General features: G+C 43.9%; 5 protein-coding genes across 29 annotated transcripts; 2 read left to right on the top strand and 3 right to left on the bottom strand.

The window, feature by feature from the left end:
- Nucleotides 1-3,351: 3,351 nt before the first annotated feature.
- Nucleotides 3,352-43,210, bottom strand: SEC23B (SEC23 homolog B, COPII coat complex component). 3 transcript variants are annotated; one of them, XM_019927539.3, is made up of 20 exons: nt 42,783-43,210; nt 40,266-40,489; nt 38,817-38,874; nt 36,036-36,122; nt 34,440-34,676; nt 34,231-34,316; nt 32,952-33,096; nt 32,380-32,538; nt 31,905-32,020; nt 29,753-29,876; nt 28,675-28,755; nt 23,974-24,063; nt 23,144-23,250; nt 21,808-21,961; nt 18,865-18,942; nt 16,046-16,207; nt 15,122-15,208; nt 11,796-11,951; nt 11,349-11,414; nt 3,352-3,800 (listed from the first exon to the last, which is right to left on the bottom strand). In XM_019927539.3, the coding sequence occupies exons 2-20, from the start codon at nt 40,484-40,486 to the stop codon at nt 3,711-3,713; spliced, it is 2,304 nt and encodes a 767-aa protein (XP_019783098.2). In that variant the 5' UTR covers nt 40,487-40,489; nt 42,783-43,210; the 3' UTR covers nt 3,352-3,710. The 3 variants fall into 3 exon arrangements, with proteins under 3 accessions (XP_019783098.2, XP_019783099.2, XP_019783100.2); XM_019927540.3 differs by having other exon boundaries at nt 42,801-43,210; XM_019927541.3 differs by lacking the exons at nt 40,266-40,489; nt 42,783-43,210 and adding an exon at nt 39,892-40,219.
- Nucleotides 43,211-46,645: 3,435 nt separating this feature from the next.
- Nucleotides 46,646-65,314, top strand: RBBP9 (RB binding protein 9, serine hydrolase). 13 transcript variants are annotated; one of them, XM_073792612.1, is made up of 7 exons: nt 46,769-46,893; nt 48,766-48,958; nt 52,793-53,146; nt 57,869-57,974; nt 60,932-61,017; nt 61,406-61,526; nt 64,191-65,314. In XM_073792612.1, the coding sequence occupies exons 1-7, from the start codon at nt 46,795-46,797 to the stop codon at nt 64,279-64,281; spliced, it is 1,050 nt and encodes a 349-aa protein (XP_073648713.1). In that variant the 5' UTR covers nt 46,769-46,794; the 3' UTR covers nt 64,282-65,314. The 13 variants fall into 13 exon arrangements, 11 of the variants coding, with proteins under 11 accessions (XP_073648716.1, XP_033695640.1, XP_073648713.1 ...); XM_073792613.1 differs by having other exon boundaries at nt 64,156-65,314; XM_073792614.1 differs by lacking the exon at nt 61,406-61,526 and having other exon boundaries at nt 46,770-46,893.
- On the bottom strand, nt 63,163-79,271 carry POLR3F (RNA polymerase III subunit F). 3 transcript variants are annotated; one of them, XR_012326188.1, is made up of 10 exons: nt 79,140-79,271; nt 77,966-78,083; nt 73,036-73,103; nt 72,457-72,524; nt 71,021-71,133; nt 68,901-69,044; nt 68,578-68,685; nt 67,510-67,701; nt 66,051-66,320; nt 63,163-63,442 (listed from the first exon to the last, which is right to left on the bottom strand). XR_012326188.1 is itself a non-coding variant. In XM_004320226.4 (9 exons), exons 1-9 carry the CDS (start codon nt 79,199-79,201, stop codon nt 66,243-66,245), a joined length of 951 nt encoding a protein of 316 aa, XP_004320274.3. In that variant the 5' UTR covers nt 79,202-79,271; the 3' UTR covers nt 65,531-66,242. The 3 variants fall into 3 exon arrangements, 2 of the variants coding, with proteins under 2 accessions (XP_073648717.1, XP_004320274.3); XM_004320226.4 differs by lacking the exon at nt 63,163-63,442 and having other exon boundaries at nt 65,531-66,320; XM_073792616.1 differs by lacking the exons at nt 66,051-66,320; nt 67,510-67,701.
- Nucleotides 79,272-79,545: 274 nt separating this feature from the next.
- Nucleotides 79,546-154,168, top strand: DZANK1 (double zinc ribbon and ankyrin repeat domains 1). 3 transcript variants are annotated; one of them, XM_033839534.2, is made up of 20 exons: nt 79,546-79,868; nt 81,713-81,891; nt 85,143-85,296; nt 92,013-92,127; nt 93,527-93,623; nt 94,613-94,731; nt 100,051-100,136; nt 104,686-104,803; nt 110,863-110,976; nt 119,473-119,565; nt 126,430-126,594; nt 127,919-128,126; nt 138,795-138,898; nt 139,983-140,057; nt 141,767-141,863; nt 142,575-142,675; nt 144,257-144,337; nt 144,863-144,990; nt 152,864-152,938; nt 153,349-154,168. In XM_033839534.2, the coding sequence occupies exons 2-20, from the start codon at nt 81,783-81,785 to the stop codon at nt 153,470-153,472; spliced, it is 2,163 nt and encodes a 720-aa protein (XP_033695425.1). In that variant the 5' UTR covers nt 79,546-79,868; nt 81,713-81,782; the 3' UTR covers nt 153,473-154,168. The 3 variants fall into 3 exon arrangements, with proteins under 3 accessions (XP_033695425.1, XP_033695418.1, XP_033695424.1); XM_033839527.2 differs by lacking the exon at nt 152,864-152,938; XM_033839533.2 differs by lacking the exons at nt 144,257-144,337; nt 144,863-144,990; nt 152,864-152,938.
- A 24,885-nt stretch (nt 154,169-179,053) lies between these two features.
- ZNF133 (zinc finger protein 133) lies at nt 179,054-207,482 on the bottom strand. Of its 7 annotated transcripts, none has more exons than XM_073792601.1 (5): nt 207,073-207,482; nt 195,890-196,103; nt 191,622-191,748; nt 191,044-191,139; nt 179,054-180,968 (listed from the first exon to the last, which is right to left on the bottom strand). In XM_073792601.1, exons 2-5 carry the CDS (start codon nt 195,920-195,922, stop codon nt 179,212-179,214), a joined length of 2,013 nt encoding a protein of 670 aa, XP_073648702.1. In that variant the 5' UTR covers nt 195,923-196,103; nt 207,073-207,482; the 3' UTR covers nt 179,054-179,211. The 7 variants fall into 7 exon arrangements, with proteins under 7 accessions (XP_073648702.1, XP_073648703.1, XP_073648704.1 ...); XM_073792602.1 differs by having other exon boundaries at nt 179,054-180,965; XM_073792603.1 differs by lacking the exon at nt 195,890-196,103 and adding an exon at nt 191,976-192,046.
- Between the last annotated feature and the right edge of the window lie 37,135 nt (nt 207,483-244,617).

Raw genomic sequence — 244,617 nt, 5'->3', positions numbered from 1 at the left:
TTCAGGGCCCTGGCCCAGCAACTACACTCTGTCCACCTCCATCTCACGCCCTTTTCATTCTGTTGTTCTTTACTCCATCATACAAACGAGCCCGCGCCTCAAAAACAAAAAGTCTCCACTCGATCCACCATCAGCTTTTCTCTTATCCGTACATTTCCTCGAAGCATAATCTACCCCCACTCAAGAAACCAAACAACTTGAGAGCAAAAGGGATGTGTTGGGCACAGAGTGGATACTCAGTAAACTTCCATAGCCAGTAACTACTTTGCAGCCATAATCAGACGATTTCCAGCGCATACGACTCCACCTGCTCCTTTCATAGCTTCGAAAACATAATTTTCTTCAGAATCTATTTATCCTTCAGGGCTCTTCCCATTTCTCCCACCCTCTAAAAATTGGTGTTTTGCCACACACAAAAATTAACGCTAAATGGATCATAGGCTTAAATATAAAAGCTAAAACTACAAACCGAGAAGAAAAGATCTAACACAACGATTGGAAATCAACTACATCCAATATAAAATAAAAATTTTTTAAAAAGGCGATCTTTGCCATCTTGGGATAGGCAAAGATTTCTTAGAATACAAAAAGCATAAACCACAAACAAATATTGGTAAATTGGACTTTTTCAAAATTAAATCTTTTGCTCTTCGAAAGGCAGTTAAGAAAATGAAACAAGCCACAAGATAAAATATTCAAAGTAGGTAGATCTGACAAAGGACTTGTATCAGAATTTATAAGGATATCTTACAATTCAATTATAAAAAGACAACCGAACTGAAAAACAGGCAACAATCACTTAACTAAAGAAGATATACAAATGGCCAATAAGTACAGGGGCATTGTCAGTCATCACAGCAATGCAAATTAAAACCACGAGACACCCTTACACACCTATTAGAATGACTAAAAATTATATTGAGAATACCAAGGGTTGTACGGACTTGGAGCAATCAGACCTCTTACTGGTGGGAACATAAAATATCACAACCTCTTTGCGATACTGGCAGTTTCTTAAAAATTGAAGTACCCCTACTGTATGAATCAGACATTCGGTTCCTATTCACCCAAAGGAAATGAAAACATTATGTCCACACAAACGTATGTATGTGGGTGTTCACAGAGCTTTATTCATAAGAGCCCCCAAATGGAAACAACCCAAATGTCTATCAACTAGTGGATGAATAAAGGAAATGTGAGTCTATCACTCCATAATAAAAGGAACTACTGTACTGATCCATGCAATTGCATGGATAAATCTCAGATGGGTAATGCTAAGTGAAAGAAACCAGGCACAAAAGAAACCAGACATAAAATTCTGGAAGCAAATTCATCTATAGTGGGAGAAAGCCGACAAGTAGTTGCCTCCGACCAGGGTGTGCAGAAACGGAAGGACTAAAAGGGGCCTGAAGAAACTTTGGGGGCTGTGGAAATGTTGTGTCTTGATGGTGATGTGATGGTGGTGCTTTCGTGGGTGTGCACATCTACTGAAACTCATTGAACCGTACACTTTAAATGGGTGCAGTTTATCGTATATAAATTATACCCCAATAAGGTCGTTAAAAACAAAACAGGAAAATCAGTATTCTGTTCCAAGCTTGCTTCTCTTCTCATACTGAGCAACTTTACTCATGTTATTTACTTTATACGTTTATGACTCTCAAATATACGCCACATTCTCCTAAAAGATAAATACATACTAATTACTGCCAACCTACAGGGCATTTTCAGTTCTACCCCACAAGCTCCTGAAACTCAGAGTGGCCAGGATTGAATTTATCCCTACCCCTACTGCGCCCCAGCCCCCAAAAGGAAAGAAACCTTTCCTGACTCACCCTCTCACCTAACACCTCATCTGTCACCTGTGTCTAAAAGCTGCCTCTGTTGAGGCCTCGGCTGGATTCCAGCCTCCTTCCATCCGGGCTGCCACTCTCCTAATTGATCATTTCAGGAGTTTCCTTGCTTTCAAGATGGAGTTTATAGTTACTAGGCACACTGGCTCAGTGTCTCCCTCTCGAGATGGCTGCTCTCCAAAGAACACTAACACCCACCTCCACGTTCTTTGGAAACAGCCACCAGCACCCACAGGTGGGACCTGCGTGGCTCAGGGTGCCCCTCGGCACCTTCACTCACTGTCACTGGAGAGACACCAGAGCCAGCTGGGTCTATCACATTCCTCCTGTCAACTGGAAACAGGCCCAAGGAGGAACAGTTTCAACCCTAAACTGGATACACAGGCTTATGTACTCTTCTATATGATCTACCTCAATTCAAAATTATATCCCAAATATAAGAAAAATATTCTATGGAAAAGGTACAGTAAATAAAAGCCTTAGGCATTTAAAATGTAATTGTTAAACATTTTAAGATAGGAAACCCACCCAGAATTTTAAGCAGAGGTTAAGATGGCAGTAAGTACAAATTCAAAAGATAGAGCATTGGAATCAATCCAGATGGTCCGACAGCCAATTAATAGGAGTTCCCAGTTTTACTTTTCTACATAGCACTCATTAGCTTCTTAAAAAATTATATAATTTACTTCTAATTTTTTAATGTTGGTCTTCCCTACCCAGAATATAAGCTCTGTGAGAATAGGAATTGTTTTATTGGTTACATTCCCAGGCCCTAGAAGACTACTCCAAACATAGCAAATACTGAATAATTATTTGCTGAATGATTGAAAAAATGCCTCCAAAGTTTTGAGATAGAATTATTTTGGGCCTAGATTTTATACTCAGTAAAGCTGTCAGGTATGAAGGCAGAACAGGTTCTGTGAATTATCTCTTGTATGCTCTTTTTAGGAACAGTCACTTAAGGCAGCAAAATGACTTATGAGATAAAAGGAAAACTGCAACTAACCTAGGAGTCCAAACAAAAGAAATTCCTGGATGACAGCTGTCCTAGCAATTGGCCCATGTTAAAAGGGGATATAACCTCTAAACAAGGATGAACTCCACTGAGTAAAATAAGCTGTAATTTTTTTAAAATTGAGGTAACATTGGTTTATAACATTATATGTTTCATGTGTACATTATAATTCAACTTCTGTATGCACTACAGTGTGCTCACCACCATCCAGCACCATCCAGTTGACCCCCTTCACCCATTTCACCCTCCCCCACCCCTTCCCCTCTGGTGACCAGCAATCTGTTCTCTGTATCTCAGGTGAGGTAGGAACAGTGCCACTCCAGACCACTCTGCCTCAATAAAGTTTCACATATTTCTTACTTTTCCTTGTCTGTTAATGTTAACAATATCCTTGACAGTAAATGAAGATTAAGTTCAGGAATTACCTCTTGGGGAATTTACTTAAAACACACAGAGACCTCAGAAATCAAATTTGTATTAGCATTATTTTAACCAGTGCTTCTTCATCCAGATTTATTTCCTTTCTGATCATTATGATTTTCATGTAAGCAAGCTGCCAAAATACATTAGTTCTGATTTTATACAGACTCTAAAAGTTAGAATACAAAAAGCATATAAACATCTACCGGTACCAAAACGTTTATGACCTTATAATTTTATGGTGTAAAGAAAAGGGCACAGATAAGGAATACAAGCAAATTAAAATCTGAAGAGTTACATAACACTTCTTTTGATTATTTATTAAAATGCAGCAGAAAAGTAAAAGGAACGTTAAGCCTTTACAAACAACTGTGAGCACAGTGTGACCGTGTTTTCCTCCATTTCCTTCTCATGTCCTCAGCTCAGCAGGCACTGGAGACAGCCAGTTTCTTCAAATGGTCCATGAACACCTGCAGGCTAACATCATCAGTCAGGATGGGCGCTCCTGTTTCCTGAAGTTTAATGAAAAAGGTTTACTGGCAGGTTTCTTAGAAGCTGGTTGGAATTCATGCGTTATTAAGGACCCTTCCCCTCACAAAATTAGCAAGTGCTGTCTGTCTGCCAAGAGCACTCCTGCCACCCAGCCCCGTCCTCTGCCTAGCTAATCTTTTCAACTAAAGCATAATTTCCTCACAAAACCCTTCCCTGATCCACTCATATCAGGTCATTCCTGCCACTACAGACAGTTTTGAGCATATGCCCTTCTACTTTACCCCACTGTGTAGTTCTGATGACTCATCCAGGGTCTGGCTCCCAGCAGGCATGAACTCCTGGGGGCCCACACGTCCCATCTCTCATCTTCCCCACCACCCTGCTGCAACCAGCTTGATGCTCTTAAATGATCTGCTTACAACAGAAGCTTGGTAACAGCGTATTCACAATGTGTGAATCAGTATCCACTAAACAGATGGATCTCTGCACTATCAAGAAATGCTTATGATTCAATTGACGTTAAGGGAAAAAGTATTGAATAGAAACCTTGATTTCTAACAAGATTCCAATTTGTTAAAAAAATATATACATATGCACACACACAGATATACATGATATATACCTTTTATATTAACTAGAAAGAAGCCAGAAGTACTTAACTCTAGCTAGTAGCATTCTATGTAATTTAAACTTTCTTTCTAAAATTTTTTTTTACATATACTAGTCTTCTAAAAATGAAACGGTACTACTGTTATAATCAAAAAAGTATAAGCATGATTAAAGTTTTATAAAAGGATTTCTCTGGGAAGAAAGAGTAGATGTACTTTTCCTCATTCCTTCAACTAAGTACAACTAAAACCCCTGGATGTTTTATATAAAACAAACATAAGAAGACTTTGAAAGGTGGTGAAAAGACAGCATATTAACTAGAGACCCTGGGATGCAGGGAACCACACAGTGGCCAGTTCCCAGGGCTTCCTTTTTGCCTCACGCATGCGCGCCAGACTTGGAGCTGAAAAAGCTGGCAACAGTTACTGAGCACGGACAAAAACTACAACAAAAAGAGCCCACTTTCTCTAGCAAAAGACCAGGGCAGCCTAGCAAGACAGAAAAGGCTGAGCAGATCGTGTAGACTTGCACCCCTCACATGGCAGTACTGAGGGACCCAACAATCCCACCACGGTGGTATCAGAAAAGGCCAAGTATGGAGCCAGGGATTTCATCCCTGCTGGCCAGTAAGAAGTCTCCCTGCACCCATGGTGTCCGCAGAGACCACACAGGGAGCCTGGACTTCCACCCCACACCTGGTAGTAATAAGATGTCCACGCCCCAACCTCTGGGGTGGTATCAGAGAAGGCTTAGTGCAGAGAAAGCACTTTCACCATCACCCACCAGTGACAAGGCCACCTCCACAGGAGAATCAATGGGAACCAGGTGGGGAGCTGGAACTCCCGTCCCCACACACAGTAACAAGAAGTCGCCCTCCACCTCACGTGTCAACAGAGGCCAATGGAAAACCTGAACCCCTGTCTCACCTGGCAGAAATGAAACAATGTACCACCCCCTTCCCTGCCAGAGCAGTGTGACAAAAAGACAGCCAAAACAGGTTGAAATCAATCCAGAGTCTCATAACAAACATGAAAATGTCCACGTCTCAATCAAAAATCACTTGTTATGGGGCTTCCCTGGTGACTCAGTGGTTAAGAATCCGCCTGCCAATGCAGGGGACATAGGTTCGATCCCTGGTCCAGGAAGAGCCCACATGCCGCGGAGCAGCTAAGCCCATGCACCACAACTACTGAGCCTGTGCTCTAGAGCCCATGAGCCACAACTACTGAGCCTGCGCTCTAGAGCCTGCGAGCCACAACTACTGAGCCCGCGTGCCACAACTACTGAAGCCCGTGCACCTAGAGCCCGTGCTCCGCAACAAGAGAAGCCTCCGCGAGAAGCCAACGCACCGCAACGAAGAGTAGCGCCCGCTCGCCGCAACTAGAGAAAGCCCGCGTACAGCAACGAAGACCCAACGCAGCCAAAAATAAATAAATAAAATACATTTATATTTTAAAAAAATCACTTGTTATACCAAGAGTCAAGATCTCAAAATGAATGAGAAAAAAGACAGTCAACAGGTGTTAACACTATGAGTTGACGACGGTGTTAGAATTACCTGACAAAGACTAAAGCAGCCATGACAAAAATGCTTCAAGAAGCAATTAGGAACACACTTGAAACAAATGAAAACATAAAGCATCAGAAAAGAAATATAAGACAAAGAAAATCCAAATGAACATTTTATAACTAAAAAATACAGTAACATATAAAAAGTTTGAATGCAACAGCAGAAAGGGAACAGAGAAAAGAGTCAATAAACTGGAAGATAAAAATAATAGAAAGTACCCAACTGAGCTGTGGAACTACAAATGAACTAACATTTGCGTCACTGAGGTCCCAAAGAGAAAGGCAGGCAAGGCAGGCTGAAAAAGTATTGTAGAAAGTAATGACTGAAAACTATCCAAGTTTGGCAAAAGGCATAAATATACAGAATCAAGAAGTTGGGCAAATTCCAAATAGGATAAATTCAGAGAAATTCACACAAAAACGTATGGTATTTCAACATTTGAAACTAACAAAGAAAACATTTTGAAAGGGTCCAGAGAAAGATTACATTTTATCAATATTTTTCAACTGCCGAAGAAAAAGGACTGTCAACAGAATCTTATATCCAGAGAAAATATTGTTCAGGATTGAAGAGGAAATCAAGAGATTCTCAAATGAAGGAAAACTAAGAGTCTATCACCAGAAGACTTACCTTGAAAAGAACTGCTAAAGGAAGATTTCTAAACAGAAAGGAAAAGATAAAAGAAGAAACTCTGGAGTATTAAGAAGCAATAAAGGACACAGTAAGCAAAACTACAGATAAAAATAAGAGGTTTTCCATCTTCTCTTAGATTTATAGATTATGGCTGAAGAAAAACTGTAACACTGTCTGGTGCACACAGAGGAAACATTTAACACAATTATATCATAAATGGGAGAGGGTAAAGGGACATGAAGTGAGACTGGGGTAGGTTTTCTATACTGCATTTGAACTGGTAAAAAAGATAACACCAGTAGACCATGATAAGCTAGATACACATAATGTAATGTAATGCTCTAATATCTAGAGCAACCAAGAATAACCACTAAAAAATGCTACAAAAAGAGATATACTAAAAAAACCACTGTGAACAAGTTAAAATGGAATTATAAGGAATGTTCAAGTAACCCACAGGAAGGAAGGAAAAAGAAAACAGAGAAATGAAAAGCACAGAAAACAAAAAAATAAAATGGCAGACTTAATAAGCCCTAACGTATCAGTAACTACATTAAATATAAATGGTCCAAATAAGCAAATTTATTATGAGTTTAGCAGAGTAGATTAAAAAAATATATAATGATAGAAGCAGGTTGAAAGTTAAAGGATGGAAAGAGGTATATCATGCAAACATTAATTTTTTTGCATAAACAAAAAGAATAAAAGAAAGATAAGTGTGGGCTTTATAAAGGCCAGATAAAGTAGATAGTAGTGCAAACAAAATTACCAGAGATAGTGGGGACATCATATAATGATAAAAGGGTCAATCCACCAAAAAGAAAGGGCAATCCTAAGTGTGTATGCAACAAACAACAGAGCTGAAAAATATGTGAACAAAAACCTGACAGAACGCAAAAGAGAAACAAACTCACCATTAAGAGTTGGAAACTTCAACATCCTCTCTCAAAAACGGATAGAACTATACAGATAATCAGCAGGGATATGTAAGAACTCAACACCACCATCGACTAACAGGACTTAATTGACATTTATAGGACAATTTATCCAACAATAGCAGAACGCCTATTCAAGTGACCATGGAACATATGCCAAGACAGACCATATCCTGGGCCATAAAACAAACTTCAACAAATTTTTAAAAATTGAAATAATACAAAGTATATCCTCTAACCACAATGTAATCAAAACAGAAATCAATTAACTGAAGACAACAAGAAAATCTGTGGAAACTAAGCAATATTTCTAAATAATCCAAGAGTCATAGAAGAACCCTCAAGAGAAATTTTAAAAGAATATATCAAATTGAATGAAAATGAAAATACAACATAATCAAAACCTGTGGGACACAGCAAAAGCAGTACTGCAGAGGGAATTAAGAGCACTAAATGCATACACTGAAGAGAAGTCTCACGTCAATAATCTAAACTCCTATCTCAAGAACCTAGAAAATGAAGGAAATAAACCTAAAGCAAGCAGAAGGAAGAAAATAAGGATTAGAGCAGATATAAATGACACTGAAAATAGACAACAGAACAACAAAAGGAAACAAGTATTCAGATTGGAAAGGAAGAAATGAACTGTCCCTACTTGCAGAAGACATGACTGTCTATTTTTTTGTAAAAAATCCCAAGGAATCTACCAAAAAACTCCCAAAAGTAATAAGTGACTCAGGAAGGTCACAGGATATTAGACAAGTATACAAAAATAACTTTATTTCTATATATAGATGGTTGCTGACTTATGACTTTTTGACTTTATGATGGTATAAAAGCAGTACTCATTCAGTAGAAACCATACACATTTTGAATTGTGGTCTTTTCCTAGGCTACCAACATGCAGTATGATCCTCCCCCGTGATACTGGGTGGCTCCCAGCCACACTGATCATATGGGTCAACAACCAAGACACTCACAACCATTCTGTTTTTCACTTTCAGTACAGCATTCAATAAGTTACATGAGATATTCAACACTTCATTATAAAATACGGTTAGGTGTATTAAATGCATTTTCAAGTTATGATGGATTTATTGGGATGCAATCGCCTCACAAGCTGAAGAAGATCTGTACTAGCAATGAACAACTGGACAGTGAAATTAAAAGTACAGTACCATTCACAATCACTCAAAAAAAAAAGAAAGTGAAAAAACACAACACCGATGAAAGAAATAAAAATAGATTTAATAAATGTTCAGGGAATTCCCTGGTGGTCCAGTGGTTAGGACTTGGCGCTCTCACTGCTGAGGGCCCAGGTTCAATCCCTTGTCGGGGAACTAAGATCCCACAAGCTGTGCGGCATGGCCAAAAAAAAAAAAAAAAAAAGTTTATAAGAAACCTGTACAAGGGCTTCCCTGGTAGCACAGTGGTTCAGAATCCGCCTGCCAATGCAGGGGACACGGGTTCAAGCCCTGGTCCGGGAAGAGCCCACATACTGCAGAGCAACTAAGCCCATGCGCCACAACTACTGAGCCTGTGCTCTAGAGCCTGTGAGCCACAACTACTGGGTCCGCGCGTCTAGAGCCCATGCTCCGCAACAAGAGAAGCCACCACAATGAGAAGCCCGCGCACCGCAACGAAAAGTAGCCCCCGCTCGCCACAACTAGAGAAAGCCCGCACACAGCAACAAAGACCCAACACAGCCAAAAAAAAAAAAAGAAACTGTAAACAACCCAGCTGTCCTTCAATGGGTGAATGATTAAATAAAATGCAGTATGTCTATACCACAGAATACTACTCGGCAAATAAAAAGGAACAAATTACCTATATATTTGACACTTAAATGAATCTCTAGATAAGTATGCTGAGGGAAAAAAGCCAATCCCAAAAGTTTACGTACCATGTGGTTTCATATATGTAACCGTTTTTTTTTTAAGTAAATTTATTTATTTATTTTTGGCTGTGTTGGGTCTTCGTTTCTGTGCGAGGGCTTTCTCCAGTTGCGGTGAGCAGGGGCCGCTCTTCATTGCGGTGCGCAGGCCTCTCACTGTCGTGGCCTCTCCCATTGCGGAGCACAGGCTCCAGACGCGCAGGCTCGGTAGTTGTGGCTCACGGGCTTAGTTGCTCCGCGGCATGTGGGAATCTCCCCAGACCAGGGCTCAAATCTGCGTCCCCTGCATTGGCAGGCAGATTCCCAACCACTGCGCCACCAGGGAAGCCCTATGTAACCGTTTTTTAAAAATTGAAGTATAGCTGATGTACAATGTTGTGTTAACTTCTGGTGTACAGCAAAGTGATTCAGCTATACATACATACATATATTCTTTTTCATATTCTTTTCCATTATGGATTATTACAAGATATTGAATACAGTTCCCTGTGTATATAACACATGTTAACTTTTTAATGACAAAATTATAGAAATAGAAAACAGGAGATCAGGAGAGAAGTGAGCATAACTATAAAAGGGCAACATGAGAGATCCTTGTGCTGGTGGAAATGCATATCTTAATGTCCTGGTTATGATACTGTATTACAGTTTTGCAAGATGTTACCACGGGGGGGCGGGGGGACTGGGCAAAGAGCAAAGGGGATCTCTCTGTATTGTTTCATACAACTGCATATAAATTTACAATTACCTCCCAAAAAATGTTATAAGAAAACAGAATGAAAGAAAAGACTCATTTGAAGGAGACATAAATGCTAGGAATAATTAAATAAAGAAGGAAATTGGCGGCTTCCCTGGTGGCGCAGTGGTTGAGAGTCCGCCTGCCGATGCAGGGGACACAGGTTCGTGCCCCGGTCCGGGAAGATCCCACATGCCGCGGAGCGGCTGGGCCCGTGAGCCATGGCCGCTGAGCCTGCGCGTCCGGAGCCTGTGCTCCACAATGGGAGAGGCCACAACAGTGAGAGGCACACGTACCGCAAAAAAAAAAAAAAAAAAAAGGAAGGAAATTGGAGCCTAAAAAGTGAAGAGGAGGCAGAAGGAACGGTGAGCGTTGAGTCCATGTGTTTGCCTTGCATTCCCGGGGGAGACAGAAGTGTGGGGACTCTGGGCAATGCCACTGTGTCTCCGAGGGAAGCACGTGGAGGCCACAGTTCAGTGTTCTGTCCTCTGGCCTGAACCTGTCAGACTCTGCTGTGTACTGCAGAAGGGGATCCACACAGGGCATGTCCCCACCCCCAGCCTACACAGAAGTCCCTAGTCCCCCCTTATCCAGGGTGGGCAGCTTCCAAGACCCCAGTGGCTGCCTCAAACCACAGGTAGAACAGAACCCTGCACATACTAAGGTTTTCCTGTACAGGTGCTAATTAATATTGGCATATACAGTGTGGAAACACTGGACAAAGATAACGCACTCCCCAGGTAGGAGGGAGCGGGAAGGTGTGAGATTTCACCAGGCTACTCAGAATGGTGTGTAATTCAAAACTAACGCATTATTTCTGGAATTTTCTGACCACAGCCGACCTCAGAAAACTGAAACCTTGTAAAGCAAAAATATGGATAATGAGGATTACTGTATTATTCAAAGTTTTCTTCCCAGCAAAATACCCAAGTTACTCTGTCTCTGGGCCAAAAGGGATTCAATTCAATAAATGTGTAGATTTATTTATTTATCTTTTCTTTTTCTTTTGGCCGCACCTTGCAGCTTGCAGGATCTTAGTTCCCCAACCAGGGATCGAACCCAGGCCCCGGCAGTGAAAGCGCCGAGTCCTAACCACTGGACCACCAAGGAATTCCCCAATTTGTAGAATTTAAAAACAAGTTTTTAAAAAAGCAGCCTGGCCTCCTCCTCAAATACCTGACAATTACTCACCTGTCCCCAAGCATACAGGTTATTGTGTGTCTGAGATGGATTCACTTTGGACAAAAGGAAGCGAGCCTTTAAAAAAAAAACGAGAGAGAGATTTAGATTTAAAGATTAAAAGTGGCATTAATATTAGTGTAATAGAAAAAAAGTTTTTACATTTTTTTTGTTAAATTAGAAACTTTTTACCACATAGGAACCCATTGCTTTAGTTTAAGCCCAAAGCTTCTCCATTTATTAGGGTTCCTGAAACATGAAGTGTATTTCATTCTGGCAATCCTCTACCTTACACTAACATATTCTGACCACTCATTTAAAAAGAAGTCATATTTGGAAGCTGACCTGTATGTCAGTTTATGTCACCATATAAGATACGAACCAGGCAGTTTGGATTTATAGCCATGAGAATGCATAATAAAGCCAACAGAGCATCAGGGCTGGGCTGGGCTCGCTCACCTGACTGCCTCCGTGCTCCGTGTTGATGTACCGCGGCATGGGGAAGCGCGTGTGCAGGATCTCCTGAGCATCGTCCAGGGGTGCCTGCAGAAGGTGCTTGAAGTTTTCGTACTCAGGCATGTCCTGGTAGCCCGCTTTCTGCCACTGGGCTATGGTCTACACCAAAACAAAGAAATCAAAACTACTGTGGAGGTGCTGTGATGACAACCTTCTCTGACGCCCCTGACATTCTAACGTCCCACCCAGAACTTGTTTCCAGTGACGAAGTCTTCTGTCGAGAGAGATGAGTGTCCGAGGGGGGCCATGTGGAGCTGTCCAGGAGCATGAGTAAGCCGAGCACTGCGTCCACGACACTGCCACCTACACAGTCCCGCCAGAAATGTCAGTGCCCACCACACCTCCCCTCCCCTTTCTAACTGTACTGACAAACACCCCGGATCGGGTGCCCCAAGGAGCCCTGGGCTCCCCTGCTTTCCACCTCCCCCGCTATCACTCGGTCTAGCCCTCACATCCTCACCACCCCTGGTAGGGAACGGGGTTTGCCGGCTTCCTATACAGACTCCACTGTCCTTTCTTTTTCCTGGTGGTACAATTCTCACGCCCTCCTCCGGTGCTCGGCAGTCCCACGGGCGGGTGGGACCGACTCCACCCCAACCCCTGCTCCCCTGGGCCCCAAGCCTCTTGGTGGTGGAGATAAACTATAAGAATCAAAGCATGTGTGTTAATTAGGCAACAAGCAGAAGGCAATACACCAAAGTGTGGAAAGGAAAGACTGTCTCTCCAACTAAACATGGTGTCTCAATCCTTCTTTCATTCCCGTCAGCAACTGTGTTAGGAAACACACCTTAATCACGCCGGAAATGAAGAAATACTCACTGACTGATTAATATATCTTTATAACTAAACGGAAGTGCTTTCACATGTTACTTGGGGGATACTAAAAAAGAAAGCAATGGAGAAAGAAAATGGAGTAAGAAGACGTAAGAAGTGAGGAATGTGTTCTGGAAACAGAACTGCTGTCAGGAGACCAGCCTGCTCTCACCTCTGCCGCGGCGCCAGCGCCGTTTCCCAGGTCTTAATTTCTGACTGGCTGGCGGCGTGGAGGGAATGCCCATCGGCTTGCTTGGGACCAAGAGTTCATAAGAACCCCTGCAATCAGAAGGCTTAGGACTTTTAAAGGGTGAGAGCGAGGTCATCTGCCTTCATCTTTAGAACCTATCCCTTGCACACAGAAGGTGCTCAATCAACGTGTAAAGGAACAGGATAGCGGCTGTAGTCAGAGATGTCTATAAGGGATGAGCTGAAGACACAGGAAGCTCCTGAAGGCATCAGTGGGAACAGCAGCTGGTCGGTCACCCAGCCTTAAGTCTAGGACCACTACTGACGACCTGGCACCTGTGGCCAAGTGGCTAGCAGAGTGGCTGTTAATACGCTGAAAACAGTTTAAAGTTATAAAATGCCTGTTAGTATTAGAAAAACCATTTCTTTCTAGGGCATTAAAGAATGCTGAAGCACAATTTACATCTTTTCAGGACATTTGAAATCACTTCTAATATACAGACATCAGGAAGTCAAGTCAGTTGTTAAAGCAATGTACTAAAGGTAAAAAATGTACAATAGACAAAAAAGAGAATATATCCATGAATATAACACTCAGTTAAAGGATTTTCTCCTGAGGAGCCATTCCTTTCCTTAGGGCATGAACCTCTTTGAGAAAGAAATGCATGCTGCCCTGAACACCATCCACAGCCATCCTAGGGATCCACAGACCTGGCGTAAGGTTCACTGGGCCACATTATCTCAGAGAAAAAACTCTAGTCGCAAACTGAGCAGTATTTACTAGTGACTCTAACATAACTCTGAAAGGACAGTGTGAATATAAAAAGCTTACTGACGAAAAGTAAACTGATCTTGCCTGACAACTCAGAAAGCAATAAATCATAGTGATTTAAAAGGACCACCTGAAAAACAGTATGGAGGTTTCTCAAAAAACTAAAAACAGAACTACCATATGACCCAGCAATTCTACTCTCCTGGGTATATATCCGTAAAAAACAAAAACACTAAATCGAAAAGACACATGCACCCCAATTTTCATAGCGGCATTATTTATAATTGCCAAGATATGGAAGCAACCTAAGTGTCCATCAACAGATGAATGGATAAAGAAAATATGGTAGATATATAAATGGAATACTACTCGGCCATAAAAAAGAATGAAAATTTGCCATCTGCAACAACATGGATGGACCTAGAGGGTATTCTGCTAAGTGAAATAAGTCAGACAAAGACAAATACTGTATGATATCACTTACATGTGGAATCTGAAAAATATAACTAGTGATGTAACAAAAAACAAGCAGACTCACAGGTATAGAGAACAAACGAGTGGTCTGTGGAGTGGGGGGCAGTGTATATACAGGCGGGGGAGTGGGAGGTACAAACTACTGGCTCAAGGATGTGTTGTACAACATGAGAAAAGTAACCTTTAAAAAGTGTATAGGACTTCCCTGGTGGCGCAGTGGTTGAGAGTCAGCCTGCTGATGCAGGGGACACGGGCTTGTGCCCCAGTCCAGGAAGATCCCACATGCCGCGGAGCGGCTGGGCCCGTGAGCCATGGCCGCTGAGCCTGCGCGTCCAGAGCCTGTGCTCCATAACGGGAGAGGCCACAACAGTGAGAGGCCCACGTACCGCAAAAAAAAAAACAGTGTATAAAAAAATTAGGGAATTCCCTGGTGGTTAGGACTCCACGCTTTCACTGCCGAGGGCACAGGTTCAATCCCTGATCGGGGAATTAAGATCTCGCAAGCCTTGCAGCATGGCCAAAAAAAAAAAAGCTGCATAAAAATTTAAAAAAATAAAAGGACAACCTGACATTTACATATAGCAAGTAATATTAAAATTACTAAATATACAAATACCAGGGCTTCCCTAGTGGCGCAGTGGTTGAGAGTCCGCCTGCCAATGCAGGGGACGCGGGTTCGTGCCCCGGTCCGGGAAGATCCCGCATGCCGTGGAGTGGCTGCGCCCGTGAGCCATGGCCGCTGAGCCTGCGTGCCCGGAGCCTGTGCTCCGCAACGGGAGAGGCCACAGCAGTGAGAGGCCCGCATACCACAAAAATAAATAAATAAATAAATAAATAAATAAATATACAAATACCACCTTTTTCCCGGGTCCTGAAAAGAAATTTTATTCACTAGCATAAAAGCCACTATACTCATTATAATAAACTGTGGGTTTTCTAAGCCCAAATTCTTTTTTCAAATGTCATAAAATTAGTAAATTAGTAAAAAATGATAGTAAGAAAGAAATTAACTTCATCTTACCTCACCAAGATAAATGACAATTTGGAAGAATGTGTCCATCAGCAAAATTCTGTCAGCTAGAATGCTGCTACTGTCCAGGAGCACAGGCTGAAGCAAAAGGGAGAGATGGCATGGGTCTTCCCTCGGTGTCCACACGGCCACCTGCCAACCCCACACCCAGCCGGGAGGGTCTCATCTTCCTGCCAAATTCCCACATTCTGCTCCCTGACTAGGCAGTTCTAGATTCCAACTTTGTAGAAAACACAGGCTCCAAATAATCTCTCATCAACTAGGAAGTGAGATGAGTGTTATTATCTTTCGCTCTAGGAACCAGAAATAATTCCAAATTTTCTCAGTTTTGTGCTAGAAATATATTCTATCAGAGACACATTTCTCTCAAATCTACTGCTGTAGATGACAGAGAACTCCAATGCCTACATGAAAAAGAACATCCTTTAATACAAATTTTAAAGTTTCCTACAAAATACATTTGACTATGACTTTTATTTCAATAAGAAAAGTAACTTAAACTTACATTCATTAAGCAAAATTTGAAAATTTCTACTCAAGAACAATAAATATTGAAATTTTGCTTTATTTCCTTATAGTTTTTAATTCTTACAGGCTTTAAAAAAGTCATAATTTAGAAAAGTTTCTACTTTTTTATTCAGCATAAGGATTTATTTTATTATGTTACACAAACTTTGTGAATATTTCTTAGATTACTTAATTTTCCTGCTATTGAACATTTAAATTGTTTTCTAATTATACACGTCCTATGACTTTTTCCTATGCACATTTTTTTAATACTCAGAAATAATGTTAAATTACTATAAAGACTCAAAGTTTTCTTTTTTACAGTTTGGCTCTAAGAGTAAACGTGCTAGAAAAAAGTCTGTATTAGGTGATTCCAACTGTGGGAGAAGCACTCACAGCGGCCCTTACCTCTGGCGGCCCGTGGAAGGAATAGGAGTAGAGGATGGGCTGGATCATGATGAGGGACTGGGTTAGGTCCTGTCGGGCAAAGTGGTGTCGATAATACGACGACTCATCAGGGCTGTTGTTGAAGACTTGAAGAAACGGAGACCTCCTCAGATGGAACATGAACTGCATTTACAGAGAAAAAGACAAATGCACACAGCTGTCACCTTCCTAGACACCCAGAGAGCAGACCTGCCCCCGCCCTGGAAACAGGAGAACCCAGCCCTTAGGAACAAGGCCTCTGGGTTCAATCAACCAGAGTGGAATGGCAGCCCCGGGGGCCAGGGAGGAGGGAGGGGAGAGCTGCTGTTTAATGGTACAGAGTTCAGTTTCATGAGATGAGAAAGTTCTCGAGATTCCCTGCTCAACAATCAGACATACGTAACACTACACCACACTGCACACTTAAACGGTTAAGGTGGTCAATTTTATGTTATCGGGTTTTCACTACAATTAGAAATAAACATAATTTTTAGAAAAAGAGGAGGCCCTCTGGGCATGTCAAAGCTTCTACATGAAAGAGGCAAGGCAAAGCACTGCTTTCTGGAGTCACCGGGCCAGGTCGCAGAGCAGAGTTTCTGCTCTGAAGAGGTCACAGTCCAGTGCGGAAAAGGCGCATTCAGGGCCCCAGCGCAGGAAAGTCCTGGCATGATGGGGTGGGGGTGGAGGTGCAGCAGGAGCGTCCCCAAAGCCCCTGGGGCCTAAAAGACGTGCGAGAAGAAGTCAGAGGCAGCGGAGGGACGCCAGGCACAGTGACAGCACAGGAGAGGGCAGAGTGCTGAGACAGAGGCAGAGCGCTGGGAGTGAGGAGCTCAAGGGAGAAAAGGCCAGGAGTCACCACTGCAGACAGAGATGCATTCCTTCCAGCCCCCAAGGAGCAGGGGGGGAGAGCAGCTGTTAGCTCACGCTAAAAAGCTGCCAGAAGATGAAAATGACCTGCCTTGAGAAGTACAAAGCTTCCTGAGAGGGACTTCCCTGGTGGCACAGTGGTTAAGAATCCGCCTGCCAATGCAGGGGACACAGGTTGATCCCTGGTCCAGAAGATCCCACATGCTGCAGAGCAACTAAGCCCGTGCTCCACAACTACTGAGCCCGCGCGCCTAGAGCCTGTGTTCCACAACAAGAGAAGCCACTGTAATGAGAAGCCCGCGCACCGCAACGAAGAGTAACCCCCGCTCGCCGCAACTAGAGAAAGCCCGTGTACAGCTCTGAAGACCCAACGCAGACAAAAATAAAACAAACAAAGCTTCCTGAGAAGCTTTTAAATATAATGAATTGTAGTTCCTAAATTATGACCCAGGCTGATACTCGGCACATCCTACGTACAGGGCACAGAGCGCTGGACAAGAATGATCGAGTCCCCCTGACAAGCCACGAGGAAAGCTCTCTTACCACCCCTAGTTCACAGGCAAGGAGACCGAGGGGCTGGCAACTTGCCCAACACCCCTCGCCACTGAGCGGTAGGGCCGGCCTCTGCTCCAGGCTGCCTGGCTCTGGACCTCTATGCTAGACGCTTCAACAGAAAGAATCTAAGAAATCATCTAAATTTGGTGGTTTTCAAACTGCCCTCCGAGCCTTAGCGGATCCTCGCGGCCCAGGGGTGCAGGTCACCACGTCTGTCTGCTCTCTGTGCTGGCTGTTGAGAGGCTCCTCTTGAAGAAAAGATTCCCCGGCTTTAGAAAGACTGCATGCCACTTCCCAGACCAACTCCATCCTTCTGAAGAGGTTCGGGACCTCATCCAAGACCGGCAGCAACACAGCCAGCAATGGAACCCGGTTCAGCCCTGACCCTGGCCGGGCCCGGCCTCTTTCCACAGCACTGTCCAGCCTCAACTGCTCGGGCACAGGACAGACAGGCACACGGCGGGGACTGCAGAGCCCTACTCTGGGCTGAGCGTCCAGTGAGGAGACCTCTGAAGCCCCCCTCCCTTAGCCCTGAGTCCAAGCTGTACAAGTTCATGACTGAGGCCTGCGTCCACTTGCCAAATCGAGTATTCAAAAAGGTAATACCTGATGGAGTACCAAAGTCCTAACAAGTTCACTTAAGATTGAGAGTTTGCTTCTTCCTACTTATTCCTCATTAAGGCATCCTTGAGGGAGGAGGGGAAAAAGGTTGAGTCTGCCTCCAGTTCTGGGGAAGCTGCATCTGTGAGGGCCCCGACCCGCACACCCCGGGCCCAGCTGTGGAGCTGGCTCCTGGCCGCCAAGCCAAACGGGTGCCTGGCCCGCGGCGGACCCGGGGTCAGCCAGCCTCACCCCTGAAGCGGAGCTGAGCCCCAGCTGCCACACTTACAGACGAGGGTAGAGGCTCAGAAAAGGCAGCACCCAGACCCCCGGCTGTGGTGCCTCACTCCACCACCCCCTCCCGGCTCTGAACGGTTCCACACACCTGGTCCCCGTCATGCACGGGTCTTCACAGTCACGACGCAGCACAGCCACTACAGACACGTCAACAACGTCTACCATGGTAACTGCGGTCTCATTTTGCTGCGTTCATGTTCACGGGTGACCGTCCACCCAGAACTTCTACAAATCAGAGGTCGTGTTGTGGCCTCAAAGCAACAATCCTGTTTTGCCTTCTCCCCAAAGTCTGTGCACCTGCTCTCTGCGTGTCACCTGCGTCTTCCATGGGGCTCAGGCACTGTCTGGCCTTGAACTGAACGACCTCATCACCTCCAAATGGAGTCTCAAAACACACAGAGTCCTGACTTGACCCTGAGAGCAGCGAGTTTTATTTCTATCACTTTCTTCTTTAGTTATTTTAAAAAACATGTATTACTTACCTGAGGATATAGAGAGAAGGAATCTGATAACCTAAAAGATGCGGGGTCTTCTTTGGTATATTGTCCAAACTTCTGACACTATTGAGAGGAAATAGAAAAAAAAACACACACACACAAAAAACCTAAGTGAGTGTCACCTGAGAACTCCCTGGAGTAGGAGGGCCATGCCCCACTCTCAGCTCCGCCCCTGCCTGCCCGAGTTCCAGCCCAGCCCCCCCCAACACCCAGGGGATGTTAAATGCAGATCTGGGGGCAGAGGTGCTGAAGGCCCCACGTTCTAAGCAGCTTCCAGGCGATGCCGGCTGAAGCTGCTCCAACAGCGAGGGGCTAGAGAAGCCTTCTCAGGCGCCTCTTCCATAAGAAAATCCTCCAGGACTCTGACATCCTAGCAGTTACAGACAGGCCTAATGTTCTATTATTCTACAACTCCATTTTCTTCCTCCTCTCACAGGCAAATCTCTGAACATTTTCTCTTCCTGCCTTTATTTCCTCTTCATGTCATACTTCATTTCACCAGGGAGGCAGATGCCCACCATCTAAAGAGAGCTCATCTCTGGCAGTGACCCTCTTCCGACCGCATCCTTGCACAGACCTCACCTTCCTCAACTCCCTGCCACCATGAGCCATGTGACTCCCCGAACCTCCTGACCCCTCCTTCAGCCGCTGCAGCAGTGCCTTCCTACATCCTGTCACCTCTCCGACTGATTTTCTTTGCCTCATCCGACAGCCCGTCTCCCTACCTCCTCCTGACGACAGTGGGTTCCTCTGAGGTCAGTTCCTGGCCCTCTGCTCCCATCCTCCTTGCCTTGGCTACACACGACATGACGGCCAGGCCACAGTCACCCAAATCCCTCCCCCACATGCAGTGCTGACCTCCGACCCGAGCTCCTGTCAGGACCTATCCTAACTACAGGGTGGCTTTCCTTGGACATGCAAGTTCACATTCAAAATAAATTAAACTAGTACATTAGAAAAGGGGATTCCCCTCCCTCCCCCCTCACAGCTGCTCTCCTTTCCTGTTTCCCACTGCTCCATCATTCTTGCAGTTGCCCACACTTAAAACTTGAGTTAGCGTTGATGTTTTTCTTTTTTTCTTTTTTTTTTTTTTTTTCCGGTACGCGGGTCTCTCTCACTGTTGTGGCCTCTCCCGTTGCAGAACACAGGCTCCGGACGCGCAGGCTCAGCGGCCATGGCTCACGGGCCCAGCCGCTCCGCGGCATGTGGGATCTCCCCGGACCGGGGCACGAACCCGTGTCCCCTGCATCGGCAGGCGGACTCTCAACCACTGCGCCACCAGGGAAGCCCAATGTTTTTCATTTTTGATTCCACGTATAGTTCGACCAAGTTTGGTCAATTCTTCTCTCGGCATACAGCCTGATTCCAAAGCTTCTCTCCCCTCCAACTGTACCACCGCCACCTTGGTCTCAGCTCCCTGGAGCCGGCGAAATCCTCCGCTGGCCTCCGTAACAGCAGCCCTTTCGCCCTCCGATTTACCTTATACAGGGACGGTGAATGCAGTGTGAACACAGTGTCATGCTGCTCTCACGCCCCCGCCTAAGAACCACACTTAACCCTTCCCCTCTAACACCCAGGCAGAGACTTCACTTTACAGTCAAGGCACTGCTCAAGCGACCTGCACCTTCACTGCTGCTCCCCCACCGTAGTCGCTGGTCACCCGTGACAGCGGCCTCTCCAGGGTCCCCAGCATGAACTGAATGCCCAGCTACACCCCACAGGCTTGTGGGTGCTGGGTCCTCCACTTGGCAAGCCTTGCCTTCTACTCTCTTTAAAAAGACTTGACTCAAGGCTCACTTCCCACCAGAAGCCTTCGCCAACCACTTGGACTCTCTGCTCAATTTCAAATTACGTTTGCAATGCTGACATTCCCTGAAAAAATGATTCTGTGGGACAGCAAGGGCACACATAGGGCTAAACAAAGTTAAATAAGTTTTGTTACTGTGCTCTTCAGGACCTTTGATCACTAACACGTGCTGTGAATTTACAAACTGTAAGATCATAAGGTATCTCAATTATTGATTTATTGCTTCGTGTCTCCAAACTTACCCTTTTCGCCGGCTGTGAGATAGATCTGGGGCCCTTAAATATTTTTCCCCTGCCAGGGCACTACGTTAGGCTTGGTCAGCGGATGGTTGCAGCGTCTTCACGCAGCACTGGCACCTGCAGCCCCCCAGCCCTATGCGCCCCTGCTGAGACGCCTCCTGGTGAACGGTTTTCTCGGTGCCACAGAGGGTGAATTTCTACTAAGTTCCTCCAGCAGGCATCACGGCAACGTCTCTGCTCTAAGAGACCCAACGAGCCATGGCCCTGCCCCACGTGGGGCTCCATCAGCCCTGGGAGGATGCGGGTCTTGCTGGGGTGTTCTACCTCAGCCTGGAAGTAGCACCTCTCGGATATACTATCCTGTATCCTTCAGACTTCTCTTTACCTCTTACTAGCCAATCCCTCATTATTCTAATCCCCTGTTGTGACACTAATTCTTTATATAACACTCCCCCCGTTTAAACTACCGCGTGGCTTCTCTCTCCTGATTAGACCCAGAATGACACATCAGGCATCTCCTCACACTCACTGGGCCATGGACCCCTACTTCCCCCCAAACCCTCCAAGATCTAGAGGGAAAACAGAGAACCACAGGATACACAGGGACTCATCTAAGTCAACCCACAACGCACTCAGATTTGTACCATTACCTAAAGGGCCTGTGTGTGGTGTTTCTTCCCAACTGTGACATGAGCCCTTGGGGGAGATGCATATTTAACACTTCTTTTACATCATTCTCAGAACGCCTGGTGTTTGGCATGAGGTAAGCCACTGATAAAATTCTTATTTACTGGCTGTATAAAATAATAGGTTTAAACAACAGTTTTCTCAAAAGTAGACCAGAGACCAAGATTGAACGTAGTGCCACTGTCCCCAGCTTACCAGTCGGATGAGCTGTCGGTCCAGCCACCGGAGCACATCCGGCCCCTCCTCCGACTCCGCTCGGAACACTCCCAGCCGCGCCATCAGGACCGCTGCAGCCTCCTGGTCAAATGCTGCTTCGATGTGTTTGAGCTGACTCTGTGCATCTGCCCAACTGACCATTCCAGAGTGAGTGCTGTGCTTGCATGCGGGAGAGGCCTGAGAGCCAGCTCTCCAATAAGACACAGACATGGATACATGACAAAGGGGTGTGTGTGTGTGTGTGTGTGTGTGTGTGTGCGTGCGTGCGCGCGCACATAATCTGTTCCTGTATTTTTACACACACACACACACACACACACACACACACACACACACACACACACACACACACAATGGAATATTACTCAGCCATGAAAAAGAATGCAATTCTGCCGTTTGCAACAACATGAATGGACATGGAGAATATTATGCTTAGTGAAATAAGTCAGACAGAGAAAGACAAGTACTAAATACTCTGTGTTATCACTTATATGTGGAATCTAAAAAATGAAACAAATGAATATAACAAAACAGAAACAGACTCACAAATATAGAGGACAAATTAGTGGTTACCAGTGGGGAGAGGGAAGGGGAGAGGGGCATAAGAGGTAAAAACTACTACGTATAAAATAAATAAGTTAAAAGAATATACTGTACAGCATAGAGAATATACCCAACATTTTGTAATAACTTTAAATGGAGTATAAACTATAAAAGTTTCAAACCACTGTATGATACACCTAAAACTAATATAATATTGTAAATCAACTATACTTCCAAAAAACTTTTTTTTCAAAATAAAATAAAATAAAATAAAATGAATGAGCTAGAGGCTTTTATGCACTGACATGGAAGGTGTCCTTGACACATTCTTGCGAAAATCTTATGAATATCTTCACATAAGCCATCATGTATATAATATACACACGTGGTCTATAACTGCATAGAAATGGGATTGTGAAGTTACATGTCACATGTCAGTACAGTGATAGCATTTTACCTCTGGGGAGAGTGGGAGAAACCCATTCTTTACATACTTATGTGCTGCCTGAATCTTTTATAAGGAGGGTATATTTATAGGTCACTTATTTCATAAATAATGAAAAATGACTTTTAATGAACTTATTCCTACTGAAAGGAGAGTCTTCTAAGCCGGCAGTGCCTCCTCCTCGTCCTGCTCTGATCAAATGAGCCAGTGAGGGCTGGTGAGAACCATTCACTCAGCGGAATCACAGAGATAAACTACTAGATGTTAGACTCTCTCTCCATAGCAAAAAGCCAGAGGTTCAGCGGAGAGGAAGCCGGGGCCACTCACTTGCGGGCGATGGTAGTCACGCGGATGCGCCGCTGGGTGCTGGAGTGCTGATAGTGCGTGACGAACTGGATGGCGCCGCGGCCCCCCTGCGGGATCGGGGCGTTGTGCTGCAGGATGAGAGGCCAGCACCCATTACTGTCACCACATGACCCCACACAAGCGGTCACAGAGCCTGTGCACTCGTCCTAAGACAACTGACATGGCGGTGACCGCAAGATTCTTGATGCGTTCTGAATGGTCCACTTAAATTCGGGGCATTTCACTGTTTGCAACTTTTACCTCAAAAAAGAGAACCATATGGAAATAAATACTGAACGTGAGTTGATATACACGTTGAAGGGTTTAGGGATGAAAGACACTGGTGACTGCAATTTGCTTCGAAATGCATCCAAACACAATGAATTGGGGAATGGCTAGATGTGTAACAAATCAAACAGAGCAAAATGTTAGTTAGAGAACCTGAGTGGTTGATACTTGGGTATTCACTGTACAAATCCTACTTATCATTCTATACATTTGAATTTTAAAAAATAAAATACTGGGGAAAAACTGACACACTCAAAAATTCACCAATATTATGATGGCTGGCAAAAGCCATTCCTCTTCTGATGACCTTATCAGTTCAACAACAAACTGACAAAAGCAGTTTGCTGTCTGACTCTGACCATACCCTGGAAGGAATAAAAAAGATGATGTCAGACTAAGATCAGGCTAAACACAAGCCCAAAGTAGCATCACTTTGTGGAGAAAGAAACCGGAGGCCACCAGTCTGTAACAAATCAGAAAACACAACATTGAGACGCAACTATTCATGAAAAAATGCAGCCCACCTGATTGACTACTTCAAAGTAGATGCCGAGCGTAGACGTGGGATCCAGGCCACAGATTTTCCACTGACTCGTGCCACCAACACCAAGCTCCTAGGGGAGAGAAGAGGGATTAAAAAGAAATGAAACAAAAAAGATGCTCCTGTGATTACCTGCTGATGAAAGGCACTGACTCTGAGAAGGGCAGGTCCCTTAGATTCCAAATGAAAATTTAAATTTCGGGACTTCCCTGGTGTTCCTGTGGGTAGGACTCTGCACTTTCACTGCAGGGGGCGCGGGTCCCATCCCTGGTCGGGGAACTAAGATCCCGCATGCCACGCAGTGCGGCCAAAAAAAGAAAAAAAAAATTTTTTTTTAAATTTCACTGAAAAAAGTACAATTCCAGACCAGAATAAAGTTTACCGTTTATTACAGTACTTTACAGTTAGGCTTTTTATACGGGCACTCTGGTCAGTTTTCATTACGTCGTTGAGCTTTATCTACACACACACACACACACACACACACACACACACACAAGACATAACACTGATGTCAACTGAGAGAATCAGGTCAGGGATGGGGATGAAGTAAATACTTGAAAAGAAAAAGAATTACCTGCTTAGCTTGAAAGATTTATGTACTTCTTCCACCATTATTAGAACAAGAAATAATTACAGAACTTTAGCTGTTAAATATTAATTTTTAACCCAATTCCTTTATGCAAAAGCTACATATAAATTCTTGGTAAGACAACTGAGATTTTAATCATGTGAAGGCTGCTTTGTGTTGACTAGTTGAATGACTCCCAGCAATAAATAAGTTCACTTGGGCTTCCCTGGTGGTGCAGTGGTTGAGAGTCCGCCTGTTGATGCAGGGGACACGGGTTCGTGCCCCGGTCCGGGAAGATCCCACATGCCGCGGAGCGGCTGGGCCCGTGAGCCATGGCCGCTGAGCCTGCGTGTCCGGAGCCTGTGCTCCGCCACAGGAGAGGCCACAACAGTGAGAGGCCCGCGTACCGCCAAAAAAAAAAAAGTTCACTAAAACATGAAGGGTATCACTGTTTTAAGCATGACATCTAGAAGAAAAGTCTGCAGGTGTCAAATACCTAGAACCATTAACCAAGAAGATCACTAGACTCTGAAACATACATTTGATCATTCTAGAGACAGCAAATACTATACATTTTAACACCTCATTATAATATGGGATACCATCCTTAGAAAGTAACACAATTATGCATCAGAGTCACGATACATACCTCTTCTGTTACTCTGAATCCACCCAAACTGTACAGTGTCAGCTGAGTACAGCTGACAACCAGTCTGGTCTCTCTACAAAGCCATGCCAGGAGCCCATGTCCCTGGCCACAGAACCAGCAATCTCAGGAAGGTGATGGTCAGAGGAGAAAGGGAAGAGTCACAGCTCTACAGTGCAGGCTGGGGAGGACACCCGACGTTTCACAAGTCTTTCCCAAGCAAGATCGTGAGACGAATGGATTCCTAGGTGTTCACCTTCCCTTTCAGGGCCTTTTCTAAAAGAGGCACATAACATCTGCTGGACAGTCGAAGGCTGCACCCACAGACAATGGCAAGGAAGTAAAAGGAGCCTGTCTGCCCCCCTTTCTTGCCTTGCTAATCCCTTCTCTCAAATCTCTCTCCACACCTTTTGACTCCATTTTTAATATGAAACCTGTTAAAATTTCAAATCAAGGGGATTCAGAGCATGTCACCCAAAATATGCCAGGCTGGCATAAAGATTATTTTAAGCTGTAGGTAATTATTAAAAAGAAGACATAAGGGGCTTCCCTGGTGGCGCAGTGGTTGGGAGTCCGTCTGCCGATGCAGGGGACACGGGTTCATGCCCTGGTCCGGGAAGATCCCACATGCCACGGAGCAGCTGGGCCCGTGAGCCATGGCCGCTGAGCCTGCGCGTCCGGAGCCTGTGCTCCGCAACGGGAGAGGCCACAACAGTGAGAGGCCTGCATACCGTAAAAAAAAAAAAAAAAAAAAAGAAAAAGGCAGACGTAAGAAAACTCTCTATCCTCCTCCTACCAGGAAGTCAGGAGCTTCTTAACCATCAAAGACAACGCTAGATGCTTATCAGTCCAGAGGCAGCACCAGAAGAATATATGTAACAACTCTTGGTAAAACAACCTTCCTTTCCCATCCGTCTCCCCCATCTGTCTACTCTTCCACAATTTGCCACCCCTAGAAGATCAAGGTCCCTTTCCTTTTTCTTGTCACTTATCTACACATTTATTGTAAAAGAACATTTATTGTTAAGATGCCAACTAATCCCAAGGTCTAACTCCCTCTGAGTGACTCATCACTGAGTATGTACGTGCTGTGTTATGTGTGTGATGCACACGTTAATAAACTTGCTTGTTTTTCTCCTGTTAGGCTGTGTTTCGTCAGTCTAATTTGCAGGGTCCCAGCCAATGAAACTAAGATGGGTAGAGGAAAAAGAAAAATTTCCCTCCCCTATAGCACCAACCCTCAAGCGTGGCCACAAACCCTCCAGAGTCCCACAAGCATTGTATTCTCTCACTAATACACAAATTCCTTATGTAAGCATCTACCCTGCCTTGATCAAAAGAACTGTAAATATGGAATTAGGAAATCACCAGTTTATTGTGATTCAAATACACTGATTCAGGATAATCAATGGATAACCTAAAACCAGAAGGTGAAAGGCTACGGGCAAACAAGATACTCATGTTGTGCTACAATCTTGTTCAACAGATCTCCTGCTAATGGCAAAAAGGAAACGGGCCCCTGTAATTGAAGGACAGTCATCACCTCACCACAACTCAGCATGAGGTACACAGATCACTCAGGAAGCATGGGGGACAGAAAGGTTTAACCCGAATCTAATCATTCATCTAACCTCCACTTCACAGCAAATACAGCGAGGACAGAAAACAAGTCAGACGAGGAAACAAACATACGGAGACACTCAATTACAGAAGACTCCTGGCACTTGGCACTGTCTCTTCAATAGACCAACATCATCAAACAAAACAAAACAAGCAAATAAGCCTAAATAAAATGACAGGAAGACCATCCTACATTTTAAAAGACTAAGGATATGTATTATCAAATACAATAGTGGTTAGAGAGGAAAAACAGCTGCAAACGACATCTGGAGAGAAATTAGGGAAAGAATATGACTATATGTTAGATGATATTAGGAAATCATTGTTTTCTAAGGTTTGAGAATAACGTAGAAGACCCTTGTCTTCAGAAGATGCACACCGCAACAGTGACAGACTCAGTGTCAAGACGTCTGCAACTTGCTTTCAAAGGCAAAATATTGATATGATAAAAGAATATGGCAAACAGATGAAATCAGGTAGATAATACAAATGTGGCCAAAACGAGGACAGAGGAATTATGACAAAATGTCAACAATTACCGACTCTATGTGGTGGGGATACAGACTCATTACGCTCTTCTCAAAACTTCCCTGTGTGTCTGAAAACTGTACTTTCCTCCCCTTTGCCTCCTCCACCCCCCATCCAAAAATTTCACAGCTGAAACCTACTGGATCCTGGAACAGCTGTACTAAGTTATAATACCTTCTTAGGCAGATATTAAGTCTGTGGAGAATATGCTGGAACAGGGCAGCCTCCCAAAGCCCTGCCGAGAAACAAGAGTACATGTCCCTGGGTACATGGGGGTAACGAGGGACTCGCCACAGGGGCCTGGGCAACAACCTGCCTCACCCGGAGGGTTACAGGAATATCCTCTCAAACCGCCTGCCTCTGGTAACTTCAATAAAAACTTACCCTAAGTAGTCACTAACGAGTGTTCATTGCTGATGAGGACAAAACTTCAATGGGAAAGGTGAAACCCAGTGTGGGCGTCCTGGGTACTGTTCTAAGTGCCTCACCTGGGCTGCTCGTGGAGTCCTCCCAACAGTGCTGTACAGTAGGTCCCATTACTGCCTTCATTTCCCAGACAGAGATGCTGGATCCAGGAGCCATGAAGCACCTCGTCAGGGCTACACCTGCATCCTGAGCCCACAACCGACTCTCCCACCCAGCCTCACGTTGAAGAGGACGGTGAGGGAAGGACGTGACTGTGACAACCCAGCCCAGACCCACCCTGGACAGGCCTCACTGGACCAAAAGTGTACACTTGGCAGCTCAAGTGTCATCAGAGGAAGTGGGCCACCAGCAAGGCCATCTCCCCACCTAGTGAGAGCTGAACTTCGTTCCATGTACTCAAATCTGTCACTCAAGGAACACTGCTGTCTACATGCGCCACAGTGTCACCCACTGCCCAACCAGCTCAAAACGGTCTCTGCGAAGCGAGACAGAGGGAGCCCTTACAAGGGCAATAAGCACACGGGTCTGTCCCTGCAGGACTGTGCTGCACAGAATGCAACGCCTGGTAGCTCTCTGGCACGGCCACCCAAGAAAGGGTAGTTGGGTGGGGAACATGGTCCCTACCTAGCTCCCCCGCTGTCATCTCTGACCCTAAGCAAGATACTTAACCTCTCTGAGCCTCAGCTTTCTCCTCTCTGACCGTTCAGACCAATGGATGGAAAGACAGAAATGACACTACCCCTCAGGGCTATGGGCGTCAGTGAGTTACCCCTCTCTCCTCACCACAGACACAAGCCAACAGGTGACACAATGCAAGGTCATCCAGCCCCGACACGTCTAAGGGGTCAATTCCCAGGCAAAGGAGGTGAGGGTGATGGAGGAGTTTTCCTTACGTTTTCTGACACACACGGTCCTTTCACGTTCAGAGACACACAAGGGCCTATGGCTCCGGCAACCTTCAGTTCCCGCGAGGTCTGAGGCAGAATTAGATAAGAGCAGACAGTTAACAATCACCAAGAACCACCCCCTCACAAAGGACACAACTAAAACGGCAGGGTTATTATTCCACCAAGGGAAAATCCTACAGGGATTCTAGCATGCAAAAGCTTGTATATGCTTCTCCAGGGCTGCTGTGAACTGACTAAAACTTTAATAAAACCCTCCTTTAGAAATAGAGTTATCTTTGTTCCAAAGATGCAGCAGCATGTTCTGCCTTCTCAACTCTGAAATTATCGTGCACATGGAAGACAGCAATTCTACCAATACGACATTCTCCTCCTGTGCCACAAACCTGTTGTAACTAGTTACAAATGTCAATCAGGGAATATGCTGTTTTGTGTTGCTTTAAAAATACTTAATTTATGAACTCCAATACAATGACGAGGCCAACATACTCAGACTTTTAAATCTGAATTCATTTCAGCAAAGTCCATCCTTCTCCATCTTTTTAAAAAAACCTCCAACATTTGACAATGTTGTTTAAAGTTTAACCTAGATGATTTAATGATTATTGCCAATTTGCAAAGTAATATTTGCCATCATATTTTCTAACGGCCCCTTTGAATGTTTTCTCAATGACTCAGAATCAAGCGTATAGAGCGATCAGTCCCTACGTGGAAAAACAAAAGCCAAACTCACAATGCTGCCCCATTTTAGAGCGCCCTGGCTAGTCTGCAGGCAGACGTTAAACACAAACCGGTGGCTGGGTGGGCACTTAGCCCACCACCTTTGTAAGGCCTGCTCTCCCTGCAGGGAGAGCAGACATCTCATGGTTTAAAACACTGATAAATATGCAGGTCATTCTTGAGAAGGAAAGGGACAGAATGAATATACTTTGTTGGGATTATTTTGCTAGGAACTTTTTAACTTATCTTTAGATGCCCGTGTCCTGAGGGTGAGGCTCCCCCAACTATGACTACTAAGTAAGTAAGAACACTATTCTTTCATTAAGGTTTTAGAAATCTATTCTACCTTTACTTCCAATGTAGCACCAAATGCCATTCGGAAATTGCCATTAAAATCTTTACTAAAAATTCTTTGGAATGTCTGCTTGAAGAGAGAAGTGTTGAAAGAATCTCCCATCACCATGTGGCCTCTAGGAAAGAAAAAAGGAAAAAGAAAGTGAACCTTTAGGATGACTCAAAGCCATTCAGATGCTTCCTGGGTATTTATGAACAATTATTTTAGAGAAGAAGAAAAAAGCAAGCATGTCCACAGAGGTGCTACTGATCACTTACTAATAATGGAAAACAGCCAGTTCAATTTGTACTCAAGAAAGACACTATTTTTAAAACATTAAACATAGAATTCTTTAGAACAGTGCTGTATCTTGATCACTGTGGTGGTGATACAAACCTATAGAGAGGATAACAATTTCAAAGAACTAGACGTGCACACAGATTTTTAAAAATGAGTGCATGTACAGACTGGTGAGAGCCAAGTACGGTCCGTGATGTATCAATAGTTAACTGTGCTATACCAAGTCAGTTTCCTGGTTCTGACATGGTGCTATATTTATGTAAGATGCTACCACTGGGAGATGCTAGATGAAAAGTATGGACAGACTTCACTGTACTATTTTTGCAATTTCTTGTGAATCTGTTAACTGTTTCAAAAATTAAAAATTTAAAAAAATAAATGATGATATAATCTGGATAAGGTGTGACTAGTCCCAAGGAAACAAAGACTGTGATCTTCCTTGAAGATAATGGACCCCATAACACAGCCGAGGGTCACCTCGCCTTTGCTGGAAGTCATCACAAATGGTTGGCTCACTTCAAGCCATCAACTGAAACCTCTAAGTCTTTTTTTTTTCAGTGTCACTGTTCACACATTTCCCCGATACTGTAGTTGTGCAACAGGTGATGTGCCCTAAATACTGTCACTCAGGGGTCAAAGGCCTCACTGAAAGTGTGAGGGAAGTGCTGGTCCCTCTCCAGAAGAGAGACACATACACGTGAACTCTGGTGTATAAGAAGCTCGGGGGTGTTCACAAACACATGGAAGTTTTCCTGTGATGTTTCACGACAAGAACTCCCGCAGGGCACTGGGGGGAGTCCAGCGTATTAAGTGAACTCAGCGGCACAGCCAGGCCAGCATCACTGGTCCTCTATCACCTCATGCGCCTGCTGGTCCCCAGGACAGCTGCAGATGACGAGGGTTCTACCCCGTCCCCTTTACTCAGTGAGGACCCGCAGCACCACCTGGGAGCTCCTTATAAATGCAGAACACCAGGCCCACCCACAGCTCTCTGCCACTGCTTTTCCAGCTGCGTGTGAACAAGACGCGAGGGGACTTGCACACAAATGCAGGTTCTCCAGACGTTGTCTGTGTTCAGGCATGCCTGGAGCACACACGGGCCGCACCAGTGCTTCTCAAACTCTGTTCCACGTCAGAAATGCTCGGGAACTTTAAATATGCTGATGCCCAGGCCAGGCACCATGCTAATTAAATCCGACTTTAGGAACAAGACCCAGACCAAAAGTAGTTTTGAATGTTCCCGGGTGATTCTGATGCTGCAGCACCTTCAGCCTAGTGGTGCCATAGGTGGTTCTCACCAGAATCCCCGGAGAGCTTGTTAAAACCCACCACCAGGCTGCATCCTCAGCCTCTGATTCAGGAGGTCTGGGGTGAGGCTCGAGCGTGCCCATGGGCCCCAAAGGCAGTTGGCTGGGCACCATCCCGCTTTGAAGACTTGGGCTCCCAGCCCGCCCTGCACCGCACCCTCCAGGCTGAGCGAGTACCGGCTGTCATGAGGTGCCGTTACTAAGCCAGGTGAGGGGGCTCCTAATTGCTCTAGCATTCAGCCTATTTCCCCCCTTCTCACAAGGAAGTGCTGAAGGCCACATACTCCATGCTTGCTTTCCTGCCTTGGTGTCTGCAACAACTCTAAGAAATTAAGTTACTCTGACATGACAAGTTCACAGTGAACCCTGACCTCCTTCTGATCACAGCTTCTTCCTCCAAGAGGCCCACAAACCCTCCCCAGGCACCGAAACTGCAGCCCAGAGCCACCTGAACGCTCATCTGAGCCAGCCTTGGCCATTCCCACGGTTCCATCACTCAAGTCTCATTCCACAGAATAAGTACTCTCACTTTTCCCAGGGGTTCACTGTCCACATACCCAGTAAGGTTTGTGCAGCACTTCATCTCCAGAAGTCCAGTCTGATCAAGGGCACAAGCGTAAATATCAACGCAGTGACCGTTTGCAGCAGCTCGGTTAGCAAGCATCTCATAGTGCTGCAAAGAGAAAAATTACCTTTATGGAACAGCAACATCACTCACTAGGCGTGCCTTACCACACCAAAGGGATGTGATCAAAGAGAGGAATGTGGAGACAGTTTCTCTCATAACATCCAAATAAAATAAACTGCAGTTTTCAGTCTCAAAACACTTTTAGCAGTTTTAGGGCCACCCACTCTAATCAAGGTCTCAGAACTGGGACAGATACTTAACATCAGCCGAGATCTGGAAGGTCATCTCAGCAAGAGGTACTCACTGACCACAAAGCATGGCCTCAGCAGAGCAGCTGTCACTCCAGGGCAACCCAAACCCCACCTGGGTGACCACACTTACAGCCTTGAGCCAGGAGCACCTACCTTGGTTGCCTTTTTCATGAAGCGGGCGTTATCTTTCTCAATATCGTGCCAGGAACGAATAGGAACCTTTAGTTCATCTCCAACCACCATGCCAGGTCCTTGGGTAGGGGGACCCCCAATAAACAGCATAATCCTGGCTCCCGTGTTTGGAAAAGTGCCCTAAAGCAGTAAGTGGCAGCATTTTAGGAACATACAGCCCACCCCAAGCATGTTTCTCACAGAAATGCTCCAAATGTGAGTTGTCCTCAGCTGTCGTGACTACTGATGATACTGCAGCAAAACGCAGATGACGCTGCCGAGAAGCAGCTTCTCTCTTCCAACCTGAGGGTCTGGCGCACTTTTATTTCCTGTGATCCTGGTGCCCTAATGGCCTTGTGTTTCTCATGAAAACTTTTTGTATTTTCAAAACACCAAGGGCTCCTTCAGTGTGGATAATAATAATCACTGAACCACGTTCTGATAACACTGCCAGCTGACTGCGGTCACAGCTGATTTTTCAGACAAGGCCAACAAACACACCTTCTGTGAGAAAGCTTGTGTGGTCCGATAGGTCCCAGTAAATTCTGAGTTACCTCCAACAAGCCAACAGCAATGGACAAAGCAACACCAGTGGATCGCAACGGTCTCTTCCCCTGAGGTACGGGCCATGGGTCCCTCTGCAGCTCCCCAAGAAGATCAGTGAGGTTCATGTCGATCTTGTGAATGGGCTGCAGAAATCTGCATGATATTGAATGGACACATCAAGCCTGATTTAATAAAGTACTCTGGTCTTCAGCCTGCATGACACATAGTTACTGCTCTTCAAAATAAGTATCAGAGTACAAAAAACGTGCAGTTTTTTTTTTTTCCTTCAAAGTTGTCTCTAACTACAGGGCTTCCCTGGTGGCGCAGTGGTTAAGAGTCCGCCTGCCGATGCAGGGGACACGGGTTCATGCCCCGGTCCGGGAGGATCCCACATGCCGCGGAGCAGCTGGGCCCGTGAGCCATGGCTGCTGAGCCTGCGCGTCTGGAACCTGTGCTCCGCAACGGGAGAGGCCACGACACTAAGAGGCCCATGTACAGCAAAAAAAAAAAAAAAAAAAAGTCTAACTACAAACACAAAAAACTCAAAGCAATTTTATTCAAGAATGTCATTTAAAGCCTAGTATATAGCAATCTGCATATGTAGCATGGAAAAAAAATCAATTTCAAATAGGAGCAAATCAGTTTAATTAAATTTTAAGCAGCAAAAAACCCTAAAGACATGCTAACATGAACTCAGTCCATGTAAGGTTCATGGACGTGGACAATCTTCATCGTTCTGAAGACTCCATTTGCGTTTCTCTTGAACCTTGGGAGTCATACAGGGAGGAACACCAGTTTCTTAGAGAAGAGGCTGTGCCAGGCATGTCAGCAAAGCATCTTATCATGTTTGCCAACTGCTAACCCAGCCTTGGGCAGCCCTAGGAGCACAGCGGGCCAATCTCAGGCTTGTTAGAGGACACCCAACAGAAGCCTTTTCAGTTTCCCCAGCTTTACTTAAGAATCAAAAAGGACAAGAGCCATGTATCTAATAAGAGGGGAATGACTGCGTACAGTGGTCTCAAAATCTCTGTGATGATACAAGTCTAACCAGGAAAAATATTTTGAGCAAATCTGCCCCACATGTATATGTGTGTGTATATATATATTTATATATTAACTTAGTTATAAATTTTAAATATACACTGACTTGTCATGTTTGTTATTAAACATTAAATATTGGTTAGCCTGAGTCTTTTTTTCCCCTTTAAAAATAAAAAACAAAAGCTCTCCTGCTGTCCCTCCCTCCCGCCCACAGCCGCCGCTGTGCATGTGCACATCCAAGCTCACCTGCTGGAAATGGAAGGGTGCTCCTGTGGCTGTGCTGGGCGCGCTGGGTGCACGGGCACGGCAGGCTTGGTCAGGCCCAGCATGTCCTACACAAACCAGAAAGACTCATTTCCCTTAACACTACAAGTGAATGACATTTTTTTCCCTTTTTCCTAAGGAATTTTTAAGAAACATCCCTGGTCCTGCTTGGGGACAAGCAAGGCACTAACCTGTATCTGCTTTGCAGTTAAATCCTTCGTCCCCCGGAAGACATAACTCTTGGAAATCCCCTCACAGCTGAGTTCATGGACCTGCACCATCCTCCCAAACGTGATCAAGCCCACCAGCGCATCTGGAGGAAGGAGACTCAGGGACATCTGCAGGGATTCCTTGAGTGCCTGGAGGTCGTCTTCTTCCAGGCATGTGTCCACCACGTAGAGAAAGATCAGAGGGGACTGAGCACCTCGCTTTATGCAAAGAAAAACAGCACAATGATCAGTATACAAATAGACATAACCAGCTCTTTTTAAAGCAAAACAAGGGAGTTCCCTGGCGAGCCACTGGTTCGGACTCCACGCTTTCACTATCGGGGCCCAGGTTCAATCCCTGGTTGGAGATCTAAGATCCTCCAAGCCACATGGCTCAGCCAAAAAAAAAGCAAAACAAGTTATGTAAGTAACAAGTCTTTATTTATACTGACTGTCAGGGATAAGAACATCGAAACAAACCTCTACTTACTTCATTAAACGACAAGTTTTATCAAAACAAACTAGACGTAAAGACTACTTTATATCCAACAATTTATTCCACATTTTTGAACGCCAGGCATTGTTCCAGGTCCTGCAATACATCAGCGAACCAAAAGGCCAGAGATCCCTGCCTGCCTCAGGAGCTAACTTTCCGGAACAGAGAAAGGGGGAGGGATTGTGAAGGCCGGGCATGGGGGGGTGGGGGGTGGGGGGCAGGGAGGCTCCACCATTAAATGGGAGGTCAGGGCAGCCTTATTAAGAAAGTAACATTTGAGCAAAAACCTGGAGAAGAAGGAGGGAGCAATACAGATACAGGGAAGAAAGCTCTAGCCCGAGGAAAAGCCAGAGCAAAGGCCCAGAGGCACGTCTGTTCCCAGCACGCTTGAGCAAAGTCAAGGAGGCCCATTTGGCTGAACGAGGACCCTAAAAGAAGCTGAGGTCAGAGGGGTAAGACGGCCAGCTCACACAAAACTCTGAAGACTATTACTCCAGGTGAAAAGGGAGCCATTTTCGCCACTGGAGGTTTCTGAACACAGACCTAATGTGATGTTTTTAAAGGGTTACCCTGGCTGCTGGGTGAAGAATAAAATATAAGTGGGCAAGGGTAAAGTCAGGGCGAAGAGCTAAGAGACTGCCCCAATAATTCAAGTGAGAGGCGGGGGCTGGCCCAGGACAGGAGCTGTGGGGAGAAAGAAGTGGCTGGATTCTGGATCAACTGTAAATATCAACTGCAAGGGATTTCCTAACAGATTAGATATGGGATGTGAGAAAAAGAGAGACATCAAGGATGAATCTAAGATTTCTAAGCTGAACAACTAGAAGATGGGGTACCATCAACTGAGACGGACAAGGCTGTGGAGGGCAGGTTTTGAACTGAATCAGTGCTACCTTTTTGGTAGCCTTCTATGGAGACGGGAAAACGATGCCATCACGTGCACACGTACCATGACCTAATGTTCAGGATCCTGTGGGCCTCACAGCTTTAAATCGTCCAGACAAGCAAGAGACACAGAAGACAAAGTATTTCAAAAGAAGCTCAATTTAACACTGCTCCTTAAATGCGCAGCAAACAATTACCTGTATCACGTACTCAACTGTAGAAAACTGGGGCATCAATTCAGCAGGCTGATTCACCTCAGATATGCCTGCATAAGCCGGAGGAAACTGAAGAGAAGAAAACAAAGCAATGCTTCATGAGGGCTGAAAGATACATTATGCCTTTTATTTTCCATTTATAAAAATAGTTAATGACCACATATTAATTCTGAAAGCACAAAATGTAGAACATGTTACTACAATACAAAAATCAGAATTTAAGAGACTTCCCTGGTGGTCCAGTGGGTAAGACTGTGTGCTCCCAATGCAGGGGGCCCAGGTTCAATCCCTGATCGGGGAACAAGATTCTGCACGCATGCCGCAACTAAAAGTTCTCATGCCGCAACTAAAGATCCTGCATTCTGCAACTAAGACCTGGGGCATCAATCAATCAATCAATCAATCATTTTTTAATCAGAATTTAAAATCCATAACCCTGTTCTATATCTATATCACACTGGAACTTTTCCTTAATGCAGTTTTAGGTTATCTTGTAACTTCTAAATCATTAAAACACACACTATTAAAAATAATTTCCAAATTGTTGCCCTGTAAATTAAGGGCTGAAATTTTAGCTGTCTCATCAATCATCTACATGGAAGACTAAAGCTTTTATTTGGGTTTACTACTCTAGTTGTTATCAATAAAGTAATACATGTTAATTGTAGAAAAACTGGCAAGTACAAGAAAAATATAAGATAAAAGATACAAACCCCCCATGCTCCTATCACCCGGAGGCAGCTACTGTCAACATCTCGGTGTATTTCCTTCCACACTTTTTCTACCTTAAGCACAGCTGAGGTCACCTTATACACACAATTTTGCAACCTGCTTTTTGGTGCTTAACATAATGTCATAGGTGTTTTGTTTTTTCTCTACAAACATTTTAAATTTGTAGCTTGCACATTGATCTTTTTCCCCCAAACTTTAAAAATCGTGGTAAATTTTACCATCTTAATCTTTTTTCAGTGTACAGTTCAGTGGTCTTAAATACACTCATAATGTTGTGCACCCATTTCCACCATCCATCTCCAGAACTTTTTTCATCTTGCAAAACTGAAACTCTGAACCTGTTAAACAGTAACTCCCCATCACCCCCACCCAGCCCCTGGCAACCACCTCTCTACCTTCTCTTTCTATGAATTTGACCGCTCCAAGTACCTCATACAAGGGGGATCATACAGTATTTGTCTTTTGTGACTGGCTTATTTCACTCAGTAATATCATTAAGGTTCGATCACGTAGCATAAGTCAGAACACCTTGCATTTTAAGGCTATTAATATTGCACTGAACATACAGACCACATTTGCTTATCCATTCACCCGTCAGCAGACACTCAGATCAGTTGCTATGTTTTAGCTATTGTGAATAATACTGCTATGAACATGAGTGTGTAAGTATCTCTTCAAGACCCTGCTTTCAGTTCCTTTGGGTATATATCCAGAAGTGGGAATGCTGGACTATTTGGTTAACATCACTAATGAATAATACTGCTAGGAACATGAGTGTTTAAGTATCTCTTCAAGACCCCACTTTCAGTTCTTTTGGGTATATATCCAGAAGTGGGAATGCTGGACCATTTGGTAAACATCACTAATAATTAGTGACGATGAGTATCTTTTTATGTGCTTAGTGGCCATCTGTCTATCGTCTTTGGAGAAATATCTATTCAAGTCCTTTGTCCATTTCTGAGTTGGGCTTTCCTGTTGCTGTTGAGTATTAGGAGTTCTCTATATATTCTGAATATTAATCCCTTATTAGACACATGATTTGCAAATATTTTCACCCATCCTATGGGTTGGACTTTTACTCTGTTGACATTGTCTTTAGATGCCTTATAATTTTAACAATAAATTACATTAAACAGACATCAATTCTGAATATAATAGGGTGTAGGAATGTTTTTAAGATCTGCAATTACTCTGAATCGCCCAGGGAGACAAATCTTGTACGGTATCTGCTTCTAATTCCCAAGACTACACTTAAAAGTCATCAACTGCACACTGGTCTCTTCACCACTGGACTCGGTGTGTGCTATCTGAGAATGAGGCTGTTAATTATGATCAAATATAAGAATAAACAAGTGGATGTTATTAATATCTTAAGATATGCTAGAGTACTATATATTATGTTGGGCATAATTATTTTCTAACAGCTTTATTGAGGTATAGTTTATATACCATAAAATTCACCCATGTTAAATGTACAATTGAATGAGTTTTAGTAAATGCACAGAATTGTGCAATAACCACCATAATCCACTTTTTGAACATTTCCTCCATAGGCACAGTTCATTTCAAAGAAAAGTCTCTCTCATCATTTGTGAGCTCCTAGTTTGGTAGTTAAAAATGTTTAAATCAAAACAAGATCAACTTGATCCTGAAAGTTAGGAAGATCGAAAATGAAAATCCAGTAACGTACACTATCCAATTAGAATAAACTGAAATCAAATGTAATATAAACACCTTATCTGTTTTCTAGGGTAACATACTCAGTACTTACAGAAAACCTATTTAAAAAAAAAAAAAGGAAATCTATGTCCCATCCACAGCAAAGACAAAGACTCATATAATGAAACTGAATGACCATTCAAAACAAAAATCACATATGTTCAACATTCAATATTAGGCTTAAGAAATATCACCTTGACAGGTGCCCTGTGCCAGAGCAGACACAAATTCAACCTCACTTAATTTTTTTCAGAGTAGGACAACTAAAGTGAAACACAGGAAATACTTGTAAAATAATTACAGTTCACATACCTGATTTCTTTGGAAACAGAAATTACAAGCCCAAAGCTTTGCTCGATAATCAACCTGACTGTGAGAAAAATAAATATTACAACCAGATACCGTTTTCATTTTTAAGGTAGAAAGCATTTAAGTGTAAAGTTCTTGTTCAGTAAATCGCACGGATGTGTGTTCAGGTGTGGGTGCCTCAATGGAGGAAGGTATGCAACACATTCTCTGCAGCTAGAGTTCTGGCTGCTGAGTGCACCGAAAGGCTCCTTCAAGCAGCAACAATGAACAACTACTAAATCCTTTTTGCTCTTTTCCGATTTCCTAGATAATATTTAGAAATTCATGAGTTATAAAAATTATAGGTTATTTCCTTTTGCCCTGTTATCTAAACATACTCTTTATGATTTTTCTAATGTCTTTATTGTTCAAATACATGAAACTATGAAATTTTAATACTAAAAGGACATTTAACACACAGGAAAAACAACTCAGACTTTAACCACACTTAGTTCACTTGAAGAAGTTGAGCAGAGTGCTTCTGGGTTGATACACTTCCTAGAACTGGTTCAAGATAATGCTTTATAGTTGCTTTCCCCCGCTTTCTACATTTAGAAAATTAACGATCAGCTATTATTTTAAAAGAGCAGCAGCATCTTATACATGGGTACACCAAGTAAGAGCAAGGAGAATGAAGTAAAAAATGTTCCCTCATATAAAAATTTTATCTTTTAAAGAGTATTTATGACACTCTTCACTTGCTTAAAAATTCTTTCAAAGAGTGCCTACATTTAAGAGAGCTATCAAAGGTCACCATTTCAGGCACAAAAAAGTTACACTTAGGGCTTCCCTGGTGGCGCAGTGGTTCAGAGTCCGCCTGCCGATGCAGGGGACATGGGTTCGTACCCCGGTCCGGGAGAATCCCACATGCCGCGGAGCGGCTGGGCCCGTGAGCCATGGCCGCTGAGCCTGCGCGTCCGGAGCCTGTGCTCCGCCACAGGAGAGGCCACAACAGTGAGAGGCCTGCATACCGCAAAAAATTAAAAAATTCCTCTTAACAATAAAATCATCAAGAGTTCAAATTTCTTCTGCCTATTACCTCTTCCTGCCATACAGCATCACCATACCAGGTAGGTACAACAAAACTCTCTAAAGCTTTTGGATATTTTTTGGAAAATGCTTTGAAAGGCACCAATAAAATCAATAGTTAAGGCAAAAGCAAACTGAAAATCAGAAAAACAAAAAATTACAAATCCTTTCCCTCTACCTCCACCTCGTTCCCATAAATTCTAATTCTATGTGGAATATCAGGCCAGGGAGACTTCCACAAGCATTCATCACCTAAGACTCTCACCATTTACTACTCATCTCAAATTTGACATCTTGCCCAACTGAGTCACTTTTAGGAGAATCACGGGAAAGTCATAATTTACTGTATTCATCATTTTTGCTAGTTGTTAAAAGAATTCATACCAAAGTGGATTGAGAATGGCTTTGCAAGTTGGCCTGCTGCAAAGCACTGGTTCATACTGTACAGGGGGCAGGTCTGGACGTTCTTTCAAAGGAGTAAGGATACAAGCCAGGGGAACAACCATTCTTGTAGCCTCGAGACGGCTGGAAGGCCACACATTCCAACTAAAACGCACGCCATCGCGTTCTTCATTCTGCTGAATGAATTCCAGGTATGTTGCCATTGTCTAAAAAAAAAAAAACACTAAAGATAAAGTTTAATCGTATGTGAAATTCTCAACTGAACTTCAAAAAAAGATGACCACCTAACGCCACGTTTCTTAAACACTTAGTCTGGAAGAACCTGTCACTGGAGGATAACAACATCTCACTTCTCTCTGACCCCCCAAGAGCCAATTAACTTCACAGCTACCTCTCCCATTCCTTTCTCAACCCTCCTTTCTAGCCCTTAAAAAAATAAAAGGGGCGGAAGGTTTACCATCATTTGGTCATCCCTAAGCTGCATGTAGGTGAATAATAGTAATTTAAATCTCCTCTTAGATCACAGATCATCTCAGCCAAGCCAATTTCAGCCCCGTGCTCAAGGGTTAAGTCTCAAACCCTGTTTCAGCATCCAACTACCTTCCTCCCAGACTCCCTTTCCTCCTTGCTCTATTCGAGTAAATACTGTATTATAATTTACATTCCAAGCGATCTTGGTTTTGTGCCCTTTCCCTCCTTCCGTTATTATGGAGAAAAGAACTGGATACTGAAGTGCGAATCCTATTCACAACAAGAACAACTACCAGTTCTTAGCCAAGGTACTTCTACTTGGGATCACCAAAATTACAAAGGCACACTTGCTATTATGCTAAGTGAGTTCCTCACCAGCTCCTGTCCCCTCACCACAGTCGCTTATGCTCATGCCTTGGAAGATTCCAGTTAATGAAACAGCCATTCAGACTAAGTACGTTTTTCAAACCCAAATAATGCCAACTTCATCCTGTTTACATACTAAATTCTAGGCTAACACACACTTCAGCTATTAGGGTTCAAGGGAACAAAACTCTCGAGAACAATGGGAAAAATGACAAATTAAAGAATCTTATGGGGCTTCCCTGGTGGCTCAGTGGTTAAGAATCTGCCTGCCAATGCAGGGGACACGGGTTCGAGCCCTGGTCCGGAAAGATCCCACATGCCGCAGAGCAACTAAGCCCGTGAGCCACAACTACTGAGCCCGCGTGCCACAACTGCTGAAGCTCACGTACCTAGAGCCCGTGCTCCGCAACAAGAGAAGCCAAAGCAACAAGAAGCTCACGCACAGCGACGAAGAGTAGCCCACACTCACCACAACTAGAGAAAGCCAGTGCGCAGCAACAAAGACCCAACGCAGCCAAGAAGAAATAATTTTTTTAAAAAAAGACTCTATTATATAAGTGGCCTCTAGTGCTCACTTATGCAATGCTGAATAATGACTGTCTCCAAGCTGTTTTGAGAAGTGCCATACTGTTAATTTGGACTAAGGGAACAACATAGGGCTATAAATGCAAATGAATTACTCTATTACACACAACGCGGAGCACAAAAATTCCAAATGTTTGTTCCAGCTTAAACTCTAAGGCATCTACTTGTTATCTCTGGCCAAAGCAGGAAACTGTAGTTCTGTGTACACAGAAAACACTTCTGCAGCTTCCTGGCTAGTAAAGGGTCATTCAGGTGGGAATGAAAGCAAGTTCTAACATCCCAATTCTCAGCAAGCACCTCGGCAGACTTCATTAAGTGGCTGTTTTCCTTCTCAAAACAGATCATTATTAAAAGGCACTATCTCCATCCCATGTCCCCAGGCATCCACATATTAAAACCTGCGCTCTCCATTTCCCACTGCCTCTTCCGCTCACTCCCTCAAGAGCATGGATTCTTAACTCTGGGCACATAGCCAACAGGGGACTTCACAGGGTCAATAAGTCCTCTGAAACTGTATGCAAAATTGTGTGCATGAGCCAAGGTGCACTTTTCTAGAGAGACAGGTCTACCATTAACACCATCTTTTCAAAAGGGAAGGCTTTCAGAATAGGTTAACAGCTGAATGAATGAATAAGTAAAATTGTAAAGATCCTGTAGACGTATCTGTCAAAAAAAAAAATCTGTACCATTCATTCCACCTTAAGGTATGATTTTTCAGGACACAACTAAGGTAAAGCAAGGTTTAATCTTTAAAGGGAGTCCGAAGACCTGGGTTCTAGCTCCGGCTCTGTCACGAAGCATAAGTCATTTAACCAGAATCTCGAGTTCCTCAACTGTAAACTGGACGTTGGGTCCTTCTCTCTCCCGCGACTCCGAGGGATCCTGCGCCAGAATCCGGCCAGCCGGCCGCCCCACCTGGCTGGGACCACGTCACTCTCAGCAGACCCCTGGGTCTTCGGGCCCTTCAGCTCCTCTGACCGCCGGGAAAAGGCCTTGCCCCAGGAGCAACCCACCTGCCCCTAAGCAGAGACTCCGGTCCCTGCCCTCGGCCTCTCATAACCTGTGCTCCCCACTCACCTGGCCGGAACCGCTCACCTGGCCGCAGCCGTACGCACCCACCGCTGCAAGAGCCCGGCTCCAGTTCCCACCGCCAAGTCCAACTCAGCCCTAAGCCGATTGGTTAGCGTCCTGTGCGTCACGCCACGGCGCCGTCCGCTGGCCAATCAAAGAGCGCCTCCCCGGTGGGCGAGCGGAAGCAAGACACTTAGAAAGGCTGCGCCGCCATCTTGGAACAGGGCAAGACAGACGTGGTTGGCTCTTAAAAATCACAATTACTCAGAATACAAGTTTCTCCACGTTCACCTCTAAACCTTTCTGCTTCACGAAATACCGGCGCCTAGGGAACTGTTTCCTAGCCACAGCCAGCGCGCCTCAGGAGCTCGCCCTACTCCAATAAGACGTCCGCTCGCTTCAGTGGGAAGTCCCTCTCATCGCCTTAGTTACCGGGAAGCGAGAACGATGACGTGTGGCCCCGGAAGAGGGCGAGGCTCCTCGCGGAGGAAACCGAAGCTGGCCGGAAGGAGGTGTCGGCGCGCAGAAAGGGGCGAGGCTAAGGGAGCGTGAGCCTTGAGCGTGGGGACGCATGCGCGCAGGAGTCCTGTCAGTTAAACAGGTGTAGTTATTCTTCCTCGCCTTGCAGGGTTTCCTTCCCTCGTTCGCCCCTCGGTCGCGCACAGGTGCCTTCCGGCTCTACTGCGGAGCCTGGCGTTAGCGCACAGGCTAATCCCTCTCGTTCCCTGTCATCCTTCCACGAGAAAGTGAATAATTGGGAACTGTGGTAGTCAAACGTTTTAAGAGACTAACAAAACACCAAACTGCATAGAGCACGGCTTTCTACAGCCACCATGGCCGTTTTACCACTTCTTATAAGTGGCAAAACCGAGCACGTTTATTAATCTGACCCAGCGATATGGCCCGTCTGTAGCATATAAAAATAAGCAAAATTATATAAACTTAAAAGTATGCTTAAAGCATATCAAGGCGGCCAAGAATTAACTAGCTCAATTTAATATTAGTACAAAGTTTTAAGTGACTAACAAATCATAGAAGTTAGTTTTAGGTCGATGTGCTACGAAATTAATTGCTGTTTATAGAAAAATTTGTCGAATAATGGTTCAGTTTTATTGAACAAGTTTACACTTTTCGTGTATCTAAAGCATTATGTAGGAGTAATAGTGGGTTTTTTAATACTTAAACTGGTATAAGTTCAGGAAGTTCAAATCAATTATTCTCTCAGTAAAGATACACACTCAATTAAGATACAATACACATTTGTATCATACTTCACAGTGAGAAAATGTTACCAAGTCCAAGCTGGTGCTGCTTGCCGCACAACAGGCCAATTGAGAGATGAGTTGGGGCAAGGACTAGCGACTTCATTCGGAAGGTCGCAGACCCAGGAGTCTGGTTCTGACCTTGGGTGGCCTCGGCCTGCAGCGGCTTGAAGCAGGATTTTTTCGGTTCCCAGCCAGAGATTGAGGTATGGCCGCAGCAATGAGAGCGCTGAATCCCAGCCACCAGACCACCAGGGACCAGTGGCCAGTGACAAGGCCACGGCCCGTCAGCTGTGTAGAAATGAACTTCTACATAGAGACGGAAAGTAGTGAAGCAAGTAGAGTGTTTATTAAGAGGGAAAAGGGTGCAGTACGTGTGGACAGCCACACGGGCGGGCTCAGAGAGACAGTCACGCCCTCGTGGCAGTCTGAATCACTTTTATGGGGCATTTCTTCATGGTTTCCTCTAACCAATCATGTTGTTTCGCCTGGTTCTGAGTCCGGATTTGGTATATCTCAGGGTTCTCTCCTGTGTGGGTGCACATCTCTTAGCCAAGATGGATAGTAATGAAGAGGCCTATGGGTAGTTGACGTCACATACTAGGAGGTGGCACCCCCTCCCTTTTTGACCTCCAAGGAACCTTTCTGCACATGTGCAGTCGGGGAGGTCTCCTTGACTTTGAGAATGAGGAATACGTGGTCTTTTATCTCTTACCTGGGCAGGGCCCAGCCTCCTTGATCATCCTGCTTTTATGGAGTTTCTGCTACTATGGAGTTTCTGTCCGCAGGGGAGAAACTGTTCAGCCTGGGGCCCATCTACCTCCTGCCTAAGTTCCAGCCAGACTCAGGAGGGGATGTGTTAATTTCTTTTTTCCTGCAGCCATTCACAGGGGGGCCTGGTCAGGATGTTTCCTGTGAGCTAAACAAAGGTATTTTAGCTTAACACTCAGGCGTGGGAGGCAGAATTCCTCCAGTTTGGCCATTATGTATACTTTAAGCTGTAGGCAACATCCCTTTAGTGATTAACTTGAAGCAAAAGCAATAGAATACAAAGGTTAAAGTAAAAGAAACAGATCCAATGTGGAGTCAGATTTATTCTTCTCTTTCACAGATAGACATAGCTGGGTTTTTTTTTTTAACCAAACATTAAGAAAATATCATTTGCCAAAAATTTGCTTGACTTATTTGAACCTGGATTCCTAGTACTAGAAATTACTGTAAGAAGGATTTTTTAAAATCTACCACATTAATGTATTAGAAGTTTAATTTCCTTATTTTAGGAATAGTTTATTTATGTGACTGTGTAGTTATCCTGATAGGCATTGGGAAGGAAGAAAATTTCCTCCTTCTAGGTTCTTCTGGCTGGCCTAAGAGTTAGATCGACATGAGGCAGATTAACAGGGGAAAATTAAATAGAAATTTAGTAACATGTATACATGGGAGAGACCTAGGGAAAATGAGTAACTTGCTAAAATGTTTCAAGTCCTCACCTTAAAAACCATCCTCAGCTAAAGACAAAAGAGGATATTGAGGTTGGGGAGTCAGTTATGGGAAGTCACCAGGAAAAGCGCAGTAAACAAGGTTAAGGTTGTTGAGCAGATTTAAGTCACTGCCTTCTCCACTGGTAACTTTATAGAGATGTGGCCATCCTCTTTCTAGTACAGAGAGGGAGACAACCTACAAATGGAGATTTCCCTTACCAATGTAAATGTGTCTTACAAAAGGATAATTCCTACTTGGCTAAGAGTTTTTTCCACATCTGCTGTTTCTTAGAAAATAACCAGCTTAAAATAATTGATACGGCAAGAGGCAATGAGAACAAAGCTTCTTTAAAAGATGTAATAATCCAATTTGTTAGAACTCTAAAGTTAGTAAACCATTTCATACTCTTACAACAGGTGAGGACCTTTGCGATTACAGCCATGAAGGCATACAGATGCACAAACACATAGAGTGTAAAACAAAGAATGTTATTTGCCATCCAATTCTGTAAGGATCAAGCCATGAGCCACTGCAGCCGCTGACCTACAACACACGCTGAAAGGAATTCAGTACAAAAACCAGGATGAACCATTCAGTGTTTTGGATATACGGACCCCTAGATATGCTAGTGAACACAAGTTCATGTGCCTGACGCACAGCAAGGCCAAACAATATTGAAACGTCAGAGTTTAGGGCAGAGAAAGGTTTATCGAAGGGCTGTGCAAGGTAATGGGTGGCTCATGCCGCCCTAAAACCCGGAAATGCCCCGAAGGGTTTCAGCAAAGCTTTTTTTTTTTTTTTTTTAAAGAACTAGTGTTTGAGTCCTAATTTTCTTTTGGTTTTTTGTTTTGTTTTTTGCCATGCCGCGCTGGTATTGACTGTTATTGGCTGATATTGACTATTTTATTAAGAACTATTTTGAAATCAGGAGTCCTCAACAAAGAAAACGGGTTGTGTTCTGCTTCTTTGAAACTAAAACATACTTTTCTATACAAATATCACTTAGTCTAGGTAAGAGATAACACATTCTGGGCATGTCACAGTCTGTCCCAAATAAGGGGGGCGGGGAATGGAAGCGCCAGCAAGAAGCACGTAAAAGGTGACTTACACAGCTGCTGGAAACCCGCAAGGTTTGTCTGCGGCTGCCCTGTGCAGTAGGGAACCAGAAGCTCAGTGGGTGCGCTCTTGGCGCCCCGGAACTACAATTCCCGGAATGCCACGGGCAGGCTCCCCGGTCGCGCACGCGGTCTGAGCGCCTCAGGTCGGCTGCATTCATGGCGGCGCCCTGCAAGGCGGTGATCGTCCCCGGGAACGGGGGCGAGGATATGGCCACTCACGGCTGGTACAGCTGGGTGAAGAGGGAGCTGGAGCAGGTAGGAGACCCACCTCGCTGCACTGGGAGGTCTGGCTGGCGCGGGAGAGGCCGGAGGGCTCCCCGCTCCCACCCCCTTGTGCAGAGCCTGAGGGGACTGCGTTCTACTTTGGTGGGAATAAGACTGAATTGACGCCCTGCATTCAGTCTGTGCTTTTCCTGGAGTTTCTTTTCTGAGGAGAAGGGCCGAGAAAGGGCCCTTCCAGGGCGCGGCGCTGGGTTGCCACATTTGGGAGCGCCGCCTGGAGTTGGGCGCACAGCCTCCCGCCGCCCTGCCGTTGGGCTGGTGGAGGCCGCAGCGCTGTTAGGGTTCCATCAGTTTTCCTGTTTGCACTATTTCTTTTTGTAACCATGGCCCCGTCTTAAGTATTTCCAATTGAGAAACGAAACCTCAGGAAACCGGAACTTAACCAGCCGCTCTCGCTTCTGTAACTACGCTTGCTGACCCCCCCTTGTAATCATCCAACCAATCAGACGGCAACTAGTGTCTTTGTTTAAAGGTTAACCAATCAGTACTCCCCACCCCTGGAAAGTCCCGAATTTGATTGTACCTGTCTATGAAAGAGCTGAACTAAACTCCATCGGGACCACTTAGCGCCACCGGCAACGAGTGCGCAGAGGTCCAGGTTCGAACCTGCAATAAATGACCCTTGCCGTTTGGCTTTGACTCTCGACTCTGGTGGTCTTGTGGAGGGGTCTCGCGACCGTGGGCATTTCATTTGGGGGCTCGTCCGGGATGCCCCCGAGCCCACCAGACATCAGGTCAACGGGTCATCGCTGACAACCGATCGGTAAGTAAGCCGGCTCAGGGTACCTTCTGTTTTGGGGACTAGGACAGTCCTGGCGGACGCGCTATAGGACACCTAGTCGGGTGTGGTTGGAGACGTCCACCACGACCCATCTGGGGCTGATAGTCCATCTGAAGCGCGCACGCGATAACCTCCCCTTCCTCCTTTTACAGGCTCCACTATTGGGACTGCTCTTAATCACTTTTGTTTTCAGAGTAACCTTCTCTAACCAATCTCTTCCAGGACCTAGACATGGGCCAAGCACAGAGTACCCCCCTCTCCCTCCTTCTCGCTAATTTCTGGGATGTAAAGTCCCGAGGACACAACCTCAGTCTGGACATCCGGAGAAGAAAACTAATTACCTTCTGCCGCTCTGAATGGCCAACTTTCGGGGTTGGCTGGCCCACCGAGGGTACCTTTTGTCTTCCTATAATCCTAAAAGTTAAATCTAGAGTTTTCTTGCCAGGAAAAGAAGGCCATCCAGACCAGATCCCCTACATCCTGGTATGGCAGGACCTGACAGAAAACCCACCTCCCTGGATGACCCCCTTTTTGTCATCAGGGTCATGTAAGATCCTTGCGGCCCGACCAACTAAACCTCCCAAGCCTCAGACCCCAACTGCACCCATACTCTCTGATAGCCAAGACCTCCTTCTCCTAGACCCCCCCCATATCAACCTCCTCCTTTGGCCCCACAACCGGTCCCCCTTCCTGCTCCTGGCCCTGCTCCTCTCCCCTTGGTAGAACCTCCTGCGGCGCCTCCCGAGGGGCCACCCAGGTCAGAACCGGAGAACCGAGAGGCAGAAGCACTACCGGTCCTCCTGCCCAATGAAAATAACTCCCATGGGCCGGCTGGACGCACCCGTGGACGCACTCAGCGCGACCCAGGGTTCCGCCATCCGGATTCCACCATAGCCCTACCCCTGCGAGAAATAGGCCCTCCCGATGAGACAGGGAACCCCCGACTCCAGTATTGGCCATTCTCTACCAGTGACTTATATAATTGGAAAACCCAGAATGCCCGCTTCTCTGATAATCCTAAAGACTTGATAGCTCTTCTAGATAGCGTTATGTTCACTCATCAGCCCACCTGGGATGACTGCCAACAGCTCCTCCGGATCCTATTCACTACCGAAGAACGAGAGCGAATCCAGCTGGAGGCGAGAAAACTGGTTCCTGGAGATGATGGTCAACCCACCGCTAACCCTGGCCTCATCAATGCAGCCTTTCCCTTAACTCGCCCCCCCCAGGATGAATGGGACTATAACACCGGAGAAGGTAGGGGACGACTGCTCATTTATCGCCAGACTCTAATGGTGGGTCTCCGGGCTGCCTCGCGCAAGCCCACTAATTTGGCCAAGGTATATTCAATTATACAAGGTAAAACAGAAAGTCCCTCCTCTTACTTAGAAAGATTAATGGAAGCCTTTAGGCAGTATACCCCTATGGATCCAGAGGCCCCCGAAAATCAGGCTGCCATTGTAATGTCCTTCGTTAACCAGGCAGCCCCTGATATTAAAAAGAAACTCCAGAAATTAGAAGATCTGGAGGGCAAACAGATACAGGATCTACTCCGTATTGCCCAGCGCGTCTTTAATAACCGAGACGCCCCAGAGGATAAACAACTTAAAGCCACTGAGAAAATGACTAAGGTCCTGGCCGCCATTGTTCAGAAAGACCAAGAGGGCCCCCAGCCACTCGGCCTCCCAGGCGACCATTGGACAGAGATCAATGTGCCTATTGCAAGGAAAAGGGCCACTGGGCTCGGGAATGCCCCAAGAAAAGGCAGCCGCGCCCCAACCAGGGGCAATGGCAACCGAAGGCCACCCCAGTCCTGTTTACACATGATGCAGAGTAGGGGGGACGGGGTTCGGACCCCCTCCCCGAACCCAGGGTAACCCTACAAGTGGAGGGGAAACCAGTCCAATTCCTGGTGGATACGGGGGCACAGCATTCGGTCTTGGTTAAGCCCCACGGGAAAGTTTCTAACAAATCCTCCTGGGTCCAGGGAGCTACGGGATCCAAACATTACCCCTGGACCACTCAGAGAACTGTGGACTTGGGCACGGGAAGGGTAACCCATTCCTTTCTGGTCATTCCCGATAGCCCTTGCCCCTTACTGGGGAGAGACTTGCTCACTAAAATGGGAGCACAAATTCATTTTCGGCCAGAGGGGCCAATCGTAACAGACCCTCACGACCAACCCATATCTGTGCTCACCCTGAACTTGGAAGATGAGTACTGACTTCACCAGGAACCACCCTCCCAAAATCAAGATATAGAGTCATGGCTTCAGCAGTTCCCCGAAGCGTGGGCAGAAACAGGTGGGATGGGACTAGCCAAACATCGCCCAGCCGTATTCATAGAGATCAAACCAGGAGCAGATCCTGCACGTGTCCGACAGTATCCCATGCCCCTAGAGGCCAAGACTGGTATCACTCCTCATATTCGCCGGCTTCTTGACCTGGGGATACTGCGTCCCTGCCAGTCGGCCTGGAATACACCCCTGCTGCCAGTCCGCAAACCTAACAGTAAAGACTACTGCCCAGTGCAGGACCTGAGGGAAGTTAACAGACGGGTCATAGACATCCATCCTACTGTGCCCAATCCATATACTCTTTTGAGCGCCCTTAGTCCAGGAAAACAATGGTATACTGTGCTGGACCTCAAAGATGCCTTTTTTAGTTTACCCTTGGTGCCCAAAAGTCAAGAACTCTTTGCCTTCGAATGGTCGGATCCCGAGAGAGGCATAAACGGACAACTCACCTGGACCAGACTTCCCCAAGGATTCAAAAATTCGCCCACCTTGTTTGATGAGGCCCTACACGAGGATCTCAGTGAGTACCGGAGGCAAAACCCCAATGTAACCCTCCTGCAGTATGTTGATGATCTCTTAATAGCTGCTGAGACCGCTGAAGCCTGCCTGCAGGGAACCAGAAACCTCCTACAGACTCTCGGCACCCTGGGATACCGGGCCTCTGCCAAGAAAGCGCAGATCTGCAGGCCTGAGGTAACTTACCTGGGGTACCTATTGAAAGGGGGGCAACGATGGCTCACAGATGCACGGAAGGAAACCGTCCTCCGCATCCCCAGACCCACCACGCCTCGACAGGTGAGGGAATTTTTGGGGTCAGCGGGGTTCTGCCGTTTATGGATACCCAAATTTGCTGAAATGGCCAAACCGCTATACTTAGCCACCAAAGAGCAGACGCCCTTTAAATGGACAGAGGAGGCTGAGCAATCATTTCAGCAGATCAAAACTGCCTTGCTATCCGCACCCGCCCTGGGTCTCCCTGATGTCTCCAAACCCTTCCACCTCTTTGTGGATGAAAGCAAAGGCATAGCTAAGGCCGTGTTGACCCAGCCCCTCGGTCCTTGGCCCAGGCCTGTCGCTTACCTATCAAAGAAATTGGACCCAGTGGCTGCCGGCTGGCCTCCTTGCCTCCGGATGATCGCCGCCACAGCCCTAATGGTAAAGGATGCTGACAAACTAACTATGGGACAGGAGTGGCATGTCACCACCCCCCACGCCATCGACGGGGTTCTCAAACAGCCTCCCGACCGCTGGATGAGCAATGCTCGACTGGTCCACTACCAGGGTCTACTGTTAAATCCCCTCAGAATCAGCTACACTCCGCCGCGGGCATTAAACCCTGCCTCCCTATTACCTGACCCAGATTTGGACTCCCCACTCCGTGACTGCAGAGGTACTGGCCCAGATCCATGGGGTTCGGGAAGACCTACGTGACCAGCCCCTACCGGATGCACAAGTCACATGGTTCACTGACGGCAGCAGCTTTGTCCAGCAAGGTCAGAGGTATGCGGGGGCAGCGGTAACATCAGAAACTGAGGTGATATGGGCAGAGACTCTCCCCCCGGGGACCTCAGCCCAAAAAGCTGAATTAATTGCCCTGACCCAAGCTCTCAAGATGAGCAAAGGCCAAAAAGCCACCATATATACAGACAGCCGGTATGCTTTCGCTACCGCACATATACATGGGGCAATATACCGAGAGCGGGGACCACTCACAGCAGAGGGCAAAGGCATCAAGAACAAAGAGGAAATCCTGGCCTTGCTAGCGGCCATATGGGAACCCAAAAAGCTAGCCATTGTACACTGCCCGGGGCATCAAAAACCCACGAATCCAGTCGCCCGAGGCAACAATTTGGCAGACCAGACGGCTCGAAAGGCGGCACACACTCCAATACCATTACTTCCCCTGCAACTGCCGGATCCAGGGCCCAGGGAAATACCGCCCCAACCCGACTACTCGGAGGATGACATCAGATGGATGAGCAAGCTCCCTCTAACCCAGGTTAGAGACGGATGGTGGCGGGACGCTAAGAACAATATCCTCCTTCCTGAGAGACTAGGAACCCTGGTCCTTGAACGGATCCACCGTAGCACCCACTTGGGCGCCCGACGGCTACAGGATCTCATCAGGCAGACTGGACTTAAAATTAAAAATGTCTCCGAGAAGACTGAACGACTGGTTGCTGACTGTGCAGTCTGCCAACTCCATAATGCCAGTACCCACCCGTCAACCACTGGCATCCGGGAAAGAGGAAACCAGCCCGGAGCCTACTGGGAAGTGGACTTTACGAAGGTAAAGCCTGGCAAATATGGGTATAAATATTTACTGGTGTTTATAGATACCTTTTCAGGTTGGACTGAGGCATTCCCAACCAAGAATGAGACTGCACAAATAGTAGCTAAGAAACTACTAGAAGAGATCCTGCCCAGGAATGGCTTTCCAGTTATGATAGGGTCTGACAACGGGCCAGCCTTCGTTTGTAAGGTAAGTCAAGATCTGGCTTCCATACTTGGGGCTAATTGGAAATTACATTGTGCATACCGCCCCCCGAGTTCAGGACAGGTAGAAAGAATGAATAGAACTCTAAAAGAGACCTTGACTAAATTGACCATGGAGACTGGCGCTAACTGGGTAGTCCTACTCCCCTACGCTCTGTTTAGGGTGCGAAATTCCCCCTATAAGCTAGGATTTACTCCCTACGAAATAATGCATGGTAGGCCTCCTCCTATCATCCCTAACCTAAAGACTAACCTTATCCAATTGGACCCAGAAAATAATCTCCTGTCTTCCCTCCAAGCCTTACAGCGGACACACGAGACAATCTGGCCCAAACTAAAAGAGCTATATGCAACAGGACCCCCGCCTACTCCACACCAGCTCCGGCCAGGTGACTGGGTCCTTGTCAAACGCCATCGACAAGAGACCCTAGAACCCAGGTGGAAAGGACCTTACCAGATCATCCTGACAACGCCGACGGCCATCAAGGTGGACAGCATAGCTGCCTGGATCCATTACACCCACGTCAAGCTGGTGGACCCATTTTCTGACCTCATCAAGTCCACTAAAGCTGACGTCACCTGGACGGTGGACCGGAATAAGGACAATCCCTTCAAACTGACCTTGTGCCGTACCCTCCCCCATGATGACCAAGGTACTGCTGATAGCCCTAATAATAGTCCTAACCCTCAACCCTCGGGCCACGAGGGGAGGACTCGGCCCTTCCCCCGATAAGAATACTTTAATACAACAACTATATGGTGCACCGTGCGAGTGCAGGGGAGGTACTATGGAGACTCCTGAGGTTCCCCGAGGGTATACTCATATGCAGGACTGCGGGGGAATAACTGCATACCTTGTTCAGGAATATAAGGGCACCGGGGCCTCTCAAAGCTGGCAATGCTACCAGAAGCCTAAGCCACTCCCCCCTCGAGCCACTTGCCCCTGTTCTACCTTCCAGGAATCAATGCATAGCATGTGCTATTCCTCTTACCAGCAATGTATAGGGGCCAATAACAAGACTTATTTCACAGCCATTCTACAGAATAATAAAAGCCCCACCATTAGTGAGGGTAATAAATATCTTCAGGCTGGATGCACTGGCACCCCCGGGACCCCGGTATGCTGGAATACCAGGGCCCCCACACATATGTCAGACGGTGGGGGGCCCCAGGACGCAGTGCGCCAGATAGAAACCCGAAGACAAATAGAAGAGGTCTATCGGCATCTGTACCCACAGCTCAACTACCACCCCCTAATTCTCCCTAAGGTCAATCCCTCTGAATTGGACCCCCAGACCATGACTATACTAGAAGCTACTTTTACACTTTTGAATGCCACCAACCCCCACTTAGCACAGGATTGCTGGCTCTGCCTTCCTCAAGGACGGCCCCGCCCTATAGCCATCCCCACCTTCGCCAATTTAAACATCAGCGAACGATGTAACCCTACTTTACTCCCCGAGCCGTTCCCCATACAATTTTCAAAATTTTCAACCACCTTTAATACCTCATGCTTTGTCAAGAACGATTCCCTCTCTAACGCCAGTATTGACTTGGGAATCCCTTCATCCACTGGATGTAGTCAGTATATCCCCGTGAACTCCTCCCTCTGTAGTCCTAACACCACTGTTTTTGTCTGTGGAAATAACCTAGCATACACCTATTTACCCCCGAATTGGACAGGGGTCTGCAAGCTAGCCACCCTCCTCCCCAATGTAGACCTAATCTCGGGAGACACCCCATTGCCCATTCCCAGCTTTGACCTTTGGGCAGGGAGAACCAAACGAGCCATTACAGCCATACCCCTCCTGGTAGGATTAGGAATTACAGGAGCTGTGGCCACAGGAAGTACAGGTCTTGGGGTCTCCCTTCACTCCTATAATCAGCTGTCTAGGCAATTAATAGAAGATGTAGAAGCCCTCTCTGGTACCATTCAGGACTCACAGGACCAATTAGATTCATTGGCCGAGGTAGTCCTACAGAATAGGAGGGGCTCAGACTTGCTGACAGCTGAACAGGGTGGGATATGCCTCGCCCTAAAAGAAAAATGTTGTTTCTATGCAAATAAATCAGGCATTGTAAGAACCAAGATCCACCAGCTCCAGGAAGACCTAGCTCGCCGCCGGCAGGAATTAGCGGATAATCCCCTTCGGTCAGGATTTCAAGGAATGCTTCCCTTCCTCCTCCCCATCCTGGGCCCTCTGCTATGCCTCCTTCTCCTCTTCACTATAGGCCCCTGTATACTCAGTAGAGTCATAGATTTTGTCCGAGAAAAAATAAATGCAGTTCAGCTAATGGTATTAACACAATATCAGCCCAACGAGGCCTTAGAAATTGAAGAAACTGAGCCTTAAGGACCCAAGATTGGCTCCTCTGGTTCATGAGAAAGGGGGGAATGAGGGGACTGCGTTCTACTTTGGTGGGAATAAGACTGAATTGACGCCCTGCATTCAGTCTGTTCTTTTCCTGGAGTTTCTTTTCTGAGGAGAAGGGCCGAGAAAGGGCCCTTCCAGGGCGCGGCGCTGGGTTGCCACATTTGGGAGCGCCGCCTGGAGTTGGGCGCACAGCCTCCCGCCGCCCTGCCGTTGGGCTGGTGGAGGCCGCAGCGCTGTTAGGGTTCCATCAGTTTTCCTGTTTGCACTATTTCTTTTTGTAACCATGGCCCCGTCTTAAGTATTTCCAATTGAGAAACGAAACCTCAGGAAACCGGAACTTAACCAGCCGCTCTCGCTTCTGTAACTACGCTTGCTGACCACCCCTTGTAATCATCCAACCAATCAGACGGCGACTAGTGTCTTTGTTTAAAGGTTAACCAATCAGTACTCCCCACCCCTGGAAAGTCCCGAACTTGATTGTACCTGTCTATGAAAGAGCTGAACTAAACTCCATCGGGACCACTTAGCGCCACCGGCAACGAGTGCGCAGAGGTCCAGGTTCGAACCTGCAATAAATGACCCTTGCCGTTTGGCTTTGACTCTCGACTCTGGTGGTCTTGTGGAGGGGTCTCGCGACCGTGGGCATTTCAAGCCCTGCTGGGAACCCCGTCTTAGACTCTACAAGTAGTGGAGGAAGTTCGACTGGTGAAACAGCCAGGAGGGCTCCTCTCAGGGCTCAGAGTACAAGCTCCACCTCTAGAAACTGGAGACCGAGCCCGCTCCCCGTATCTGCTGCGGGTTCAGATATGGGACTCCCAGATAATTCTACACCAATCTTCTCTGCTGTCTGTCTCGGATTTTTTTTTTTTTTTTTTTGCGGTACGCGGGCCTCTCACTGTTGTGGCCCCTCCCGCTGCGGAGCACAGGCCCCGGACGCGCAGGCTCAGCGGCCATGGCTCACGGGCCCAGCCGCTCCGCGGCGTGTGGGATCTTCCCGGACCGGGGCACGAACCTGTGTCCCCTGCATCGGCAGGCGGACTCTCAACCACTGCGCCACCAGGGAAGCACCTGTCTCGCATTTTTAAACATTTTAATATGTAATATTGATATTTACAAAGGATGTATGTAACACGTACATACATTATGAAGTATAATGTAACCAATACTTGAGGGTCCCTCACCAAACTGAAATCTAGGAACATTATCAATACCTTCAGAGCCACCTGTAAGTCCCTCCATCCCGTTTCCCTGCCGTATGACATTTTAAAAGTTTGTTTCGCTTTTAAAACTTAATTTAAAAAATTAATTAATGTACTGTTCAACCTATGTATGTATCCTTTAAGCAATATATTGTTAAATTTGGCCTCTTTGTGAGCTTTATAAAAATGGCATCTAACTGCGGGCTGTCTTGTGCATCTTGATTTTTTTTTTAAACGTTCTTCCATAACTAGGCAATAAGACTGTTTCCTGAGTTGCCAACCTCTAGAGCTCTAGACTGGGTCTCTAGAATAAAATTCCAGGCTTGTGGCTGAGAGCCATGGCTAGAGCTACAAACCAAAAGGTCAGGGCTGCAGCTGTCCAAGAGGATTGGATCTCCAACTTTCTGTACCACATTTAACCTACTCCCTGGAGCATAGTCTGATTGGCTCCAGGTCAGTTTGTCTAGAATCTGCTACGCCCTCTCCATATGTATATGCCAGCGGTGATAAACGTACATGTGCAGTTGCACATATGAAGAGATCTGCGGAGCTGGCTAGATAGAGAACTACAGACAGATGGAGTTTATGAGGAGGGATTGTATATTCATATGTAATCCTGCAGCACTTACCCCACTTCATTTCATGATATAAACAACTACTTATTGAATTGTTAAAGCTCATATCAGGTGTCTCATTTCTTATTAGCAAAGTATTAGTTGTAATTAAGCTCTTTATTATACTTTTTTTCTCCCTCTCATATCGTAGATACCTGGTTTCCAGTGTTTGGCTAAAAACATGCCTGACCCAAGTAAGTTTTTTAAATGTGTCTTTAAAAAGCCTCCTCTTGTTGGGTTTTGATCTTGTCATTTTCCGGTAGAGAAGAGGAATATCCTAGCAGAGAAGCCTAAGGGAATACATACCTCAGAGTGAATGATGGCAAGTATTTGGGGGAGGAGGATGCAAACCAAAAAACATGATAGAAAATTATGGTAAGGATCAAGAAGAGCACCTGGGCTCGGAAGAATTTAATTTTCAACTTTGTAAGCAACGGATTTTCCCTTCTATAAGTCAAATCTTTTCAGGCAAAATTTATGGGTGTTTCATTTGAGGCAGAGGTATGACAAAACTTACAGCATCTCTATGAGATCCTAATATTAGAAAATGTAACGTGGCCCCTTCTGTTCTGAGTGCCTATGAGTTGTCTCAGGAATTTCCTTTTTGGGAAGAAAGAAAATATGTGGACATCAACTTGAGAAACAATATTGTCAAGAGGATTTTTGTTTTTAAGTTGGAAAGTTTACATTAAACTTCAGAGTTATATTTTATTTTCTTAGTATTTCCTTTCAAGAAAATGCTAAAAAATAAAAACAAAACTATTTACCAAAACTACAGATTTGAGTCTTTCAGACAGCAACACATAAAACTTTGGCCCTGGGCTTCCCTGGTGGCGCAGTGGTTGAGAGTCCGCCTGCCGATGCAGGGGACATGGGGTTCGTGCCCCGGTCCGGGAGGATCCCACATGCCGCGGAGCGGCTGGGCCCGTGAGCCATGGCCGCTGAGACTGCGCGTCCAGAGCCTATGCTCCGCAACGGGAGAGGCCACAACAGTGAGAGGCCCGCTTACCACAAAAACAAACAAACAAAAAAAAACAAACAAAAAAAACTTTGGCCCTATTAAAACAGCCCCATCCCCCATTGCGGTCCTGCGGTTTGCTGAATGGTCCTCTGTTAGAAAGGTGGGCAGCGCTGGACTGAGACTGTCCCTGTTGAGTGACGGACTCTTTCTTTCCCCTGAACCTTAGTCACAGCTCGAGAGAGCATCTGGCTGCCCTTCATGGAGACGGAGCTGCACTGTGACGAGGAGACCATCATCATAGGCCACAGTTCTGGGGCCATTGCAGCCATGAGGTGTGGTCCTTATTGAATTGTCACCATCCCCCCTACCCCTGTGGGCTCCAGTCAAGCTTGCTTGGGAAATACTTCGTGCACATCTTAAGTTTACACTGCAGAGGAGACAGTGAGTAGTAAAATGATCTGTCCTAATTCCTTCCTGGTTTGATTAGTGGATTAAAAAGATACTTTGCTCTTACTGGGATACAGTGACCCTTTTAAAACACAAGTGCCTCCGAACCCCAGCAGCTCCCGTCACCCTCAGAAGAACTTCTCAGCCTTCAAGCCCCCCGCCCCCCATGTCGTCTCTGCCATCTCCCCTTCGCTGCCCCCAGCCTGGTTTACAGACCTCAGTGCAGTTCCTTGAACACGCCGAGCTTGTGCCTTTCTTAGGCCTGTGCTTGCCGCTGTTCTACTTGGACTCTCTGTCCCCAGACACCTGCATGGCCTTCTCCTCTCTAGGTCTCTGCTCCACGTCCCCTTTCAGTGAGGCCTTATGTAATCACTCCACGTGAAACAGCAGCCTCACCCCACCGAATCCTACCCCCTTTATATCTTATGACCCCCCTTATTATCTGTAGCACTTTTCACCACCTGACATTCTATTCATTTCTTGTCTCCTGCCAGTCAAATGTAAGCTCCATGAGGGTGGGGCTTTGTTCATTCTGACACGAAACCCCGGTGCCTGGCAGAGTGTCTGGCATATGGTAGGTGCTGATAACTCCCCATTGGAGGGTGGAGGCTGCTACCCGCACTGCCCTCCACTCCCCTCCCCCCCCGCCAGCCCCAGCCCCCGCCCCCAGGGTTCATGGGTGCCTCCCTGCTGCTCCCCATTAGAACGTCACCCTGCAGGCTTATAAGGCCTGGAATGTAAGGATGGAGCTGGCTGAATAGCCTGTTAGGGTTGGGTTTCCTCTGTATTTGCGAGGCTAGATGACAAAGGATTATGGGGGGTTTTTTGTTTTAATTAATTAATTAATTTTTTGCTGCGTTGGGTCTTCGTAGCGGTGCGCGGGCTTCTCGTTGCAGTGGCTTCTCTTGTTGCAGAGCACGGGCTCTGGGCGCGCGGGCTTCAGTAGTTGTGGTGTGTGGTCTTCAGTAGTTGTGGCACTTGGGCTCAGTAGTTGTGGCACACAGGCTTAGTTGCTCTGGGGCATGTGGGATCTTCCCGGGCCAGGGCTCGAACCTGTGTCCCCTGCATTGGCAAGCGGATTCTTAACCACTGTGCCACCAGGGAAGTCCCAGGATTATGGTTTTTGTGTGGCTTCTTGTCCCCAGCAGCCCCTCAGGATGTCACGTGAATCGATTGTCAGAGAAATCTTGCCAAGTTCCATAACCTTTCAGCCACACCTGTGGAAGCTACAAGAATAATGCTTTCCTATGTGGACCTACAGAATTGTGGTACATAGTGTTTATAAGCTGCCAGGGGTTGTCCGGAAAATGAAGAAAGCCCTTTATGCTGAAATCTGTGCTAACCCAAGGCCAACTAAATTTTTCTCAGGCCGCTGGCTAATAACGATGTGGCTTCTTTTAAAGACTCCTGAAATTTATTGTAGGATTGTCAGGAACCTTCTAAAAATTAACTTCTAAAGTTAAGGTAGGCAAGGAGAAAACCAGATGCTAAAGCCATGGGGCCTAAGATCATAGGGGAACAGGATACAGAGGACTACCCCACAGTTACTTATTAATCACAAGGGGGAATTGTGTCTTTACAGTGGAGGGATCTGAGGGGTATCACCCTAGGGAATCTGACAGTCTCAGCAGTAATGGGACAAACTGGCATCGTGTGCCCATCGTTGTGGAGGAGTGGGAAGGACACAACATTGCCTACGTAATGGTCTTGCCAAGTGTTTCACCTCAGCCTAATCATGAGGAAACAAGTTCAGTTTAGGGGATAACGTACAAGAAAATGGGCCTAAAATTCTTAAAAGTCGTCAATCTCATTTAAAACAAATTTAAAAGTGATTGAAGAGTCATGAAACCAAACGCGTGATCTTTGACCAGATCTAGGATTGAAAAGATGTTTTAAAGAACAGTTTGGTACAACTAGGGAAAAATGAATACAGGTAATGTTACTGTCTTGGTGCTAAATTTATTAGGTGTAAGAATGATACTGTCGTTACATAAGAGCACAGCCGTGTTCTTAGGGGATACGTGCTAAAGTATTTAGGGGTGAACTGTAGCAAAATTAACGAATCTGGGTGCTTGTTCTCACTTTTCGGTAAGTTTGACATTTTTCAAAGCAAAAGATTGGGGAAAAAGTTTAGGCACGAGAACAAAATACCAACCCTAAACCTTGCCTGGCACCAAGGCCTCCTAGAGCTCTTACCTTTCTAGGTCCTTCCTTAGCCCTGGCCTTTGCTCAGTGAGGGAACTGTATACAGTTAGCTGAGTGTCTGTTTGCCGGGCACTGTTCTAGGGAACAGGGTCACAAAAATCGAGAAGGCTCAGACCTGCCCTTGAGGGATGCCCTTGGGGGACAGAGGTAAGACAACGCAAACAAGCGTGTGTGAGAGAGGCACAGTTCTGGGACGGTACAGTCACAGACCACTTGCATCTGTCACCTGGGCTGGGGAGGTGTCACGCCTTAGAATGCAGATTCCTTTGCCTCACTCACAATCCTCTGAATCAGATGCTCTGGGCTGAGCCTGGGAATCCACATGTTAACCAACCAAGTAATGCCGACGAATGCACACATCAAAGGGAATGATTACACTTTTTATGTTTATTCAGAAAGAATTATGGAAGAGGTTTGCACTACCTTGAAAACAGAGTAGAAACTCAGGTAGCCCAGGTGAGGTGATTAACCACCGGGCTCATATTTCTGCATTTTCCTTGCTCTTTTTCCTACTAACCTCAGCAGCCTATAGCATGTGCTTTCTGTAAGCTAAATCAAATGAGTTTTGGATGGCTTACTGACTTTCTGGGACCAGATTTAACATTAAACATCAGCTACACCATTCCTCTCGCTCCAGGTACGCAGAGACCCACCGGGTGTGTGCTATCGTGTTAGTGTCTGCGTACACGTCTGACCTGGGGGATGACAACGAACGGGCAAGCGGTAAGTCTGAAGGCAGAAACCGGAAGAGCCCTTCCTGTAGCCACGGGGCTGCACGCTCAGGTAGTAAAACAGCACTGTCTTCCAACAGGTTAACACAAAATCTAACAGCACATGAGGAATATTTACCACCCATCTTTAGGTATAAGTTAGGCACTTAGAGAGGGCAGTGAGCCACTATCTAACCTGTAGTCTAGAACTGAACCCCTGAGCCCTAGCCTCTCCCTTCACCAGTAGCTATGGTATCAAGCCCTACGGATCTGAAAACTGAAGAAGGGCTTCTAACTCAACACTTGGGCTCTGATTCTCTGAGTCTCTGCCATGGTCCTCACTAGAGTGGTGAGAATGGAAAGTATCCATGACACTGAGAGGTTGTGTGTTCTTCTCATAGGATACTTCAGCCGCCCCTGGCAGTGGGAGAAGATCAAAGCCAACTGCCCTCACATTGTGCAGTTTGGCTCCACCGACGATCCTTTCCTTCCTTGGAAGGAACAACAAGAAGTGGCCAACAGGTTGGAAGCCAAATTGTACAGATTCACTGACCGTGGCCATTTCCAGAACACAGAGTTTCATGAATTGGTTAGTGTGGTCAAGTCCATGCTGAAAGTGCCAGGATAGCCAGGGTCCTTCCTGCTGTTGTGCGTAAGGACATGGGAGTCAGGCAACGATCAGGTTATGAACAGATGACAATCATCCATTATCAGATGAATAGCGGGCCTGCAAACCAGATCAAATTAAGGTCCAAAACACACACACGTTTCAATGTTCAAACTAACTTACAAACAGTATTTTCATTTTCCATAGAACCTACATCTCCTCAAATTGCTCTGACCAAAAACAGTATTTTTCCCATTTGATAAGGGACGTGGGACAGCTTAACCACCCTTACCTATACAAAGTGAATAAGACACAAATGAAACCCAGGTTTCCTGATCCCTAGTCCAGATTAAAACTAAACAGGTTTCATGTTATGCTGTAGGAGTTGCATCATAACATGTCCTTAACATGTTGAGAGAGTGACAGACAAGGAGGTTGAGGCAAGGGTCTGCAGGGTCAGGCAGGGATCGGTCTAAGACCAGACTGGCAAGGATTAGGGCGACAGGGAGAACTACTGCTGGGCCCTGTCTGGATTGTTGCCATGTGGGAATTTGGCAAGGCATTGCCAGTTTTCTGATTTTCAAGGAAAGAAATTAATACACTTTTGTATTTAGGGACCATAAGTGTATGTATATGTAATCCACATGTACATGAATTACGTTCAGTCCACAGACATATGGGTGGTTAGTTGGCAACTACAGCGTAAATAAAAAATTTGCAAACACAGCAAGACACAAAGGCCAAGCCATCCATGTTTGACCTCTTGCTGTACGTATTCACTTAGCCAGTGCTTTAGAGCTTGAGAAAAGCCTGAGAAATAGACATGATGTCAAAGGATGAAGTCATGGGAACAGTTTGGATTTTGTTACAAAGTCTTAAATATTTTTAAAAATGATCTTTCCATATCTCAGATTTTGTTCTGTAAAGTGTTCTACCTTTTAATTTCCATGGTCCTTTATATCTCTTTCAGCAGCATTCCATGATTTTTCTTCTAATCATACTCCCTCAAAAATAACGCTTTTTCATTTTCCAACGTTTTTTTGGCTATTATTATCCCCAAGTAACATCTCAAAACAATTTCCAGTAAATTCACACCTGATATTTGCTGCAATAATGTGAATTCCCACACTGCTGATACCTAACGAAAATTCAAAGCCATCATTTGAACCTGAAAAGGCTTGTGCTCAAAAAATGTCAGGAGAGATTCTCTAAATTTTTAGCAGCAGTTATCTTAGGGGATGGGAATTTTGGTAGTTATGGTGTGGTGGACGTCTCCTTTTTACATTATACACCTTGGGATTATTTGAGTTTGTGCACTGTCTTTTATAATTAAAAATAAAGATTAAAAAGTTTATTTGGCAAGTTAGTGAAAAACAAAGTAGATAAATCCATTGAATACTTTTCTTAGAGAAGCTGTTTAGCATTGATTTGACCAAGCCTATAATCAAAGCTTGATTCTATTTCAATTATTTGGAAGTAGTCATTGTTCTACATATTCTCTGCCTTGTTTTCTGAAGTCCTTTCTCAAAAAAATTTACAAACTTATACAAATAACAGTTCATAATACTTTATTGTCCTCTTCCTCTGTAGAAAAAACCAAATATATACAATTGAGAAATAATTTGATATTCTTTATTCCTATAAAAATAACTTGAGGGGGGCTTCACTGGTGGCACAGTGGTTGAGAGTCCGCCTGCCGATGCAGGGGACATGGGTTTGTGCCTCAGTCCAGGAGGATCCCACATGCCGCGGAGCGGCTGGGCCCGTGAGCCATGGCCGCTGAGCCTGTGCTCCGCAATGGGAGAGGCCGCGACGGTGAGAGCCCCGCGTACTGCAAAAAAAAAAAAAAAATAGTAACTTGAATACGATGGTTGAGTTGGGCTGATAGTATGGTAACCAGTAACCACAGGGCGCCAGCAAAGAAAACGTTCAGTTCTTCATTCACAGAAGCCACGGTTCAGGTGCTCACCAGCCACGGCTGACTAGTGCCTCCCTTACTGGACACAGATATAGAGCATTTCCATCCTGATAGAAGGTTCTATTGGACAGCACTGCACTACAGCGCGTGTTACGTGCTTCCCTCACCCACCACCAACGTAGAAGTGACTCAACTTGAAGTTACTTTTGTTTGACTAGTTTGCCTATTAGTTGATCACCATAAAAATTATGATCCTATAAAACTTACTCATCACCAAACTAAGATCAGAGGAGTTTCAGGGAAGAACTCCACATGGACTATTCATTTAAACCGTCAAATCATGGCCTTTCGTGATTCTCTGTTTGACTCTCTACAGATCTTTATAAAGCAGAGACGGGCCTTGATAGACTCTAGGGAATATCTTTTCAGGTGAGCAAAATACCTTACACTAAATGGAAATCAAGTGTAAGGTTAGAACTTCACTTACAATTTGATTTTTTGGTGTTGTCGTGAGTCTAGAGCACCACAATTTGTTTTGGTCAGAGTTTACTCCTGTAGGGTAGATATCCATTTAATGATCAACAGAGGTGCTGTATTTTAAAATTATTGTCTCGGGGCTTCCCTAGTGGCTCAGTGGTTAAGAATCTGCCTGCCAATGCAGGGGACACGGGTTCGAGCCCTGGTCTGGGAAGATCCCACATGCGGCAGAGCAACTAAGCCCGTGCGCCACAGCTACTGAGCCTGCGCTCTAGAGCCTGCAAGCCACAACCACTGAGTACGTGTGCCACAACTACTGAGCCTGCGCTCTAGAGCCCGCGTGCCACAACTACTGAAGCCCACGCGCCTAGAGCCCATGCTCCGCAACAAAGAGAAGCCGCAACAAAGAGAAGCCACCACAATGAGAAGCCCGCGCACCACAACGAAGAGTAGCCCCCACTCGCTGCAACTAGAGAAAGCCGGCGCACAGCAACGAAGACCCAACGCTAAAAAAAAAAATTTTTTTAATTTAAAAAATAAATAAATGAATTTTAAAAAAAAGATTGTCTCTATCCTTCTTTAGTTAATATTCAGAATGAAAACCATGCTAAGGGAAACAAGTTTATAGGAGCTCTTTATTCTGGTAGGCAAGGAATACTTTTGTTTTAGCTACTGATTGTAAACTTAAAAAAATCTCTGGCTGTCAAGATACAGTACAAAGTGTATTTAAAACACAAACTGCTTCCTTCGTTCCACTTCTAAGTCTCCTCCAAGCTCAGTTTTGTCATTAAATAAGACGAGCGCCCCTGTGACAGGCTAGGTCCCAGGAAGGGCAGATATTGTTCTTAGCATTCCAGCTCTCTCTGAGAGTGGATCGGAAACCCTCTAGTTTCAGGCTCCCAGATTCTTCTGGATCTTACACATCTAGTACTTGAAATGATCTTTGTTTCAAAGCACCAGTGTCATCAAAGGCTAATTCTGTACAGCTGGCCACAGAATTTATCTGGTTCTTAAAAACTGGATACTGAGCTGAATTTTATTTTACTGTTTATCTCAAAATAACCCTTGTGTTGGTTCTCCAAACCTGGTGTTTGAACTCAGGCCCCAGCAGAGCTTCCCTTTCCCTCGGTCCCCCGCTTTTGGCCTGGACACAGAAACTTTTAAGTGGCGCTACGAAGTGAAAATATGACAGTTGAGATCCTAAAAAGACCTATAGCTAACTTCTGTGTAACAATACATCAAGTAACCTATTGTTTTCTGTTGAGCTGAAGATTGGGACTGAAAGTGCTATTAGAACTGAGGACAATTATAATGGCTTCCTGCTTAGTTTAGACCTATTACACCATGAATTTTAGAACAGAATATGGAAAAAAATCTAAAACAGGATAAGGAAAGAAGAATGATAATCGCCCCCACCCCGCCCAATAAAGTGAATGGAGGGCAATGGATTCTTTTTAGTTTTAATTTTAGTTAAATAAGAATCCAGGGGAAAATTCTAGCAAATAATACAATTGAGCCACAGAGTGAAACTTGTAAGACTTTAACAAAGAAGAACCAGTGAAAATATTCCATTTAAGATGAGAGTAATTAATATTTATACACTAAAAAGATATCCTTGACAACAGCGTCATTTGGGTTTGAGGTAAGTACAGAGGCATAATCCTCTGAAAGAATATTGCGGACATAAAAAGGCATCAACAGTGTGTAGAAAAGGGATGTTCCACTGTGTCCCCCCCTCATGCCCCAAGTCTGCGTTCTCCCCTGCTATTCCTGCCTTCTTTTTCATTTCTTCTCAATGAAACTGCTGAGAAAACAGAAATGGTGACACTGGGTCATATATAAAAATTTCCCAATGAAGACCTTAATAAGTAACTTTAAAACAGGCATTTTAAAGCTCTAGCCGTTATCACAGTACTTGGTGAATATGAACATATTTGCTTCTTTTCCCGTGAATCATCAAGAGTCTTGAAAGCTTCAGAAGGTGGTCTTCCAGGAGTTCAAAGTATTTTACTTATGGAAGAATGGATTTCACTACTAACCTTACCTGTTTCATGTCCTGTTGCCTACTCTACCAATGTAAATTTAGTCTTCATAGATTGAAAAAATTTTTTTCGTAGCAGCAAGTTTTTATCTTGAGGTTTGCTTTCAAGGGAATTTGATGTGCCATCAGGAATCAAATTATTTGTTCCCAAAGTAACTTCATTTGCAAAATGTCAGTAAAGTTCATAGCTCTCTATTAAAATTCGAGCCACTCTGTCATGTAAATACAGTTAGATGGTGAAATCTCACCACCTTCATGGCAGTCGTCAAAAACCTTTAAAAAAGAAAAAAGGTTATATTCAAACTGAAGTTTTAAAATTATTACATTATAGGTAATGTCTTAAATATCAACTACAACAAAATTCTAACAAAATATCCAAGATCCAACCATTTATTTAAAGCAATATTAAAAACAAAACTTTCGAAGTGAAAGAGGTTAGGACTGTAAATAAGAACATACTGGAACAGGACCTGCTCTGTGATCATAGAGTGAGTGAGAGACCTTTCACTGTAGCACTAAGCCGACCATATCCACCTACCCACTGGGCAGAAGGCAGGTAACAAGAGACCAGGAAGGGAGATATATACACACGAATGACTTAATCTTAACTAACCAAATGTTTCATGTCGAGCCACCTTCCTTTTTGTGAAGGGTGCTAAATAGAATTCCCAACGGGTTAGCCTTTTTTCTAGGAGTTGAAACCAGGGCATAGAGAGCTTAGGCATGTAGACAATAAAACACGGACTAACAGCCCAAGGATATAAATGCCACAAGGGCTGGCACGGTGCCTGCAGCACACAGGTGGCTTTCAGAGACTATCTGGGAACAAAAGAATGAAGAGTGTGGGGCGGGCCTCGAGGGAAAGCACATCACCTCTGGGTGTGAGTCCTGGTTGTTGTGTCTCAGCTGAATGCTTAGGTCGCCCTCAGCCTGAGTTCCCTCACACTTAAAGGGAAGTAACATCACTAGCTCCAAGGGACGTAAGGAGGATTAAATGAGACCACAGAAATCTTCAAGAACATGTCTGGCCCATAGTAGGTTCTCAACAAATCTCATTTCCCTCCCTACTGAGGTGAAATGATTAGCCCTCATCAAAAATCGTCCATCTGGGGACTTCCCTGGCAGTCCAGTGGTCAAGACTCCACGCTTCCACTGCAGGGGGTGCAGGTTCGACCCCTGGTCAGGGAACTAAGATCCCACATGCCGTGCAGTGCAGCCAAAAAGAAAAAAAATGTCCATTTTGGGGCCAAGAGCAGAAAACAAATTTCCTTAACATGGTTATTCTAAGAAAGAATACAAGGTGATGATTTGTTCGTTGAAGCTCTGTCATCAAGGTTCCATGGAGGCTTCCACAGTTCTTGGTCAACCCTGAGTTTGAGAAAACTAGGGTATGCTTGATATGCATTATGTGGCATCTGCACTCGGTGGCAGTGAAGTGTAAAGGGAAGCCATTGTAACTCACCGGGCAGAGTCCGCAGGGGGCCCGGACCAATCCCGTGGGCGGGATGATCGGATTGACTGCCCTGTACAGTTTCATGTGTCCGTCCACACTGCCTACGGTGCCTTCTTTTGCAGCGATGATAGTCATCTCCACTTTCCCATCATAAATGAGTGTATTTAAGATGGTCTCAATGTCCTCCATGGACAACTCTACCTACAAAAGGGATACGTTAGAAAGGACCCAAAAAGGACAAGGAGACATCATTTTGGAGGGTGTTAGAAAACATAAAAGGCCACAATTCCTTGGTGAAATGGGGAAGGATTATGCTGGAGAGTAAATGGAGGCATAAAGAGGCTGAACAATGGCCGAAGTGAGCACAGACCCTCAAATGCCAGGGGCAGGGCTCTGAGCTCGCACTGAGCTTGACACTTGCTGATGTCTTCACCCTCCCAAGGAAAATCTAGACATCTTGTAACATTCTTTGGCAAGAATTTGATGGAGGGTTATAAAATGCTTGAGCAGAAAGGTATTTTAGACATCAAATAGTCCAAATTCCTGTTTTTTTATGAAAGAGAGATCTGGAGCCCAGGAAATGAAAATTTGTCCAAGCAGCCACTTCAGCTTCTTCTCTGATGATGAAGAGTATCAAGCACAGTGTGTCTGTACAGATCTTCAGAGAATGTGCTGACAATGCCACTAACATCTCATAAGTAGGAAAATACCAGTAAACGACAACTGCTATGATGATGGATGTCTGGCACATATATGGAAACGTCCCCAAGAGAATCAAGAACTTGTCAGAACAGACTTTTGAATCTGGTAGTGAAATGCACTGCCAGGCCTCCACTCTGCTGCTCTGTAGCCCAAGCTCAGGTACATACAGTTCAGAAAGTGCCCGACGGCAATGACCGCCATTGCCTGACTGCCTTAGGACAGTACTTCCTCAAAGTGGGTTCTGCAGAATGTACATGGGTATCACCAGAAAAAAGGGTCTGGGTCAGCTGTGTTTGCAATACATTGTAAACTATATCCCTATGATGAAGAATAAGTTTTTAGAAATAAGATGAAAATTAGAAACCGAGTTCCAACCTTACTGATCCCCAATTCACAGATATACTTCCACACTTCATGTGATGAAGCAAATGAACTATTTCTTTGTATCATTGGATTCTGTTTGCTTTCTCGTGCTGTTTCTGCCTATAAGGGTAGAAACATAAATTTCAGGAAGAATTCTGGTGCCTTCTGAATACAATTCATAGTGAGAACAACAACAGGACATATTTTGTTTAGTAAAAATGACCAATTTCAATGTTTTCAATTCCTGTAAGATATGATACACAAGATTAAACATTCCTTATGAAGAAACTTAAAAAAACTATACTTGGAGTGATGTTTCCTCAATTATGCCTCACCTTGGTTTGCAGGAATTTAAAACACTGTTGGTTAAGCACCTCTACAAATTCAGATTCAAAATCCTGGTCACTGTACCAGGCTCCACCGGTCACAGAGCGGTCTGGCTGCAGGTTATAGAGCATGTACACCTTCTTTTTTGAGGCCTAGGAAAAAACACGCACAGTAGATGGTTAGAGGTAACAAAATAGTCTTCCAAAACTAAGACTTAAAAACCCCCAAAGCTTCATATTTCAGAGCAGTTTGGGATTTACAGAATTATTGTGAAGATGGGACCTTGTGCTCAGCTTCCTCTAGTACTAACACCTGACATTACCAGAGTACATCTGTTATAGCTAATGAAACAATATTGATAGGTCAATATTAATTATAAAGTCTACACTTTATTCAGATTCCCTTCGTTTTTCCCTAATGTCCTTTTAATGGTCCAGGATCCTATCCAGAATTCCATATTATTACAAATTTATTATACATGAGGCAGACTTTGGTTGTGACAGTTTCTCAGACTTTCCTTGTTATTGGTGAATTTGCCATTTTTTAGAATTACTGGCAAAAAATTCTGTAGGAAGTCCCTTAATTGGGATTTGTCCGAGTAGACTGGAAAAAAGACCACAGAGGTAAAGTGCACTTCTCATCATGTCATATCAAGAGTACTTGATCATCACTAAATGATGATTGATTGTCATCAATATAACTTATCAGCCTTGACATTATAAATCCATCACCTGGTTTGAGGTAGTGTTTCTCAGTTTTCTCCACTGTAAAGTTACCTTTTTGTCCTGACCTTTCCATATGTGGAAGGAAGCCACCACGCACAGTCCACACTTAAAGACTGGGAGTTCGCTCTACTTCCTTGAGGATGAAGAGTCTACACAAATTATTTGGAATTCTTCTGCATGAAGACTTCTCTATTCTCGCCCATTGATTTATTTATTCAAACATTTATATTAGTATGTTCTCATGAATATTTATTTTATACTTTGGGTTACAATCTAATACTACTTTAGTCTGAAACTTTGAAAACATCATGCTAAGTGAAAGAAGCCAGACACTAAAGACCACATATTGGTAGTTCCCTGGCAGTCCAGTGGTTAGGACTCGGTGCTGTCACTGTCTTGGCCCAGGTTCAATCCCTGGTCAGGGAACTAAGATCCCACAAGCCACACGGCATGGCCAAAAAAACCCAAAACAAAACAAAACACAGCAACATTAAAAAGATATAATTTAAAAAATTAGAACAGTGTGGTGACTGCAGAACTCTGTGAATATACTAAAACCCACTGAATTAAATCTCAATAAAGCTGCTACTAAAAATAAAGATGTACAGCATGATTGGCAAAATGAAGCTAGGCATGGGTACATGGGGATTCATTTTGTTATTTTCTATACTTTTGTACATATTTGAAATTATCCAATAAAAATGTGGAAGAGAAATAATATTCTAAATGAGGGAGTGGTAGGACATAAATACCATTGATAAATAAAACCACTGATGACTATCAAATTTTTATTTGCTGAATTTTGTGTTCAAGCACACTTTAATCTAGGAGCACCCCAGCTCCTCTGATGCCTCAATCAGTGAAGTCAGCAATGTGTCTCCTGGAGCCAGCTCTGGATCCTGGAGCCCCTGGAGGATGTGACGGGGTGGCTGGCAAGAGGAGGAGGAGAAATCCCATGTGCTGGAACAGATGCTCCACCAGGGCCAGGGCAGAGAACTTTCTGTGACCTGCTCACTGATGTATTCCAAGCCCCCAGAACAGTGCCCAGCACACAGCAAATGCATGACGGGTATTTGTGGAATGGGTAATCTCATACACCAGGTTGAAATAAATTATCTTACATACCACAAAATCCAGGAAAAATGTTCGTGATCCCCCAAATTCTTTACTGAAGCGAGTAAGTAGTTTTAGATTTTTGAGTGGGTAAGACTCTAAGAGTTAACTGGCAGTGACATATCTAAAGCAGCATCTCCAAACCATCCGATATGAGCTAAAATTTAAAAAATCTTTTTTGACCAGTTGTTTTAAATCATGACATAGCTTAAAGAATAAAAACCTGAAATATACTTGGAGTAATATATGTACAGAGAACATCCAGGGGAAGAAAAGAGATGGTTACTCACTGCCACAGACTTAACAGCTTTAATTAGCTTTTTACTTTCCAGATTCTTTAGAATTTTGTTAATTTCTGTTAATGGCAAGTTGCTTTTGTATCGGATATCTCTGCTCCATATTCCTATAAGAAAGTAAAGTAAAATAAGTTGAACACTATAGGATATGTGTTTCTTTTCCCATTGCCTATATCTCATTATAAATCTAGCAAAATATGTATATATTCCTAGAGCATAGCTATAGGAAAAATGAATTAGACGTAAGAGTCTCAGATAAAGTAACAAAAACATGCAAAACAATACATAAGTTATATGTTCTATTTTCTAACCGGAAATTTCTTGGAATGCCAGTGTGGCACCTTTTAAAAAACATATGAAAAGGACATTTTTGTAATGGAAGAAAAATCTTGAATGTCACTGAATTAACATATATTACCTTTTCCATGCCCCCCTACATCCCAACCTCTTTTTTTCTTTAAATATCACTTTAGATTGTATATGTGAAAAACAACCTTAAGTTTGGGTCTGGGTTGGCTGCCACCCTTGATGAGAGCAAATAACACTTTATGAGAGCATCTGTGTGCATGTATGTCCATTATTTATACAGCACTATATTTGGAAAATAGAAAGATTACAGTTCCCATAGTCACTAAAAGCCTGTGCAGAAAGCTATGATTTTTCTTTCAAAGAAGGAAATATGTGTTATATGTATAAAAGGAATTTATGTTAAAACATTTTGCTGTATTTTCTTCCCAACGTGAAGGCATAATAAGATAGGAAGATTTTTTTAAAATAGAGAATGACTTCATCATATTTATTTTTAAAATTTTAATTTAACTTCCCAACACATATAAAAATTATATGACTTCAGATTATATCGTAATTGTTAAAGCTAATATCAATGACTCAAACAGATCTTAAATTGTAATAACAGCAATTTCGATAAAGTTCTTTAAGGGCAACAGGAGAGGAACTAAATAGCTCTTGAGGGAGCTACACCAGACACTGCCACACTGCACTAGGCGTCCCTCGGATTTTTGCAAAAACCAGAGATGTTATTATCCACCATTTACAGATAAGAGGAAGAAACGAAACCTTCCAAAATTTAGCAAGTAAGGATTAAAAAAAAAAACTCTTAAGTTTTAATTTATTTATTTTGAATAGATAATATATTCATATGGTCCACATTCAGAAGTCTCTTTCCATCCCTGCCCACAGCCATCTCATTCCTATCTCCCTGAGGCAACAACAGTGTCACTCCTGGGTGTCCTTCAAATGTATGTACATTATATATTGTTATATATATATGTGTGTGTGTTATATTTTCTTCTTTTAACAAACGGCAGCATACTGAACTGACTGATCCATATCCTGGGAAGCCAGGATCTCAGTCCCCACTATCTGGTCCTAGAGACAATGTTGTTTCTGCTGTTCCTCTACATGCTTACCTTTATTTCCTGCATCCTCTATGATTTGATATACTAGTTTTTCCTGGTTATCTGATCCTTTCATTTTACTGCAGGGAAATAAAGGAGAATTAAAAAGGCAAAGAGGTACAGGATAATCTAATAATCTACAAGACTACTGAAACGAATGAGCAGACAAGGTCATCACATTGACTTATTTACCAAAAGAAGGGCTTACCTTAAAAAGAATGAGACAGGGCTGTATGTACCAAATGAAAAGATGTCCAAGATATAGTAAGTGAAAAAAAACAAGTTGCAAAACAGTATGGATATCATGATCCCATTTTTGTTAAAATAAGAAAAAAAAAGAGAGAGAGATTATATATAAATATATGGTATATAAATATATAATCATCTATATGTATTTATATATACCTATAAGAAAGGATATATGCCAAAATATTAACAGCAGCTATCTCTGGGAAATGGAACGCATATGGGAGGTGAGATGATACACGGGCCAGGTTTACATGATGCAATTCTGTACTGGCTTTTTTTCCCCAAACATATATTACTTTTATCATATTAAAATTTTCTTAAAATAAAAAATTAGGTGCTTACCCAGCATTCTGAGACTCCTTTATTCTATACAGAAGGCCTGTATTGCTCCTTAAGAGATCCAGCTGACCCTAAAGTTGTTTTTTTTAAAAAAGAAAATAACAGTGAATTATTTTGGAGATATATCAAATCCAATGACAAACATTAATGCATTCTTCAATATTTTACACGGACTAAAATAGCCTACCTCCCATAGTTGCCAGTTCTTCACTTGAGTACTTAAGTTTTTTCCTACATGTCACATGTGATGTACTTTTTAAAACTTAACTCTTTATCTCGCCATTTCCCCAAATATTAATACCTAACAATTTTCTACATGTTAGATCCTGGCTTGGTTATATGATCAATGTGTAAAGAATTTTAAACAAGCAGCTTTAGAATAATAAATAAAAATCCATATTTAATTCAAATAAATTCAATAAATATATATAAATATAGTAAAATGTAATTTGTCTAAAACAGTTCAAATAAAGGCTATTCATGCAAAAATATTCTATGATACAATGAGTAAATGAAATTTACAATGTTAATAGTAACATTTACTGACATGTGTGATTTCTGTAGTGTTACATGAAAATTAGGCAGAAAGGTCAACCAATGAATAAAAGGCCTGTGGTAGTTCTGTTTTTATACAAGTCACAAGTAAAACAAAGCATGTGTGTCACGCTTCTGCATTTCCTTGGGTCTGAACTTAGGAGAACCCAGATGGCTGTTACCACTGGGCTTCCAGCAGTTCAGGGAAGCACGGCTAAGAGAGGCCCCATTCCCACGAGTTAAGGCTGGGCAGACCCATGACTTGGAATTAGGTTGATATATGGATAAACAGCAATACTTTCCCTTCCTCCCTCAAACCACAAAGCCCAATTTGGAGGCTCCATTCAGTTGTTCATCTCAGCCTATGAACATTTACTGAACACTTGTACTGTGATATATGTTTGGGGGGGACAAACATGGATTCTGAAAGAGAATTGCACAGCTGACTTCAATACCATCGGGTTGGCATTAAGACAGAGCTAAGTAAAGGGTGGGACGGCCTCTCAGAGAAGCAGCTTTGGCCCAGCCTGGGGGGTCAGTGAGGATCCCTGGAGTCGATAGCAGAGATGAGTCTTGAGAATAATGAGGAGTCAGTCTGTGAGGAAAGGGAAAAAGGGCCTGCTAAGCAGGGAAGACAGCATGAGCAAAGGAACTGAGGCATGAAACAGCGTGATTTGCTAGGGAACCAAAAACCATCTGTTCCTTCTGAAAACTAACTTTTGAGTTGGAGGGGTGGAGGGAGATGAGGTGGGTGCAGAAGGGAGGGGCTCAGTGTGGTAAACCCAGGAGTGTGGACTTGAATCTCTAGAGTTGAGAGAAGAGTTTTTGGTGGGAAAGTGACTTGGTCAAATCTGTATTTAAGACAGAGCAGGCTGGTTGCTCTGAGGCACATGGAGCCAGGAAAGCCCGTTAAGATGCACTGTAATAGTCCAAGTAAAAGCCAAGAGCCTGAAGACATACAGGGGTAGTAGGAATGGAAACAGTGGAACAGATTTGAGAATTGTTTAAGAGGTAAAATCAGCAACACTCATGGTTTATTAGTAATTACTCCCTTGCTTAAAATTCTTCAGTAGCTCTACCACTGCCTACAGCCTGTAGCCGACAGAACTGGCAATAGGTGGGGTTGCAGAGGTGGTGAAAGAGAGTGAGGTGCTGAGCATAATTTTCAGACAGAAAGAAAAGGCTAAAAGGGAGGGTCCAAGAACAAAAACATTTTTAATTGCCACACTTCCCAGCATGCCTTGCTCTATCCATCCTGGAGTTGAAGACCTTCACAATGGTGAATTGACCAGAAAAAACCAACACTCGTTTTTTCCTTTGGCTAGAACAGTGTTCAGCAATCTGGTGCACTGCTTTTCTTTTGAACTGAAGTATAGTTGAGTTACAATATTATATAAGTTTCAGGTGTACAACATAGTGATCTCATATTTATAGATTATACTCCATTTAAAGTTATTATAAAATATTGATTATATTCCCTGTGCTGTACAATATATCCTTGTAGCCAATTTATTTTATACATAGTAGGTTGTACCTCTTAATCCCATACCCTTATCTTGCCCCTCCCTCTCCCTACTGGTAACCACTAGTTTGTTTTCTATATCTGTGAGTCTGTTTTGTTATATTCATTCCTTTGTTTACTTTTTAGATCCCACATATAAGTGATATCATATGTGTATTTGTCTTTCTCTGACTTACTTCACTTAGTATGATAATCTTTAGGTCCAACCATGTTGCTGCAAAGGGCATCATTTTGTTCTTATTTATGGCTGAGTAATATTCCATTGTATATATGTACCACATCTTCTTTATCCATTCATCTGTTGATGGACACTTAGGTTGCTTCCATATCTTGGTTATTGTAAATAATGCTGCTATGAACATTTGGGTGCATATATCTTTTTGAATTAGTATTTTCATTTTCTTTGGATATATACCCAGGAGTAGAATTGCTGGATCATATGCTAGCTCTATTTTTAGTATTTTGAGGAACCTCCATACTGTTTTCCACAGTGGTGGCACCAATTTACATTCCCACCAACAGTGTACAAGGATTCCCTTTTCTCCACATCCTCACCAACATTTGTTGTTTGTGGTCTTTTTTATGATAGTCACTCTGACAGGTGTGAGTGATATCTCATTGTTGTTTTGATTTGCATTTCTCTAAAAATGTTGCTACAATTTATGTCAGTGTTCTGCCTGTGTTTTCTTCCAGGAGTTTTACAGTTTCCAGTCTTACAGTTAAGTCTTTAATCCTTTTTGAGTTTATTTTTATATATGTGTGAGAAAAAGTCCTAATTTCATTTTTTACATGTAGCTGTCCATTTTTCCTAGCACCACTTGTTGAAGAGACTCTTTTCCCCATTGTATACTGTTGATTCCTTCATCTTAAATTAATTGACCGTAAGTGGATGGGTTTATTTCTGGGCTTTCTATTCTGTTCCATTGATCTATGTATCTCTTTTTGTGCCAGAACTATACCGTTTTGATTACTGTGGCTTTGTAGTATAGTCTGAAGTCAGGAAGCATGACACCTCCAGCTTTGTTCTTTTTCTCTCAAGATTGCTTTGGCTATTTGGGCTCTTTTGTGGCTACCCATACATTTTCGTATTATTTATTTTAGTTCTGTGAAAAATGTCCTGGGTATTTTGATAAGGATCACATTAGATCTGTAGATTGCTTTGGATAATATGGACATTTAAACAATATTAATATAGTCTTTACTTTTTATTTATTTATTTTATGGCTGCACCACGCAGCATGCAGGATCTTAGATCCCCAATCAGGAACTGAACCCACGCCCCCTGAAGTGGAAGTGTGTATTCTTAACCACTGGACCACCAGGGAAGTCCCCATTTTAACAATATTAATTCCTCCAGTCCAAAAACATTGGATATCTTTCTATTTCTTTGTAGCACCTTCAATTTCCTTCATCAGTGTTTTATAATTTTCAAAGTTAGGTCTTTCACCTCCTTGGTTAAGTTTATTCCTAGGTATTTTATTCCTTTTGTGTGATTTTTAAACAAGATTGTTTTCTTGCTTCCTCTGATAGTTCATTATTAGTGTATAGAAAAGCAACAGATTTCTGTGTATTAATCTTGACCCTGCAACTTTACTGAATTCATTTATTAGTTCTAATAGTTTTTTTTTTTTTTTTTTTTTTCCTAATAGTTTTTTGATTGAGATTTTAGGGTTTTCTATATATAGTATCATGTCATCTGCAAATAAGGACAGTTTTATTTCTTCCCTTCCCATTTGTATGCCTGGGCTCTGGCAGTGAAAGCACCAAGTCCTAACCACTGGACTGCCAGGGAATTCCCTTCTTCCTGATTTTAGAGGAAAGGCTTTCAGCTTTTCACCACTGAATATGATGTTAGCTATGGGTCTGTCATAAATGGCTTTTATTATGTTGAAATATGTTCCCTCTATACCAACTGTGCTAAGAGTTTTTATCATGAATGGATGTTGAATTTTGCCAAATGCTTTTTCTGTGTCAATTGAGAAGATCATGTGAATTTTATCCTTCCTTTTGTTACTGTGGTGTATTACACTGATTGATTTCTGCATATTGAACCATTTTTGCCTTCCTGTAATAAATCCCATTTGGTCATGGTATATGATCCTTTTTGCATACTGTTGAATTTGGTTTGCTAATATTTTGTTGAGGATTTCTACATGTATATTCATCGGAGACACTGGCCTCTAATTTTCTTTTTTTGGTAGCATCTTTGTCTAGTTTTGGTATCAGAGTAATGGGAGCCTCATAGAACGAATTTGGGAGTGTTTCCCTCTTCAATTTTTTCGAAGTGTTTGAGAAGGACTAGTATTTGCTCTTCTTTATATGTTTGCCAGAACTCCCCTGTGAAGCCATCCAGTCCAGGACTTTTGTTTGCTGGGAGTTTTTTGATTACTAATTCCATTTTACTACTAGTGACTGGACTGTTCAGATTGTCTATTTCTTCCTGATCATCACATGTTTATTCCTTAACTGTTTATTGTAGCTATAGTTGATTTTTCCATTTTTTGTCTTTTAATCTTCATACTAGCTTATTTAAGTGTTTGATCCAAAGCCTTTACTATGTATTTGCCTTTACTAGCAGTAAAAAGCAAACAGAAGGTGTGAATAGACTATGCCCATAGGTAGCTGTGTGCCATTATGTAGCTTAGTGACAATTAGGTTACTAAATATAACAGTTAAAATACAAGTATTTCATTTGTCTTGTAAAATGCATATTACTTCTTCTTTCCTTAATTCAGGCAGTCTGAGCTGTTTCCTGGTTTGGAGTCTTATCAGTCACAACCTAACACACTTTTGAGAATGGTTTCGTGACTACATAACAGGAAGTAATGACAATCACAACATTTAAGTAATTACATGAACTAGTTGGATTCACCTTACCATGGACAACAGTCTATTGATGGCCACTGCCCGCTGCTGGGCTTCTATATGCGGCATTTCATTCTGAATTACTTGGTCTGTGATTCCATGAGGGAACTGGTGACATAATTCTATAATCCTAGGAACAAAGGCATTAATGATATTCATGTTTCTACCTATCTCAAGAGGTGGTAGGGGAAAAAAATACAAGAAGAACAGTTTGGAATTGTGCCTTTTTTCACATCTGATAGATAATCTAGGTTTCTACAATGGTTCTGATTCAAAGCATATTAAAAATGAGGACGATGCTTTTGAAATACACGTTTACATTTTTATTGTATTTAAGAGAAGCATTTCTTTTCCTTATTCACATGAACTTTAAATTAGAACAAAAGTCAAATGAAAACACAGAAAGACTAATTAAAGCTGAGGCTTCAGTTTTCTCAGACGGTACAAGTATGACAAAGGGAAGATACAGTGCCTTGGATAGCCATAAGTCTGTGAGCAGGAGGTAAATCAAACACTTCTGGTGGGAAGTCAAAATCTGTTATGACAATTCACCACAACTGGGACCTGCTTTTAGAATTATCTCTAAGAAACAAAAATAAACCCGAATTTTCATCTTGCCCTAGGATCATCATACGTGTTATTCATAATAGTTTTAAAAAGTTGGGGTCCTTTAAAACTATGTGGTAACCTAAAAATTGCAGTGCACGGTAGAATACATAAAATCGGCATAGGCTTTGGGCGCCCTAAAATCTTCACTTATATACTGCACTAAAACCATCTGACTTGTGTTGCTTCATAACAGAAAACTGCACCCTAACTTCGGCTAAACGTTCTGCCACGGGAATTCCCTTATTGACAAGGGCGATCCAGGATCAGAACGTGTATCCACAAGTACTATGGGGAAAACGCCGAGTCTTCACTCTGAGCATGGATCACCTTAATGTGGGAAAGAGGCGCATCAGTAGAGCTTCCCGAACAGCACCAGGGAAAGGTCAGCTACACAATTTTGCAAACTGTCCGACTCGTTTCGAAATTAAGAGTTCTGTTTTCCGGGGATGGGAGGAGGGTTCCAACACCCGCGATCCCCTCCCTGCGCGTCCACTGAACTTGCGAGGGTCCCGGAGACGGGGTCCAGCGCCTCGCGGGGCCTCCCGAGCCGGGAAACAATTCTCACTCACTGATTTACCTGTTTTCGATTTCGACCGGATCCGCGTCGGGCGGCTGCACTTTCACCTTCACCTCGGCCATGAGGGCGCTGGTCCCGGTCCCTGGGGGAAGAGACGGTCCGGAAAGCCGGACAGCAAGCGGGGGAACCCTGGAACCTATGAAGACAGCGGCCGGCACATGGGCCTTCTTCCTCGTGTCGCAAGCGGTCCTTCTTTGCCAGTCGCCTTGAGGTGGCCAAGCCGCGCCTGCGCCGCTACAAATTCTTATTCTGGTTTTTCCAGAATGTCAGTGCCTGTCGGACGAACGAGCCTGGTTCCCCTATTCTGAGTTGGGACGCCACCTTGTAGCACTTTCCAACCTCTGTGAGGGCAAGTTCTCGGTCGCCTACGGTGAAGCCTGACGAAAGGAGCTCGAGTCGGGTACCAGTCTCCGGGCCAAGCGCAGGGGCGGGGCTAGTTGCTAGGAAGCCGGGTTCCTGCCAATCACCTGCCCGACTCTCAGGTGGCGGGGCGCGGCTCGCAGCGTCTTTGGTAACCCGGACCGCTGTGAAGGAGAGGACGAAGGGCAGTGAGCGGTGGGCTGCCTGCGTGGGGGGCTGCGGAGGTACTCCGGGGTTCCCAATCGGGTCCCGGTGGCCGGAGGAGAAGGAGGAGGACGGCAGCCCTCACTCCTGCTGAGAGGTAGCGGACGTCCTTGGGTGCACCTGAAGGACGGGGACAAGGACCAGGCGCGGTTCCGGATGCGGGCGGTGAGGGAGCAGTCTGGATGGAGGGGTTGCGGGGTAGGGGATGCTGTTGACGCCACACTGACATTTGGGCCTAACGGATCGGTCTACCGATTGATCTTCTTCGCTCGGGGCCCACTGGCCTACCCACTGGCAGCCTTCCAAGGGCAGCTCCTAGTCGCCGCATGAATTATTCCCTCCCCAAATGTTTTTATTTTGAACTAGTTTTTAACTGTTTTTATTTTAACTGTCTCTCACTTAAATGAAAGTGTGAGGACGGGCAAGCTCCAGAGTCCATCCCTTCTGTAGGGGCCGTTGCTCCACTATCTATATCTGTATCTGCAATTTAAATTCTTAGCCTCCGACCTGGAACTGTCCAACCAGGCATTAAGTTCACTGCTTAAGTTTAGTTATCCCACCTTTGGGTTATATTCTGTGACAAACCTCAAACCACAGAGATGTTCAGGGCAACATTATTTATTTTAAATTTTTTTTTTTTTTTTGGTCGTGCCTCAGACTTGTGGGATCTTAGTTCCCCGACTGGGGAGGGAACCTGGGCCCCCTGCAGTGAAAGCGTGGAGTCCTAACCACTAGACCGCCAGGGAATTCCCAGGGCAACGTTATTTAGAATAGCAAAACCCAAAACTAAAAAGAAACTAGTAAATGCCTAAGTGTCCAATCACAAATTGATAAATAAGATTCTATAAGTACTTGGAAAATTGTAAATAATAGTGGAGGGTGCAAGAAGTACACTATAAAATTCGAGTTTTAATATAGATTTTAATTGAGTAAAACCTATGCATCCATTATCATTGAAATTTGAACAGACCATCGGAGATGTAAATGGTTGCTGTATTAAGGTGTGGGGGTTTTTTTCCCCCTGAATCCTTTATGTATTAATAATTATGAGCCCCCCCCCAAGAAAAAGATCCCTAAGGCCTCCATACTTGTACTTAATTATTTATAAATACAGTAGATGGAGTGGGAGACTTTTGTGTTTTTTTGCTCACTGTTTATATCCATGCTAGCTTTCTTCCGGCTGAGGCGTGATCCTCTGCCATCCTTCCAAAGTTTCTTTTGCAGCTTTCACGTGCAAGAACCAATTGGTGGCAACTGCAGGGCTTTGAACCTGGAGCTCTCCCAAAGGAGTTGGCTCTAAATTAACATTTCATGCTACATACAGAGTTACTTCTGTTCCTCTTGTGTGCTGACTTGCCTGAAACCAAGAGAGGTGGCAGAAAAATGTGGTAATGATCCAGGGGTTGCTCAGGTCAGGTCATCAGTGATGGTCTCTGCTCTGATGAGTTCACTTAATTTGTCCATTTAAAAGAATTTTGTGCCCCCATCCCATACATTCATGCTTTTTCTCCCAAAGTGAGGTAAATATTTAGATAATCAAAACCCCACACCAGATCTCAACAGCAAGAATACAGCTGAAACAATAATTATTTCAATTAAAAATGATATTTGTGGGCTTCCCTGGTGGCGCAGTGGTTGAGAGTCTGCCTCCCGATGCAGGGAACACGGGTTCATGCCCCGGTCCGGGAAGATCCCACATGCCGCGGAGCGGCTGGGCCCATGAGCCATGGCCGCTGAGCCTGTGCATCCGGAGCCTGTGCTCCGCCACGGGAGAAGCCACAACAGTGAGAGGCCCGCATACCGCCAAAAAAAAAAAAAAAAAAGATATTTGTATTAACACAACATTGTAAATCAACTATACTTCAATTTAAAAAAGACAAAAAAAAAACCCCAAAGAACTGAGATGAGTCTCCCAAAAAATAAAAATGATATTTGTAGATAATGGATTAACAGTATTCTCTTTAGTTTTTACTGGTCTCACTGTATTTGAACGAGGTGCTTCTCTTCAGTGTTTGTGTTCAAATATAGGTGCCCATTGGAATTTATTTTCATCCACTGTTTTTAATGTAAGGAGGGGAAATGACGGCTGGTTCAGTGTGTGTCCCTCAAATCATTCCCCTGCGGGTGCCTCAGCCCGGAAAAGCCAACCATGAAATTGATAACAATACGCTTTTGGAAATGAAATCAGGTAAGAATCAAATATACTTGAAATCATTTAAAATAACACTGCCATATTCTTTATGTTCATCTGGTTGTTGATTTATCTCTTTACATGTTTTCTATAATCAGGATCTTGGGAAGTTTGTAAAACTTGCAAAATTTGAAACAATGGTAGTTTATAGAGTGGTATTTATATAGATTAAAACTCTTGCCAACCTTCCATTTGTGTGGGTAATAGTTGTAGCAATGCCTTGACTCACCTTAGCCAAGGGAGGATTTCCTGATGCTTCCCCAGACTTTCCCAGGATTCTCATTATTTTTCTGGGATTTCAGTTTGACCTGCTAACACAGGCTTCCCAGTCAGACAGGTTGGAGAGTGAATCCTGGCTTTGAGAACTTCTAGTGACCTTCAGTACATTGTTGTGCCTTTATAAGTCTCAGCTTCCTCACTGTAAGAGAGTGATAGTATTATCTACTGTTTACAGCCATTGTGAGGTTTAATGAATCGATATGTGATGTGAGGGGCACAGGGTCTGTCACATGGTAATGCCAAAAGAAATCTTAGCTATTTCTGCAGAAATAAAGCAGTGAATGCATTTCCTGTTAATGCCAGGAATACACACACACACACACACATACACATATACATATATAATTAACATAAGGAGAAGGAAAAGTTTTATAGATAGAACATATGAACAAATACTTGTTTAAAACAGACTCTGACTTGCAGCCACAGGGATGGACCTAGAGATTATCATATTACATGAAGTAAGTCAGACAGAGAAAGACAAATATCATATGATATCACTTATATGTGGAATCTAAAAAAAGTGATACAGATGAACTTATTTACAAAACAGAAATAGACACACAGACATAGAAAACAAACTTATGGTTACCAAAGGGGATAGCAGGAGCGGGGGAGATAAATTAGGAGTTTGGGATTAACATATACATACTACTATATATAAAATACATAAACAAGAAGGAACTTCTGTATAGCACAGGGAACTATACTCAATATCTTGTAATAGTCTATAATGGAAATGAATCTGAAAAAGAAACAAACAGTATACATATGTATAACTGAATCACTTTGCTGTATATGTGAAACTAATACAACATCGTAAATAAATTACACTTCGATTTAAAAAAACAGACTCTGAGACTCCAGTTATGTATTTTAATAACTAATGTGCATACAACTATTTATCTGTATCGATGGTGTGACACCTGGGCTTCCTAGACTAAGAGTTCCAACTAAGAATATATTACGTTATACTGTATCTCCCTTTATCTTAAAAGCCAATATTATTTTCAAAAATTCTCAAACCAAAATACAAGTCTTAGTATATGTGCCCATAACCCTCAGGAGAAGTTGGGTGATTATTGACAAATGATGACAGGATATCCAAATTCTCTAATATTGAAAATGTCTAATAAATAAAAGATTCTACAATTCAATGACAAAAATAATAATAACCCAATAGTAAAATGGACAAAGGATGTGAAAGAACACTTTATAGGAAAGGAAATACAAATATCTTTTAAACATACGAGAATATGCTTCTACTCACCCCTTCACCAGCTTGCTGAGCAGACCTTTTCCCCTGCTTTTTTTTACTCCCTTGCATTTAATCACCACTTAACAGATTATATGTAATTTTTTGTTTGTTTACTGCTTGTGTGTTTTTCCCAAAACGGAAGCTCTATGACAGCGGGGACTTTGGTTGTTGGTGTATCCCCAGTGTCTGGAACAGTGTCTGGCATGTAATAGGTACTTGGTAAATATTTGTTGAATGAATGAGTGAATCTTGCTCAAAATGTAAGAAATGTGAGTTAAAACTATGAGATACTTTTTTTTAACCTAGGAAAATATAAAAGAAATATTGGCAAAAATAAAAGAAAAAATGGTCACACACAATATGGCTGAGATTGTGGGTAAACACGCACTTCCGTGCCTTGCTGATAGCAATGTGAATTGTTTCACTGTCTGTGGAGGGAAGTTTGGCACCGTTAACCAAAATTACAAGTGCCCGTAGCTTTTGACTCAACAGTACGAGTTCTACACATTTTACAGATGTACTTATAAAAAGAACTCTTTATAGGGTTATTCATTACAATGCTTGTAATAGCAAAAGAAAAAGAAAAAGAAAGAAAGAAAAGGAAAGAAGACAGTTTAGATGTTCATCTGTAGGGATTGGCTGTTTGCCAATGATACATCCATAGAAAGACAGAATACAGTACAGCCGTAATGAAGAATGGGGATGCTTTTATGTACCAATATAGGGCAATATCCAAGACAGATTGTTAAATGAAAAGAGAAATGTGTAGAACAGGGTATGATAAGCCACCATTTGTATATAAGGAGAGGGGGGAGCGCTTCTCTGGTGGTGCAGTGGTTGAGAGTCCGCCTGCCGATGCAGGGGACACGGGTTCGTGCCCCGGTCCGGGAGGATCCCACATGCCGCGGAGCGGCTGGGCCCGTGAGCCATGGCCGCTGGGCCTGCGCGTCCGGAGCCTGTGCTCCACGGCAGGAGAGGCCACAGCAGTGAGAGGCCCGCGTACAGCAAAAAAAAAAAAAAAGGGAGGGGGGAAAACTATGTACATATATGCTTGTATGGATGTAAACTATTTTTGGAAGGATAGCTGATATTATTGGTTGCCTTTGGGCAACTTATGTCAGGGGTGGGAGGGAGAGTTTTCATTGTATATCCTTTTCTGACCTTTTGAATCTTGGATCATATGTATTTTTTACCTTTACAAATGTTCTAAGAAATGTAGGAATCATTTACCTAGTCCAAATAAAATATAACAAAAGCATTTCTTAAGCAATGCTCCAAGAATGAAAAATTAGCTTCTGCTTTCTAAGTAGGCATTGCAGTTTTAAAATTCACCCCTGCTTGATTTGTATCATTGCTCTATTGGGGAGGCAAAATACCATAGTGGTTCAAGAGCATGGCCTATGGATCCAACCTCCCATAAGTCAAACCACAACTCTGCTGTTATTTAACAAGTTTCTTAACGTCTCTGGGACTCAGTTTCCTCATCTGTAATGTGGGTATAAGATAGGACCTATCATAAGGTTGTACTGATAAAATTAGCTAATTCATGTAAAGCACAGTGTGTGGCACAAAGAACTCAATTATTGTTAGTTATTGTTATTCATTTCTACAGTACATTAAAAAAAACTCATTAAATAACTGACCCATAGGTGTTATTCAGGGACTTGCTACTTTAATGTTAATTCCAGATATCCTCTTTTGGGTTTTTCAGACACCCCAGATGTCAACATATATTATACCCTGGATGGCAGCAAACCTGAATTCCTAAAGAAAATTGGTTATGGTGAAAACACTACGTTGAAGTATATGAAGCCTATTACTCTGCCTGATGGAAAAATACAAGTTAAAGCTATCGCAGTGTCTAAGTAAGTTAAGAGCATAATGATTAAGATAATTTGTATTTATTATGTTTTAATTTTATTAATTTCAATGAGAATCAGTTCTGGATTAGAAGTACACTAAAGAAAAAGTTATCTTAATTTCAGCACATATCTGTAACTTTTTTGTTTTGTTTGTCCTCTGTTGAGTTATACTGTAAAGTACACAAATCGTAAGGGTACAGCTCAGTGAAGGCTATGTATATTAATACTGTTTTTAGTTTGAAATCCACATTGGGATTTTGGGAAGGAAGAGCCTTTTCAGGGTTTGGGACCTCCAAAGAGATTCGCCTGGCTCTGAGGAGAATTCTGTTTTTAGTGAATGGTTCTTTTATTTCCCAGGACGTGCCTATGACCACTGTGGTTCTCTCTCTGATTTTGTATTCACTTTATTGGCCTTCAAAGCTACTGTCATTTCAGTTTGTTAAACATTAGCTACTTCACTCTTTTCTTTGTCCTTTCTTTCCTAGTCAATGATTTTTTTTTTCATTTTCAAATATAGAAACACCACTTAATTTGGTAAACTTCACTGTGGGCTGTAGAGAAGAAAACCCTCAAATGCTTTGCAGATTTGTGTGTCTGTGATAGAAGAATTATTTTGTGCAGCAAGACAGGTTTGGCCACATTTTTGGAAGACTTTTAAGCCCCAAACCAATACCTGGCTGGCCCAGTTAATTTAAACGAGACTCCAGGCTCCCCCTGCTGGCTGAACTACTGCGTGGCTTTTTGACAAGAGCTACAAGTTCTACACCAAAGATGATTGCTTAGGCATTAAAAAAATTTTTTTAAATAATAAAATAAAAATAAAACCAAACAAAACAACCTCCTTACACATTATTATTCTTTACTAAAGATTGGAATCTGTGTCTTTTCCCACTTGCCAAACCATTTCTATTGAAACAAATCATCTCAATTGTTAAAAATGAATAAGCTAATTACTCTGGTGCCCAATGCTGCAAAGCAGCCCCCTTTTTTTTTTTTTGCGGTACGCGGGCCTCTCACTGTTGTGGCCTCACCCATTGCGGAGCACACGCTCCGGACGCGCAGGCCATGGCTCATGGGCCTAGCTGCTCCACGGCATGTGGGATCTTCCGGGACCGGGGCACGAACACGTGTCCCCCGCATCAGCAGGCAGACTCTCAACCACTGCGCCACCTGGGAAGCCCCAAGGCAGGCCCCTTTATAAGCTGCAGGTGGTCATAAAGTGAAGTAGTAGTTAATGACTATGTAGTTCAAAGGAGTTAATAAAGCTTCCAAAAGAGTCTGAAAAATAAGGGCATGGTTAATGCCTCTCACCATCTTGCTCTGTGCCCACTAAGTGTCTGCTCTGAAAAACTGTTAGTATTTCAGATGCGCTCAGCTTAGGGAAAGTATCTATGCAAAAAATTTTTGAGTTTTCAAGGCAGAAAATTAGTGCTTCTATCCATTTGCGATAAAATAGTTCTTGAAAGGAAATGAATAAGAGCTTTGCCATACATGTGCTTTCATGTCCCCATATGTATGTCTATGACTTTCACATCAGAGAATGGTCTGGTAAGGAACACAGGTGGGCAGGAGGGGCCAGGGACTCGGGAACATCTCAGCAAAGGGAGAGGGTTTCAGGTTTGATGGTCTGTGTATTGATGGTCTAATCCAGGGTCTGCAAACTTTCTGACATCTGCCTTGATTCTTTAAAATCCTCCTTTGTGGTCAAGAGCTTCCTGTCTCTGATATCATCATTTTGTAGTGTTTTGGCAATGAACTTGCATGGTTCTCCTCTTTCTGTCAATGACCTTATATGGTGGCCAAGAAAAATCAAGCCTGGCTGAGGTAAAAGCTGCTTCATCTGAAGGTAGGTAACCGGGGGAGTCAGAGTCCCCTGAGAACAACCATTTTTCTTCAGCAGAACCAAGAGGGACTTCCCCGTTTGGCAGCAATGATTAATAAAGTAAACGTATCCGCAGGTTACCAGGGCATCCCACAGGCATCCATCTACCGCCCCTGGACCTAAAACCTTGCGTTTGCGTGGATGACAGATCCAGCTGCCATCTCCAGAGGCAGCGACAAAGGCAAGAAGACGCTGCTCGCAGTGTGGGAAAGAGGATGGAGTTTGTTGACCTGCAGATCTGGATTTTAATCCCAGTTCTATTGCCTCCTCTTCGTGTGACCTTGGCTTAAGTTACGTGGCCTTTGGCATCTCAGTTTCTTCCTTTGTCACATGAGGTTAACAGGACGCCCTTGGAAGCCACTGTGAAGGGCAGAGGTGATACACTTGGGATCAGGCAGGTGGCAGCTGTAGTGATTGTCTTTCAAATTCTTAACGAAGGGCTAACAGATTGCTGTCATGTGACCCACCTCAAAAGTCAGCCTCCTATTTGAAAAGTTCATGCCTGGGTGAATAAACGGTTTCCATTCAACCCCTTCATGTTCCTAAACCAGAGGTTCTCAGTTGGGCATAATTTTGCTCCAAGGGGTCATTTAGCAACGTGGGGAAACATTTTGGTCGTCACGCTGGAAACGGGAGTGTGTTAGTGGCATCTGGTGGGTGGAGGCCAAAGATGCCGCTGAGCATTTTACAGTGCACAGGACAGCCCCACAGCAGCGATTACCCAGCCCCAAATATCAATAATTTCCAATAGGTTGAGAAAACCTGGCCTGGACAAGTTGCAGAATTCTTCCAGATCCAGTTTTTTTCACTCCCTTGCAATCATTCAAGTAATTATGGTGCTTTATGGAGAGGATAATAATCTTTACAGGGATAGAGCTATGAGTACTTTTTTTTTTTACCTTATATTGGTATTTCTAAAGATACATATTTATGGCATCTGATTCCAATCCTAGCAAAAATGTATGTGTGTTCAAATGAGATTTGGGCTCTGAGTAGAATTCCTAGCTCCAATCCCAAACCTAAGCCTTTTTTGGATTACCATCAGAAAATCCTTCCACCTAGGAGGCAGTCTGAGCTGGTTTCTGGGTGACAAGGTCTATGGGTAGGAGCCCTGGCTGGGTCCCCAAGGAAAGGGCTAGCTAGGGTGGGGAGACAACCTAGACCTTAAAAGGGGTAGAGCAAGTGGGTGGGAACCAGGCTTCTGCTCAGAGTAATGGGGCTGGTATGTGCACATTCAGGAAGCCTGGGCATTCGCCAGGATTTGAATGGTCCCTGGATGGAAATGTTTGTGAGGTCCAGGAAGTGTCTAACTAGGAGGACAGCTGTATCTCGGATGACAGACCGTGGACCAAAGATGAGCATTCAGATGAGATGGATGTTGAGGTGAATGAGTTAAGCAGGCATTTCATCTAAAAGACTGTCTCTATGTGCATCCACATATCCGCATCTGTAAATTTGGTTTTGTTATTAAATACAAAACAAAACATGCTTCCCCAAAGTTTAGCCACCCATAAGTCACTCCAACCAGTGAACATGCAAGTACCCACTGATCATGTTATTTCTTAAATATTGTCACTCACTGATAGGTAGTGGCCGTTTAGATCAGTTGTGTATTTCTGAGAATTTTTTTTTCTCCTTCTAAAAATGTGGCTTACAACCTCTGCATTGCTTAGGGTTAAACATTTCTCAACTATTTTGGAACTGATGTATATTCATTTCTGAATGTTTACTTAAAGAATTTAAAGCATTTTGGGACACATATTTACTTGAAGCTTCAAGAATTTTAAGAAATATTAAAAACCGACATGTAAGAAATCTGAGAAATTGCAAAAGAAATGTTAATGAAACAGATAAAATAAATCAAAGGCCAATATGAAAATCAATGAGCAAAGCAGACAAAGAAACACCAAAGAGAGAAGACAGCTGGCGATGTAAACAGTATTAAGTTCCTGGGCCAATCAAACAGAACCACCTGTGTTCCAGCTGTGAGCTTTCAGTGCAAATTAGTGGGAGAGAGAGTTAAACATATCAAACAAATACACCAGAGTGTGGTCACCATGATGCGGCAGGGGCTGCTGGCTCTTCCCAATGTCTGTGTTTCTCTTCTTCAAGAATCATAGAGCCCGTGATTTTTAGCCAGACATGTGTTTCCTAGAAGAAAGATATTTCCCAGTCCTCCTTGAAGCTAGCTGGAGCCATGTCACCAGGTGTGGCCAGTAGATGCATGTGGACGTGATATGGCAACTTCTGGATTGTACCCTAAAGGAAGAGGTGGGCTGTGGTTCCTGCTGGCTGGAATGTGGCTGTGGTGGGCAGCCACGTTGGGTCAGAAGACACATGCAATGTCCTAGATGTGGTGGAGCAACACGGTGGAAACTTGACCCCAGACCCTGACACCGTGGCTCCTCTGCACAGCTCTGGGTGGATTACAGCCCGTTGCTGCCCTCTTGGTTAAGCCACTGTTGTTTCAGTTCTGTGTTACAACAGCCAAGCCTGCATCCTAATACACTAGGGACACATCTCAAGCAAATACCTACAGAGAACATATTCAAGAGTACAGGTGATCAAAAAAGGCCGACAATATCAAGTGTTGGTGAGTGTGTGGAGAAACCGGAACTCTCAGATGATGCCGGTGGGAATGTAAGATGGAACAACCAAAAAGTTAAACCCACTGACCATATGACTCAGCAATTCTGCTCCTGTGTATCTATCCACACATGTGGCTAGACCGGGCCTTGTTCTTATTATGATTGCAAGAGGCCCTTAGCAATAATCATCAGGAAGATTTGAAAGAGATGAGGTTTATTACTTACAATAATGTAAGTTATTGTCCTGGAATAACTTAATATTGTCCTGGAATAACTTAATATTGTCCTGGAATCCCTGTCCTCTGTCCTGGAAATTATGTGGCTCACAGCGAGGTCACAGGTAGAGAGAGAGAGAGAGACAGAGGGAGAGACAGGGATGGAGGGAGGGAGTGAGGAAGGGAGAAATCACAGGCCAGAGGTTCTGCTTTTATTGGGGTTGAGGGAGGGGGCTAGGGTTCCCCGGGCTCACTCTTTATTAGTGAATTTTAAACGTAAGAGTGAGAATTTAAAGCAGGAAGAGAAAAAACAAGCAACCCAATTGGTCAGTCATTGAAACCAACCAAGATCTCTAAGATAAAGGAGCCTCCGTGGGGGGAGGTGGCCTGGATCTTTATCCAGTCCTGTGGTCGGCAGCGTGTCTACTCAAGATCGCCGCCTTTGAAGTGGATGCCTCAGCAAGCGAAGCTTAAGTCAGGCACTTGTTTGTTACAAACAAGAGAAAATCCAACCTCCAGGGCTTATACTACAAAGACTTATATGTGAACGCTCATAGCAGCATTATTTATAACAATCCAAACGTTGGAAAAAATCCAAGTGACCGTCCACTTGGCAATGGATAAACAAACTATGGTACATCCATAAAATGGAACACTACTCAAGAATAAAGATGAGTGAACTGTTGATACATGCAACGCCATGGGTGAACCTCAAAAAAAAACAAAAAGGATGAATGAAAGCAGCCAGATATGTAAGACTATATTTGTATGATGACATTTATTTTGAATTTCTAGAAAAGGCAAAACTATGGAGACGGGAAGCAGATCAGTGGTTGCCTGGAGTAGGAGGTGGAAGCAAGGAAGGACGACAAACAGGCGCAAGGGAACTTTTCGGTGATGGAGCGTTCTAAAACTGGACTGCGGTGGGGGCTGCACGATTGTGTAAATTTAGGAAATATCATCAAATTATATACTTAGAACAGGTGAATTTTATGTGATGTACATTATACCTCAATAAAACTGTTTTAAAAACCAAAAAGTATAGATGAGCTTCTGGTTCTGAGTTGAAATCACAGCCAGAGTTCAGTTCTGGGCCCTCTGCATTGCTTTCTCAGTGGACTCCTGCTGCGTCCGAGAGGAGCAAGATTCATTGTGAAATATTATGAATAAATTGAGAACTTGCTGGTATTTGAGGAATAACAGTTAAAATCTCCCAGGGCAGCATATATAGTGCTACCCACAACTGGGGTACGGAAAATCCCCATGACTCATATGGAATGAATGATACATAGGTAACCCCATTCTTTGTTTTAGAATAGGTTGAGACTTAACATATGACATCTTTATGGTGAGTGCGATAGATGGTCCCCCAGAATGGCCCCCCATGAACCACGCCTCCCAGGGCAGCCCCTCCGCTTGGACCTGGGCTGGCCATATGACTTACTTTTGACCAAGATAACGTACCAGACATGACGCTAAGGCCAGACCACAAGAAGTGTTGCAGTGTCTGCTCTGGTCTCTCGGAACATAAATGCTGGGGGAAGCCAGCCACTGTGTAGGGAGTCTGACCTCCCTGACACTTCCATACTGTGAGGAAGCCCAAGTTCACCACCTGCAGAGGGAGATGGACAGAGAGGGAAGGAGAGAGCTGAATGGCCAGCCCAGGCCAGACTTGGAACACGAGGGGAGAGATCATTTTGGACCTCAGGCTGAGTTGGTCTTTGAATCGGCTCCGGCTGACACCTGACTGCAGCCACACGAGAGATGGCAACCGGTAGCACAGATGGCGAACCCACAGCTTTGTGTTTTAAGACATTATGTTTTGGGGCAGTTTGTTACATAGCAAGAGATAACCCGAATAAGAATAAGGTAGGGAAAGATTATAGAAGCTGTATTATCGTTTCTCCAAATTTAAAATACAATAAATTTAGTCTCTAGACTAAGGGGCTTTATAGAGTCATCTTAATTTCTAGGCACCTTGTCTTTGAATCTTTGTGTAACACGCAGACCTTTTCTGTTCCGAATAATGTTCAGAGACTGCAGACAGAGTGCCATGGTAACAAAGGTGTTTCAGGTGGACTGTGTACTGCCAGATACAGTCCCTTCAGAAGACGACGTGGAAAATGTTCTCAAAGACCCTCCAGAGCAGGTACGTAGTGACGCTCTAAGGCATCCGGATCCTCACCGCATTCTCAGCTCCCATTCTCAGTGGTCGCAGCTTCCCCTTCCTTTACCACCACAGTCATTCTGCCCATTTTCAGGTCCTTATAGTTGGGGTCAGTATCAACCATTGCAAAGTATCTTTGCTGATTTCCCACCCTTTGGCCAGTCCCTCCTCCACCCTGCCCACTGGAGACTCCTAGCAAGCATCCTTGTCTCCTGTGTCCTTACCTGTCGAAGGAAGCAGGACCCTTTAGCCTGGCATCCTGAGAAGCAGTTTCTGTCCTCAATCATTCTTTGCCTTGTGACTCCCCTGTCTATATTCCAGCCAAACTAAACTGGGCGTCGGTGCTCCGTCTCTGCTCCCCTAGCACCAGGTCTTCTGCTTTTATAAAATGCTTTGATGCTGTGAATACTTTTCTCCCTGTCTGTCTCCCCCATGCACTATAGGCTCCCAGGTGTCAGAGAGCATGTCTGCCATACTCAGCATCTTGCACGGGGGCAGGTAGGAGAGGGCAGAGGGTGTATATTTGTTGACTAGATGCATCAGACTAGTAGAAGCCCTCAGTGGGCATGGCCTTCAATTATGGTGAAACCTTCATTGCCAAATAGCTGCAAAGCCTCATCTCTTTGGAGAATGAACTAGACCTGTCTTGAAAGGATGTTTGGGTTCTGGGCATCAGTGAGATAGATCCCAGGGTCAGAGGATGCGCCAGCCCACGGCAAGGCAACCAACCAAAAAGTCTCAGTCATGGAGGTCTCGCTGGGGGTGACAGGAAGCTTTTTGGGAATCCCTTCAGTCTACTGATTGACCAGAGGCCAGAGAGGAGGCTGTGGGAGCAGAGCAGTGGTACAGATGTCTTGTGGGGCCCACGTGTGGTCAGGGGTCTACACTGGGCAGGGGCTGAACCCACGTGTAGCAGCAGGTGCTCAGGCTTCAACCAAGCACGAGGGACTGAGCCCAAGGAGAAGGAAGTCCAGAGAGAAGCGTGTTTATGTTTCAGGGCCGTGTGTGGGCAGGTAGTGGACAGAAGTACTGTCTTGGCCTGACCCCAACCTGTCTTTGCCCCCTGGGTATGGTGGTCCCTCTGTTACTACTCTGACTCCCATGATGGTGACATCCTGCCTGTATATGCTGCCACCTGCTTCCGGTCTTGGCCACTCAAACTGGTGGGGCTTCCCAAGCAGACAAGCTGCCCACCAAGCAGCCCAGGTTCAAAGCTGTGTGTTTCCAGGGAAAGGTGAGACAGAGGTCACTTTGTGAAAACGACTGTAAACCTTTCCAGTGAGAAGTGCAGGCTATGTCACTGTCTCTACCATGGAACTTTTAATTTTCATATCTAAATGGGCAAAATCAAGGGATTGATGTGCAATCTCTTCCCTCCTAGGAACTGAAAAATGGATTTGTTGAATCAAAAGGGAGGAAGAAATATAAGAATGTTGAAAATAAACTGGGTTGGAATGTTAACCTTGGAAAGTTTCCAGGTATGACGTGACAGGACGAAGATAAGCTTTAATATTCTAAACCACCAAACAGGTTCAGTGCTTGTGTTCTTGTCTGCAGAAGGGTTGGATAAGAAACACTGGAACTGTAAGGTAAGCTGTAATTTGACTTTTAATGCTGTCCTAGCCAACAGCTTAAGACCATGAGGGATAGTGCAGCTGTCCAGCAGAGTCAGATTTATCGATTCATTGCAACGTGGGAGACCACACACCAGAGGAACCATGGGATCTCATCAACCAAAGCACAGATAACAGTTATAGGGGGAAGGGTGGAGTTAGGATGAAATTTAAATGAAAGAAGAGTTTTGATAGGCTCAAGCGAAGCAGGGCTCGGTGTGAAATGGTCCCGAGGTATACCTCATGAGGTATGAGGTATGGACCCGAGAAGGGAACCGGGGTTCTGTTACCTTGGAACCAACAAAGATAAATGTGGAATGTGTTCAGAAACCTCTCTCTGAAGCTCTGCACCAGGGTGGAAATTTAAGCTGCCTCTCTATGTCAAAGTGACTTGGGTCCTCCAGGCAAGAGTTGGATGTTTCATTCTTACTGATAAGATTTCAAATAGCAAAATTTCTGATAATCTGATTTTAGGGAACAAGGTTTCTTGGCAAGTAAGAAACAGTAGTTGCTCAAAGTGGGGGCTGTTACGACATGTTACAGCTGCAGTGTGTCCTTGGGACACATGATGTTTCCTGCTAACCTTGCAACTGGATTTATCCATTTTCCCGGCCTGGTGTGGAATGTTGCGGAATGTCGCAGGGCAGGTTTTAGTTTTCTCAGTCTGGGCTAATTCTTTTCTTTATTGCTATTAATTTAACTGAGTGAGAGCTTCTTTGTATAATTCTACTTTAGAGAAAAAATGTGACAACAGTGGTCCCTTATTAAAAGGTTCCTAACTATGAAGACACAGTTGCATGAATGCATATATAATTATAGATATTCACAGAATGATGTTTTTGATATAATCGTAGACGTGGGTGAAAGAACTGACCCTAAAACTTTGAAAGATCTTCGGTTCTCAGAAAGCCCACGGGAAACCCCAGCTTTCCGTGAAGAATCAGGCTCTCGACCAGCCACCCAGCAGCCCCAGGTAACTTCTAAAGACAATCTTTAGGGTACTAAATGCCTACTGTGGTTTTTTTGTTTTTTTTTTTAATGAATGAATTAGTTTATTTTTGGCTGCGTTGGGTCTTTGTTGCTGTGCGCGGGCTTTCTCTAGTTGTGGCGAGCAGGGGCTACTCTTCATTGCGGTGCCTGGTTTTCTCATTGCAGTGGCTTCTCTTGTTGCAGAGCACAGGCTCAGTAGTTGTGGTGCATGGGCTTAGTTGCTCCGCGGCATGTGGGATCTTCCCGGACCAGGGCTCGAACCCATGTCCCCTGCATTGGCAGGTGGGTTCTTAACCACTGCGCCACCAGGGAAGCCCCCCCTACTGTGTTTTTAATGCTTCCCATGAAATACTTTAAGGAAGTATCCCTGCCTTGTCACCACATGCCAGACACTGTTCCAAAGCTGGGAATACCTGGTTGAACAAGAAAGGCCCCTGTACTCATGGAGCTCACATTTTATCGGGGGTGGGGGCAGGCAGATAATAAACATCTGAATAATCGAACAAAAAATTAAGAATAGTGATGTGTCATGAAAAAGATAGAGCTGGGTAATGGGATGGAGCAGTGGTTCTCCAAGTGTGGTCCCCAGACTGATACCGTCAGCATCATGTGGGAGCTCATCAGAAATGCAGACCCCTCAGGCCCCACCCCAGACCTACGGAGTCAGGGCCTCTGGGGGTGGGCCTGATCATCTGTTTTAATTGGCCCTTCTTCTGAGATACACTCAAATTTGAGAACCCCTGGGACAGAGAGTGCACATGGAGGAAGAACAGTGTTCTAATTCAAGGGGATAAGAGAGGCCCCCCCCCGGAAAGGTGACATTTTAATGGAATCTTCAAGATGAACAGAAGCCAGCCCTGCAAAGGTCTTGGCAGAGTAACGTCAAGTTCATCAAAGTGAGGGATCACAGGGAGGCGGTGAGGATGGAGCGTGGGGAGCGGGGTGGGAGATGGGGTGCGGGGGGCCAGCGGGGCTGCAGCTCGGAACACTGTGCTGCTCCCACGTGGCTGCCCCTCAGAGTCGCCTGAGGTCCTTCAAACCACAGCCTCAGAAATTCTGCCTTCGTTGGTCTGGTGTCAGGTTTGGGCATGGTTTTATCTTTTTAAAATTTACCCATAAGTGATTCTAATTGGCAGGCTTGGGTGGGAATCCCAGATACTAGGATGAGTCCCATTGTGAGAAGTTCGGATTTTCTTCTGATTGTAAAGGGAATCCATTTGGAGGGTAAGGCACAATCTCATTGACATTTACAAGTTTTCTCTAGGGCCACGGTGTGGAGAGTAGGCTGTACAGGCATGAGAGGAATATCACTTATGAGGCTTTTTGCTCCACGTGAGAGGTAATGGCAGCTTGTGCCCAGGTTGTGGAAGTGCTGAGACAGGAGGCGGCGTTCTGAAGGTCGGGCTGGAGGGTTTGGCTGCGGGATCAGGCAGATGGGATCAGGGAAAGGGAGGAGCCAAGGATGGCTCTCAGGGTTCTGGCCTGAGCGTCTGCAGATGATGGTACCATTAGCATCTGGAGATGATGGTACCATTAGCATCTGGAGATGATGGTGCCATTTGTTGGGATGAGGAAGACCCGGGAGGAGCAGGTGCTTGGGACGCATCAGACATCCAAGTGGAGGTGTTAAGTAGACTGTTGGATGTGCAGGTTCCAACTCAGGGGAAGGGTCAGGACTGGAGATATATATTTAGAAATGTTCAATATCTATTGTAGACGGTATTTAAAGCTTGGGGCTAAGTGAGATCACCTGCCGGGGTGCACAGAAAGTGAAGAGAAGATGGCACAGACAAAATTCTTGACTTAGAGGTTGAACAGAGGAGGAAGAGCCTAAGAAGTAAGAAGAAAGTAAAAAAAAAAAATGTGGTGCCGTAGAAGCCAAGAAAAGAAAGGGTTTCAAGGAGAAGGCAGTGGCCATCTATGCGAATGTGACTGTGCATTCGAATTGGGCAAAGATGGGGACTTGCGCTTTGCATCTGACAAGATAGACGTGGTTTACAACCTCAGTAAAAGCCACGTTAATACGTTCTTACTGTGTGACTCAAGAAAGATGCCCTTATACTAGTTGTCTTCTACAACTACTATAGCACTTTGATTTTTCAGTGTTTATAAGATTCCATTTAGACTTTTGGCATCTGAGGGCACCCAGGACACTTTGGTCTCTTCCTCCAATTCTGAGCACCAGGTAGAGCCTTCCTGGAGTCACATTTTCTATCCAACCACAACCGCTTCTTGTGTGCCCATGATTCAAGGCTGCTCACATTAATCATCAAGTATAAGAGAGGTCAGAAGCATGAGTCCCAAACCTGGCTGCCCATCACAGCCACCTGGGGGGAATTTTAAGTATGTATACAGATTGCCAGCTCCCTGCTCTTGCAGTGCTCCTAGGTAGTCGAAGTCCATAAGCCTGAGACGGAGGCTGTGGATGACTGATGGTCAACCCAATCTGAGAACCACCAGCCTGGAAGACCAATTATCCTGATCCCGAGGTCCACCTCCTTCCTTCCTTTCCAGTCTCCAGTGCTGCGGTATAACTCAGCCTGACCTCCTGGGTTCTTTCATCTGCCCACCCACTGTATTTTCTGGAGGACCCCAAAGCCCAGGCCAGAAGACTACAGACTTAGTAAGGCCTGCCTGTAAACCCCACTAAACAAAAGGATAGCCATGCCTGCAATAGAAGATTGCCCTTCCCAGTCTTCTGGGAAGAATGCTGACCTGGTTTCCAAATGGACTACTGAGCAGACACGACTCCTACGAGCAGTGCTTGCCACTGTACCCAAAGAAGAATACCGCTTTTGAGATGAAACAACATCATGCTGAAGAATGAATGGTATATGACAAAACATATTCATAACTATTTTCAGAAAAACAGTCTATGTGTCCATAATTATCTGTAATGTGTCTAGAAAGAATTACTTCCTTTGTGCATGAGTATTTGGATTTCCTTGCCCACCTACTAATTTAAGAGTTGTTTCCAAGGAAAAGATAGAATAAAGATCCCAAGATTCAGATTTCCCAAAAAATAGGAACATGGGGACACATTTGGGGAATTTGACCAGAGCTCCAAGGACAAAGGAGACCAAAAAAGGACCACAAAATTTTTATCTTCCGCTCTTTTTCTTCATATGGTAAGAGATTCTTCTCAATATTCTAGCTCAGTCCTAACTGAAGCTTACTTCAGCAAACATCAGCGTTAAGGATGCTGGTGGTTGTTGCAACAGGTCAATCACCAGGGAGACAGGTGTCTCTGAGCCGAGCCTCTGGCCGGGGGACACCAGGGGGCGCCATCAGGGGTGAGGTCACCATCGGGGCGAGGCAGCCAAGTAGCCGTGCGTTACAGCCTGGGCAGAAGGTAGATGACAGCTGACGCCTGGCTTTAGTGTCAGGGCCCAGAGCTGTGGGTTTTCTGGAACCCATACGTGGAGTGAAAGTCCAGCTGGCCACTGACGAGAAGGCCAGCAGGCTCAGCGCTGCCACATCTGAGGAATTTCCAAGAGAAACCCACACCTGCACCTTTCTGTGTTATAACAGAATTTAAAATTTTAACAATCAAATTAAATTTTTTAAAGACACTTGTATTTCTTTTTTAAAAATAAATTTATTTATTTAATTAATTTATTTATGGCTGCGTTGGGTCTTCTTTGCTGCACGCAGGCTTTCTCTAGTTGCGGCGAGTGGGGGCTACTCTTGGTTGCGGTGCGTGGGCTTCTCATTGCGGTGGCTTCTCTTGTTGCGGAGCACGGGCTCTAGGCGTGCTGGCTTCAGGAGAGAGTCCAGATTAAGGGAGACAGAAAAGACATGACCACTAAGAGCAAAGTGTGATACTGGACTAGACCCTAGTCCAGGAGGAAATTATAGCTGGGAAGGCCATTGCCGGCACGACTAACGGAATGTGAACAAAGATATGTGGATTAGATGCTAGTATTGTATCACTGCTGACTTTTCTGGTTTTGATGTTTGCACTGTTGTGTAGGAGGACGCCCCTGTTCTTGGGAAATGCTGTAGTGTTTGTGGGGGCGAGGAGGGGAGTCATGCTGCAGGTTATTCTCATGCTTCCGAGAGAGAATGGAGCACCTGGGGCAAAATGTCAACACGAACAAAGGAGTTAGCTGTACTATCCCTGCACCTTTTCTCTATGTTGGAAATTATATCAGAAGAAAATGTTACAAAAATAAAATAAAATGGGGATAATGTTGCCCATTGACCTTAGGAGGTCACTGTGAAATGTGCCAGGCACGTTTTCCTACTCTCAGACCCTGCATAAGTGTTAGCTTCTCTCCCTCAGCCGTCCTTTCTGTTCCCTTCCCCTGCCACTCCGACCCCTGGACCATATCCGACAACCAGGATGGGCCATCACTGCCCTGCCTGTGTCTTCACACGTGGGTTTCCTCTACTTGGAATTCCCTTTGTCCTTCTGTCTACTTAACAAACTGTTCTTTACTTTCCCGGGCCCAGCTCAGACATTACAGCCCTGGGGAGCCCTTCTCCCCGCGCAGGTGAATGGGATCGTAACCTCCCCAGGTTCTCGTGGGACTCAACACAGATGTGTTATGACACTGAGCCCATGTGTTTCAGTACTTTGTATGTACACCAGTTCAGCTCCTTGAGGGCAGGGACTATGTAATGTTTATCTTTGTCCCCCAACCCTGCATCAAATACGGTGCCTGGTACAAAGAGGTTGCTCAAATTAAAATGTATCTAAGTGAGTTAAATGTTTCTGGATAACAGCAGATGAGTTCTCTCAGGTGAGTCCCTTTCCTAGGGGTTTAATCTTTGAGAAATATGGATGCTCACTTGGGTTTCTAAATTCTGAAATCTGGTCTGTCTGATGGTAATTCAGATCTCTTTTCTTGTAAACTCTTGTTTTTAATGAAATACATGTGTCTGATGATGAACATCACTTTAATTTTTTAATTAAAATTATTACTTAACAATTCATCATTACTTAAGACTTTCTCCATCATGGTTTTTTTTTTTTTTTTTTTTTTTTTTTGCGGTACGCGGGCCTCTCACTGTTGTGGCCTCTCCCATTGCGGAGCACAGGCTCTGGATGCGCAGGCTCAGTGGCCATGGCTCACGGGCCCAGCCGCTGCGCGGCATGTGGGATCCTCCCGGACCGGGGCACGAACCCGTGTCCCCTGCATCGGCAGGCGGACTCTCAACCACTGCGCCACCAGGGAAGCCCCCACATCATGGTTTTTAAAAGATGGCTGCTGGATATGGTAGGACAAAGCACTGAAATGAGCTCTTAATGTAATTTTACTGTACTGTAGCATGATTTTATACATATTCTTAATTTTAGTTCCCTGGTTTTGCACATATAACTGGCCAGAAGAGTTTGACAAGCACAGAGATCATGAGGATTCAAAGGGAGACAGACTTCCTCAAGTAAGTATTGCATTCTCTTTACTGTTTCTTAAGTCCTGCTAAGACACAGTATGGTCAAAAAGAATTTGAGGATGGGACATAACAGTGGTATTTGCCCCAACTGTTTTTTATTAAATTTTTACAATATTTAAAGGTTCAAATGACATACAATAAACTGTACTTAAAGAGTACAATTGACATATACATATAATCTTGAAACTATCACCACAATCAAGAAAATGAACAAATCCATCACCTCCAAAAATGTCCTACATCGCACCCTTCTGAAATCCTCCCACATGTCCCTCCCCATCTCCAGGCAGCTGTTGGTATGCTTCTTGTCACTGCAGCTTAGTTTGCATTTGATTCCGTATATAAATGGAATGATTCGGTATTTACTCCTTTGCCAGGCTTCTTTCACTCCACCTAATTACTTTGAGGTTCACCCATGTCGTTGCACGCATCAGATGTTTATTTCTTTTTAATGCTGAGTAGTATTCCATTGTACGGATACATCACAGTGTGTTTATCCTATTTCCTATTGATGTACATCTAGGTTGTTTTCAGTTTGGGGCCATTACAGATAAAGCTGCTATGAACATGTGTATACAAGTTGTCCTGTGCATATATACTTTCATTTCCCTTAGGTGAACAGCTAGGAGTGGAATGGCTGGGTCATATGGTAGGCATATGTTTAACTTTTTAAGAAAACTGTCAAACTGTTTTCCTAAGAGGTTGTACCATTCTACATTCCCACCAGTAGTGTATGATGTATGAGAGTTCCAGTCTCCCTACATTTTCACTAACACTTTTATTTTTATTTTTGGCCATTCTAATGAGGTGGTAGTTGTGGTTTTAATTTGCATCTCCCTGGGGGTTGGGAGGGTGGGTGAAATAGGTGAAGGTGGCCAAAAGGCACACACTTTCAGTTGTAAAATAAATAAGTCCTGGGGATGTAACGTACAGCATGGTGACGATAGTTAATGATACTGTGTTGCATATTTGAAAGCTGCTAAGAGAGTAGATCTAAGAAGTTCTCAGCACAAGAAAAAACGTTCTGTAACTATGTATGGTGACAGATGTTAACTAGACATTGTGGTGATCATTTTGCAGTATATACAATTACTGAATCATTCTGTTGTACCCCTGAAACTAATACAATGTTGTATTATTTAAGTCTTCTCTGTCTTTACTGATTTTGTCTATTGTTTTATCAATTATTGAGAAAATTATGCTGAAATCTGTGACTATAATTATGAATTTGTCTACTTGTCCTTGTATTTCTATCGGCTCTTGCTTTATGTACTTTGAAGCTCTATTATTAAATATATAAACCTCTTGGACTCTTATGTCCTGTTGCTGAATTGACCCCTGTATCATTACAGAATAGCTTTTTTTTAAAAAAGTTAATTTTTATTGGAGTAGAGTTGATTTACAATGTTGTGTTAGTTTCTGCTGTACAGCAAAGTGAATCAGTGATACATGTACATATATCCACTCTTTTTTGGGTTCTCTTCCCATACAGGTCATTACAGAGTATTGAGTAGAGTTCCCTGTGCTATACAGTAGGTTCTTATTAGGTATATATTTTAAATAATAGTAGTCTGTATGTGTCAATCCCAATCTCCCAATTTATCCCTCCTCCCCCCTAAAATAACCTTTTTTAACCCTGATAATATTTTTTGCTCAGAAATCAAATTTGTCTGATATTAAAATAGCCATTACTGCTTTCTTTTGATTAGTATTTGCATGATGTATCTTTTTTCATCCTTTTAGTTTTAATCTATTTGTGTTTCTCTATTTAAAGTTGGTTTCTTTTAAGCAGCATATATAATCAGGTCTTGCTTTTAAAAAATCTAACAATCTCTGCGCTTTAATTGGGCTGTTGAGAGTATTTATATTTATTCTGATTATTGATATGTTTGAATTTGTCAGCTGTCATGCTATTTGTTTTCTGTTTGTCTTACCTATTCTTTGTTGCCCCCCCTTTTTTTGGCTTACTTTTGGATTAATTGGGTATGTTTTATTTTATTTTGTATCCTTTGTTGGCTTATTAGCTATAAGTTTTCTTCTTAGTGGTTGCTTTAGGGTTTATAGCACACATTTGTGTGTGTGTGTGTGTGGTATGCAGGCCTCTCACTGTTGTGGCCTCTCCTGTTGCGGAGCACAGGCTCTGGACGCGCAGGCTCAGCGGCCATGGCTCACGGGCCCAGCCGCTCCGTGGCATGTGGGATCTTCCCGGACCGGGGCACGAACCCGTGTCCCCTGCATCGGCAGGCGGACTCTCAACCACTGCGCCACCAGGGAAGCCCTATAGCACACATTTTTAACTTATTACAGTCTGTCTTCAAGTAGTATCATGCCACTTCATTTATAGCCTAAGAACCTTATGACAGTGTACTTCCAATAACTGGGTAACTACAGCCTTTGTGCTCTTGTGGTCATTTATTTTACTTCTACAAATATTATGAACCCCACAATACATTATTACTTTTATTTGACATAATCAGTTATTTTTTTACAGTCCTTTATACTTCTATTGTGGTAAAATATACATAAATAAAATTTACCATTTTAACAATGTTTAAGTGTACAATTCAGTGCGTTAAGTACATTCACAGTGTTGGGCCACCATCACCACCGTCCATTTCCAGAACTTTTTCATCATCCCAAACAGAACTCAGCTCCCATTAAACAATAACTCCCCATCCCCCTATCCCTCCAGCACCTGGTAATCTCTGTTATATTTTCTGTTTCTATGAATTTGCCTGTTCTAGTAACTTCATGTAAGTGGAATCAGACAATATTTAACCTTTTGTGTCTTATTTCACTAGCATAATATTTTCAAGATTCATCCATGTTGTAGCATGTATCAGAATTTCATTCCATATTAAAGGTAAAAAACATTCCATTGTATATATATACTGCATTTCATTTATCCATTCATCTGTTGATAGACATTTGAATTGTTTCCACCTTTTGGCTATTGTGAATAATGCTGCTATAAACATTGGTGTACAAGTATCTCTTTGAGTCCCTACTTTCAATTCTTTGGGGTATTTACCTAGAACTGAAATTTTTAGATTATGTGGTAATTTTATGTCTAACTTTTTGAGGAACTGCTAAACTGTTTTCCACAGCAGCTGCATACTTTACTTTCTCACCAGAAATGTTCAAGGGTTTCAGTTTCTCCACATCCTCACCAATACTTATTTTCTGTTTTTCTAATAATCATCCTAACGGGTGTAAAGTAGTATTTCATTGTGGTTTCGATTTGCATTTCCCTAGTGGCAAGTGATGTTGGGCATCTTCTTTGGAGTAATGTCTATTCAAGTCCTTCGCCCATTTTTGAATTGGGTTGTTTGTTTTTTGTTGTTAGTTGCAAGAATATTTTATATATCTTGGATATTAATCCCTTATCAGATATATGATTGATAAATATTTTCTCCCATCTGTAGTTTGTCTTTTCAGTCTTGATAGTATTTTTTGATATTCAAATTTTTATGAAGTTCAATTTATCTATTTTTTTTGTTGCCTGTGCTTTTGGGATCACATCCAAGAAATCATGGCCAAATCCAGTGTCATGAAGCTTTTTTCTTATGTGTCCTTCTGGGAGATTTATAAATTTACCTCCTACATTTAGGTCCTTGGTCCATTTTGTATTAGTTTTTGTATGTGGCATAAGGTATCAATCAGTCCAACCTCATCCTTTTTCATGTCACTATCCGGTTTGCCCAGCACCATTGTTGAAAAGACTATCCTTTCCCCAAGTGGACTCAACTACAAAGGCTAGTGATTGTTGAGAGGCCATGGTAGAGACTGGTGCAGGCTACCAAGCCATCCAGTGCACCGTATGCAAACGTCATAGATGCTGAGCAGTTCAGATAGGTCACAGGATCGAGCAGTGTTATTCACAGGGAAGCCCAGTTCCTCGAGTCCTTTCACTTTGGCTGATATCCAGAACGAGGTAGGTGGGTGAGGGCTGAAGGATGGGACCCAGCCGCCTGGGAAATGGGGCCAGACGTTGCTGGGGCAGAGCCTCGGACTCCACCCAGGTGAGTGAAGACAGAGGCAGGGCCTGACTGACAGTGACTCTGAGTGCCAGGTGAGAGGACCTCTCGCTGAGGCTGGGCTCAGTGCTCAGATGGGGAGTCAGCAAAGTGCGGCGTGGACATTCCCGGAATTCCCATGTCTCACCCTCACGCACGCCAGATCCAAGGTGATGGGACGACTGGGGCCCCACTTGGGAAGTGGGGTCAAAGGCGGCTGATAAACTGCCACCGCGGCCGGGAAGTGAGATGGGCCTGGCCTTCAGGTGAAGGGCACCATGAGTCCCAGCTGTACGGCCACTTGGTAATAAAATGACTAGACAAGCATCTCCCGTCTTGAACTTGTTCCATAGGCTTTGAGTGTGTTCTGCTTTCTATTTTATTCATTTAAATAAATTCACTTAATTCACTTAAATAAATTCATTTATTTATTTAAGTTTGAATGCTTGTCAAGATTGACACTTGACTTCTCAACGTGCACTCCTCAGAACATGGCCAGTCAGGACCCTCTTCTGTTGCAGGTGTGCCCACTGCCTTGTGCCCCGCCCGTCTGACCCCTTTGCCCGCTACTGTCTAGAATGTGGCTCTTCTGTCCCGCCCATATTTGGCTGTCGTCTCCCACCCCCAGAAGGAGCTCAGGTGAGCAGCAGAATCCTTAAAACCTTCTTCCATTGGCTTATCTGATCTTTGTGTGCAGCAGGAGCAGAGTACCTGGCACGCGTGAACCACAAACAGAAATACTTGTTGAAAAAATTACTAGCAAGTGAATCTTGTACTATCCAGACTGCTACTTAGGAATGAAAAGCTTGTTTGTGATGCCATTTCTTTTGTGTGGCCTTGAAGAAGCGTAGGCTCAGAAAAAGACTGAAGTCTTTTTATTTCAATGATTCACATATGGATAAGTACATGTTTCCTACTTATGTGATATTTCTGTTCATAACCTGGGGACAATAAGGAAATATATTCTAGAAATAAATGACCAGGAGTACTAATTACAAGTCTGTATATCCATAGGATACTTCATTCTGTCCAAAGAAGCTGTTTATATAGGCTATAGATTGATCAGTACATCTAAATTAAAAAGTTTTGGCTAAGTGTAGATAATAATTGATATTATCCTACCATTAAGTCTGTAGTTAGTTAGAAAACGTACTTGGCTTACTACAAATCAAAACCTTCACCAAAATGTGTTCATCTTTTATGCACGTGATACTTTGGGGGTTTTTTGGACTAAGGTTTACAAAATGATATAAAAGGATCTGTGAAATTGACTGAAAATGACCATTTAAAAAAGATAGTCACTGAGAAAAAGTCACTATTCAATAAATTCAGAGTCCAGAGTTTTAGGATTGAGTTATGCATTTAAGCAAGTGGCCAGATACTAAATGGATACGCTGTAGAAGTCACTTTACTTCCATGATATATTTTGAACTCCTCGTAAAAGATGGGACAGCAAATAAAACATGAACAGGTCTCATTGGTTTGAATTTTCCCTGCTTATATTTATAGGTGCAATGTCAAAGTTATTTTTTACTGGCCTGCAAACAGATTTTCAAGACTTTCTTTGTTATTACAGGGAGAAAAGGTTATCAGGGATTATAAATATTCAAAATGATGACATTTGCAACATCTATACTGCCTGTAAATGATATTTATTAACGTGCTCTAATGTATAAAAAGCTTTGTAATTTGACCTATTGAGTTCTTATTGTGTCCTGCTCTCAGCTGGGTTTCTGGTACTCAAAGGGGCGATCCTACTCCTAGGATCCCAGACCCAAGCCACTCAGGGTCTCATTAGAGAGATGCAGAGGGGTGCCTCTTCATCCTGCCTTGTGGATTTCTCCGTAGCCAGCTGGTTGATGTTAATTTTTGTCAGTAGAGGCCCATTGCTGGGAGGCACACTGCAGGAGAAAGGGCTCGACTGCTCTTCCTGTTTCTGCTGTGCTTCCCTCTCCCCGTGCTCTGACGGTGCTCAGCTAACCTGCAGGACACCTGGTTGTGCTGAACCCCGGTGAACTGCATGGCATCTCGTGAACAGCTTCTCAGTGGGCTCCGCGGGTACCCAGCCAGCTTCCAGAAAGTCTCTCAGGCATCCCAGGGGGCAGTTTCCCAGCACATTTCATCAGCAGCCTGCGCGTGGCTTCCCAGCATGTCCTGCCAGCTCCCCAGGGGGAGAGTCCTCATGAGTTTCATAGGATCCCGCCTGCTCTGGGGCCAGCTCTGGTCTGTGTCACCCCAGTGAACTTCTCTGCCATCCAGTGGGTGGCAGCCACACCCAGTTCAGTAAGTGCCTCTTCCAGACCGGATCCTCTTCAGGTCCCTGCCTCAGCCGGAGCAGCAGTGGCTCTCCCCATCCTGGGTAGTCCTGTATCCTTTCAAGTTCGCTTTACCCACTAGCAGTTAGTCCTCTGTTATTAGTTAATAACTATTTATATTAAACTTTCCCTGTTTAAATTACCCTGAGCTTTCTGTCTCCTGACTTGACTTTGACTGATACAGAGTTGGTACCAGGAGCGGCCCCAGGAACTAGACCTGCTAAGAAGGGGTTTGGTCCTTCCCTTTGCTTGGGGGCAGCGCTGAGCTCCTTGCCCATGGGAAACAGGATGCTAGCAATTCATAGCATGAAGCGGCATCACGAGAAGTCAAGCTACCACACGGGCCTGGTAGTGAGGAAGCATCACCTGAAGCAAGCCTCTGGGGTGGCCAGGTGGCCGCTGCACTTGACGGTTGTGGTAGCAGTGATGATACCAGCCAGGGCTGTGGACAGTCCTCCTGAGCACCTGGGAGCATCACAGGAACCGACAAGCTCAGGACCTTTCACTCATAATCCAAGAACCAGAGTGCCCCTATGACAGCCCCAAAAGAACCTATTTCTTGTAGCTCCAGGGATTTGCTGCTGAAAGCAAACACAAACTTTAGTTGGATATGTTGGTGAGTTATAGCATAAGCTGAATTCACTTTATCACCACATTTCTTTTGTGAAAGTTCGGGTATGTATTGGGACAGAACAGGATCCTGAAACTGGGAATGGAGATGTTGGCTTGGACCCAGATGAAATGCACATTCTTTTTTTTTTTTTTTTTTTTGCGGTTCACGGGCCTCTCACTGCTGTGGCCTCTCCCATTGCGGAGCACAGGCTCCGGACGCGCAGGCTCAGCGGCCATGGCTTACAGGCCCAGCCACTCCGCGGCATGTGGGATCTTCCCGGACCGGGGCACGAACCCGCCCCTGCATTGGCAGGTGGACTCTCAACCACTGCGCCACCAGGGAAGTCCGAAACGCACATTCTTGATTCCCTAAATTACTCTGCCAGTGGATGAGCTGGCCCTCCTGTCTGAGGATGCTAGCCTTCCTTTCCTTGAAATCTCTGTGATAACCTCGCCTGGGGCAGTGGCTTTGAAAGGGGATGTGTATTCTCATCAAGACTCACCGTAGCCATCCTGTAGCATGACTACGGTCCAATCCCAGCTGCTCTAGAGGGACAGGTGTACTCTGTGATCCAGGACAAAAAAGCTTACACATGAAAAGAAGAGCATAATTTTGCTAACGTGTATTGGCAGAATCTTGGGGGACAAGTCTGGGAGTGGATTTTAAATGAGGGCAGAATATAACACTAAGTTGGGCCAAATTCGCTGATATACATGCCTCTTTTATAGATCCTGGATTGATTTTAATATGTTAGCTAATGAAGCTGGCGGTGACTCCAGCTGCTTTTGGGGTTGGCTGACTAAAACTTGGACTCAGTAGTAGCCTATGGTCAGTGAGACTCGATGCTAAGTCTTTCCTGATATCATGTTGGAGTAGGTTTGTCAGGTTTGTCCTGTGTGCCCCCAACTCTCACCTGCATTTCACAAGAAGGCCCAGAAGACATGTCCTTCAATAAGGCATAGAGTTAGGAATACGTATTAGTGAAAGGAGCGCCTGCATCCTTGAAAAGTTCCATGGCTGCTTTCCTTGGAGGCCAGACATGATCATGGGTGATGCCACTCTTGAGATGGGCTCCCTGATTTCAGGGAGCTAGCAGGATTCCAGAGGTCAAGTGGCAGCACTTAACTGCCAAAGACAAGGTGGGCACATCTACCGTAAAAGGCCGCAGCAACATATCAGTAATCAGAATCTGATCGTGGTCTTCCTAAGAATGAAACAGATGGGCAGCCTACTAGTGTCTTGCTTGGTTTATATAATAGAAAAAAAAATCACATGTTTTGTAGCCAAATACGTGACTTGAGCCACCACAGTGGAACATCCAAGGGCGTCACCCAGTTTCAGGACTTAAGTCGATTCGCAAACCCACAGCTCCCTAACTGAAGGGCGGCTGGGTGTCCTTGAGGATGGACCCTGCATCATTGCAAGTACATGTCATAGGTCATCCTTGAAGCCTTTTCCAGAGGGACCTGTGCCTTGAGGAAGAGGAAATGCCTAAACCTTTGGGGGCTTACTAGATACTAGCTCTGAGTTGATGCTGATCCTTAGAGTTCCAAAACGCCACTGTGGTCCACCAGTAAAAGTTGGGGCTTAGAGTCGTCAGGTGATGACAGATGGAGCCTTACCTTAAGGCTGACTCACAGTTTTCGCTTCATGTATTCTGGGGACTTGTTGTTATGTTCATGTACACTTATAATTGCTGTGTCTTCCTGATTTATTGACCCTTTCATCATCACAAAATGCCTCTCTTTGTCTCTAGGATCATTTCTTGTTTTTAAAGTCCTTTTTTCCTGATATTTATGCAGTCACTCTAGCTCCCTTACCCTTACTATTTCCATTATATACCTTTTTCTATACGTGTATTTTCAACCTATTTGTATCTTTGAATCTAGGTCATGTCTCTAGTCAGGCATACCTCTCGTTTTTTTATCCCATCTGACAGTCTCTGCCTTTTGAATGTGGTGTTATTGTCTATTCACATTTAATGTCTTTAATGATATGGTTGGATTTACATATGCTGTTTTGCTGTTTGTTTTCTATTTGTCTCACGTCTTTTTTGTTCCTCTGTTCCTCCTTTACTTCCTTCTTTTGTGTTAAATAAATAATTTTTAGTATGCCATTTTCATTCCTATGTTTCCTATTTTTTTTTACTATTTTAAAAAGTTCTTTTCTTTTTAAAAGTTATTTTCTAAGAGAACGCTAGAGATTACAACATACTCCTTAATTTCTCAAGTCTATTTCAGAATAATTTAATTTAAATCCAGTAATACACGGAAGCTTTGCTCCAATATATCTTCTTTTCCTCCCCTCAGAGACAATTTCTATTGACTGTTTGTTTCCCCTGAGTACTGGTCACACTTTCTTGTTTTTTGCACATCTCACAATTTTTTCTTGAATTTTGGACATTTTAGAGAGTATAATAAGTCTGGATTCTGACTTTTTCTCCTTGTGGTGTTGTTTTGGTTTTTTTGTTTGTTTACTTGGATTAACTCTTTCAAGCCTGTCTTCCCTGCAGTTTTCAGCCACTAATATCAGGGTTTTCCCCTTGTTTTATTTATTTATTTATTTATTTATTTATTTATTTATTTATTTATTTATTTATTTACTGTGGTACGCGGGCCTCTCACTGTTGTGGCCTCTCCCGTTGCGGAGCACAGGCTCCGGACGCGCAGGCTCAGCGGCCATGGCTCACGGGCCCAGCCGCTCCGCGGCATGTGGGATCTTCCCAGACCGGGGCACGAACCTGTGCCCTCTGCATCGGCAGGTGGACTCTCAACCACCGCACCACCAGGGAAGCCCCCCTTGTTTTATTTTTAAGCCTGGGATCAGCCCTGGGTGTGCATAGCTTAGACTTCGACTGAAGATTGGCCAGAAGTTGTGCTCAAACACCTTGGTACTCCAAGGCTTCCAGTCTCTGCCGAGGGATCTGTTGTGGGCTGGGCGGAACATTCAAACTTCAGGCTGTTTTCAGGCCTGCCCCAGCTCCTACTTTATGCTGAGCTCTCTTGTATCTTCATGTGCAGCCAAGGATGTGTGGGTGGCTTGGACCCTCTTAGGTCTAACGCTGCACATCCGAACATCTTCCAGTCAACTGAGGGTGTGGGAGGAGCTTATCAAGCCCCCTAGAGATGACCTACCTTCTGGAACTCCCCTTCAAGTCCCTGGCTAGTTGCTGGTTCATCAGTTGCCCCAAACAGGACCATGAGCTCAGGCTAGTGGATCCACTGTCCTCCCTGTTTGCTTGCCACTGAGATCATCACCTTAACCGTGCTCCAAGTCACATGAGCCCTGCCCGTCAGCAGCCGCGAAGCTGCTGCTTTTCACAGCCCTCCCTGCTCTGTGGAGCCTCCACGCTGACAGAGCTGGAGGAGGATGGGGACAGTCCAAGCAAGACCCAACAGACGTGTGGTGTCCTTGCCCGAAGTTCATTACTTTTCAGTTTGTTGTCTGTCTTTGGTTGACTTTCAGAATTTTTAAAGTTTTATCCAACTTTATAATTGCTTTTTGGAGAGAAGATGTGTCGATTTCCTCACTCCATCATGCTGTAAGCTATTTTTTCTTTTCTTTATACCTCTCTTTTCTACAATAAACATGTTTTTACTTTAATAGGAAGGAAATAAGAATAAAAGTGGTAATTATTTATTGTTTTTTTTTTTTTTTTTTTTTAGTGGTAATTATTTAAAAGAAATTTTTATTAAAGCAAATTAAACCTTACATTTTAAGATCTACTTATACCTTCAGTTTTTGCCAACCTGACCTCGTTCTTTGTGCAGATGGGCTTGTGTGCAGAATGTGAAAACCTGGTGCCCGTGAATACGCCCATCTGTGTGGTCTGTGAGGCTCCTCTCACTCCACAGCTGCAGCCACAGGCCAACCTCCGCTTGAAGGTAATGAAATGTGAATCTGTAAAAGCGTGAATAAAACACATAGAAATTAATGTTCAAACCATTAAACATCTTTCTTCAGCTGATGGAATTGGCTAACAATTGATAAGCTGATACCTGTGAACAAAATCCACTCTCATTTTTGGAAAGGCATCTGCCCAAGAGTTTAACTTGCCAGTAGGATCTAAATATCAAGAGAGATACACAGAAATGTGTTCCCTGAACATGGATTTCAGGACAAATTGCACTGCAGCTAACACAGACAGTTGTTTACTTCATATATTTAAACTCGAACATTGTAATTAATATTGACTTTTCATCTTGTCCTTAAAGTCACTTCATGTTTTCATTTGCTTTGTTTGATTATGGGTCTCTATTACATAGAAAAGAAGGATTACAGCTAGTCACATGGATGAAAAAGTTAAGTATCATCATGAACATTAAAAAAATCTTGTTAGACAAATGATGTCATGCCATGAAAATTTTTTTGGTAGAATTATTGAACATACAACTGTATCTTTTCTCCATTTTTCAATTTATAGTCCCATTCACCTCCTTTTTACCTGACCTCAAGTGAACGTCGCTAGAGGATGAAATAGATTTTAATAAAGATAACTTTGGGGATTAAAAAAGCAAGAATTTTTAGCAATAAGGGAAGTGCATGGACTTAACTTATAATTAGGACTGTAGCACTCCGAAAATGACCTTGTGGAGTCTATGTGGGCAAAGTTTATGAGAGAAAAGGTAAGTCCACTTTTTCTTACATGTCCCAGCTCCCCTTCACTGTGAAAAAAATGTTCAAAAGTATCCCAGGCTAAGTAAACCTTCAGAAGTGAGATTTTGAAGAACTGGCTGGGCCAAAGTCAGGTAGATGAAAATTTACTAATCTTTTTGTTTGATGACTGTTTTCAATCTTAAGAAACTTTAAAAGTCACTGCAGGAAGCCACCATACAGCCCTGGAGGCCTATCTCCAAACTTCCTATACATGAGAGTGAGACACCAGCTTCTGTCTTGTTTAAGTCACCATGATTTTGGCTGTTCTGTCAATCACAGCAGCACCTGTTCTCGCTAATATTTACATTATCCGGGATATTTGAAGATAATATCATTTTGAACCCTTTGAACTATTCAAAACAGGAGGAATAGGGGTAAGTGTTGGCTGAGAGCCAGGTTCAGTATATATCATGTCACCTTCAGCATTTGAAACCCAGACTTCTTCCCATGTTGTGGAAAGACAGGGGGTACAAAGGTATAAGTAAGTCCTCTGTTGAGGATAAACATAGGACTTCTATAGTGATTAGGACCCTCAAATCCAGGAGTGACCCCTTTTTTTTGCCTTCTCTCTTTTTTTTTAACATCTCTATTGGGGTATAATTGCTTTACAATGTTGTGTTAGTTTCTGCTGTATAACAAAGTGAATCAGCTATATGCATACATATATCCCCATATCTCCTCCCTCTTGCGTCTCCCTCCCTCCCTCCCTATCCCACCCCTCTAGGTGGTCACAAAGCACCGAGCTGATCTCCCTGTGCTATGCGGCTGCTTCCCACTAGCTATCTGTTTTACATTTGGTAGTGTATCTATGTCCATGCCACTCTCTCACTTCATTCCAGCTGACCCTTCCCCCTCCCCACATCCTCAAGTCCATTCTCTATGTCTGCGTCTTTATTCCTGAGAGTGACCCCTTTTTAAAGTACAGTTTTGAGGAGAGAGAGACAATCACTTGAAACTGATTTCTACTCTATTAATGGGCCAAAGGCAGAACATATATCTTATAATGAGGAAATCAATTGATAATTCAAAGATGAAGTTTAGAAAATCAAGCCTGTTTGACTTCTGATGTTGAGTTTTCAAAGGGAATCATGAAATTACTGAGCACCCAAGCTTCACATTAGCTAAAAATGCCTCAAATAGGCACAGCTTCAATAAAGGGCTCTCTGAAACATTAACTTTCTCAAGACCTTAGGAAGTAATGATTTAGGGTACATTTATCATTATCTCCAGAAGTGAAAATCTCAGGACCGTTTCTGTTGGCACAGTGTTTTTTCCCCTGGTGTTTTGTCTGTTTTAACATTGGACTCATACGAGTTACTGTTGTTTTTAATAAAGATGTGACTTCAGCAGCTGTATGTCTTGTACTATTAGTTACACTGCTTTAGTTGAGCTGCTTTTACCAGAGCATTTGGGTCACTCTGGGCGCTCCATCCTCTTCTTTTTTGTGTACTTTACCATGTACACAATACGTTCTGCACCCTAAGAATTTACTGGAATAAGTCTGAGCTCCCAGCAGTGCCAGGTGGCACAGGGAGTGGTGTGAGCCTGAGAAGCAGTCGCTGGACACCTGCTCTAGGGTCACTGAACAGGGATGATTAGGGAAAGGAGCCTGAGGAAGGAGCGAGGTCCCCAGGCAGCTGGCATCCCTCACCAAGGCGCAGCCATGAACCTTCCTTCAGGTTCGCCCAGTTTCTCTGGTTCCACCTTGCCCCTCCCGTGCCAGCCCTCAGCTACTGAGCAGCTTTTTCAAAGGCACCTTTTGCTGTGGCTTTACCAGCTGCTGCTTCCCGGACCACCCTCTAGGGCTCTGCTCGCTGCATTCCCCGGGCTGTGACCCCTGCACCCACTGCCCCAGTGATCTGGGCCCCCGCTTGCCATGGTGGCAGGGGCACAGAGGAGGATTCGTCAGCTCTTATCGGGGGCCAGGGCCAGGGATAGCTTTGAAGAGGGGGTGTCATCTGAGCAGAAGGTGTAGGAGGCACAGGCATTTGCCATATGGGAAGGGATGGGACAAAGAGAAGTGATGCGTGGGTGTGTGTTCAGGTATGAGGTGGAGGAGGGGGGCGTGCCAGAAAGATGCACAGAGACCGGAAAATGCAGGATGTGCTCCAAAACTTTGCAAGCAGTTCGGGTTCGTGAGCTGCAGAAATGCTGGCGGGGCCCGTGGGCTGTGGGAAATGGTGCCTTCTCTACCCTTCTTTCCCAATGGACTCTGGAGGGTTAAAAGCAAGGAAGGCTTTTAATCAGACTTGATTTTTAGAGAGACCTTTGTCACCGTAACATCTGATCTGGTGGGAAATGCCTGATTTTTACGACGGGACATTCAGTATTGCTGCTACCCACAGAAGGACCCTGGTTGGAAATCTTCATCCCAGTGGCTTTCCCAGAAGTTATAAGGGCAACAGATTTTTAGATCACGTTCTCACCCAGAGAGCCTCCTCTGAGGTCAGTGGGAACACCTGTGTAAGCTGCTCATGGAAGCCAGCGTGCCGTCCCTCCCCAAAGCGCCAGCAAGGCCAGTTGATGCCTCCCTCCCATTTCTAGGTTGGTCTCCATCTCACTCCACAAAGTACACAGAGCACCATCGGTCCTCTTCCTGCTGTGATGCAGACAGACCCAACCGCTGTGGCAGGCTTCTCTTGTGTTGATGTAAAGCCCTTGTCAACGCTGAGGAATTTTGCTGCATCAGATACTTTTTTCTACTGCCAGGATTAGAAGATATAGTAGCAGGAGTTTCTTCTTTTATCCTCTGGCCTGTATTTCAGAATAGGAGAGGATTTTATGTTTTTAAAAATTTTCTAATTTTCAGTAACACGTGAAATAGTCCAAAGATACACAATGAAGTGTGTAATTTCCCTACCCCACCTCTGTTTCTATCCCCTGAAATAACCAATGACAGCAGCTTAATGAGTGTCCTTCTATGTATTTATCTAGATGCACAGAAACATATTTCTATATATTCACACATTTAAATTTGGTTTTGTTTGTTTGACTCTTCCTGCCTCCCTCCCTCCCTTTTCTTTCTTTCTTTTTTTTTAAATTAATTAATTGATTGATTTATGGCTGCATTGGGTCTTCATTGCTGCCCACGGGCTTTCTCTAGTTGCGGAGAGAGGGTGCTACTCTTCATTGCGGTACGCGGGCTTCCATTGTGGTGGCTTCTCCTTGTTGCGGAGCACAGGCTCTATGCGCGCGGGCTTCAGTAGTTGTGGCTCGCGGGCTTAGTTGCTCCACGGCATGTGGGATCTTCCCAGACCAGGGCTCGAACCTGTGTCTCCTGCATTGGCAGGTGGATTCTTAACCACTGTGCCACCAGGGAAGTCCCTCTTTCATTCGTTCTTTCTTTCTTTTACAAAAAACAAAGGCATCCCTTTGGCCGTTTTCTACAGTTGAAAACTAATGTCAGCATCTCCCCTTTGACCAGAACACATGAACTCTTTTAGAAAGAGACCTTCAGCTTCCTTCTGGCTCTAACTAGCAACACATGTTTTACCTCCAGGACTCCCATTGTGTCTGGGGTTCCTGGAATCTGTGAGGCTTAGGGCTGGGATCCCCGTGAAGTCATTACTCTTTGAAAGAGATCTGAGGACTCACACAGCGAGGGCACAGGTACCTCCTATGAGACCCCAGCCCCTCGCCCAATGATTCAGGGCTAATGCCAGTGTAACCACCGCTCTGTGTCAAGTTGACCTTGGCATCTTACAAAATCCTCTTTGAGATTAAGTTTGCCAGTACCTACTGGTTTGTGTCAATTAAAGCTTATCATTTTGGAGATTAGAAAATTGTTCTCATCTTCCAGCTGCTTTGTAAGGAAAAGTTTTACCCCAGTGACTAAGCCGGGTCCACGAAATTGCTTGGAACCGTTCAACTGGTCAATGTGTTGCCAGTGCTGTGGATGAGGCAGCAAACGAGGGTATTGGCTTTTTATAAAGTGCTTGTTGTAAATGTTTAGGATCCTCATTAAGGCTGCCTGGTGGTGGCCTGAGTCCCACATCATCCTTACGGACATATGTGAATCTATGATGTAGTGATTGTGATACAAGGTTTTTATCTGGGGGTCATGGTCACTGCTCTTCAAGAAGTGAGCCGCGTGGTGTCAAGAAGCCACCCCAGAAACCATGAGGAAAGCCTGTCGACCAAGAAGGCTGTGCTTACTGGACCGAATACAGTGAGATGAACCAGCACTTTGACCATCTTAGCAGCATCTCAGAAGAGAGAAGATGGGGAAGGGTATTTATAGGGTTTCAGTACCGCGGTTGGGCGATTTTAAAGAGAATTTGACAGGAATGCAGCCTGAGGTAAACTGTGAGCTTTGGAAGATGAGGATGTGCCAGTGCAGGTTCATTGGTTGTGACAAATGCACCATCTGGTGCGGGATGTTCATACTGGGGGGTTGTGTGTGCGGACAGGGGTGTATATGGGAACTCCCTGTAATGTCTTCTCAGTTTTGACGTGGACCTTAAACTACTCTAAGAAACAAAGATTATTAAATTCAAAAAAAATTGTTTGAATGTTATTTTATTTTTTTATACAGCAGGTTCTTATTAGTTATCTATTTTATACATGTTAGTGTATATATGTCAATTCCAATCTCCCAATTCATCCCACCACCACCACCACCCCCGCTGCTTTCCCCCCTTGGTGTCCATATGTTTGTTCTCTATGTCTGTGTCTCTATTTCTGCCCTGCAAACTTGTTCATCTGTACCATTTTTCTAGGTTCCACATATATGCATTAATATATGATACTAATTTTTCTCTTTCTGACTTACTTCACTCTGTTTAAAGAGAGTTTTGCAAGGCAGTATTGGGATTGGGCAAAGTTAGTTTGGACTGGGCAGAGTTATGTCATGCTAGTTGTTTTTTCTTTTAATAAATTTATTTATTTTAAGCTGCATCAGGTCTTTGTTGCTATGTGCAGGCTTTCTCTAGTTGCGGTGAGCAGGGGCTACACTTTGTTGCGGTGCACGGGCTTCTCACTGTGGTGGCTTCTGTTGTTGCAGAGCACAGGCTCTCGGCATGAGGGCTCAGTAGTTGTGGCTCGTGGGCTCTAGAGCGCAGGCTCAGCAGTTGTGGCACACAGGCTTAGATGCTCTGCAGCATGTGGGATCTTCCCGGACCAGATCTCGAGCCCATACTCCCTGCATTGGCAGGCGGATTCTTAACCACTGAGCCACCAAGGAAGCCCCTGTCATGCTAGTTTTCATTATTTATTTATTTATTTATTTTCATAAAAATTTCGTATCTTTAAGGTGGTGATTTTTTTTTTTTTTCGGTACACAGGCCTTTCACTGTTGTGACCTCTCCCTCTGCAGAGCACAGGCTCCGGACGCACAGACCCAGCGGCCATGGCTTATGGGCCCAGCCGCTCTGTGGCATGTGGAATCTTCCCGGACCGGGGCACGAACCCGTGTCCCCTGCATCGGCAGGCGGACTCTCAACCACTGCACCACCAGGGAAGCCCCGGTGGTGATGCTTTGATATACATATACAGAGTGAAATGATTACTTCAGTCAAGCTAATTAACATATGCATCTTTGTATACTGGAAATTTGCTAAGAGAGTAGATTCCAGGTGCTCTCACCACACACACACAGACACACACACGTACACAAATGGCAGGTATGGAGGACATACTAGTTCTATTTATTTTTTTATTTTTTAAAAGTTTACCCATTTATTTATTTTTATATTTACTTATTTATTGGGTTGCACCAGATCTTAGTTGCAGCACGTGGGCTCCTTAGTTGTGGTATGCAAAGTCTTAGTTGTGGCATGCGAAGTCTTAGTTGCGGCATGCATGTGGGATCTAGTTCCCTGACCAGGGATCGAACCTGGGCCTCCTGCATTGGGTGTGTGGAGTCTTATCTGCTGAGCCACCAGGGAAGTCCCAGGACATACTAGTTTTAGATTGTGGGTCCTGCAAGTTGAGGGCCATTGGACTTAATAAGTAAGCAGTTTTACTTAGTTTATAGTTTTCTCTTTCTAGAGTATTTCTTGCAGCAAACAGATGGATTATTTTCATTTGATCTCACTGTATGTTAACTGAGGGACAGGAAATGTGTTTCACTTCTCAGTGGATTCTACCAGATCAGGAAGATCACTGCCTTAAATCTCACAGAAAAGCTCTGATGATTGCAGATTATGCTTTGGGGACCTTAAGCAACTGGGGAGAAAGCTGGAACCGGGAGGTGTCAGGACCCACGGACAGCAAGTCTACGGTTCTCTGCCATTTTGAGGAGCAGTGAGTTGGCCTCTGCCCTTGAGGCGTTCTCTGGGCTGGGAACTGTGGTTTCCCGAGCTGGCTCTGGCTCCTAGGAAGACCTTGGGTTCTTTTACGTAAGTGGGACTTGAGGATGACTTGGAAAGGACAGGAGAATTCTGCAGAATAGTCCAGTGACTAAACAGATGTTAGTTACCAACCTCCCATGGCCGAACTCTGGCTAGGCTGTGTTAACCATCTTTTCTTTTTCTCTTGTTGTTTTCTGTATTGCAGCTTATCCCCAGGTTCCTGACTCAGAAGGTTGAACTTATGACGCATTTTCTAAGATGGTCTTTTTACTTTTCCATTTCTAAGTGAGAAACTACAGAGCAAATCTAAATTCATATTTAATATAAAGCCCCGTGGGTAGACCCCAGGCCAAGAACTAGGTTACTTGTAAACGTATACTCTTTTGCTGGTCTTGGGCCTTCCTGTTTATTGTTGAAGCCAGGAGACGGAGCCCACCAAGTAGCACAGTTTCCACAATGAAAAAAATGATAACTCAGAAGCAGTGCAACATAGTCACTTTGCCTTCCTAAGGCCAAATGAGTTCTCTCTTTCAGTTTTTTCATTTTGGGGTTTGTTTCTTTCAAAACTATGTTCATTTGTCTGACACTTTATGTTGTAATAATTCCTAAATCCAATTTCAGGGTCTGGGTGTTAGTATAGGGCCTCTAGCTGGCTGATCGGCTGGAAAGACTGCTTAATGATTTCCTTGCACAGCTGTTTGCTCAAAGGAACACCAATTTCTTTTTTTTTTTTTTTTTTTTTTTGCGGTACGCGGGCCTCTCACTGTTGTGGCCTCTCCCGTTGCGGAGCACAGGCTCCCGATGCGCAAGCTCAGCAGCCATGGCTCACGGGCCCAGCCACTCCGCGGCATGTGGGATCCTCCCGGACCGGGGCACGAACCCATGTCCCCTGCATTGGCAGGCGGACTCTCAACCACTGCGCCACCAGGGAAGCCCTCTTTCTTTTTTTTTTGAACAGTACTTTGATTTCTTGGACTTAAAGAATTTACATACTAAATACTGAATAAGAAAGAAATAGAAAGCGTGATTAAATAAATATGAAACTTCTCAATTCTGACTTTCATGGCTTTCAGAGTATCATGCCTTGAAATAAAACCTTAAACTTGAATCAACCTACAGATGCCACCTCAAATCAGCACAGCTACATATGGTTTCCCTTTTTGCATGGTATGTGTGTGTGTGTGTTCAAACTTGTGTTCCATGTAAGTTATTTTGAAAGATAAGTTTTAGATCATGAAATCATCAGAATATCTGACTGCTAGTCATCATGGTGGTAGATAATGTACCTCTTATATTATTCCACCTTATTAACACCCTTTAGTCCTAGTATGCTATACTATGCAGATGAATTGGCAGGAAAAATGAATACATTTATCTGTGAAGAAATGAGAGAGCCTCCGTGGAAACATGTATTTCTCATTCTCTGTTTTCAAGGAGAAAGCGATCTGCCGCACCTGCGGCACAGGGAACCCTGCTCACCTGAGATACTGTGTCACCTGTGAGGGGCCCCTGTCTTCATCACAAGAGGTAGGTTGATTGCATGTGCCAGTCCTGTATTTTAATGGCTGATAAATGTTCAGTGTTAGTGATAAGAAATATAGTCTGCAGAGGGGAGAGGAAGTTTGTAGGGGAGGAGAGGGGAGAGACCAAAAGAAGCTGCTCACGGTAAAGTGAAAGCAACATTTCTACGTTCACCAGTACAAAACTGTTTTCAAAGTCTTCAGGGTGATTCAATCAAGTTGGCAATTTCTTACAATTTCGTTTAGTGACTGCATGGAAGGCTGGTGGCAGCCAGTGGGGTAGGGGCCGTTCACATTTCACTCACGGGCAGGCACGTCTGTGTGGACTGTGCCTGCTGTGTTTTTTTGGTTTTGTTTTGTTTTGTTTTTTTAAGAAAAAATTTAAGCTTTATCTTGGTAAAACATTCCAGATTCCCTCAGATCACAGCATATCAATAAGCAAAATGTACACATACTGATTTTATACTGCATGTCAAGTCCCAAATTCCCGATCCTAGGAAAGCAAGTTGCAAAATACAAGTGCTGGTAACAACTATAGGTAGTATTTTAAACAAAAATCAGTGAGTTTTCAGCACTCAAGTGAAATGAGGCTTTAACCAAAAAGAGACTCAATTCCACAGTGTGCCTGCTGTGTTTTGAAATTGAGAGCATGGTGGGCACCCATCACTGGGTTTCCTGCCAGCCTAACTTGAGTGTTTAAAATGAAGGAATTTAAATATAGTGAATAGGTTCCGTGTAGCTGATCTGTTTTATGTTTATAAAATGTTCTGATGAAGTTTAAAATTACTTCCTGGTGGCTCTTGCCCTGGCCTAACAATCCCATGAAGAAGTCGGCGTTTACTAGCCAATTTAGAAGAAAAATACTTGCTTCCTTGGGGGCGTTGTATAATATTTCTCTTTGTTTGGGGGCTTCTCATCTCGGAGCAATTACTTGGGAAGCTGGACAAGCATGTGATGGTCAGTGTAGTCAGCACGTTAGTGTCAGCAGGCAGGGGGTTGCGATCCCGGGGCCGCCAACACAAAGTACCGCAAACCGAGTGGCTGGAAACAGCAGAATTTCATTTTCTCACAGTTTTGGGCACCTGAAGTCCAGAATCAAGATGCTGCCAGAGCCCTGTTGTCCATGACGCTCTAGGGAAGGAACTCTCTCCAGCTCCCTGTGGAGTGCATCACCCCAGTCACCTGGCCACCTTCTCCCTGTATGACTTACACCCTTTTCCCTCTGGGTGTGTATCTCTCTGTCTCCCTTTTTTATAAGGACACCAGTTATACTGGATGAGGGCCCCCCTAATGACCTCATTTTATAATAACTTGATTACCTCTGTAAAGATCCTATTTCCAAATAAGGTCATATTTTTTTAAGAAAAAATTTAACCCTAGGTGCTGGGGTTAGGACTCCTCTTTGGAGGAGATACAATTTACCTTTAAAAAAATCTTTGTTTTTCATATACTTGTAACTTCTTTTCTCTGCTTTTATTTAAATTTTTCTTTTTAATTGTTGATTTACAACAATTCACCCCTTAACAGGAAGGTTGGCCAAGATATCTTTTTTTTTTTTTTAATTGGCCACACCACGTGGCTTGTGGGATCTTAGTTCCCGACAAGGGATCGGACCCGTGCACCCCTGCTGTGGAAGCACAGAGTATTAACCACTAGATGGCCAGGGAATTCCCCAAGGTATCTGTTAATGCTTTGTCTAATTACTGACAGTCTAAGACTAGCTGATTTAAAGGAACTCTTTTTGTTCCAAGTTTTATAGAGGTATTATTTATAAGCAATAAAACTCACCTATTTTAATTTTACAGGTTAATGACTGTTGGTAGTTATATACAGTCATTTAAACCACCACCACCGTAAAGATACAGAACAATCCCGTTACCGTAAAAAGTTCCCTCATGTTCTTTGGCAGCTGAGCCCCTCCCATAATCACCAGCCCCAGAAAATACTCATCCCTTTGGACACTGTGGCATTGCCTTTTAAGGAAGTATGTAGCTCTTGTGTGCGCGTGTTTGATTTCCTTCATTTACCATAGTGTTTTGAGGTTCATTCATGTATGTATTAATTTTTTAAAACTTTTGATAATTGAGTACTATTCCACCTTATGGATATAATATAACGAATTCATCCATTCACCAGTTAACAGGCACTTGGGTTGTTTCCAGTTTCAGGTTATTATGAATAATGCTGCTGTGAACATTCCACATGCAAGTCTGTGTGTGGACGTAGTTTTCATTTCTCTTGGGTCAATACATAGGACTGGGATTGCTGGTTCCATCTAAGTTCCTCTTTAATTTTATAAGATGTTGCCGTACTTTTTTCCCAAAGTGTCTATACCGTTTTACATTCCTACCAGTGAGATATGGAGGTTCCAGTTTCTCTGCATTGTCACCAACACTTGGTATTATCAGGCGTTTTTTTCATGACTTCCCCTCTTTACCATTTTAATGTCTGTAGGATCTGTAGTGCGACCGCCTCTTTCGTTCCAGATGTTTGTAATTTGTGTTCTCAGTTTCCTCTCTCTCTCTCATCCTTTCTCCCGCCTTTTCTCTCTTTTTCTCAGTCTCTCTCTCCAGCTAGAGACTTATAATTTTTTTAAATTTTATTTATTTATTTATTTTTAGCTGTGTTGGGTCTTTGTTGCATGTGGGCTTTCTCTAGTTGCGGCGAGGGGGGCTACTCTTCGTTGCAGTGCGTGGGCTTCTCGTTGTGGTGGCTTCTCTTGCTGTGGAGCACGGGTTCTAGGTGCACAGGCTTCAGTAGTTGTGGCACACGGGCTCAGTAGTTGTGGCTCGCGAGCTCTAGAGCACAAGTTCAGTAGTTGTGGCGCATGGGCATGTGGCTCCTTGGCATGTGGGATCTTCCCAGACCAGAGCTCGAACCCGTGTCCCCTGCATTGGCAGGTGGATTCTTAACCACTGCACCACCAGGAAAGTCCCATAGAGACTTAAAACTTTTATTGATCTTTTCAGAGAACTAGCTTCTGGTTCATTGACTTTCTCTATTTTTTGGTTTCGTTTTTTGGAATTTTGCTCTTTATTGTTTCCTTTATTCTCTTTGTTTTAGATTTTATTTAATATTCTCTTTCTGATTTCTTAAGGTGAGAATTCAAATCTTTGATTTAAAATTTTTCTTCTTTTTAAAAAGAGACTACAAATTTATCTCTAAGAACTTCTTTAGCAATATTCCACAAATTTATGTAAGTTGTATTTTTATTATAATTCAGTTTAGTTTTATTAAAATTTTATTAAAGTATATTTTCTAACATCCCTTGTGATTTCTCCTTTGGCCTATGATTTATTTAGAGGTTGGTTGTTTAATTTCCAAATATATGGGGTTTCCCTTATCTTATTGTTACTCATTTATAATTTTATTCCATTATAGTCAGAGAACATACCCTCTATGATTTGAGTTATTTTCAGTCAATGAAAATTGTTTTATGGCCCAGTATATAATCTAACCTGGAAAACATACCAGCTGCACTCAAAAGTATGTTCCGTCATTGTGGGTATTCTATAAATATCACTGAGGTCAAAGTGTAATGTTGCACAGATCTTATATGTCTTTGCTGATCATATTCTAATTGTTCTGATAAATGCTGAGAAAACCTCCAACAATGATTCTGGAATTGTTTACTTCTATCTTTAATTCTGTCACTTTTTGCATCATGTATTTTGTTAAGCACATAAACATTTTTTATTGTTATGTCTTCCTGGTGAATCTAACCTTTATCATTATGAAATTTCCCTCTCTATCTCTTGTAATACATTTTTTCCCCTAAACTTGTTTCAGCCTATATTGATACAGAACCACTCCAGCCTTCCTTTTTATTGTTTACATGGAATATTTTTATCTTTGTATTTACTTTCAGCCTATATAGTTGGACCTTGTCTCTGGCTTCCATATAGTTGTTTTTCCTTTTCATTTTTAAATTTTTGTAATTTTGTTTTTCCTTTTTTAAAAAATAATCCATTGTGATAATTTCTGCCTTTTAAGTGGAATGTTTTGTCCATCAAAGGTTAATATAATTATTGATATGTTTGGTTTTTGATCTACCATTTTATTATTGATTATTGATTTTTAGTTTTCCCATCTGTTTTGTTTCCTTTGTTCCTACTTTCTTGCCTTTTGGGGGTTTTTGAATACTTTTTAGAATTATATTTTAATTTTCTTGTTGACTTTTTTTTTTTTGCGGTACGTGGGCCTCTCACTGTTGCGGCCTCTCCCGTTGCGGAGCACAGGCTCCGGACGCACAGGCTCAGCGGCCATGGCTCACGGGCCCAGCCGCTCCGCAGCATGTGGGATCTTCCCGGACCGGGGCGCGAACCCGTGTCCCCTGCATCGGCAGGCGGACTCTCAACCACTGCGCCACCAGGGAAGCCCTCTTGTTGACTTTTTAGCTGTATTTCTTGGCATTATTTTTTAGTAGTTGCCCTAGTGATTAAAATATACATTTTTAACTTTTTAGTCTAATTAGTTACTATTGTACCACATCAGGTTAAATACAGAAATCTTGCAACTATATAGGTTCATATCCTTTCCCCCATCCTGTATGTTACAGTTATACATATTACACCTTTATACATCATAAGCCCTTCAAGAATGTTGTGGTTTATGTTTTAAACAATTGTATGTATCTCTTAAAGAAATTAAGAGAAGAAAGAATATATATATATACGCATATACGTATGAATGTATATATGTATAACTGAATCACTGTGCATTTCAATGAAAGGTCTGAAGGCTTTGTATTTAGAAACCGAGATTAGCAAGTTTTGTATCAAAACCCTGCTTTAAGAGCAGGATAAATTGAAATTTAAGTCTGAAGGAAAAGTTTCCAAAGGGTTTCTCCTTTGATTTTATCCCAAAGAGTCTTCCTTTAATTGCACATAAATGGGGCGAGGATAAGTATATACTAAAGGGGTCTTCTTTCTCAGAATCTGTGGGTGTTGGGAGCTGGGGTAGCCTCTTTCTGGAAGGATGTCTGTTTTAGGACAACAGAGCAATCCCTGAAGTAAAACAGGATACACTGGGCGCATAGTTTTCTTTGAGGAAAAATTATCCTTAGTAAACACTTTCTATAATGTGTGCACACATTCCGTTATCAATGGAGTCAGTTATTCATTGATCGATTGATTCATTCAGTAACTACTTGAGTGGCTCCCAGGTGCCAGGTCCCAGGTCCTGTGCTTGTGGGGAAAAGTGTGAAATGAGAGTCCTTTCCCTTCAGGAAATCAGGTCTAGTGGGAAGGAAGCTGACACAGGGAGCCTGACCCTGTGCTGAGCACTCCTGCGGACTGCGCTGCGCTTAACCAGGTGAAATCCCGCCGCAGGAGCGCCCCGTGAGGGAGCCACTGTGTTGAAGGGGCTGCATGGAGTCGTGGATGAAAGCCCGGCTATAGCGGAGAGTCGGCTGACCTGGGTTCAGATCGCGGGGCTCACCCCCTCGGTGCCTCGCTTTCCCTCATCTGTAAACAGAGGCGACCAGGGCGCCCGCGTGCCACCCCTGCCGTGGGGTTTAGCAGCGGGAGCAAAGATTCTAGTCCAGGTCCGCCTGCCAGAGTCTCAGAAAGTCTCATGAGACAATCCCAACTCCCTCCCCCAAAGAAAATAATTCTTCTTCTGTGTCAGGAGTGGCAAGTAAGTTGACATTGCCAGATGGAAACCAGAGTCCGAAGGAGAGAGGATGAGCCTCGGCCGTGACCTCTCAGGCCGCCCCGTCTCCTCAGGCTTTTTCTCTAGTAACATCCTCACAGCGAGGGCGGTGGGCACGCTGCCTTTGGCGTCCCAGGTAACGGGGGCTTCAAGATATGTGAGGCACCAGTTTCCTCGACTTTCCATGAAGCAGCGCATGTTCTTTGTTCTAATTTATTCACTGGTGAAGCTCATCATAGTTTTACTCTTCGGGGCAGAAGTACCACCGTATTTCCGGGGTTTGCACTGGCCTGCGGCTTCCTTCTCTTCCGGATCGGGAGGGGGATTGGGGGATTGACCCGCCTGTACGGCCCTGTGTCCACCCGTCCACGTGAGAGCAGGGGAAGCTTGATGTGGAGCCGCCATGGGGGTTTTAACACAGCTTCTCTGTGCCTCAGGGGCCCCCGGAGCCAGGCTCCTCCCTTCCACAGCCTTGCTGAGATCGCTTCTTGGGATTCGGGTCCTAGCACCTATTTCCCTAAGAATCTGCAGACAGAGATCATTAGTTCTCTCAAATTGAGAAGGTGTCTCATTGCTGTTTTCATCTGCATTTTTTGAGGTTAAACCTTTTCATTCATCTATTGACCCCTGGTGTTTTCTTCTTTTATGAATTGTCTACTTACCTTTTTAATGAAACACTCAGAATTATTTATGGGAGTAAGGGTCACATGTAAATAATGCAAGAGGTTTTGTGTGAAGGGTTAGTCTCCCTTCCCATCCTAGTCCCACGGCTCCTACCCCCAGAAGTAATCACTGTAACCCACTTTCTGAGGTCTTCTTTCAGCCATTCGATGCATTAATAAGTAACTGGTAGTTTAATATGAACACAGACCCAGTTCTTTGCTCCTAGCAGTGTATCTCGTTAGTAACCTCCTCATTTTTTCTGCTGTCTGTATGTCCCGTGGTGCGTTTAGACCATCCCCTGGTGCTGGACGTTTAGGGCTGGCTGTTTCCAGTTATTTCCTCTAAAACCACAATCCTGCAGGGAATGGTCTTGAAAATACTTCTTTGTGAATTTGTCCATCTGTAGGATAAATTCTAGAAGGTAGAATTACAGGGTCAGATGGTATGGGCATGTGTTCTTTGGACGGCTGCAGATTGTATGGTATGGGCGTAATTTGTATGGGAAAATTGTGTCTCTGATATTCATGAAAATATAAAAGTATTTTCTATCCTCTAGCCTGGCGTTGCAACTTGCTACTCCGTTTGTTGTAAATGTGGAGCCAGCAATCACCCATCTGCACGATTCTGTGGCTCCTGTGGTATTTACGTGAAGTCCTTGGCAAGACCTAGTGTGGAGAACAGCTTGGCTCCAGCTGCTGGAGAACCTGGCCCTTTTGCTGAGGTGAGGCCTCCATGGTAGTAAGAACTGGACCCAGGAAGGGGTTGTGACTCTGAATTTGTGTTCTCGACCCTGTGAGCCAACCCAGGGGAAGAGAGCCGAAACACTTAGACCTTTCTCGTGGACTTTCAACTGGGTGTGTAAATACCTTCAACCACGTTATGTTTTAAACACTCGAGTGATTTCTTCAGAATTCAAAGATGTAAATATGCATTTATCTGTAGTAAATCGAGGTCTAACTGCGTGTGCAAGGTAATAGATGTAATGTCATTAGGGAGCTTTAAAATACATGGGATAGAATGTACTCTCGTCTCGTGAATTTCTTATGTAGCACACCAAGAACTTTCCCCCTGCTCTTTTATATTTTAGAAAACTTATATTGGGTTCGTACAATTGCTTTCGCCACTTATAACAACTGGGCATATTTGAGGAAAATCTCACCAGGTTATTTTCGGAAGGACTTAATCTGTAACCAGCTTTGTGTTAGACTTTTATGAATTTGTCTAAGCTACAGAAAGACTTTTCGGGTTTCTTCTCTTCTTTAGATTCTTCAAATCTCTTCATTAGAAGAATTTGAAGCTTGATGATTGTTAGAGAGAATGCACGTGCACTCAGCAACTTTGCATTCGTTTTTAGGGAGTTCACGGTTCCTTAACCCAAATGAAAACACTTGCAGATCCCGGGACTGCCAATAACCGAGGTGGCACCTTTGTGCAAATGAGACATGGTGTTTTTCTTCTCAAGACAATTGACTGCCATCTGTTGGAAATTGACTGTAGTTTACTAATTTTGTTAGACATTTTCTTTTACCATAAAAATTGTCCTAATATGCAAACATACAATGTCCACTATGTGAATATTACCCCTTTAGATGCAATGCTTTTGTGCAGTGTGCAAAGTACATCTCCTTGCACGGTGGTCCTCTCAGGTCCCCAGGCCCAGATGCAGGAGAGTGTCTCAGAGAAAATGTAGGTGCCCAGTAGTTGAGTGTGGATGGGTAGTAAAGTCTATGCTCCTCTGAATTGTAGAGCTGAGAGGATAGATTTCCAGGCCTCAGGCGGCAGGACAGGGAGCATCAGTTGATTTGCCGAATTTGAGACAGTCAGTGGACAAGGGGTGGGGCTGGCTTCAGGGCTCAGGCTGGGAGTTGCTGCGAAAAACAAGCAAAGAAGGTGAGGCAAGGCCTGAAAACCCCTTTTAGTTCAAAGTACAGTGTTTTGGAGATGCTTTTACTCCTGATTAGAATTGTTTTCTGTGATAAAATGGAGAATTAATTAATTTATATTATAGGTTTTTTTTTTTAATGTTTTCTGCCTTGCTCATACAGCCTCCATCTGCCTGGCAGCCCCTAAATGTTCCTTTGCCCAAGCCTGATGCTGGGCCTAAGAAGGATGTGGGCACACAGACCACTGGCCTGTTCTACCCGTCTGGGACCCTCCTGGCAAAAAAAGAACTGGAAATGGCTTCTCAGAAGCAGAGGCAGGAGAAAATGAGTGACCATAAACCTCTCCTCACAGCCGTCAGCCCAGGGAGAGGTGAGACACACTCTCCTCTCAGAAGGGAACCCACTCTTTCCCTGAAAGAAAATTACGTCTTTTATCTTCCTTTCGATTCATTTTTATGCACAAGAAGTGCCTTTATTTTTCTTTCTTCAAGTAATTTTGCTTTGTATGAATAATAGCACTTCCTTAAACTTTTAGCATGTTTTGACTCTTAGCCCCGTTGTCGCGTTGGTAAATGAAGTCGCACATAAGAATGTGTACTACTGGGCTTCCCTGGTGGCGCAGTGGTTGAGAGTCAGCCTGCCGATGCAGGGGACATGGGTTCGTGCCCCGGTCTGGGAAGATCCCACATGCTGCGGAGCGGCTGGGCCCGTGAGCCATGGCCGCTGAGCCTGCGCGTCCGGAGCCTGTGCTCTGCAACGGGAGAGGCCACAACAGTGAGAGGCCCACGTACCGCAAAAAAAAAAAAAAAAAAGAATGTGTACTACTAACACAGAAATGTGCTTAGTCTGCGTCGTTACTGCTGACTGCCATAATCTCTTTTTCTATTGTGGCAAATTCACATGACACAAAATTCACCATCTTAACCATTTTAAAGGGTACAATTCAGTGGCATTTAGTAAATGAGCAGTACAGCCATCACTGCTGCATTTCTAGAACCTTTTCATCCCCCCAGAAGTAAACCCTGTACATCCCCTTCCCAAGGGTGTAACTATCACTCATCTACTTTCTGTCTTTATGGATTTGCTTATTCTGCACATGTAAGTGGAAGCATATAATATGGTCTTTTGTGACCGGCTTCTTTCGCTTAGGATGATGTTTTCAAGTTTTGTCCACGTAACACGTTTTCAGTACTTCATTCTATTTTTTTAATAATAGCTCAGTGATATTCTATTGTGTGGATATATGACGTTTGTATGTTCACCAGTAATAGACATTTGAGTTGTGTCCAGCTTTGTGTGTGTGTGTGTGTGTGAACAGGTTTGACTGTTAAGAATAACGGTGCTCTGAACATTCATGTAGAAATTTTTCTGTGGCATATGTTTTCATTTCTCTTGGGTATGTACATAGGAGTGCAGTTGCTGGGTCAAATGGTAACATGTTTAACTTTCTGAGGAACTTCTGGACTGTTTTCCAACGTGGGTGCACTATTTTACATTCTGACTGGCAGTGTATGAGGGTACCGATTTTTCCACATCTTTATCAGCACTTGTTATTATTTGACATTTTCATTACAAGCATCCTAGTGGGTGTGGAGCAGTGTCTCACTATGGTTTTGTTTTTTTTTTTTGCGGTACGGTACGCGGGCCTCTCACCGTTGTGGCCTCTCCCGTTGTGGAGCACAGGCTCCGGACGCGCAGGCTCAGCGGCCATGGCTCACGGGCCCAGCCGCTCCGCGGCATGTGGGATCTTCCCGGACTGGGGCACGAACCCGTGTCCCCTGCATCGGCAGGCGGACTCTCAACCACTGCGCCACCAGGGAAGCCCTCGTTATGGTTTTGATCAGCGTTTCCCTGATGACTAATGATGTTGAGCATCATTTCGTCTGAGTTACCTGATTTATTAGCATCCAGTTGTCCATAGCATCCCTTTATAATCCTTTTTATTTCAATAAGGTTGGTGGTAATATCCCCTGTTTAATTTCTGATTCTAGCAATTTGAGTTACTTCTCTTTTTCTTGGTGAGTCTAGGTAAAGATTTGCCAATTTTGCTGATCTCTTTTCAAGAACCAACTTTGGGTTTTGTTGATTTTTTGTATTGCTTTTCTGTTCTGTCTTTCGTTAATTTCCACTCTAATCTTCATTATTTCCTTATTTCTTCTTGCTTTAGGTGGAGTTTGCTCTTTTTCTAGTTTCTCAAGGTCAAAGGTTCAGGTCTTTTTTTTTTTTTAAGGTGAAATTATTTATTTATTTATTTTGTGGGGTTCAGGTCTTGATTTGAGGCCTTTCTTCTTTTTTAATGTAGGCATTTACAACAATAAATTTCCCTGGGAGTGCTGCTTTCACTGCATCCCATAAGTTTTGGTGTTGTACCTTCATTTTCTTTCAACAATGAATTTTCTAGTTTCCCCTGTGGTTTCTTCTTTGACCCACTGGTTGTTTAAGAATTATTTAATTTCCAAATATTTGTGAGTTCCCCAAATTTCTGTCTGTTATTGATTTCTAGTTTCATTCTATTGTGATCAGAAACATACTTTGTATGATTTTAACCCTTTTAAATTTATTGAGACTTGACATGGCCTAACATATGATCTATCCTGGAGAATGTTCCATGTGCCCTTGAGAAGAATATATATTCTCTTGGGGGTGGAATAGTCTGTAGATGTCCATTAGGTCCTGCTAGTTTAGAGTGCTGTTCAAGTGTTCTATTTCTTGCTGACCTTCTGCCTAGTTGTTCTATCCATTTTGAAAATAGGGTATTAAAGTGTCCAACCGTTGTTGCTGAGTCGTCTATTTCTCCCATCATTTCCCTCAGTTTTTGCTTCATGTATTTTGGTTATCTGTTATTAGGTACATACTTACAATTGTTTATAATTGTCATACCTTCATGATACCCTTTTCCATTATAAAACGTCCCTATTTTTATCTAGTAACATTTTATTTGGTCTTAAAATCTATTTTGTCTGGTATTGGTATAGCCAGTCCAGCTTTCTTGTGGTTGCTGTTTGCATGATATATATATTTCCATATTTTTTACTTTTAATCTGTTTGTATCTTTGAATCTAAAGTGTCTAAAATCTCTGTTTTTTGATTGGGTTGTTAAATTCATTCACATTTAATGTTATTGATAAAGTTGGATTTGTATCTTCCATTTTACTCATTCTTTTCTAAATGTTTGTATCTTTTTGTTCCTGTATTCCTCCTTTACTGCTTGCTTTTGTGTTGCATATTTTCTAATGTAAGATTTGAATGTTTAATGGGTTTTTTCCCCTATATATTGGGTTGGCCAAAAAGTTCGTTCAGGTTTTTCCATACCAGCTTATTCCCTTATCTGTTGCTCTAGGGCTTACATTATACATCTTTTTTTTTTATTTTTATTTATTTTATTTTTGGCTGTGTTGGGTCTTTGTTGCTGCGTGGGCTTTCTCTAGTTGTGGCAAGCAGGGGCTACTCTTCATTGTGGTGTGTGGGCTTCTCATCGCGGTGGCTTCTGTTGTTGCAGAGCACAGGCTCTAGGTGCGTGGGCTTTAGTAGTTGTGGCATGCAGCCTCAGTAGTTGTGGCTCACGGGCTCTAGAGCCCAGGCTCAGTAGTTGTGGCACACAGGCTTAGTTGCTCCTCGGTGTGTGGGATCTTCCCAGACCAGGGCTTGAACCTGTGTCCCCTGCATAAGCAGGCAGATTCTTAACCACTGCACCACCAGGGAAGCCCCTTACCTTACACATCTTATCAGAATATGTTTCAGATTTATAGTAATTTAATTCCAGTGTGACACAGAAATGCTACTCCTATATAGCTCTGTTCTTTCTTCCTGGTTTTATAGGTATATATAACAACAATGCCTACATATATGTATATTAGATCTATATATGTTGCAAACCCAACAAAACACTGTTATATTTATTACTTTATATAACCTTATGTCTTTTAAAAATGCTGAAAGAAGAAAGAACTACAGTTGACCCTTGAACAACATGGCTTTGAACTGTGTGGGTCTGTTTATATGTGGATTTTTTGTTTTCACTGTATGCTTACTTCAGTACTACATGATCCACAGTTGGTTGAGTGCACGGATGTGGGACCATGGATACGGAGGGCCAACTCTAAAGTTATATACAGATTTTCAACTGCATGGGGTGTTGGTGCCCATAACCCCTGTGTTGTTCAAGGGTCAACTTTATTATATATTTATGGCTTTTGTCATATTAGCCTCCTTTCTTCCCATTTCTAGTTGTCTTTGTTTACTCCTGTGGATTTGAGTTACCATCTGGAGCCATTTCCTTAGCCCAATCAAGCTTTGCTCCTGTCCACCTCTTTTGTGCTGTTATTGGCCAAGATATTACATTTCTATATGTTATAGGACAAATACTACACCTATATACATATTATTTTATGCAATATATTATTATATTTTTTAGGAGAAGAAAAGAAATAGGCATTTATAATGTCTTTTATAGTTACATGGTTACTTTATCAGTGCTCTTTGTTTTTTTGTGTGTATGGATTCACATTACTGTCTGGAGTCATTTGCTTTGAGCCTGAATAACTTTCTTTAGTGTTTCTTATAGGGAGGTCTGATAGCAATGACTTCCCTCAGTTTTTTAGTGTCTGGTGACGTCTTCATTTTGCCTTCATTTTTGAAAGATAACTTCTGGGAATAGGATTCTTGGTTGACAGGTTTTTTTTTTTTTCTTTTGAGCACTTTGAATATGATATCCCACTGTCTTCTGGCCTCCATGATTTCTGGTGAGAAATCTGCTGTTAATCTCTTGCAGATCCCTTGTATGTGATGAGTCATTTCTCTCCCGCTGCTCTCAAGATTCTCTGTTTTTGTCTCTTAAAAGTGTGTCTTTTGGTGTGGACCCTACTTGGAATTTGTTGAGCTGCTTGGATGTGTAAATTCATGCCTTTCATCAAATTTGGAAAGTTTGGGGCCATTGTTTCTTCAAATATTTTTTCTGCATTTTGCTCTGTCCCCTCTTCTGGGATTCTCATTATGCATATGTTGGTATGCTTGATAGTTTCCTGCAGGTTTCTTAGGCTCTGTTCATTTTTCTTCATTCTTTTTTTCTCTCTGTTTTTTGCATTGCATAATATCTGTTGATCTGTTTCTGAATTTGCTAATTCTTTCTTTTGTCAGTTCAAATTAACTTCTGAGTCTCTCTAGTGAATTTTTAATTTCAATCATTATGCTTTTCTGCTACACAATATCTATTTGGTTCTCTTTATATATAATTTCTATGTATTTATTGATATTCTGTATTTCATGAGGCACCTTCTTTTACTTCTTCATGCATCGTTTCTTTTAGTTCTTTGGATATATTTACAATGGCTGCTTTGAAATCTTTGTTAAATCTCCAACATGTGACCTCTCTCACAGTTTCTGTTGCCTGTTTTTTTTCCTGTGTGTGAATCACAGTTTCTTGTTTCTTTGCATTCTTTTTTTGTCTCTTAAATTTTCTTTTTTTTTTTTTGGAACCTGGACATTTAAAATAACATATTGTAGCAACTCTAGGTACTGACCTCACCTCCAGGCTTGTTACTGTTATTTGCTTGTCTGTTTGTTTAGTGACCAGCTGGACCAGGTTCCTGAGCTCTGTCTCACCCCCACAGTGGGACACCTCTGAAGTTGCTCCTTGGAGAGTGAGGCCTTGGCCATGCACCCTGTCACCCTAGGATGACTGCGATTTTAGCAAGGCTCTCTTTGACCATCTCTTTCCCTGACCATAACCAGCCTTTAAGTTCCACTTATTGCTGGCTGATTGCTTTATTACTTTCCACCACACTGTGGGGGTGTAAATTGCTCTACAGGCTGATCCAATTACTTTTTTTTTTTTTTTTTTGGATGTGGGCAAATCTCACTTTAATTGCAAATGGCTTCATTTACAGCATATTCAATAATGAACAAACAGGAGAGCTGTGACTTTTGAACATACGAATATATAAAAGTCCCTTGAAATTCAGGTAGTCAAGATAAGGGCATTTTGCAAGGAAAGCACCCCCGCCACCTCCCATTTTTCTGAAGTCTGTTTTACACTCATTTTAAAAGATGATGAGGCATACTCAGATATTCAAAGTAGTAGGATGTGCCTTGCAGGGAGAGAAGAAAACCTTTTTCAGATTGTTGGGTAAATACATATCAGCAATTCCACTTGACAAAAGCTGATGGATGTCCTCCCTGAGTCAGACTAGGCTCTGAGTGGGGATGGGAAACTGTGAGAAAGGGAGAACCTGATACAACACAGGGCCAACCGGTCCCCCTCTAACACACCGTGCCGTGACCCCAGACATGGGTGTACAAGAGCAGCTACCGGGGTGGTGACTGACTGTCCTCACTGCCGGCAATTGACAAAGGGTCTCTAACCCGTGGACAAAATCCTTGACCAGCAAACTCAAATTGTCACTGAATTTAAATCATAAAGGATCTAAGGAAATTCTTGTTTTATTTATGTGTATATGTGGACTCCTTACACGATTAACATTCCTTTTCTCCTAAGGGTTTGTTCTATAAACTGGAGTGGCCTAAGAAAAGCATTGTATAATTTTGATTTTATTTAACGCTTTCAAAAGAGAAAGGAGGGAATGGAGAGAAAAGTGTCACAAATTCTTCAACTCTGGAGCTCAGCATGTACAACAGACTCCTCGGACAAAAGGTTCATCTGGATTGTTGGGTAGTTTCAATGCTGAGGAAAGACTAGGGGAGCCCACCCCAACCCCACAGAAAGAATTCTACAGTTACTCTATCACGGTGCTCTAGGTAAAGCATAGGTTTCAAACTACAGAGAGTTTCAACTTAACATCTAAAATTTTAAATTGTAGCCTTTCAGCAACAAATCGGCACAGAGAGCTCATCTCAGAAGTAAAATTAAAGAACTATTGCTCTGATGTATGAAAGTCAAGCCATCGCTCCCAGCTATGCCACACTTCCAGGCTTAGGCAGACACATAAGGTGGTGGCGGCTCCTTGGCGGCGCCATTCACAGCGGCATCATCGTACGGGGGTAACAGCACCGTAGTGTCATTGCTGGTAACATAAACCAGGACAGCGGAGGAGTTCCTGCCATTGATGTATCGGTGGCAGTTCCAAACACAGCTAATCAAGTAACCCTTAAAAGTCAAGATGATGCTGATAAACAGAAGTAGCCTTGCACAGATCAGGATCACGAGAAGAGAAATGGCGATAGCGATGCACATGTTGGCATCATCCATGAGCTCCAAGTCACCTCCGACTTCAGAACTTGAAAAGCGATACTGATCTGGATCAGCCAGGGCGGGCGCTCAATAGAATCAGCAGGGCCACGGCATTGATGATCAGGTACCAGACGCCGAGCAGGATGGTGCCGGTGTGGACATGGCAGCACAGGCAGCAGCTGTTGGAGTAGAACCGCGTCTAGGGCGCCACCATCTTCATCGCTCGGGCCGCCGGCGCAGTGGCGCGAGCGCGCGCCCAAGTTTGCAGGAGCTTCGGCCGCGTGGGTCTGGGCCCGCCGCGCGGCTGCTGTCGGCTCCCTAATCCAATTAAATTTGAGATTCTCTATAGGGATAGTTTTTGAGATCAGTGTTTGAGATATTTTTCGGACTTCAGGAGAGCTCTTCTTAGCTGTTTACTCCTGTGGTTCTCTTTGGTAAACTGGCCAGCCCATGGGTTAACTGCTATCTCTAGGCTTCTTTTACTTGCTTTTTACCACACCATTCATTGTTATCCTTAGGCCTGAACTTCCTCACACTCTTGCCAAAGGAGTGGGTTCCTGTGGAGATTCGGAGCTCTCTGTCTTATCTTCCCTTGTGCAAAATATCTGAGCCAATGCTCTGGATCAGGGGGGTGGGGACAATGGTGTGTTTCTTTTCAGCGGCTGGGCACTCAGTGAAGGAGGTGCAGCTGTCACCTCTGGTCTTCTTGACTTGCCTCTTCTTCTATGAGACCTCTGCTTTACAAATAAGCCAGTACAAGGATGACCTGGACCGCAGTATTCTCAGTGTACCAGACCCAAAGGGGAGCGTCCATCCCATAAATGGTGGCTGGACAGAGGAGGGGGGGCCCCCACTCCTGACTGCACTTGCCCAGAATTTGGTCTCTGCAGCAGGTAATTGGGGGCGGGATGAGAAACACTGAAATCCTGCTTCTTCTGGGAAGATTCCGTGGCTCTCCAGCTGGGAGCTGGGAGCTGGGAGGAGAGGGAGCTGTGTGTTTATGGTTGAACCATGTGGAGTGAAGTTTTCATCGTGCTCAGCTGAGAGAGGTGAGGAGGGGGTGGGTCATGGTTCAAACACCACAGACTCTTGCTGTTCTGAGTTTTAGCACAGTTTCTTCTTCAGATGTTTCTGTATTTGCTCTATGTCCCTAGAACCATTTCCAGACCCTTTTTTTTTATTTTTATTTTTTGCTGTACACGGGCCTCTCACTGTTGTGGTCTCTCCCGTTGTGGAGCACAGGCTCCGGACGCGCAGGCCCAGCGGCCATGGCTCATGGGCCCAGCTGCTCCGCGGCATGTGGGATCTTCCCGGACCGGGGCACAAACCCACGTCCCCTGCATCGGCAGGCGGACCCTCAACCACTGGGCCACCAGGGAAGCCCCAGACACTTTAAATGTTTGTTTATTTTATGGTTCCACGGGGATGAGGTCCCCTGAGTTCCCTGGGCTGCAGAGCTGGGAGTCAGTCATTCCCAGCTCTTCTCTTGCCTCATGGATTTCCCAACTGGGAGTCAGGACCCAGTCTACTGTCTTCCAGGCATGAGTGTCCTGGTCGATCGTCTGCAGAGATGACCAGAATGACCTCTCCCACCCCTGTATGCTGTTTCCCTTCCTTTGGAATCTAGACTGGCCTTGCGAGTTGCTTTGATCAGCAGAAGTGGCAGAAGAGACACTACGACAGTTCCGGGCCTGGACCTAGGAGGGCTGGGAGCTTGCATTTACTCCCCAGGAAGTGAGTGCCGTGTAAAAAGGTCAGGACAGATCACTGAATGAGGACAGATGCCTCAGGGCCCAGCCAACAGCCACCACAAAGACTGCTGACGTTTGAGCGGGTGCAGGCGGCAGTCACGGGAAGAGAGGCCAGGCGACCCCCAGCTCTGTGCCATCTTAGCCGAGGCCTCAGCTACAGGGATGAGACCATCTCGGACCCCCAGCCTCAGCTGATGGCTCGGCTGATACCATGTGGGGCAGAGATGAGCCGTCCCTGCTGGGCGCTGACCACACTCTGGACCCACAGAAGTGTGAGGCCTCAGGTGGTTGACGTTTTAAACCACCAAGTTCTGGGGTGCTTTGCTTGGCACCAACAGAAAATAGATATGGGACCTCAGTTCCCTATAGCAGAAGGCAGCCCCTGGAACCCCCTCTTTCATCCCGAGCTGGGAGGGAGCAGACCTCACCCCCCCAAAAGAGGACTTACGGTCTTGCCAGGACCTTTTCCAAAAGACCCCCTCACCCCTCCCAGCCTTTCCATAAAGCCCTCCCTGTAGGCTTTTTTGAGAGTTGACATTTGATCTTGGAATTGTACGTCTGTTGTAGATTCTCAGTCAGATCTTCGTGTTTAGCATACTCCTGCCTGCGTATTTATTTATTTACCTGTATTTTCTCTGGGTCCACCTGTGAACTCCTCAAGGGCAAGAACTTTGTTCACTGCTGTATCCCCAGCCCTCAGACAGTGCATGGCACACAGGAGGTGCTCAGTGACTGTGGGGTGAATGTGCCTACATTGTGCCAAACCCTGTCCTGGGCTCGGTGCTCCCTCTGGGGTTATGTCAGCTACTGGCAGCCGACTCTCGTGATGCCCAGACCCCTCTGCCCTCCTGATTCCAGCACAGTGTGGTGGCTGGTTCTGCGCATCTTTGCTCGCGTCCCTCGTCAAACGTGCCACGGCATCTCTTTGCTTTGCTGCCTCAGAGCAGTAGAAGACTGCCGGTCCACAGGCGGGTGCAGTTCAGAAGTGCTGGAGCTCACACACGGGGCCGGGGGCGGAGAGTGAATGCCTCGGTCCTTCTGTCCGGTGCACAGACCTGGGGTGTGTTCTGCCTGGTTCCTCTTAGGTCCCAGCAGGACGGAGCCCCACTGCCCACGGCGTTGACCAGCTTTTAACAGATTCTTAATTGACTTCCCTTCCTGCCTTGTCCTGCTGTTTCTGCTCCATCATTCGTGCTTCCCAGGGTCACCTTCAAAAGGAACTACCTGTACTAAATATTCGTCTCAGGCTCTGCTGTCAGGGGTACCCAAACTAAGACACTGAGGTTCTCTTATTTGGTGTCACAATAACGTATGAGGTAAGAGGTATTAGTCCCATTTTATAGGTAAGGAAAGTAAGGCTGAGTAAGATTTAGATGTCTGAATGACCTTGCAAAAGCCACCCAATTGCTCTCAGCTTTAGTGTCCTCACTGGTAAAGTGATGAGGTGGGATCCGACGCAGGCTTTCATACTCAAGTGGCCACAGAGCAGAGCCAGGAAGTAAAGGCAGGCAGCCAGGCCTGCAAGGGCTGTGGCCGGCTGGAGCGCCCTGCCCCGTCCAAAGCGGGCAGCCACCCCTCGGCCCCAGGCAGCCAGGCCCAGCAGAAGGGCAGGCCCAGTGCTACTGTATCGCCCACCTGTGCACGAGAAACCAGACTCATGTGAAATCTCTCAAGCCTTAAATGGTGGCAATAAATTCGAATTATTTTAAACCCTGTGCAGACTGAAAGGGGCACAGGAAGCTTTCCGGAGTGATGGGAATGTTCTCCATATCGATGGGATGTATACCTTTCCAAAACTCAAAATAGGGGCACTTACCTTTAAAATAGGGGCACTTTATTAGTAAGTTGTTTCTCAATATGGTTAATTTTAAATGAATAAAAGAAAAAGACCCCAGATATGGCAATCAAAATACGTTCCTTTGGAATTCTATAATATTCATGGAACTTATTCTAGTGCACAGTCGAGGTTCAGAAAGCAAAAACCATCACAGAGTTTGGCAAAGAGAAATGAGCTCTCTGAAAATGCATGTTGCATGCTGACACTTTTCCTCCTTCACCCCAGAAGAATCATCCGTGTGTTTGGGTTTCTCTCCTTCTTTAGGATACTGGAGAAAACAGGTGGACCATATCTCCGCTCACCTCAGGTCTTACGCTCAGAACAACCCTGAATTCCGGGCCCTGATTGCAGAGCCCAGGATGGGAAAGGTGGGTGGCCTCTGAGCAGGACTTCCTCTCTGGAGCATAACATGGGATCAGGCTGAGGTTGCTCACACGGACTGTCCTGAAATTGCACTTTACTTGCCCTTTCTCTTTTTCCTGCCCCACCTTCCATGCCTCCTTGCCTTATTTGACATCCAGGAAAACTGGCTCAGAGAGATTTGGTGACCTGCCCAAGACTACACTCTGGGTCTCAGGGGATTCAGGATTTGAAGCAGGTCTGTCAGACCCCAGGGATACTGCTGTTATAAAGACACACATCTGTGAGAAGACCTTTTCCTCTGTCATGAGACTAAAAGAACCTTTCAAAGTTAGCCCATCCCCTCCTCTGCCACCAAGTTAGGCCAACACTGGAACTGTGTCATTGTCAAGTAGTGCTCAGTTTCCTTTGATAATCTATTTTGGTGGTTTATTAATTCCTTGGCCTAATCTAGGGGTCTCAAAACTGTGGCCTGTGGGGCAAATCTGGCCTGCCACCAGTTTTGTAAATCAAGTTTTATTGGGTCACAGCTACACTCATTCATTTACTTATTGTCTGTAGCTGCTTTTGCACTGCAATGGCAAGGACCATATGGCCCACAAAACCTAAATATTTACTATCTGATCCTTAAAGCATTTGCTGAGCCCCATTGATCTAAATTCCTCCCACTATTTACAGAGGCAGCTGCTCATCTGAATACTTGGCCCTTGATTGCCAAGGCCTGGCCCTCCCAGGTTACTTTTTGCCAGGTGATGACTTGCAGCCATCTGGCTTCATTGAAGTGTGTCTCTTATAGAGAGTATCGATTTGGGTCTTGCTTTCTTAACCAATCTGGCAATCTCTGCTCTTTGATTGGAGTATTTAGTTCATTTATAATTAATGGAATTATAGAGAAGGCTGGATTTGTGTCTGCCATTTTGCCATTTGTGTCCTATTTCATCTAGTTTTTGTTTCTCTTTTCCTGCCTTCCTTTGTGTTAATTAAATGTTTGATTAAATGTACAGCTTAGCATCTCAGAATTTCTTGGCTGTGGCTCCGGGCTTTGAGTCCCACACTCATGGTTGTGAATTCTCTCTAATACTTTTTTACAAGCTCATCTCTGCTACCGTCCATGAGGATGGCTATGAAGTTAGCATCAGGCTGAATTATATTCAAGTCTCAAACAAGGTGAGTAAAACCGCCGGAAGTTATTTATTTCAAAATTGACTGACCTAGTGAATGGTAGCTTATGATTTATTGAAATGCTTCTGCATAATTCATAGAAAGGAAGAGTTTAGAATATTATGAAACTTAACTGGAGGCCAGCAATTTCATAGAATTAGATAAATAACTGAGCTAAACCTCAGAGAAGCCAGCTTTCAGGCACATAAAGATGTCATAAGAACAGAAAGGAATTATCACCCACCCTATTGGTCCTGTAGTTCTCAGGTTTATTTATACCCACTGAAGTCTGAGTATAGGCGAAAGACTGACAGAAATGTTTGCTGATATGTACTTTGACCTATTTGCCTATAAAAATAAGCCGTACTTTGTGGCCATGTCTCCCTGGATCTTCCCTCTCATTTGGTAACTGGAACATTGCCATGGAGCCCATAAGTGTGTGACAAACATTAACTGATACAGGCAGCTTTAGTTTCATTGGACAAGAAGTCACAACATACAAAAGGATAATTAATGGATTGAGAAGAGAGTGAAGAAGGCAAGGAAAAGGAGGGGAACTCGGGCCTGGCCGTGACCTGGCAGGGTGCTAACGATGTCTCTAAAACTGGGACAGATAGCTGGGCCCTGCCTGACCCACAGGGAGGCTGGGAGTGTCCGGTGGGAAGATACACGTGAATGTGCTTTGTAACCAAGGAAAGCACTAAATGCTGTGTTTTCGGTTGTGTGGCTGCAGCAGAGCTTGGGCGAGGAGGTGCTTCAGGAGAATGGGACTGAGGGATGCAGAACACGGCAAGTCACACCACACAGTTGTCCCCACTTGAGGCTGGGGGGAGGGGCATAACCGCTAGGGCAGGTCAGCACCCACCTACTGAGGGCAGCTGGAGACGGGGGTCAGCTGTGAGCTGTTAGCAGCCAACGTGGCAGCTGGGATGGTACCTGACTGGTTAAGGGGAACTGGACAGACACAAGAGCACCTGCAATATGCTGTCCGTCGCGTAGAAGTCGGGGATGTGTCCCAGGTTCTGTGGGTGTTTTTTCTTAGCCTGCGTGTTCTGTGCTCAGGAAGTAGCAGGTGGCTCCCGATGGCAGGAGCAGGGTGCCACGCTGTGGAACCGGTCCAGGTGGATGCAGAATCCTGGGTCTGGCCTGTGTATCACCCATCCTCATTTTATAGACATCCATGTAACCTCATTTTGCTTTGACAACATCTCTTTGAGGCTGGTCATAATATTTCCGCTTTACGGGTGAGGAAACTGAGGCTCAGAGAAGTTAAGCAGCTTGCTTCTTCCAAGGCCCCTAAGCTACTAAGTGACCAAACCAGGATACAGACTCTGCAGCCTGAGCCTCCCCGTCAGGCCACCCTAATCCCAAGACATGGAAGGGTTGTAAGCACAGAGGGACACAGTTGCGTATACACTCATTGTATAAAGGGGCTGGGGCAGCCACAGGGAAGGTGGGCTGGCAGGTTGGAGGCTGTTGCAATGATCTCGCTGTGAGAAGAGGGGCCAGAATGAGGAGTTGCGTAAGAGACAGAATGGTCAAAACATCACGGTGAGGTGAGGGAGGTGTCTGGAAGCATGGTCACGCTGCAGCCTTGACTGTCTGGGTAGACAGGGCTGTTGTTAACAGAAAGAGGAGCAGGTGAGCAGGGAGACCATTCTGCTGGGACGTGGCAGCCTCATCTTTCATGGTGCTGGAATGTTTTCATTGGCCAGAACCTTTACCTGAACAAGGCGGTGAAGTTCAGCGACCACTTTCTGAGCAGTGTCACCGAGGGAGGGAACGGGCTTTTCGGCAGCAGGTCCAACCTGGGTGAGTTGTCCCCTTCCGGGGACTTTAAAGCAGTTGACCAGTTCTATATGGATGTCGTTACAGGAAAGTAAATCCTACACGTTCTCATCACGAGGAAAAATTTTTTTTTCTATTTATTTCATTTTGTTTCTATATGAGATGACGATGTTCACTAAACTTCTTGCGGTCATCATTTCATGGTGTATGTAAGTCGAATCATTCTGCTGTGCCCCTAAAACTCATACAGTGCTGCTGTATGTCAGTTACATCTCAGTAAACCTGGAAGAAAAAATAATAATTAAAAAAGAGAAACCTAAAGAACTGTTGACCAAAAACAACACAGGGACTTGGCGAGGATGGAGAGAACTGCTTAAGATTTGCCGGCCCTTACTTTCACGTTCCACCCATGTTATTCCTCTGGCCACCCCAAAGTCAGGCCTGAGACCTTTGCAGTCTTTCACAGGAACTGGGGAGATAAATTGGGGCAGGGGGTGCTCTTTGGGGCCTGAGAACAGTAGCCCCTTTTATTCCCCTCCCTCCTCCCATCCTCTGGTTCTGGACCAAGAAGGACAGCCCCAGGAGTCCTTCGGGCCAGGTTTCATCAAATAGAAATTTCTATAAAAGCCTTTTCCTCCTTCTGACCTCTTGAGGGGGGCATGGCAGGAGAGTGGCTCTTTACATGATGGGAGTGGCGGGGGGCTTCACTTTGGTCCTCAACTCCTGTCATTACAGTGAGTGACTACAGCCAGAGCACCCCAGACACCACGGAGAAGGTCACAAAGACCAAGAATTTCAAGACCAAAACGTTTCAAGAGAAGCAGCAGCAGCTTACGGTATGTGTTCTCCTTGATCCTTAGAGCTGTCTTCTTCAGCCTGTGCATCTAATGTTTTATTTTGAGATTGTTTAAATGGAAGAATACTTTTTCATTTTCTGTCCCCTTTTTTATAGCAGTGTGTTTTTACTTTATGGAGGCAAAACCTTTAAAATCTCTCAAGATTATTCACTGGAATTATTTTAAAGTTCTCCTCAGTCTCCTGAATCACCTGTTTCCTCTGGGGTCAGTTCTATCTGCTCATCTTTCTCTTTCTTGCTTTTGGTTTGTCTCAAACATGTGATGATCCTTGGTTGCTAGGTCATGTTGATAAACGAAGGGCTAGTTTGATTAGCACAGGTGCCCAGCTGGGTCTGTGGGCCTGAGGTCTCTGTGGGTGGAGGAGGGTCCTCGAAGTTGCCAGCATGGGAAGGCCTTTCCTCTGCTGATGAGCGCGGTAGTGGGAGTGCCGTGGCGGTTTCCACTCCTTCCTGGCTCTCCAAACCCGTGCCACGTCTGGGCTCTGCCCTTCGCCCTTCCCAGGCCCAGTGCTCCCAGGAGAAGCCTCTGTTAGGCCAATTGTGAACTGTATGGAAAATAGTATCAGGGTTTAAGCAGGGAGAGCGGAGAGGATGCCAGCCATCCCTGTGATTCATGGTAAAACCCTTTAATAACACGCTGTGGATTCAGCCACACCCAACGCCCGCCCTCCTGCTGGGCTCCCTGGAGAGAACACACTCACATGTCTGGGGTCTGCAGCTGGGTTTCCTCTTGGCTTTGATTTCCCTGTCAGTCTGATTCCATCTGCTTTCAATCTTTGGGATTCTTCATTTCTGATCCATGCATGGTACCCTTTCCCGGTTTCCCTCAGCTGTTAGAGTTTTGTTCTTCACAATTATGGACCATGAATAGTTTTAACGGGAGCTTTGGAGAGACAGTGGGTGCCCTTGCTCACCCACGACCTTGACCGCCGGTCAGCCGTCTTCGGCTGTGGCAGCGGGCTGGAGGTGGACACAGGGTCAGTTCCCCCCTCCAGCCCCACCACTTCAGTCACGTGGGGCCCTGGGGCCTCCCGGCAGGCACACGGGCACCCAGCCTGGTCGGGGGGTGGGGTGGGGGGAGGGAGGCGCGGTTCTCCGCAGGCAGGTGGTCACACTCGGGCTGATTTCGAACACCTTGTAAAGCATGCAGCGTAAACTTTAGGATTCACCTGGTTGCTTTTCCTCGAAATATTCATAATAAAACTGGTGTGTGGTTTCTGGGGTTTTACGAGGTTTCTCATTGCATCCCTGCCCTTAATAACATGAAAAAATGTCAGTGTGGTGTCCTTCCCCCAGGCAAGGCTTCAGAGACTGGCTAGATTTACATTAGATGTGTTTATCTATGCTGCTGGCCATTGAAGACCACATACACATACACACACACCCCACACACACATCACACACACACATACACGCTCGTGCTCACACTCACCTGTCCCTGGGACTCAGAACTTACCCTGGAGAGGAAACATTTGCCCTGAGGGTTGAGCCTGGACAAGTGGGGCATGACAGTAAAAAGATTTTGCGGCCGTGCAAACGACCACCTTCTGTGATCCTGCAGCCTGAAAACAGGCTTCTGCTGAAGGAAGTCGGACCAGCAGGGGAAGGAAGAGTGTCTGTGGTGGAGCAGCTACGCGATGAAGTAAGTGCAGCCCAAGAACACGCCTCCCTGAGGCGCTCAGCCAGGCCTGCCACCCCGTCTCTTTCAGATGGAAGTTTTGTTCGATATTGTGATAATCACAGTGCCGCTTAACTTAAAACCGTCTGGAAGTGGGCTAAACGGCTAGTCAAAAACTTTACGTTAATTGTTACCTGTTGCTAATTTTTAGAGCAAAGAAAATAGGCAGAAAAGTGCACAGGAGCCCAAATAAAGTGCAGGAAGGTGGACAGAATCCCTGGTCTGTGACCCAGTGTGACCATGATGTTTCCTAAAGAAGCAAGGTTGTCCATCCAGGTGGCTGGCCTCCCGCTGGGGGAGCAGAAACACAAGTTTTATCGTGCACATGACTTGGCAGCTCTGTCTTTGTAGGTTGGGTCTTGGGGTTCCTGCCTCTTTTGAGTTAAAGCAGTTTAGTTCCATCAAGGGTTTGTTATACTGACTAGGATGGCGAGCGGGTGCCGTTGAGCTTAGGCCTTGTGCAAGTTTGTCCTTTTCTACACGCGGCAGGGAGCAGATCCCAACTGCGGTGACAGCGAAGACCAGCCCGTTCTGAGCCCGGCGGTCACGAGCAAGCACCATGAAGGGATCCCGGTTCTCGTGCAGAGGGGAGCGGACGTGGACCAGCAGTGGGGCCCGTAGGTGAAACGCGAGGAAGGGCGAGTTGGGGGTGAGGTCGCAGCCAGCTGCTACTTGGGGGGGCTCCTTCGAGCAGGCAGTTTGCAGGCCCTGTTCAACCTGAACCACGTAGGAACCATTTCAACCCGTTCTGGCCTTAATGGGAGACTTAACTGCTTCTGTTTTCCAAATCTGGGTAAAACAAAGATGTTTTGTTTTTGTTTGCGGTACGCAGCCCTCTCACTGCTGTGGCCTCTCCCGTTGCGGAGCACAGGCTCTGGACGCGCAGGCTCAGCGGCCATGGCTCACGGGCCCAGCCGCTCCGCGGCATGTGGGATCCTCCTGGACCGGGGCACGAACCCATGTCACCTGCATCGGCAGGCAGACTCTCAACCACTGCACCACCAGGGAAGCTCAAAACAAAGGTTTTTAAACGGACTGCTGGGTTGTCTAACTTTCAGTAGCTTTGATAAATGATGATCCATTTTGTTAACTCATTTATATTTGTGGGCCTGCAAATCCTTAGCCGTTGGGTGTTAAGCAGTGTTTTCATCATGATTTTCATCGTGATGGGAAATGTACCCGTGAAGTTACTGCCTAAAGAAAACCTTATCCGGTCGTCCGTGGATGCGAACAGCCTCGGGGAGAGGCGGTGCATGTGGGTTCACCGCTTCGTCTCCTGTTTCCACAGCTGGGAAGCGGGGTGACGAGATCCCCAGCCACGTGGGATGGTTTTGTCCCTTTCCCACCCTTGACCCCACCCGGCCTTGTGAGTCCACTGTTCTCTTGCAAATTACTCTGGGGACCTGGGGTGGACAGTGTTTTGAGTCCACGTCCTCGCTGTTAACTGCTTACATCCCGCTGACCAAGCTGTTGAACTGGAAGTCATCTGGGGGAATCGCAGGTCAACCACTCTGCCGCCCGCACTGTTACTGAGGCAGCTGGGGGCCCCGGTCTGTGAGTCGTGCTGCCGAGGATGGCAAGGAGCACAGGGGACAAAAGTTAAATAGCTTTGCTTCTGTTCTCCTCTGTTTCAAAATTTCCTCTAGCGTTTTTATTCAAAATATCTCTCTCTTAATTTTTCTATGTGCGGTTTTTAAAGTTTCTGCCCAGTAGGACTCCTGTGTCAGTAGACACGACCTCCTTTTTATCAGTAGTTTAATTTTATAGCAGAGTGTTTGGCCTGTGGGTGTACACACTCGATGGCTGGAATTTACTTTCTCAAGTTCTCTTGGGGTTCACAGGCGTCATACCTTGTCAGCTTCGTCATTTACATTCCCACACTTATCATTATCAGTAGGAATAATGACACCTTGTTTTGTGTGAAGGTATACTTTATGTTTGGATAATTCAGATAAGGATTTTTTTATAGCATTTACATATAATGTTTGTGGTTGATACAAAAATCGCTTGAGTACATTTTGAGTTGTTGCTTGAGTGTGATGAGTCCTGGCTTTATGAAGAGTCCGGCTAACAGGATGAACCTAACTCTGGACGTGGAACAGGCAACCTGTCTCTTTTTGGTGTTCCTCAGTTCCCATTGTTGCTTCATTACCATTCTGTAAACTGACATCTATCCACATGTGATCTCCTTGCGTTTCTGCTAAGTCTAACGCCGTGGTTATATGGTCTAGCTGAATGGTGTGTAATAGCCCTTTGTCGCTCCCCCTGCATTGTCATGGTTACTGTTAGCAGAACACAGCTCACGTGGGGTCAGGGAGGGGCGGGTTCAGAAAGCAGGTGTTTCCACTGAGAACCGATTCTGCTGAGTGTGGCTTATATTTGTTAGTTCACAGTGTTTGGGCCTGGGTCCACCCGGCCTCTGCCCCACAGCTGGACCTCTGTAGACCCAGGAACATGACCTCAAGGCTCCACTGTCTACAGCTCTTCAGGCACAAGCCATCTGGCGATCTGACTTTCCTGTAAAAGAGGCTCCGTGACTTGTCCTTTGCAAACAAGGATTAACATTCTCTTCTCACCCTGAGCCTGTTTAGCTAATGGTGAGAGGCAGCCCAGGTGGTCTCCATACAGGTAACTTCTGTCCAGCAGCTTGGCCGGTAGCAGAAAGCCCTTCCCTAGGGTTTCTGGTTCCCATGTTTGTGTCTTTCTTACCAGAATAAACTCATACTCAGCAGAAAGGGGATGGCTGAGGAGAAATACACATCTTCCACCAAAGCTGACACCTCTTACCAGCAGACTTCAGAAACACGGATTCAAAAAGTCTTGTGAGGAGAGGGACACAGAGAGATGCTGTTTGCTTTTGGACAGTAGCTGCCCTTCTTCACTGGCAGTTTCAAATATCGAGCCTCTGAGCTCTACCCCAGCAGGCAAGTGAGGAAAATGCAGCCATCAATTTACTTAGAGGTTCACCTGTGGAGTTTTATTCTAGGTAATTCAGGATTTACAAAGAGAGAGTGTACCTTAATTCACCGTGATACTTAGATTGGAGTAAACAGTCTGAGTTGCTTGTGCATTAGTAGAAAAGTGTCTTTATGATACAAATTCACAGAGCACCACAGTGTACTTGCTGTGCCAACCGCGTTCTGGAATGTCTGCCGTGACAATGACAAGCTCCTCGGAGGAGGAGACTCACAGCATGGGGTTCTGATGGCAGGACGCGCTCCGTCTCGTGCCCTCGCCGTGTTGCAGTTAACTTGTTTGGGGAGCTAGGTACACAGCTAAGAGTTGGCAGAGTCATGATTCATCATCTTCCAAAACCAAACTGTGGTTACGCAGGAAACCACCAACCCAGAAAATCTAGCCATCAGAGATCCCCGCCCCCAGCCCCATTATTGAGTAAATAGAACACTGCACTCTGCTCCCAGCCTGGGGAGAGTTGTGAAGACAGAAGGTCTTGAGTCCACCTAGGAGATGCCGCAACCCTGTGAATATATCTGAGTTCAAATGGTAAATGCGTGATGAAGCCCCAGGAGCTTGAGGGGGTGAAGTGACAGTGAAGCCTTATTTATGCCACTGGGGAGGCAGGAAAGATGAAAGCTGAGGAGGAGATTGGTGTCTGGTGTGACTGAGACCTCCGTGGTCAGACCCCCGTAGCACACTGTGTACCCCTCCACCCTGAATTTACAGCCAGGTCCTCTGAGCTCCCCGAGAGAGGAACAAGCACTGTGTCACAGGTGACCAGGTGGCCCTGGCACATCTGGGGGCACCAGGCTGGCACTCACACATGTGCTGAGTAGATGAACAAATAATTCAAGTGACTTAGAGCCCAGGAGAGGTCATCTGAAAGACCTCGTGGGAAATGTACACTTTGAATGTGACCACTGGGAATTGTGCTAAAGGAGGGGAGAGTGGAGTCTTCTGTGGTGACAGGGGACAGTTTGGAGGCAGGAGAGAGCAAAATGTGGAGAAAATGAACACATTCCTCTTGCTAGGTCTTCTCATCTGTAAAATGGGGATAATCGGACTCGGGTCATAGAGTTAGTGGAGGATGAAATGAGATCGTTTGTAGTGCCCGGAGCCTGATGCGTGGACTTTAATGGTGAAGCTGCGATTATGAAAAAAGAGGATTATCAGGATTTGAGTGGAAAGTGTCCACTGCGCGATGATTGACACAGGATATGGGGATGGGTGAGTTGGCTCTGGGAGAAGAGCCACGTGGGGTTTAAATAACAGAAGCCCTGGGTGAAAGGTGTTACAACTGGATTTAAGTTCTAAGTTCTATTTCTGTTAACAGATGTCACCAAGCCTTCCCAAGTCCAAGTTTTCACATTAAGGAAAGGGCATGTGTATTTTTTTAATGCACCAAACTAAGAAGATGAACTTGATAAATGCTTCTCATACTTTAATGTGTATGTAAATCAGCCAGGGATCTTGTGAAAATGCACATTTGGTAGGTCTGGGTGGGGCCAGGCCTGAGATCCAGCCTCTCTAGCAAGCTCTCAGGAGATGCCAGTGGTCCAGGTGCCACAGTCTGAGTAGCGAGGGTCCAGAAACCGTTCTTACACTGAGACGTTAAGCATCATCCCAGCATGGTCCGTGGTAAGGAGTGACCTCACAGTGCTGTTGGACACAGGACTGTCCCCCGTGCCTGACCACTCAGTTATGTTGATCTGATCAAACTAATAACAATAATGTCACCACCCACAACAACAATGTGAAGGGTGATCCCCAAATCTTAGTTGCTTGCAGGAACTGTTTGTATCAAACCAAAGGCAGATCTTTGGAAAGTCATGGAAATTCTGTCATAAGGCACGTGGCCTTGCCGCTTTCACTTACTGCCTCTGGAGAAATAGGAGGAGAAACTAACCAATCATTCCACTCAGATTTAGTTGGCACCAGGAGCCTTGGCCAAATAAGTTAGCTGAAATTACATGAATGATAAGATCTAAACTTAGACAAGGTCTAAGACCATTAGGGTGTTTGGACACTTAGAGTTCTGCTGCAACACAAAACCGGTGAAAGTGCTAAGTTTCTCATTTACTTTGGAAAGTGGAAAGCCTTCTCATTACCTGGTCAGTTCTGGAGCCCGAATCAGGCAGAGGATTACCCTCCCACAGGTGGATGCAGAGTTCTTAGTTATGTTTTCCTGCAATTCACATGGGTTTCAATCTTGGAGGCAATACTCCTTCCCTAAATTTGTTTGTCTATTCATTCTTTTCATTGATGTGTTCATTTTACTAGTGGTTTGTGAGCACCTACTGTGTGCTGGTCAGCATTCTAGGTGACAGAGATACAGCAGTGATGAAGACATCACTTCCCTTCCCTCATGGGGCTTGCAGTTTAGTGGAGGAGACAGGCAATAAACAAGTAAACAAATGAATGAGTAATTTCAGAGCATGATAAGTGCTACAAAGAAAATAAAGCCAGGTAAGAGAATCGAGTGTGGTGTGGTCAGGAAAGGCCCCCACCCCCATCCCCCAGGACCAGAGACTCCCAGAATTAGTCTGGGACAGACTTGATTTAGGTACAGAGCAGTATGGGGAGGTTTAGTCACCAGTTTCATTATTCATTTCTGGCCTAGTCGTACTGACGTCGCCTTATTTATGGCTAGTCTGCCAGAAAGATTTCTTAACTTGTGTATGTTTATTGAAACTATTCATACGCACCAAATCACTTTTTAATTGTATCGAAGTAAGACGTGGACATGATTGAAAAATCAAATTCTGTGGAAGGGCCTGGCGGTCCTCTGCCGCCCTCACCTCTTCACCCCCAGTCCTCGTCTCCAAGGACAACTACATGTAAATGTCTTAAAGTTCTCCCGAGAGTCACCTATATCTCTGTCACTGAACAATGCACTTAAACCGACCACTCGTGATTTAGCTTAGACAGTAGCTGCTGATTCTTGCTGTCATAGGGGATGACTTTGCTTGCTGACCGGACCTTCATGTTTTGATCATTCTGTTCCGGTTTTTGTTCTTTATTAATTACGGTTAAAATATAAATGACATGCCTAAACTCCTGTATTTCAATCGTCATCTTTCAATGATGTCAGTGGTGTCTCTTGATTCACCTGGATGTAAGTGCTTATAAATGTATATTAGTGCTCTCTACCTTAACCTCTACCTTTCCTTCCCCTTCCATCTCACAACTTCTATTAGTATATGCTTACTTTTTACAACACTAATCACAGCTATATTTACTTGTGTTAACACAATGAAGACATCTATTCTTCATCCATAGGTTGATTGCAATAGTTAAAAAGCATGAAGGGCAATTGCATTATAATAGCTACATAAATATTGTTCATTGGTATACTCTGATTATATTTTCTTGTTTGTAGGTTCAAGAAAACAACACTTAGGCCACTCAAAGTAAAATTTTCTTACCAGAAATGTCAAGTAGATTCTCCTTACACACCATAAATTATTCAAAATCAGGTCACATTTCATTTCCTTTCATAAACCATGAACAACTTGTGTGTTTTTGTGTGTGACTTTGATTTTCCTGGACTTTCTGATTGCCTTTGTTTTTTTCTGGTTTGAAAAAGAACATGCCTTCACCACATCCATAATCTTACCTGGTTTCTTACTTTTTCAGTGCTTTTTTTCTTAGAGACTTTCCTCTTGGAGTATACTTCCTACTCGGATTTTGTCTGACAGCCCTCTGGCCCTGCTGCACAGTGGTCATCATGGGATTTCTTTTCACTGGAATCCACCTATAGTTATTGTTCACATTTTCCTCTTTCTTGGTTTTGACCCTTGTCAGGCTAGAGTGTGGCCTTAGGTAACTTCTTCAGAAAGGGTATGTAGAAAAAAACTTTTGAGACCTTGAATATCAAAAATGACTTTCTTTTCTCTTCACTCTTGACTACTAATACCTTGATATTAATTTCTGTGTTCAAAATAATCAAGCCTTGCTCTCGTGAGTTCTAGCACCCAGCATAGCCCATGAAAATGCTACAGCAAGTTCTTATTCATTTCTGACCTGTTTGTTCCTTCTGGAAGCATGTATTCCTGATGTTCTGAAATTTCATAGGGGTATTTTTTTGATGTGCTGTTGTTCATTCATCCACTTGGCCCTTTCAGTCTGAAAAGTCATGTATTTCTTCAGCTCAGGGAAATTTTATCTCTTTGGTATTTTCTCCCCTCCATTTTTTTCGATTCTCTCTTTCTAGAATTCCTATTAGTTAGGTGGTGGACCACTCGAATTGACCCCCTCTGTCTGTCTTTTTAATTTTTTCCCCCATATTTTTCATTTCCCTTTTTCTCTCTGTTTTAAGAGATTTTCTTGACCCTCCTGCTGAATACTTTTTCTTTCAACAGTCATATTTTTACTTTCTAAGAGCTCCTTTTTGTTTTGACTGTTTCTTCTTCATAGCCTTCTGTTTTTGTCTGATATTGTCTTCAGTCATTTTTAATTTCTTACATTTGTATTTGATTTTTCTTTGATGCTGCAGATTTTTCTCAGATGTGTGTGACCCTTTGTCATCCGTCCATGTTTGAGAATGCGGAATGGGCTAGATGAGTGGGAATTCTGTGTGTATGACAGGAGCTTATCATCTGGGGTGGGGGTGGGGTGGGTTGTGGGTGTATGAAGCTGCTCTCAGGCTGGGACAAGTGGAAAGCTTCCCTCTGGGCATGGACGTGGCCAGAGGCTCCGTTTATCTCTTTCAGGAAAGAGGCCACCATCCTTTTTCTCTATTGGGATAAATGTATGGCAGCAGGTACATCTGCAGGTGCAGGGGACAGGGTGGGGGTGTCGAGGGAAAGATCAGGGCCAGGAGAATGCAGACCTCCAGATGCTCATCTCATCTCTGTCTTCAGCCACGACTCCTGCCTCCATCACTCCTGCCACCTCTGGGCAGGAGCCTTTCATGAACTCCAGAATGCAGGTAGCACCCCATCCTCCACTGCAGCATCCGCTGCTCACTCACTGGGCCAGAGCTGACCAGGCAAGGGAGAGACAGTCTGGCAGGTCGCAAAATATGCTATCTGACCTCTCGGGCCTGCCCTCTGGGTTCTAAGATGGGTGTTTATTTTCATATCACACGAGCCAAAGTCACTGAAGCCAAGGTCATTGTCCCTACACAAGGATAGGAGCCACAGTCCTGAGAGGTTATTGTCATACAGACAGTGCCCAAAGGGTCAAGCCAAGGGTGAGACCGTGTCCAATGCGTTCCATGAACTCTTGGAGGAAATATACTAACATAGTATTTATTAGCATTTGCTAAATTGACTACAAACCATATCCTTGTGGGGTTTCTCACTTTAAAAAATGAATATGTGTATAGCTTTTCACTTTCTATCTGATATGAAAGCTTACCCTCCAAATCCTCCAAGGAAAGGAGCAGAGAGGGCAGAGTCAAGAGATTTTCCTGGGTTAGTTAAATAGGTCATGGGTGAAACCAAGGCCCCTTTGATCACCTGCTCCGTCTCCAGTTTCTCGAGGATGCGAACCAAGGATTTAGCCAGGGATTTTTTCCCATCCAAACAGACTCCAAAATACAGCTCTTCATGGAGCAGCTGTGCTGGGCCTGGCAGGAAAGGAGTGCATCGCTGCCTTACTGGGGTATGTTCCTTGGCCTCCGAGGGACACTGATGGCCACAGTGATCCCCCTGTTGGCCTGTGAGGATTTCAGAGGGTCCTGGTTCCTGAACAGCTGACCCAGTAATGGAGCCACAATCCCCCCATGGCTCCCAGGGCACTAAGGGCTTTTAAAAGCACGATGAAAACGTTGCCCCCTTAAACCCACTTGGCTGTGGGCCGTTGATGCAATGGGAACCCACGGCCAGGATTGGCACTGGACGTGTGAGATCACAGCGCCTCTCAGGTCTCAGGGTAGAGCTGCCCTTGAGGGCTGGTCACGGTGGCCTCTTGGGGGAAGTTTGGGACGGGGGCCAGGAGCTCCCAGACTGGCCTCCAAGGCAGGGAAGGTTCGGAGACCTGAGTCCGTCCGCTCACCCCCATTTCCTTCGCAGATGCAACGCAAGCGTTCAGAAGAAGAACGCGAGAGAGCAGACGGCGTATGACCTGGCCCTGGAAACTGGGGATGACCCCGTCATCTCGCTCTTTGCTGCTAAGCTCAGCCTGGATGACCGTTAGCCCTGAGGGCCCCGCAGGCTTCCTTTAAAGAAACCATCCGGCTCTGGCTGTGCTTTGTTCTCTTCCTTCTGAAATGCGTATTTGAGGTTTGAAAACTGAGCTCGAGAGGCACTCATAAGCTTTTCAAAGTTATGTGACAGTATAAGCCCCCAACACCCCATGAGTGTTTCCCCAAATGCTCTGGAGACATGAATGTAGTGTATGCTCTCAGGGGTGCATTGCTGCTTGTCTTAGAATTTGCTCTTTAATTTTATTTCTCAGTAGATAACATTACACACGGTTCTAAGCCAAAAGGTATAAAATGTTGTGACGTCTCCCTCTCGTCCCTGCACCACGACCACCCACGTCCCCTCCACAGAGGCCACCAGTGACATCCGTGTCCGTCGTGTCTTTCCAGAAGTAGTGTAGGATTATATAAGCAAATGTATGTAGTATGTGTATGTGTTCATACAGAGAACACGTAAAATATAAGTAGAGGTAACACATATATTCTGTCCCCTTGTCTAAGACAAATGGGGGAAGCCACGTACTGTTCTGCATGTCGTTTGCTTAATATATCTAGTAAGTGGTTCCAAATTAGTGCATAAAGATTGAGCTTAGTAGAATTTTTCCTTATTAAGCTAAACTCATCAATATTCCTGTTGTTATGGCTTGTTCTTTGGTTGACACGTAAGCTTCGAATAAACCAATTGCAGGAATGTGTAATTTTGACTCATTTCTTTTTTTCAGGTCGTCATTTCAATCTTTGGGTGCTAATGCTGCAGTAGGAGTCCCTAAATTGTTTCTGTTAACATTTGTAAACAGGATATTTGTTAATTTAGAATAATTAACTCACGACAATAAGTAATAGACTCTGCTGGCATCACTGCCTACACTTTATTTCCCCCGGGTGGGTGACTGTCTGCAGGCGGACAGGTGCAGAGTGGGACCCAAGCCCCAGTGGGGTTGGGCGGTGCCGACCCTGGCTTCCCAGGTAGATGCCTGGCCTGGCAGCCTGCAGAAGGGGAGGGAGCGGCTGCCAGGGTAACCAGTGTCCGGAGAGCCCCGCCAAGGACAGTCATCTGGTTTGGTGTCTGGGTGGTTTGCACAGTGTCTGCTTCGTGTAGCCAGGACGACCTTACCAGAATTCTCTTCCTTTAAGGTTGGGCTCAGGGTTGGCTGCAAGAGAAACTGCACAAGGTTCAGGATTCAGAAGATGGAAGGGATGCAGCGGCCACCACCCCGGGAAGGTGGGTTAGGGCACCCGACACTGTGGCTCGCACCCCACGGGCTCTGGAATCGACAGTGGGGGAAGAGGGTGTGCAGTTCTAGGCCATTTCCCCAGACCTCAGGGAGCAGGGAGGGCCCCAGGGACCTGCAGGTTCCACCACAATCCCCTCGGGGCTCTTGGGCGAAGCTTTCATACCCTGAGCGCAGGAAACATTGCTCCCTGGGTTTTCTGCGCTTCTTGGCGGGACCCAGAGGCCCTCCCAGCACCAGCTGCCTGACATCTCACGCTGAAACTGCCCTTGAATTTAACTCCTTCAGAATCAAACCTCATTTAAAAAGGGAACAGGTAGCTTAATAGTTAAGATGCAGGAACACAGTTTCAAATCCAGAAACTTTCTTGGTGAAATCCTACAAGGTTACATAAAATATTATATAAACATTGAACTACATGTTTGGAAGAAAATTAAAATCAAACCCACGTTTTTAAGGCAGGACCTTTCTGGTTTCAAAAATCATGCTTTTTCTTATCCTTTATAGAGCTTTCTTTTTCTTTGCCTAATGACGGTGTATCAGGGCTTGACGAGGGAGAGGAACTGCTATAGTGATAAAAAGTCAGGGCTTTAATAAAGGAACAGGATGGTAGGCAGCCGGGGAGTGAGAGGGCCTGACTGCAGCCGACTCTTAGCAGCTCAGCAGGGCCGCAGTGGGGAACAAAGGGCGGGTGTGATGTGGGGAGGGGTGGAGCCACGTGAGCCCTGGACGCGTCTCCCTCCCCCTCCTCACCGTTGGAGCCTGCTCTGGGCCGGGCTCTCCAGAAGCAGGTGCCGTGACGGTTTGGGATGGAAGGGCATGAGTGTTTACTGGTGATTGACACCCATGAGAGGAGGAGAAGGGGACTGCGCAGGGGGAGCGGCTGGTGGCCCCGCAGCCCCGACAGAACCTCCCGGGCTGCTTGAGTGGCCTCACAACATGGCGGCCGCTTGCCCTCGAGTGGGGGTCCCAGAGAGTAAGGCCGGGTCCCGTTGTTCTTTATCACCTGCCTCAGGACCACCCACCATCATTCCCAAGGCATCCTGCTGTGCTCAGGTCCACGTGGCACAAATACCAGAGGCAAGCATCATGAGGGGCCATCTTGGAAGCTACTTTGGTGAGTAAATAAACAGAACGAATAAATGAGAGTGGGTTAGAGCGTTGTCTAGAGAACAAGGCTCTGCGCTCGTCAATAAGCTTCAGAAAACACTTTCCTTACTTTTCCATATGTGGCCACCTGAAACAAGTTTACTCCGTAGATAAATATAAAAAGCACACATGAATAAAGTATGAAGAGTTAGATGTTAGCTCTTTTATTCTCTAGTTTAAGCGGACATCTTTACAACAGATATATCTGGATTTGAGTCCTCATGTTAAAAGAAATTAAATTTAGTTTACCCGGCTCCCTGCTCCTGCTTCCATCTTTCTACAATCAGCGTTATCCTAGGATGGTAATGGGAAAACAATCACAGCGCCCACTGGGCTCCCCGGTGCCCTGAGGCCTCGGACGATTTCCTCCTCACCAGACAGGCGACCCCAGGCTTCTCTTCCATCCAAGCCCCACCACCACCTGCTATGTGCCCCAGCCCGTGCCAGCTCCCACTTTGGTGGCATCACACGCGGGGATGGGAGTTTACAAGGCGGGGGAAGGCAGAATTCACTCTCTCTGCCCGGCCCTTGAGCTGGGGCCACCGTCTCCTCCTGCGTTCAGACTGGGCCCAAACCAGTGCCCCTGGTTCTCCGGCCTTTGTTCTCAAGCAGAACTACATCACCAGCTTTCCTGAGTCTCAGCTGCAGATGGCAGGCTGGGAGAATCCTCAGCCTTCGTGAAAGCACGAGCCAGTTCCCATAATAAATCTCTCTGTGTTTATCCGATTGGCTGTTTCTCTGGAGAACGCTGACAAATACACTTCTGTAATTTACTGTCTTTTTTTTCTTTGATATTCATCCCCGTATTCACTCTCTTTTTTCCCTTCAAACTGGGGGTACAAAGTGCTGAGGACCAGGCATGACAGGCAGCTCTATGATGACGCCCAGCGAGTCCCTCTCGTGGACACCGTGGGGTGCCCCTCCTGTCATTGGATGTTAAGTGGCAAAGGTGACTTGAGTCTGTAATGTAATTAAAAACCATAATCAATTGATTTAAAGTTAATCAAACAGGAGGTGATCCTGGGTGGGCCTGACCTTATCAGTGGAACCCTTTAAAAGAGTGGCTCAAGGTCAGAGACTTGAAACAGCCGAGTCCTTCTTTTGGTTCTGAAGAAGCACACTGCAGGCTGTGGGGACCCATGGGCGGCCGCCTGGAGCTCAAGGCCTCCCTGCTGGGAGCTGAACTCAGCCGCCAGCCTGCTGGGGCGGGAGCTGCAGGGGGCCTGTCTCCCCTCGGCCCCTCCTGCCCACAACACCTCTCCCGGCAGTGTCTCCGCCCGCCCAGGGAGGGGGGTTGGTGGCGGCATTCGCTCCTCTGCACGGTTCACCTTCTGTCTTTTCCCTTTTCTGTGGCCTTTGGCTTTGGCGCTGCTGGGCTTTCAGGTCATCTTGCTCTCTTCTGTCACCGCCCACCTAGGGCCACCCCAGTGCATCCCCTGTGGGTCCCCCCCGTGGCCGCTGTGTCCAGGATGCCCATACCCATGGGCTGGGACGATGCTTCCTCTGGGCTCCCGACCCCGCCTGCCCACCTCCAGACCCTGCCCTTGCTCAGGCCTGGCCTCCCCTGCTCCCCCGGTCCCCCCAGCCTCCTCCTTCCCATCCTGCCCATGTCCTGCCCTTCACCAGGTGGCCTCATCTGTCCTCGTGAGAAAACCAAACCCCCTTCCCGAGTTGACCAGGGACTCCTGGACCAGAGGCTGAGGCCATCATACAGGCTTTTCTCTGGTTCTGCTCCTGAGGTCCTACCTGGGCCCCCAAAAGTTACCTGACCCCTCAGCTCCGGGCCGGGCAGGACTGGCTGCCCTCCTGCCCCTCCACCACCGGCTCCAGCCGCGTGTGCCTCTCCCCCCAGCAGAGATGACGCATCCAGCTGGTATCTCCCGGGTCACAGCCCCGTCTCCCCGGAGACTAAACACCTGCGGGCGCAGAATCTTGGTGCCAGTTCCCGGCACTTGGGTGATGAGTCTGATCCGCTTCACCTGCCGTCACCAATCAAGGTCATTTTCAGATTCGCACGTCCTCCAAGCCGCATGGAGCCTGAACAGTAAGATGTTTGCCCGAGCTGTTTCCAGGAGCTTGGCGACAGCTGCGTCTATGTGAGGTCAGCCAGTTAAGACGCACCAGCGTCGTGGCGTGACCTTTGGAAGGTGCGGAGCCTGAAACCTAGGGACACCTGCGCAGAATGGCGATTATCACACCTTTTCCCAATCGCCTCTCCCCACGCTCCCCACGCTTCAGACCGCCTTGCCGCTTGATTGGTTACGCCATAAAGACCCCAGCCCCTCGCCTTCCGGGAGGTGGATTGCAGATTTGTTCTCCCGGTTCCTCGCTCGGCTGCTTTGTGAAGAAATCCTCTCTCTGCTGCAAACCCCGGCGTCTCGGCTCCTGCGTGTCTGGCAAAATGAACATGGTGAGGTAGGTTCTCAGCAAAGAGCTGTGGAGAAAATTCACTGCGGCTTTTGCGTTTGGGCAAAAGAATTTTGTAGCCAAACTGCAGGTTTTGCAGCAGGGGTATCCTGGCTGTGAGGTTTGAAAAACATGTGTTTTTTTTATCAGTTCTGATATGACGTTGCAGATAAAAATAAAAGTACGTGTGTCAGTAGACTAGAAAATGTTTGGGTATCAACTGTTTTATAACCTAAAAAAAACTTCAAAATATTTTAAATTTCAGATAATATCCTGGTTACGTGGGTTTATGTGTTGTTATAAAATGGGTAATGTTGCAGTACGTTTTGTCTCTTAGACACATTTATAATCAAGGTAGATATTTAGGCTTCATCAAATTTTGACAGACTAAATGATTTACTAATTCTCTTACTGAGATAATTTATTGTTTTTGCAAACCATTACATGCTTATTGTAAGAAATTAAAACAATGCAGAAAATTCAAATGAAGAGGGAAAAATTGTACCATCCAGAGAGTTTTCTGAACGTCTCTGTGGATAGACTGTTTTACGTAAATATTTTTGCACACTAATAATATCGAAATCGTTTTCCTCGTTTAAAAAAACAATATCCTGACTCTTTGCTCCATATTCCAAGAAATGTGTTACCTGTTGGGAAAGAATACCTGCTTCTCCTACTCTCTTTTTTCCTTAAATTCCTTAAGATCAGGAACAGCTTTTACAAGGGAAGTGAAATTATCCCATCAAAAGGTGTTTAAAGAGCACTTAGCGTGTGCCTGCCCTTCGGTGACCGTGACAGTGACAGCTTAGCCCGTGGGTCCCTCCACTTGTCAGGAAGGCAAGTTCCTCAAAGGGCACCAGCTTCGCTCTGTCTTCCTGTCTTCCCTCTGCTCCAGGATCCGTTCCCAGCGAATCCCTGTAGACTTGTAGCTCCGCGTGAACGGCAAGCAGAACCTGCAGGTGTGCAGGATGTGGGTTTACCCACCTCTGATCACAGCTGTGATCAAATGGAGCTGGTCACAACCAGCGAGAAGGGGAGAAGGTAGATCCAAACCTCTCTTTTGATTTGAGAGAAATCAGAGGCTTCATTCCTTAGTGCTCTTATAATTTGTACTGATTCTCTGGTTTCCAGAAGCTGGGGAGCCGCTATGTCTGTGGAGCCGTTTGCTTACTTATCCAAGGCCCGGGAGGCTGGGCAGCCTGGTGATAGTGTAGCTGCAGCAAAACCGACCTGCCACCAAGTGTCATTGAAATGAGGTTGGGGGTGGCTGGAGGAGGAGGCCTGTGTGTGTCAAATTTACTAGAAATGGAAGAAGGAAATCTCTAACAAAGCATTAAATTATTACATGTTCCAAAAATATTTGTGCTAAGCCTCAGGGGTTTTTTGGTTTTGTTTTTTGTGGAATGACTATTGGAATTCCAGCTTTTCTCAGCGGTTGGCACAATTTTCATTATAGCAGGACAGATGCTAGCCTGGTCTGCATTTCTGCGCCTCTCCGTTCGATTTATACATTCACTCACACATTCATTAACTTTTTAAAAAAAATAAATTTATTTTATTTATTTTTGGCTGCATTGGGTCTTCGTTGCTGCACTTGGGCCCTCTCCAGTTGCTGTGAGCAGGGGGTTGCAGAGCACGGACTCTAGGCGCGCGGGCCTCAGCAGTTGTAGCACGCGGGCTCTAGAGCGCAGGCTCAGTAGTTCTGGCGCACGGGCTTGGTTGCTCCATGGCATGTGGGATCTTCCCGGACCAGGGCTCGAACCTACTGTTCCACCAGGGAAGCCCTCATTAAGTTTTCAAAGTAAATTTTTATAGAGCACATACCAAATGCAATGCACCGTGTTAAGTTTTTTCAAACAGTTTTCTTGAGGCTTTAGAGGTGTTCTGTGATAAAGAATGGAGAAAAATCTTGATACTATGCTACAATGACGGGAGGTGGGGAAGCTGCCTGGATCCAGTTAGATGATCATTCTGATAAGCTTTTTCTCTGAAAACTGTTCAACTGAGGTGCCCAAAGTTACATAATCATATTGGGTAGAAAACATGTTTAAGGTCTTCACAATTGAGATCCTTAAACCGTCTGTAACTTAGAATGTTTTTACTTAAAACGGTGTTTGCTGTGGCTGGTTTCCAGGGGACTGTGCCTGTGGTGTTCCAGAACCTCCTGTCTGACGTAACAATACACCAAGAGGTCGCTACATCCTGAGTCCACATGGCAGGGACACCAGGACCACAAACTCGCCAGTCATGGCTTCTGTGGATGGTGGGACTCTCTCTGGCCTGATCCAGTGACGTGAAGTCCCTGCCTGGAGCTGGGACCCCAGCTTCAGGCATCCTGGCCTTGGGCCATGGAGGTACATCTCTGGCTGGAGTGTGTCCCAAACACCATTTTTCATTTTTCTTTAATTTACTTCTGCAGGGGGTCCCGAGAAGTCACTCCAGTTGCTTTTTTCCCCTTGTCTGTATACAAATGCTCCAGTCCCAGGTTCCTGCTAGTCTTGACCAACTACAAAATTGAAAAGACTTAGTTTCTCCCAACACTGCAGTCAGTGAGCTGCATTCCCAGCAACCTCAGGGGGCTTCCTTTACATCAAAGACGCGGACCGGGAATCCCTGGTGGCGCAGTGGTTGGGAGTCCGCCTGCCGATGCAGGGGACGTGGGTTCGTGCCCCGGTCCGGGAAGATCCCACATGCCGCGGAGCGGCTGGGTCCATGAGCCATGGCCACTGGACCTGCGCATCTGGAGCCTGTGCTCTGCAACGGGAGAGGCCACAACGGTGAGAGGCCCGCGTACCGCAAAAAAAAAAACAACAAAAAAAAAACACGGACCGGAAGACTCTGTACTCTGCTCCTCCCTCCTCTATTTGATCCTGAAGTGACGGACAGAAGGGCACAGATGCTTTCAGGCTCGAATTGTACAGAGAGCTAGACCGTCTCCTGCCTTTCCAGGGAAGAACTGGACGCCACAAACTGCTGGTGGTTTTGTCCCAGGCAATGGGTAGGGGGCTCAGGAGAACAGAGCTGGGCCCGGGGAGCAGCTGTGGGCTCCCCGCAAAGGCAGCCCTGTCACCCCCTTGCTGCCCCCTTCTGTTGAGGACCCTTTCCTGGGTGAGTCGGGAGTGGGCATTGCATATGGTGGGGATCCAAGCCTGGGGGTGGCGCAAGGCTCTTGTTGCCCTTTGGTTGGGCAGACCTGCTGTGTCTGTAGCGAAGGCTCTTAAATACGTGGGTCATCTGATGACAGAGGAACTTATACATTTCTTAAAACAGGCTTTTTCTGGGTTTTGGCCAAGTTTTTTATTGGAATGCAAATCCAATCTAACACGGTTCCGTTCGGATAGGACCTAAGAAACATCTTCACGGAATTTGCTGAACATTTTGGACCCTGCTTTGCCGCCTTCTCCCCTAAAATTCCCTCCTCATCTCTTACATCAACTCTTTCCCCCCACTTACCTTCTCTCTGTTCACCCTTCCTGTCTCCTCCCTCCCTGCCCCCCTTAACCTTCTCCCCTCCCCTCTCCCCTCCCCCATCCTCCTACCCACCCCCTTCTTCCCCTCCTCACCTGTATTTCTAAGTGTTACCCACCCCACCATCTCTTCCTCGCCCTCTTGTTTCCCAGAGGCGGTATTTGGTATTTACCTTAATAGACTCATTGCTTTAATTTGTTCATTTCTCCTCAGTGAAGACTCATGTCAGTGTTTCTCGGAGAGACCCCCTTGTTTATATAGGGAATAAGAATTTGAACTGGGACAATCACCTCACGTGAATATAAACTCACTATGTAAGTTTTCACATATGTAAAACATATGTAAATTTTCACACAATATGGGAATCTAGCTACTGAAAACTGTCCATGTGTACAGTACAATGTGTCTTCTTAGAAGTTTCATTCCTGGAATTCTCACTAATCCCCCGTTCTTTCCCCAAAGAACAACTGGAAAGTTTTTAATTCTCTTAAACCACATGGACATAATCAAATACGTGTGTATACCTGGCTGCCACGCGTGATGTCATGCTCACTTACATGTACTATTGTTAATGCTCTTCAGTGGCTGGTGGGCCTTTGTGGGTGGTCAGTATTAGTAAGTGACTGACTGGCAGGATTGGTACATACAGGTTCATAGTGATGCTGGGCCTGTGTCGGGGGCTTGTCAGCTCCCAGGCTTTGCTCTAAGGGGCACAGATATGGAGCAGGCAGGTAGGTGGTTCTTCTCCATTCCAGACTACTGAGTAGGTGAAGGAATTTAACTCACTTCCTCCAGGGCAAGGCTGACTTCCTTACTCTCATCCTACTCACGTGGTTGGAGATGGCCCAGAGTGCCCTGTGCTTGAGCTCTGTGCCTCTGACATCCTTACATCTATACTAGACTGTTTGTTAAAATATTCTATTTCTTTACTTGTTTAGATTTTCTATTTCTTCTTGAATCAATTTCTGTAGTTCATCGTTTTCTAGGAATTTGAACATTGCATCTAGGTTATCTAATTAGTTGAAGAGCATACAGTTGCTCATAGTATTTCCTCGTATTCCCTATAATTTTTGTAAGGTCAGTAACAATGTCCTCACTTTAATTTCTGATGTTAGTTATTTGCATCTTTCTCTTTTTTTCTTTTGTTGATGTTTTTCAAAGAACAAACTTTGGGGTTCACTGATTCTATTGTTTTCTATTCTCTCATTTTTCTCCACTCTAATCTTTATTTCCTTCCTTCTGCTAACTTTGAGTGTACTTTTTTTTTTTTTTTTTTTGCGGTATGCGGGCCTCTCACTGTTGTGGCCTCTCCCGTTGCGGAGCACAGGCTCCGGACGCACAGGCTCAGCGGCCATGGCTCACGGGCCCAGCCGCTCCGCGGCATGTGGGATCTTCCCAGACCGGGGCACGAACCCGTGTCCCCTGCATCGGCAGGTGGACTCTCGACCACTGCGCCACCAGGGAAGCCCTTGAGTGTACTTTTAACTTTCCTTTTCTGGTTTCTTAAGGTGGAAGTTTGTTACTGATGATCTTTTTAAATTTAGGCATTTATAGCTGTAAATTTTCCCTGAGTGCTACTTTCACAGTTTCCCATATCTCTCGATATGTTGTGTTTTCATTTTCATTCATCTCAAAGTACTTTCTAATTTCCTTTGTGATATCTTCTTTGAACCATTGGTTATATAAGAGGGTGTTATTTAAATTTCCACAGGTTTGTGAACGTGGATTCTGCTGCCGCTGTGTGGTGTGCTCTGTAGAGCTACACGGTCTGTTAGGTCTGGTTGGATTGAGTGGTATTCAGTTCCTGTTTCCTTACTGAGCTGTTAATTGTTTTGGCCACTCTTGAAAGTAGAGTATTGAAATCTCCAATGACTATTGTTGAGTTTATTTCTCCCTTCTGTCTTGTCAGTTTTGCCTCATGTATTTTGAGGCTCTGTGGTTAGGTGCGAATTATGCTTACAGAAAGAGCTGTTTGGGGCAAGTTAGTCAATCCCTTTAATTTTCTCTAAACTCTATTGAAAATGGCAACAATGATATAAATTTAAAACTCAGGAATATTGGGTAGAAACAAATCCTCAATGGTGGCACAAAACCAACTTGAATTACTCCTGGGTCCTTTGTGAGATGGTCTTGTCTTGGAAATTGCATTGGTGGTGGTTAGTTGCCACAGAAGCCCAGAGATGCCGCCTTGCTGACTTATTAATGGTCCAAAACGTCCTTCCGTGAGGTCTATGCGTTCTGTGTTTCAGACAACTTGAATATAAGGAGCACACACAGCTCAAAGTGAGGGCTGCCTCTGGGGAGGGCAGTGCGAGTTTTTCCAGCTGTAATTCTGTAACGCTGATCCCCTCAACTTGCAACAAGTGTCCAGAGTCGAATGTCCTGTCTCTCCTCCTAGAGTAAATTGCCAGAAGCATTACTTTGTTCCCCCCGAGACATCTCTTTAGTAGGTACTACTTAGTACCTTTATTAGTACTAAGAACTTGCTTCCCAGAATTTATGTTGGGGAGGGCTATAAAATAGGCAACCTAACTTACATTTTCCAAAAGAGAGGTATAGCTTATAACAATACTTTAAAAATGCTTCCTTGTAAACTCACAAGTATGTGGAGACATACTACTAAACATGCTACTTAAACAACCAATGGGTCAATGAAGAAATCAAAAGCAAAATAAAATACCTTGAGACAAACTAAAGTGGACATACAAAGTACAAAAACTTAAGGGATCAGCAAAAGCAATTCTAACGAGAGAAGTTCATAGCAATAAATGCCTACCTCAAGAAACAAGAAAAACCTCAACCTTTATACATCAACGAACTAGAAAAAGAACAAAGCCCAAAGTTAGTAGAAGAAAAAGAATAACAAAGATGATAGAAAAGTTCAATGAAACTAAGAACTGGTTCATTGAAAAGATAAACAAGACTGACAAACCTTTAACTAGACTCACCAACAAAAAAGATAGAGGGCTCAAATCAGAAATAAAAGGTGTTAAACTGAAACTACAGAAATACAAAGGCTAATAAGAGACTACTATGAACAATTATACACCAACAAATTGGAAAACCTAGAAGAAACAAATTCCTAGAAATAGCCTTCCAAGACTAAATCATGAAGATATAGAAAATCTGAACAGATTACTAGTAAAGAAGTTGAATCAGTAGTCAAAAACATCCCAAGAAAAGTTCAGCACCAGATGGCATCACTGAATTCTCTCAAATATTCAAAGATGATTTAATACCTATGCTCTCAAACTCTTCCAAAAATTGAAGAGGAATAAATGCTTCCAAACTCATTTTGAGACCAATACTACCCTGATATCAAAACCAGACAAAGACATTACAAAGAAAGAAAATTACAGGCCAATATTCCTGAAGGACATGGATGCAAAAATCCTTGAAATTTAACAAACCAAACAAAACAGTACATTAAAAGGGTCATACACCATGATCAAGTGGGATTTTTTTCCCAGGGACTCAAGGATGGTTCAACATGTGCAAATTAGTCAATGTGATACACAAAATGAAGGATAAAAATCATATGAGCATCACAATAGTTGCAGAAAAAGCATTTGACAAATTCATCTGTTTTGATTAAAAACTCCACTAAGTGGGTAGAGAGGAAACATACCTCAACATAATAAAGGTCATATATGAGAAGCCCACAGCTAATATCATACTTGATGGTGAAAAGCTGAAAGATTTTCCTCGAAGATCAGAAACAAGACAAGAATGCCCACTCCTGCCACTTTTATTCAACATAGTATTGGAAGTCCTAGCCAGAGCAATTAGGCAAGAAAAAAATAAGAGGCATCCAAATTTGAAAATGAGAAGTAAAACTCACTATTTGCAGGTGACAAGATATTATATGTAGAAAACCCTAAAGACGCCACCAAAAACTGTTAGAATAAATGAATTCAGTAAAGTTGCAGAGTACCAAGCAATATATAGAAATCTGTTGCATTTCTGTATACTAGTAACAAACTATCAAAGAAATTAAAAATCCTATTTACAATTGTGTAAAAAAATATTAAATACCTAGGAATAAATTTAACCAAGATAGTGAAAAAACTGTATACTGAAAACTATAAGACATTGATGAAAGAAGTTGAAGACACAAATAGAAAAATATTCCATACTCATGGACTGGAAGAATTAATATTCTTAAAATAGCCATACTACCCAAAGCAATCTACAGATTAAATGCAATTTCTATCAAAATTCCAATGGCATTTTTCACAGAAGTAGAACAATCATAAAATCTATATGGAACCACAAAAGACCCTGAATAGCCAAAGCAATATTGAGAAAAAAGAACAAAGCCAGAGGTATCACGTTCTGTGATTTCAGACTATGTTACAAAGCCACAGTAATCAAAACAGTATGGTACTGACCTAAAGCCAGACCCATATCAATGGAACAGAATAGAGAGTTCAGAAATAAACCCATGCATATATGGTCAATTAATTTACAACAAAGGAGCCAAGAATATACAATGGGAAAAGACAGTCTCTTTAATAAATGGTACTGGGAAAACTGAACATCCACATGTAAAATAAACTGGACCACTGTCTTACACCATACACAAAAAGTAACTCAGAATGGACTAAAGGCTTGAATGTAAGACCTGAAACCATAAAACTCCTAGAAGAAAACATAGGCAGTAAGCTCTGTGACATTGGTCTTGGCAGTGATTTTTTGGATTTGACACTGAAAGCATAGTCAACAAAAGCAAAAATAAATGAGTCTCCATCAAACTGAAATGTTTCCTTTGCTGTGCACAGAAGCTATCAACCAAACGAAAAGGCAACCAACTGAATAGGATAAAATATTTGCAAATCATATCTATTAAGGGGTTAATATCCAAAATACATAAAGAACTCACGTAACTCAATAGCAAAACGCCAAACAATCTGATTAAAAAATGGGCAAAGGCTCTGAATCGACATTTTTCCAAAGAAGACATACAGGTACATGAAGAGATAATGGCTCAACATCACTAATCATCAAGGAAATGCAAATCAAAACCACAATGAGATATCACCTCACAGCTGTTAGAATGGTTATTATCAAAATGACAAGAAATAACAAGTGTTGGTGAGGATGTGGAAAAAAGGGAACCCTTGTGCACTGTTGGTGGGAATGTAAATTGGTGCAGCCACTATGGAAAAATATTATGGAGGTTCCTCAAAAAATTAAAAATAGAACTATATATGATCCAGCAATTCCACTTCTGGGTATTTATCCAAAAAAAAAAAAACCTGAAAGTACTAACTTGAAAAGATATATGCAACACCCCATAGTCATTGCAGCATTGCTTACATTAGCCAAGATATGGAATCAACCTAAGTGTATATCAACAAATGAATAAAGAAGATTTATATATATATATATATATATATATATATATATATATACACACATGCAATGGAATATTTTTCAGTTGGAAAAAGAAGGAAAGCTTGCCATTTGTTACAACATGGATGGACCTCGAGGGCATTATGCTAAGTGAAATATCAGAAAAAGAAAGATCAGGTATTATCTCACATACATGTGGAATCTAAAAGAAAAAACACCAAAAACATTTTAGATATAGAGAACAAATTGGTGGTTGCCAGAGGCCAGGTGGTAGGCAAAATGGGTGAAGGTGGTCAAAAGGTACAAAATTTCAGTTATAAAATAAGTCCTGGGATGTGATGTACAGCATGGTGACTATAGTTAGTAACACTGTATTGTAGATTTAAAGTTGCTAAGAGGGTAAATCTTAAAAGTTATCATCATAATAAAAAATTTTGTAACTATGGTGACAAATGTTAACTAGACTTATTGTGGTGATCATTTCACAATATATACAAATATCAAATCATGTTTTACGCCCAAAACTAATATAACGTTGTATGTCAATTATACTTCAAAAAAAATCTTTCCTTTTGCTCCTGCTTTGAAATGCAGTATTTCTTATAAACCCAACGCCGGCATGTATAGGAATCTGTCTTACTTATTACAGCTCTATTGTATGTTTTTGAAATATCTTAGAGGAAGTCTCCCACCATTTATCAAAATTCTTTGCTTTTCTCCAAAATTTGCTCTTTTAGATGAACCTTGAAATCTATGATGGTCTGCTAAAAATTTTATTAAATTATTTTTACTTTATTGTAGTTATAGATCAAGGGAGGAATATACACCTCTAAAATATTGTCTTTTCCAGAATTCATGTTTGTGTCTTTTCAATTATATGTGCCTTTTAAAATATCCTCAGTAAAATCTTACAGTGTTCTTCTTTTAAACCTTAGATATTTCTTCATAGGTTAATGGTAGGTAAAGTGTTTCTTGATGTCAAAATTATGTTATCTTTAAGATATTTCCTCATTGGATTTTGCAGATATATAAGAATTTTTATGTGTTTCTCATGGTTTTACTAAAAACTTCTTTAAAAATTTAAGACTTTTTTTTAGAGCAGTTTTAGGTTTGCAGAAAATTGTGGTTGAGTTCTCGTAGATAGTTTCCCCTAGTTTAACGTCTGTTAATGTGGCACATTTGTTACATTGGAACCACTATTGATAAGTCATTACTAACTGAAGTCCGTAGTTTACATTAGGGTTCACTTTGTGTTTTACGTTCTATGGGTTTTGACAAATGCATAACGTCACATATCCATCCCAGAACCAGACAGGGTAGTTTCAGTGCCCTGAAAATCCCATGTGCTCCACCTCCTCAGTCCTTCCCTTTTTCCTCCTGAACGCCTGGCAACCACTGATCTTTTTATGGTTTCCATAGTTTTGCCTTTTCCAGAATGTCATACAGTTGGAATCATACATTATATAGCCTTTTCAGACTGGCTTCTTTTAAAAAAATTTTTAATTGAAGTAAATGTACAATATTATGTTACAGATACAATATAGTGATTCACAATTTTTAAAAGATATACTCCATTTATCGCTAATAAAACATTTGCTATATTCCCTGCATTGTATAGTATATCCCTGTAGCTTATTTTATACATAATAGTTTGTACTTCTTAATCCCCTACCCCTGTCTAGCCCCTCCCCCCTTCCCTCTCCCCACTGGTAACTGCTAGTTTGTTCTCTATATCTGAGTCTGCTGCTGCTTTATAAAATTTTTTTTAATTAATTAATTTTATTTATTTTATTTTTGGCTGCATTGGGTCTTCGTTGCTGCACACAGGCTTTCTCTAGTTGCGGCAAGCAGGGGCTACTCTTCATTGCAGTGCATGGGCTTCTCATAGTGGTGGCTTCTCTTTGTTGCAGAGCATGGGCTCTAGGCACGTGGGCTTCAGTAGTTGTGGCACGCGGGCTCAGTAGTTGTGGCACACTGACTTAGTTGCTCCGTGGCATGTGGACTCTTCCCGGACCAGGGATCAAACCCATGTCCCCTACATTGGCAGGCGGATTCTTAACCACTGCACCACCAGGGAAGTCCCTGCTTTTTTTAAATATTACTAGTTTGTTGTATTTTTTAGAGTCCACATATAAGTGATATCATACAGTATTTGTCTTTCTCTGACTTATTTCACTTAGCATAATGCCCTCCAAGTCCATCCATGTTGCTGCAAATGGCAAAATTTCATTTTTTATGGCTTAGTATTCCATTTTGTGTGTGTGTGTGTGTGTGTATACACCATATCTTCTTTATCCATTTGTCTGTTGGACACTTACGTTACTTCCATATCTTGCCAATTGTAAATAATACCGCTATGAACATTGGGGTGCAAGTATCTTTTTGAATGAGTGTTTTTGCTTTTTGCAGATACATACCTAGGAGTGGAATTCCTGGGTCATATGGTAGTTCTATTTCTAGATTTTTGAGGAACCTCCATACTGTTTTCCACAGCGGCTGTACCAATTTACATTCCCAGCAACAGTATATGAAGGTTCCCTTTTCTCCACATCCTTGCCAATATTTGTTATTTGTGTTCTTTTTGATGATAGCCATTCTGACAGGTGTGAGGTGACATCTCATTGTGGTTTTGATTTACAGTTCCCCTATGATTAGCAATGTTGAGCATCTTTCCATGTGCCTGTTAGCCATCGCATTTCCTCTTTGGAAAAATGTCTATTCAGTTCTTCTGCCCACTTTTTAAGTGGGTTTATTTTTTGATATTGAGTTGTATGAGCTGTTTATATATTTTGGATATTAACCCCTTATTGATCATATCATTTGCAAATATTTTCTCTCATTCAGTAGGTTGTCTTTTTGTCAATGGTTTCCTTTGCTATGCAGAAGCTTTTAAATTTAATTAGGTTCCATTTGTTTTTGCTTTTATTTCCTTTGCTTTAGGAGATAGATCGGAAAAAATATTGCTACAATTTATGTCAAAGAGCATTCTGCCTATGTTTTCCTCTAGGAGTTTTATGGTTTCTGGTCTTACATTTAGGCCTTTAATCCATTTTGAGTTTATTTTTGTATATGGTTTTAGAGAGTGTTCTAATTTCATCCTTTTACATGTAGCCATCCAGTTTTCCTGGCACCACTTATTGAAGAGACTGTCATTTCGCCATTGTATATTTTTGCCTCATTTGTCATAGACTAATTGACCATAAGTGTATGGGTTTATTTCTGAGCTTTCTATCCTGTTCCATTGATCTATGTGTCCTTTTTTTGTGCCAGTACCATACCCTTTTGCTGACTGTAGCTTTTTTCTCTAATTGATTTCTCTTGTTTCTTTTTACTTTTTAAAAAAAAATATTTATTTATTTTTCTGCGCCATGTCTTAGTCGCTGCATGCGGGATCCTCGTTGCGGCATGAGGGCTCTTTTAGTTATGGCATGTAGGTTCTTAGTTGCAGCATGCAGGATCCAGTTCCCTGACTAGGGATTGAACCTGGGCCCCCTGCACTGGGAGTGTGGAACCTTAACCACTGGACCACCAGGGAAGTCCTGATGACTGTAGCTTTGTAGTATAGTCTGAAGTCAGGGAGCGTGATTCCTCCAGCTCGGTTCTTCTTTCTCAAGATGGTTTTGGCTATTTGGGGTCTTTTGTGTTTCCATACAAATTTTAAAACTATTTGTTCTATTTCTGTGAAAAATGCTATTGGTATTTTTTTAAGAGATAAATTTTATTTATTTATTTGGTTGCACTGGGTCTTAGTTGTAGCACATGGGCTCCTTAGTTGTGGCATGTGAACTCTTAGTTGCAGCATGCATGTGGGATCTAGTTCCTTGAGCAGGGATCGAAGCCAGGCCCCCTGCATTAGGAGTGTGGAATATTAACCACTGAGCCACTAGGGAAGTCCTGCTATTTGTATTTTGATAGGGATTGCATTTAATCTATAGATTGCCTTGGGTAGTATGGTCATTTTAATGATATTGATTCTTCAATCCAGGAACACTGTATATCTTTCCATCTGTTTTTGTCGTCTTCAGTTTCTTTCATCAGCATCTTATAGTTTTCAGAGTGCAAGCCTTTTGCCTCCTTAGGTAGGTTTATTCCTACATATTTTCGTCTTTTTGATGTGATGGAACTGGCTTCTTTGTTTTATTGAAGTATAGTTGATTTACAATGTTAGTTTCAGGTGTATAGCATAGTGATTCAGTATTTTTACAGGTTATACTCCATTAAAAGTTATTACAAGATAATGGCTATAATTCCCTGTGTACAATATATCCTTGTTGTTTATCTATCTTATACATAGTAGTTTGTTTCTCTTAATCCTCACCGCTAACTTGCCCCTCACCTTCCCTCTCCCGTCTGGTAACCATTAGTTTGTTTTCTGTATCTTTGAGTCTGTTTCTATTTTGCTATGTACATTCATTTGTATTTTTTATATTCCACATATGCAGTATTTGTCTTTGTCTGTCTGACTTATTTCAGTAGGCGTAATATTCTCTAGGTCCAACCATGTTGCTGCAAATGGCAGAAGTTCGTTCTTTTTTATTGCTGAGTAATATTTCATTGTGTATATATACCACATCTTTATCTATTTTTCTGTTGATGGCCTCTTGGGTTGCTTTCATATCTTGGCTATTATACTGGCTTCTTTCACTTAGCAGTATGCATTTAAGCCTCAAAGTGTTCTTCAAAAAATAATTCTTAGCTTTAAACAGAAAGACTAGAAATTAACAAGGTATGTGTACAAATCAAGAACCTAGGAAAAAATTCAGCCAAAGAAACCCAAGAAAAAAGATGAAAGAAATAAAAATATTACTCAAATTAATGCAATAAAAAAGGCCTAGGGCTTCCCTGGGGGCGCAGTGGTTGAGAGTCTGCCTGCCGATGCAGGGGACACGGGTTCGTGCCGCGGTCTGGGAAGATCCCACATGAGCCCGTGAGCCATGGCCGCTGAGCCTGCGCGTCCGGAGCCTGTGCTCCGCAACGGGAGAGGCCACAACAGTGAGAGGCCCGTGTACCGCAAACAAACAAACAAACAAAAAAACCTAATTAGTAGTGACTAGTAGGGCAACCACAACACTTGTCTAAGTATGGATTTTCAGTTATAAGCTTACCAATATTCGTATTCTTTATTCTTTAACATAATTTTCAGACGCGATTTATTTAACCAATAGGCCGTGAGAAATTGCCATTAAATTTGTGTTTAGATTTTTTTTAAACTGATAGTGATTTCGAATTTGTTGCCGTTTTCTCAGGGAATAAGGCTGAAACAGGTTCTGTTTCAGAGAACTGGAAGCAGAGATACAGATTATAAATTCTCTTCTTGGGTACAGAGGGGAAGGCAGGGGAGCCTTGGTATTTATATTGACTCAAACCCAGGCAGCTTCACCACTTACTGTTATACTATCTAGACTCAAATCATGAGGAATAAGAGAACGTCGTCAATCAGGACCTCAGACTCTGGGTCAGTCAGCAAGTGTCTCCCTTCAAGTAAAGAACACATATTTGGGGTTGTATTAATTTAACGTGAAGGAACTATCTGAAAAGGCTCATCAACACTAAACACTAAACTTTTACAAATCAGGACCTAATCGTCTCTTGGTTCCCACATTCTCCTATCAAAGCTCAGGGCAGTGGGGCAGCAGAGCACACGTTTTTCAGGATGGAAGACACCATTGTTTACTCAGAAGTCTGAGCCCTGGTGGGAATCTCTGCAGTTAGACACATGAAGGAGAGTGGAGATGTGTTTAAAAAAAAAAAAAAAAAAAAGCTACAGATGCAGTTGGAAGCATAGGGTATCCTCTGGATTTGAGATAAATTAAAATAGCAAAAGTAGAAAAGTATACTAGCATTGAAAGATATTTAATGGTTGACTTGGAAAAGGCCAGGCATCTTACCTTTTCTCTCCTACCTCTATATCCAGACTTGAGTACCATTTATTGTCAGGCTGTTGGTGGTGGTTTTTTCCGCCTTTCACTGAATTTCTCCCACAGTTTAAGTGCCTCAGCATTTTGTTTATTTTATTTTGTCCCTTTCCTTTATAATTCCAATTCTAGACTCCTCAAACTGGCTTCTGAAGCCTCTAGAATTTGACCATTGGTAACAATTTATCTTATTTCCCTAATACGTTCCCTAAAATCCAGGCAAAGCAGTCTCTTTGTGGAAACTATAGCTGTTATTTCCATGCCTAAAAATTCTACTTCCAGTTTTTCCTGGGTTATTCTTTCTCTCCTCTGACTTTCCAAGTCCTTGTCATCATTCCCTGATCTCTCCCTAAAGTTCCACACCTTTAATGAAAACTTTCTTGGCTAACCCTCTCCTCTGTGAAGGCATCCCCTTTGGCTCACCAGTAGCACTGAGAGACTGGGGTACAGAAATGAGCCTTTCGCTGTGGACTGTCTCAATATTCTGTAAGGACTGCGTTGTTCTCTATAATATTGTATGGAGCCTGAGAACAGGGATTAGAACACAAAATTTTGCTTCTCCCGAGAAAGGCTCCCTGCAAATTGACATCACAAAACCAAGCACTCATTCTGGCCAGCCGGCAGGATGGTACACCCGCTTCTGAGATGTTTGCTTTCACACTTTATAGATTGATAAACAGGTACTTAGAGGATTTAACAATCCCAAACAATCAGCTGTGCGCCATATACAGAGCAACGGTTTTTCAGAACCGTTTCTCTCAATTTGTTTTGGAAAAACTTAAGAAAACAATTGAAACGCTGTTGCTGCCAGTTTAGGATTTTACCAAGTGTGTGTGAGCTTTATTTTATTTTTTAAAAAATATTTATTTGGCCGCACCAGGTCTTAGTTGCAGCATGCGGGATCTAGTTCCCTGACCAGGGATCGAACCCGGGCCCCTGCATGGGGAGCACGGAGTCCTAACCACTGGACCACCAGGGAAGTCCCATAAGCTTTATTTTACATCGGCAATTTTAGGCCTCAAATATTTTTGTGGCACCAGATTTGTCCCTAGATTTTTATTCTTCTACCTATTATAGGATTTGGGTAGGTAAGATTTTTAAAATTTTTAACTGAGATAAGATTCAGATAATATAAAATCTATCATTTTAACCATTTTTAAAGTATACAATTCAATGGCTTTTGACACATTCACAGTGTTCTGCAGCCATCATCACTGTCTAGTTCCAGAACATTTTTATTACCCCAAATGGCAGCCCTTTATCACTAATAGGGAAGATACTCCCTATTTCCCCCTTCTCCTTAGCCGCTCGCAACCACTAATTTGCCTTGTGTCTCTTTGGATTGGCTTATTCTGGGTATTTCATATAAATGGAATGTGTGCATGTTTGTGTGTTTTAACCATCATTCTATGAACGTGTGTATTGTATTGATGGATTTTCCTGTGCTGAACCAGGAAGCCACTCTGTCATAGTGTAAAATCCTTTAACATGCTGCTGGATTTGGTTGCTAGCATTTTGTTGGGGGGTTTTCCATCAATGTCCATAAAGGATATTGGTCTGTAGTTTTCTCATGTTGTCTCTGTCAGGCTTTGTATCAGGGTAATACTGGCCTCACAGAATGAATTAGGAAGAGGTTTTGTAAGATTTTGAGAAGAATTGGTGTAAAATCTTTAAGTGGTAGAAGTCACCAGCGAAGCCATCTGATTCCGGGCTTTACTTTGTTGGAAGGTTTTTGATTACTGACTCGATCACCTTATTCGTATTGGTCTGTTCAGATTTCCTATTTATACAGGATTAAGGGTTTGTATGTTTCAAGCTATCTGTTCATCTAGGTTAACTAATTTGTTGACACAATAATTCGGCATGCTCTTATAATCCTTTTCGGTTCTGTAAAGTCATTAGTAACGGCCCACTTTAATTTCTAATTTTAGTCATTTGAGGCTCCTCTTTTTGTCTTGGTCAGTTTCGCTAAAAGTTTGTCGGTGTTGTTGCTCTTTTCAAAGAAACTTTTTGTTTCATTGATTTGTGTCTATTAATTTCTATTGTCTATATTAATTTCCACTCTAATCTTTGTTCTTTTATCCTTGCTTCAAGTTTGAGTTTGCCCTTTTTCTAGTTTCCTAAGTTCGAAGCTTAAGTTCATGATTTGAGATCTTCTTTTTATTTTTTAATTTTTTAAAATCTATTTATTTTTGGCTGCATTGTGTCTTCATTGCTGCGTGCGGGCTTTCCCTAGTTGTGGCGAGCGGGGGCTACTCTTTGTTGTGGTGCACGGGCTCAGTAGTTGTGGCTCGCAGGCTCAGTAGTTGCAGCGTGAGGGCTTAGTTGCTCCACGGCATGTGGGATCTTCCCTGACCAGGGCTCAAACCCATGTCCCCTGCATTGGCAGGCAGATTCTTAACCACTGCACCACCAGGGAAGCCCCTAGATCTTCCTTCTTTTTAAACGTAGGCCTTTGTAGCTATAAATTTCCTGAGCACTACTTTTGCTGTACCCCGTAAGTTTCGTTGTGTTTTCATTTCATTCATCTCAAAGCAATTTAAAATTGAATAGTCATTAGTTTCCTTTTAATCTAAATTAATTTTGACAAAAAATTAATTTTGATCTTTTAGTTTTTAAAGTGGAATTAACCAGAAGGCAAGGGTGTAAGGGAAATAATTTTCCAGCATTGCTAATATAAACTCAAATTTTAGATTCCCTTTTTTCACTTTTTACATTTTTTGGAGTATAACAGTCTCTGCTGTTTACAACGTTGAGTTGAAAAATTATCTGCCCCCTCTGTGTTTTAAAATTCCCATGTTTCCCCATTTGATTTTAGCTGTCATAATCAGAAAAATGGCATCAGAAAACTTCTTCCTTGCACCCATGGTGGAAACCTTAGCAGCAGGCATTCATTGCTCCATTCAAAGCATTTTCTAGTTTCCCTTGCGATTCCTTCTTTGACCCATTGGTTTTTTGCAAGTGTGTTGCTTCCACACATCTGTGGAATTTCCAGTTTTCCTTGTTACTGATTTCTAGTTTCATTTTATTGTGGTCAGACAGAGAAGATACCCGGTATGATTTCAATCTTTTAGTATTTATTGAGAACTTTTCTATGGCCCTACATATTTTGGAGAATATTCCACATGCACTGGAGAAGCATGTGTATTCCACTGTTGGGTGGAGTGTTCTGTGCATGTCTGTTGGGTCTAGTTGGTTTACAGTAACGATCAAGTCCTCTGTTTCCTTATTGATCTTCTGTCTAGTTTCTCCATCCATTATTTAAGGTGGGGCATTGAAATCTTCAATTATTATTGTAGAACTATTCCTCCCTTCAATTCTGTTAATTTTCTGCTTCATACGTTGCGGGGCACTGTTACTAGGTGTGTATGTAATTGTCTACTTCATACGTTGCGGGGCACTGTTACTAGGTGTGTATGTAATTGTTACATCTTCTTGATGGATTAACCCTTTTATCAACATAGAATGTCATTGTCTCTTGAAACTTTTTTTTTTGCGTTATGCGGGCCTCTCACTGTCGTGGCCTCTCCCGTTGCGGAGCACAGGCTCCAGACATGCAGGCCCAGCGGCCATGGCTCACGGGCCCAGCCACTCCGCGGTATGTGGGATCTTCCCAGACCGGGGCACAAACCAGCGTCCCCTGCATCAGCAGGCGGACTCTCAACCACTGTGCCACCAGGGAAGCCCTCTTGAAACAATTTTTGACTTGAAGTCCAGTATTGTGATATTAGTATAGCTGCCTCACCTCTGTTTTGGTTATTATTTGCATGGAATATCCTTTTTTCCATTCATTCACTTTCAACCTGTTTGTGCCTTTGGATCTAAAGTATCTCTGAGATAGCATATAGTTGGATCATGTGTTTTTTAATCCATTCTGCTGGTGTCCCTCTTCATTGGAGACCTTAACCCATCTATATTCAAAGTAATTACTGATAAGGACATACTTTTGCAACTGTGGTATTTTCTGTATAGTTTATATAAGTTTTGTTCCCCAATTCATCCAATACTGCCTTCTTTTGTGTTTAATTTTTTCAAGTGTATAATTTTGATTTTTTTCTCAAAATATAAATTCTGTGTATTTCTGTATGTACTTATTTACATATGTACAGGATATACTTCTGTATATTTTTTCTAGTTATTTTCTTCAAAATTACCCTGGAGATTACAATTATCATCTTAATTTTCTAACCATCTTGTTTGAATTAATGCCAACTTAATAGCATATAAAAATTATTCTATACAATTCCATCCCATCTTATGTTGTGTTGTCACAACTTATATCTTTATACATTACGTGCTCATTAACAGGTTTATGATTGTTTATTCATTTGTCTTTTAAATCACGTATGAGAAAGTTACAAGCCAAAAATATGATAATACTGACTTCATACATAACCATGCAGCTACCTTTACTGGCATTATTATTATCATTTTGTATGGCTTCAAGTTACTATTCCAGTGTCCTTTCGTTCCAGCCTTGAGCATTTCTTGTAGGTCATGTCTATTAGTTATGAACTCCCTCAAACCTTCTGAGAATGTCTTAACTTCTCTACTTTTGCCAGACATAGAATTCTTGGTTGACCTTTTTTTTCTTTCAAGCACATTAAATATACCATCCTGCTGCCTTCTGGCATCCATGGTGTCTAACGAAAACCGGCTGTCAATCTTACTGAGGATTTCTTGTATGTCGCATGTCTCTTTCCATGCTTTCAAGATTCTCTCTTTTGACAGTCTGACCACGTGTCCTGGTGTGGGCTGTGAAGCTGAGCCAGGCACAATGCCATCAGTTCCTTGACAAGTGCCTGGTACTGCCCCCTGGGAGTGACTCTCATGGCTTTTGTGTCTGCACTGTTATTCTTCCTTTTCCCTAAGAAATGGCCTGTTTACAGATCAGTATATTTCTCAGCCTGCCTCCCCGCCCATATAAACGTAGGCATTTTTCTCTGCCCTTTTCAGACTAAGCTGGTGTTTCTATTTCAAATGTCTTGGGTTTCCTATGCCTCTTAACTGAATTTCACTCCATTAGATGAAACCAAACCTACAAACCTTTTCAAGTCAGGCCCCTCTCTGGTTTGGGTTGAGTGTAGGGTGCCGTGGGATGATACCCTTAAAACTCATAGAAACCATTTTGTGGAGTTGGTAGGGTCTAGGAGCTGCATACTGAAATCTTCTGAAGCCTTAAAGGTTTTCACAGCTGCAACCTTGAGATGATCCTTACCTTAAAGGCCACTTGTTTAGAGCAAAACCACTGTGGATGGGAACACAATGAAGGAAGTATGGTTGAGAATCTTCAAATATGATTAAATATCTTTTCACTATGATAAACAGCCTTGTGGTTGGAGAACTAAGTTTTAACTCTTGAGGGTGTGTGGCTAAGGGACCTTAGACCAGTTACTGGATAGTTGGCATGAGGGCTGGGCATGGGGTGGAGTGCCAAGGAGCACAACTGGAAGTTCTAACCCTGATGTTACAGGGCTGATTTGGGAATGTGGCTTCAAGTCTTATTCCTGTTACCGAAGGGCTTAGGAGGGCACCTGCTTACAGGCTGTCTCATTATCGGAGCACCATGTTCTTGGTGATCTCAATGGGTGTGACTGGAGACCCAAGGTTGTCATAGCCGGAGGACCAGGCTCTGAGACTGGAGTGCTGGGGACAATATGTTGTCAAGGGGGCCCCAAGACATGAGGACTAGGGACTAAAGCCTGAAAAAAAGCAATAAAGGTAGTTAGGGGATGATTCAGCAAAGGCAACAATGTAGATGTTTCAGAGCCAGGAGGAGAGGGGCAAGAAAGGGGGCTGCAGATGAGAGGAATGGCTAGGGGAAGCCATATTTCCTGGAAGATTCCCTCCCCTCACCTAAATCCCCTGAATACAGTCCCCAGATTCTCTCCCTATACAGGACTTTTCCAATAAATACAGAGTGACTCAGTTCTTATGTCTTAGAAGGAATTGAATTTTTATGGAATAGTGGACTCAATAGCTCAAGATTTCCGTTAACACTCCTTATTCCCTATCTTTATAGAGGAGTGAATGAAATACACAGCCAAGGTTTGTAAAGAAGCAGTTTATTAGAACAAAAGACCACAAAACATGAAGACTTAGCATGGAGGAAGTAAACGAAGGCAAATGTCCTTTGACCACTTACGGAATGCGTTTTATGAAAGTGTACGATGTTTGATTATCCAGTCCTCACCACCGTCTTCACTCTCAGAGAGAGTGCAAGGGGTCAGAAGATTGCTCTGAGTAGGCCTCGGGGTCAGACTGAAGTCGCAGTTTGTGGTGGGCGGACTTCATCCTCCTGTGTCTGCTGAGGTGAGACTTCTGGCTAAAGCCCTGTCCACACGTCTTGCACACATAAGGCTTCCTGCCCTGGTGTGTCATCTGATGTAAGATGAGGTGTGACTTTTGGGGAAAGCCTTGGCCACACTCTCTGAATAGACAGGGCTTCTCTTCCGAGTGTACCCATTTGTGCGTGATTAAAGCTGACTTATTGCTGAAGCCGAGTCCACACTGCCTGCACGTGTAAGGCTTTTCCCTCGAGTGTTTCCGCCTGTGCCGGATGAGACCTGCCTGGTGACTGAAGCCTCGCCCACACTCCCTGCACACGTACGGCTTTTCCCCTGAGTGTGTCCTCTGGTGTGCAACAAGGTTTGACTTCTGGCTGAAGCCTCGCCCGCACTCCTCACACACCATGGGCTTTTCCCCTGAGTGTGTCCTCTGGTGTCTGATGAGATTTGACTGCTGGCTGAAGCCTCGCCCACAGTCCTTACACACAATGGGCTTATCCCCTGAGTGTATGTTCTGGTGTCTGTTGAGGTGTGACTTGAGACTAAAGCCTCGCCCACACACCCCACACACGTAAGGCTTCTCCCCAGTGTGTGTCCGCCTGTGTGAGATGAGGGTTGAATTCTGGCTGAAGCTGTGCCCACACACGCCACACACATAAGGCTTCTCCTTGGAGTGTGTCCTCTGGTGGTTGACAAGGGTGGTTCTCTGCCTGAAGCACCGCCCACACTCCTTGCAGGCATAAGGCTTCTCCCCGGAGTGTGTCCTCTGGTGTGAGATGAGGTTCGACCTGTCGCTGAAGCCCAGTCCACAGTCACTGCACACGATGGTCTTCTCCTCCAAGTGCGTCCTCTGGTGTCTGACGACGGCTGACTTCTGGCTGAAGCCTTTCCCACATTCCTGGCACACGTAGGGCTTCTCCCCAGAGTGTGTCCGCTGGTGTATGATGAGGTTTGACTTCTGGCTGAAGCCTCGCCCGCACTCGCTGCACATGTAAGGCTTCTCACCTGAGTGTGTCCTCTCGTGTATGATGAGTGTCGACTTGCGGTTAAAGCCTCGCCCACACTCCCTGCACACGATGGGCTTCTCCCCCGAGTGTGCCTTCTGGTGTCTGGCAAGGCTTTTCTTCAGGCTAAAGCCCTTCTCACACACCCCGCACACATACGGCTTCTCCCCTGAGTGTATCCTCTGGTGACTGAGCAGGTTTGTCATCTTGCTGAAGCCCAGGCCACACTCCCCACAGTTGACTGTTCCAAATCCTAAGACTTCTATCCTCTTCAACAGTCTGTCTGTTTCCTCGGGATTCCCCGTCTGAGCTGGGCTGGCCACTCCCTCCATGCCTTGGATGCCATCCCCAGAGTTGACCGGCTGCTGCTGGGGTGGCAGCCTGGGGAACACACCTGAAGTCCTTTTCTTTGTCTTTCCAAACAAAGGCTGGGTGCCTTCTCTCTCCTGACCTTCTGCTTTGTCATTCCAGGGATTTCCATCAGAGGCTCGCTGCTGCTGCTCCTGCTGCTGATCCCCAGGGCACGGAGCTCCTGGCCGGACAGGCTCTTCTGCACACCAGCACGTGAAGATCCAGGGAGGGTGACTACACAGCATGTGCTGCATGCGGAGCTGCTGACTGGAGAAGTCTGGAGGGCGGAAGGGACCGAGGTGGAGTTCTGGCTTTGGTTCTGCTGCAGAGAGAGAAGCGTGAGTCAGAACTGAGACCCGAGGCAGCTGGAGCAGTTCTGCCTCATCTGATGTTAAGACTTGATTCCCTGTTCTTCCAAATGCTTAGAACTTATGGGCTACCCGGCAAGACTTCCTTCACAGGACCTGCTACATTTACCTCCTGACGCCCAGCCACCACGGTGATAGAAACTGGGCCCAAACGGTATTCTATGACAGAGAGATCTAACCACAGGACCCTCGTGGAAGGGTCTTTGTCTCCCCTGTTTCCCTAGGAGAATGGGGTGGAAGGAGAGCAGTCATTCAGACTGGAGGACCCCTGGTGGAGGAGGCAGCATAGTCGTGGTTAAAGAGATCACGAGCAAAAACACCTGAACTGGAGTGTCCCACCTCACTAACAAATATTCATTAGAGGATTACTTTGTACCAGAATTTCTACAAGGCAGTAGGCGTTCAGCAATAAACAACACAAACATAGTCTAGGCCCCCCAGTGAATGGTACCCCTGACCAATTCAAGCCCTGTTAACTTCCGTAATTATTGTAAATAAAAATTTCCCCAGGGGGAGGAACCAAGATGGCGGAGTAGACGGACATGCTCTCACTCCCTCTTGCAAGAACACCAGAATCACAACTAGCTGCTGGACAATCATTGACAGGAAGACACTGGAACTCACCAAAAAAGATACCCCACATCCAAAGACAAAGGAGAAGCCACAATGAGACGGTAGGAGGGGCTCAATCACAGTAAAATCAAATGCCATAACTGGTGGGTGGGTGACTCACAGACTGGAGAATAATTATACCACAGAAGTCCACCCACTGGAGTGAAGGTTCTGAGCCCCACGTCAGGCTTCCCAACCTGGGAGCCTGGCAACGGGAGGAGGAATTCCTACAGAGAATCAGACTTTGAAGCCTAGTAGGAATTGATTGCAGGACTTCAACAGGACTGGGGGATACAGAGACTCCACTCTTGGAGGGCACAAAGTAGTGTGTGCATTGGGACCCAGGGGAAGGAGCAGTGACCCCAGCGGAGACTGAACCAGACCTACCTGCTAGTGTTAGAGGGTCTCCTGCAGGGGTGGGGGGGTGGCTGTGGCTCATCGTGGGGACAAGGAAACTGGCAGCAGAAGTTCTGGGAAGTACTCCTTGGCGTGAGCCCTCCCAGAGTCTGCCATTAGCCCCACCAAAGAGCCCAGGTAGGCTCCAGTGTTGGGCTGCCTCAGGCCAAACAACCAACAGGGAGGGAACCCAGACCCACCCATCAACAGTCAAGCGGATTAAAGTTTTACTAAGCTCTGCCCACCAGAGCAACAGTCAGCTCTACCCACCACCAGTCCCTCCCATCAGGAAACTTGCACAAGCCTCTTAGATAGCCTCATCCACCAGAGGGCAGACAGCAGAAGCAAGAAGAACTACAATCCTGCAGCCTGTGGGGGGGAAAAAAAAATTCACAGAAACAGAGACAAGATGAAAAGGCAGAGGGCTACGTACCAGATGAAGGAACAATATAAAACCCCAGAAAAAACAACTAAATCAAGTGGAGATAGGCAACCTTCCAGAAAAAGAATTCAGAATAATGAGAGTGAAGATGATCCAGGACCTCAGAAAAAGAATGGAGGCAAAGATCGAGAAGATGCAAGAAATGTTTAACAAAGACCTAGAAGAATTAAAGAACAAACAAACAGAGATGAACAATACAATAACTGAAATGAAAACTACACTAGAAGGAATCCATAGCAGAATAACTGAGGCAGAAGAACGGATAAGTGACCTGGAAGACTTGAATGGTGGAATTCACTGCTGCGGAACAGAATAAAGAAAAAAGAATGAAAAGAAATGAAGACAGCCTAAGAGACCTCCGGGACAATATTAAACGCAACAACATTCCCATTATAGGGGTCCCAGAAGGAGAAGAGAGAGAGAAAGGACGCAAGAAAATATTTGAAGAGATTATAGTCGAAAACTTCCCTAACATGGGAAAGGAAATAGCCACCCAAGTCCAGGAAGCGCAGCAAGTCCCATACAGGATAAACCCAAGGAGAAACACGCTGAGACACACAGTAATCAAATTGGCAAAAATTAAAGACAAAAATTATTGAAAGCAGCAAGGGAAAAATGAAAAGTAACATACAAGGGAACTCCAATAAGGTTAACAGCTGATTTCTCAGCAGAAACTCTACAAGCCAGAAGGGAGTGGCATGATATAAAGTGATGAAAGGGAAGAAACTACAACCAAGATTACTCTATCTGGCAAGGATCTCATTCAGATTCGATGGAGAAATCAAAAGCTTTACAGACAAGCAAAAGCTAAGAGAATTCTGCACCACCAAACCAGCTCCACAACAAATGCTAAAGGAACTTCTCTAAGTGGGAAACACAAGAGAAGAAAAGGACCTACAAAAACAAACCCAAAACAATTAAGAAAATGGTAAAGGAACATACACATCAATAATTACCTTAAACGTGAATGGATTAAATGCTCCAACCAAAAGACACAGGCTTGCTGAATGGATACAAAAACAAGACCCATATATATGCTGTCTACAAGAGACCCACTTCAGACCTAGGGACACATACAGACTGAAAGTGAGGGGATGGAAAAAGATATTCCATGCAAATGGAAATCAAAAGAAAGCTGGAGTAGCTATACTCATATCAGATAAAATAGACTTTAAAATAAAGAATGTTACAAGAGACAAGGAAGGACACTACATAATGATCAAGGGGTCAATCCAAGAAGAAGATATAACAATTATAAATATATATGCACCCAACATAGGAGCACCTCAATACATAAGGCAAGTGCTAACAGCTATAAAAGAGGAAATCGACAGTAACACAATAATAGTGGGGGACTTTAACACCTCACTTACACCAATGGACAGATCATCCAAAATGAAAACAAATAAGGAAACAGAAGCTTTAACTAACACAATAGACCAGATAGATTTAATTGATATTTATAGGACATTCCATCCCAAAACAGCAGATTACACATTCTTCTCAAGTGCACACGGAACATTCTCAAGGATAGATCACATCTTGGGTCACAAATCAAGCCTCAGTAAATTTAAGAAAACTGAAATCATATCAAGCATCTTTTCTGACCACAACGCTATGAGATTAGAAATGAATTACAGGGAAAAAAACGTAAAAAACACACATAGAGGCTAAACAATACGTTACTAAATAACCGAGATCACTCAAGAAATCAAAGAAGAAATCAAAAAATACCTAGAAACAAATGACAATGAAAACATGACGACCAAAACCTATGGGATGCAGCAAAAGCAGTTGTAAGGGGGAAGTTTATAGCTATACAAGCCTACCTCAAGAAACAAGAAAAATCTCAAGTAAACAATCTAACCTTACACCTAAAGGACCTAGAGAAAGAAGAACAAACAAAACCCAAAGCAGAAGGAAAGAAATCATAAAGACCAGAGCAGAAATAAGTAAAATAGACACAAAGAAAACAACAGCAAAGATCAATAAAACTAAAAGCTGGTTCTTTGAGAAGATAAACAAAATTGATAAACCATTAGCCAGACTCATCAAGAAGAAGAGGGAGAGGACTCAAATCAATAAAATTAGAAATGAAAAAGGAGAAGTTACAACAGACACCACAGAAATATAAAGCATCCTAAGAAACTACTACAAGCAACTCTATGCCAATAAAATGGACAACCTGGAAGAAATGGACAAATTCTTAGAAAGGTATAACCTTCCAAGACTGAAACAGGAAGAAATAGAAAATATGAACAGACCAATCACAAGCAATGAAATTGAAACTGTGATTAAAAATCTTCCAACAAACAAACGTCCAGGACCAATGGCTTCACAGGTGAATTCTATCAAACACTCAGAGAAGAGCTAACACCCATCCTTCTCAAACTCTTCCCAAAAATTGCAGAGGAAGGAACACTCCCAAACTCATTCTATGAGGCCACCAGCACCCTGATACCGAAACCAGACAAAGATACTACCAAAAAAAAAAAAAAAAAAAAAAAAATTACAGACCAATATTACTGATGAATATAGATGCAAAAATCCTCAACAAAATACTAACAGAATCCAACAGCACATTAAAAGGATCAAATACCATGATCAAGTGGGATTTATCCCAGGGATGCAAGGATTCTTCAATATATGCAAATCAATCAATGTGATACACCATATTAACAAATTGAAGAATAAAAACCATATGAGCATCTCAATAGATGCAGAAAAAGCTTCTGACAAAATTCAACACTCATTTATGATAAAAACTCTCCAGAAAGTGGGCATAGAGGGAACCTACCTCAACATAATAAAGACCATATATGACAAACCCACAGCAGACATCATTCTCAATGGTGAAAAACTGAAAGCATTTCCTCTAAGATCAGGAACGAGACAAGGATGTCCACTCTCACCACTATTATTCAACATAGTTTTGGAAGTCCTAGCCACGGCAATCAGAGAAGAAAAAGAAATAAAAGGAATACAAACTGGAAAAGAAGAAGTAAAACTGTCACTGTTTGTAGATGACATGATACTATACATAGAGAATCCTAAAAATGCTACCAGAAAACTACTAGAGCTAATCAGTGAATTTGGTAAAGTTGCAGGATACAAAATTAATGAACAGAAGTATCTTGCATTCCTATACACTAATGATGAAAAATCTGAAAAAGAAATTGTGGAAACACTCCCATTTACCATTGCAACAAAAGGAATAAAATACCTAGGAATAAACCTACCTAGGGAGACAAAAGACATGTATGCAGAAAACTGTAAGACACTGTTGAAAGAAATTAAAGATGATACCAACAGATAGAGAGATATACCATGTTCTTGGATTGGAAGAATCAATATTGTGAAAATGACTATACTACCCAAAGCAATCTACAGATTCAATGCAATCCCTATCAAATTACCAATGGCAGTTTTTACGGAACTAGAACAAATCATCTTAAGATTTGTATGGAGATACAAAAGACCCCGAATAGCCAAAGCAGTCTTGAAGGAAAAAAATGGACTGAAGGAATCAGACTCCCTGACTTCAGACTACACTACAAAGCTACAGTAATGAAGACAATATGGTACTGGCACAAAAACAGAAACATAGATCAATGGAACAAGATAGAAAGCCCAGAGATTAAACCCACACACCTATGGTCAACTAATCTATGACAAAGGAGGCAAAGATATACAATGGAGAAAAGACAGTCTCTTCAATAAGTGGTGCTGGAAAACTGGACAGCTACATGTAAAAGAATGAAATTAGAACACTCCCTAACACCATACACAAAAATAAACTCAAAGTGGATTCAAGACGTGAATGTAAGACCGGACACTATAAAACTCCTAGAGGAAAACATTGGAAGAACACTCTTTGACATAAATCACAGCAAGATCTTTTTTGATCCACCTCCTAGAGTAATGGAAATAAAAACAAAAACAAATGGGACCTAATGAAACTTCAAAGCTTTTGCACAGCAAAGGAAACCATACACAAGACAAAAAGACAACCCTCAGAATGGGAGAAAATATCTGTAAACGAATCAACGGACAAAGGATTAATCTCCAAAATACATAAACAGCCCATGCAGCTCAATATTAAACGAACAATCCAATCCAAAAGTGGGCAGGAGACCTAAATAGACATTTCTCCAAAGAAGACATACAGATGGCCAAGAAGCACATGAAAAGCTGCTCAAGGGCTTCCCTGGTGGCGCAGTGGTTGAGAGTCCACCTGCCGATGCAGGGGACACGGGTTCGTGACCCGGTCCAAGAAGATCCCATATGCCGCGGAGCGGGTAGGCCCGTGAGCCATGGCTGCTGAGCCTGAGCGTCTGGAGCCTGTGCTCCGCAACAGGAGAGGCCACAACAGTGAGAGGCCCACATACTGCAAAAAAAAAAAAAAAAATAGAAAACACTCCCATTTACCATTGCAACAAAAAGAATAAAATATCTAGGAATAAACCTACCTAAGGAGACAAAAGACCTGTATGCAGAAAATTATAAGACACTGATAAAAGAAATTAAAGATGATACCAACAGATGGAGAGATAATACCATGTTCTTGGATTGGAAGAATCAATATTGTGAAAATGACTATACTACCCAAAGCAATCTACAGATTCAATGCAATCCGTATCAAACTACCACTGGCATTTTTCACAGAACTAGAACAAAAAATTTCACAATTTGTATGGAAACACAAAAGACCCCGAATAACCAAAGCAATCTTGACAATGAAGAATGGAGCTGGAGGAATCAGCCTTCCTGGCTTCAGACTATACTACAAAGCTACAGTAATCAAGACAGTATGGTACTGGCACAAAACAGAAATATAGATCAGTGGAACAGGATAGAAAGCCCAGAGATAAACCCACGCACATATGGTCACCTTATCTTTGATAAAGGAGGCAAGAATATACAGTGGAGAAAGGACAGCCTCTTCAATAAGTGATGCTGGGAAACTAGACAGGTACATGTAAAAGTATGAAATTAGAACACTCCCTAACACCATAGACAAAAGTAAACTCAAAATGGATTAAAGACCTAAATGTAAGGCCAGACACTATCAAGCTCTTAGAGGAAAACATAGGCAGAACACTCTGACATAAATCACAGCAAGATCCTTTTTGACCCACCTCCTAGAGAAATAGAAATAAAAACAAAAATAAACAAATGGGACCTAATGAAACATCAAAGCTTTTGCACAGCAAAGGAAACCATAAACAAGACCAAAAGACAACCCTCAGAATTGGAGAAAATATTTGCAAATGAAGAAACTGACAAAGGATCAATCTCCAAAATTTACAAGCAGCTCATGCAGCTCAATATCAAAAAAACAAACATCCCAATCCAAAAATGGGCAGAAGACCTAAATAGACGTTTCTCCAAAGAAGATATACAGATTGCCAACAAACACATGAAAGAATGCTCAACATCATTAATCATTAGAGAAATGCAAATCAAAACTACAATGAGATATCATCTCACACCGGTCAGAATGGCCATCATCAAAAAATCTAGAAACAATAAATGCTGGAGAGGGTGTGGAGGAAAGGGAACCCTCTTGCACTGTTGGTGGGAATGTAAATTGATACAGCCACTATGGAGAACAGTATGGAGGTTCCTTAAAAAACTAAAAATAGGGGCTTCCCTGGTGGCGCAGTGGTTGGGAGTCCGCCTGCCGATGCAGGGGACACGGGTTCGTGCCCTGGTCCGGGAAGATCCCATATGCCGCGGAGCGGCTGGGTCCGTGAGCCACGGCCGCTGAGACTGCGCGTCCGGAGCCTGTGCTCTGCAACGGGAGAGGCGACAACAGTGAGAGGCCCACGTACCGCAAAAAAAAAAAAAAAACTAAAAATAGAACTACCATATGACCCAGCAATCCCACTACTGGGCATATACCCTGAGAAAACCATAATTCAAAAAGAGTCACGGGGGCTTCCCTGGTGGTGCAGTGGTTGAGAGTCCGCCTCCAATGCAGGGGACACGGGTTCGTGCCCTGGTCTGGGAAGATCCCACATGCCGCGGAGCGGCTGGGCCCGTGAGCCATGGCCACTGGGCCTGCGCGGCCGGAGCCTGTGCTCCACAACGGGAGAGGCCACAACAGTGAGAGGCCCACGTATTGCAAAAAAAAAAAAAAAAGAGAGTCATGTACCAAAATGTTTATTGCAGCTCTATTTACAATAGCCAGGACTGGAAGCAACCTAAGTGTCCATAACAGATGAATGGATAAAGAAGATGTGGCACATACATACAATGGAATATTACTCAGCCATAAAAAGAAACGAAACTGAATTATTTGTAGTGAGGTGGATGGACCTAGAGTCTGTCATACAGAGTGAAGTCAGTCAGAAAGAGAAAAGCAGATACTGTATGCTAACACATATATATGGAATCTAAGAAAAAAAAGTTCATGAAGAACGTAGGGGCAAGATGGGAATAAAGACACAGACCTACTAGAGAATGGACTTGAGGATATGGGGAGGGGGAAGGGTAAGCTGTGACAAAGTGAGAGAGTGGCATGGACATATATACACTACCAAACGTAAAATAGATAGCTAGTGGGAAGCAGCCACATAGCACAGGGAGATCAGCTCAGTGCTTTGTGACCACCTAGAGGGGTGGGAAAGGGAGGGTGGGAGGGAGGAAGATGCAAGAGGGAAGAGATATGGGAACATATGTATATGTATAACTGATTCACTTTGTTATAAAGCAGAAACTAACACAGCATCGTAAAGCAATTATACTCCAATAAAGATGTTAATAAATAAATAAATAAAAATGTATCCGCTAAGTATCTAAGTTATTCTGCTAAAGAAGGTAAAGGAAAATTTGCTCTTCATTAATGAACCGTTAGGAAATATCATCATGAAAATGGAAAATTAAATAAAAGTAAATGGAAATGACAAAACTGAAAAAATACCATATCTAAAAATGAAAAATTCACTGGCCAGAACTTAGTAGCATATTGGAGATGACAGATCAACAGAAATCAATCTGAAGAACAGAGAGGGGGGAAAAAAAAAAAAAGACAGGCTCAACAACCTGTGGGACAATGTAAAAAGGACTAATACACATGTAACTGTAGTCCCCAAAAGGGGGAGAGAGGGGAACAGAAAAAAACCATGATAGGGCTTCCCTGGTGGCGCAGTGGTTGAGAGTCTGCCTGCCGATGCAGGGGACACGGGTTTGTGCCCCGGTCTGGGAAGATCCCACATGCCGCAGAGCGGCTGGGCCCATGAGCCATGGCCACTGGGCCTGCGTGTCCAGAGCCTGTGCTCTGCAACGGGAGAGGCCACAACAGTGAAAGGCCCGTGTACCACAAAAACAAAAAAACAAAAAAAAAAACCATGATAGAATAATGCCCCAAAATTCCCCAAATTTGGCTCTAGCCATACATTTATAGATTCAGAAATCTCAGCAAGCCCTAAGCAGGGAAAATACAAAGAAAAGCATGTTTCCTCAGTTACGACACAGTCAAAGAGCTGAACACCAAACATATACAGAAAACTCTGAAAGTAGTCAGAGGTTTAAAAAGAAAAGTAACAAAAAAACCAAGGTAATAATTGTGTAAATGACAGCTGATTTCTCATCAGAAACAGCAGAGGCCAGAACAGGGGAACAGTATCTTTAAAGGAGTGAAAAAATAAACCAAACTAGAATTCTATATCCAGTGAGAATATCCTTCGAGAATGAAGATGAAATACACATTCAGAAAAACAAAATTTAAATGAATACACTGCCACCTGTACAAGAAATGCTAGACAACTAAAATGCTATCAGGTAGAAACTCAAATCTTCAGGAAAATAAGAGCACAGAAAATGGTAAATTATCTGGATGAGTATAAAAACACTTTTTCATTTGATTAAAAAATACGTATGAGTGCTTAAAACAAATATTTTAACATTGTATTAGGGAGTTTAGAAGGTATAGAGGGGCAGTACAAATGACAACTACAGAATAAAGCAAGTGGGGAAAAAGGTTTAATTTGAAGTGTGCAATTGCACTGTTCTTAAATTTTACATAAAGTGGTATCCAGAATAAGTAGAAAAGGAAAAGTGAAGGCTGTATATTGTAATCCCTTTGAGCAGGGGTCAGCAAACTTTTTGTTAAATGGCCAAAATAGTAACTAGTTTAGGCTCTGGGGGCTAAGAGACAAAATTGAGGATTATATAGGTATTTACATAACCGTTTAAAGTTTCACCCTCCTGGGTGAAATCCATTCTTACAATTTTTTTAGAATTCCATTTCAATTTCCCAGTTGGCTTTTTATAGCCTTCCTTCCTCCCACTGGGCTTGCCTTTTTTCTTTAGCTCACTCAGTTTTACTTCCACATTCTTGCTTGATCTTTTAAAAATATAGTAACAAGAGCAAGAAGCCTATGAATGTGGGAGAGAACTGAGTGAGGCAGAGAGGGCAAAAAGGGAAAGCTCGAGTGCAGATGAAGGGCTGGAAGGTCACATGGTGGGCAGCACACAGGGTGGCCCCAGGGCCAGCACAACAGCCTCCCTCCCCAGCACCTGAGCGACGCCTTCTTGCCCCCAACCCCCTGGGCTGCCCAGTGTTCCCCACTCACCCGGGCCGGTGGCAGGTGGGCATTTTCTCTCTTCTCTCCAGGTTTCCTTCCCTTGCTCCAGCTGGGTGATGAGTTTGGGTTTAGAAAATGGAATCCCTGCTCATAGGAAAAGAAAACAATATGGCTGTAGGTTATAGGCTCAAAAGCCAGTTCCTGAACTCAGAGCCACACTGGGTGGGGAATTTCAAAAGGTGGTGGGAAAGACCTGAGAGTGGGGAGCTCTCTGCAGGGGAGGGGAAACCAGGATGACAGCTCACTGACCCGACTCCATCCTGGGGAGAGAACAACTCCCTCATTTAAAAGAAGATAATAACTAGGAAGACATGTCATGCTTACCCAAGAGACTGGGAGAAAAGGCCTAGAAATGCAGATTATCACATACACAACACACAGACACACATGCACCTCTACACATTTCAATTCTACAAAATCAGACCTTCTCTGGGGAAAGAGGGAACAGAGTGTCTCTGCTTTTGAGTCCAACCCAAAGGCAAAGTCAGAAAGCAAGATAGCTGCTTCAAGCACAGCCTAAAGTACCCAGCTGCTGGGATACGGGTCCTGAGAGATGCCAGGCTTACCCAGCGAGACCAGGTTGCTGTAGTTCTCCAGCATCACCTCCCGGTACAGGGACCTCTGAGCAGGGCTCAGCAGCATCCACTCCTCCTGGGTGAAATCCACAGCCACATCTCTGAATGCCATGTGTGCCTGTAACACAGAATACAGCCCTGCTCACCCAGGAGCCAGCCTTGCCCAGGACTCAGGGTCAGGGGCAGGCAGAAGCCTGCCCGGGGAGAGGTAGGTGAGATATCTAGATCTTGTCTTTGACCCTGGTGCTCTGTGTTCCAAGACTTTTAACCCCTGTCACTATTAAGGCAGTGGCACTTAACCTACACATTCGAGATACTGAATAGGCTGTTTCGGAGAATACCTACCAAAAAATGGAGTCTTTAACTTTCGGGAACATTAGGCTGAGGGAAGAGCAAATAACAAGAGCAAATCTAGGCTGAGGGAAGAGCAAATAACATAAAAATTAAACAACAGTAAAGCAACAGACTTTAAGAATTTAAAAGAATAGTCTGAACAATGTTTTTTTTTTAAGCTTTGGTTCTGTTACTTGTTTGTTTATTTATTTATTTTTGGCTGCGTTGGGTCTTCGTTGCTGCACGTGGGCTTTCTCTAGTTGCGGCGAGTGGGGGCTACTTTTTGTGGTGCATGGGCTTCTCACTGGGTGGCTTCTCCTATGGCGGAGCACGGGCTCTAGGCACGCGGGCTTCAGAAGTTGTGGCTCGCGAGCTCTACAGCACAGGCTCAGTAGTTGCGGCGCATGGGCTGAGTTGCTCCACGGCACGTGGGATCTTCCCGGACCAGGGCTCGGACCCATGTCCCCTGCATTGGCAGGCGGACTCTTAACCACTGCGCCACCAGGGAAGCCCTGAACAATGGTTTTAAATGTTGAAGCATCAGAATGAAGTTAGTACCATTCAATTATGGCAAAGACCAAATACAACTCAGTCCTTCCCTTCAATCCCATGGGGCCTCTTCGGCCTTCCCTGGCCTGAGAGGCACAAGCAGCGAGTGGTAAAGAGCATGAACTTGAATCCTACTGCCTTGGTTTGGGGCCCACCCCCCCGTCAACTAGCACCTCTGTTTTCTCACTTACGAAATGTGGGTAACAGTCCATTAAACTTCCCGTCCCACACTGTGGATGCTCAGCGTGGACGTTCTTGGCTACTTGGTCTACAAATTCATCTCTATGTGCCATTCTCATCCGCCTGCCCCATTTTACTATCTTTACCTCAACACTATTTCAAAATGGAGAGTGCACTGGAATACAGACATCAGGAAAGGTTTCATGAGAGGCCCAGGAACTTGGTCTTGAGGGAAGGGCAGGAATCAAGGGAAGAGGAAGGTGCCAGGTATTCCTGATGAGGCGTGTGGGGAGCAAAGCAGAGGACACTGTGGGCCAAGAAAGAGAGAGCCTGAATCATGGGAAGCAGGACCACTTGGGAGGAATAAAAGGCACCTAGTGGTAGAATACAGAATAGGTCGCGTGTAGTAGCAGCCTGTAGGTTTTAAATTTTTATTGTAAAATATACAGAAACATTTTACTACTTTTACCATTTTTAAGTGCATATTTCAGTACATTAAGTATGTTGACACTGTTGTACAACCACCACCACTTTCCATCTCCAGAATTTGTTCATCATCCCATGCTGAAACTCTGTAACCATTAAACCCTGACTCCCTCTTTCTCACAAACCCTGGTAAACAACCATCATTTTACTTTGTCTCCATGTATTCAATATTTGGCTAGTCTGTGTATCACAAATAAGTGGAATCATACAGTATTTGTCCTTTTGTGCTGGCTTATTTCATTTAGCATAATGTCTTCAAGTGTCAGCCATGTACTCCAAAGAAGACATACAGACGGCCAGGAGGCACATGACAAGATGCTCCACATCACTGATTCTTAGAGAAATGCAAATCAAAACTACAATGAGATATCACCTCACACTAGTCACCATCAAAAAGTCTACAAACAATAAATGCTGGAGATGGTGTGAAAAGGGAGCCTTCCCACACTGTTGGTGGGAATGCAAATTGGTGCAGCCACTGTGGCAAACAGTATGGAGGTTCCTTAAAAAACTAAAAATAGAGCTACTGTATGATCCAGCAATCCCACTCCTGGGCACATATCCAGAGAAAACCATGGTTTGAAAGGATACATGTACACCAATGTCCACTGCAGCACTGTTTACAACAGCCAAGACATGGAAGCAACCTAAATGTCCATCGACAGATGAATGGATAAAGATGATGTGGTACATATATGCAATGGAATATTACTCAGCCATAAAAAAGAATGAAATAATGCCATCTGCAGCAATGTGGATGGACCTGGAGTGACGTAAGTCAGACAGAGAAAGACAAATATCATATGATTTTGCTTATATGCAGAATCTAAAAAAAAAAAAATGACACAAATGAACTTATTTACATAACAGAAACATTCTCACAGACTTAGAAAACAAAAATGGTTACCAAAAGGGAAAGGTGGGGAGGAGGGATAAATTGGGAGTTTGAGATTGACATATACATACTACTATATTTAAAATAGATAACCAACAAGGACCTACTGTATAGCACAGGGACCTCTGCTCAGTATTCTGTAACAACCTAAATGGGAAAAGGATTTGAAAAAGAATAGATACATGTATATGTATAACTGAATCACTGTGCTGTACACCACAAACAAAACATTGTGAACTATACTACAATATAAAATTTAAAAAAAATTAAAAAAAAAAGTTTCAGCCATGTTGAAGCATGTACTCAGAATTTCCTCCTTTTTAAGGCTAAAAAATACTCTACTGTGTGTATATACCATTCCTCCACAGACGGACACTGGGTTTGTATCCACCTTTTAGCTATTGTGAATAATACTACCATACAAATTGCTTTCAGTTCTTTTGGGTATATATTGCTGAATCAAATGGTAATTCTATGTTCAGTTTCTTCAGGAAACTGAAGTTGAATTGCTGAATCAAATGGTAATTCTATGTTCAGTTTCTTCAGGAAACACTGTACTGTTTTCCACAGAAGCCACACCATTTTATATCCCCACTAACAATGTAAAAGGATTCTAGTATCCCTACATCCTTGACGACACTTGCTGCTCTCTGAGTTTTTGGTAATAGCCATCATGTGAAATGTATAAAGTGATCTCTCATTGTGGTCTTTATTTGCATTTCCCTAATGATTAGTGACAGTAACCATCTTTTTATGTGCTTATTTGCTATCTGTATATCTTCTTGGCAAAAACGTCTATTCAAGTCCTTTGACGGTTCTTGAATTGGGGTGTTTGGTTTTTGTTGTTGCTCTCTGAGATCTTTATATATTCTGGACATTAATTACTTATCGGATATATGACTTGCAAATATACACTCTTTAATGCACAAAAGTTTTTAACCTTGATAAAGTCCAATTTATCTATTTTTTCTTTTGTTGCCTGGGCTTTTGGTGTTATTACCCAACAAATCATAACTAAATCCAACTTCATGAAGCTTTTCCTCAATGTTTTCTTCTAAGAGTTTTACAGTTTTAGCTCTTACCTTTTTAGGTCTTTGATCCATTTTGAGTTAATTTTCATTCTCTTCCATGTGGGTATAAGTTTTCCCAGCAGTGTCTATTGAATAGACTGTCCTTTCCACATGGAATGGTCTTGGTAGTGTTGTTGAAAATCACCTGATCATACATCCGTGATTAAGTTCTGAGCTCTCTGTTGCTGCTCTCAAGATTCTGTTGCCTTTGGCTTGATTTTAATGTATCTTGGTGTGGGTCTCTTTTAAGAGGTTATCCTACTTAGAGTTCATTAAGCTTCTTGGTTCCTCTTCATGTTTTCTATCTCTTTACTGACATTTCCATTTTGTTTTTACATTGTTTTCTTGACCTGGTTCATGTTTTCCATTAGCTCTGACAGCTGTCTTAGAGTCTTTTGTCTAGTAAGCCCACATAGTATGGCAACTCTGGAACTCAGATTCCCCAGATTTGCTTGGTTTTTGTTTTTGTTGTTGTAGTGTGTCTCCGTGCCAGGGTTCAATCTGAGGTGTAAACTAAAGGTTTTTCTTGCATCTTTTCTGATCCTGTGCCTTTCCACGGGTAGTATTTCCAGGGATGGTAACTTCCTAAACTGACCAAGTCATGGGTCAAACAGGCTGCAGGTAAGATAAGTTACACTTCCAGGACTAGAGCTGGACTTTGCCAGGTGCCAACAAGGTGGTCAAGACAAGAGAAAGGATTGTGTCCATCCTGCGACAGCCAGTGTGGAAATGCAGGAAACACTCACCATTACCCTGGCTTCCCAGGACCCTGTGGCCATTTTTCCTGGTATCACTAAAGGATGATATCTCAGAAGGCAGATCCGTGTAAGGAAAGCAGAAATTAGAGGGTGTCAGCTGGAAATGCTCTCCCAGTGAGCGAGGCAGGGTCTGCTCTCCAACCCCACAGCTGGGGGAGGGGTGGCACGGTGGAAGTGTAACACTCTGGTTTTTACCAGGGCCCTGGAAAAAAGTTCAGAGTCAGGCCTTCAGTAGGTTTGGTCCCAAACTCTCCTGATCCCAACAAACTAAATGTAGAAGGACGTTTTTCAGGCTCTCTACTTGACTGTAGATGGTAACACATCATTATTAATTTGAGGGGTTGTGAAAATGGTATTATTGTGGTTGTTTTTTTTAAAAATATACACTGAAGTATTTATAGATGAAATGATCCATGGGATTGCTTTTAAAAACACTTCAGGAGGGCTTCCCTGGTGGTACAATCGTTAAGAATCCGCCTGCCAATTCCGGAGACACGGGTTCAAGCCCTGGTCCAGGAAGAACCCATGTGCCATGGAGCAACTAAGCCCATAAGCCCTAGAGGCCGTGCTCTGCTGAGCCCTAGAGCATGTGCTCTGCAATGGGAGAAGCCACAACAATGAGAAGCCCACGCACTGCGGCTGCAACAAGAGAAAGCCCACAGGCAGCAATGAAGATCCAACACAGCCAAAAATAAATAAATGTATTTATAAAAACAAACAAAAAAAAAACACTTCAGGAAAAATTGGACAAACCACCCCCCTCCCAAGATTGCTACACAGTGTTTACTGTTAAAGCTGGGGTTTTATTATAGTTTCCTTGCTTTGAATATGTTTGAAATTTTTCCATTAATAAAAAATTATTAAAAAATTCTCAAACACCAAAGGAACCCAAAAACCAAAAACCCAGATGCAACAAATATGGCAAAATATAAACAAGTGTTAAATCAAGATGATGCACATAAGGACGTTCATTATGCTATTGACTCCTTTATTTTTAAGATTTTTCTTTTAAAACGTAAAAAGTATATACAGAAAAAACACTGCATTGTGAACAAAACCAGAGAAACCTAAAGCAATAATGAAGGACAAAAATTGGCCATTAGAATCAATTATCAATTCATTTCCCCTTTGGTAACCATAAGTTTGTTTTTGAAATATGTGAGTCTGTTTCTGTTTTGCAAATAAGTGCGGGGAACTAAGATACTGCAAACCACACAGCCAAAAAAAAAAGAAAGAAATGAAGACTAAATTGTAAGACACCAAGGAAGAATAGAGTGAAATGAAAACATGATGGCCACTGAAAGCTAACAGGAGGAGATGAAAATGAAAGAAAGAAGTAAAAAGAGTTAGAGAAAAAATGGTTGAAATGGAAAACAGACAAACAAAGAATTTCATTTGTATAATTGCAGCTCCTGCAGAAGAAAACAAAGAAATAAACCAAAAAAGGGTTGGGGTGGGGGTGGGGAGGGAACAGAACTAATATTTAAAACTATAACCCAAGAAAACTTCAAAAATAGATGACATGAATCACAGCAATATCTTTCTTGACCCACCTCCTAGGGTAATGAAAATGAAAACAAAAATAAACAAGTGGGATCTAATTAAACTTAAAAGCTTTTGCACAGCAAAGGAAACCATAAGCAAAATGAAAAGACAACCCACAGGATGGGAGAAAATATGTGCACATGAAGCGATCACCAAGGGATTAATCTCCGAAATACACAAGCAGCCCATGCAGCTCTGTGTTAAAAAAACAACCCAATCAAAAAATGGGCAGAAGAGCTAAATAGACATTTCTTCAAAGAAGACATACATATGGCCAAAAAGCACATGAAAAGATGCTCAACATCACTCATTATCAGAGAAATGCAAATCAAAACTACAATGAAGGATCACCTAACACTGGTCGGAATGGCCATCATCAAAAAATCTACAAACAATAAATGCTGGAGAGGGTGTGGAGAAAAGGGAACCCTCTTGCACTGTTGGTGGGAATGTAAATTGGTATAACCACTATGGAGAACAGTATGGAAGTTCTTTAAAAAACTAAAAATAGAACTACCATATGATCCACCAATCCCACTCCTGGGTATATACCCAGAGAAAACCATAATTAGAAAAGATACATGCACCCCAATGTTCACTGCAGCACTAGTTACAGTAGCCAGGATATGGAAGCAACTTAAATGTCTATCAACAGAGGAATGGATAAAAAAGATGTGGTACATATATACAATGGACTATTAGCCATAAAAAAGAATGAAATAATGCCATTTGCAGCAACATGGATGGACCTAGAGATAATCATACTAAGTGAAATAAGTCAGAAAGAGAAAGACAAATATCATGTGATATCACTCATATGTGGAATCTAATTTTTTTTAATTTATTTATTTTCTTTATTTTTGACAGCGTTGAGTCTTTGTTGCTGTGCGCTGGCTTTCTCTAGTTGCGGCGAGTGGGGGCTACTCTTCCTTGCAGTGCATGGGCTTCTCACTGCGGTGGCTTCTCTTGTTGTGGAGCATGGGCTCTAGGCGCGCAGCCTTCAGTAGTTGTGGTGCCCAGGCTCAGTAGTTGTGGCTCACGGGCTCTAGAGCACAGGCTCAGTAGTTGTGGTGCACAGGCTTAGTTGCTCTGTGGCATGTGCGATCTTCCCGGACCAGGGCTCGAACCCGTGTCCCCTGCACTGGCAGGCGGATTCTTAACCACTGCGCCACCAGAGAAGCCCCTGGAATCTAATTTTTTAAAATGATATAACTGAACTTATTTACAAAACAGAAACAGACTCGCAGATTTCAAAAACAAACTTATGGTTACCAAAGGGGAAATGTGGGGGGGGGATAAATTAGGAGCTCGGGATTAACATACATACACTACTACATATAAAATATATAGATAGATATAGATAGATAACCAACAAGGACCTACTGTATAGCACAGGGAACTCTACTCAATACTCTGTAATAACCTATATGGGAAAAGAATCTAAAAAAGAATGAATATATGTATATGTATAACTGAATCACTTTGCTGTACACTTGAAACTAACACAACATTGTAAATCAACTGTACTCCAACAAAATTTTTTCTTTAAATGACCTGAATCTAAATATGAAAGGGCTTACAGAGTACAAGGGAAGAATTGACTCACAACCAACAACTTCAAGGTATCTACTGAAAAAACTATCAGACTTTGAAGAATAACAACAAAAATCCTAAGTGACTCTAGGCAAAAAATATACCAGACTTCCATCAGACTTTTCATAATCGTCATTCAACCCTTGTGCATTGCTAGGGGGAATGTACAATGGTGCAACCACTATGGAAAATAATATAGCAGTTCCTCAAAAAATTAAAAATAGAAATTATCAAAAAAAAAAAATTATCATATGATCTACCAGTTCCACTTCTGGGTATTTCCCCAAAAGAATTGAAAGCAGGGACTTGAACAGATATTTGTACACTTGTGTGAGCAGCATTATTCACAATAGCTACAATGTGAAAGTAATCCAAGTGTCTGTCAATAGATGAATGGATAAACAAAATGTGGTATATACATACAATGAATATTATTCAGCCTCAAAAAAAATTCTGACACATGCTACAACATGGATGAACTTTAAAGATATTATGCTAAGTGAAACAAACCAAACACAAAAGGACAAATACTGTATGATACCACTTATATGAGGTACCTAGAGTAATCCATAGAGACAGGAAGCAGAATGAAGGTTGAGAGCAGTTGGGGGGAAGGGGAAATAGAGAGTTACTGTTTAATGGGTACAGAGTTTCAGTTCTGCAGGTGGAGAGTGCGGATGGTTGCACAACAATATGAATGTACTTAACGCTACTGAACTATACACTGAAAATGGTTAAGATGGTAAATCTTATGTTATATATATTTTACCACATTAAATGCATGGCAAAAATATACCATCATTCAAAGCAATAAGAAAATATTCCACCATGACAAAGTGGGATTTACCCAGAAACGTAAGACTGGTTCAATATTAGAAAATCCATTACTATAATACACTATATTAATGAACAGATCCAAGAAGAAAAATCATGATTGCATTTATACATGCTGTATATTCTTTAACAAAACTCAACTCTCATTCTTCCAATATCCAATTCAATGTAAGATTGATGAATCCATAAAACTTTTCATTTTTAATTTTAGACTTAAAAAGAAGTTGCAAAAATGTCAATTCCCATATAACCGTCACTTAGTTTTCTCTAATGTTAACATCTTGGAAAACCAAAATACAATGATCAAAACCAGGAAATTAACATTGATATAATACTATTATCTAAACTACAACTCTTAACCACATTTCAACAGTTTTTCCACTAATGTCCTGTCCTTCCTCTGGTCCAGATATCAACTGAGCTTCCAACATTGCATTTAGCTGTCATATATCTTTCATCTCCTCCAATCTGTGACAGTTCCTTCTTTCATGAAAGTGACATTTTTGAACAACATCCGTCAATTTTGGTTTATCTGACTTTTAAAAAATGATTAGAATGATAGTTCATTTGGGGCTAGAATTCCTCAGAAGTCATGTGTCTTTTTCAGTGCACCCTATCAAGGGGTTCGTGATATTGATGTTTCATTATTGACGATGTTAACCTTAATCTTGATCACTTGGTTAAGGCAGTGTCTGCTGGCTTTCTCCATTACAAAGTCACTCTTTTTCCCTTTATAATTAATATGTATCTTGGGAGAGATACTTTGAGATTATACAAATAACGTATTTCTCTTCAATCTTCCACCCACTAATTTCAGCATAATTTTGTGGGACCTGTCTGCAACAATTATTACTGTGGTGTTGACCAAATGACAATGTTCTATTTCCCTCTTTCATTCTAAATTCATTAACTGGGGACTTCCCTGGTGGCACAGTGGATAGGACTCCATGCTCCCAATGCAGGGGGCCTGGGTTCGATCTCTGGTCAGGGAACTAGATCCCACATGCATGCCACAACTAAGAGTTTGCATGATGCAACTAAGGAGCCTGCCTGCTGCAACTAAGACCCGGTGCAACCAAATAAATAAATAAATATGAAAAATAAATAAATTAATTAATTAATTGGAATTCTTCTGTAAGCAAGAGTTGTCCCTTCTTATTTCAGCGTGGATTTACAGTTTATCCTATGGGTTATATTAGAATATTATCACTTTATTATATGTGGAATCTAAAAAAATGGTACAAATGAACTTAAAAAACAGAAATGAGTCACAGATATAGAAAATAAACTTATGGTTACTGGGGGGAAAGGTTGCGGGGGGAAGGGATAAATTGGGAGATTGCGACTGACATATACACACTACTATATATAAAATAGATAGCTAAAAAGAACCTACTATATAGCACAGGGAACTCTACTCAATACTCTGTAATGACCTATATAGGAATAGAATCTAAAAAACAGTGGATATATGTATATGTACAACTGATAACTTCGCTGTACAGCAGAAACGAACACAACACTGTATGGCAACTATACTCCAATAAAAAAATAAAAGAGGATGAGGTGAGAGAGTAGCATTGACATATATACACTACCAAATGTAAAATGGATGGATGGGAAGCTGCTGCACAGAACAGGGAGATCAACTCAATGCTTTGTGATGACCTAGAGGGGTGGGATAGACAGGGGTGGGATAGGGAGGGTGGGAGGGAGGCTCAAGAGGAAGGGGATATGGGGATATATGTGGGGATATGGGGATATATGTATACATATGGCTGATTCACTTTGTTGTACAACAGAAACTAACACAACATTGTGAAGCAATTTTACTCCAATAAAGATGTGAAAAAATAAAATAAAAAGAATATTATCACTATTTTGCTGCTCAAATTATTTCAACTTCAAACATTGGGAGCTGCTTCAGACTGACCTCATTCCTGCTTTAACCAATAAATGTGGCACAAGTGACAATGTGTCAGTTACAAGCTTAAGTCTTTTTTTTTTTTAATATTTATTTATTTATTTTGGCTGTGCTGGGTCTTAGCTGCAGCATGTCGGATCTAGTTCCCTGACCAGGGATTGAAGCCAGGCCCCCTCCATTGGGAGTGTGGAGTCTTACCCACTGGACCACCAGGGAAGTCCCACAGGCTTAAGTCTTAAGAAGGCTACACAGCTTATGCTCTCAGGAGGCGCGAGATGCCACTTTAAGAACTTCAACTCCCCTGCTGGAGGGACCACACAGAAGCAGAGGCCCCGATACTCCGCGAAGAGAGAGTGTGGGGCCCAGGTGCCCCCAGCCTTCCAGCCAGTCCACTAAAGCACCAGATGTGTGACGGAACCGTCTTGGATGGTCCAACCCAAAAGAGTCCACAAGTGACTTTGGGGGAAAATTCAGCTGGATCTATAACTCCCACGGAGCAGAAGGACTGCCCAGCGGATTTAACCGAAGGAACTGGGAGAGATGATAACATGGTGGCTCCTCTACGCCATGGTCTTGGGGAGCTTGTTGTGCAGCAATCAATAATGAAAGCCCTCACAGACATGCTGTGCCTCTGCCTTCTTCAGCTCTGTTAATGACAGAAGCATCCTTCCCATCACCCACATGCTGACTCGGGCACCAGGTGTACTTCTCTTCCTGCCAAATCACACCAGTTACCAAGGCCTACTGAGTCCACCTCCAAGAACTCTCTATGCCTCCCACCCCAACCCCATCTGGGGAAGGGACAGTCCCTCCTGAGAGAGGCTCTGCAGACCATCTCCCGACATCCCGGCCAGCCTGATCCATTCCTCCCAGAATTAGCTCCACCTACACATGGCTGGATTACTTATTAAAAATGTCCTAAGCTCTTACTGTGCGACAGACACTATCTTAGACCCTGGGGATACAGAAGTGAACAAAGACAAAAACATCTGCCCTCACTGACATGCAAGTTTAGAGAAGGAAGATGGACATATTAAATTAACAAATAAAACACACACCAGATCAGAAAGTAATGAGTGAGATAAAGAAAATAAAGCAGGGAAGCAGAAAAGAAGTAACACAAAAGAGACGGGGTTTTGAGATTTTAAATAGTGGTTAGGAAGGCCTTGCTGAGAAGATGATTGAATAAAAATCTGAAGGCTGTGAGGGATGAGCCAAGTGAGTAACTTTGAAGAGAGCATCACATGCAAGAGAACAGCCAGTGCAAAGGCCCTGAGGCGAGAGTTGGCCTGGCACAGTCAAGACACAGAGACAGTTCACTGTGGCTGGTATGCGGTGACTGACACTGAGTGGGGGAGGTTCTGACTTTGACTGAGGTGAGAAGCCACTGGAGGTCTTTGAGCAAATGCATGACCTGCCTGCTGAACTGACTAATACAGCTGTACTGAGAGGGACAAGGAAGGAAGCAGAGAGATCACTCAAGGGCTATGACCATCCAGGTGAGGTGGTGGCCCGGACCACAGCAGGAGCGACGGAGGCTGCTTACTGGGGATATGGAGTGTAAGAGCAAGAAAGGAGTCGAGGATGACTCCGAAGTTCTGAGCCTGAGGAAGCTGAAGGCGTTGCCATGTCTCTGCTCCCTTTTACAGCTGAACTCCCTGAAAGAACTGTCCATCCTCCACGGGGGCGGGGCATGTTTACAGGAGTTGATCAGAGTTTGTTGTTGGACACATCAAGTTTGGATGCCCATGAGATACCCAAGTGGAAATGCCAAGTAGACAGGAGACTGGGATTTGGAGTTGAAGGCAGAGATCTTGGCTGAACCTCAGAGGGATGGCATCTCAGGCCTTGAGAGTGGACGGGGCCACCAAGGAGAGATGGAGCTGAAGCGGGGCCTTCCACAGGGGTTCTGGGAGTAAAGAAGCCAGCCAAGGAGACAGAGGAGGCGCAGCCTATGAGGTAGGAGGAAAACCTGGAAACCAGGGACAGCAACATGAAAGGAGATCCTAAGACGAATGCAACTATGTAAAATGTTGCTGAGCATGGACTGGTATTTAGCCACAGGAAGCTCAGTGGTAACTTAGACAAAGAATATTTTTTAGTGGGTGAAGCTGAAAAGCCTTACGGGAATATTTAAAAGGCAATGGAAGGATATTAACGGAGACATCAAGAAAAGAGAATTCTTTCAAGGAGTTTAGCTCTGAAGGGGAGGAAAGCTGCAGGGCAAGAGCTGGAGGGAAACTGTGGTCCCTGCTCTGCTCAGGACCCTTTACTGGGTCCCTCCCGCACCCACATCAAGTCCACACTAACTTGCTATTCAGGGCTCACTCCACTAATGCCCACAGCGCACTCTCCAATCAGACTCCCCATGTGAACTTCCATCCTTCCAGCAAGGATGACACTCATGTCTTCACCATGCATCACTCACTTAGTCTCACTTAAGCCGGCACTCATTTAACCCGGTCCCAGGAACCCTATCAGTGGCTCAAGAAGCACAAGATGAGGCACCCGACCGTCAAAGGACCACCTCCCAGTCCAATGGGACAGCTGGACAGTCATGACACAGCCTGAGCCCTGGGGTCCTGATGTGTCAAGCATCCCACAGCGAATGGGAGCCCGGGAATACTGCCGGGGACGTGCAGCGTGCTCTGCCGGGGGAGCCCGTCCCAGCTCATCACAGGAGTTGATGCTCAAGCAGAGAGGTACGGAGAAACAAAAGCAGACAATGGAATAAGTTTCCATGCAGCTGTAAAGCAGGCTCTGACGAGTGTGGGGATTAGGGGAGGACACTGAAAGGGTGACTTGGAGAACAAGTTGGAAGCATTAATAATAATTCTAACGAACAGTTACTGAGTATTTATGTACTAGGCGCTCTAACCGCATGGCTAGGGTTATCACACCCAACATCCCTGTCAGGTGGACACCATTCTGATCCCCATTTGGCAGATGAGGAACAGAAGGCTCAGAGAGGCAACATAACATGCTCAGGGCCACACAGCTAGATATGGTGAAACTGAGATTTGAATCTGGGCAGTCTGACTTTGGAGTGGGGACAGAAGCAAACGATTAGAAAGGTCCCTTTCTAGCAGGCTGAATGGCAAGATCAGTATTTATACCTCAGGTGCCCAACTCAAGAGGCAGCGGTGGGGGAAGGGGGGGCAGAGGGAGAAGAAGATGGAGAAGAGGCAGGAGCAAGGGCACTGCAGGAGTGGAGACGGGGAAGGAGAAGGGGATCCAGCGCACAGCACAGGGGAGAGAACACGGCAGCCACCGAACAGGAGGTAAGTCTGGAAAGAACAAAGAGGCCCAGCTTGTACCAAGGGCAGAAGTTGCAGATGTTAACCAGATCTGCAAGGTTAGAAGAAATGCGGGGAGAGGGGCAGAGACAGGGAAAACCACCACACCGAATTCCACATACATCTCCCTCTCCTGTCTCTGACCAGAGCTGTTCTGACTGAAAGAAACTTTAAAACAACTGGAAAAGGAACTATTAATTTTGTTGGGTGTAATGATGAAATTGTGGTTATATTACAACAAGAAGTCCTTATGTGTAAGCTGCCTTCTGAGGTAACTGTGTGTGAAATGACAGGCCTGGGACAAAAAGGCAGTGAGAGCGCTGGACGGAACAAGACCAGAAGGCCGAGGCCTTCACGGCGGACAAGCCCCGGGAGTGAGCAGGTCTGAGCAAACGCTGAGACGGAGCGCTGGCGCCAGGATGGAGGGGTAGTGAAGGAGGACGCTGGGTCTGAAGAACAGTCCCTGTGAAAATGGCCACCCTTACAACAGGCCTTGCTTCCTGGGGAAACCAGCTGGGGCCCTGATCCCGGGATGGGGCATTACAAGGCACAAGATGTCAAAGTTGAGCGAAGGAAACCCACCCATGGTCCAGCAGGCAAAAGGCAAGCGGCCCCCACCTGAGGCTGGGCTGTCAGGAGCCCAGGGTCCTCCCCTGGCCCACCAGGCAGTCCTCTCTGGGCAGGCAGGAGCCACAGGGGGCAGAATGAGAACCGAAAGGTTCAGGAGAGTCGCTGGAAACTCTCAAGCTCCAGCAGGGTAGGGTTTCCTCTTCCTTAAAGGCATCAGGAAGGGACCTGACACAGAAGAAAAGACTGCGGGCAGCTTGCTGGGAACAGAGCTGTTATGTAGGCTAGAACACCGGGCCTCAGCTGATCCTCTCTCACCGCTGATCTTTACTAGGAAAGTTCACACTCACTGGGCACTTAGTATATACCGGAGACTGTTCCGGGCGCTGGATGAGTTTCATCTCATTCTAGCCTCACAACCCAGTGAAGTAAGATTTATTATTTTCATTTTACAGATGAGATAACCGAGGCACAGTGAGGTCAGTCTCTTGCCTAAGGTGACACAGTTATAAGGTGACAGAGTCTGGATGAAATCTGGCCGTGGAGGCCAGGCTCTTAAGCAGGGCAGTGACAGCGAACCTCTGCGGGTTGTAAGGATTCTCAGTGTATCATTCTGAGATGAATCAAGATTGTTCACGAGGTGATAAGGGTTAAGTCTGCGTGATGGATCTACGGAGTTCTATTTATTTCCCTTTAAAATTTCTCCGTAATAAAAATTTAAAATGGAACGTAAGATCCCAAAGCCGGGCCACACCAGAGATGTCTAAATCCTTGATTCCCGTGACCAATGATGGTTTCCAGGACCTCTGAAAAACTTGCTCGGTGGGCCCCAGACGACCTCTTCCTCCAAGTCCCAAACCCAGGGGCGACCAGCCAAACTGAGACACCCCCCACACGCACCCCGCAAGATCGCGCCAAAATGGCCACTCCACACCCAGCCCATCCCGGGCGCGTTGGCCCACGCCGGCCGCCCATCCGCGGGAGGCCTCAGCAAAGCCGAGGGGTAGCCGGGCCCGAAAGAAGACTACCAGCTCCCACCCACCAGAACTCGAGACACCTGGCACCGGGGCCTGCTGGCACCTGTCACCCCCTCGGAAACATAAGGCCCCCGAAGCTTACTTACTCAAACCCCTAAACCCGGGGACTCGTGGCATGAGCGACCGCCTCTCCCAATACCGCTATTTCGGCCAAGGCCGAACCTAGGAGGAAGCCGGAGCCCAGCAGCCGCCACCATTGGGCATCGCGGCTGGGCTTCACCCACGTCCCTCGGAGATGCGCGCCCACATTCCCCAAATGTGACACCCGGTAGGGCACGGCCTGAGCCACGACAGCGCGTCCCCGCCGCCACCTCCTCTCCCCACCACCCGAACCGTCTCCAGCCCCAGCCCGCAGGCCAGTCTTTCAGGACTTACCTTTCTGCGCGGGGAAGGGCACGGCTGCAGCGAGGGCCCGCGGGAGCCACACTCACCAGCGCCACCAAAGAACAAGGGGTCACTAGAGCCACCAGCTCGGGGGCCACTCCAGCAGGATGCCAGGACTACACTACCCAGAATCTTCGGTTCGCGCCAGGACCACACCTCCCAGTATGCTCGGCGCCATCAAGCGCGCCGCCCGCCAGGCGCTCCCACTGGCCTCTGAGGGAGCCGTTTCTGGGTGACATGCTCCGGCCACCGGAGAATGGCCACTGTGGCGCCCGGATTCCCCCTGTTTTTTTTTCTTCAAACCACGTGGAGAAGGCATGTAGCGAAAGCATGTAGCTTCTCTCCGTGCACTGACCCCTTTCTCTAATACCTCCGCCTCAAAGACTGCCCTCCCAACTGACCCCTGCAGTGACTTCCGCATCCGGTGCCGAGCCCGCCTCCTCGGTTGGCGGAAGTGACGTGTAAGGGGCGCTTCCGTTTGGCTCCTGGGGTGGGCGCCGGTGGGTGGCGCTGGGACGTGCGGTCTACCCAGCTCCAGTTGCGGGGAAACGAGGCTGTGCCCGCGCTCCGTGAGCGCCGCGCAGGCGTGGTGTCCACCAGTTCACATAACCCTTGAACTCACTTAAACCCATGGCGGGGGTGGTTACTGAGACTGGGAGAGACAAGGCATATTACCGGGATCTCACGACCGAAGGAGGCAGACGCGGGTTCCTGCCCATGTCCGCAACCGAAACATCCCTCTGTGCTCCCTGAGGTCTTGTCCCTGTGTGGAGTCCACAGATTTATGGGCAGCCTCTCATCCATCTAGTGGGGGGACAGGAGCCTCACTGATAGACCATAGCTTGGGGCTGATCCCCCTCATAGTCTTCGCTCTGTGTACCGGAAAAAGACAACAACCTGAAAGTTGAGAATTATGTTTCATTTGGTGGGCTTACACCTGGGAGACAGCCGCTCAGCTAGCTCTGGGGAACTGTTTCAAAGAGGTATGGGAGGAGCCAGGATATATAGGAGTTTTTGCTGAAAAAAACGCGTGGTTGAACCTCAAAAGATGACCACTAGTCACAAAAGAACACATATCTCAACTTAATGAATTTAGCACTTTTCTATGCATGGGAAGATGCAAGAGTCCGGGCTCAGTGAAATGATTCCTTTGATATGGCACGTTAGCTGTCTAGGGCCAATATCCTGTTTTCCTCCATCCTGAAGTCGCCTCAGGGCTCACCCTCAGGGTGCACCCTCGGTGTGGCTGCAGAGACTGATGCCTTGACGGCAGGCAACATTCGTTGTTTATTGGAATGGCAGGCGCCATATTTTTTTTTTCATTTTTGTCCACAGCTCTCTGGGTCTTTGTTCAGGGTCCTGAAAATGGGGCAGCACTGGTGCTATCTGGGATACCTCAACCGGGGAGCTGAAGAACACACCCCACTTCGCTGTGGAAGGGCGTTTCCACTAGGGCACCTTCTCAGTTCTGTTTACTTTCCTCAGGTTTGCTTTCTGAAATTTTGTCCTCTAGGAAGACCAAGAAAATATTCACATGGCCCAGAAAGCCAGGGAGAGACAAGAATTTCCTAAAATTCCTTTTTAGCTCTTGGAGGCTGAATCCATCCCCTTCTCTTGCCTGGAAGCTGCCTTGTTCGTAATGAATTCCATTCAGCCCCTGCCCTGGAGAAAGTGCCCAGTCTGACTTGGACCCTCTCTCCACATCCCTCTCTGCCCCACCCTACGACTAGTCATTCACCAAGAAATTAGTGTCAACTGAAAATGCACAAACTGAAAGTTGAGAATTATGTTTTATCAGGCGGACTTTCTGAGGACTTCAAGCTTAGGAGGCAGCCTCTCAGTTAGCTCTGCGGGACTGCTCCGAAGAGGGAGTGGGGGAGCCAGGATATATAGGAGTTTTGCAACAAAAACCAGGTAGTCAGAACATCAAAAGTTTACTGTTAATTAAAGAAAATCAGACATCAAGTTAATAAATTTAGTGCTTTTCTATGTATGGGAAGATGCAAGAGTCTGGGTTCACTCAAATCATTCCTTTGCTACGCACCTTAGCTATCTGGGACCAGTATCCTGTTCTTTCCCATCCTGAGCCCCCTCAGGGTGCACCGTGGTGGGTGAGGTGTGGCTGCAGTGGCTGATGCCTTGGTGGCCACAACAGCCTTTGTTTACTGATCGGGCAGGTGGCATTTTTAGTCCACATTAGCTACGTGGACAAAGAAAGTCAAGGAGGTCACCTGCCCGGATCAGTAAACAAAGGCTGTTGTGGCCAGTGCAGCCCCTCCCAACTGTGCACCCTGAGGCGATTCAGGATGGAGAAACAAGGGTACTGGCCCTAGGTAGTTGGGTGCATATCAAAGGAATGATTTCAAGGAGCCTAGACTCTTGCATCTTCCCATACATAGAAAAGTGCTAAATTCATTAACTGGAGATGTCTGTTTTTTCTTTAAATAACAGGAATCTTTGATGTTCTCACTACCTGGTTTGTTTGTTTTTTCTTCAAAAACTCCTATATATCCTGGCTCCTCCCTTACCTCTATGGAACACTCTTTCAGAGCCATCTGAGAGGCTGTCTCCCGGGCTTAAATCCTCAGGATGTCCACCGAGTAAAATATCATTTTCAACTTTTAGGTTGTGCTTTTTTTTTTTTTTTTTTTAAATCCACACTGGTCTTCAGGGATGTGATGTGGATTTCACCTAAGAGGTGTGAATGCTGAGGAGTCCTGCTGGGAAGAACCCATACCGAGGGGTGGTGCTGGAGAATAACAGCCACCTGGTATCACTGGGTGATTATGGCTTCCCTTACAACTTAAAACTGACCTACTGAGCAGCTTAAACCCTTGACGCAGAAAAGACAAGAGAGGGAGAGCTGACCTTTGCCTTAGGAATGGACCTGACAACAAAGACGAGATTTTCCACATCTCCCCAGGGTAGGTCTGCATGTTTTTGTACAGTTGAGAATAGGTGTGTGTTGTTATTGGTAGTGTGTGATTTACCTTTGCTTAGAGAAACATGTCATTGAGTTGAATGTTTTTTTTTAATTTGTACAAATACATATTTTAAACTTTAGACTTTTATTTGGAAATAATTTTAAGCTTACAGAACGTTGCAAAAATAGTGCACAGGACACCAATACTGCCTTTACCAGATTCACTTACCGCTAACATTTTCCTCCAGCGTTTCTCTCTAATTTTTCCAAGTGAGCAAGCACCCGCACGCTCTCTCTCTCTCTCCTTTTTCTTCTTTGAACCATCTGTAAGTTGCACACACCATAGACCCTTAGTTCTGTCGATGTGTGTTTCCTAAGAACAAGGACATTCTCTTACACGACCACAGTAGTTACCTGGTTCAGTAAATTTAACACTGATGCAATATTTTACATAACCTGCCATCCATACTCCAGTTTGACAACTGACCCAAGAGTGTGTTTTATAACATGGCCTTACTCTAGCACAGGATCCAGTCTAGGATTTGAGTTTAGTCGTCATGTCCCTAACTTCCTCTAATCTGGAGTATTTCACAGTTGTGTTTTTGTCTTTTGTGACAACATTCTTGAAGGGTCAGGGCTTCTTTTTGGTAGCTGACCATTTCTTACTGGGGTTTACCTGAGGCTCCTACATGGTTGGATCCAGCACTGACTTGAGCGGAATTGTGTCCTTCACGGGGCATCACATCTGGTGCTGCTCGATTTCTGCCTTGTACTGAAGACCATATCTGGGGAGACACTTTAAGACCATACATCCATTGATGATTCTTGCCTAAACCAGTCTTTACTGCGATGGTTACCAAGTTATGATTTTCCAATCAGCACTAGGCATTTAAATAGGATGCTATCTTAAAAGAGAAAATACAGAATTTCCAGGTAGCAATGAGACATGGGGAAGCTCAAACCCCTGATCCCAGTATCACCAGAGCCATTCGGAAGTGCAGAGGACTGGGAGAGCCCGGACAATGAAGCACGAAGCGGGCGGGGAGTGGGTGACAGGAGGCAGGAATGATGATGGAGGCGGGGGCTCCATGGATTTCCTCACCTGCCTGGCTGAGGTGTCCATACTCAATCCTGTCCATTGGTGAGCTTATAAAATTATAACAGCACAATATCTAATTACTGAGAAAAGGAACATCATTGATATATTATTTTTTAATTTAAATAATGCATCCGTGTACCCATATATTTAATATTTTCAGAAAAGCCGATTGTCCCTTAATAAGTTAATTAATCAATTAATTAATTAATTTGTTATGCTGCACACAGGCTTTCTCTAGTTGCAGCGAGCAGGGGCTACTCTTCGTTGCGGTGCGTGGGCTTCTCATTATGGTGGCTTCTCTTGTTGCGGAGCACGGGCTCTAGGCGTGAGGGCTTCAGTAGTTGTGTCGTGTGGGCTCTAGAGCGCAGGCTCAGTAGTTGTGGCGTGTGGGCTTAGCTGCTCTGCGGCATGTGGGATCTTCCTGGACCAGGGCTCAAACCCGTGTCCCCTGAATTGGCAGGCGGGTTCTTAACCACTGCGCCACCAGGGAAGCCCAATAAGTTAACTTTTTAACCATATTCATAGTTAAGCAAGACTGAGCATCATAAAATAGATAACTAACAGGGACCTACGGTATAGCACAGGGAACTCTTCTCAATACTCTGTAATGACCTATATGGGAAAAGAATCTAAAAAAGACTGAATATATGTATAACTGATTCACTTTGTTGTACAGCAGAAACTAACACAACATTGTAAATCAACTATACTCCAATAAAAAGTTTTAAAAAAAGACAACAAAAAAAATGGGTAGGTCCCAAGCAAACCAGAACAACAACAAAAAAGACTGAGCATCATGATCAGATTTTTTTTTTTTTTAAGGACAATAATGCCAGCGTCAGGAAAGAGCAGATCCTGAAGAAGGAAGAAATTAGGGACAATAAGAAGTAATATACAGGAGTAAAGCCCTGGTAAAGACAAATGAGATTTATTACCAGTGAACAACTGGGAGTCATCAGAAAACTCATCTAATGTAGACTAGCGTCTTCAAACTTGAAAATGCTGGGGATTCTGACAAGATGCAGATTGTGACTTGGGGACCTGAGCTCCCAGGAAGGGGGATGCTCCTGGCCAGGCGGGGCCCATGGCAGTTGTCAGTCCCCTGGAGGCACCTTGTAAATGACAGGAGGGTGTGGATAAAGCGAACTACAGAAGGAGCAGCTGAATGAGGTCAGTCCTGGAAATGGGTTGACAAGATATCTCAGTCTAGATGAGAACCTAATGGTTCCTTTGGGATTTTGTTCTCCAATAGTTCCACGAGGGCCCGATGGCCCAGGTATGACTCAATTTCAGGTATAGGCTACTATTTCTTTAAGCTCTTCTCAGGAGCCAGATACTGTGCTTTGCCCATATTACCTTCTTGAACCTTCAGAACACCAAATGGAGATTCCCCCCTTCTTGTGGATGGGGGACACAGAAACAGAGCTGGCAGCAGCCAGTAAGTTGCAGAATCCAAATCTGAACCCCTGTCTGGCCCCCAAACCCTGCTCTTTCCACATGTTAATGAAGTGCCCACCACACACCACTCGCAGGGCTCATTAAGTGAATGTGTTGCATTCCCCGCTCCAGCAGCACAGACTATCGGGGAGAGGGATGTGTCTGCAAGTAATTACCGTCCGGCCATGTTACTAGACAAAGGACCAGAGAGGTACCAGCTCTCCACTCTGCAGAATTCTTTGGTTAGAACTGTAACAAATGTCCTTTTCCAATGTAGAATCTTGAGAGTTGAATAAGCTGGAGTAACATTAGAGATAATAAATGACTGCATCTATCTTAATTCTTTTCCTCCCAACATTTTATTGTGAAAATCTTCTAACACAAAATATTGGAAGAATCGGAATGTCCAGACGCCCACCACAGTTACTATTTTACCATATACATATATATTTTTTGTCACACCCCTCGCTATCTGCCCATCCATTAGTCCATCGAATCTTTGGATGCATTTCACAGTCACAGACATCAGTTCACCCCTAAGCACTTCAGAACGCAGGTCATTAACTAAAGTTCAATATTTGTTTACAGTCCATTTTTTAAGTTTACTTACAGTGAAGTGCACAAATCTTAAGAGTGCCATTTAATAAATTTTGACAAACGCAGACACCCATGAAACCCAAATCCTTCTCTAGACACAGAATGTTCCCATCACTCCAGGAAGTTCCCTTGTGCCCCTTCCAGCTAAATCCTCATCCCCACAGCCTCAAAGGCAATCGCTAGATTAGTGATTTCTGTCCTAGAACTTCACATAAATGGAATTAGCTTTTTTTTTTTTTTTTTGAGAATCCTGTGGCTTTAGCAAGCAGTTGCATACGTTCAACACACCTTGACTAGACTCCAGATATATACTTGGAAAAGAATTAGTTTAGGGAATTCCCTGGTGGTCCACTGGTTAGGACTCTGCCTTTCCACTGCAGGGGGCGCAGGTTTGATCCCTGGCTGGGGAGCTAAGATCCTGCAAGCCGTGCTGCGTGGCACGGCCAAAAAAAAAAAAAAAAAAAGTTTACAGGAAACGTTAGTTTTAGCCGAGTGGTCAAGTTTGGAGGGTTGCACAGGCAAGCCCTTCATACCAAGGCAGACACATCTACAGACTAGATCAAGGAGCAGAGTGATCCCCAGGGTGGGAGATTCAGTGACTTACAGCGGTCAGCCCTAGGGTGGGGCTGCTGGGCCTCCGGGCATCCTCAGATACCTGTGTCTGTACCTGCTGTCAAAGATACCAAGATCCTTTGAACTCTTAAGATTTTTTTTTCAGTATTTCAAGGTATCAAATAGAAGCGATACACTAATCTTCCACAAGGCAACAGAGACTGACAAAAATACCCTTCTCCCCTTGGCTTTTGGCTGTGATGACACAATCCTGATAGCTAACATTTTCGGAAAGTCCACACTGTCCCAGTCACTGTTTGAAGTGTTTCACACGTCGAATTTCACTTGGTAATATCAGTCAGTACTATAGCATCTCATACATGGCAGGGTGTCTGTGCCTCTAAAAGTGAGAAAACACATTTCCCCTAAATATGCACTTTGTATGGTAGATTTTAAAAAAACTGAGGCCTATGGAGAAAGATAATGAAAGAAATGGCTAGGCTAGACAGAGGCAGGCCTTGGGACTTCCCTGGTGGCGCAGTGGTTAAGAATCTGCCTGCCAATGCAGGGGACATGGGTTCGAGCCCTGGTCCGGGAAGATCCCACAGGCCGCAAAGCAACTAAGCCCGTGCGCCACAACTACTGAGCCTGTGCTCTAGAGCCCGCATGACACAACTACTGAAGCCCGCGCACCACAATGAAGAGTAGACCCCGCTTGCCGCAACTAGAGAAAGCCCACATGCAGCAACAAAGACCCAATGCAGCCAAAAATAATAATAAATAAATAAAATTAAAAATAAATAAAATATGGGCTTCCCTGATGGCGCAGTGGTTGAGAGTCCGCCTGCCGATACAGGGGACATGGGTTCATGCCCCAGTCTGGGAAGATCCCACATGCCGCAGAGCGGCTGGGCCCACCCATGAGCCATGGCCGCTGAGCCTGCACGTCCGGAGCCTGTGCTCTGCAACGGGAGAGGCCACAACAGTGAGAAGCCCGCGTACTGCAAAAAAAAAAAGAAAGAAAGAAAGAGGCAGGCCTCTATTTCATTCTTAAGGAAATTCCTTCCTGGGGAGACTCTGGGATCCAAACATAATGAATGATTTTTTAAATCTATTTTTTAAATCATTTGATTTTTTGAAATCATGTATTGAAAATGTGAATAGTTCACATTATAGGAAGTTGAAGGTATCAATCATAAGAAATGGGCACAGTAAATTTATGAGTAATTGTTCTTAGGCTTTAAAAAGGCAAAAGAGACTGGAGTTGTGAGTTCCATTTCCCCTTGATGGGTGGCACGGGTCAGGAAATCCAGCTTTTAACCAGCTGTGACCACAGCCAAGACATTTGACCTCTTTGGGCCTCAGTTTCTCCATCTGTAATACGTGGGTTTGAACTAATCACCTCGCAGGGCCTTTCCAGGAAAGTCCAGGGTACTCTGACCTTTGACCTGAGACCCCCATCCACTGGAAGCCCTGACCCTACTCTCAAAGTGGCTTCAGCACCACTGAACAGCAGGGGGCACCCTCTACCTGGGGAGGCATTCCCTCACTGTAGGCCTCTGGCCATCCAGGCGGAGACCGGGCACAGGCCAGCAGCTCAATAGTCAGGGCTCAGCTGTCCGGAGCAGCCATCCCCTGAACAACCGAGGTGACCGCCGCCTCAGAGGAATCCACTGATCTTGTATCTTTCCAAATGTCTGTGAGATTGAAATATGTAATTGTATTTTAAGTATGGATACCATTGAAGAGGATGGAAATCATGACAAGGCCACACTCCGGGGCCTTGATCTTGGACTTCCCAGCCTAGTGAACTGTCGGAAATAACTTGTTTAAGTCACGCAGTATTTTTGTTTTGGCAGCACAAACGGACGAAGCCATGTGTTCACGTAAGAAAACATCTTTCACTTAAGGAACCGATACAAGAATCCTAGCAAAGAACTCGAGTCAAGGCATCTTCCAGCGCCCTTCACCTCCACAAGATAAAAGCAGAAGCTGGAGATGCTGCACATTCTCTTCTGGTTAAAGAACATTGCATTTGACTGTAACAAGAGTTTAACCCTGATTATATCTTAAATTGTGTTTGTTCTGGCTAAAGACTGAATTCCAGGCTGGTGTCTATAGTAGGATTCCAGCAACTTGAGAATGAATGGATTGTGTTTCCTTTCAGCCTTCTAATGTCTTGGTGAAATGAATATATGTTACTGTTCTTACATATCTCACCAGTGAACCATCTTCAACAGGAAAAGAAAGCTTCTGCTAGCCCGATAGCATTTTTGTGCAAATTAGAAAAAGATGCCCCCTTCCTTAAGGCATTTTGCTTTTCCTGAAATTTTTCCTGATAGATATTCATTTCTACAAGGTCTAAGATGTAAATTGCCCTCCTTAGTTTTGTTCAGTGTACACACTGCACGGTGATATCAAACCGCTCTCCTGATAGGTCCAACCAAGAGACAAGGAGAAGAGCTACTTATTTCATAACACTGTTTTGTAATTGCTTTCTTTCTACCCTTTCCCCTTGTCACGAACTTTTCTTACCTGGAGGCAAACATAAAATTTCACCCCAGTGATTAAGAAGTCTATACCAGGTCCCAGCAATTAAATACATTCTTGGGAGAAGACACTCAGCTAATAGCTAGATGACCATAACAGCAAGCAAAGAAAATTGTGCACACACACACCCTCAAACAAAACAAAACAAATTAAAAAAACCCGGAAGACATCCCAGTCTGGTCTGGCGTGGTGGGGGGAGGAGAGTATCTTTTTCAGCGGCCAGATTAGCTTTCATGCTTTTATCACATCTTCTGCACGTGTATTGCTCCATTGTTTTGGAATTACAGTCGTCTGCGATCTCTTGAATCAAAACCAAGCTCTATCTGTATACGTGGGAGAATATAAGATGCCTCCCATGGGAGTGTTCTGGAGCTCCAGACCTAGTCTCCAGTGCCCGGTGGTGGGCATCCGGCAGCTCAAGCCTGTTCCCTTCCTTCCCAGGCCTCTTTCTCCTCCTTGGTCCCTTGATCTCCATTAATTTCACTGCTCTCCTCTCAGTTTCACCGATGATCACCCACCTTCCCAGAGCCTTTCCCAGCATCAGATCAGTTACCAAGCACACCCTGCCTGCTCCAGATTCTTAAATCTGTCTGATTCTCTCTGTTGCCTTGCCTCAGCCTTAGGTGTAGCCTTGAGCCCTTTGTCCTTTCTCTCTGGGAGTAACACAACAGCTGCTCAGCCCTGGCATTTGGAAAACTCCTGACCGCCTTTTAATTTTCTGCTCTCCTGTTATCTAAATAGAGCTCTGACGATTTACCCAAACTGCTTATAAACCCCCAGGGGCTCCTTGCTGCCTTCAGGATAAAATCTCAACTCTGTTCCAGTCTACCCCGACTCAACCCTAGTTTTAACCTTCACTGTCCTACTTTCTGCTTCCCCTCTGCACCTCAGGTCTTCCTGGCCACTTCGAACTGCTTAGAATTTCCTCAAAACGTTGTGCTTCTAGCTCCCCATTGTCCAGGACCCCATGGACTGAATGTCACCCCTCCTTCCCCGGCAAGCTCTTACTCATCCTTCAAGGTCCAGCTCAAGTGTTGCCTCTTCTCAGCAGCTTCCCCATACCCTCTTGATTTGACTTTCCTAGGGCAATTTACAAACCTCTGCCTTAATATATTTTACCATGGTGTGTTGCAACATGTTTCTCATGGTTTCTCTCCCATCAGGAATGATCTCCCCCCAGGCAGGTGCCGGGTCTCATTTTAGCACCTGTCGCTCTCAGAGCTGACACTCAGAAAGGACTCAAGAGCTGGCTGAACCCTTGAAATGCAAAGATAAGAACAACGAGGTGACTCCATGGATGCTAAGCAACTTCTGATGAGCGTCAAAGATGGAAGGGAGGAGGCTGCTGTGGCCTTGGTGGGCCACTGTTGTTCAGAGAACCAGAAAACTCAGAATGTGTAAAATCAGAACTTTCCAGAATGTTCTCCTGTTTTGTCCGCTTGACATTCGGGGGCTCTATGGGACTGTGGCTTTACAAAATGAAATAAAAGGATCTTTGCTGTTGACTGTAGAGTGATCATCCTTAGAAAGACAAACACTAAGAAAGAGAAAATCACCATATCAATGAATTGCAAGTTCAGAGTTCTAGAATTGATTTATGGGCTCCGGCAAGGTGGTCTGACAGTAAACGGTGATCTTTTTCTTCTTCTTCCAATTCAGTGTTCAAAAATATTACAAGAGTGAAATCAGTCTTGCTGATATATTTTGAATTCCTTGGAATTCAAGATTCTACTGAGAATAAAATATGAATGGGTCTCATTATCTTGCCTGCCAAATTCATTGATGCAATGTCAAATTCATTTTCTTTTTGCCTGAACACAGGGTTTTTCAGAATTTTTTTTTCTTAAGGAACAAAAAGATTATCTTAGATTATGAATAGTTAAGTAGATTAATTTAAAAATACATCTATTTATATCTATTTATATAAACAGATATAAATATATCTATTTATATTAGTTTGAAATATTAGTTGTATGTCTATACTAGTTCGATAACATGCTATAACATATACACAGCTGAAACCATGCATTGGGTCCTTACCGGGCTGCTGGGATTCAAAGCAGGGCGTCCTGCTCCTGCACCCAAGACACTCACAAACTTACTGGGGAGATGATGAAGTCAAGAAATACATCAGGGGCTTCCCTGGTGGCGCAGTGGTTGAGAGTCCACCTGTCGATGCAGGGGACACGGGTTTGTGCCCCGGTCCGGGAAGATCCCACATGCTGGGCCCGTGAGCCATGGCCGCTGCGCCTGCGCGTTCGGAGCCTGTGCTCCGCAACGGGAGAGGCCACAACAGTGAGGGGCCCGCGTACCGTAAAAAAAAAAAAAGAAATACATCAGTGTAGTGAGTATAGAAAGGTCTTTAACACGCTGTTGGTGCCCAAAGCTCCATCAGATAATTCTCTGGGGTCCACATCAAGGGGGACACAAGCTGGCTCCAGGTGTGGCCAAAAAAGCATATAGTCTAATCAAGCAGATTCACATATAAGCAGGTGGGAGCTCAAGAAGGGGGCTTCCGAAGTCTTCCGGTTTGGGCCTGCTCCTTTACAGTGAACGTCCCAGGCATAGGAACCGTGGTTTGTGCAAGGTCACGCAGGTCACCACACGGTGCCAGTCCTCCGAGCCAGGTCCAGTGCCTCATCCCACTTCACAGGGGCCCAAGGTCTGGAAGGGTGTGCTAGGAGAGCTTGGCGTTCCTGCACCAGGTGGAAACCAAACTCTAAACTCGGTGCATTAGAGAGGTGCTTTTGGTTTTATTTAAAAACTGTGCTGTGTTATAGATTTAGTTAAGTAACTTTTCTGCCTTAGGAAATCAGCTTCCTATTAACCACAGGCTCAAGGGTAGATGTTTATGTCAACCACATGGGTCATGAGAACATCACGTGTGTTGGGGGCATGTGTATCACCTGGGATCCCAAGACGCTTCAGATTCTTCGTTGTCACTGAACGATACACCAGATAGGAAGAAGACTGCAGTGAACTGGAGAAAAAAATTAGATGTCTTAAAAAGGCAAATTATGTCGATGCAGTTCTTTCCCTTTTTTTGTTTCCCTCTCATGTGTGAGTATTGCAACGAGCTCCAGAAGGAATCTGTCTCTCCCTTATTTGCAATATTTTCTTAAAGGGAATGTTTCTTGATTTCATCTCTTTGTTCTTTATTTGTATTTCTTTTCCTTTTTTCCTTTTATTTTCATGGTGTGACACTTGGAAGACCCACGTGCTTTTGGCATGTGTATTAGCCAGAGATATTATTCTACAGCCTCTTTTGGTGATGTGTTAGAGTCTTCTTTGTTTCCTCTTTTGGAGAGTGTTTCAGACACCTAGGGTTTGATATTGCTGTTTTCACTTTGGATGGCAAAGCGCATATGCATTTCTCCAAACGTTCCAAAGTCTTTCGTGCCTTGTAGCCAGTGGCAACAAGCTCTAGCTGGTCCAGAACAAAAGTGAAAATTGCAGGACTAAGTTTCCAGTCTCATCTTTATGGCCAGTTTTCCAGGCAATCTTGAGACAGTCCTAACTGCCTAAGACATAATTGGGATGATAATACCCAGCCTATGGATAAGTTTGTCATATAGGTAAATGAGGTCATGTCTGCAAAGGATTCTCAGCTCCTTGAAAGGGGACAATATTATAGAGCCATGGTGATTATAGCAGTCAAGAGTCTAATTGTTTTTAGTGAGATCGGCTCTGGTGTACTTTGTCTCTGTCTGGTTTCATTGTAACAATGAGAGGTCACAGTGGGGTGAGGTCACAGTGGGGTGTTTAATGAGGACACAGAAGGATAAGAGAATCAGGAATGTCAGTCAACATGTAGTGTGTTAAATGCTGCATGTTCTTACCACTATCTTTAATACCTGGTACTCTCCAAAAGGCACTGACGTGTCCCAGTGTGATCATTCTGGACTCAGCAATCTACTTCAGAGGGTCCTCACCACCTTGTCTATGCCACCATAGACCAGGTTGGTGCATATTCCCAATGTCTTGGGAAGTGGCACATGGGATAAGTAAGTGTCGGCCAAGGAGGCTGCACTGTCCATTTCTGCCCCAGGAGACTCTGACCTCAACAACTTGATTCCTTCTGAGGCTGCCAGGTGGCGGGGTGGGTTTCAGAATTCCCACCAGGCTTCTGGACGATGGGAGGCGGGAGGGGCTCAAAGGAAAGCTTCCTGAACTTGGGAGTCCTTTTTGTGAGTTGATGGACTGCCATTCTCAGGAAGCCCACAAAATCTTACAGGTTGCTCAAGGGGTCTGTGGGGTGTCAAGGCCAATGTCATGGAGGAGACTTTGTTATAACCTTCTCAACACTGTGGGACTCAACGGTCAGAGGTCCTATTACAATTAAGACTCCCTATTACAATTAATATTAAGTAAATCCCTTTTTCTGTCTGGAAATGAAATTTACAGATAATAAGCATATATAATAAATATTACATACATACACAAATTATATCTATCATATATCATATATGTGATGTATATATATCATATATTTGATGTTATATATAGGCATATTCCAAACCACAATATAAAGAAGTAGAAGAAAAATAATTTATAAAGAAATACTATGGAATACACATTTCAATATGTAGTTGCTCCAGCATGACTACACTAGAAAACATAATAAAAGAGCAAATACTTGCACCGCTTTGTAGAAGTTAGTTATATTTATAATTAATGAGTTGGGGTTTTTTTTGGCTTCGCCACGTGGCTTGTGGGATCTTAGTTCCCCGACCAGGGATTGAACTCAGACCCTCGGCAGTAAGAGCACAGAGCCCTAACCACTGGACCATCAGGGAACTCCCTAATAAGTTTAGATTTAACAGTAAGTGAGAAGAGGGACTTCCCTGGGGGTCCAGTGGCTAAGACTCTGAGCTCCCAATGCAGGGGGCCCTGGGTTAGATCCCTGGTCAGGGAAATAGATCCCGTATGCCGCAACTAAGAGTTTGTGTGCCACAACTAAGACCTGGAGCAATCAAATAAATAAATATTAAAAAAAAAAAAAAAAGTAAGTGAGAAGTTCAGAATTACGGTCCAGATGAGAAGTACAGAAAAATAAAACAGAAGAGTTAAAGGTGGAGGATAGAATAAAAGCTAGTGTTCAGAGAAGACAGACCAGACTTACTTGCATATAATAAGAGAAATAGGGAAACAATCTTACCATAAGCAGGGATAACACTTCTACAGAGAGGAGACGATGGGCATACAAGGTATCAGCGGGCGCCCCAGAAGGAAACAGACGGCATGCTTGAAGGAGGAAGTAAGGAAAGTTCCATGAAGGCCAAGGCAGGCTCTAGGGAAGCCATCAGGGAAGGTGAAGCTCTCGCGGGTCGAGCAAAGGTTCCCGAAGCTTCAAAGGGGAGGCAGCAGTTGACACGCAGTCAGTCGTGGAGCTGAAGGAGAGGGTCCCCCCCGCCCCACCCCGCCGCCCAGAGCTGCAGCCTGAGCAGGGGAACGTGGCCACTGCTGATCCATCGCTGGTCGGGAGGAAACCAGGAGCAAGTGCCCTGTCCTCTCCTCCATGCTCCACTGTGCTCTCGGGGTCTCCCACTGCCAGATCCAGCGGAAGCTGGGGGCAAAGCACATTTGAAAGCAGCGCGGGACATGAGCTAATTCTCGACCTTGCGGGGCTGCCTCGCACATTGCTGCATGTCCAGACTCCCTGGCGGCACCTCAACAACACTTCCGCCAACTTCCCAACCATCCTCTGGGAATGGTACGCTGTTGAGGATCACTGCTTTACCTTATCAAACTGGAAAATGCTTCTCCTGTCTAGACCCCTCGATGGATGTCACCTGCAGCCCGTGTCTAAGCATTGCTGAGCAGGTCTGATCAGCACATTGCTTTCAGATGCTCTAACTTGGCTCAAAAAACTGGCTATGTTGGTCATCCATTCCTTGCAGAACCAATCTAACCAAACCTTGGTGGCTTAAAGGAACAGTAATCATTTCTTGTTTCTCAGTTTCTGAGGGACAGGAACTCAGGACACAATGGAGTTGTTTATGAGACTCAAAGGTTTGGGTCTGGAATGATCTGAAGGCTTGTTCACTTACGTGTCTGTGGCTGATGCTGGCTGTGGGCTGAGAGCCTAACGGGCTGCGGGGGGACAGCCATACCTCCCCTTGTGTGTGGCCTGAGCTTCTTTACAACGTGGTGACTGGGTTCCAACAACCAGAAAGAAGAGAGGTGGGGGAAGCCGTATGAGCTGGTCTCAAAAGTGACAGGCCGTCACCTGTGCCACGTTCTGCTCATCAGAAGCAAGTCACCAGGCCCAGTCCACATCCACGGGCAGATGGCAGGGAAGGGACTAGCTCCACCTTTTGAGGGGAGGCATGTCAAAGAATTTGCGGACATTTTGTTACTTTATTTTATTTATTTTTTGGCCGCGCCAAGCCGCTGGCGGGATCTTAGTTCCCTGACCAGGGATGGAACTGTGCCCATCTGGAAGCACAGAGTCTTAACCACTGGACCACCAGGGAAGTCCCTGCGGACTGATTTGAAAACTACCACACTGACCTACCAGAAGATCCAGCTCCTGCCCAGGGAGAGGGCACGTCAGAGACTCATCTGTCTTTTCTTTATAGTCTCCGAGCGCATATGGCAGGCCCCTGGCTATCTGAATGCTGGCAAGCCAGGTGACAGCTCCTAGTCCCATGGGTAAGTCAGAAGCAGACCTGGGGATCCCAGCTTAATCTTCTCCAAAGGGACCTTGAGACAGCTGTGGAAAGAGGGGACCGACACGGACTCCATCCGCTGCACGTTCCGCTTCTTCCCGAACTCCTAAGTGAGCATCACTGCCTGCTCTGTGCCTCCATCCGCCACCTTCGGTCTGCAGTTTGGCTGCAGATGTCACTCTCTGCAGAAGCGCCCCCCCCATCCCGCCCCCTGGCCCTGGCAGCAGCATCAGAAACCTTCACGTACGGGCTGGACTTCTGGGGAGAGCACTGCTGGGAGAACACTCAGCCTTCACCAAAGCTTGTGGGCATGTGTGCCTGGCAAGCATCTTTAAGCAACCTTTAAGCGCGGTGTACCATGCGTCCCTGATAAAAACATATGATGATAAACTTGAACTCATCACTTATTGACACACTTATTGATCACCTACTCTGTGCCAGGCACTGTCTCCCTTATATAAAATGGTGTAGTGTTTGCATATGATGCATATGGCCTACACACATCCTCCCTTATATTTTAAATCATCTCTAGATTAATTATAATACCTAGTACAATGTAAATGTTATGTAAATACAATATAAATGCTATGTAAATAGTTGCCAGTGTACAGAAAATTCAAGTTTTGCTTTTGGGAAATTTCTGGAATTGAGGGGGGCTGTATTTTTATCCACTGTTGGTTGAATCCTCAGATGTGGAACCCAGGTTCACGGAGGGTTGACTGCAATCTTCCCTCACAAAAATCGATGTACTGTCCAGAGAAAGCCAAGACTCCTCCTGTTTGGGGACAGAGGTCACCTCACTTAAGCACATGGAGCATCTGTAGACTGTACCCACTGGAGGAAAACTGCTCATTAGTAAGCCCTGGACAGAAGTGAAACTCCCAGTTAGTACTCCTTCCAGCCACTCACAGAAAATAGGCCTTCGTGCACAGCAGCACAGGAAACCCAGACCAGCCATACCACCCTTTACATTAATGGATTAAAAAACATGCTGAGGGCACCAACTTAGTTGTTAGGATTAAGCTTGGATTCAAATGCAGGTCTCTGTGTAAACGTCACTCTTTTAACTGCAACCTGTTGCTTCCCCAGGAAAATGCCAAGATGAGAATTTCAAAATTTGAAGTTTGAAACCTAATTATTTGGGTATTTTATATCTTGCATTTTTATGTCTCTTGTGTATCTTTTATCAGGCCCTGAGGAAGACATCCTGCCCTAACAGTGATTATACAGAAAGAGGAACTAACGGATAAGTAACATAATTACTTTAATGTTTTTAATGAAGCCTTTTATAGACACTATAAAATAAGTACTAAAAGTACTAACACAGCACAATGAAGTCATTTCCTCTAATTCACAGCAGGTCAGGGATCAAACCTGTGTGAGGATTTAGGCTTTTTGGTACCGGCATCACCTCTTTTTCTCTATCCTACTTGTATATAGTAATATATAAGAAGTACGTAAATATATGTTGAGTGAATAATTTTATCTGAAATTAAATTCCTGTGTTTGCAATTTATTAAGTGAAAAAAATCAGAAGGTATATTCTTTGTTTAAAAGTATATGCATAGGTAATCAAAATGCTGGAGCTGGAGACCCCAACCTCCATTAGATCAACAATTAGACAGGGATCCATGAGTGAAAACAGCTCTAGGAGAGCTCTGGAGTCCACCTACAAAGCTTCAGCAACACAGTGAAACAAAAAAACCTGAGAATAACTGCATAAAGAGTAGAAAAGACTGCTTCATTTTGCCACGACATCCCGTACTCCAGGATGGGATGATCAGCAGCAAAAGAAATACAAAAAAATTAATAAGATAGGGACTTCCCTGGTGGCACAGTGGTTAAGAATCCGCCTGCCAATGCAGAGGTCACGGGTTCGAGCCCTGGTCCAGGAAGATCCCACATGCCGCGGAGCAACTAAGCCCATGTGCCACAACTACTGAGCCTGAGCTCTAGAGCCTGGGAGCCACAACTGCTGAGCCCGTGTGCCACAACTACTGAAGCCCTCGTGCCTAGAGCCCATGCTCCACAAGAGAAGCCACCACAATGAGAAGCCCACACGCCACAACGAAGAGTATACCCCACTTACCACAACTAGAAAAAGCTTGCATGCAGCAATGAAGACCCAACGCAGACAAAAATAAATAAATAAATACATTAAAAAATTAATAAGATAGCATTAGTATCCTTACCTATCAATACTTTAAATGTAAATTAATTAAATTCTCCAATCAAAAGGAATAGAGTGGCTAAATGAATTTTTATTTATTTATTTATTTATCTATTTATTTTTGGCTGCGTTGGGTCTTTGTTGCTGTGCACGGGCTTTTCTCTGGTTGTGGTGAGCAGGGGCTACTTTTCGTTGCAGTGTGCAGGCTTCTCATTGTGGTGGCTTCTCTTGTTGTGGAGCATGGGCTCTAGGCGCATGGGCTTCAGTAGGTGTGGCACACAGGCTCAGTTGTTGTGGCTCATGGGCTCTAGAGCGCAGGCTCAGTAGCTGTGGTGCACAGGCTTAGTTGCTCCACAGCATGTGGGATCTTCCCGGACTAGGGATTGAATCCGTGTCCTCTGCATTGGCAGGCGGATTCTTAACCACTGCGCCACCAGGGAAATCTTAGAGTTGATTTTTTTGAAAAGATAAACAAAACTGATAAACCTTTAGCTAGATTTACCAAGAAAAAAAGAGAGAGTACGCAATTAATAAAATTATAAATGAAAGGAGACACATTACAACAGACAACCAGAGAAATACAAAAGCTGATAAGATACTATTATAAATAAACATACACCACAAATTGGACAACCTAGAAGAAACTGGCATACTCCTAGAAGCATACAACCTACCAAGACTGAATCATGAAAAAATAGAAAATCTGAACAGATCAATACAAGTAAGGAGATTCAATCAGTAATCAAAAACACCCCAACAAAGAAAATCCTAGGACCAGATGGCTTCACTGGTGAATTCTATCAAACATTTAAAGAAGAATTAATGCCAGTAATTCTCAAACTTTCAAAAACAAAAGAGGAGAGAATACTTTCACATTCATTTTAGGAGGTCACTATTACCCTTATATCAAAGTCAGATTAGGTCACTACAAGAAAAGAAAACTGCAAGCCAATATTCCTTATGAATATAGATGTAAAAATCTTCAACAAAATACTTGCAAACCAAATTCAACAGCACATTACAAGGATCATACACCATGATCAAATGGGATTTATCCCCAGGACGCAAGGATAGTTCAACATTGGATAGTGCAACGGGGATAGTGCACTGTTGGTGGGAATGTAAACTGGTGCAGCCACTACCATTTCCACTATGGAAAACTGTATGACAGCTCCTCAAAAAGTTAAAATAGAGCTACCGTATCATCCAGCAATCCCACTTCTGGTTATACAGCCACAGGAAATGAAAACAGGGTCTTGTAGAGATAGATACCCGCACTCCCAGGTTCACTGCAGCATTATCACAACAGCCAAGACATAGAAACAACCTAAATGTCATCAATGGATGAATGGAGAAAGAAAATGTGGTATATATACACAATGAAATATTACTCAGCCGGAAAAAAGAAGGAAACTCTGCCATTTGTGACAATATAGGCAGACCTGAGGGCATTATGCTAAGTGGTTGGCAATGGCTTTTAGATGCAACACCCAAAGCACCATCTATGAAAGAAGAAGCTAGTAACTTGGGCTTCACTGAAGTGAAAAACTGCTCTGCAAAAGACATTGTTAAGAGAAAGAAAAACAAGTCACAGGGAGAAAATTTTTGCGAAACACTTATTTGATAAAGGAATGTTATTGGGGCTTCCCTGGTGGCACAGTGGTTAAGAATCTGCCTGCCAATGCAGGGGACACGGGTTCGAGGCCTGGTCCGGGAAGATCCCACATGCCGCAGAGCAACTAAGCCCATGAGCCACAACTACTGAAGCCCACATGCCACAACTACTGAAGCCTGTGCGCCTAGAGCCTGTGCTCCGCAATAAGAGAAGGCACCACAATGAGAAGCCCTCGCACTGCAACGAAGAGTAGCCCCCGCTCACCGCAACTAGAGAAGGCATGCATAGCAATGAAGACCCAACGCAGCCAAAAAATAAATAAATAAACTAAAAAAAAAAAAAGTCTCTTATCCAAAATATACAAAGAACTCTTAAAACTCAACAATAAGAAAACAAAGAACACATTTTTTTAAACGTGCAAAAGGGCTGAACAGAAATCTCATTAAAGAAGATATACAGATGACAAATAAGCATATGAAAAGATGCTTAACATCATATATCGCTAAGGAATTGTAAATTAAAACAACAATGAGAGGGCTTCCCCGGTGGCGCAGTGGTTGAGAGTCCGCCTGCCAATGCAGGGGACACGGGTTCATGCCCTGGTCTGGGAAGATCCCACATGCCGCAGAGCGGCTGGGCCCCTGAGCCATGGCCGCTGAGCCTGCGCGTCCGGAGCCTGTGCTCCGCAACGGGAGAGGCCACAACAGTGAGAGGCCCGCGTACCGCAAAAACAAACAAGCAAACAAACAATGAGATGTCACCACAAACCTAATAGAATGGCCAAAATCTAAAACACTGACAACACCAAATGCTGGTGAGGATGTAGAGCAACAGGAACTCTTAAAGTGGCTGGTGGGAATGAAAAATGGTACAGTCACTTTGGAAGACAGCCTGGCTGTTTCTTACAAAACTAAACATACTCTTACCATATGATCCAACCATCACCTTCCCCGGTATTTACCCAAACGAGCTGAAAACTTATGTTCATGCAAAAACCTGAACATGAACAGCTTTAGTCATAATCAAAAAACAGGAAGCAATGAAGATGACTTTTAATAGTTGACAGAATACACATACTGTGGGACCTCCATACAATGGCATATTATTCATTAATTTAAAAATATGAGCTATCAAGACACAAAATGACATGGAGAAACACTAAATGCATATTGCTCCATGAAAGAAGCCACCTGAAAAGGCTACATACTGTATGATTCGAACTATATGACATTCTGGACAAGGCAAAATTATAGAGACAAGAAGATCAGTGGTTTGAGGGTTGGGGGTGAGGATGAAGAGGTAGAGTACAGGAGATTTTTAGGGCTGTGAAAATATTCTCTTTGAAACTGTCACGGTGGATACATGACATGACACATTTATCAAAAACCTACAGCTCTGTACTATACAACACAAAGAGTAAATACTAATGTAAATTATGGACTTCAATTTTCAGTACTGTATCAATAGTAGTTTATCAATTATAACATATGTACCATACTAACTCAAGTTGTTAAAAATAAATATTGCATAAATAATAAAGATTGTGTGGGTATGTGTGATTACAAAAGATACAGAGATGTAATATTTAAGACAATATCATAAGCGAGGGGAGGGAATGAAACTCTATTGGGATAAAATTGATATATTTTATCAGAATTAAGGCAGTATTAATTTGAAATGAGTTATGATAAGTTAAAAATGTATAGTATAATATCTACAGCAACCAATGGGGGAAAACTTTTAAAAAACTAGAAAAGCGACAAAGTAGTTAAAATGACATACTAAATATTTGTTCAACACAAAATAAGGTGGTAATGGAGGAACAAAGGAACAAAAAAAACATGATACACATAGAAAACAAAAAGCAAATTGGCAGCTGTAAATCCAACATATCAGTAATTGCCTTATGTGTGAATGAACTAAGTATTCTAAACAAAAGACAAAAATCGTCAGACTTGATTTTTAAAAAAAGAAAAGCAAAATCTGACTTTATGCTTTCTGCTAGAAACACATTTGAGATTCAGAGGCACAAATAAATAGAAAAAAGCAGGCTTCCAATTTTCCCCCAGATGGAGTAAATAGTAAATCTATTTCATTCAGTGACTCCAACCAAAAACTCTGCACAAAATACAAAAAACAACTACCTAAGTACTCTTAAAAGTAAGCAAAAAACAGTGTTGCAGAGATACATGGTGATTGCGTGAGTGGATAAAACTCAATAGAAATCTCATCTTTTGGACCAAAGCATCTATGAAAAGGGGTCCCCATTGTAAAAGCATAGAGGAAATTACCATTTTCCTTTTTCTCTTTCATAGCTTAGCCCTGAGGACAATGGAAAATACCCCAGTCACAGAGCTGCAAGGTGGTGTAGGAGTCTAAAATTCTGATGAAAAAACTACCTTTCAGGCAAAAAACAAACAAACAAAAAACCCCAACCAACCAGAAAAAGAGACCTCTGAAGGCCAGAGTGTGTGTTTGTATAGAATTCAGAACTGGAGTGAGGTGGAGAGGGGGACCCCTTAATTCTGTGTATGTATGAAATGGCCCAAATTGAATGTCAGAGAAGAAAATTACAAAGTTTGAAATGAAAAATACACTGGGTAGGATCGACAGAAGATTCGACATTGCAGAAGAAATGATTCATTATCTTGAAGATGTAGGAATATAAACTATCCAAAATGAAACACACCAAGAAAAAAAAGCTAAAAAAGGAAGAAGAACGGAGTATCAGTTAGCTGTGGAATAATTTCAAAAAAACAAATACATATGTAATTGATGTCTTTGAAGGTGGGGGAAGATAAAAATAATAGAACGGAAAAATTGAAGAATAAATGGCTGAAATATTTTCAAGTTCAATATAAACTATAAACCCACAGATCTAAGAAACTAACCAAACTCCAAGATCAAGAAATATGAAGAACGGACTTCCCTGGTGGAGCAGTGGTTAAGAATCCACCTGCCAATGCAGGGGACACGGGTTTGAGCCCTGGTCCGGGAAGATCCCACATGCCGTGGAGCAACTAAACCCATGCACCACAACTACTGAGCCTGCGCTCTACAGCCCGTGAGCCACAACTACTGAGCCTGCATGCCACAACTACTGAAGCCCATGTGCCTAGACCCCGTGCTCCACAACAAGAGAAGCCATCGCAATGAGAAGCCCGCGCACCACAACAAAGAGTAGCCCCTGCTCGCCACAACTAAAGAAAGCCTGTGCGCAGCAATGAAGACCCAACACAACCAAAAAGAATTAATTAAAAAAAATTTTTTAATAAAATAAGGAATATGAAGAAAACAACAAGGTGCAACATGATCAAACTGTTTAAAAGTAATCATAAAAAGATTACTTATTTAAAAGCAGCTACAGAAAAAAAAAGACCATTGTGAATACAGAAACAAGCACAAGCATGACAGCCCTCAGGAAACAGTACAAGACAGAAGACAGTGCAAGAACACCTTTAAAATGTGAAAAGAAAAAAAAATGTCAGTCTAGAATTCTATGCATAGCAAAAAAATATTTCAAAAATGAAGGCAATATACTCAGTACACAAAAGCTGAAAGAAATCACTAGCAGACCTTGTACCAGAAGAAATGTTAAATCCTTCATACAGAAAGATAGGATATCAGATGAAAACTGGAACTATAAAAAGAATGAAAAACCTTGTAAATGGTAATTTATAAGGTAAATATAATATACTTTTTCATATTTTTAATATCCTTAAAGTAAAATTGAACTAGTTTTGTTTAAAGCAAAACTAATAAAAATGTATCATGGGGCTTCCCTGGTGGCGCAGTGGTTGGGAGTCCGCCTGCCGATGCAGGGGACACGGGTTCATGCCCCAGTCCTGGAGGATCCTGCGGGCCATGGAGCAGCTGGGCCTGTGAGCCATGGCCGCTGAGCTGGCGCGTCCGGAGTCTGTGCTCCGCAACGGGAGAGGCCACAACAGTGAGAGGCCCACGTACCGCAAAAAAAAAAAAAAAAAAAAAAAAAAAAAAGTATCATGGTTTTAATAAAAGTAGAAATCAAAGTATGATGTTTTATGGTTCTAATATTGTATGCAAAATGGTATAATATTACTTAAAGATAGATTGTGATAAGTTAAAGATATACAGTTGACCCTTGAACAACACAAGGATTGGGTGCCAACCCCTGTTCAGTTGAAAATCTGCATATAACTTTACAGTCCATCCTCCGTATCCACAGTTCCACATCCATGGGTTCAACCAACTGCGGATCGTGTAGCACTGTAGTACATATTTATTGAAAAATGTCTGAGTACAAGTGGACCCACAGAGTTCAAACCCGTGTTGTTCAAGGGTCAACTGTATACTATAACTCTAAACCAAATGCTAAAAACCAAAGTGCCATATACAATAAATCAACAAAGGAGATTAAAATGAACCCATAAAAGTACTCAATCCAAAGGAAGGGGACACAGAGAAAAGAGGAAACAGAACAGATGGACTAGAAAATATCAAGATGGTATATTTAAACCCAGTGACATAGATGACCACATTAAATGCAGATGCTCTGAAGACTCCAGTTTCAATGAGCTGTGATTGACTGGATAAAGAAGCAAGACACAGTCATATGCTGCCTACGTGAAACTTACTTGAGAAATACAATTTCTCCTAACAGTGTTTTGTAGTTTTCAATAGAAAGGTACTGTACTCCTTTTGCTGATCTGTTTCATGCATATTTTACTCTCTTTATGCTATTGTGAATGCAATTATTTCATAATTTCATTCTTGGATTGTTCATTGCTAGTGTATAGAAACACAGTGAACCTGATTCTTGTGTCCTGAGACCTTGCTAAACTTAATTATCCTCATTTTGGGGTAGATTTCTTAGGATTTTCTACCTACAAGATCCTGTAATTTGTAACATAATATAGTTTTACTTCTTCCATTCTAATTATATGCCTTTCTTTTTCTTGATTTATTATACTGACTAGAAATTGCAGCATAACCTGTATTAGGAGTGGTAAGAAGGGGTATCTTTACCATGTTACTACTCTTTTTTTTTTTTTTTTGCAGCACGCGGGCCTCTCACTGTTGTGGCTTCTCCTGCTGCGGAGCACAGGCTCCGGACGCGCAGGCTCAGCGGCCATGGCTCACGGGCCCAGCCGCTTCGCGGCATGTGGGATCTTCCCAGACCGGGGCACGAACCCATGTCCCCTGCATCAGCAGGCGGACTCTCAACCGCTGCGCCACCAGGGAAGCCCCCATGTTACTACTCTTATATGGAAATCACCTGGCCTTTCACCATAAGAAGGATGTTAGCTATAGGCTTTCCAAAGACACCCTTCATCAGGTCGAGGTTTTTTCCTAGTTTGTTAAGGAGTTATTTGTTTTATCTTAATGAATGGGTGTTGGGTTTTATCAAATGCTTTTGCTGAATTGGCTGAGATGATTATACGTTTCTTCCTTTACTCTATTAACATGATGTTTTACATTATTTTATTTTCAAATGTAAAACCATCCTTGCATTCCTAGGAAAATGGTCATGATTTATAATCTTGAATTAGTTATCTATTGCAGTGTAGCAAATTGCTCTAAAATTTGGCTTAAAAATAGTAAACACATTATTTCGCATTTTCTGTGGGTCACGAATTTGGGAGTGGCTTAGCTGGATGGTTTTGGATGAAGATCTCTCATGAGGTTGTGGTCAAGAAGTCAACCAGGGCAATGACATCACTGAAAATGGCAGATTGGCAGCAGCAAGGGCCTGTCCCTCCAGAGAAACACTGAAAAGATGAGCAGAAGCTATCGGAATCAACTTTGCTGGAACTCTGGAAAATGCTCAAAGGTATACAGCAACGACCATTCCTTTTTATATATTGTTGGATTTGATTTGTTAATATTTTATTAAGGATTTTTGCATCTATGTTCACAAGCGATGTTTGTAGCCTTTGCTTGTGATTGTCAGGTGTAATACTGCCCTTAAAACATGAGTAAGAAATTGCCCTTTCCTGGGACTTCCCTGGTCGTCCAGTGGGTAAGACTCTGCTCCCAGTACAGGGGGCCTGGGTTCGATCCCTGGTCAGGAAACTAGATCCCGCATGCATGCCACAACAAAGAAGTCCACATGCCACAGCTAAAAATCCTGCATGCCACAACTAAGACCCTGCACAGCCAAAATAAACAAACAAATAATTTTTTTAAAAAGTTCATTCCTTTAAAAAATTGTTCTTTCCTCTATTTTTAAATAAAATTTGTGTAGGATTGTATTATTCCACTCATTTGCATTAAACGTTCAATAGACTTTACCGGTGAAGCCAGCTGTGCCTGGACTTTTCTTTGTGCAAAGATGTTAAATGACTGATTCAATGTCTTTACTTGATATTAATCTAATCAGACTTGATGCTACTTTGTCAGTTTTGTTAATTTTGCTAGGAATTCCTTTCATCTAACTCGTCCAATTTGTTGGCACAAAGTTGTGAATAATATTTCCCTTGACTTTCTTTTGATTTCTCTAGGGCATGTACTGATGTATCCTCTTTCATTCTGATTTTGAGAGTTTATGTCTTCACTCTTTTTGTCTTGGTCAGTCTAGCTAAACATTTATCAACTTTGTTGATTTTTCAAAAAACCAACTTTGTGTATTTCATTGATTTCTCTCTTTTTTTGTTTTCTATTTCATTGATTTTCGCTGTGATCATTACTACAGTAAAGTCCCCTGCATACGAATGAGTTCTGTTCCAAGAGTGCGTTCATAAGTCCAATTTGTTTGTAAGTCCAACAAAGTTAGCCTAGGTACCCAACTAACACAATCGGCTATATAGTACTGTACTGTAATACATTTATATTATTGACACTTTTCACACAAATAATACATAAAAAACAAACACACAAAAAAACATTTTTAATCTGACTGTACAGTTCCTAGAAAAGTACAGTAGTACAGTACAACGGCTGGCACACAGGGGCTGGCATCAAGTGAACAGGCAAGAAGAGTTACTGACTGGAGAACGGAGAGGAGGTGGGAGATGGTAGAGCTGAAGGATCATCAACAATAGAAGACGGAGGGCAAGCTGCAATTTCACTCATGCCTGACGTTATGGCACAGGTTCTGGTTCCTTGCTGGATTCAATTCTATCTACCCTCTTGATAAAACAATCCAGGGATGTCTGGGTAGTAGCTCTTTTTTTCTCATCATAGATGACAAGGTAGCACTGGATTGCATTCTGAATGGCTGCTGCAAGTTTTGTGTACTGTTCTACATTCAGGTTCTGTGCCTCAAAATCTTAACAGTGCCTCCTCAAATAAATAAAATCCCCTTGCCATTTCCTGCATCATGAATCTCTTTAGTTCTTCAGTTACTTCTTCTTCCTCTTGTCCCTCTTCGTCCTTTCTCTGGGCCTCCAATTCCATCAGGTCTTCATTAATAAGCTCCTTGTGTTGCACAGCAAGGAGTTCAGTGAAGTTGTCCTCTTGCAGATCTAGCTCCAGCTTCTCACTGAGGGTCACTACGTTGCTGAAGACCTCTTTGGACCCCTCATCCACCTTCTCAAGTCCACGAAAATCATGAACAAACTGTGGGCAAAGGTCCTTCCAAACCCCATTCATGGTGACAGCCGTAAACTCACACCAAGTGAAGTCAATATTTTTTATGGCCTTGTAGATGTTATAGTCCTTCCAAAATTGTCACAAGGTTGTTCCTGATTTGTCACTTGCCTTTACTGTCTGACGAAAAGTGTGACATAAATAATTTTTCTTGAAAGTCGCTATAACTCCCTTGTCCATAGGTTGGATGAGCAATGTAGTATTCAGTGGCAGATGTACTACTATGACATTGTGATGAAAGTCATCCATGAATGGGGGGTGGCCCAGAGCATTATCGAGCAGCAAAAGAATGTTGAATGGGATGTCCTTCTCCAAGAAATATTTCTCTACCTCCGGGATAAAGTAGTGGAAAAACCAGTCCTGGAAAATGGCCCGTGTAACCCAGGCTTTGGGGTTACTCTTCCACACAACAGGAAGAGAGCCGTTGGCTATGTTTTAAAGGGCTCTTCGGTTCTCTGAGTGATAAACTAAGACAGGCTTCAGCTTCATATCACCAGAAGCATTGCCACCAAACAACAGAGTTAGCCTATCCTTTGCTGCTTTATAGCCTGGCATCAACTTTTCCTCCTTACTGATGTAACTTCGGTCTGGCATCCTCTTCCAGTACAGTCGTGTCTCATCGACGTTAAAAACTTGCTGGGGTAAATACACACCATCATCAGTAAGTTCTCGGAGTGTTTCAGGAAATTCCCAGGCAGCTACCATATATGCACTTGCTGCCTCTCCACTTACTTTTACGTTGTCAAGGTTGGCTCTAGCCTTGAACCGATGAAACCAGCCATGACTGGCATTAAAAGATGTGCCCTCTGATTCTTCACCATGTTACTTCTTCAAGTCTTCATAAAGCCTTTCAGCTTTCTCTTGAATCAGCGTTAAGCTGAGCAGGACTCGACGCTGATGCTGATCCTGCATCCACACATTGAGGAGTTTCTCTATCTCCTCCATCACTTTTTCACGTTTCTTTGATATCATTGTTGACATCATCGTCACAGCAGCCTTCACATGTTCCATGATCTTGTCCTTGTTCTTTAGAATGGTGCCAGTGGTTGAATAATTCATAAGAATGAGTGATGTCTGCCATCTTTTTGGCTCGCTCCACTCTCTCAATTATTTTCACTTTTGTTTCCATTGTTATCACTTGGTGCTTCTTAGCAGGACAAGCTACATCACCACTGCTTTTACGCTTGCTTCCCGACATCCTGGGCTTGAAATAAAGATACTGTACTACTGTACTCTATACAGTAAAGTACACAAAAGCATAACCACTTGCAGAGGATGCACATGTGGGACAACGTACGCCAGACACGTGAACTAACGTACGTGATTTGACAAACACACGTTCACATCTTTGAAAGTTCGCAACTTGAAGGTGCGTATGTAGGGGACTTACTGTATATTCTTCCTTCTGCTTACTGTGGGTTTGACTTCCTCTTCTTTTTCTAGGTTCCTGAAGTGGAAGCTTATGTAATTGATTTGAGACCTTTCTTCTTCTCTAATGTAAGCATTTAATGCTATGAACTTTCCTCTAAGCACTAGTTTAGATACATGCCGTAAGTTTTGACATATTGCATTTTAATCTTAACTCAGTTTCAAGATATTTTCTAATTTTCCTTGTGATTTTTTCTTTGATCCATGGGTTATTTTAAAGTGTGTTATTTAATTTCCAAACATTTGGAGATCTCCAAGATTTCCTTCTGTTGTTGGTTTCTACTCCATTATGGTTAGGACAAGTAATTTTACTGTGATAGCTAACTAATACAAAATGATGAAGTTAAATTACATCACTGCTTTCCAAACTTTAATGTGCAGGTGAATCCTCTAGACATCTTTTTTTTTTTTTTTTTTTTTTAAGACACCTTGTTTTGATTCAGTAAGGCTGGGGTGAAGCTGAGATTATGCACTTCTAACACACTCCCAGCTGAGTCTAACACACTTCAGACCACACTTTAAGTGCTAAGACTTAGCACTTAACTTAAAGGATGATAACAATTTTCAAGATACTTAGTATTTAATTTCTTAATTCCATTCATGTTATGATATGTTCCAAGTTACCATCTTTATTATTTATTACTGGAAATGAACGTCTATTATCATAGTGCTTTACATTTTTTAGAGACCATTTTTACACTTTATCCCACTCATTTTTCACAACAATAATGTCAAATAAGGTGGGCATGCATTTATTTGATCATCATTCCAGGAGTGAAGAAACCGAGGTTCAGAGAGGTTGGGACTACCTTGAAGTTGCTCACAATTTCAACCTTAGATCATGCTCATTCCTTTCAATAACATTATACATTTGTAAAGCTGAGTTTTCAGTGATTAAAAAAAAAAAGTATCATGTGAAGATCAACGTGGTACAGGAAGTGAAGGTGGTTTATCCAATCTGGGTCCAAGGTTTGAGAAGTGTGAATGCCCAGCAGGCACCTTAATATTTAATTAGTTTCAGGATATTTATTTAAGGAAGAAATAAAAAATATTTTTTCAAGCCCTGTGTATTGTGTATTATTTTTTTCAAATGGCTACTGAATACTTATATTTGAACTCAATAACAGGATTTTGGAGTATTCTTCTTGGTCTAGGGGGTGCCACAAAAAAATTACTGAGATGCTCAGGTCACTGTGAGTGGAGAAACTTTGGGGACATCTGCCATAGATAATTAATCCTATATATATATATATATATATATATATATATATATATATACCCCTTTAGTTAGATTATGCTGGGGAATTTGTGATTTTCTCTGCTCACTATACTACCATGTAAATTAATGCACTGTTTTGGAATTTAAGCATGTATGAGGAGGGGAAGGTGTCTTTTCTATGCTTTTGAAAGTCATTGGCAGAGTCTCGTGTTGCTGTGGGTGTCATGCATGGGGTGTGGTGCCTTTCAATAATTACACTGATGAGAAAACTGAGAAGAAATTTCTAAAAGCCACAGGGAGAATCAGTAGCTGAACTCAGGAGCACATGAAAAGCAGGTTCCTATGGAGTCTGCCACACATTTTTGTGGACTTATTAGAAAAAAAAATCTTCTAAGTCCTTGTAAACCTTGATTTATGGTTTACTTTGGGGCAGGGAGAAGATGAAACAAAAATCGTCATCAGAATGTAAGATGTCCACCTAACCCTCAGATCTTTCAGGTACTGCCTTTAATTTGTTTATTTGCTGGTTCTCCAAACCCAACTAATACCGGCTAACAACCAGCCCTCCACAGTGCTTGACAATGTGCTCAAGTGTGAATCGATAAGGTGGAATCTTCTTGAAAGTTTTTTTTTTTCCAACTTGAAGATTTCATGTACTTAAATCTTAAGTGCTTGGTTTGAGAACCATTTGAGCGCTGATTTAGTGTAACGTGAGTAAAATAAGGTCGTGAAAGCTAGCGATTGTGAAAGTCCTTTAATATAAAATGTTGCTTGCTGGTCTCACAACGTGCATTTTCTCTTCCACCGGCGCCTGGGCTAACAACCTGGCAGGCACCCGTTCCACAGCTGTCTTTGGTGGGGGTAGCATAAATACAGACGCCAGGGCCCTGCCCCTCAAACTGTATCACAATCTCTGGGTGTGGAGCTGGGTTTAACTATTTTTAAAAACTCCCCAGATATTTCTACTGTGCCGCCAGAGTTGAGAACCGCCAGAATAAAGTTCTTTAGCATCTGATTCATTGAGTTTCTCATCTTTCTAAATTTTCTCTTGAAATCACAGTCCAGAGGACTATGGACTTTTCCCTAGTCTCGAAAAAAAAAACCAAACCCTACATTTGGATCCACTAGTTAATTCATACTTGAGTCAACATGTTGAAGGTTAATCCTACCCAAAGGGAAGAAATGAAAGTTGTTTTTTTTTTTCAAGAAGTCCAACTCATCTCACACAGGAAAACGGAGAGAGATGGCGTTTGCCTTTTCAGAATTCTGCACGCCCAGCCTGAGTCAGCACTTGAGCATGAGATCACATCATCTCTTGGGCGGGGGTGGGGGGGGTGGGGGGGGGTGGGGGGGGTGGCGGTCTTATCTTTGTCTCGGCTCTCCTGGCGACCTCCTACACACTTCGCCACTATGCCAGGTTACTGGAGCACAAGATGGGCCCCCGGACCTCGCTCATCTGCAGGCTGGCTGCCCTTGGGAAGCTCTCACCCTGCACAACCTTACCCTGCGGTCCTGCTGGGCTCCAGCAAGAGCCCCTTTAACACTCACTCACTCACTAATGGATTCAGCACATACCTGATGCCTTTTGATCAGGTGGGGCAAACTGACTACATTTCCTACGTCATAAACCCTTGCCAAGGCTCGCCCTCCTCCACCGCACACCCTGGTCCTGGTTAAGGTCCTCACTGTCTCTTACCCGGACATCCGCAGTAGCCCCCTGATCAGACTTGCTCCCTGGAGCCTCATCCTCTTTGAACGCCGCCATGTGCTGTCCAGAGCCCCCTATTTACACTCACATATGGCTGGTCCTCATCCCTGGTCCGCACACTCCAGAGGTGCCTGCCACAAAGGTCCGCATGACCAGTTAAAGGTGCTAGAACGGCCGTGAGCTGGTCTCTGCCCACTTCCTGGGCGGCCATCCCACTGCTCCAGCCTCACCGAATCCTCCAGCAATGCTGATTCATGGCTCCCCATGTGCATCCTGCTGGGCATTGCTTAACCGCCTCCTATTCACCTGCTGCTGAGGGGGGATTCCGGTCCTAGGGTCATGGGGATGGCCAAGGACACACACGGCGCTGGACAGAGGAGACTGTCACACATCCTCACAGCTGGGGGCAGAAGAGGACCCCACGCCGCTCAGGGCCCCACAGGGGCTGTGCTTGGGGACAGAGTGAACAGCCTGTTTCTTGCAGCGCTGAGCTCGGTGGTATCAAGGGGCGGGGTGACCTCCGGCTCAAGAGGCAGGGTGTGGTTGGCTTGTTTGAACACCTCCACAGGCTGAAACCCGCTCCTCAGGGATAAGCAGGAACTGTGCCTGGTCCCCTTGACAAGGAGGGTTGCTTGGGTGGGGGACCTCATCCTGGGGAGCAGGGTGGGGAGGGGAACCTGTGGTCTGGGCATCTGAGGCTCTGGGGGCTTTACCAGATGTCAAGGCAGCACTTAATACTGGGCCCTCGTCTTAGGTTTCACATCACAGACACGAGAACTTCCTCTCTGTGTTTCTCCATTTCCCCCTCCCATTGGCTCTCTGGCTCAGTCCTGGTCCCCCTGTACTGTCAGCTCAGGCTTTCTGTCCAGCAGGACAGGTCCCCTGACCTATCCCCGCCGGCTGGTCACCCACCAATCCCTAGTAACCCTTACCCAGAAGCTAAAAAAGTACTTTTAATTTTGTCTTTCCTTTAGAATGTAAGCTCCTTGAGGACAAGGACCCTGTACAACTTACTTGCTTTCAAATCCTTGGTAAATGCCCAAGAAAAGATGGTGTATTTTAAGAATATAACTCACAAATGTACTTTTACCAAAAAAGTTCTAGTTTACTTTTACCAAATTTTACACTGTCAGAAAAAAACAAGTCTGTTGGAATCCCTCAGAGAAAACAGGCAACAACAAAACTTTAAACTCTATAAGAAAACTGTGAGGGGAACTTATGTAAAATTGTTTTGCTAATACACCCTCCCGTCCTCTTTTCTTCACAACATTTAGTTTGGCCCACCTGCACATATGCCCTCCTCTTAAACTGTTAAGCATGGATTTAAAGAGAGCTTGTAATTCCTAAGCACCATGTCAAGTCAGCGTGTGGGCAAGCAGTTCACATGACCAGGAGCTGAGCTCACCTTTGCCATCACCCAGGGCACCTGGGCTGAGGCATTTGGGGTCAGTGCCTCCCGGGATCTTCAGGTAGGAAACAAACACAGCGACAAAGCTACTTTTATAATCCCTGGCCTACCCTTAGGGGACGACTCCAACATCTCATGACTTGTGAGAAGCAGAGCAGGATTGAAACCCAGGTGCACCCAGCCCCGGAGATGGTGCAGAGCTGGGCCTGGCAAGAAAGTGGATGCAGTGAGCAGGCTGAAGTGGAGGCTCAGGTGCAGCAGAGGGGACGAGCCAGCAGCCTCAGGCCCCGCCGGCCCAAAGACAAGTTTTCTTTGTGCTGTACTTACAACTTTTTCCACTTTTTTTTTTGTGGGAAAATATACATAAAATTTACCATGTTAACCACTTTAAGCATACAGTTCAATGGCATTAAGTATACTCACATTGTTGTGAACTATCTCCAACATCCATCTCCAGAACTCTTTTCATCTTGTAAAACTGAAACTCTGTCCCCATTAAACACTAACTCCCCAGTCTCCCCTCCCCTTGCCCCTGGCAACCACAGTTCTACTTTCTGTGGAATTTCTATGAATTTTAGGACTCTAAGTACCTTATATAAATGGAATGATATACTATTTGTCTTTTTGTGATTGGCTTATTTCATGTAGCATAATGTCGACAATGTCCATGTTGTGGCATGTGTCAGAATATCCTACCTTTTTAACACTGAATAATATTCTGTCATATGAATATACCACATTTTAGTTGTCCATTCATCCATCAATGGACACTTGGGGTACTTCCACATTATAGCTATTGTGAATAATTCTGCTATGAACATGAGTGTACAGACATCTCTTTGAGACCCTGCTTTCAAATCTTTTAAGCATACACTCAGAAGTGGAACTGCTGGGTCATAGGGTAATTCTATTTTTATTTTTTTGATGAGTAGCCATACTGTTTTCCCCAACAGCTATACTGTTTGGCATTCCCATCAGCACCGTACAAGGGTTCCAACTTGTCCACATTCTCACCAAGACTTATTTTTTTCTGTTTTATTATTATTTTTAGTAATAGTCCATCCTAATGGGTATGAGGTGGTATCTCACTGTAGTTTGATTTTCATTTCCCTAATGATGATTGATGTTGAGCTTCTTTTCAATTGAAAAAATTGGTTCTCAACATGAAGAATCTGGAAATTTCTCAGCTCCAAATTCCTGGCCTCTTTTGACAAATCAAAGATCTGGCAAAGCTGGGCACTCATTCCCACAAGGCAGGTCGGCCTGAGGGCAGGGTTGCTGTCTGGAAGGCACAAGCAATCTCCAGTTCACCACAGTCCCCGCCACTCCCTACTGCCCGACCCAGAGGGCACGGGCATTTGTGACTCCCTGTGGCGATGGTCAGCACTGCTCTCAACTTGTCCATACCTTTAGGCGAACGAATCACCCCAATCCAGCCACATGTTTTCCCCACCTGGCCCCTCGGGCCTCTAGAAAACTGTCGGTCAGCTCTGGAGACCACATATGACTGGGGTCTCCACTTCTTTTCCATAAGCTTCTTGTAATCATCTCCCAACGGGAGCCAAAAAGGCTTTGCCAAGCAAATAACAGAGAACTTTCCCCGAAAAACTTAATAAATCCATCAAGAATCTGGGAGTGACCAAGGAGTGACATCCTGAGCCCAGATGATCTCTGCCAGAGGGTTTTTGAAATGAACAGCAGGCTGAGCCCCCGGTCCCCCGGCATTATGCTTTTACAGATGCCGTGCTTTGGAGTAAATGGCATGACTTGAGGCTTTCTTGAGATGACAGAGTCAGAATACCAAAGAAGTTGCTGGCGAGGAGCATTTCTATTGCTACACCTACTAAACAAATGCACAGAGGGCTTGCTCCGTGACGAACACCCTCACTGTCCCCATGGGGAGAAGCCAGGGGTGCTCCACTCTCCCCCAGTTTGCAGCCCGCACCCGGGATCTTTGGCAGAGACACCAAGACCTGCAGAAGGAAACCTGGGATATTGTGTGTCTGGGAAGACAGGCAGGACCCTCAGAGCCTGCTCCCAGACTGAAGCTGGTGAATCACCCAGCATCTCATGGTGAGGAAGGGCAGGAGCAGGAGAGTCTGGGGCAAACCCAGAGAGGAAAGGGGTCACCCGGGCCTACGGCCTTCCTGGGACCTCTTAGTCTTACCCTTATGCAAGGATCTAGTCCTATTAACCTGCCTAGCACCTTGAGGATGTGCACCCATTTCACAGGAGAGGAAAACAGAGGTTTGCATCACCGTGGCACGTGACCTTGGATGTGAACTATAAAAGTGTTATTAAGCTGGGACGAAGTGAGAGAGTGGCATGGACTTATATATATTACCAAATGTAAAATCGATAGCTAGTGGGAAGCAGCCACACAGCACAGGAAGATCAGCTTGGTGCTTTGTGACCACCTAGAGGGGTGGGATAGGGAGTGTGGGAGGGTGGGAGGGAGACGCAAGAGGGAGGAGGTATGGGGATATATGTATAGCTGATTCACTTTGTTATAAAGCAGAAACTAACACACCACTGTAAAGCAATTATACTCCAATAAAAATGTTTAAAAAAAAAAGTGTTATTAAAGGTCTATTTGGCTATTTTAAAATTCCGAGTCCCTAGCTAAGTTGATTACGTGCAGCCTGGATCAATTATGGCTTTAGCAAAAAGATGCTCAAGCTACCCATGGCAGCGTCTCATCATTTTGCAAATGTAGGCTGGCCCAGAAATCCTTAAGGGGCGCGCGGGTTATCAGAACAAACGGGCAGCTGCATTATTATTGTAAGTAGGTTCATCGAGCACCTGCATCGAGCACTCGGGCCAAGTGTGCTTCTAAACCTTCCCACGTACTAACTGACACCACAGGTCTTCGAGGTCATACTGAACTCAGGATGTGGGGCACAGACAGGTCTCGGGGATCCGGCTTCAAGGACAGTGCTGTAAGCCATCATACGAGCCCATTCTTTCAACTACTCCAACCTCAGGGCTGTGTGTGCTTCTCTACAAGAATTACCATCTGCCCACCCTGCCTGCTCAGAGCATCATTCCAAAAGCAAATCTGCCCCCATACCCCTTTTTTGTTTCCTACAAGAAACGAGAGCATCTGCGTCTGTGATTCTCTATTCCTCACGACCCAGTGAAGTGGGTGCTGATCTAGAACCAGGAGAGGGTAAGCAGCGTGGGCACAGGTGAGTGGCAGAGGCTAGGCACCCAGTCCCCCTGTCCCAGAGCTCGGGTCCCTGCGGTCCACCCACAGTGAGTGACCAGCAAACCTCAGGAGGATGAATAAGCACGTCCAGGAGTTCTTCTGCCCAATTCAGGTAATTGATGACTCCACCCCTACTCCTCTGTAAGGCACAAACTCCTTGAATAACATTTTGGGTTAACATTTTTGTAAAATACATTACATACTGTTTTCCTTGCATTTCTTTCTTGGTCAACTGTCAGACTTTATTTTAGTGATTTTGATGGAAAATTTACTAAATGGCGTTACACATCTTTACATTTTTTTTTTCAGAGCAGCTTAAAAAAAAACTGTATTATGGAGAATTTTGAAGATACACAAAAGTAGCTCATAGTAAAAACCTGCAGCGTGCACTCTGCCGGGTCTGGCCTCTGGGCTCACAATGCATTTGTAGGAACCATTCACGCTGTGAGTAAAGCAGGAATGTGTTCTTTCTCATGGTGAATGTCTCTTTCAGGCATTTTCTTTGCTACAAAAGATTATGTTGTGGCCATCATCAAAAAATCTACAAACAACAAATGCTGGAGAGAGTGTGGAGAAAAGGGAACCCTCCTGCACTGTTGGTGGGAATGTAAATTGATACAACCACTATGGAGAACAGTATGGAGGTTCCTTAAAAAACTAAAAGTAGAACTACTATACGACCCAGCAATCCCACTACTGGGCATATACCCTGAGAAAACCATAATTCAAAAGGATACATGTACCCCAATGTTCATTGCAGCACTATTTACAATAGCCAGGACATGGAAACAACCTAAATGCCCACTGACAGATGAATGGATAAAGAAGATGTGGTACATATCTGTGGTACAGTGAAATATTACTTGACCATAAAAAAGAATGAAATTGGGTCATTTGTAGAGATGGGGGTGGACCTAGAGACTGTCATACAGAGTGAAGTAAGTCAGAAAGAGAAAAACAAATATCGTATATTAACAAATTAAGAAAAACAAATATTAAGAAAAACAAATATTGTATATTAACAAATATCGTATATTAACTCATATATGTGGAATCTAGAAAAATGGTACAGATGAACCTATTTGCAGGAATAGAGACACAGACGTAGAGAATGACATGTGGGCACAGTGGGGGGAAGGGGAGGGTGGGACGAATTGGGAGATTAGGATTGACATGTATACACTACCATGCGTAAAATAGATAGCTAGCAGGAACCTGCTATAAAGCACAGGGAGCTCAGCTCGGTGCTCTGTGACAACCTAGATGGGTGGGATGGGGGGTGGTGGGAGGGAGGTCCAAGAGGGAGGTATACATAGAGCTGATTCACTTCATTGTACAGCAGAAACTAACACAACATTGTAAAGCAATTATACTCCAATAAAAAA

This window comes from Tursiops truncatus, chromosome 15, assembly GCF_011762595.2.
Source record: "Tursiops truncatus isolate mTurTru1 chromosome 15, mTurTru1.mat.Y, whole genome shotgun sequence".
NCBI lineage: Eukaryota > Metazoa > Chordata > Mammalia > Artiodactyla > Delphinidae > Tursiops > Tursiops truncatus.
Note: the sequence above shows the minus strand (reverse complement) of the source record. Positions and strands in the feature narration are given on the sequence as shown.

Excerpts from the sequence above, each read along its gene's own strand:
- SEC23B (XM_019927539.3), bottom strand. The coding sequence starts at position 40,486 with ATGGCAACATACCTGGAATTCATTCAGCAGAATGAAGAACGCGATGGC. Across the intron at positions 38,875-40,265 it reads GCCATTCTCAATCCACTTTG|TCAGGTTGATTATCGAGCAA; the intron begins GTATGAATTCTT and ends TTTTTCTCACAG. Across the intron at positions 28,756-29,752 it reads GTGCTACATTGGAAGTAAAG|ACCTCGCGGGAACTGAAGGT; the intron begins GTAGAATAGATT and ends ATTCTGCCTCAG.
- RBBP9 (XM_073792606.1), top strand. The coding sequence starts at position 50,010 with ATGGGACTAGCCAAACATCGCCCAGCCGTATTCATAGAGATCAAACCA. Across the intron at positions 50,793-51,357 it reads GACCCACCACGCCTCGACAG|ATTTGGACTCCCCACTCCGT; the intron begins GTGAGGGAATTT and ends TACCTGACCCAG. Across the intron at positions 52,480-52,792 it reads GGCCAGCCTTCGTTTGTAAG|CCTTACAGCGGACACACGAG; the intron begins GTAAGTCAAGAT and ends CTTCCCTCCAAG.
- POLR3F (XM_004320226.4), bottom strand. The coding sequence starts at position 79,201 with ATGGCCGAGGTGAAGGTGAAAGTGCAGCCGCCCGACGCGGATCCGGTC. Across the intron at positions 73,104-77,965 it reads TCAATAGACTGTTGTCCATG|GGTCAGCTGGATCTCTTAAG; the intron begins GTAAGGTGAATC and ends AAACAACTTTAG. Across the intron at positions 68,686-68,900 it reads TTAAATTCCTGCAAACCAAG|GCAGAAACAGCACGAGAAAG; the intron begins GTGAGGCATAAT and ends CTACCCTTATAG.
- DZANK1 (XM_033839534.2), top strand. The coding sequence starts at position 81,783 with ATGACGGCTGGTTCAGTGTGTGTCCCTCAAATCATTCCCCTGCGGGTG. Across the intron at positions 128,127-138,794 it reads AGCCGTCAGCCCAGGGAGAG|GATACTGGAGAAAACAGGTG; the intron begins GTGAGACACACT and ends CTCCTTCTTTAG. Across the intron at positions 144,338-144,862 it reads TGGAGCAGCTACGCGATGAA|GGAGCAGATCCCAACTGCGG; the intron begins GTAAGTGCAGCC and ends TACACGCGGCAG.
- ZNF133 (XM_073792601.1), bottom strand. The coding sequence starts at position 195,922 with ATGGCCACAGGGTCCTGGGAAGCCAGGGTAATG. Across the intron at positions 191,140-191,621 it reads CAGCAACCTGGTCTCGCTGG|GGATTCCATTTTCTAAACCC; the intron begins GTAAGCCTGGCA and ends TCCTATGAGCAG. Across the intron at positions 180,969-191,043 it reads CCCACCTGCCACCGGCCCGG|CAGAACCAAAGCCAGAACTC; the intron begins GTGAGTGGGGAA and ends CTCTCTCTGCAG.